This window comes from Eleutherodactylus coqui, chromosome 13 (genome assembly GCF_035609145.1).
Source record: "Eleutherodactylus coqui strain aEleCoq1 chromosome 13, aEleCoq1.hap1, whole genome shotgun sequence".
Lineage (NCBI taxonomy): Eukaryota > Metazoa > Chordata > Amphibia > Anura > Eleutherodactylidae > Eleutherodactylus > Eleutherodactylus coqui.
This window is the reverse complement of record NC_089849.1, coordinates 100,073,842-100,362,199: the sequence shown is the minus strand read 5'-3', so window position 1 is coordinate 100,362,199 and position 288,358 is coordinate 100,073,842. Positions and strand designations below refer to the sequence as shown.

The 288,358-nt window shown below is 43.5% G+C and overlaps 5 protein-coding genes and 2 long non-coding RNA genes across 8 annotated transcripts in view; 5 read left to right on the top strand and 2 right to left on the bottom strand.

The window, feature by feature from the left end:
- The window catches only part of SCO1 (synthesis of cytochrome C oxidase 1), a 16,793-nt gene extending 126 nt beyond the window's left edge, over positions 1-16,667 (top strand). Inside the window, exons 2-7 of the mRNA XM_066586505.1 lie at positions 10,357-10,467; positions 10,713-10,803; positions 13,216-13,413; positions 13,626-13,718; positions 13,831-13,946; positions 16,348-16,667. Coding sequence (XP_066442602.1) covers positions 10,357-10,467; positions 10,713-10,803; positions 13,216-13,413; positions 13,626-13,718; positions 13,831-13,946; positions 16,348-16,482 — 744 coding nt within the window. The 3' untranslated portion in view covers positions 16,483-16,667. The remainder of the gene's footprint in view (positions 1-10,356; positions 10,468-10,712; positions 10,804-13,215; positions 13,414-13,625; positions 13,719-13,830; positions 13,947-16,347) is intronic.
- A 39,321-nt stretch (positions 16,668-55,988) lies between these two features.
- LOC136588599 (myosin-3) lies at positions 55,989-109,602 on the top strand. The gene is made up of 40 exons (XM_066587947.1): positions 55,989-56,045; positions 57,781-57,992; positions 59,987-60,130; positions 61,749-61,905; positions 62,876-62,903; positions 64,456-64,567; positions 65,248-65,340; positions 65,429-65,492; positions 67,198-67,296; positions 67,619-67,722; positions 67,843-67,981; positions 68,898-69,016; positions 69,094-69,243; positions 69,648-69,818; positions 71,386-71,695; positions 72,189-72,262; positions 74,093-74,180; positions 74,257-74,374; positions 76,039-76,162; positions 76,332-76,468; positions 77,604-77,859; positions 78,346-78,588; positions 78,670-78,846; positions 82,704-82,849; positions 84,728-84,818; positions 85,212-85,601; positions 86,897-87,023; positions 89,712-89,830; positions 89,924-90,120; positions 91,462-91,645; positions 93,115-93,280; positions 93,785-93,909; positions 95,116-95,424; positions 95,791-95,994; positions 99,022-99,147; positions 99,229-99,399; positions 104,981-105,085; positions 106,206-106,301; positions 107,545-107,682; positions 109,205-109,602. Exons 2-40 carry the CDS (start codon positions 57,789-57,791, stop codon positions 109,226-109,228), a joined length of 5,829 nt encoding a protein of 1,942 aa, XP_066444044.1. The 5' UTR covers positions 55,989-56,045; positions 57,781-57,788; the 3' UTR covers positions 109,229-109,602.
- Positions 109,603-109,631: 29 nt separating this feature from the next.
- Positions 109,632-154,404, bottom strand: LOC136588598 (uncharacterized). 2 transcript variants are annotated; one of them, XR_010787593.1, is made up of 3 exons: positions 154,351-154,404; positions 124,062-124,203; positions 109,632-109,904 (listed from the first exon to the last, which is right to left on the bottom strand). It is a non-coding gene; the product is annotated as an uncharacterized lncRNA (long non-coding RNA). The 2 variants fall into 2 exon arrangements; XR_010787592.1 differs by lacking the exon at positions 109,632-109,904 and adding an exon at positions 121,086-121,142.
- A 442-nt stretch (positions 154,405-154,846) lies between these two features.
- LOC136588591 (myosin-1B) lies at positions 154,847-190,104 on the top strand. Its single transcript, XM_066587941.1, has 40 exons — positions 154,847-154,865; positions 155,693-155,729; positions 157,028-157,281; positions 160,390-160,533; positions 160,890-161,046; positions 161,618-161,645; positions 163,761-163,869; positions 163,991-164,083; positions 164,371-164,434; positions 165,590-165,688; positions 167,037-167,140; positions 169,553-169,691; positions 170,904-171,022; positions 172,100-172,249; positions 172,398-172,568; positions 172,697-173,006; positions 174,764-174,834; positions 176,859-176,946; positions 177,031-177,148; positions 178,578-178,701; positions 178,794-178,930; positions 179,042-179,297; positions 179,447-179,689; positions 180,079-180,255; positions 180,340-180,485; positions 182,515-182,605; positions 182,699-183,088; positions 183,615-183,741; positions 183,888-184,006; positions 184,224-184,420; positions 184,643-184,826; positions 184,962-185,127; positions 185,532-185,656; positions 186,095-186,403; positions 186,489-186,692; positions 187,205-187,330; positions 187,504-187,674; positions 187,761-187,865; positions 188,314-188,409; positions 189,830-190,104. Exons 3-40 carry the CDS (start codon positions 157,078-157,080, stop codon positions 189,980-189,982), a joined length of 5,814 nt encoding a protein of 1,937 aa, XP_066444038.1. The 5' UTR covers positions 154,847-154,865; positions 155,693-155,729; positions 157,028-157,077; the 3' UTR covers positions 189,983-190,104.
- A 3,435-nt stretch (positions 190,105-193,539) lies between these two features.
- Positions 193,540-197,090, bottom strand: LOC136588597 (uncharacterized). The gene is made up of 2 exons (XR_010787591.1): positions 196,501-197,090; positions 193,540-193,812 (listed from the first exon to the last, which is right to left on the bottom strand). It is a non-coding gene; the product is annotated as an uncharacterized lncRNA (long non-coding RNA).
- Positions 197,091-197,749: 659 nt separating this feature from the next.
- Positions 197,750-216,093, top strand: LOC136588592 (myosin-4-like). The gene is made up of 39 exons (XM_066587942.1): positions 197,750-197,807; positions 198,718-198,932; positions 199,036-199,179; positions 199,644-199,800; positions 200,655-200,682; positions 201,214-201,322; positions 201,460-201,552; positions 201,677-201,740; positions 201,826-201,924; positions 202,472-202,575; positions 202,674-202,812; positions 203,304-203,422; positions 203,500-203,649; positions 203,734-203,904; positions 204,522-204,831; positions 205,124-205,191; positions 205,285-205,372; positions 205,786-205,903; positions 206,265-206,388; positions 206,479-206,615; positions 206,700-206,955; positions 207,064-207,306; positions 207,943-208,119; positions 208,205-208,350; positions 208,438-208,528; positions 208,620-209,009; positions 209,123-209,249; positions 209,331-209,449; positions 209,972-210,168; positions 210,401-210,584; positions 210,870-211,035; positions 211,811-212,244; positions 212,324-212,527; positions 212,617-212,742; positions 213,784-213,954; positions 214,099-214,203; positions 214,835-214,930; positions 215,038-215,169; positions 215,958-216,093. Exons 2-39 carry the CDS (start codon positions 198,729-198,731, stop codon positions 215,970-215,972), a joined length of 5,805 nt encoding a protein of 1,934 aa, XP_066444039.1. The 5' UTR covers positions 197,750-197,807; positions 198,718-198,728; the 3' UTR covers positions 215,973-216,093.
- Positions 216,094-235,540: 19,447 nt separating this feature from the next.
- Positions 235,541-249,483, top strand: LOC136588590 (myosin-4-like). Its single transcript, XM_066587940.1, has 41 exons — positions 235,541-235,555; positions 236,402-236,448; positions 237,243-237,456; positions 237,567-237,710; positions 237,817-237,973; positions 238,439-238,466; positions 239,254-239,374; positions 239,481-239,573; positions 239,680-239,743; positions 239,832-239,930; positions 240,026-240,129; positions 240,236-240,374; positions 240,812-240,930; positions 241,008-241,157; positions 241,245-241,415; positions 241,646-241,955; positions 242,259-242,326; positions 242,409-242,496; positions 242,679-242,796; positions 242,890-243,013; positions 243,096-243,232; positions 243,312-243,567; positions 243,675-243,917; positions 244,047-244,223; positions 244,310-244,455; positions 244,806-244,896; positions 244,986-245,375; positions 245,465-245,591; positions 245,676-245,794; positions 245,951-246,147; positions 246,298-246,481; positions 246,732-246,897; positions 247,109-247,233; positions 247,316-247,624; positions 247,701-247,904; positions 247,992-248,117; positions 248,333-248,503; positions 248,583-248,687; positions 248,769-248,864; positions 248,954-249,085; positions 249,345-249,483. The coding sequence occupies exons 3-41, from the start codon at positions 237,256-237,258 to the stop codon at positions 249,357-249,359; spliced, it is 5,814 nt and encodes a 1,937-aa protein (XP_066444037.1). The 5' UTR covers positions 235,541-235,555; positions 236,402-236,448; positions 237,243-237,255; the 3' UTR covers positions 249,360-249,483.
- The last annotated feature ends 38,875 nt before the right edge of the window (positions 249,484-288,358 follow it).

Sequence of the window (288,358 nt, the reverse complement as noted above, 5' to 3'; positions counted from 1 at the left end):
GAGTGCTGGCTGCCATCATGTACTCTTCGCCGCTATATACTACACCCGTCATTATCAGTGACCCACTAATATATCCTACCCCTGTCATGATGTATATGACCCCCTCCGCAATATATCCTACACCTATCATGATATACATGACCCCCTCTGCAATATATCCTACACCTATCATGATATACATGACCCCCTCTGCAATATATCCTACACCTATCATGATATACATGACCCCCTCCGCAATATATCCTACACCTATCATGATATACATGACCCCCTCTGCAATATATCCTACACCTATCATGATATACATGACCCCCTCTGCAATATATCCTACCCCTGTCATGATATACATGACCCCCTCCGCAATATATCCTACACCTATCATGATATACATGACCCCCTCTGCAATATATCCTAACCTATCATGATATACATGACCCCCTCCGCAATATATCCTACACCTATCATGATATACATGACCCCCTCTGCAATATATCCTACACCTATCATGATATACATGACCCCCTCTGCAATATATCCTACCCCTGTCATGATATACATGACCCCCTCCGCAATATATCCTACACCTATCATGATATACATGACCCCCTCTGCAATATATCCTACACCTATCATGATATACATGACCCCCTCTGCAATATATCCTACCCCTGTCATGATATACATGACCCCCTCCGCAATATATCCTACACCTATCATGATATACATGACCCCCTCCGCAATATATCCTACCCCTATCATGATATACATGACCCCCTCCGCAATATATCCTACATCAATCATGATATACATGACCCCCCTCTGCAATATATCCTAACCTATCATGATATCCTTGCCCCCCTCCAATGTATCCTACACCTATCATGATATACATGACCTCCTCTGCAATATATCCTACACCTATCATGTTCAGTGACCCCCTCCCCAATGTATTCTACACCTGTGATGATCAGTGACCCCCTCCTCAATATATCCTATACCTATTATGATGTACATGACCCCCTCCCAAATATATCCTACACCTATCATGATCAGTGACCCCTCCCGATTATATCCTATACCTGTCATGATGTACATTACCTCCTCCCCAAAATATCATACACCTATCATGATCAGTGACCCCCTCCCCAATATATCCTATACCTTAATGATGTACATGCCCCTCTCCCCAATGTGTTCTACACCTATTGTGATTAGTAACCCCATGATCAAACCGGACCGAATAAAGGGGGTGCAGGTTGAGGGGCACTTGGGGAACAGCGACCACAATATAATCAACTTCCAGCTGTCAATCAATAAGAAGCCTCATCAGGGAGCGACAAATAAACTAAACTTTAGTAAGGCAAAATTTGATGAGCTTAGAACTACTATCGGTAACATTAATTGGGACAACATCCTCAAAAATAACGGTACAGAGGACAAATGGGAAAAGTTTAAAAGGATCCTAATCACCTCATGTGAGCAGTTCATTCCCTTTAAAAATAAAAGAAACTCAACTAAAAGGAAACCAATGTGGCTCGACAAGATGGTACGAGGGGCAATAAACGAAAAAAAGAAAGCGTTCAAACTACTAAAGCAACAAGGCAGCGAAGAAGCGCTAAAATCGTACAGGGAAAAAAATATGCAAAGATACGATCAAAACTGCCAAGGAGGAAGCAGAAGGAAGCAGAAAGACGGATCGCCAAAGAGAGCAAAAACAACCCCAAACTATTTTTCAACTATTTTAACAGCAAAAGGATTTGCAGGGAGAGCGCTGGCCCTTTAACAAATAATGCGGGAGAAATCATTGAAGATGATGGAGAGAAGGCAAATCTACTAAATAGTTTCTTTTCAAGCGTATTCACAAACGAAAAGGAAATGCCACACGAGATGCAGGGGAATAAAATGAACCCCTCACAAAATATCTCATACCTAACGCAGGAGGAAGTGCGGAACCGGTTAAAGAAGATTAAAATTGATAAATCGCCGGGCCCAGATGGATTACACCCAAGGATACTAAAGGAACTAAGTGACGAGATAGCTAGGCCGCTATACCTAATATTTCTAGACACTATCAAGACCGGGGTAGTACCATTGGATTGGCGCATTGCCAACGTGGTTCCAATTTATAAAAAGGGGACCAAAAGTGAGCCTGGTAACTACAGGCCGGTAAGTCTCACTTCAGTAACGGGAAAAATTTTCGAGGGGATTCTGAGAGACGCCATCGATGAGCACCTCAAGGAGAACAAGGGAATAACTCCTCACCAGCATGGATTCATGAAGGGTCGCTCATGTCAGACAAATCTGATCAGCTTCTACGATGAAGTAAGCTCTAAGCTGGACCAGGGAGAATCTATTGATCTTGTATATCTGGACTTCTCTAAAGCCTTTGACACCGTGCCACATAATAGGCTAATATACAAAATGAGGCAGCTCGGACTGGGCGAAAACGTGTGTAAGTGGGTAGAAAATTGGCTCAATGATAGAAAGCAGAGGGTGGTAATAAATGGTGCGTACTCTGATTGGACCACAGTCGCTAGCGGGGTGCCACAGGGTTCAGTATTAGGCCCCACTCTGTTCAACATATTTATCAATGACCTGATAGAGGGGCTGCACAGCAAAATATCAATATTTGCAGATGACACAAAATTATACAATATAATTAATGCAACGGAGGACAATGTGCGGCTACAAACGGACCTGGATAAGCTGGGGGCTTGGGCAGGAAAATGGCAAATGAAGTTCAATATGGATAAATGTAAGGTTATACATATGGGCAGGAGAAACGGATGTCACCAGTATACACTTCATGGGGCACTGCTAGGGAAAAGTGATATGGAAAAAGACCTGGGGGTACTAGTGGATTGTAGACTGAACTGGAGCAACCAATGCCAGTCAGCTGCTGCAAAGGCAAATAAACTCTTGGGATGCATTAAAAGAGGTACAGGGGCGAAGGACGAGAACATTATCCTTCCATTATATAAGGCACTTGTCAGGCCTCACATGGAATACTGCGTACAATTCTGGACACCGGTGCTCAGGAAAGATGTCACAGTACTGGAGGGGGTTCAAAGAAGGGCAACTAAATTAATACATGGAATGACTGGACTGGAATACCCAGAGAGGCTATCCAAATTGGGATTATTTACCCTGGAAAAAAGGCAGTTAAGGGGTGATCAAATAATGATGTATAAATACATGAGGGGACAATACAAGGATCTCTCCCAAGATCTGTTTATACCCAGGACTGCGACTGTAACAAGAGGGCATCCGCTACGTCTAGAAGAAAGCAGGTTTCATCACCAACATAGAAAGGGATTCTTTACTGTTAGAGCAGCTAGACTGAGGAACTCTCTGTCTGAGGATGTGGTGATGGCAAAATCCATAGAGGAGTTTAAAAGGGGACTTGATGTCTTTCTGGAGAGGAAGGACATTATAGGATATAAATCTAAGATTATTTGTTAATCCGGGTATACAGGCAAGTAGGAACTATTAGGGGTTGATCCAGGGAACAGTCTGATTGCCATTAGGGAGTTGGGAAGGAATTTTTTCCCCAAAAAGGCTATTGGCTTCTGGCCTTGGGGTTTTTTGCCTTCCTCTGGATCAACAAAACAGGAGGCTATACATGACCTGTTCCCAATGTATCCTACACTTATCATGTTCAGTGACGGCGTCCCCAATGTATCCTACACCTGTCGTGTTCAGTGAGCCCCTCCCCAATGTATCCTACCCCTATCATGTTCAGTGACGGCGTCCCCAATGTATCCTACACCTGTCGTGTTCAGTGAGTCCCTCCCCAATGTATCCTACCGCTATCATGTTCAGTGAGTCCCTCCCCAATGTATCCTACCGCTATCATGTTCAGTGAGTCCCTCCCCAATGTATCCTACCCCTATCATGTTCAGTGAGCCCCTCCCCAATGTATCCTACCCCTATCATGTTCAGTGAGCCCCTCCCCAATGTATCCTACACCTATCATGTTCAGTGAGCTCCTCCCCAATGTATCCTACACCTATCATGTTCAGTGAGCTCCTCCCCAATGTATTCTACACCTATCATGTTCACTGAGCTCCTCCCCAATGTATTCTACACCAGTCATGGTCAGTGAGCCCCTCCTCAATATATCCTTTACCTATCATGATGTACATGACCCCTTCCTGAATATATACTACACTTGTCATGATCAGTGACCCCCTCCCCAATATATCCTACACCTGTCATGCTCAGTGACCCCCTCCCCAATATATCCTATACCTGTCATGATCAGTGACCCCCCCCTCCCCAATATATCCTATACCTGTCATGATCAGTGACCCCCTCCCCAATATATCCTATACCTGTCATGATCAGTGACCCCCTCCCCAATATATCCTATACCTGTCATGATCAGTGACCCCCCCTCCCCAATATATCCTATACCTGTCATGATCAGTGACCCCCCCTCCCCAATATATCCTATACCTGTCATGATCAGTGACCCCCCTCCCCAATATATCCTATACCTGTCATGATCAGTGACCCCCCTCCCCAATATATCCTATACCTGTCATGATCAGTGACCCCCCCTCCCCAATATATCCTATACCTGTCATGATCAGTGACCCCCCCCCCTCCCCAATATATCCTATACCTATCATGATCAGTGACCCCCTCCCCAATATATCCTAGACCTATGATGATCAGACCCCCTCCCCAATATATCCTATACCTATCATGATATACATGACATGTTCCCAATGTATCCTATGCCTATTATGTTCAGTGAGCCCCTCCCCAATGTATCCTACACCTATCATGCTCAGTGAGCCCCTCCCCAATGTATCCTACACTTATCATGTTCAGTGAGACCCTCCCCAATGTATCCTACACCTATCATGTTCAGTGAGACCCTCCCCAATGTATCCTACACCTATCATGTTCAGTGAGACCCTCCCCAATGTATCCTACACCTATCATGTTCAGTGAGACCCTCCCCAATGTATCCTACACCTATCATGTTCAGTGAGACCCTCCCCAATGTATCCTACACCTATCATGTTCAGTGAGACCCTCCCCAATGTATCCTACACCTATCATGTTCAGTGAGACCCTCCCCAATGTATCCTACACCTATCATGTTCAGTGAGACCCTCCCCAATGTATCCTACACCTATCATGTTCAGTGAGACCCTCCCCAATGTATCCTACACCTATCATGTTCAGTGAGACCCTCCCCAATGTATCCTACACCTATCATGTTCAGTGAGACCCTCCCCAATGTATCCTACACCTATCATGTTCAGTGAGACCCTCCCCAATGTATCCTACACCTATCATGTTCAGTGAGACCCCCCCCAATGTATCCTACACCTATCATGTTCAGTGAGACCCCCCCCCCAATGTATCCTACACCTATCATGTTCAGTGAGACCCCCCCCCAATGTATCCTACACCTATCATGTTCAGTGAGACCCTCCCCAATGTATCCTACACTTATCATGTTCAGTGAGACCCCCCCCAATGTATCCTACACCTATCATGTTCAGTGAGACCCCCCCCCCAATGTATCCTACACCTATCATGTTCAGTGAGACCCCCCCAATGTATCCTACACCTATCATGTTCAGTGAGACCCCCCCCAATGTATCCTACACCTATCATGTTCAGTGAGACCCTCCCCAATGTATCCTACACCTATCATGTTCAATGAGACCCCCCCCCCAATGTATCCTACACCTATCATGTTCAATGAGACCCCCCCCAATGTATCCTACACCTATCATGTTCAGTGAGACCCTCCCCAATGTATCCTACACCTATAATGTTCAGTGAGACCCTCCCCAATGTATCCTACACCTATAATGTTCAGTGAGACCCCCTGCCCAATGTATCCTACACCTGTCATGTTCAGTGACCCCCTCCCCAATGAATCGTACACCTATCATGATATACATGACCCTCTCCCTAATGTATTCTATATCTATCATGATGTAAATGACCCCCTCCCAAATTTATCCTACACCTATCATGATCAGTGACCCCTCCCCTTAATATATCATATACCTATCAAGATCATGAACCCCCTCCCAATATTTTCTATATGTGTCATGATGTACATGACCCTCTCCCAAAATATATCATACCTATCATGTTCAGTGACCCCCTCCCCAATATATCTTACACCTATCATGTTCAGTGACCCCCTCCCCAATATATCTTACACCTGTCATGTTCAGTGACCCCTTCCCCGATGTATTCTAGGCCTGTCATGGTCAGTGACCCCCTTCCCAATATATCCTTTGCGTATTATGATGTACATTACCCCCTCCCAAATTTATCCTACACCTGTCATGATCAGTGACCCCCTCCCCAATATGTTTTAAGTAAAAAAGTTATGCGCTCGTGGAAGAAGCAATTGGGACAAGCAAGATGTAAACACTGTCCATCCTGTGAGAGACGGAAAGCATGTAAAACAGAATAGAATGGCACTTACTCGGAAGGAGGGGGGTGTATGGAACAAGAAGCCCCCTCCTCTGTGTGCCGACTCCTCAAAGTCCTCTCCGTCGTCGATGGAAATCGCGAAAACCAAGTTGATTAATCCAGTTTTAATTAAATAAAATCAAATTTACAGGAAGGCAACGCGTTTCGGTGCGACATGCACCTTTTTCAAGCCTATGTGAACATATGTTAGAATACAGATTTACTCACATTTATAGATGTCAGGATAACACTTTCCTTCTGTGTATAGCGCCATTTTTTGGGTGGAGCTACATGATTCAGAAGGGAGGAGTCTGTGGTGGTAGGTTGGTGTGTATCACGTGTTCCGTTTGGTGACGTGGCCGCATAGGCCGGAAGTGTTACGTGGCGTTATGTGTTTTTTACTTTCACTTTTGTGTTGCGTGGTCACGCTGATTGTGCGTGCCACGTCATCACGGAGGGTTCTCGGTCATGGGACCTAATGACGCGATCACGCTGTTAGTGCGTGCCGCGTCATTCTGGAAGAACCTGTAGATGGATGACGCCGGCACGTCTAGTGTGCGTGCCCCGTCATCACGGAGGGTTCTCGGTCATGTGACCTGATGACGCGACCGCGCTGACAGTGTGTGCCGCGTCATTCTGGAGGAACCTGTAGGTGGAGGACGCCGGCACGTCGGGCGTACGTGCCGCTCGTGATGTGAGTCACGTGATTAAAAGTTGATGCTCAGACAAAGCAATTACAACTTTTAATCACGTGATCGCGTCATTAGGTCCCATGACCGAGAACCCTCCGTGATGACGTGGCACGCACAATCAGCATGACCACGCAACACAAAAGTGAAAGTAAAAAACACATAACGCCACGTAACACTTCCGGCCTATGCGGCCACGTCACCAAACGGAACACGTGATACACACCAACCTACCACCACAGACTCCTCCCTTCTGAATCACGTAGCTCCACCCAAAAAATGGCGCTATACACAGAAGGAAAGTGTTATCCTGACATCTATAAACGTGAGTAAATCTGTATTCTAACATATGTTCACATAGGCTTGAAAAAGGTGCATGTCGCACCGAAACGCGTTGCCTTCCTGTAAATTTGATTTTATTTAATTAAAACTGGATTAATCAACTTGGTTTTTGCGATTTCCATCGACGACGGAGAGGACTTTGAGGAGTCGGCACACAGAGGAGGGGGCTTCTTGTTCCATACACCCCCCTCCTTCCGAGTAAGTGCCATTCTATTCTGTTTTACATGCTTTCCGTCTCTCACGGGATGGACAGTGTTTACATCTTGCTTGTCCCAATTGCTTCTTCCACGAGCGCATAACTTTTTTACTTAAAACCTATTGTTTGTTTTCTCTTTGGGGGCCCACTCTCCTGGCGAGAGTCCCCCCTTTATTGTCATTGCAGCTCTCCTCCTTCACGGAGGATTGGAGAAAAGCACATTGGGGAGCCTGCTCAATATCCATTTGGCGCTGTCTGAACTATTGTGTGTTTTATACCCCTCCCCAATATATCCTACACCTGTCATGATCAGTGACTCCCTCCCCAATATATCCTACACCTATCATGTCCAGTGACCCCCCTCCCCAAAGTATCATATAACTATCATGATATACATGAGCCCTTTCCAATGTATTCTATACCTACCCCCCCCCCCTCCTAAGTAGTATCCAATGTATACTACACCTATTATGTTCAGTGACCCCCTCCCCAATGTATCCTACCCCTGTCATGGTCAGTGACCCCCCCCCCCTCTCCCCAATATACCAAACAACTGTCATGATCAGTGACCCCCCCCCCAATATATCATATACTTATCGTGATCAGTGACCCCCCCCCCCAATGTATCCTACATCTGTCATGATCAGTGACCCCCCTCCCCAATATATCCTACATATGTCATGTTCAGTGACCCCTTCCCCAATGTATCCTACACCTATAATGTTTAGTGACCCCCTCCCTAATGTATCCTACACCTGTCAGTCAGTGACCCCCCCCTCCAATATATCCTATACCCATCATGATATACATGACCCCCTCCCCAATATATCCTATACCTATCATGATGTACAAGACCCATTCCCCAATGTATTCTACACCTATTGTGATCAGTGACCCCCTCCCTAATGTATCCTACACCTGTCATGATCAGTGACCCCCTCCCCAATATATCCTACACCTATCATGTCCAGTGACCCCCCCCCCCTCCCCAAAGTATCATATAACTATCATGATATACATGAGCCCTTTCCAATGTATTCTATACCTACCCCCCCCCTCCTAAGTAGTATCCAATGTATACTACACCTGTCATGATCAGTGACTCCCTCCCCAATATATCCTACACCTGTCATGATCAGTGACTCCCTCCCCAATATATCCTACACCTGTCATGATCAGTGACCCCCTCCCCAATATATCCTACACCTATCATGTCCAGTGACCCCCCTCCCCAAAGTATCATATAACTATCATGATATACATGACCCCCTCCCCAATATACCTATACCTATCATGATGTACAAGACCCATTCCCCAATGTATTCTACACCTATTGTGATCAGTGACTCCCTCCCCAATATATCCTACACCTGTCATGATCAGTGACCCCCTCCCCAATATATCCTACACCTATCATGTTCAGTGACCCCTTCCCCAATGTATCCTACACCTATAATGTTTAGTGACCCCCTCCCTAATGTATCCTACACCTGTCAGTCAGTGACCCCCCCCCCCTCCAATATATCCTATACCCATCATGATATACATGACCCCCTCCCCAATATACCTATACCTATCATGATGTACAAGACCCATTCCCCAATGTATTCTACACCTATTGTGATCAGTGACCCCCTCCCTAATGTATCCTACACCTATCATGATCAGTGACTCCCTCCCCAATATATCCTACACCTGTCATGGTTAGTGACCCCCGCCTCAATGTATCCTACGCCAGTCATGGTCAGTGACCCCTCCCCAATATATCCAATACCTATCATAATCAGTGACTCCTCCCCAATATATCCAATACCTATCATGATCAGTGACCCCTCCCCAATATATCCAATACCTATCATGATCAGTGACCCCTCCCCAATATATCCAATACCTATCATGATCAGTGACCCCTCCCCAATATATCCAATACCTATCATGATCAGTGACCCTCCCCAATATATCCAATACCTATCATGATCAGTGACCCTCCCCAATATATCCAATACCTATCATGATCAGTGACCCCTTCTCAATATATCCTACAGCTATCACGGTCAGTGACCCCTCCCCAATATATCCAATACCTATTATGATCAGTGACCCCCTCCCCAATATATCCAATACCTATCATGATCAGTGACCCCTCCCCAATATATCCAATACCTATCATGATCAGTGACCCCTTCTCAATATATCCTACAGCTATCATGGTCAGTGACCCCTCCCCAATATATCCTACAGCTATCATGGTCAGTGACCCCTCCCCAATATATCCTACAGCTATCATGGTCAGTGACCCCTCCCCAATATATCCTACAGCTATCATGGTCAGTGACCTCTCCCCAATATATCCTACAGCCATCATGGTCAGTGACCCCCTCCCCAATACATCCTACTCCCAAATACACATCCCCAGTGGTGTATCTGGGTTGCCGCCCTCAGTGACATGCCCCGCTCCCCTCTATGCTCCCAGTCACTCCTAAACAAAACTTCATGAAAGGGAATTAAAAATATCCAATAATCTTATTTTAGATTTACGATTAGTCAGTCATTCAAACGAGCAAAAGTGAACAGCAGTCATTCCGTCTACTCCCCCCTCATACCCCTATAGATCCCACAACCCTATATATGCTACAATCATATATCCTACACTTTTGCTGTTGCTTCCTCCAGATTCTTAATATTTCGTGTATGACATGGCGGAGCCGCGCCAGTTCCGGTCGGTTACTGAGTACGCTTCCCCCACCACCGCCAGGATGCAAGCAGGAGGAACCAAAACCAGGGGTAAGAGTAATACCTCCTAATGAAGGTCTCTCTTGTTTTGGGGAGGTTGCATGCTGTCGAGACGAGCCTACGTTACGGGTCGGCTCCGTCGCTTCATCTTCTGCGTCTCCGCTTCCAGGGGAAGGACGGATGTGAAGTGTTCGTAGCTCACGGTCTCTGACACCCCCTTCTGTTTGTGAAGAGAGATTGTCAGAGAAACTCCTTTGGGGTTTTGGTCTAACCCTCTTTGCTTTCTGTCCTAGTAGCCTATTTCCTGGAAGTCTCTGGCGATCACCGTCGTGTTGGGTGGAGCTCTGATGGCGGGCATGAAATACATGAAAAAGGAAAAAGAGGAAAGTGAGTTTACAGAGGAGGGGGCATGTATCTACCAATAGGTCCCATCACCAGCAGGGGGTGCTGACGCCTCTGCTGCCCGCTCCGACCCTGCTGTACTGGGCGCATATTAACACAATTCCAGCAACCTGATTGGTTCTGTTTCACAATTCTAGCTACCTGATTGGTGAATGGGGCAGAAGTGCGGATGAAGATGTTAATATGCGTACTGGGCAGCTCCTAAGGGGCCGTTTACACCAAACGATTATCGGTTGAATGAGCGAGTGACATCAGCGTCGCTCAAACGATCAGTGAATGAGCCAACAACAGCAAGCGTCTTCTCATGACCGGCCCTCTTTGTTTCTTTTATGGCTAGTTAACCCCTTAAGGACGCAGCCCTTTAATTTTTTTCAGTTTTTCCTTCCCAAAAGTGGAATTAAATGGAAAAAAATTCTTTGGGTGGGTCCTGTTTTTATGATGTACACACTGTGGCAACAATGACATGAGTTGGTCAGTATGACTATGACAATACTACATTTTATTTAAAAAAAAACAACTTTTTTGCTTTACTATTTGTAATTAAACAAAATATCTTGAGAAGAAAATAAAATCTTCTACCGCCATCCGCTGACCGCCATAATTTAAAAAATTTTTTTGTCATTGTTCCATAAGCATTAGAGTTGAGCGAACATACTCTGTCGAGCTTGATGCTCGTTCGAGTATTAGCGTACTCGATGGTGCTTGTTACTGGAACGAACATCAAGCCGTGTCTGACCCCTCCCCAGTTTTTGGCTCCTCCCCGCCGTGACGCAGCGTGCGTCATTGGCAAATTTTTTGTCTGGCAGGAGAGAGACAGAGAGAGACACGAATCTAGAAAAAAAAAAGCTCAGCACCCGGCGTCCCACATACAAAAATGCTCGAGTCTCCCATTGTAGCCAATGGGGTTCATTACTCGAGTAGAGTTCTCGAATTTTACAAAAAGCTCGACTCAATTAACGCGGGCCCGAGCCTTTGGGTGCTCGCTCATCTCTAACCAGCATAGTTGTGTGAGGTCTCATTTTTTGGCAGGACGTCGTGTAATTTCTATTGGCACAATGTTGTTTTATCACTTATTACGTTTTTTTCTTGGAGATGAGGTAACCAAATAGGCGCAATTCTGCATTTCGTAATTTTTTTTGTCTTACTGGTAACGTTCAACGTACGGGAAGAATAATGACTTACTTTGATCGATCTGACTTTTCTGCTCAATGTCCTGGGACGGATTTGATTTGCAGAACCCATGCGGGAGATCCGCGAATCAAGACGACCATAGGGATGCATTAGCGTCCGCAAAAAAATTTAAAGCATGTGGATCGCACGGGGAAAAAAATTGCGGCATGCTGCATTTTTCTGCAGATCCCACACTGGCTGCTTCCACTGAAGTCAGTGGAAGCAGTCATATCTGCAGCACACCCACAGCTGACACTGTGGGCGTGGCAGGGATCCCGCGGGGAAGCAGGGGATTTAAAAAAAAAAAACCCGCACCGCGCATGCGTCGGCCGGTGCACTCAGACACATCCGCTGTGCTCCGGAAAGAAGATCCGTCTGCGACCGAGGAGACACGCGCTGGATCCGGAGAGGTGAGCAAATGTCCCATGGCTACGGGAATGCAACGAATTTGTGCAGGATTCCGTACTCAGAATCCGTCCGTGCCGTGGACATGAGCCCTCACGGACACAGCCATGACATATTATAAATATGAAAAAGGGGTTCTTAAATTTCCTTTTTTTTTTTTTCTAGTATAAGTTTTTTTTTAAACCTTTTTTTCACTGTATTTTTCGTCCCTGCAGGGAACTTGAACTTGTGGTGGTTCGATGGCTCAAGTAGTATAATGTAATACCATAGTATTACATTATATCGTGATCTGACAGGCGTGGTATAATGACCAACGCTGTGAGGGTACAGAAGGCCAGCGGGCTTCCATGGCAACTGAACAACACCTTGTGATTGCAGGGTGGGGGTAGGGGGGCCCTTAAACTTTGATCCGTGGATGCAAAAGCCACAGACAGTGGCATTTAAAGTGTTAACAGCCAAAATCAACGTTTATGCAAACCGTAGCTGTCGGTGGCGGGTGTCAGCTGTACGAAACAGCCGTCATTGTATGGAGCGGGATCGGCTCCTGAACACACGGGACGTCCTGTGTCGTGTTTGTTTAGGAACGAATACCCCTTGACTGCTGCAGCCAATGGGGCGACAACGATCGGCATCCGTCTGCTTTTGCTATTATCGCATTTGCAGTGATACTATCGTCCATCAACCAGACAACCCCTTTAATAGTGGGATCCGCAGATTGGTGCTCCCTCCTTCCCACCCCTGATAAAAGTCCTCGATGTCAGTCAGTTTCAGTATGAATTCATAATAATAATGGTTAACACTTCGTTTTCTTTCCTGACGCAGAAATTGAGCGGGAGAGGAACCGATCGCTGGGGAAGCCATTACTCGGCGGACCATTCTCTTTGATCGATCACCACGGGCTCCCCAAGACGGATCAGCACTTCCTGGGCCAGTGGGTCCTGTTGTACTTTGGGTTCACCCACTGTCCTGACATCTGCCCGGAAGAGATGGAGAAGATGATACAAGCCGTGGACAAAATTGGTAAACTCCTGTGTTTTATCCCTGCCCAGTGACCCAGCTTTCCCAGACTACTGGCGGCTGCATACTCTGATAACGTGCCGATTCTGGGAAAGCTAGGTGACCGGCTTTCCCATAAACAGATGGATGGGCTAGTACTGAGTAGAAGCTCCGTGCGAGAGCAGGAAGGTATAGTAGGACTTTCATTAGTAATCGCCCCTATGTAATGTTTGCAGATGCTCTTGAGGAAGTGCCCAACCTCATCCCTCTGTTCATCACTGTCGATCCTGAACGGGATGATAAAGATGCAGTGGCGAAATATATTAAAGGTACGTGACGTTACTGCGGGTCCCTCCTGGCTGGGATAGAGAGGATGGAGGCAATTGGTGCAGTTCTGCTCTCTGTAAACCCCATCCCAATAATAACTTGTCTTCTGTGCAGAATTTTCCCCAAAGCTGGTGGGTCTGACCGGCACTGTGGAGCAGATCGAGCAAGTGACCAAGGCGTACAGGGTGTACTTCAGCCCAGGACCAAAGGATGACGACAGCGACTACATTGTGAGTGACGTGGTCATGTCTGTGGTGTCTCTGTCTCTTCTTGCCTCCAGTACTCCAGTGACGCAGCGAGGTCAGGTGGTACCTGGTGCAGAAAGTTTTTTTTGTCACCCCCTCCCTGAGTGATAGCACCCAGGGCAGCCCGCACCTCCCTTCCTACCCCACTGCGGTACTTATATCCCTTGTACACAGGGCGCCGGCTGCAGGATTACCACTTTTACCACGGGAGTCAGAACAATTATCTGGTAATGTATGCAATTTTTGGCAAAAAAAATTACAAAAATAAGTAAAAAAAAAATAATTACAGAATAAAAGAAATATATATACCTAAAAAAGAAAATGACCCAAAGCCGATGCCAACCAAAACCGTTGCTATATCCGCCCTGTAATGCACAACTATACATATTTTATATATCAAAACGTCTGAAAGAACATGAGGAACCCGTTCCCATACTTTATTTTTGCGTAAATTTACTAAATTAAAAAACATAAATTACAGAAAATTTCTTCTTTAACTTTTTTCCGTTTTTTTGGGGGGTACAGCAGTAAAAGCACTACATGAGTAAAATCCCTAAAAAGTTTCTGGTCCTTAACCCCTTAAGGACACGGCCTATTTTGGCGCTGAGGACCAAGCGATTTTTTTGGTATTTTTCCATCTCCATTTTTCAAAAGCCATAACTTTTTTATTTTTCCGTCGACGCGGCCGTATAAGGGCTTGTTTTTTGCGTGGCGAGCTGTAGTTTTTATCGGTGCCACTTTTGGGTACATAGACTATATCGTAAATTTTTTTTTTTTTATGATAACGGAGAGAAAACGCATCAATTCTGCCATAGATTTCTTTTTCTTTTTTTTACAGCGTTAATCATGCAGCATAAATGACACACTAAATTTTTTCTGCGGGTCGGTACGGTAACAGCGATTCCAAAATTGTTATATTTTTTTTTAGGTTTTTACACTTTTTTGCAATAAAACCCCCTTTTTTTTGGAAATCTTTTTTTTTCTCTATAGCTGCATTCAAAGTCCTGTAACTTTTTTTTATTTTTCTATGTACGGAGCTCTATGAGGGCTTATTTTTTGCTAGACAAGCTGTAGTTTTTATTGGTACCATTTTGGGGAATGAACGGCTTTTTTGATCACTTTTATTGCATTTTTTGTGAGGCAAAATGCTAAAAATTAGCATTTTGCCTCTGTTTTTTACCGTTTTTTTACGCTTTTTGTCGTACAAAATAAAAAGTGTGTTCAACTTTTTGTACACGTCGTTACGGACGCGACAATACCCAATATGTGGGGTTTTACTTTTTTTCCCCCCCTTTTTTATGCTAATATTAGAAAAAGCATAAAAAAGGGGTTTTTTTTTTACATATTTTTTTTACAATTTTCTTTTTTTTACACTTTTCTTTTCTTTTTTTTACACTGTTTGTGTCCCTCTGAGGGACTTGCAGCACTGTGCCTATGATCGCTGTCATAAGGCATGGCAGAGCTACTGCTCTGCCATGCCTTATCGCTTGTACAGCGATTATAGGTATAGGCAATACAGGACGCCAGTGTCTGGCGTCCTGTTGCTATGGTGACAGGCCAGGCTCTCGCAATGACATCGCGAGAGCCGGCCGGAGACACAGAGGGAGCGCGATCCCTCTGTGAACTCTTTCCCTGCCGCGATCTACTTGGATCGCGGCAGGGAAGGAGTTAACAGCGGGGCGCCGGCTGTGACTGACAGCTGGCTCCCGCTGCGGGATAGCGTGGGATCTTATGTGATCTCGCGCTATCCCCAGGACATACCGGTACGTCCTGTTGCGGGAAGTACCAGGCTCCCAGGACGTACCGGTACGTCCTGGAGCGGGAAGGGGTTAAGGACCTGGTTGCTTATACCTAAAGGGGTTAAAATTAGAGATGAGCGAACGTATTCGGTAAAGCACTACTCGTCCGAGTAATGTGCTTTATCCGAGTATCTCCCTGCTCGTCCTGAAAGATTCGGGGAGCGCCGCGGAGCGGGGAGCTGCAGGGGAGAGCCTGGAGGAACGGAGGGGAGATCTCTCTCTCCTTCTCTCCCGCCCGCTCTGCCCCGCTCCCCGCCGCAACTCACCTGTCAGCAGCGGCGCTCCCCGAATCTTTCAGGACGAGCGGGGAGGTACTCGGATAAAGCACATTACTCGGACGAGTAGTGCTTTACCGAGTACGTTCGCTCATCTCTAGTTAAAATGCATAGATTACAAGATGCCTCCTGCTGGCCATCTCCAGAAGCACATTATATTGCTGGTAGTATAATGCTCCATACCTCCCCATCTCAGCGTAGTGTGACAGATCCACGTGTGGTGCCCATGAACCTAAGGTTGGCCACAGTCATTGTATGAAGATTGATGGTATGTAATGCTCGCCCTCTAACCTCCTCCCTCCTCCGGCACAGGTGGACCACAGCATTGTCATGTACCTGGTGGGACCCGATGGCAGCTTTGTAGATTATTACGGCCAGAATAAGACAAGTTCAGAAATCGCAGACTCAGTAGCTATTCATATGACGCGAGAGAAGCTGACAAGATAGCTGCATCGCCATCCTCGGTCCGTACGTGGGAGCAGGACTTCTCCTATCAAGGTGGCAGCTGCTGCTTTACACCCTTATTTTTATATATATATTTAATATATATAAAACCTTTTTTTTTACTCCTATTTGCTGCTGTTATGAGCGGTGATTGTAATGAAGAAATCTGATTAAATATTCTAAAATGTGGGAAATGATTTTTTTCTATATATAAATCCTCTGTTTTATATATTTTTGTGATGCAGTTCTAGTCTTGTACTTAGAGGGCAGCATGAGGGTGAATGCCCTCGGAGAGATCTGCACAGCGTTTCCCGCACGTGAATTCCGCAGTGGCAATGTTCTATTGAAGCTAATAGCTTTCTGCCTGCCAACGCACAAACGCGGATTTCTACCGCAGGTTTACGCAAGCAGGAAAAAAATTGCAGCATGTTCTATTTTACGCGGATTTCCGCAACGGGGGAGGGGGTGGTGGGGGGCTCTATTGATATCAAGGAATGCAGACCGCGGAAAAGTAGTTATATTATATAGTAGTTATATTCTTGTACATAGGAGGCAGTATTATAGTAGTTATATTCTTGTACATAGGGGGCAGTATTATAGTAGTTATATACTTGTACATAGGGGGCAGTATTATAGTAGTTATATTCTTGTACATAGGGGGCAGTATTATAGTAGTTATATTCTTGTACATAGGAGGCAGTATTATAGTAGTTATATTCTTGTACATAGGGGGCAGTATTATAGTAGTTATATACTTGTACATAGAGGGCAGTATTATAGTAGTTATATTCTTGTACATAGGGGGCAGTATTATAGTAGTTATATTCTTGTACATAGGGAGCAGTATTATAGTAGTTATATTCTTGTACATAGGGAGCAGTATTATAGTAGTTATATTCTTGTACATAGGGGGCAGTATTATAGTAGTTATATTCTTGTACATAGAGGACAGTATTATAGTAGTTATATCCTTCTACATAGGGGACAGTATTATAGTAGTTATATTCTTGTACGTAGGGAGCAGTATTATAGTAGTTATATTCTTGTACATAGGGGGCAGTATTATAGTAGTTATATTCTTGTACATAGGGGGCAGTATTATAGTAGTTATATTCTTGTACATAGGAGGCAGTATTATAGTAGTTATATTCTTGTACATAGGAGGCAGTATTATAGTAGTTATATTCTTGTACATAGGAGGCAGTATTATAGTAGTTATATTGTACATAGGGAGCAGTATTATAGTAGTTATATTCTTGTACGTAGGAGCAGTATTATAGTAGTTATACTCTTGTACATAGGGGGCAGTATTATAGTAGTTATATTCATGTACATAGTAGCAGTATTATAGTAGTTATATTCTTGTACATAGGGAGCAGTATTATAGTAGTAATATTCTTGTACATGGGGGCAGTATTATAGTGGTTATATTCTTGTACACAGGGGCAGTATTATAGTAGGTATATTCTTGTACATAGGGGGGCAGTATTATAGTAGTTATATTCTTGTACGTAGGGAGCAGTATTATAGTAGTTATATTCTTGTACATAGGGGGCAGTATTATAGTAGTTATATTCTTGTACATAGGGGGCAGTATTATAGTAGTTATATTCTTGTACATAGGGGGCAGTATTATAGTAGTTATATTCCTATACATAGGGGGCAGTATTATAGCAGTTATATTCTTGTACATAGGAGGCAGTATTATAGTAGTTATATTCTTGTACATAGGGGGCAGTATTATAGTAGTTATATTCTTGTACATAGGGGGCAGTATTATACTAGTTATATTCTTGTACATAGGAGCAGTATTATAGTAGTTATATTCTTGTACATAGGGGGCAGTATTATAGTAGTTATATTCGTGTACGTAGGGGCAGTATTATAGTGGTTATATACTTGTACATAGGGGTTAGTATTATAGTGGTTATATTCTTGTACATAGGGGTTAGTATTATAGTGGTTATATTCTTGTACATAGGGGGCTGTATTATAGTGGTTATATTCTTGTACATAGGGGGCTGTATTATAGTAGTTATATTCTTGTACATAGGAGGCAGTATTATAGTAGTTATATTCTTGTACATAGGGGGCAGTATTGTAGTAGTTATATTCTTGTACATAGCGGACAGTATTATAGTAGTTATATTCTTGTACATAGCGGACAGTATTATAGTAGTTATATTCTTGTACATAGGGGGCAGTATTATAGTAGTTATATTCTTGTACATAGGAGGCAGTATTATAGTAGTTATATTCTTGTACAGAGGAGGCAGTATTATAGTAGCTATATTCTTGTACACAATAGGCAGTATTATAGTAGTTATATACTTGTAAATAAGGGGCAGTATTATAGTAGTTATATTCTTGTACATAGGGGGTAGTATTATAGTAGCTATATTCTTGTACACAATAGGCAGTATTATAGTAGTTATATACTTGTAAATAAGGGGCAGTATTATAGTAGTTATATTCTTGTACATAGGGGACACTATTATAGTAGCTATATTCTTGTACATAGGGGGCAGTATTATAGTAGTTATACTCTTGTACATAGGGAGCAGTATTATAGTAGTTATATTCTTGTACATAGGGAGCAGTATTATAGTAGTTATATTCTTGTACATAGGGGCAGTATTATAGTACTTATAATCTTGTACATAGGAGGCAGTATTACAGTAGTTATTCTTGTACATAGGGGGGCAGTATTATAGTAGTTGTATTCTTGTACATAGGAGGAATAGTACTGTGGTCAGATTCTTGTATGTAGCAGCCAACTGACCAGATCACATAGCTGCAGTCAGTGTCTCTGCTGTGGCCTTACTCCTGTCTTGTAACCCATTTTTATGCAATAGTTATATTCTTGTACATAGGAGCAGTATTATAGTAGTTATATTCTTGTACATAGGGGGCAGTATTATAGTAGTTATATTCTTGTACATAGAGGACAGTATTATAGTAGTTATATCCTTCTACATAGGGGACAGTATTATAGTAGTTATATTCTTGTACGTAGGGAGCAGTATTATAGTAGTTATATTCTTGTACATAGGGGGCAGTATTATAGTAGTTATATTCTTGTACATAGGGGGCAGTATTATAGTAGTTATATTCTTGTACATAGGAGGCAGTATTATAGTAGTTATATTGTACATAGGGAGCAGTATTATAGTAGTTATATTCTTGTACGTAGGAGCAGTATTATAGTAGTTATACTCTTGTACATAGGGGGCAGTATTATAGTAGTTATATTCATGTACATAGTAGCAGTATTATAGTAGTTATATTCTTGTACATAGGGAGCAGTATTATAGTAGTTATATTCTTGTACATAGGGGGCAGTATTATAGTAGTTATATTCTTGTACATAGGGGGCAGTATTATAGTAGTTATATTCTTGTACATAGGGGGCAGTATTATAGTAGTTATATTCCTATACATAGGGGGCAGTATTATAGCAGTTATATTCTTGTACATAGGAGGCAGTATTATAGTAGTTATATTCTTGTACATAGGGGGCAGTATTATAGTAGTTATATTCTTGTACATAGGGGGCAGTATTATACTAGTTATATTCTTGTACATAGGAGCAGTATTATAGTAGTTATATTCTTGTACATAGGGGGCAGTATTATAGTAGTTATATTCGTGTACGTAGGGGCAGTATTATAGTGGTTATATACTTGTACATAGGGGTTAGTATTATAGTGGTTATATTCTTGTACATAGGGGTTAGTATTATAGTGGTTATATTCTTGTACATAGGGGGCTGTATTATAGTGGTTATATTCTTGTACATAGGGGGCTGTATTATAGTAGTTATATTCTTGTACATAGGAGGCAGTATTATAGTAGTTATATTCTTGTACATAGGGGGCAGTATTGTAGTAGTTATATTCTTGTACATAGCGGACAGTATTATAGTAGTTATATTCTTGTACATAGCGGACAGTATTATAGTAGTTATATTCTTGTACATAGGGGGCAGTATTATAGTAGTTATATTCTTGTACATAGGAGGCAGTATTATAGTAGTTATATTCTTGTACAGAGGAGGCAGTATTATAGTAGCTATATTCTTGTACACAATAGGCAGTATTATAGTAGTTATATACTTGTAAATAAGGGGCAGTATTATAGTAGTTATATTCTTGTACATAGGGGGTAGTATTATAGTAGCTATATTCTTGTACACAATAGGCAGTATTATAGTAGTTATATACTTGTAAATAAGGGGCAGTATTATAGTAGTTATATTCTTGTACATAGGGGACACTATTATAGTAGCTATATTCTTGTACATAGGGGGCAGTATTATAGTAGTTATACTCTTGTACATAGGGAGCAGTATTATAGTAGTTATATTCTTGTACATAGGGAGCAGTATTATAGTAGTTATATTCTTGTACATAGGGGCAGTATTATAGTACTTATAATCTTGTACATAGGAGGCAGTATTACAGTAGTTATTCTTGTACATAGGGGGGCAGTATTATAGTAGTTGTATTCTTGTACATAGGAGGAATAGTACTGTGGTCAGATTCTTGTATGTAGCAGCCAACTGACCAGATCACATAGCTGCAGTCAGTGTCTCTGCTGTGGCCTTACTCCTGTCTTGTAACCCATTTTTATGCATTTATGGCATCTTTTTTTCCTTGCTTACATTTTCTAGACCTTTCTGTCGCCGTGTCCTATTGATAGCTGAACATGTGGGTGCAATGGTTTCGGACTGGTCCAGTCTTGTGCTCGCACAATGTCATATGTTCATAATCCTCTGCCCTTTGAAGTCCATTCTTTGCAGGAACCCAAATGTGAGGATCCTCTTACTCGTAGGACATCTGCCGCATTCTTAGAAGACTACTCTGATTCTTCTGGCATCAATTCTTCATTCTATAAAAGGCCCACAAATCTCTTATGTCAAAGTCAATGTGAAGGAGACATCTCCTTTATTTGCTGCTTATGACTCATCAGAGCAGGAAGACATCTTGGACGGGCCTGGCCTTTAGCTTCCTCAGGCTGTTAACAGCAGCAGCTGCTAATACTCAGCGGATGCACTATTTAATTTGTCACCATTATCGATTGTCTGGTAGATAACACTGTCATGAAACATCCCCTGTGGGTGATGAACATACGGAAGGTGGGGATTGCCTGAGCGTCCATGTTTTTGGGGGGTTGGGTTATCTGACAGTAGACTCTATACAGAGCACATTCATGAAAACTGTCTAAAACAAAAACTGTCTTAGTAACCAATCACAGAGCAGATTTCAGTTTTCAAGAGCATTTAAGGAATGAAAGCTGAGCTGTGATTGGTTGCTAAGACAAGTCTTATGACAGTTTCATAACTCTTATGCCGTCAGTGTATATGGGCATCTTTGGCTTCTAAAGTATATTAGACAATAACATACAGATATTTAGCATTTCCATAATATACATATATTTTCTCACTTTATACATGGGTATTCTACCATTACTCGGCTGGTCTGTGGACTTATTCTGATGGTCAGCAGCTCACAGGCATGAAATTAGTCATCAAATCTTGTCATTTATAGGCTGTGACATCCTGTAAACCTGCAGCTGCAGCCAACGATAATTGTGGAGCGCTGTCATTGGCTGCAGCAGTTTGGAGACGGCTCAGGCTGACTGCAAAGATGTAAAGATGACATCAGTAGCGAGATCTGGTGGCGGGGACAAGACATAACTCGGACAACCCTTTTAAGATATCACTAGTCTGTTTGCACATATTTACATACACATACTAAAAACAATGTGTCAAACATAATTAATTGAAAAAATAGATTGTTGCAGCAGCACTCCGGGGGTATGTTATCTGCCATTGTTCCATGCCACCCTTCCGATCTGGCCGTTCTGGGCCCCGGTTTTGGCTGTCCAATATGGCAGCATTTTTCCAACTAGCTAATGCACAGTGCGCACTGCTCTGTGATGGGCTGGTGTGATCATGTGAGCAGCTCTGGCCAATCAGACAGCAGGTATAGTCCAGCGGTAGTCTTAATGCTATCAATGCGCTTTCTATATTGGGTAGCTCAAAGATTGTGTTGGCCATCTTGAATGGCTAAAAATGGGACGTGAAACTGGTGGATCAGAGGGACGGCAGTAACGCACCCATTGACTCTTCTGGTCCGGGGACAGAATTTTGTCCCAAAACTGGAGGTTGCTTTAACTTTAAAAAAGGACAATGCAGACACGTAAAGGGAATCTGTCGTCAAATACAAGCAGCTAAGTTAAGATGCGCATAGTTTAGGTCAGTGTTTATCAACTCCAGAGCCCTGTGTGGCGCAGAGTGCTAAGGCAGCAGAAATGCAGTCCTAAGCTTTCGCTCACGACCTGAAGGTTGCGAGTTCAGGTAGCCGGCTCAAGCTTGACTCAGCTTGAGCCGGCTGATTGAGCCCACAAACTTGACTCAGTCTTCCATCCTTCTGAAGTCAGTAAAATGAGTACCCAGCTCGGTGCTTGCACTTGACCTACCTTCTCAGCTCCAGCCCTCAGGGATGTTTTCAGGATGTCCTCAGTATTGCACAGGTGATTTAATTATCCTCTATAGGGAACATGACCTTTTGGGGGGCGCTGGTTTAGGTGACGAGTGGTCCAGGGAACTGTCTCTCATACTCGCCCTTTAGTGAGATGAATGGGAGATGTGTGTGCTTGTTGAGTTTGGAACAGGGACCGGGTGAGTATGAGACACAGCTCCCTGTTATGAGCGCCATCAAGCCAGCTTCATTTGTGCACACCCGAGCGTTGCATTTTTCCGGAATGAATGATGCTTTTTTTGTCCGTGCATTGGCATATTTTACTCTATTTGAACCAAGTGGGGATTCCCGTGGCAGGTTAATTTGCCTGCAGTAAACAAAGACGCGCTGATTGAAATGGTTAATTAGTCTTAATGAGTTCCAGATGTGTTGTTGTTTTTTTTTAGTGGAATTATGCCGTTTTCTCACATCTCCTTGCTATTGCTCATGCATTTTTGCACCCCCCATTGACTTCTATGGGGACTTTTGATGTGCAGAAAAATAGAGCATGTGCTATTTTCTTTCTTTTGCATGAAATGCATACGCAAAATATGAACAAGCCCATTGAAATCAGTGGGTTTTATTCTGTGCACCCGTATGAAACCGGCCTAGTTAGTTTAGATTGCGAGTAATTGATGACAGCTTTACTTTAAAAACGTGAGCCTCATGTGATGCAGAGTGTTAAGGCAGTAGAAATGTAGTCCTAAACTCCCGCTCACGACCTGAAGGTTGTGGGTTCAATCCCCACTTGGTTCAATCCAAGCAGTGAAGGCGATGGCAAACCACCCCACAAAAACAGTCTGCCAATAAAACGTCTCGATGTTACGTCAGCCTAGGAGTCGGTCATGACTTGCACCAGGGGACATTACCTTTTCACATCCCTTTAAAAAAAAAAAGCAGGTCAACCACATCAGCCATCAAAAATATTGTCTGTATTACAAACATCGTGCAATCCGCAGATTGGAGTAATTTTGTTTATATTGTATCTGCATTTACCAACCAACCTCAGACGAAGCCATTGGTGAAACCCGCATTTGTATGGTGGGTGAACTACGGCCCATACACATGTCGTACGTGGCTATTACAGCCAGTTTGGTGTGTTTACTGTTTGCTGGTTCTATCTGATCCTTCCATCTACATGGCATTATGTGTTCTACAAGCTGGAACTTCCAGTGGTCTCTGACTTAATTAATAATAAGTCTTGATTATTATTAATTCTAGGTTATTGGAGCCGATAAGGGAACGGCTTTACTTGCAATTCCCAAATCCACCGTTCTATAGACACTAGAGGAGGAGTAGCTCTTTAAATAAAACCAAGTATAGGATTGCAGCTTCCCTGTCACCAAGTTGCCGGTTAGTTTAACCCCCGACCCACTAACAGCGTTGGATGATTGTGAATGTAACCTGCTGATCCCCAGCTATTTACTGCGAGGATCGGTGGCCACCAGCTGCTCAGTATGTCCCACTCGGTGGCTCGCCCAGGACAATGTCATCCCCTTACAGTGCGGTTAACGGGGCACTCGCGCTTACAGGACAGAATGCACCAGAGAACTGCTTAAATATCACTCAGGTTCCTTGTTGAAAAGTTGGCATTATACTTCCGTTCAGTAGCGCAAATTCACTCATCTATAATTATATGTACAACTGCTATTGCTTAAATCATTTCTGGAAGTGGAGAGATGAACAGGTACAGCTTGGGAAATTCCGGAGTTTTGCAAAATACATTGGACAATTGCTCAAATAGCATTCCATAAATCCATCCTTATCATTTAGCTGTTGGAAGGGTGCAGGGGCTCAGCTGGGGAAATGCAACTACATCTTACACCTACTTTATATATTGCTATAGGCAATTGTTCAACTAGTAACAACTAGAGATGAGCGAGCATACTCGTTAAAGGCAATTGCTCGAGCGAGTATTGCCCTTAGTGAGTACCTGCCCGCTCGAGAGACAAGGTTCAGGTGCCGGCGCGGTGAGTAGCGGCAGTCAGCAGGGGGAAGCGGAGGGGGGGGGGGGGGCGGGCGGAGATCTCCCCTCCGTTCCTCCCCGCTCTCCCCCGCCGGCACCCAAACCTTGTCTCTCGAGCGGGCAGGTACTCGCTAAGGGCAATGCTCGCTTGAGCAATTGCCCTTAGCGAGTATGCTCGCTCATCACTAGTAACAACTTCTTCTTTTTGAAACTCCTTTGGATGTGGAATGTACTTTTACCGCAGACATTGAAAAAAAACCACAGGAGTTGCTTAACAGAAGAGCTTGGGTAAATGCTTAAATAACAATTCCTTAATATATTTTTGTTGGATTAGTCGAATTTAGCTGTTGGAAGGGTGCAGTGGGTCAGCTGGGGAAATGCAAATACATGTTACAGATACTTTATATAATGCTGTAGGCAATTGCTCAACTAGTAACTCTTTTTTTAAAACTCCCTTAGATGTAGAATGCAACTTTACCGCACAGCACCTGTGGACATTGAAAAAAAGGCTCAGGAGTTGCTAAACAGAACATGTTGGGTAATTGCTTAAATAACAATTTCTTACACGTGTTTTGGCTGCATTATTTAGCTGTTAGAGGAATGCAGAAGCAGAACAGCGCAGCAGGACAAATGCAAGCTTATAAAGCACTAATCACTCAACTAGCAATTACCTAATAATTATTTAGAATCGGTTTTTGAGTTGCGAGTGTGGTGGGATGAATTGAGCAACTTATAGTACCAGTATGCCAGGCAATTGCTCATAATGCTATTTCAGCATATAATTGCTAAAATAGCTGAAAAGCAGAGCCTCACAGTATTTGCTCCATGTGTCTCCAGCCAGCTCTAAGCCATCCGTCTAATGTTTCCTGCCCCGTCCTCGGAACGCCTCGTGCCTGCAGCTGGTATTTACTTCATTGTCTGCTGGCTCAGGGTCCCCGTCCAATTCTCCTTATCTCTCCTGGAGGAACGTTACGCTTTCATGGAGATGGCATTTGGACCAGATGGAAGAGATTTAGGTACAAATGTCAAGGAAGTCTGAGCAGGGGTTAGACTGATCTATATTGGGGCGGCACGCAATGGGCATTGGAAGGGAGCGCTACATATAGCTTATGAATTCATATTTTTTCCAATATGATGTCACATAACACCCCAGTTGGCTTCATCTGATTTCACAATGGGAGTTTGTCTTCTTAGTCTAGAATCCAAATAGGAATATTTCTGATTACATTGGGCTCTACAGTCTAGAGTCACTAGCCCCCAGCCTGGAACTACAGGCCAACCTAAGCCTGAATGTACCTTTGCCATAGCCATCAGCCATCATCATGTATACAAATCTATATGGTAAATTTCCATACCATGAAATTGCTTAAAGGGCAGTTCCATCCATTCTACAGTACTGTGCAAAGGTTTCAGGCAGGTGTGGAAAAATGATACAAAGTAAGAATGCTTTCAAAAATAGAAATGTTAGCAGTTTATTTTTGTAAATTAACAAAATACAAAAGTGACTGAACAAAAGAGAAATCCAAATCACATCAATATTGGGCGTGACCACCATCTGCCTCCTATTCTTCTAGGTACAATTGCACAAAGTCAGGGATGTTGTTGGATTATAGTCAGGTGTGTGATTAACCAATTAAAGCAAAGAGGTGATAATGATCATCATTTTCATATGTTAGTTGAAATACAGCCATTAACCAAACAGAAACAGCGGTGTAGGAGCTTAAAATTGACTGAGGAACAAACAAACTACTGCAAAGGGGAGGTTGTGGTAGACTGTTTCATGTCAAGGGGTCATACACCATGGCAAGACTGAGCCCAGCAACAAGAAACAAGGTAGTTATACTGCATCAGCAAGGTCTGCCACAGGCAAGGATTCCAAAGCAGACTGGGGCTGCAAGATATGCTTTCTTGAAGAAGCACAAATAAACGGGCAATGTTGAGGACAGTAGGCTCAGTGGTCGGCCAAGGAAACAGAACAGAAGAAAGACACATCGTGCCAGCTTCCTTTTGAAACTGAAAGATCTCCTGCAGTGCCATGAGCTCAGAACTGGCAGAAATTAGTGGGAGCCAGGTACACCCATATACTGCTTGGAGAAGTCTGGACAGAAGTGGTCTTCATAGGAGAATCGGGGCCAAAAAGGCATACCTTTAATTTAGAAACAAGGCCAAACGGTTCTCAACTATGGACATAAACATAGGCACTGCTGTGCAGAGAAAATGGCAATCAGTTCTCTGGAGTGATGAGTCAAAAGTTGAAATAATGGGTTGTAACAGAACACTGTTTGCTGAAGGGCTGGAAAGCATGGTGGAGTGCAGTACAATAATCAGAGTCTGCAAGATAACAGTGAAGCATGGTGGAGAGTGGTACAATAATGTGTCTGCAGACAGTAGTGAAGCATGGTGGACAGCGGTACAATAAGGAGTGTCTGCAGGCAGCAGTGAAGCATGGTAGAGAGCAGTACAATAATGTGTGTCTGCAGACAGCAGTGAAGCATGGTGGAGAGCAGTACAATAATGTGTGTCTGCAGACAGCAGTGAAGCATGGTGGACAGCAGTACCATAAGGAGTGTCTGCAGGCAGCAGTGAAGCATGGTAGAGAGCAGTACAATAATGTGTGTCTGCAGGCAGCAGTGAAGCATGGTGGAAAGCGGTACAATAATGAATGTCTGCAGGTAACAGTGAAACATGGTGAAGAGCGGTACAATAATGAGTGTCTGCAGTTAACACTGAAGCAAGGTAGAGAGCAGTACAATAATGAGTGTCTGCAGGTAACAGGGAAGCATGGTGGAGAGCAGTACAATAATGTGTGTCTGCAGGTAACAGTAAGGGTGCATTCACACGAACGTATATCAGCTCGGTTTTCACGCCGAGCCGATATACGTTGTCCTCATGTGCAGGGGGGGGGAGGCTGGAAGAGCCCAGGAGCAGGAACTGAGCTCCCGCCCCCTCTCTGCCTCCTCTCCGCCCCTCTGCACTATTTGCAATGAGAGGAGGCGGAACGGGGGCGGGGCCAAGTTTCGGGAATTAGCCCCGCCCACATTCCGCCTCTCCCCATTGCAAATAGTGCAGAGGGGTGGAGAGGAGGCAGAGAGGGGGCGGGAGCTGAGTTTCTGCTCCTGGGCTCTTCCAGCCTCCCCCCTGCACATGAGGACAACGTATATCGGCTCGGCGTGAAAACCGAGCCGATATACGTTCGTGTGAACGCACCCTAAAGCATGGTGGAGAGCGGTACAATGAGAAGTATCTGCAGGTAACCATGAAGCATGGTGGGATGTGGTACAATAAGGAGTGTCTGCAGGTAACATTGAAGTATGGCAAAGAGCGGTACAATAATGTGTGTAAGCAGGTAAAAGTGAAACATGGTGGAGAGCAGTACAATAATGAGTGTCTGCAGGCAGCAGTGAAGCATGGTGGAGAGTGGTACTATAGTGAGTGTCTACAGGTAACCCTGAAGCATGGGGGAGAGTAGTATAATAATGAGTGTCTGCAGGTAACAGTAAAGCATGGTGGAGAGCAGTACAATAATAAGTGTCTGCAGGTTACAGTGAGGCATAGTAGAGAATATTACAATAATGAGTGTCTGCAGGTAACAGTTAAGCATGATGGAGAGTGGTACAATGAGTGATTGAAGGTTACAGTGAAGCATGGTGGAGGGCAGTACAATAATGAGTGTCGTCAGGCCGCAGTAAAGCATGGTAGAGAGAGGTACAATAAAAACTCTACAGGCAGCAGTGAAGCATGATGGAGAGTGGAACAATGAGTGTCTGCAGGTTACCGTGAGAAATGATGGGGTGTGGTACAATAATGATTGTCTGCAGATAACACTGAAGCATGATGAAGAGTGGTACAATAATTAGTGTTTGCAGACAGCGGTGAAGAGTGGTACAATAATGAGTGTCTGCAAGTAACAGTAAAGTATGATGCAGATTTGTATAATAAGTGTCTGCAGCTAACAGTGAAGCATGGTGGAGAGCAGTACAATAATGAGTGTCTGCAGGTAACAGTGAAGCATGGTGGGGTGGGGTACAATAAGGAGTGTTTGAAGGTAACAGTGAAGCATGGTGGAGAGCAGTACAATAATCTGTGTAAGCAGGTAACAATGAAGCATGGTGGAGAGTGGTTCAATAATGAGCGTCTGCAAGCAGCAGTGAAGCATGGTGGAGAGCAGTACAATAATGAGTGTCTGCAGGCATCAGTGAAGCATGGTGGAGAGTGGTTCAATAATGAGTGTCTGCAGGCAGCAGTGAAGCATGGTGGTAAGTGGTATAATAATGAGTGTATGCAGGTTACAGAGAAGCATGGCGGAGAGCAGTACAATAATAAGTGTAAGCAGGTAACAGTGAAGCATTGTGGAGAGCGGTTGTTACGGTATCCTACCTGATGATACGCCAGCCTGGGTTGCCCTACAACTTACCCGCAACACCTGTCCCTGCCTACTGGCCTCCACTCCTGGCTAACCCCCAGGTGGTCCCTACACTCGCTAGGGACCGAGGAGGGACGCTGGCGTACCAAGATGGAACAGGGTAGGATACCGAAGGGACGAAAGGTTTCAATAAAGACTCATGGAACACCCTGTGAACCCTCCATGTAGCTGGCAAACCCAGTTCGTAGGCGAGCGGGTTCACCACACGTGTGATGACAAAGGGACCAACGTAACGCGGCGCCAGCTTCAAAGATGGGACCCTTAATTTGAGATTTTTAGAAGACAGGTATACCTTCTGTCCCACCCTGTAAGGTTCGGATACAGACAGACTCTTCCCACTACGCAACTGCATACGAGCCCCCGTTGCTTCCAAGTTTTTCTGTGCCTCTTTCCATACTCCCTGCAGCGTATCTGTGGCGGCATCAGCTGCAGGACAGACATATGGAGTAGGGATCGCTGTAAGGAAGCGAGGATGCTGACCGTATACACAAAAGAATGGAGATACCCCAGTGGAAGAACAAGTGCGGTTGTTTAGTGCAAACTCTGCTAAGGGCAGGAACTCTGCCCACTGATGAGCCTTTTCGCCAGCAAACAACCGTAACTATTGCACTGAATCTTGGTTCTTCCGCTCAGTCTGACCATTAGTTTGTGGGTGGAATGCTGAGGAGAAGGAAAGCGACGTTCCCAGGTTTCTGCAGAAGGCACGCCAAAACTGCGACACAAACTGAACCCCGCGATCAGATACAATGTTTTGGGGAACCCCATGTAGGCAAATTATTTCTTTTAAAAAAATCTTGGCAAACTCTTTTGCCGAAGGTAGCTTCTTTAACGCCACAAAATGTGCCATCTTTGAGAACCGATCAACAACCACTAAGATAGTGGTGCACTTCTGAGACTCAGGTAGATCAGTGATAAAATCTACCGATAACTGTGACCACGGACTAGAAGGTACCGGTAACGGTCCCAGGGGACCCTCCGGAGGACGCCGCTGACTCTTATTGCGTGCACAGACAGAGCATCCCTTAACAAGGTCGCGGATCTCCTGAGACATGCCTGACCACCAGAAGTGTCTAGAACAGAGATCCAGGGTTCCCTGAAACCCTGGATGACCTGCGAGAACCGACGAGTGGGATTCATCCATGACTCTAAGACGTAAGGTCTCTGGCACAAACCATCTGCCCTCCGACACCCCCGAAGGAGCGTCCTGCTGAGCATTCTGTAGTTGAGGGACGAAGTTAGATTCTACAGCTGCCACCACCATGCCAGGTACCAAGATATTCTCGGGGATCATAGTCTCACTTTCCGGCACCCCGAAACTCCGTGACAGGGCGTCCGCTTTCACGTTCTTCTCTCCTGGAATATATGTCACGACGAAATTAAACCTGGCGAAGAACAACGCCCACCTGGCATGACGAGCTGTGAGTCTTTTAGCATTGGCAAGATATACCAAACTCTTGTGATCAGTATACACGGTAATAGGGTGTCTAGCACCCTCAAGATGGTATCGCCACTCTTCTAAAGCCCATTTGATTGCCAGTAACTCACGGTTGCCCACGTCGTACTTGCGTTCTGCTGAACTAAACTTCCGCGAAAAAAACGCACATGGGCTATACCCAGATCTCCCACTGACTTCCTGCCACAATACTGCCCCTGTCCCCACCTCAGACGCATCTACCTCAAGGAAAAAGGGTAGTCGCGCGTCCGGCTGTATTAACACCGGGGCAGTCGTAAATGCCCTTTTTAGATGACTAAAGGCCTCTAGGGCTGCAGGCGACCATTTTACTAAGTCGGCTCCCTTCTTAGTCAGATCGGTCAAGGGTTGAGCAATAACCGAGTAATTCTTAATGAATTTGCGGTAAAAATTTGCAAAACCCAAGAACCGCTGGAGAGCCTTAAGGTTGTCTGGTCTGACCCATTGGGAGATTGCTGCTACTTTGTCAGACTCCATCTGAATCTCCGTGGGTGAAATCACATAACCAAGGAAAGATACTTGTTTAGAACTAAATGTACATTTCTCCAACTTGACAAAAAGTTGATACTCGCGCAAACGGGTCAGAACCAACCTCAGGTGCTGCACATGTGAATCCCAGTCAGGAGAATACACCAGAATGTCATCAAGATAGATGACCAGAAATACCCCCAGGAAGTCGTGAAAAACCGCGTTCATAAAACCCTGAAACACAGGGCGGGGGCGTTACAGAGTCCGAAGGGCATGACCAGACATTCAAAATGCCCTAACGGGGTGTTGAACGCCGTCTTCCATTCATCTCCCTCTCGAATGCGAATTAAGTTGTAAGCCCCCCTTAAGTGCAGTTTGGAGAACCAGTGGGCCCCTACCATCTGATTCAACAAGTTAGGAATTAGGGGCAAGGAACGCTGGTTCTTCACTGTGATTTTATTCAAGGCCCGATAATCCACACAAGGCTTCAATGTCCCATCCTTCTTCTCAACAAAGAAGAGGCCTGCCCCGGCAGGGGACCTGGACGGCCGGATATGTCATTTGACCAGAGACTCCGAGATATAGGACTTGAGGGCTTCGTGCTCACGCCCTGACAAATTGAAAATGGCTCCCTTAGGGATGGGACTGTCGGGAATCAGATCAATACCACAGTCCCACTCCCTATGGGGAGGCAAAGCCTCAGACAGTTTTTTGGAGAATACGTCCTGAAAATCCGACAAATACTCCGAAATGAGCACAGTATCTGCGGAGCACATGGCTATAGTAGTTAAGTGATTATGACAGGATGACCCCCAATGTGTCAATTCACGGGTCGACCAATCAAATTGGGGATTGTGCAGTGCCAACCAGGGCATACCAAGCACCACATCAGCAGACATCTTTTCCATAACTAGGAAAGACAGATTCTCAGAATGGAGAACACCCACAGTGAACTGCAGAATGGGAGTCCTCCATTTAACAACACCGGCGGAGAGAGGGGTCGAATCAATGCTGATGAAGCATATGGGGGACTTTAGCATGAAAAATAAGGTCAGAGGTCTGACAAACTTTAAATTAATCAGATTGACTGCAGCACCCGAATCAATATAGGCTTGACCGGACCGAATAAAATTCCGGAAGCCAACCTGACAAGGCACCAACAACCTAGGGAGTACCTGTGACCCTAGGCGACCCTTCAGAGAATCGCCTAGGATCAGTAGTTCTTCCGCCGCTTCAGACTGATGTTGCCGTTGCTTCTGTGGACAGGTTGCTACTCGATGTCCGTCTTCCCCACAGTAGAGGCAAAGGTGGTGAGTCATCCGGAACCGTCGCCGTTCCCCCGGGACTTAGCTGGTCCACTTCCATAGGCACGGCCCCTGGAACTGGCATGGGAGAAATGGGAACGGATCGACAGGACTCCCTAGTTTTACAGGACTGACGTTCCTTTTCTCTAGATCTCAGTCTCCTGTCAGCCTTTACTGCCAATATCATCGCCTCATTAAGTGTTATGGGAGAGGGATGGGAAATAATTAGATCCTTGACAGCATCAGAAAGGCCCAACAAAAACACGTCCTTGAGGGCGCCATCATTCCAGGAGGTTTCACCGGCATACTGTCTAAACTTAGAGCAGTAGTCTTCAGCACACTGCTGGCCCTGACACAAAGCCATGAGGTGAGATACGGCTAACCCCGCCCGGTCCGGCTCATCAAAAATACCTCCTAGTTCCTGAAAAAATAAATCAACAGACTGCAGGCAAGCAGAACTCTCAGGTAAGGAGTAGGCCCATGTCTGGGGGGGATCCCGCAGCAACAACAGAATCAATCCCACCTTCTGGGACTCAGAGCCAAAGGATCCGGGCCGCATCCAGAAATAAAGTTTACATGCCTGCTGAAAAACAAAAAACTTGCTTCTCTCCCCAGAAAACACCTCAGGGAGAGGAAATTTGGATTCAGGAACAGATAAGGCGGCAGGAACCTGCGCCAACATCCGCTGCTCCTGGGCCACCATACAACCGGACAGGTCTTGGATCACGCCCACTAGCTCCTGCAACTGATTAGCAAGGACGCTCATAGTCTGCATTGGAGACCAAACAAAACCCGTAGGGAAATTTTAAGGGCCAGTTATTATGTTACGGTATCCTACCCGATGATACGCCAGCCTGGGTTGCCCTAGAACTTACCCGCAGCCCCTGTCCCTGCCTACTTGCCTCCACTCCTGGCTAACCCCAGGCGGGCAACTGGGCGGCGGTCCCTACACTCGCTAGGGACCGAGGAGGGACGCTGGCGTACCAAGATGGAACAGGGTAGGATACCGACAGGAAGGGTAGGTGAATAAACAAAGAGAAAATAGCAGCACACCGAGGCAGATGGATAACCTGGCAGATAAAGCAAAAGCAGAGACCAGGAGACTGTCAGAGGCAGGAAGCTAGCACACTGAAACAGAAACCAATAACTGGCAGTGAATGGACCTCACTGCCAGCCTTATAAACAGAAGCCTCCGCCCAGGGGCGGAGAGGGGTGGCGACACCTCCCAGCAGAATCTCATGACAGGGACTCATGCACAGAGCTGCACTCACAGATGCACACGCCGCCGCCCGGACCCATGAGCGCACGCACCGCGCCGCCCAGCCGCCCGCGGCCCCGGCAGCCGCCGCATGGTAACAGCGGTACAATAATGAGTGTCTGCAGGCAGCAGTGAAACATGGTGGAGGGCAGTACAATAATTAGTGTTTGCAGACAGCAGTGAATCATGGTGGAGAGTACTACAATAATGAGTGCCTGCAGGTAGCAATGAAGCATGGTGGAAAGCGGTAAAATAATTAGTGTTTGCAGACAACAGTGAAGCATGGTGGAGAGCAGCACATAGTGAGTGTCTGCAGGTAGCAGTGAAGCATGGTGGAGAGCAGTACAATAATGAGTGTCTGCAGGAAACAGTGAAGCATGGTGGAGAGCAGTACAATAATGAGTGTCTGCAGGTAACAGTGAAGCATGGTGGAGAGCAGTACAATAATGAGTGTCTGCAGGAAACAGTGAAGCATGGTGGGGAGCAGTACAATAGTGAGTGTCTGCAGGTAACAATGAAGCATGGTGGAGGTTCCTTGTAAGGTTAGTGCTGCATTTCATCAAATAAAGTTAGGGATTTGGTCAGGATTAATGATGTCCTCAATGCTGAGAAATACAGCATTACTTATCTATCACACAGTACCATCAGAGAGGCTCCACATTTATTTAGCAGCAGGATAACAAGCCCAATCACCCCGCTAATGTCATTAAGAACTATCCTCAGCAGAAAGAAGAACAAGGAGTCCTGGAAGTGATGATACGGCCCTACAGAGCCCTGATCTCATCATCATCCAGTCTGTCTGGGATCACATGACAGAAGGATAGGAGCGAGCCGACATCCACAGACGATCTGTGTGTAGTTCTCCGAGATGTTTGAAACACTCTTCCTGCAGAACTCCTTTAAAAACTGTGTAAGGCCTCCCGCACACAGGTGTTTGCAGTAAATGCAGCGTTTTTCAACACTGCGTGTACTGCGATTTCAGCAGCGCTGGCATGCGTTTTGGCTGTGTTTTCAGCCAAGGAAGCTGAAAAAAAAAAATCAAATACTTACCTAGCAGGCGCTGTCCGATGTCCCTGCAGGCCTCTAGGCACTTGTCTGTGCCTGCAGAGCATCTCTTGCTGGTAATGGGGTTTCAAGACCACACCTCTAGCAAGAGATTGCTCTGATTGGATGAGCCGTGAGCCATTCATTCATTGAATGGCTGTAATTGGCGCTAGTTTAGCCAATTAGAGCAATGTCTTGGTGGAGGCGGGGTCTTCAAACCCCATCACTAGCAAAAGATCCTCTGACAAGTGCCTGGAGCCCCGGACAGTACCAGCATTGGTGAGTATAACTTTCTTTTTTTTTGTAGTGCAGCTAGCGGTGCGTTTAGCGCTGCCCATAATGCGGCACTGCAAATGCTGCCCATTCATTTTAACGGGCGACGCAGGACTGAAAACGGTCAAAGATAAGACATGCATTGCTGTCAAACCGAAGCGTTAAAGAGCTTTGTTTCGATGCTTATGTGAACAGCTGTGCTGAAAAGGCAGCGCTAAATGCTGTATACAAACGTCTGTGAGGGAGGCCTAAGGGCTCCACCCACTAGCGTTTTTTTAACGCTGTGATATCACTTTTTTTTAATGCAGATGTTAATGGCTTAATGAAATGTTTGAATATATATTGATTTACACACTTTTTTTCTGTTCACTCACTTTATTTTTGTCAATTAACAAAATGCAAACTATTAACACTTTTTCCTTTGAAGACATTCCTAATTTGCAGCATTTTTCCACATTTGCCTAAACCTTTTGCACAGTACTGTATATTTCACCACGCGTGGCATCAGCACCCCATATTAATATCATGGGTTCATTTAAAAGAAAATTGCTCCCGTATATAGTTTTCATGATATTTTGTATCACAATGCATTACTGTACAGTGTCACTCAGATGTCCTGCGGGGGCCCCCCATGTTTGTACTTTACTGTACTGTATGGGAACGCAGGAAGTGACGACCCTACAATTCAGAATGCTGCTCCTGGTACATCATGATGGGGCACTAAGGTAATAGAGGAGAGTCTTGCTGTCTGCGACCCACTCAGCCATGACGAAGTGCAGACGGCCATCATTCATGCTTAATTATCAACAGTTACTTTCAGCTGGCAACTGTTTATTAAAGTAGTGGGCTCGCTACTCATAGCTCATCGCTGAAGGGGTGTAATCAAAATGCTTCTCACCCACTCATGTCCATCCTCCAAATAGTAGGTCTCCACAATGCTGACAGGCACACAAATGTCTCAGTGGTTGATGATGACCCAAAGACCCACTGACTTCTGACAGAGGCGTAACGTGAAGCTCCTGGGCCCCAATGCAAAACCTGTAACAGAGCCCCCAACTATAATGCTTTATTCACAGTACTGGACTCCCTATATTGAGAAGAGAGGCCTTATGGGCCCAGATGCAACCACATCCCCTGCATTCCCTATAGTTACACTCCTGACTTCTGATACTAAGCTGTAGGCATCCTCTGGAGATATGGATAATATGTGAATTCAGAAATATTGGCCAGACAATAGATGGTCTCTAGTGCTCCAGCACTAAAAGACTAAATCCATGTATTTAAGGGGTTCTGTGCCAGGAACTATACACGGACATGCCAAAAGTCATAGGACAGGAACGAATACCATGTTGAGCCATGTCGTCTAGATAGCCGCCCACAGCTCTACCACATCCCATAAATGCTTAATTGGGCTAATGTTAACTGAACATGCATGCCACACCATTTGTAGGAACTCTTCAGAATGCTCAACAAACCAATGCAGCTTCCAAGGAGCAGAAAAAAAATTGTTAAATAAATTTCCATCCATCGCTCTTCGCATCCATCCATTGTTTTCAGCCAAGGAAGCTGATAATGCAGATAACTGAAAACGCATCAAAAACGCACCGGAATCGCACCAAAACGCAGCATTTTTGCAAACGCCTGTGTGAGGGAGGCCTAAACCACTCAGCTGCGATATGTCTGCTAAGATGCTGTATTCAAGCAGATCCTGTGTGATAGGATCTGCTTAGATACATCTGCTCAGCAGACATATCACACAGGATCTGCTTAGATACAGCAGCTCAGCAGACGTACCTAAGCCGAACATGTGTGATACATCTGCTGAGATGCTGTATCTAAGCTAATCCTGTGTGATACGTCTGCTGAACAGATGTATCACACATGACTGGATTACATACATCTGCTCAGCAATAATACTGACCCCTCACAGTTGCCCCAGCAGTAATACTCTCCTCCAATAGTTGCCCAAGCAGAAATAGTGGCCTTCAACAATTGCCCCAGCAGTAATAGTGGCCTCCAATAATTGCCCCAGCAGTGATAGTGACCCCCAATAGTTGCCCCAGCAGTAATAGTGACCCCGAGTAGTTGCCCGAGCAGTAATAGTGACCTCCAGTAATTGCCCTAGCAGTGATAGGGACCCCCAGTAGTTTCACCAGCAGTAATAGTGACCACCACACACCACTTACCCTTCAGCTGAGGACAGTCAGCCCATGCACACTGCGACTGCACGACAAGAAAAGAAGACCGGACGAAGAATTTATCGTAACCAAGGACGACAGAATGGTAAGCACAGGGTGGGTGGGCACCAGTTCAGGTAAGTATATATCTTCTGTATGGCTCATTTACAAAGCACACACTATATTACACAGTTCTTCGTAATAGCCATACAGAAGTGTATAGCTGCACTTTTTACGGCCGGACAGTTCCTTTAAAGTCCGTTGTTACTCATGACGCCACCGTACCCATCTGCGGTGAATCCTGAAGTTGTAATAAATAGTCCACACACAGGGATGGCACCAGTTACAATTTTAGAAGGTGGTGTGACAGTGAGGCTCTCTCTGGGTAATCCAGACAATCCACAGTCTTAGTTATCTGTGCGATCCCGCTCCTGGCGACTCTCTTCTCTCCTACTCTCCTTCTCAAGAGGGTTGTTCTCTCTCTCTCACTAACACATCCTGGGTAGAGTAGGCCCAGGCCAAGCTGAACCGAACAGTGTCTGTGGGGTTCACTCACTTGCAGACTTGCCAAGACTCTGCGATCGCTCTGTCACACATACAACAAGATATATTTCTCAGGCGTTAACTCATTCAGTGTTGCAAAGGTGGCCAGAAGACACTGGCCATACAATGTTATAATATCAAGTATTGTATTCGGTCGTCCTGTGGTGGTGCTGCAACTTATTCCGCAACTCTTTCAGGTAATTTATTAGCAAGCTGGGTACTCATTTTACCAACTTCGGAAGGATGGAAGGCTGAGTCAACCTTGAGCTGATCCACGCACAGATTGAACCTGCAACCTTCAGGTCGTGAGCGAGAGCTTAGAATAATTTACAGCTGACTTAACACTCTGCACCACACGAGGCCCCTAAATAGTTTAGTATTCAGTATATATGTGACTGTGACTTCTATATGTATATAAGACCACCATATCAGACATCACTGCTTAAACTGTAAAGCAATTCTGTGGCAGACGATTGAGAAAATTGCAATGAAATTCTGTAAAATTATGTTGCAATTTACAGCATTTTACCTCGATTTATTCTCACATATGAAGTCATCGGTGCGTCTGTATGGTGCTTCCACAGATACGATATTCTACCTAAAAAACAATGCGGTTTATAAATCCATATATATATACATATACACACAGAGCTCAGGCAAGGCGCCATTTACCTCAGTTGTGCTCCATTACAGCTTCATAGCACAGGGGAGTTTTTAAAGTGACCCTCCAGGTCTGGAGAAACCAAGATGTTATGCTTATGTGAATGCACCCTAAAGGTGGGCATCACACGGCTATATTGAGTACTAGCTGATATACCCGGCCTCGCCCGAGTTAATTTGGTACTGGTGTTTATCTGGTGTTCACACAGAAAATCTTATGAAGTCGCGATTACTTTAGAGATACCGGAAAAACATATGCTCACCATTTTGCATAGTTCTCTGCGTTACCCAGGAAACACCGTGTGGACGTAACCATGCGACGTTTCCTTCATATAAAATGACATCAGGAAGTGGAAGAATTAGATTTCATATGTAAAATTTGGACGCTAATTCTTTTGCACTTAGAATTGAATAATCGAGTTGGGACCCATTAACTTTTCCTATTTATAACATAATCAATGCTTGTGCCAAATTTCATGTTTCTATGACACCAAGAAGTGAGAGAATTAGATTCCGTACATAAAAGTGAGAAAAATACATTCCGCACATAAAATTTGGACGCTAATTCTTTTGCACATAGAACTGAATAATCGAGTTGGGACCCATTAGTTTTTCCTATTTATGAGATAATCAATGCTCGTGCCAAATTTCACGTTTCTATGACACCGGAAAGTTAGAAAATTACATTCCATACGTAAAATTTGGACGCTAATTCTTTTGCACTTAGAATTGAATAATCGAGTTGGGACCCATTAACTTTTCCTATTTATAACATAATCAATGCTTGTGCCAAATTTCATGTTTCTATGACACCAAGAAGTGAGAGAATTAGATTCCGTACGTAAAAGTGAGAAAAATACATTCCGCACATAAAATTTGGATGCTAATTCTTTAGCGCATAGAATTGAATAATCGAGTTGGGACCCATTAGTTTTTCCTATTTATGAGATAATCAATGCTCGTGCCAAATTTCACGTTTCTATGACACCGGAAAGTTAGAAAATTACATTCCATATGTAAAATTTGGACGCTAATTCTTTTGCGCATAGAATTGAATAATCAAGTTGGGACCCATTAGCTTTTCCAATTATGACATAATCAATGCCCGTGCCAAATTTCACGTTTCTATGACACCGGAAAGTGAGAAAAATACATTCCACACATAAAATTTGGACGCTAATTCTTTTGCGCTTAGAATTGAATAATTGAGTTGGGACCCATTAGCTTTTCCTATTTATGACATAATCAATGCTCGTGCCAAATTTCACGTTTCTATGACACCGGAAAGTGAGAAAAATACATTACGTACGTAAAATTTGGACGCTAATTCTTTTGCGCATAGAATTGAATAATCGAGTTGGGACCCATTAACTTTTCCTATTTATGACATAATCAATGCTCATGCCAAATTTTAAGTTTCTATGACATTGGGAAGTGAGAGTTTTAGGTTATGCACGTTAAATTTCGGCGCTAATTCTTTTGCGCTAGAATTGAATAATCGAGTTGGGACCCAATTACTTTTCCTATTTTGGAGATAATCTATGCTCGTGCCACAATTCATGTTTCTACGACATTGGGAAGTTTGAGAACTTTTGGCGAGTCAGTCAGTGAGTCAGTGAGTGAGTGAGTCAGTCAGTCAGTCAGTGAGTGAGGGCTTTCAGCTTTATATATATAGATGGGTCTCTGGCTGGACACCGGGTCTGATTCCGCTGCGAGATTTCACAGTCGGATTCCAACCAGTCCGCGGGCATTCACCTGACACTTCATGCCGGTCTGACTCCTGCGGACAGAGAAGCTGGTGCGACCATCTTTCTTTCTCCAATCTAAGGGGCACTCTAAGAGAAAGAATTGTATAACCCGGCTTCTCTTCTGACAACAGTCATAAAACAATAATTTGCGCTTTGCTTCTCAGCTTCCAATAAACACTTGGAAGAAAACACTGCAGTGTCTTGATCCAGCCACACAATCCCCCTGGAGTGATGCCCATTGTGTTCCTTTACCCTGCGCCACAGACCAGCAGTCCTCTAGAGCGTTAATCTGCCTTAACCACAACAAAGTTGTTTAATAACGACATAATCAGCGTCAAATCCCAAAGACTGAAGGGTAATAAACAGCAAATGGTAATGGGGGAATGTGTTCTGCGTAACTTAACCCCTTAATGACATGGCCTAGTTTGGGCTTAAGGACACAACGATTTTTAGGGGATTTCCATCTCCACTTTTCAAAAATCATAATTGTTGTATTTTTTCGTCGACACGGCCGCCGTACAAGGGCTTGTTTTGGCGTTCGAACTATAGTTTTTATTGGTTGCATATCATGTATTGTTAAACTTTTATTTTTTTTATTTTTTTTAGAGCAGGGAGAGAAAGCACAGAAATTCTGCATTGTTTTTTTTTTTTTTTTTTTAAGAGCGTTAATCATACATCATAAATGACAAGACATTTTTTCTGTAGGTCGATACGATTAGGACGATACCTAAAACATAATTTTTTTTAGGTTTTTTCACAATAAAACCCCTTTTTTGTACATTATACTAATTTTTACATCGCTGCATTCAACGTCCCATAACTTTTTTATTTTTCCATGGACGGAGCTCTGTGAGGGCTTGTTTATTGTGTGAGGAGCTGTAGTTTTTATTTGTACAATTTTTGGAGTGCATGCGGCTTTGTGTTTTTTGTGAGGAAAATGAAGCATTTTGCCTTTTTTTAACGGTTTTTGATGTGCAGGATGAATAGTGTGTTTAACGTATAGTACAGGTCATTACAGACATGATGATACTAAATATGTGGGTTTTTTCGTACATTTTTATTTTTTTTACACAAATCGGGAAAAATGAGCAAAAGAGGGGTTTTGGGTTTTTTTTTGTTTTGTTCTGTTTTTTTACACTTTTTTTAACACCTTTTGTTTTTTTAACTCTTTATGTCCTTGAAGGGGACTTAATCCATAGCAGCTGTGATTGCAATGGCAAAGCATTGCAGGACTTCTGTACTGCAATGCCTTATCGCTTGTAACAGCGAACACAGGCAAAGGCAAGCCAGGACGTCTGTAGCTGGCGTCCTGTTGCCTTGGCAATCTGTTGGCTCTCCCCCTGTGAACCCTTTACATACCGTAATCTGCATAGATCGCAGCATGTAAGGGGTTAACAGGGGGACGCTGTCCTTATGTATCCCAGCTGTTGCAGTGAGAGGCCGGCTATAAGTAACAGTCGACTCCCGATGCCACATGGCGAACCCCTCTTCTGAGCTTGCACCCCACAGCTAGGACATATATTTAACCCCTGTGGCATTAAGGGGTTAGAACATTTATTAGGTAATTATGAATCAAACTGCTGCCGATCCCATTGAAAGCAATGGTTTCTGCCATGCCCTGCAGTATGATTATCGGGGAAGGGCTTGAAATATAAGCCCTGTCCCGATAATCAGCACTAAGTGTAAAAAAAATTAAAAATTACTCACCTCTCCGGGACTCAGACGCGTCCTCCGGCTGGCTCCCCTGCACTGCTATTAAGCTCTTTCAGCAGGCGGGGATTTAAAAATCCCCGCCTCCTGAAAGGGCTGTGCTGATGGGCTGAGGGCTCAGCCAATAGCAGCTAGTGCTTAGCTATTGGCTGAGCACTCAGCCAATGACACATAGCCCTTAGCTATTCATTCATGTCCCTTCAAATGGATGAATTTAAACAAGAAAAAATATAGTAAAGTCACGCCATGGATCTTGGAACTCCAACTTTTCAATTTTTGAGGTATATTTCCTCAAGATTCCTCACCTGTGTGAATTAACACGGAGTGTCCAGCTGCTGGCTAAATCATCTAGTGAGGAGGGTACTTAAGCTCAGAGTACATGGAGTTGCTCCAACTGCAGTAGACAGAAGTGCTGCTCTGGACTGGAAGTACGGTTGCTAAAAACCCTGTAACCTTTGTAAAGTGATAAAGAGGAATCTCCATGTAAAATTGCTGGAAGGCACGTTTTTTTGTTTCTACTTATTTTGACGTGCAACCGTGCCAAATAAAAGTCTGACAAAGTGCAAGTTAAACCACATAACTGTCTGAAGACTGAATATTTTACGAAAAGACACATGACCTTCAGCTTTAACAAAGGTGATCCTAAACTGATCCCCATCAAACTCCGCCAACAGTTTAGGACAGTGATGGTGAACCTTTTAGAGACCGAGTGCCCAAACTGCAACCCAAAACCCATTTATTTATTGTAAAGTGCTAACATGTCAGGGGGCGGGGCTTATCACGACGTATGATTTTTACCCCCGTCGTTCTTAAAAGGACAAGGCTGTTTCAAAATAGACAGCGTGCAGACTTTGAGTTCTTTTGGATACGGAAATGCTGTGGAATTTGCCACGGAAATTTCCGCTGAGGACATTCTGCAGAATTTCCACCTCGTGTAAACATATCCCAGCAGTGATATTGACCCCCCCCCCCCCCAGAGCGGCTCCAGCAGTAAGGGTGACCCCCCAGAGCAGCCTCAGTGCTAATAGTGACCCACCCCAGAGCGGCTTTAGTGGTATAGTGACCCCACACAGCGGCCCCAGCGGTAATAGTGACACCGCACAGTGGCCCCAGTCATAATAGTGACATCCCACAGTGATCCCAGTAGTAATAGTGACATCCCACATCAGCCCAGTAGTAATAATGACATCCCACAGCAGCCCTCAGTAGTAATAGTTTCACCTCACAGCGTCCCCAGTAGTAATAGTGACATCCCACAGTGGCCCCCAGTAGTAATAGCGACATCCCATAGTAGCCCCTGTAGTAATAGCGCCCCCCTCTGAGACCCAAATTCCCCCCCACCCCCCACCTCCTCTGCTTGGTGCTGTTGCTGCCACTGATCCCAGGAGCACAATGTGACGTACTGCCGGACACCTTCTCCCCTCCCCTGCTCTCGCGAAACCAAGTAGGAGACGTCAGAGGAGGGGGGAAGAGGATCCCGGCTGCACACTGACATCACAGTGTGTGCCGAGATCAGCGCCTCTAGCAGCGCTGCTGAGTGAATACCAGCAGGGGAGCTGCGGCACCCCTGCCGGTATTTACTAATGTGGTGAGCAGCCGATGGTGGCGAGTGCAAGCTGGAAAGGCTCTGAGTGCCGCCTCTGGCACGCGTGCCATAGGTTCGCCACCACTGGTTTAGGACAAGCTCTGTTAGTTCTGCAGGAAAAGGACACTATATATTTGGACAAACAGGACTTGTTCTACTTTAAATAGCGGTAACTCTGGTTCAGTGAGGGCTACCAAACGCTAAGACTCTTGGCTTAAAAATGACACTGAAAGCATGTCAATATATACCAAAAAAGGTGGTATAAGGTGTAACTTGTGGACATATATGGAATACACATGGTATTTTTGCTTAACCTCTCTGCCTAGTTTAAAACAAGCACTATAATATATATATATACACACATATACATACCCAAAAGCCTCTTCCTCAGTATTTGCTGGGCCACATGGCTGCTGCCTTACTGTCCTGACACAAACCCTTCCACCAGCTGTAGTGGCCAGAAGTCTATGTTGCTGGCCTCTCCATAAGTGTCATACATGTCTTTTATAGGTGCACTGTGCAAAATTGTCTAGTCATTCTGTTAGGTGTATTTCACAGCTGTAGCAAATGAAGAGTTAAAGGTCTGCATGAGACTGAGAGATGTCTGGAATATATCAATATTTGTCTAGTCACATGGTGAGATTATAAATAGGAGTATTAGACTGAGAGGAGTCAGTCTGTTCTTCTGGGTTCCTGAGAGTGCCAGCCACATGGGAATACCTTCAACTTCCATGTGGTGAAGAATGGAGGAAGAGGAGCAGGACTGGGGGCACCTTACCTTACTTATAGCTCGCTTACCTATAACCAAAAAACATACCAAACACACTTCTTGGTGAAAACGTGGGTTGGCCACAGCTTTATTAAATAATTCCAACATATAATTTTAACTTTACTATTTAATTTTAACTTTACTAACTTTATCTAACTCTAACCTCCCATGCCTAATTGAACTATTGTTAATACTGTAACGGCCCAGAGGACGTTCGTAAGCCCCTATACATGGGCCTGTAAACCTTCCTTTGCGCCGTAGCCCGCATGGGAAGCTCCCGGCCTTACCTCCTGCTGTGACAACTTCCTACCTACCCCTACTCCAAAAAACACCCCTCCTCCTACCCTCCACGGGGCGGGTGGGTGGGTGTTTTCTTCTGACGCTCCTTCTCCCACGCTGGCTCCAACTCACACTGATTTTTTCCCGCTCCCCGCTCCCGTCTCTTCCTGCCTATAGCTCCTCCCCTTCCCCCCCTAACCGCTCGCTATTCAACCTGTCTATCTCCTTCCCGCCCCGCCCCCAGTCCCACGCCGCCTCATTAATCATTTTGCGGCATACAATTCCTGAGGTTCCCTCTTCCAGGAATCGTGGAGGAGGAAGTACAAAGCAAATAAGAGAGAGAGAGTTTGAGAGCGAGCATGGAAAGAAAAGGCTGAGATCACCGTGCAGAGGTACTATACCCAAGAGTGTCTGTGGAGTGTCCCTACCATTGTCCTCCTCTGGAGAGTTTCCCGTCCAGGAGAGGTTCCTGTCAGATAACTTGGCCTGTAGGACCGTTTGCATCCTATGTTTCCTCCCTGATCTCTAAACGGCTGTTTTGCCTGCACGGTTGTCTTTTGCATTTGTGCCTTATAACCAGTTTATTCAGTAAAGTTTTGCCAGGCCCTGACCATTACCAGGGACCTAAGGTACGTTACACAAGTCTGTGGTCCATTTATTTACCGCCGAGGGTCATTCCAGTGGGTAACGGAACGGTGGAGTCACCTGTGACAAAAGTGTATCCTGTTCCTATGTTTATTAGCCAGCCCTCTCCTAGGGGTGTCCGGAAGAGGCCCAGTGCTACTCTGGGCGAGGCTACGTGTGTCCCTCTGGGAGGGAGCCTGGTAAGTGCCACCGTGACTTCCCCTCCCAGCTCAACGTATGCCCTGTGTCCGGGGTTACCCTATAGGACGCTGCAAAGCTCCCACAGGGAGTCCTGCACATTATACTCAGTTTTTAGACCTTTCTTGGTATATATTGCCTATACATCCACCTAAGTTTGGGACATCGACACTAAAATATCGATGGTATCGACTATCGCTGAACAAACTATCGATTATTGTAAAATATCGGTGGAAAACTAGCGATATTTCAATATATCGACTTTAAATGCTGTATAAAAATAAAACAGGTCTAGGGTTAATAAAGCATGACTGGGAGTGCAGGAAGATGATTGGAGGCAAACACACAGAAACAAGGGCCTGCCAGCTACAAGGAAGCCAGAGGATGGACGCTGTACCTGATGGGATGTGAGCGTGATCTCTGTGTGTTTGTGGGGCTGCATGCCCTGTATTTTTTTCAAGTTGCCGCTGAGGGACCAACGGTCTCCATGGCAACTTGTAAACAATGCAGGGCCTGGTAACGTGAACGCAGTGCCTCGGATGCAATTGTAATTGCGTTAGATGGGTCTCCTATCTTTTCTATGGGCACTGCGTTCGCGTTAGACGCTGAATGCACGACATGTCGTGTCTCCTTTTCTGGACGCGACCTTCGTGCGTTCAGCGCAGCCCTCCATCTGCATGTGGAAATGCTTTAATTTAGAAAGCATAGCCCAGAGCCATCGCGTTAGATGTAAGCGTTCAGAGCCTGCGCGATGAACAAACGCATGTGGAGGAGGGGCCGAAGACCCCACTGTTTCTGAGAGCCATTTTGCCTGGAGCAAACCTTACTGGTGACAAAGAGTCGCCTCACACTTTCCAAAAGTTTCTAGAACTTGTTTATAAGTTCATTAGTGCCTTGATCAAAACTACATCCTGTACCGACACATAGGAAAGGGCAGACTGTAAAGAAAGAATATATGGTCACCGGACCACAAGACATGTTTCTGCTTTACAAAAATCGATATTATATCGCCTTAAACTATAGATGTTACCGCTATATCGGACATAACAATATCGATGAAAAGTATCGCCATAGCATTAGCGATATATCGATATTTCGATATATATATATAGATATTTCAATATATATATATTGGTTTTCGATGTCCCAACCTTACATCTACCCTAGAGATTGAGATAGTTAGTTGGGGTTGGCTGCACCTGTTATACAAAGAACATTGCCTTGTCAAGGACCCAATCTACACATCCTTATATAGGATATAGTCCTACATACTTTTTCTTATTCTGGTTGCTCCACCTTCTTTTTTCCATGTCTTCCACATCAAAAGCATGCTGGAAGTCCTTAAAGGCCACGAGCTATAGCCATTTGAAGTATGGTCCGGAATACTGAATTTACAGCTGTCATTTTAGTCAATGTGTGCAGAGGAAAGGGAGGAGTGACTATGCCCCAGGAGAGGAGTGACATGAATTTTTGTAAATGTTATCCCCATTAATCAGAGAACATATTTGCTCTATCTCACATATGGGTGTCTTTTTTCCCCCCAAAAAGGAGTGAAATGATGAGGACTTACTCATCTAATCACTCCTCTACACCTTTTAAGCCCGCAGAGGCTGTAATCATTGCTGATGGCGGCATCTAAATGGTTTTACAAAAAAAAAAGCAGCAAAAGAGGAATAAAAAAATTATGAGAAAGTTGTATATGCCTCAAAATGGTACTGTTATAGTAATAATATATGTATTCTATTGTATATGTCTTTTCATATGTTTCTCACATCAGCCTATGCAATACTATATTGGTATAGCTTCCTTCTTAGTAAATAGCAGCAGCTAAATGGTTAACTTGTTCAATATTATACACTAGAATGTATTAGATTCTTGTATCCACCTCTCACAGGCCTTTCTCATTTTTATAAGAGAAGCTCCTCCTCCTCCTCCTTTGAATTCCTTAAGCCAAGCAGTGATATTAAAAAGTGTATCCTTAGTTAAGTTTTATTTCTTGTTGTTTTATTGGATATCACGTTTTTAAGGTATTAACATATGTTAATTGTTAGAAACTAGAACCTATCCTAAAGGTTCATTTACACCAGCAGATGATCGCTGAAAGATCACTCCAACGACAGTTTGAGTGACATCTTTGAGCGATTATTTTGCATAAAGTATTAAGTAGGTACTCAGCTACTTAAGTACCAATTATGTGCGCAAATAAAGCCTTTACTGAACAAAGTTAATTTACCTGAATGAAGCAATTGAAATCCAACGCATAGCATGGTCGCGTTACATGTGCGACTTTTTAACATGCAGAAATGCCTGCGCAAATACGGTCATCTGAATAAGCCTTTAGCACCACATATAACATGCATGAAAAATGTGCGTGTGATATGCAATCACAATACGCCCGTGTGACTGAGCTCTTAAAGCTAAAATTAGTTATGTCACTAAGGGCTCATGTCCATGGGCCTTTTTTCACTGCATATTACGTGTGTAATGCATGGTCACATGATACGTGGTAAATGGGGTCAATGAACCTTCATTGATCCATGCACATGTCCATGATCAATGAGTGGAACAGGTTACCACAGGAGGTGGTGAGTTCTCCTTCATTGGAAGTCTTCAAACAAAGGCTGGACAGATATCTGTCTGGGATGATTTATTGATCCTGCACTGAGCAGGGGGTTGGACCCGATGACCCTGGAGGGCCCTTCCAACTCTACCAGTCTAGGATTCTAGACATATCGATATGCACGGGAAATAGATATTAGCTTGCTCTATTTCTCGGTGTACCACGCAGCGTGAGCCCTATACATTTGTATAGGTAGTGTATGCAAACGCTGTACATACGCAATACATTGCGTATATGGGCAGTGATTTCATATGAAACAGCAAGGAAATATATATTGTCAGCAGCACTCAAGAGCCTCTCTGATTAGAGAGGAAGTATATAACATGGGATGTGATGCATGCTGCAAATATAATGTGGACCCCTCATCCATGTAAATCCAGCCAAACCTCAGAGATGAAGCAGCATCAGGGGTTCAAAAAGTCCAATGGGCGTGTCCTTTAAAAGGTCATGTTCTTTATTCAGTCCACACAAAGACAATGTTTCAACCTATGCATGTGATAGGCGGGCATGCGCAGTACGCGTATTTACAAACCATGGTAAAATGCTGCGGGCAGACCCACGGCGTTTTACCAGTACGGCCATGGACAGGAGGCTTAAGGGGTTAAAAATGCACTTAAAAGTGACTGCGTTCTGCATCAAATATATATTTACATTAAAAATAACATTTTCCCAATTTTAACATGACTGCTGGGGGTTAAAAAGGGAAAGGGACTTGTTATTTGTAACTTACAACCAACTTATTCCGCAGCGCTTTCAGTAATTAATTATCCCCTAGCAAGCTGGGTGCTCATTTTACCGACCTCGGAGGGATGGAAGGCTGACTCAACCTTCAGCTGGCTACCTGATCCATGCAGGGATTGAACCTGCAACCATCAGATTTTGAACGAGAGCCTGGTTGCCTCAGCTGGGTCCCCAGCAGCACAAAGTATTTCAGGAGACAAGGGTGCTGATCTTGTAGGTCCCAGGCTGAGGACATAGTGGAAGGAGCCGGTATGTCAGGGGATCACCACCAGTTGGTCTGACGAGTTCCATCTAAGAACAGGTAAGGGTCTGAGGACGGGGTGGGGGCTCTACAGCATTGTCACTGACATACTGGGCTGTCATTGCCCTTCAGAATTTCTTTTGAGGACGGATTCTGAGGCTCTTAAATCCCTGATATCCAAAAGTGGAGCCACCCGGAGACCTGACCTCTGTGCTATCTACTGTTGGCTTTGAAGGTTGAGTAGCAGGATGGCATACCCCAGGGACAATGTGTGGCATTTGGGATCAAAGTTTAGCTTTACAAGCTTCTTGGCACTCGCAGGTTGGCCAACATATATGTGCAGCTTTCAATGAAAGCCTCACCCTTTGTAAGTCACTCAGCAATGCCAACAGCCATTGCCCACCCCTAAAATCCATGTACTATCAGACGCTTGACTACAGATTTGTGATCCCGGAGTCAATGAACCAAAGTGACAACCTCTATGTGCGCTGAAGTAAAGGCTATATTGGTCTTCATCCAGCTTTCCCAGAAAGAAAGATAACAAAAATCATCTTTTATTCAATGCAAATGGGCATTTAGTCTTTGGTGCGTGACATGACCATACACTTCCTTGTGTCCAGGATGCAAATCACCGGATCAAGCTCTTTGCAGATGCAGATCATCTAGAGCAGTGGTGGCGAACCTATGGCACGCGTGCCAGAAGCGGCACTCAGAGCCTTCCCAGCTGGCACTCGCCACCATCGGCCGCTCACCACATTAGTAAATACCGGCAGGGGTGCCGCAGCTTCCCTGCTGGTATGCACTCAGCAGCACTGCTAGAGGCGCTGATCCCGGCGCACACTGTGACGTCAGTGTGCAGCCGGATCCTCCTCCCCCCTCCTCTGATGTCTCCTACTTGGTTTCGCGAGAGCGGGAAGGGAGGAGGTGTCCGGAAGCACGTCACAGTGTGCTCCTGGGATCAGTGACAGCAACAGGGCCAAACAGAAGAGGTGGGGGGTATTTGGGTCTCAGAGGGTAGTGGGGGCGCTATTACTACAGGGGCCACTGTGGGATGTCACTATTACTACTGGGGATTCTGTGAAGTGTCACTATTACTACTGGGGACCACTGTGGGGTATCACTATTACCACTGGGGCCGCTGTGGGATGTCACTATTACTACTGGGGGCTACTGTGGGATGTCACTGTTACTACTGGGGGCTGCTGTGGGATGTCACTATTACTACTGGGGGTGCTGTGGGATGTCATTATTACTACTGGGGCCGCTGTGTGGTGTCACTATTACTACTGGGGCCACTGTGGGATGTCACTATTACCACTGAGGCCACTGTGTGGTGTCGCTATTACTACTGGGGGGCCACTGTGCGGTGTCACTATTACTGCTGGGGCTGCTGTGCGGGGTCACTATAACAACTAAAGCCGCTTTGGGGGGGTCACTATAAGCGCAGGGGCTGCTCTGGGGTTGTCACCCTTACTGCTGGGGCCGCTCTTGGAGGGGTCAATATCACTGCTGGGATATGTTTACACGAAGTGGAAATGCTGCAGAATGTCCTCAGCGGAAATTTTCGTGGCAAATTCCATAGCATTTCCGTATTCAAAAGAAGTCAAAATCTGCACCCAGTCTATTTTGAAATAGCCCTGTCCTTTTAAGAACGACGGAGGTAAAAATGATACGTCGTGATAACCCCCACCCCCGACGTGTTGGCACTTTGCGATAAATAAGTGGGTTTTGAGTTGCAGTTTGGGCACTCGGTCTCTAAAACGTTCGCCATCACTGATCTAGAGGATGTCAACTCTGAAATCTGCAGAAAAGCGAGTGCAGCTCTGAAGTATATTACATGTACTTCATCACATTATTTTATGTTGGGCCAACCCCTTTTTGCATTAAGCCACACCCTTTACATCCTCTTACAGTAATAGTGACCCCTAAGTGACCACCTCAGTCATTGGCGTACTGTCAGTAGAGGCAGACTCTGTGAATTATAGGGCCCATAGGGCAGGAGAGCCAGGGGCTGAACAGCCCTGTGCCCCTCTTTACTTACTGATGACAGATTTGCAAGGCCCTCACTTCCAAACTTCCAGCTGCAATAGAGCACTATGGATCTGGAAGTCTTGTGCGCAACATAACAGGACTCCTCCTCTGTCTCCTGCACACATTGCGCTCTGAGGGGAGACCATGCTGGACTATAATAGAAGCGCTTTGGGTGACCACCTAAGGCTCTCAGAGACCCATAGCTGCCCAAACTGTCCGCTAAATTGCCAGACCGCTCCCTACCAGACCTGTAATTAGCAGGGGGCATCAAAAGATGTCCTCCAGATGTGGCTGCCATGAGAAGAGCCAGCTCACAACCAACAGGACTCCTCACCATCAGTGCAGGGTGGCAAGCGGAGGGACAGTGGGTGCAGGAGCGGGAATAGAGGAGCAGGAGTTCAGAGGCAGGAGGAAGAGAGCGCTGGAGGACAATGTGAGAGTCGAGAGAAGGGAGGAGAGGAAGGCTGGACAGCTCTGTAAAGGAGAGCACAGACTGCAGCAGATACAGCAGAAAAAGGGAAAGACAGCTGAAACTTGTGAAGGTGGCATGGGACCACTGTATTGTGTGATTAGGTACTTTGTGGGGCTATATTAAATACCCTATTTTTGAGTGCTTTTTCTTATCAGTGCAGTTGTTGCAGAGTAGTTACCGTTGCAATCAAAATTATTCAACTCCTATTACAAATTAGGTTTATTTTCCAAATTTCCAAACTTTCAGAACAATCAAGAACAATCTTAATTGTGTAACACAACTAATGTTACAAATGGTTTATTTAAATGCAATGATTCCTGGAGTCTCAGAATTATTCACCCCCTTCATGACATGCATCTTCAGTACTCAGTAGAGACCCTTTTGTTGTTAAGACCTGCTGCAACCGGGATGCATAACCGGACACCAGCTTCTGACAGAGATTCTGAGATCTTAGACCATTCCTCATGGGCAATGGCTTACAGTTCACTAATATTCTTGGGTTTGCATGTGCAACCATCTTCTTCAAATTCCACCAAAGATTTTCTATGGGGTTCAAGTCAGGCGACTGATGGCCACTCCAGAATCTTACAGGATTACTTCCGCAACCAAGGCTTGGTGGATTTGAGGTATACTTGGGATCATTCTCCGGTTTGGAAGGTCCAATGACGCCCAAGCTTCAGCTTCCTCACAGAAGACATGACATTTTCTCCTAATGTTTCCTGATACTTGACTAACTGTATCTTGCCCTCCACACACTGCAGGTTTCCAGTTGCAGAAGAAGCAAGGCAACTTCAGAACATCACCAAGCTACCGCCATGCTTCACTGTAGGCAGGGTGTATTCTTCAGTTTATGCTTCAGTCTTCCTCCTTTAGAAAGGAAAATGGAGTGGACAACTCATTACTATGGGCAAATTGGATGGGATATTAATGGGAATATGCACCTCACACTTGTTCTGTAAGCCAGTGCTCCCTTGTGTTGCTAAGCCTTGTAATACATGTTTCAGCCAGGATACCCTCAAAGCTATGGGTTGAGCTGGTGAATGGCATTGTCTAACTGATAACATATTGCACTCTGCAGCTGCTTTTAGTAGTTAAACCTGTTGCCTGGATTCCTATTTTACGTGGCCATAGTCCCCCATACAGGTATTAACTGTACAGCAACAAACACAGCTCCCAAGAATATTGCCAAGTCAGATTACCTACCTGAAATCACAAGCCATAGTGTCCCCATAACAGTGCCAGACAGTTCTCCCAGTAGTCACCACCAGTGCCCCAGAACATTGCCAGCTGCAGTGCCTCTATAACAGTGACATGCACAATTCCCGATAAAACTGCAAGCCCCAAGTTGACCAATCAGAAGCTGCTTACAGTAAGTTCCTTAGTGTAGGAGATACGCTGGGATTAGTACAGGAGCAGGATTGGAGACACAGTGTGTACTTTCCTGATCACAAGGTGTGCCCATAGTCTAAACGAAGGCTCTATTCACATCTGCATTTAGCTTGCCATTTTCTTGTGCTGTCAAGGGAGCAGGAAAAAAAAAACAGATTCCTGCATTCATTCTATGATGGAAACTGTCATGGATGCAGGGTTAACGGGTCTAATGGTCACCAACCTGTGACATACGACACCCCGGAGCAGACCGCAGGGTCACCTTATTTTCAGCTCCCCCAATCCTGCACTTGTGCAAGACAGAACCCAAATTGCACCCAACGCGGTGCTGACTGTGTGAATATAGGCCTTCCTGGGATCCACCAACCAAAACCGATTAATAAACTTTTTTGGGATATGGATTGCCTAAAGCGCCAAAGTTTAAAACTTTATTCTAAAAAGATTTAGTAGTGCTTAGGTAAAAATATACAAAAGGAGACAATTATAAAAGGGCAAGGAGATTCCCTTTTAGTTTTTAAGTTTGTTTGAGTCTCTTCTCGGTCATCCTTGTTACATCACCGAAGGGCTGGCTAAGTGTATGCGCATCTCTTCCAGATGAAAAGCCAATTTAATATTTCAATCCTTTTTTTCGTAGGAGGCGCTCCAATAGGGAAGACGTGGCCACCATAGTTCATAGCGTGCGTTTACCAACGATTAGATACCATACACCATATGTACAGGATTAGTCCAGCAGGTGTGTGAGTTCACATGTTCTGGGGGTCACACAATGGTGGAGATGATATGTTGTATTCACTGTACGCTTCTGGTTCGGAAAATATGTTTTGTGTCTGGCTAAAATTGTTGGATAATTTATAATCCCAGTTATTAATCTTTTCTTCGTCTCTGCTCAGTCGTGGGAGATCCAGACATCCAGTCCATGGAAATGTGGATTAGAGGACAACAGCATCTCCAGTGACTTTCTACTTTCGTTAGCATGCTACAAAGGCTTTTTGGAGCATCCCAAGAGAAGCAAATGGGATGAAAGGCTCCTCTAGTACAGGTGGGAAAGGCAGGTTAATGAATATTGATGATGCTTTGCTTGGCAGGAAATGCACTTCAACATCTTCCTTAATCCATCAACCTTTCCAGATCAGAAAGGTGGCAGATACCAGACAGAATAGCTGACAAGCAAAGATGGCTGCATCTACCAGTATCAGGCAGCAGAATGCAGTCTCAAGCTCTTGCTCACGACCTGAAGGTTGCAGGTTCAATCCCCCTGGTTCAGGTAGCTGGCTCAAGGTTGACTCAGCCTTGCATCCTTCCGAGGTAGGTAAAATGAGTACCTAGCTTGCTGGAGGGTAAAGATGGCTGGGAAGACAATGGCAAACCAGCCCCAAAAATTGTCTGGCAATAAAACGTCAAAATGTAGCGTCATCCTAGGAGTCAGTCATGACTTGGTCCTTGCACCAGGGGACTTTACCTTTACCTATCAGTATCAACGAATGGTGCTTCACAGATCCCATTGACCATAATGGGGTCCATGTGGCTTCCGTCATGTCCTCTAGCATTTTCCTGGACAAAATAGAGCAGCTTGCTATGTTATTTTATACAGCATCATGTTCCACATACAGATATCTGCTGGAGGCTTCAACCGAAGCTATTGATGCAGATGTGAACATGGCGTAACTAAAGAATGGTGGCTCGTAACGTACATGGAGGTGCCCAGTCTACAGTGCCACTTGCACATGCACCCAATGTAATGCCCATTATAAGCAAAGCCTGCACTGAGTCTTGGGCCAAACAGCACACACCGTCCTACTAGAGAGGACATGCTGGACTAATCACAAAAAAAATCAAGGGTTACTTCTAGGACTTTCAGCAGAGCAGGAACATTTCCCACAAAGTGTCTAGCCATCTGTCTGATACTGAGTGACCCTAAAAGGGCGCTCTGATTGTCCTAAAGGAGGCATGTTGGCCATCAATATTATTGCAGGACCAAGAGGAAACACTAGTTGGCAGTATCTAAAGGGGAGCTCTGCTTTGCACTGTATATGGGGGCACTCTCTAGTCTTTGGTAGGCATACTGATACTATTTGAGGAATTATGCCTGAGAAAGGACCCTGAGAGGTTGGAAAGCTCGCTGTAACATCATTCATTTTTGTTATCCATTAAAAGGTCTCATATCTACAAGATTACTTGGTTTCTCTTAGGGAGAACAATCACACTTCATTTGAGGAATGGGATTGTACATTCGGATTTTCTGTGTCTGTCTGTCTCTGGAGAAGTGATTCACATTCACACTTCCCGATCAGCAAGTATTAAGAATCACATAATCTGTTCTCCTTCACTCTATTCCCTGTAATGATCCCGCACAGGTTCATCCCGTGGTCACTGGGGGTGCTCTGCAGGAGACAGGGTGCTAATCCTACTATAAAGACCTAGAGGTCGTGTGTCTCCTGATTGCGCACCTTTGCCAAATTCTTAAGTGGAAACAAATTAGAGAAAGCGACATCATAGTTATATATACAGTGTAGAGGAGAAAAAAAACTTCGAGGGGGGGGGGCAGCTCTGCTCTCCAATTATAGAGGAGAGATGAACAGTAGGGATTAGCAGAGCACTTTATATAGTGCGTTGCTCCTTACCCACAGGGCTCCCTGCAGTTCTGCATTCAGTAAGTCATCATCCTGAGGCACGGATGGGGCCGGGTTACATTGTGTTATATTATTGCAGTCTATTATAATATATTGCTGCGTTTTATATCAGTGATCTGCAAACTGTGACCCTCAAGCTGTTGTGTAGCTACTACAGCCATCTCTGCACTGGCATACTGGGACTTGTAGTTTCACAACAGCTGGAGATCCACAGGTTAAAAACTGTTGCAGTACATTATAATGCATATTGCATTGTATTATACTTAGACTATATTACTGCATTATTAGTGATGTTACTACTGAGTTTAGGTTATTATGTAACTGTAGATATAAAGCAGTATATGTTACATAATTGTATCCTTGCTCTTCATCCTTAGATCTCCATTGCTCTCTAGCAGCTGGTGGCTGGACTGAACAGGTAGGAAATCTTAAGGGGGGGGGGAGTCATTTGAATTTGTGACTTTTAAGCTGGCTTCACGCGGAAGAAGCGCAATTGTGCATGTCTCAACACAAAATAATTGCGTGCTGAACAAGGCTTTTTTGGGCTCATATTGCCATATTTTACCATTTCTTTTCTGCCCACGCCAAACAAACGCACCAATTGAAATTGCTAATGAGTTCCAGGAGTCTTCTTTTTCCAGTGCAAGTACGCAGTGTTTCATACATCTCCTTGCGTATTGTGCACCCCCCTTTAACTTTCATGGGCACCTTTGGTGCGCAAATTTGCAGAATGAATGAGCATATTCAAATTTTTTTTTTGTGCAACCAAAATACACACACAAAATACGGAAATGTGAATGAACCCATTGAAATCAATGGGTTCTATTCTCTGCACGCAAATACGCCCGTGTGAAGCCGGCATTAGGCTGCATTCATATGGGCTATAAAATCGCACGGCACGAGAGTGAGTGAAAAGGCCAAATTATGAAACTAATAGTTTTCAATGGTTTTCTTCACATCAGCAATGCTTTCACTCATGCGATGTTCCAATAAAAAAAAATCGCAGCAGGTCTTATCTTTCTGCATTTTGCAATTTTTTAAAAATTAATTTATCTTTTTCTTTTAACCGCCCATGTTTTCCTAGCGTGTCTCCTTTTTATCAATGCACAAGCTTGCGATTTTTGTGAGAAAGCGCTGACGCTCAAAAATCACAGGAAAAAAGGCGCAATTTTCTCACGGCACCGTCTTGATCGCCCGTGTGAAACTAACCTTAAGGGCTCCTTCACACTGGCATATTTTTCATCAGTATCTTGTGAGCCAAACCCAGGAGCAGAATCTACAGAGAGAAAGAACAATGGATTTACATTTCTTCCAAATTTTGGAACCGCTCCTGGTTTTGGCTCACAAAATACTGATGAAAAATTTGTTTAATCCCCAATACTGTGAAATACCTTCAGGCCCCCATATTGTTCTGGAAATCCTGATATACGACGTGTTAACATCGTTCCTTGCTGGAATATCAGGAATATACCTTCTAGTCCGGCACTTGAGAACTTCCTTGGCAGTCCATCTGAGATTTTAAATGAGTCTATGAGAGAAGTGCTGGCGCTGCCAAGGCACGCATTGTGAGATGCCATGTAGTAGGCATCCAATGGTTGGGAACATCTGATAATCTGGTCTATGTATGTAAATTCAAGGCTCTGGTAGAGCAAGACCTAGGTCACACATATCATACCAGTTGGCCATATATTTTTTTCTATTGCGGAAGTTCCCTTTAAATCTCTGTCCTAGGCTTATACACCTGGCAAACGTTGCGCTCTCACTTGGGCAGATGATGTAGCCCCTAGATGTGCGAATAGGACAGCGGATCCCAAGGATAAAATCTCCTACACTGAAATAGCCCCTAGTCTTACAAGAACCTTGTAAATGGTATCATTGCATGCTGGAGCCATGATGAAGACTTCCAAGTCCGGCTCCTGCTCTTATCACCTAGTTATCTGGCCCCGGAGTGGCACACAGCGTCATCTGTCTTCTTACACCAAGAATTATTTGCTGGTTTATCTACCTAAATTAAAGTTCTCTATCAGGAGTACTCGTACACGGAATAGAATGCCAGGACTGACACACAGGAAGAGTTCTAGAAAAATAGAACTAGGAGAATTCTGTATATAATAATGTAGATTACTTACCGCCTTCATTTTATGTCCCACTAGCTGCAGCCATGAGTAGTGACGCAGAGATGTCGGTGTTTGGCGTGGCTGCGCCATTCCTTAGAAAGACTGAAAAGGAAAGGATTGAGGCTCAGAATCAGCCCTTTGATGCAAAAACCCACTGCTTTGTTACCGACCCCACTATTGAGTACAGCAAGGGGAAAGTCAAGAGCACAGAGTCGGGGAAAACAACAGTGGATACAGAGGACGGACGGGTAAGATAATTCAACCTAATAGGTGAGGGTAAAAGACGCTTATAGCAATGTGATGGTCCACTTTGGGGAACTTAAAGGGGTTGTCCCGAGGCAGCAAGTGGGTCTATACACTTCTGTATGGCCATATTAATGCACTTTGTAATGTACATTGTGCATTAATTATGAGCCATACAGAAGTTATAAAAAGTTTTTTACTTACCTGCTCCGTTGCTAGCGTCCTCGTTCCCATGGAGCCGACTAATTTTCGCCCTCCGATGGCCAAATTAGCCGCGCTTGCGCAGTCCGGGTCTTCTGCTCTCTTCAATGGAGCCGCTCGTGCAGAATGCCGGCTCCGTGTAGCTCCGCCCCGTCACGTGCCGATTCCAGCCAATCAGGAGGCTGGAATCGGCAATGGACCGCACAGAAGAGCTGCGGTCCACGGAGGGAGCAGACCCCGGCGGCCATCTTCAGCAGGTAAGTATGAAGACGCCGGACCACCGGGATTCAGGTAAGCGCTGAGCGGTTTTTTAACCCCTGCATCGGGGTTGTCTCGCGCCGAACGGGGGGGGGGTTAAAAAAAAAAAAAAACCCGTTTCGGCGCGGGACAACCCCTTTAATCAAATAAAAACAGTTTACCCTTCCACTAAAGGCCCATTTACATGGAGCGATGATTGCTCAAAAATTGCTATAAAAGTGATCATTTGAGCGATCATCGTTGTGTCTAAACGTGCGGCCATCGTGCACTTTTCGTGCACTGCTAACTGATCGTTAAATTCAGGCCAACCTAAAAATCGCCCTTCAGCCTTATCAGCAGTTCTCCACGGGGAGTGCTGATAGCATTGTTTCCCGTCGGAGAACAAAAGAACTGAAAGCAGATAAGAGCCCTCCAGCAATTAACTGCTTTCAGCTAAGGCTTAATTTGCACACTAAATTGCTATTAAGTAGCTGAGTAGCTACTTAATTGTTTTTTGCTAAATGATCACTCAAAGCTGTCACTCAAACTGTCGTTTGAGCAATCTTTGAGCAATCATCGCTCCGTGTAAATGGGCCTTAAGTGATTCTTGGGGCTGGAGTAGCAACTATTACTATTGGGGAAAAGCCTGCAACAACGTTGCATCAGAAAGGAAGCATCACACACTGTAGTGCCTATTGAAAACCTTGGTCATTCTTGTAGTCAAGGTGATAATGAAAATTTGGAGGGACTTAAGGCCCATTTACATGCAAAGATAATCTTTCAAACAATTGAAAGATTAACAGTTTTAGCGGCTGTTTTGCATAAAGTGTAAATAGACACTAATGTCCATTAACACTTTATCAGCTTCATCTGCGTGTAAAAGTGCCTCTGGGAGCGGTTTGCAGAGCACAGTATGCGATCTGAGCTCTGCACACAGCTTCTTTGTTCTCGCATTGCCTGTCGACTGAATACAATGTAATCTCCGACTTTCGTACCGAACACAGCATGCAGACCCTGCTATCTCTCTCTGGCTGAATGATGGACTTTAAGCTCACCTTAAAATCATTGTTTGGGCGAAGAGTGAATGATGGTTGCCTTTCCACGCAACAATTAGCGCTCGCATGCCATTGTTTAAACTAATTTTGAGCAATAATTGTTGCGTGTAAATGAGCCTTTAGGGTCCGTCTAGACCTGCAGATTTTTGAGCTTGAACAAGAGAACGATGTCAGAGTTCACTCGTTCAGCCTGTTTATACAGCAGATACATCATTGGCGCATTCAAATGAGAAATTGTTCAGTCTTTCGCATTTGCTGTATAAGTGACTGAGAAGATCAGTATTTAAACTGAACAATTACGGGGTAACGATGATTTTTAAGCCTGTACAACATGAATGATGATCGAAAGGCAAGCGGTTTATCGTTCGGCATTCGATCATTGCCTACGTTTGCACTGAAGGATTATCGTTAATTTTCGCTCATTTGAGCAATAATCATTCTGTGTACAAACGCCTTAATATGAAGGTTCATGACCTAACCAATGCCTTGTATTTTTCACATATCAGACCATTACGGTGAAACCTGAAAATGTCTTTCCCATGAATCCTCCCAAATTCGATAAAATCGAAGATATGGCCATGCTAACTCACCTGCACGAGCCTGGCGTCCTGTACAACCTCAAAGACCGCTACAAGGCCTGGATGATCTATGTAAGATATAGCTGTCTTAATTGTAACCCAAATGTCTTAGAAAGATCTTATCTGGATTTCATTGTAGCGATTGGAGTTATTACCCGGAGTCTAGTGATCAGTACTACACACCACATCATCAGAACATAGAGCAGTGGTATCGCTCTATACTCAACACGGATGGGGAAATCCGTACTACACACCGTGTCTCCAGGACGTAGAGCTAATAGTATCACTATACACGCACAGCCTTTTCCAGTCCGAGGGTCACATTGTCAGAGTGAGCAAGATCAGGGGCTGCAAGAAGTATTAAAAATATATGCCATAAATGTCTGATAGGACTCATATCTATTAGGAGAATGGGGTCCTTTTTCTCAGAGCCCCCCCCCCCACACACACACATTCAGGTTCCAGAAAAGAATAGTTCATGTATACAACTCCTTCCATTGGCATTTACGTGTGTTGCTTAAACACCCAAGTGTTTCACTACTCTGCTAAACTACAATGGCCATATCCACACTCATGCAAGAACTCATCTACTTCTTTCTGGAGTTCCACACGGGTATCAGGAGTTCTCCATTCTGCTAATATATGGAATCATAGAGATGGCCATGCAAGGCATCATTCCTTCTTACCCGTTCTGGTTCTCACGCTGCGCACTATTCTTCTTCTGTCTAACATAGAGAATATACAGTATTTGAGCTGCTACCAGACACATACAAGCATGTCTGATTAGATGGCTGGGGGTGCCCAAAGTGGTATAGTGGGCCACCAGTTGTGCACCCCTGACCTGGAGTATAGTAATTAGTACTACATATTACCAGGGTTAAAAGAGCAGTGATATAACTGCATATACATCACTGGTATAATTATTTTTTAAGACATCTTTTATAGCACGGCGGGCTCCAGTAATACTTATCTTCTCAGATTGGAGTCATCTGCTTCTATTTTTTTTTCCTGTCTCGGTCCAGACCTCCTTGAAGATTTCTACCAGCCATGACTTGTCTCTGCACACTTTTGTTATCCTGCTGCTATCCCCAATAAACCTCTCAGTGTGTCCCCATAGTAATACTAGGCCCTCTGTGGCCCCTTTAAGTGATATTACGCCCTCTGTGTCTCATTAAGTAATAGTGACTAGCACCCTGTCCCTCTCGATGAACCATTTGCCAAGCCTTCACTCCCAAATCTTCAGCAGAACTCTATAGAGTAGACGACTATGGAGCTGGACACTGTATTCTCTATACACAGTATAACCAAACTCCTTCCACTGGAGTACAGTGTGTGCAGGAGACGGGGGTGGAGTCTGGTTATGCTCCACATAGAGCATGGTGTGTCCAGCTCCATAGTGTTCGACTCTATAGTGTTCCATTGGTGTCTGGGAGTTTGTAAGTGTTGGGCTAGTGAATGGTTAATCGGTAGTAGTCATGTGGTCTGCATCTATTGGTGTCACACCACTGAATGAGAGTTATTTCATGATTTGTACTACACACTAGATCTCTGGATCATAGAGAAAAGTTACTGTACATCATTATATATACACATCACTGGTGGGAGGTCCCTAGAATATAGTAATTAGTACTACACACCGGATAGGCAAAACATAGGGACACCTAATGTAACTCTCACTTCCTTATTGTAGACGTATTCCGGTTTATTTTGTGTCACTGTGAATCCCTACAAGTGGCTGCCTGTATACAACCCAGAGGTGGTCAACGCCTACCGAGGCAAGAAGCGTCAGGAGGCCCCACCACACATCTTCTCCATCTCTGATAACGCCTATCAGTTCATGTTGACTGGTGAGTCCCTTTGCCTTTATTATTATGTGACTGCATGAAATGATGAGCACATCAAACTACTAACCGGACGACCTGTCTGTCCGTGTGTGAGTGAGGGGGTTTGTGAGTGACTTACATGCTCCGCCCTAATCACATGACTGTGCTATCATCAAAGCTCCTTCATCCCCAGTGAAGGAGTTATATGCTCCGCCCCTGATGACAAGACAGTGACATCATCACAGGTCATGTGCGCACACAGCTGCTGTCCAGCTACATGTTTGTTAGTATTCCATGGTAATTTAAGCCACAGGGGGTTTATAGTGCGCCCGTAATCTGCACATGGATGCAGGACCTTTGATGACGTCACCGTCATGTGATCGGGGCAGAGCTCGACGGTGACATCATCAGAGGTCCTTCATTTCCAGTGCTGTGCTGCTTCCCATCCCTGTTGTAAGGGATGAACAATGCATGTGGCAGGGCTGTGTGCATATGATGTGCATGTGGCAGGGCTGTATGCATGTGATGTGCATGTGGCAGGGCTGTGTGCGTGTGACTTGCATGTGGCAGGGCTGTGTGCGTGTGACGTGCATGTGGCAGGGCTGTGTGCGTGTGACGTGCATGTGGCAGGGCTGTGTGCGTGTGACGTGCATGTGGCAGGGCTTGCGCCACCAGAAACACTGGTACTATAATTTCCTAATAATTACTAATTATATACTATTGTGTGCAGATATTGAGATTTCTATATTCCAGTCTTATCAGCAGCTGCGTTCACAATCCTTCTGAAGGTGAAATAGCGTGCTGTACTCAGCTGCACTGCATTCTGGGAGGTTACTCTATAGTGCCTGATATAAACTCTACATCTTCCAGAATGCAAATAAGCAGAAGAAACTTGGCCGTAACTGAAGTGTTCTGTATCTCAAGATTAGACTTAGTACAATGTAAAAAAGGAAATTAAATTATAGTAAATTAAGTTACTCTTTTTCGCCCACAGATCGCGAGAACCAGTCTATTCTGATCACGTACGTACACACATACTTGATTTTTTTCCTATGATTAATTTAGCCCACGTTTCTCAACTCTATCCTCGGCGCCCCCTACAGGTCATGTTTTCAGGATTTCCTCAGTATTGCACAGGTGATGTAATTATTATCAGCACCGCACACATTGTCACAGGGGTTCTTACTATAGGATATCCTCAAATCATGATTAATTCATTTCATATCTACAGTAATGTGCAAACGTTTTAGGCAAGTGTGAAGAAAATGCTGCAAAATAAGGTTACTTTCAAAAAATAGAAGGTGTCTGATTGACTCCAAATTTATTCTGCAATAGGCCAACGACCCCAAACATCCAGCCAATGTCATTAAAAGGGTTTTCCCACTACCTAAACTTGCTTAACAGCTACTCTGTAATTCCTGGTTGCTGTTGACCAGGACATGTGATTGCTGCAGCCAATCACTGTCCACAGCAGTGACCTTCTATAGCCAGTGATTGGCTGCAGCAGACACATGTCTTAACCCCTTAATCTTATTTGTACGATGTACACACTGAAGCAAAAATGACAGGACAACTTTATCCTGTGGGTCGGTGCGATTACTACTAGAGATGAGCGGCCACGCTCGGTTAAGGCAGATACTCGCATTTGCCTTATTTACTACCATACCAAATTTATATAGTTTTCTTTTGCTGTGCTGCTTTTAAAATATAAAATATCCTTAGAAAAAAGTTTAATTATTTTCTGCCTCCATCTTCTCACAGCCATAACTTTTTTACTTTTCCATCAACATAATTGTACGGGGGAGCATGCTATGGGAAATCAATTCTTCCCGCACACTTGCAGAAAACAATTGCGGTTTCCGCAAAGTGGAGGGAAAAAATAAATAAATCGCAGCATGCTCCATTTTTGTGCGGATTCTGCACAGACGGCTTCCATTGAAGTTAATTGAAGCCATCCGATCTGCGGCCCTTCTGCAATCACATTGTGAAAAAGTTGCAGACTCCGCTGTGGGATCCAGCTCTGCTGTGTGCCGGGGGCCTTAGGGCACAAAGTGTATGAAAAACTTTTCTTTTTTTTATCCATTCTTTGTTCTCATGATTGGTGGGCGTCCCAGAGATAGGAGCCCCTCAATCACAGCTTTACCACCTTTCATGTGAATAAGTGATAAACCCTGATTCTGCTACAACCCCTTTAAATTAATGGCATTAAACAGATACAACTCATCCCATAAAATGTGCTTTTAGTTAGATTAAACTTATGTGCACAGAACGCGGCAGCGGCCTTTCCTATTTCTTCTATCATTTTTTCAGTGTACGCAGTGTTTTTCAGTGTTTTTGTACATGAAGCCTTATCTGCATGGCATTCCCATGATGAATATCTAGTATTAAAGGAACCTATCCTATCCTATCAGCACCATTCAACTACTTTTAGGGGATGTGGAGTTTGGGGAGCCTAAAGAGATATGCTTCAGAACATGGAAATATCCCTTTAATTTCTTTATTACTCTTCCATGGCATGGAGAAAGTCTTTAAGTCTAAGTACAATGTCATGTGATGTGATGTTATGTCCTGCAGTGGAGAATCCGGTGCCGGGAAGACTGTGAACACCAAACGCGTTATCCAGTACTTTGCAACAATTGCATCAGTTGGTGACTCAAAGAAGAAGGAGTCACTAAGTGGGATGAAGGTACGTTTTGAAATGTGGATTTTTTTTTTGCATATTTCAGTTGTGTAACTTTTAAGCCCGGTTCACACACGAGCCGCCGCGGTCATCCGCAGTACAGATCAATCAGGGCCGCAGGGTCACCGGCCGGGCTTACAGCTGGAATCCGTTGTGGACCTCCTGCATGCAGAATCAGGTCCGCCTGGCCTTAGTTGTTCATGGTAACCAATGACACTACTTTATATAGTTTCTGGTGTCCTTGGGATAATTGGCCTCATTTTTTTTTTCAAACTCAAAATAAAAATTTCCGTAACTGGTGTAAGTTTATAACTTGTAAGTCTAATTGAATGAAAACAAATACCATTAAATATTAAAATAAATGAACATTTAAAATACTTTAAAATAAAAAAAATTAATTATATAAAATACACGGCATAAATTAAAATAATGTAGGATCAAGGAATGTAAAAAAGGTAGAAATATAGAATAAGACACTTGCACTTTTAGTATTTAGATTTTTTTTTATATCTCATTATTTGGGCATTTGTGATTTCAGTCATTGGTGCCGCTCCAGCACTGCAGTCGTGTTCTGCATATCACAGACATGATGTTTGTCTTCCCAGTTTTAGTGGAAATGTCTAATTTGGCTTATTTCCTTGGTAATCAATCTGTCCTGTTGAGAATTCCTTTTTCGTTCTGTACAGGGAACATTGGAAGATCAAATCATCCAGGCCAATCCCCTTTTGGAAGCCTTTGGCAATGCCAAGACCATCAGAAATGACAACTCGTCCAGATTTGTAGGTTTTTGTTTTTTTCCACAAATTAAAAAAAATAATAATAATAATTGGCGTACATGACTAACTGCGTATTTCTTTTCTTCTTCAGGGGAAATTTATTCGCATCCATTTTGGCACCACAGGGAAGCTTGCTTCAGCAGATATTGAAACATGTGAGTGTTTTTACATCATTTTGCTTAGTTAGGGCCATTTTACACCAGCATTTTTGCTTACTGTGGGAGCAGCAAAACAGAAAAAAATGTTTGTTTTCCATCCCGTAAAAAGGCATTGAAACAGAAAATTGAGAAACTGATTGAAACGGATGGTCTTCAGTCTCCATTCTGTTTTTTTACACTGGAAGGTCAAGGGGGGTGTCGTCTCTCCTTAAGGAGAGCATCCAAAAAGTGTGTGGAGACACCTAGGGAGTGAGTGGGTCGGGGTGGAGGGGCATCGTATCTCCCCAAGGAGAGCACCTAGAAGGGGTATGAGAAGACATCTAGAAGGTGATCGAGGCCATGCATGCTCCTCTGGGTAATTTATGCAAATAAGGAAGATGGAACAATACCTCTGCACCGCCACCTATCGGATGGCAACATTCCTTAAAATCAATGCATGACTTAAATAACTCTGTAAAACAAGGATTGGGAATAGGAAACCAAGCCAGAAAACCATACATAGACAGCTGTTTCAGAGTGTTTGCCCCTCATCAGTGTGCAGTAGGTTTCTGGCTTGCATGGCGAGAGGCCTGTGATGTGGGTCAAGGGGGGTGTCCTCTCTCCTTAAGGAGAGCACCCAAAAAGTCTGTGGAGACATCTGGGGATGAGTAGGTCGGGGGATAGCATCGTCTCTCCCCAAGGAGAGCACCCAGGTGAGAAGACACCTGAAAGGTGAGTGAGGAGACTTATAAGGCCATACATGCTCCTCTGGGCAATGTATGCAAATGAGGAAGATGGAACAATACCTCTGCAGTGCCACCTATTGGATGGCAGCATTCCTTCAAATCAATGTACGTCTTTTTAACAATGTCTGTAAAACAATGATTGGGAATAGGAAACCAAGCCAGAAATCCATACACAGACAGCTGTTTGGGGGGTTTTGCCCCTCATCGGTGTGCAGTAGCTTTCTGGCTTGGCTAGTGAGAGGCCTGTGACGTGGGTCTTGAGGGGTATCATCTCTCCTTAAGGAGAGCACCCAAGAAGTGTGTGGAGACACCTAGGGGGTGAGTAAGTCGGGAGAAGGCATAGTCTCTCCCCAAGGAGAGCACCCAGTTTGTTGCGCTTTTGTTTCTAACTCGAAAAATGGAACAAAAACAAATACTTTATTTTACATCGTAGTCAATAAGAGATGAAAAATAACAGCAATCTTTTTATCCGTCTTTCCTTTACATTTTTGTATTGGGTTTTATTTCTGAGTATGTCCAGAGGGCAGGAGACAAAGATGACCAAAACCAAAACACATCCGTTTAAAATTCTGAAAAATGGAAGTGGAACGAAAATGAACGAAAAACATACTTTCCAATTTTTTGAAGGATTTGCCAAAAAAAAAAACCTAAAAGAATGCTTTGCGTTCAATTTTTCTTTCCCTTCCGTTATGTACATTTTTTTTTTGTTAAAAGGTGATCTGCCAACCTAAAAGAATGCTTTGCGTTCAATTTTTCTTTCCCTTCCGTTATGTACATTTTTTTTTGTTAAAAGGTGATCTGCCAAAAAACCACTAGTGTGAACTCAGCCTTAACTGCAAATGTTTTTGAATTTTGGTAGATGTCAATGTTACATGCTATAATTGTTAAAATCATTTTTTTTCCATTGACCTGTTTAATGAACAAAATTAAGGTTTGTGAACCCTTATAAATTTTACTTCTCGCTCATATCATTGCAGATCTGTTGGAGAAATCCAGGGTGACCTTTCAGCTCCCAGCAGAACGAAGCTACCACATCTTCTACCAAATCCTATCTAACAAGAAACCTGAATTAATTGGTTAGTCGTGGGCTCGCTAAGAGGTGTAAATGGTCAAATAATTTTTTTTTTACTTGACAACTTATAAATTATTTTATAACAAAAAAAAAATGCAACTTTTTATTCAGAACTCACATTCACTATGGAAAATCACAGCAGTTTAACATAAAATCTAAAAATTTTGTAAGGGTAATTTTGTAAGGGTGGTGGTCGTCTTCTTTCACCAAATTTTGGCTACAAAAAAAAAATGACCGAAAGGTTTTAATTTAAAAAAAAGCTTATTTTTGTTTTTCTTTTTATGGGTCTGAGATCCTGCCGCTCATCTGTTGATCTCTTATTTCAGATATGATGCTGATCACCACAAATCCATATGATTTTCCATACATCAGCCAAGGGGAGATTACCGTGGCCAGCATCGATGACACTGAGGAGCTTATGGCCACTGATGTGAGATGCTTTTGAGATGCGTTTTTTATTGAATTCAACGCTAGTTTAGATAGGACTGAATAATTGTGTAGGCGTTATTACGGCATTTTTTAAAATGTGTCTTTTTCTGTATGGTTGCAGAATGCGATTGATATCTTGGGCTTCAGTCCTGAGGAGAAAGTCGGAATTTACAAGTTAACAGGCGCAGTTATGCATTATGGAGTCATGAAGTTTAAGCAAAAGCCAAGAGAGGAGCAGGCAGAGCCTGATGGGACTGAAGGTGAGTCCTGGACAGGGTTGGACCATTTTATCACCTTCAGGTCCAATCTAAATAAGGCTCAGTTCCTTATAGAACCACTGGCTTACCAAGAGAATAGGAACAAGGATACTCGATGGGACAGACCTCTACATACATGCTGAACATCCAGCCAATAGGTTCATGTTAGATCAGTCAAGTTTGATGTCCATGATTGTTTTATCCCACCCAAGAATCAGGACGGGAGAGTGGGAGGTACCAAATGTTTTCAGCATAAGCCCCATCCTTGAAGACTGTGGACACACATTCTAGACCAATCCTGATTATACTTTCATTCGAATACTATGGCAGTCATCATAATAGCCCTCACAATGTCTCTGGTTGTAGTGCTCTTCATAGTCTTTATAGTGCCATGCTCAGCATAGTCTTTAAAGTGCTACCTATAGCCATGCCCAAGGTGCCAGCCTCATTGTAATGCACAACACTATCATCAGTTCCATCACCCGCCATCTACTCCTCTTCCAGGTGGTTACATGTCAGTATTGACTCTCCCCACTATGTACGTTGCCCTATTCTGGTGCACGCTGGTGAGCAGAGATGTAACTTGAAGCTCCTGGGCCCCAAGCAAAACCTGTAACAGGGCCCCCAACTATGATGCTTTATTCATAGTACAGGGCTCCCTATGTGGACAGGAGAGGCCTTATGGGCCCCCTAAGGCTCCAGGGCCCAAGTGCAACTGCATCCCCTGCCTCCCCTATAGTTATGCCCCTGCCGGTGAGGGGTAAGACGGCACTCAGTAAATAACTGTATCAGCACACTGCTCTTCTGCTACAATTGGGGTCACCTTATACTTATAAAGAATAAAGGGGTGTTACACGTGTGGGGATGGACTCTATGGAATTACATAGTGCCTCACTCATCTTCATTGTCTCCACTCCAGTTGCCGATAAAACAGCATACCTCACCGGCTTAAACTCTGCAGACTTGCTGAAAGCTCTCTGCTACCCCAGGGTCAAAGTGGGCAATGAATATGTGACCAAAGGTCAAACCGTGGAGCAGGTAAGTACACAATAACCTGCAGCCCTCAGTCTCATCTTCCTGCTTCCAGTTGCTCAGATCATTACTGTATTGTACAGGTACACCATAACGTCAATGCCCTCGGCAAGTCGGTGTACGAGAAGCTCTTCCTATGGATGGTCACACGCATAAACCAGCAGCTTGATACCAAACTTCCCAGGCAACATTTCATCGGAGTCCTTGATATCGCTGGTTTTGAAATCTTTGAGGTTGGTACGAAAACTCTCACATACTAATAAGGGCAGAGCTGTGACAATAGCTGTGACAAAAGGGCAAAGCTATGACAATGACGACAAGGCTGTGGAAATAAGAGTGGTTGTAAACACAGGCGCAGATTGTGGCAAAACCAAATGTGATCTTCCAGTCATCCCTTGACCAACTGCTCATAAATCTCTAGGCCACAACTCTGTAGTGATGGGACATCAAGAACAGGGTGTGCGAGCTCTGAACTTAACCTTTGTTGAATTTGGGAACGGGGCTAAGGGCTTTGCATTTGTGTTGTTCGGTGCCGGGCCCCTCCACCTCCTCGGCTCTGTAGTACTAGCATGGGGGCCCTGAGTGATAGGTTCAGCACCACCTTTATCATATTGTAATCAATATATGTCACTTGTAGTTCAACAGCTTAGAACAGCTGTGTATAAACTTCACCAACGAGAAGCTGCAACAGTTCTTCAACCACCACATGTTTGTACTGGAGCAAGAGGAGTACAAGAAGGAAGGGATTGAGTGGACGTTCATCGACTTCGGCATGGACTTGGCTGCCTGCATTGAGCTTATTGAGAAGGTATTTTCTTATTCATAGGGGTAGAGTTATACCGGTAATAGACATATTCTTGCATATAGGAGGCAGTATTATAGTAGTTATATTCTGGTACATAGGAGCAGTATTATAGTAGTTATATTCTTGTACATAGGAGCAGTATTATAGTAGTTATATTCTTGTACATAGGAGGCAGTATTATAGTAGTTATATTCTGGTACATAGGGGGCAGTATTATAGTAGTTATATTCTTGTACATAGGAGCAGTATTATAGTAGTTATATTCTTGTACATAGGAGGCAGTATTATAGTAGTTATATTCTTGTACATAGGGGGCAGTATTATAGTAGTTATATTCTTGTACATAGGGGGCAGTATTATAGTAGTTATATTGTTGTACATAGGGGGCAGTATTATAGTAGTTATATTCTTGTACATAGGGGGCAGTATTATAGTAGTTATATTCTGGTACATAGGGGGCAGTATTATAGTAGTTATATTCTTGTACATAGGGGGCAGTATTATAGTAGTTATATTCTTGTACATAGGGGGCAGTATTATAGTAGTTATAGTCTTGTACATAGGGGCAGTATTATAGTAGTTATATTCTTGTACATAGAGGGCAGTATTATAGTTGTTATATTCTTGTACATAGGGGGCAGTATTACAGTAGTTATATTCTTGTACATAGGGGCAGTATTATAGTAGTTATATTCTCGTACATAGAGGGCAGTATTATAGTTGTTATATTCTTTACATAGGGAGCAGTATTATAGTAGTTATATTCTTGTACATAGGGGCAGTATTACAGTAGTTATATTCTTGTACATAGGGGGCAGTATTATAGTAGTTATATTCTTGTACATAGAGGGCAGTATTATAGTAGTTATATTCTTGTACATAGAGGGCAGTATTATAGTAGTTATATTCTTGTACATAGGAGGCAGTATTATAGTAGTTATATTCTTGTACATAGGGGGCAGTATTATAGTAGTTACATTCTTGTACATAGGAGGCAATATTATAGTAGTTATATCCTTGTACATAGGGGACAGTATTATAGTAGTTATATTCTTGTACATGGGGGCAGTATTCTAGTAGTTATATTCTTGTACATAGGGAGCAGTATTATAGTAGTTATATTCTTGTACATAGGAGCAGTTTTATAGTAGTTATATTCTTGTACATAGGAGCAGTATTATAGTAGTTATATTCTTGTACATAGGGGGCAGTATTCTAGTAGTTATATTCTTGTACATAACAGGCAGTATTATAGTAGTTATATTCTTGTACATAGGAGGCAGTATTATAGTAGTTATATTCTTGTACATAACAGGCAGTATTCTAGTAGTTATATTCTTGTACATAACAGGCAGTATTATAGTAGTTATATTCTTGTACTTAAGAGGCAGTATTATAGTAGTTATATCCTTGTACATAGGGGGCAGTATTATAGTAGTTATATCCTTATACATAGGAGCGGTATTATAGTAGATATATTCTTGAACCTAGAGCGTGCCATTATAGTTGTAATGTTTTTGAATATGTGAGGCAGTATAATAGTAGTTATATTGTTTCTGTATTTCTACAGCCAATGGGCATCTTCTCCATCCTTGAAGAGGAGTGCATGTTTCCCAAGGCAACAGATACTTCTTTCAAGAACAAACTTTATGATCAACATCTCGGCAAGTCCAGCAACTTCCAGAAGCCCAAACCAGCCAAAGGCAAAGCTGAGGCTCACTTCTCTTTGATTCATTATGCTGGGACTGTGGATTACAACATCAAAGGTTGGCTGGAGAAGAACAAGGACCCGCTGAACGAGACTGTGGTGGGACTGTACCAGAAATCCTCTATGAAAATCTTGGCCAACCTCTATGCCACGTACTCTGGAACGGACGGAGGTAGGATACTAACAATGTAATAAATGGAGAGATCAGGGTTCACAAATGGAATATTCCCATCTTTCACCCTGAATTAGGTAATAAACAGACAGTTTCTCCTAAGGGAAGATTCCTTTTAAATGAACACTTACTTTTTACACGACTTCTGCTCACCTGACAGCTTATCTTCGTATCATCAATTTGTAATATACTTGCATGAATTGTATTTTTTACTTTACCCCTAAAAATCAATGGGGCTTCGATGCGAGATCATGCAGCCAGATAGAAAATGTTGCGATTTGTTTCTCGCATATCATTGGATTGCGGTGCCATGCAGGGGGAAAAATTTTTTTAAAAATTGCTCATGTGCTTGACTCCATTCAAAAGAATGAGCTTCATATTTTTGCAACACACAACTCTTGTACGATTTTGTCCCCTGAGTGAAGCAGGCCTAACATGCTTTTAGTTTTTCCGTTTCTCAAAATAATTATTATCTGCTACTTCTATCTTACAGGTGAAGGGGGAGCCGCCAAGAAGGGAGCAAAGAAGAAGGGCTCCTCCTTCCAGACTGTGTCTGCTCTTTTCCGGGTGAGATTTTGTTCTGTTTTATCACTGTGTGTTACATAGGACTGCAGATAAGGGAGATGGAACAATTCCCAGTCATTGTTACAAGGCTTGTATAAAGAGTCTGACATTGACTTGCAGGAATGCTGCCTTCCAGTAGGTGGTGCTGAAGAGGTATTGTTCCATCTCCCTTATTTGCATATTACCCAGAGGAGCATGAATGGCCTTATAAGTCTCCTCACTTACAGTCTAGATCCTCTGCCTAAGGAGAAAATATAGTGTTCCTGACCCACATCACATGCCTTTCACTTGCCAAGCCAGACTCCTACTGTACACTGATAAGGGGCAAACACCCTCTGAAACAGCTGTCTGTGTATGGATTCTGGTTTGGCTTTCAATTGTCAGTCGTTATTGCAAGGCTTGTATAAAGAGTCTAATATTGACTTGCAGGAATGCTGCCTTCCTATAGGTGGCGCTGCAGAGGTATTGTTCCATCTCCCTTACTTGCATATCATCCAGAGGAGTATGCATGGCCTTATAAGTCTCCTCACTCATTCACCTTTTAAGTGCTCTCCCAAAGGCCTCTTTCACACGAGCGCATATTGGCTGGCGTTTTCACGGCTCATGAACAGGTGCACAAATCTAACGTTTGTGTGCTCGTTCACACGGCATGGAGCCTGGTGCATATGCGCCAAGCTCACCATGTTGTCGCCCATTTCCTCTCCCTCCCCATCGCAGGCTCACCTGTCCTCTCCTCCCCGCTTGTTCTTTGCAATGGGAGGGGGCGGGGCAGGGGTGGGCCTAAGTGGTGGCCCGCCTCGCCTCCTCCCATTGATGGCTATGGACAAGAGGCGGGGAGGGGGTGGTAGCTTAGCTCCACCCACATCCCACCCCTTGTCCATAGCCATCATTTGGAGGATGTGGGATGAGGAGCCAGGACGGGCCAGCGCTTAGCTCCGCCCCACCCCCTCCCATTGTACAAAATGACTGGGGAGGAGACGAGAAGTGAGCCTGCAAGAAGGGGAGGAGAGCTGCTAAACTCCCTCCCACCTCCGGCTGCTGCCATGCTGTGGCAGACGTATTCCGGCCCAAAAGATAGTTCCAGGACTATCTTTTGGGCCCAACGTAAAAATTCCCAGCGCTATATTGGCCTTGCCTGGTGCTTTTACGTCTCAGTAATACGCCCATGTGATCTGATGCATTGGAATCCAACTCATCAGATCACAACGCATATTGGCCGGCCGTGAAAAAGGCTCGATATGCGCTCATGTGCAAGAAGCCTAAGATAGCGTCCCTGACCCATGGGATTGCAGGTAACACTTACTGCTTTACCTGTACTCAGAGACTTATGGGCCTATTACACATTGTGATAGCTCCGATCGCGGAAATCTGAACGAAAATCATTCAGTGTAAGTGCTGCCATCAACCGAATGACGAATGATAATTTGTTAGCTTATCACTCGCCGTTGAGTTTCAGCAGGCATAAAAGTCAAATCCCGAACGGCCCGTATAAACAGCAGTTGTTAATCTATGAATGACTGCCTATTTACTGTGAGGGGAGGCGGGTGGAATGACCTTCTGCCTGCTCGGCTTCCATTCACTGAGCAATAATGGCTGCTATATGACACTGGAGCAAGCATTGCTGGGACGACTGTTAGGAGCTGGAGCGCCCGACAATTGTCCTGTGTAGAAGGACCTTTACCGGTTGTGTGGACCCTCTGATTGTGATGCTGTCATAGTAGCTAAAGGCAAGAATTAAATATTTAAAAAATATATTATTGTAATTGTCAGGAAGAAGTGTTCTTATATTTGTATTCCATTGTATTATTATAATTAATTCTCCATCATCTACAGGAGAACTTGAACAAGTTGATGTCAAACCTTCGGACCACACACCCTCATTTTGTGCGCTGCCTAATCCCCAACGAGACTAAAACCCCAGGTAACGTGACCGTCTGTCCTGTCATTATATACGTGGATCGCAACCAATGTGACTGATCATCTTCTCTGCCCCCCAGGTGAAATGGACCACCACCTTGTCCTCCATCAGCTGAGATGTAACGGGGTGCTGGAGGGGATCCGCATCTGCAGGAAAGGATTTCCAAACCGCATCCTCTATGGAGATTTCAAACAAAGGTGAACTAGATTGGGCTTTTATACTGCGTTCAACCTGAAGGACTCATTTCTATCTTACGATCAGGTTCTCCTGAGGCTAAAATAGCTACTACGAGGGAACAGTAGAGTTTATTTCCCTGTCCTACTGTCAGCCTCTAAAGGCCGATTTACACACAATTATTGTTTAAAATTCGTCCAAACAACGACTTTTGCGCAATCATCTTTGTGTGTAAATGTGCACCCATTGTGCACTTAAAGCCCATTTAGACACAGCGATTATTATATTATCGTTGTGCTATTTACAGCTCAAGATGAGCGATCAGGATGGGTGATCACCTTGCGCTGCCAGCGGAGGATGCAGAGGACAAGCGGGGTGTGCCGACTTGTCTTCTGCATCCAGCTGTTCCCTGCTCCGAGCGCCCGGCTGTTATACAGCCGAGCGCTCCGTGCGGGGTATGGAGAATGCAGCTGGACCGCTCTGTTCTTCATACCCAGCCTGTTATCAGGCAGCGGGATACAGCTGAAACAATAGTATCAGCCGTATCCCACTGTGAGTCCCTGATAAGGCTCATGGTTGTCTTTCAGCATGCTGAAAAACCAACAATGAGCCACTGCTTAACGAAAACTGCATGTCGTCAGTGCAGTTACACAACGATTATCGCTTAAAAGACGGCTTTTGAGCGAATTTTGAGCGATAATCGTTGTGTCTAAATAGGCCTTTTCTGTGTGCTCTTCGTCCATCCCTGAGTTCAGCTCAGCATAAAAGCCATCGTCCCTGATAAGAGGGACCGCATGCTGAGTTCTCAACGGGGAGCGCTGATAACATAGTTATTAGCAAGCGGCCCAGTGGCAGAACAGTGGACATGTATTTAAAGAACAGACCACCCGCTGTTCTGTAAATACATTTCCTGGCAGCTGATTAACATGCAAATGTTGTTAATTAGCTGCTAATGGACATTAGCAGCTAATTAACATCATTAGTAGCTAATGCAAAATGATTGCTCAAAGCTGTCAGTTTCTGACAAATTTTGAGCAATCATCTTTGTGTATAAATGAACCTTTACCAGTGTGCAATGCCAGATAACAAAGTAATAAGGCCCATTTAAACACAAAAATCATCACACACAATTCGCTCAAAAGCCATCTGTTGAGCGATTATCTTTGCATGTAAATGTGCCCATCTTTCAGTTTTCTGCCTAACAATGCTTTTCAGTCCAGTTTGAAAACTGATGTTTAGCAGAACAGCTGATAAGCAGGACCGCACGCTGTGTTCTTCCTGGGGACCGCTGATTCCATTGTCTCAGCTGTTCTTAGCGGTCAGCCCCGCCGGCAGAACAAAAGGAATAAATACAGCTCCTGGCGGCTCACACACTGCTAATTGGTACTAATAGGCATTAGTACCAATTAGCAGATTATGTAAAATGATCGCTCAAAAGCCATCTTTTGAGCGATCATCTGTGTGTCTAAATGGACCTATAGATCCAATTCACCTTTTCTACAGTAGGCTTCCCTCATGTCAGGCTGATAACTGGGAGCAATAGATCCTATCCACCTGATCAATAGTCACCCTTTTCCAAGTTACTTGTATTGTTCCGTTATCTTCCACTCTGTTTGGCAGGTTGCAGGGTTTTCATACAGGAAGTATGCCGAGTCTTTTGTGTATATGTTATTTTTTATATGGGCAGATATCGAATTCTGAATGCCAGCGCCATCCCGGAGGGACAGTTCATAGACAGCAAGAAAGCCTGTGAGAAGCTCCTGAGCTCCATCGACATTGATCACACTCAGTATAAATTTGGGCACACCAAGGTAACCCTTAAATACCGCCAGTCCAAGTTGTGTTCTTGGTATGTCTAACCACTCTGGACTGTGTTATACTGACATCTACTGGTCACCATGTGTTATTACAGTGGATTGCAGCTTCCTAAACCATAGTGGCATATACTATGGGCATACTTAGAGGACTTTTCTCTTGTAGGTATTCTTTAAGGCTGGTCTCCTGGGAACCCTGGAAGAGATGAGGGATGATCGCCTCGCTCTGCTGATTACCCGCACACAAGCTGTATGCCGGGGATTTTTGATGAGACAGGAGTTCCAGAAGATGCTGGATAGGAGGTGAAGAGCGTTAGTTTCCTGGGCAATCTCTCATCTATACTTACGTTTGGTATATAGCACTGGATCAAGGGCCCTGGAAGACCCCAAGCAAAACATTGTAGTGTATTTCTTTATGCCCAAATGCCCAAGTAGTGCCCAAGAATACAGTGGCGCAGTGACATAGATCGCTGGATATCATAATTTCACTTATACAGTGTGCATATCAGGGCCATACACTCCATATTACCAACATTCAGTGCCACATGCCATAATACCAACATACGGCACCCAAATTACCATGCCATGCAGATCTATACACCGCAGTACCAACATACTGTGCTATATATTACATTGCCATACTGTACTCACTAATACTGTGATCAATATTACCGTATGTAGTTCAGTGCTATAGAATCATCAATAATAATACTAACATATAGTGCCCAATAATTACTGTTAGTGCTCATTCACACGAGCATATATACACCGCGTATTATGCGTGTATATTTTGCGCATGTAATAAGCCATGTATAGGACCTATTCACTTCAAATAGGTTTGTTCACATGAGGGTATTTTTTGTGCAATCACGTAAAAAAATACGCACTTTGTCCTATCTTGTGCATATTTGGCACCGTAAGAGCCCATTAAAATCAATGGGCATTCGTAATTATGCACAAAATGTGCAGGAAACGTGCGTATATGCTCTGTATTTACGCACAAAATCAATAGGATTTTGGTCATTTTTTTTTTTTACACGTGTAAATAAGCTGCGTATTCGCGCGCAAAAAAAAGGATTGCCAATAGGCAGGAACATGCAGGGCTGCAGCGTATTTCAGCCCGTGAATACGCTGTGTATTCATGAACAGGTATACTAATATGCCCAAGGAATGAGCCATTACATCTAGTGCCAATAATAGCTCTGCCGAATAGAGCCCACCAGTAACACTGCCATGCAGTGGATACAATTAATGCCGCCATATAGTGTCCAGGTTCCTGCTGCATTCTGTGTCAGGAAGCAATCTGGAGAAGGTACGCTGGGGCAGGTTAGTGGAGGCCGCCGCATTGTGCCCTTTGTGTCCCGCCTGGAATTCAGCCCTGCAGCTATAGGAAAGTTTGAACTCAGACCCTAAATCACTTGTAATTCTGTCTCTTCAGGGAGGCCATCTTCTCTATTCAGTACAACATCCGAGCATTCATGAATGTCAAGCACTGGCCATGGATGAAGCTTTACTTCAAGATCAAGCCGCTTCTCAGGAGCGCAGAGACCGAGAAGGAGATGGCGGCCATGAAGGAGGAATTTGCTAGGACCAAGGAAAATCTGGCAAAATCTGAAGCAAAGAGGAAGGAGCTGGAGGAGAAGATGGTGAAGCTTCTACAGGAGAAGAATGACCTGCACCTGCAAGTTCAGTCTGTAAGTATGGGAACGTATCAGCAGCGCCCTCCGGGGGAGGACCCGTCGGCAGCGCCTTCTGGGGGGGAGGATATGTCTGCAGTGCCCTCTGGGGGAGGATATGTCCACTGCGCTCTCTAGGGAAGAATATGTCTGCAGGGGACTCTGGGAGGAGGATATGTCTGCAGCGCTTTCTGGGGGGAGGATATGTCCGCTGCGCTCTCAAGGGAAGGATATGTCTGCAGCGCCCTCTGGGGGAGGATATGTCTGCAGCGCCCTCTGGGGGGAGGATGCATCTGACTTACCAATTCGTGTATTGTAGTATTCCATCACATATTCATCATGACTCTCTTTGTTCATGAATAGAATACGGGAATTGCAAAAAGGACTGACACAGTCAGAACAGCAGGGAATATACAGAATTACAGTGCAGATTTATTTGCTGGGTGACAACTACTACAAGCCCTGTAATGGGGGCAATTAATTCTTTTTTTTTTTTAATTACAGGAAACAGAGAACTTGACAGACGCAGAGGAGAGATGCGATCAGCTGATCAAGAGTAAGATCCTACTGGAGGCCAAGATCAAAGAACTGAATGAAAGGCTGGAGGATGAGGAAGAGTCCAATGCTGAACTCACAGCCAAGAAGCGGAAACTAGAGGATGAGTGCTCAGAACTGAAAAAGGACATTGATGACCTTGAGTTGACATTGGCCAAAGTTGAGAAGGAGAAACATGCCACTGAGAACAAGGTAGGTTTCTCAGGAGGAGATATCCCTACAAGACAGAGACATGTCCAGCCGCCCATGTCAATGTGGCATCTTTTATTATAGGTTAAAAACCTGACCGAAGAAATGGCCGCCCTGGATGAGACCATCGTCAAATTGTCCAAGGAGAAGAAGGCCCTACAGGAGGCTCATCAACAGGCTTTGGATGACCTTCAAGCTGAAGAAGACAAGGTCAACGCCTTAACCAAGCTGAAAACCAAACTGGAGCAGCAATTAGATGATGTGAGTGCAAAAAGAACCCCCTCCTGTACCATCATACTAGGAAAGGCTGTAAGGTCTCCTTAAATACACGCTGCACTTTTGGCAAACTCTGCATAAATCAATTGTACAAGTGGCTAGAAGAAACCTTGTAATAGATCTTATTAGACAGAAATGCCTTTTTCTCCATTCATGCAGCACCTCTTCTTTTACCCCCATCCCTCCTACACTGATCATTCACTCTGAATTTACTGGAAAATCCATTTTGAGAATTTAGATAGATTATCAACTCACTGAGATAATCAGGAATACTGCTCATAGAAGTCTATGGAGAGAAGAGGAGGGTGAGGAAGCAACTGTAACGTGAGAGAGAAAGGCACACAGAGATGCTACTGCTTAATTCTTCAGTACGTTTTCTTTCTCGCCCCAGGGCTGCATTCACAGCTCTTCTGCTGTGTAATGTCTTCCATGCTGCTGCTTCTTCTCTAGTGATAGTGATAGGGGAGTAGGATGTCTTCTTCTTATGTGTGCGGTTTATGGAGACATTATAATGTTATAGTTTCTACCCACCAGCTCAGGGAAAACTGAAAGTTAGAGATACAGCCTACATAGGAGAAAACTGGTGATACATGCCATATACAAGTCATTTAATAAGCTATATGATAAGTCAGAAATACTGCTACTGTGTAGCCACACACACCAGCTATCCTGAAAAAGTCACCCAAAATGAAAAGTACACTTTAAAGTGTAACTCTGTCTATAAACATCAATTTAAAGTACAGATATAATTTTTAGATAATGTTAGAAAATAATTTGCTTTAAGATGTAGAAAACCGCTCTTGTGGCAGAAACTTCCGCATTCACAGCCGTCCTGAGGCTTTTGAAGATTTAACACCAATAGCAACTACTTCCTTCAAGAATTAAGCCCCATTTACACACCAAGATGGTCGCTCAAAATTCGTTCAAAAGATAAGGAGAATGACAGTTTTGAGCAATCATTTTACATAAGTACTAATGGGCACTTATGCCCATTAGTACTTTATCTGCTTCATTTGCCTGCAAAAGAGCCTCCAGGAGCTATTGCAGAACTCTGAAGGAGGTCTGAGCTCTGTAATCAGCTCCATTGTTCAACCAAGGGCTGCTAAGAGAAAACAATGTAATCTGTAGCTCCCCTGTAGATAACAGCCTGTGAGGGCTGCACAGAGAATACAATGTTATCTCCTGCTCCCAGCATGCGGTCTGAACGATGGCTTTTATGCTGAACTAAAAATCATCATTCTAACAAAAAGTGCAGGATAGTAGCATTTACACACAACGATTATCGCTCAAAAGCAATCATTTTAACGAATTTTGAGCAATAATCATTGCGTGTAAATGGGGCTTAAGTTGCATCCATCAAAACGGACTGTGGACAGGGTGCATTGTTAATTAGGTCCTAAACGGTCAGATGGTAAGCCCAGGAGATTATTGCTGAACTGGCCTTATATAGGTCCAAGTAATCCACCATGCAAGCAGCCCACAACTGCTCTACTCTGACTTTCCATTCTCTTTAACTTCAACTGTTTCAAGCTTTGTTCTCCCAAACAATTCAGAGGTACCGTAGACTCAACCCAGACCTAGAGGGGCTTTGTCAACACGAAAGTTTTGATGGGACTATTGTATTTGCCTAACATTTCAACATGGTGATACTGTATACTCGGCTACAACTCCATCAGATCTAGAAAGCTGGAAAATCCAGCAATCCTGCTAACCCTCAACCAAGTAGATATAACAGTGGGAGATACAGGCAACAAGTAGATATAACAGTAGGAGATACAGGCAACAAGTAGATATAACAGTGGGAGATACAGGCAACAAGTAGATATAACAGTGGGAGATACAGGCAACAAGTAGATATAACAGTAGGAGATACAGACAACAAGTAGATATAACAGTGGGAGATACAGGCAACAAGTAGATAAAACAGTGGGAGATACAGGCAACCAGTAGATATAACACTGGGAGATACAGGTGCTCAGTCAGTACTGGGGCTAATTAGAAATACATCAAATGAATATTGTTAGAATGAAAAAACGTACATAAACGGGGAACAGGTGAATCCGCTGAATCTCATGTAGATAGACTTCCTCTTTAGAAAGTAATGAATACTTAATGGGGTACTGCTAGGGAAAAGTGATATGGAAAAAGACCTGGGGGTACTAGTGGACTATAGACTAAACTGGAGCAATCAATGCCAATCAGCTGCTGCAAAGGCAAATAAAGTCTTGGGGTACATTAAAAGAGGTATAGGGGCGAGGGATGAGAACATTATCCTTCCATTATATAAGGCACTTGTCAGGCCTCACATGGAATACTGCGTACAGTTCTGGACACTGGTGTTCAGGAAAGATGTTACAGTACTGGAGGGGATTCAAAGAAGCGCAACTAAACTAATACATGGAATGACGGGACTGGAATACCCAGAGAGGCATCAAAATTGGGACTATTTACTCTAGAAAAAAGAAGGTTAAGAGGCGACCAAATAACCATGTATAAGTACATGAGGGGACAATACAAGGATCTCTCCAGGATCTGTTTATACCCAGGACTGCGACGGTAACAAGAGGACATCCGCTACGATTAGAGGAAAGTAGGTTTCATCACCAACATAGAAAGGGATTCTTTACTGTTAGAGCAGCTAGACTGTGGAACTCTCTGCCTGAGGATGTGGTGATGGCAAAATCCATAGAGGAGTTTAAAAGGGGACTAGATGTCTTTCTGGAGAGGAAGGATATTATAGGATATAAATCTTAGGTTATTTGTTAATCCGGGTATACAGGCAGGTAGGAACTATTAGGGGTTGATCCAGGGAACAGTCTGATTGCCATTAGGGAGTCGGGAAGGAATTTTTTCCCCAAAAGGGCTATTGGCTTCTGCTCTTGGGATTTTTTGCCTTCCTCTGGATCAACAAAACAGGAGGCTAGACAGGCTGGACTAGATGAACATTGTCTTCATTCAGCCTTACGAACTATGTTACTATGTTACTGTAGGAGAGGTTTATTCAGAAACCAATGTGTTTTTGGGATATACAGAAAAATCCCCTCTCTCAAGGATGTACAAAGCAAATACATTGGTCAGTGACAACTGAGTTTATATCTACGTACATAACTTTACATATCGTCCCGTCCTTGCAGTATACCAGGTACATTGCCCGCTGTCATTGGAGGTGCCGCAGCCGTGCATCACACTGGAATGCAGATAGCCAGCAGAATGATTACATAATGCGCTCCCCGCGTGCGTCTCAGCATGGAGAGCGTTTGCATCATCAACTAATTTTAACAACTGGAAATGGAAGTTAAATAGGAGGGCATATTAATAATATGAAGCGTACAACTGTGGGACTTATAGCATATATAGCCTAAGATAATCAATGTTAAATAGGTAAAACACAGGCTAATAACATAAAAGACGGTAGGGGAATATAAATAGAAGAATTCATAAAAGTTAATCTTGATAAGAATTAATTATACTAAAACCACCATAAAATCCATAAAAATCCATAAAAATCTACCATGGTTCCATATAAAAATCCATAGTGGAATTTAATGTATTGTCTCCATCTCTACATGTGACTGGCAAACACGACACATGATGTAAGAGCAAAATTATGAATACCGCTCTGAATGTGACACATTGTTAGATCAGACTTGTGAGTGCAGCTCTGGATGTGACTGGAGTATAACATTAGATGTGAAAAAAGGGTAAAGCGAGGGATGCAGCGTTACTACATGGAGACTATGCTTGGATGTACTGTAAACTATATGTGTTCAGTGATGAGGTAAGCTAGATGTAAGAGGATCCCCGCTGGACACTGAATTATATCTCTTAACCCTTTCCTGTAGCTGCAAGGCTCATTGGAGCAGGAGAAGAAAGTCCGTATGGATAACGAGCGGGCCAGGAGGAAACTCGAGGGGGACCTGAAGCTGGCCCAGGACTCCATAATGGATCTGGAGAACGATAGACAGCAGCTGGATGAGAAGCTTAAAAAGTAACCAAGACTGGGGATTTCACTTATAACCCAAGAAAACACACAGGGCAGAGTCATGTGGACGAGCCGGGGGTCCCCTCTGGTCATTCTGTACAATGCTGCATAGGAAAGACCAGAACCACATAATCCCTCCTGCTGCTATGCATAGCTTACATTGCAACAAGATCTGCTGTAACGTTGTATGGCCAAGGACTACTATAAAGAGTAAGGGCCCTTTTACACAGGACGACCTGTTGGGTGGAGATGCCCTATAAGTTGTCCCAGCAATGATTGTTCCTGTGTAAAAGCATCATTGCTCAATGAATGGAGGCAAAGCGGGCCGATGATCGTTCCGGTGCACCCGCCTCCATTTACCGTAAACAGGCAGTCGCTGATAGGTCAATGACTGCCCGTTTACATCGGACGATTCTTAGGTTTTTAGGCTTGCATAAAGTTAACGCCAAACAAATTGTTGTTTGTCGTTCAGTCGGTGCAGGATTTTACACTGACCAATAATTCAGATTCTCGATGGAATCTGGACAATTTGTCGGCCCGCGTTAATCATCATACGGTACAAAAAAAATTCTACTTTCTAACAGATTTTGTGCCTTACCATTTTTAACATCTCTTTTTGCTGTCGGTAATTGAGAGTGTTTTTGTCTATACTAAACTCATGGGCGACCTAGTCCTGCTGAGCGATTGCTACAATGTATCTAATCACACTCTCCTGACCTGGAGGTCTGTTACATTGTATGAATGTACAATGTAAATCTAAAGGTGTGTTCAGATGGACCGACTATAGTTACAAAAATCGTTCAAACGAACAAAACTAAATGACAATCGTTCAGTTCAAGGCTCACTATCCATGGGCAGATCTGATATGCAGAATCTGCAATAAAGCCACCCATAGGCAAACATGGTCGTCTGCACCTGAATTAAAGCATGCAGATATGATTTGTGGACCTTTTGGTCCAAAAAACAAATTGCAGCATGCTCTGTTTCAGTGGGGTTCCCGTACAGACGGCATCCATTAAGGTTAATGAAAGCCATCCCATCCGCAGCCCCTCCGCAATACAATTGTGGACGGAGCTGCAGATTCTGCGGGAAGCAGGAGCTTAAAAAAAAACCCCAAAAACAAACAAAAAATCTACTGTTCATGTGCGGCTGCGTATCCGCACACAACCGCAGTGAAGAAAATAGAAAGACCCGGACGGGTAAGCAGCGTCCTCGGCCACAGGCAGGGCCGGATTCCACTGATGGCTTCGGACATGAGGCCGAAACATGAGCCAACAACTGAATGACGAATGAAAATCGTTTGCTTTTAGTTTGTCGTTCAGTTTCAGTCGGCATAAAAATCACTGTTGGTTCATTCACTTCTCATTGCGTTTAAGCGTTTCACATAGGAATGTGCAAATGGAAACATGGAACAATACCTCTGCAGCGCCACCTATTGGAAGGCAGTATTCCTGCGAGTCAATGTTAGACTTTTTAAACAAGCCTTGTAACAATAGCTGGGAATTGTGAGCCAATACTTGCTTAAAAAGTCTAACACTGACTTGCAGGAATGCTGCTTTCCAATAGGTGGTGCTGCAGAGGTATTGTTCCATCTTCCTATTTACATATTTCCCAGAGGAGCATAGATGGCCTTATAAGTCTCCTCACACCTTCTAGGTGCTCACCATATGGAGGAACAATGCCCTTCCTGACCCATGTAGGAATGTAAAACACTGAATGAGAAGTTCACGATCCCTAATGATGACCTGCCTGTCTAAACAGGCTGCACGAGTGCGAACGAGCTGGTAATGATGTCGCCGGCACGTTCGCTCGGGCAAACAAGAATCGTGCATTTCTTGTTTTGTCTAAAAGGGCCATTACACTGAATATTCCCTCTATTTACAGGAAAGACTTTGAAATCAGCCAGCTGCTAAGTAGAGTTGAAGACGAGCAAGTTTTGGGGATCCAACATCAGAAGAAGATTAAGGAGCTTCAGGTAAAACCAGCACCTCTCTGACATTACATATGCCCTACCAACACTGAACTAGAGGGCATAATTACTCCAATGAAGTCCCTCCCAAACCCGATAATAGCTTGTGCTATAAGCCCCTCCCCTGCCCGATTCTTGTTGGCCATTGAACAGAGGCGAGAAGGGTCACATGTCACTGGGACCTGCAGAGACTTTAAGTTTGGGCATGGGCCTTCTGGTTCCCCCATTGGCTATCACAAGAGAAGTTGATTAACCAGGTGAAATGGTGCTAACTAATTTATCTTTCATTGGGACTCCAGAATATAGAGGGACTCGATACAGTTAAGAGGTAGCGGTTATATTCTGCTCAAATGGTTGTAATTAATATAGTATTTCTGACCCCGATTCTTATGTTCCTAGGCTCGTATTGAAGAGCTCGAGGAAGAGATTGAATCTGAAAGAGCAACTCGGGCGAAGGCTGAAAAGCAAAGATCTGATCTCTCCCGGGAGCTGGAAGAGATCAGCGAGAGGTTGGAGGAGGCCGGGGGGGCTACCTCTTCCCAGATCGAGCTCAACAAGAAGAGGGAGGCGGAATTCCAAAAAATGCGTAGAGATCTAGAGGAGATGTCCCTGCAGCATGAAGCCACGGTGGCCGCCTTGCGCAAGAAGCATGCCGACAGTGGTGCAGAGTACGGCGAGCAGATAGAGAACCTGCAGCGGGTCAAGCAGAAGATGGAAAAGGAGAAGAGCGAAATGAGGATGGAGATCGATGACATTAACAGCAACCTGGAGGCCATGACGAAGGCTAAGGTCAGGGCAATGGAGAGCTGGAACTAACAGAATCCGCCATAAAGCACAATAACTATCCGGGGCACTATAGCAATAGCATATTGTGCGTGCAAAATTTGTGGGCACAATACGCAGTGAATACAACACACTGTGCGCGCTTTTCAGTTGTGTGAAAAAATATACCACATGCTCTATCTTCTGCGCATTTGCACATTGCAAGAGCCCATTGAAATGAATAGGCTTGTGCAAATTCACCACAAATAGGCAGAAAGCCTGCGTATTTGCAGCACATAGATGTGCATATGCAAACACCGAGCAGGAGCAACACGCGGGTTTAAGTGCGTTTCAACCACGCGAACATGCCGCATGTTTGTGCACCTAAATTGCACCTAAGTCTGTGTGAATCCAGCCTAAGATGGTACACTACCAACCACAACCGAACCACGGGAGATTTAGGGCTCACTCACATGGGCGTATGTGTCCTGCGTATGACACGTGTATAAAATATGCAGTACGCAGAAAATACGCATGTACGTATTTGCTGCGTATGCTAAATCCCCATAGACTATATTGGTGCATATTATGCACCAAAATAGGGTTATGCTGCATTTTTTTTTCACGCGCATAAGAAAAGGCGCAGGTGTGAACGGCCCGTATAGAAATCAGTGGGCTTTAATCACCGTGTAATATGCCTGCGTGAGTGAGTCTTATTTATAGCCCTATGGAAAGAAAGCTGACAAATTGCAATATCATATCAGCAAATGACAAATGTAGCTCTGCTACCTCTTAGGGTGCGGTCACACGAGCGTCGGCGTATTTACGTTCGCACGTGCGCAGCGTATAAGCGTCGGAAAGAACGTTTTTCGGCGATCATGACCAGAGCTAGAAAGCATATTATCGTTTGTTCCTACTTTTCAAACGATCTTTTCGGCCATCGAATATACATCGGCGCGTATTTCGGTCGCGTATGTTCCGTTTTCTGCGGGTTTCCGTTTTTACGCGCCGTAAAATCGCCCATGTGAACGAATACATTGGAAACCAACGCCTCAGATGGCAACGTATATACGATTGGGCGCAAAAACGCGCCGTTTATGCGCTCGTGTGAACGCACCCTTAGGCTGAAAATTGCTTACATTTGTCTACTCAGCCCAGACAAACAAGTAGAGCCATAAACCATTACCTGGGTCTAGTAAATGAAATGTGGAATCTGATTGGTCGCGCTGAGCACAGGGGGTGACTGGTGACACCCTAATATTTACAAGGAATATTGACCTCTAAACATCAGTTTCACACAGACATCTCTTGTAACCGTTCAGGTAAACCTGGAAAAGATCTCCCGCACACTTGAAGACCATCTGAGCGAGTTCAAGTCCAAGGCTGAGGAGAACCAGAGGGCCGTGGCCGAGCTGACCCTGCAGAAGGCTCGGCTCCAAACCGAATCAGGTGAAAATGATAATAGAATACATGCACCATGCGTGGAGAGGAGACCCAGAGGTCACAATACTTATTGACTTGGCCAAGACCTTCCAAAATGTCAGAAGGTCTCCTCTTGCTTCTAGTTGTAAGGAGGTCCTATTCTTTCAGCCCTTACATGGTGTTATTTCTAAGGTGTATAAAAAGTCTGATATTGACGTGCAGGAAGGCTGCATTCCAATAGGTGGCGCTGCAGAGGTATTGTTCCATCTTTCCATTTGCATATTTCCCAGAAGAGCATTGATGGCCTTCTAAGTCTCCTCACACCTTCTAGGTGCTCTCCTTAAGGAGAAAGAACACCCACGTCTATAGGTCTCTCACTAGCCAAGCCAGAAATCTACTGCACACTGATAAGGGGCAATCACCCTGAAAAAACTAAGGTTTTATACAAGCAAATAGAGCAGGAAAGAGTAGAGGGCTGCTTAATCATGGACGGATATATACAGTATAGCAGCAGCTGCTCAACTCTGGTGGCAAACAGAGGTTGCAGCCATGCAGTGCGATCATACCCCCAAGGTGGAGGTAAGCCACTGGTTCATTGACTAGGCTCCTTCTCTCAACTGAGTGCCTTCAGGCATCTTTCACTCCAGACTATAAGATGCAGGGACTTTTACCTCTGAGGCAGGCGATTGGCTGCAGATGTGACGTGTTGTCAATGGGACATCATTACTGCAGCCGAGTAAACAAAGCCTGGCAGTGATGACCAGAGCAGCAGTGATGGATCTAATAGGTAAGGATTGTTTTAGGGTTTTATTCAATATACCTATACTGCTACATTTTTGTCCTGAGACTGGACAAGCCCTTTAAGGAACTGGTCTAGTTAGGTTCACGAGGCAAAGGAAGCCATAACTTTATCTTTCCGTCAACATAGTTGTATGAGGGCGTGTTTTTTATGTGGCGAGTTTTTCATGTTTAACCCCTTGGGAACACGGAAAATGTTCTATTAATTGATTTTTGCTTTCTCCTCCCTTCTTTCAAAAAATCATAACTTTCATTTTTCCATTGATGTAGCCATATGAGGGCTTGTTTTTTGTATGGAACGAGTTGTATTTATCAGTTTTACAGTAGGATGTACTGAAAAGCTTTTAAAAATTCCTACGTGGGGCGAGATAGAAAAAAAACGTCATTGTGCCTTTGTTTTTTCAGGAGGGGGGCGGGAGACCAGTGTTATTTTTACAGCATACATGATGAGGCAAAAAAAAATGATATGTTAACTCTATTCTCTGGATCAGTACAATTATGGCAATACCAAATTTATATAGTTTTTTTTTGTTCTATGTTCAAAAACGATAATATCTTTTTATTTTTTATTTTTTAATTGCTTTCTGTTGTCTTTTTCTGACCAACATAACTTTTTATTTTTCCATCAAAGGCGGTTTCTTTTGTGTAACAACCTGTAGTTTCTATTGGTACCATTTTGGGTTAAATAAGACTTTTTGATCACTTTTTATACAATTTCTCTTGGAGGTGGGATTAAAAATATATATTTTTAAAGTTAATATATTTTGTAATAATTTAAAAAAACCTTTATCTTACTTAGGTTTATTTTTTTAGTCCCCATAGGAGACTTGAACTCTTGAATTAGTGATTGTCTGATTGCTTATACACCATACTACAATACTTAAGTGTTGTAGGATATTCTATTTTGACAGGCTTTCTATTAAACCATGCCTGCAGGCAAGGCTTAATAGGTAATCATCCATGGCAGCACTGAGGGCCCTAACAAGCCCCTGAAGCTGGTATGACTAACAAATGATTGCCCATAATCTTGTTGCGGGTGAGCTGTTCAGGCGACAAAGGGAGCTACCTCTCTCTATCAAGCCATTTAAGTGCTGCTGTCAGAATTGACAGTGGTATATAAATGGTTAACAGGCGAGACTTGAGTTCTTTCTGATTGCGGTCCTGAACTTTCTCCATACAATTCCCATGTAGAACTCAATGGGGCCGCTTTACTCCTTCTGCCTAATTGTGAGACAGTATAAAGGTAGACCAGGCATTCCAAAAATCTGCCAGTGGTCCATGCTAGATGATTAATTTGGTGCAACTTTATACCACCTATTAATTGGCTTATTGTGTGCTAAACTTTTGGTGCAATTGTCACTTTTAAGCCCACAACCTCTTCAGCTAAGCTTTGTCATAAGATCACATCAGTGTGTAACTCACACTGGGCGGATTTGCCGCGGAAATTCCGTCCGGAATTTCACTGCAGCAAATCCGCCTGCGGCCGCTAATCTCGGGATTAGCCAGCGATGTGGACAAGATTTCTCAGAAATCTCGTCCACACGGGACGGCAAACCCGCTGCGGCGCAGATTTGCCGGCCGCATGTTCATTTTTTTTTCTTACGCTGCGGCCGCGCTCTCCTCTTACCACGAGATTTCCGCGCAGAATCCGGCATGTGAGAACCCAGCATTGCTAATTTTTAGCGTAAGGTTCCGGGCACTGCTTATATACAAAGCACTATTAATGTGACTGTCCATCAAAAAGTCTCTGAGGAGCACCAAAAGTTGTGGCCCAGGTTTACGGTGGTGAGCCCTGGCTCTTGCAGGTGGGATCAGATTATGGATGTGATCTTCCCACATGTATCTAATACAAGATCATTTTTGGATGTCAAAAACCATGTAAAACACACCAATGACATGGTCTGTATTTGATTTCAGGCGAGCTGTCTCGGCAGATGGAGGAGAGAGAATCTTTAGTGTCTCAGCTGTCTAGATCTAAACAGGCGTTCACCCAACAGATTGAGGAGCTGAAAAGAAGTCTAGAGGAAGAAGTGAAGGTGAGATGAAAAAAGGCTCTAGATTAGAACGTCTTTTCCAGGCCATAGGACTCATCTAATTGCTTATCTTCTCCAAACCTCTTCATCCACCAGGCCAAAAATGCCTTGGCTCACAGCTTGCAATCATCTCGTCATGACTGTGACCTCTTGAGAGAACAATATGAAGAGGAGCAGGAGGCCAAATCAGAGCTACAGAGAGTTCTGTCCAAGGCCAATGGTGAAGTGGCACAATGGAGGACAAAATACGAGACTGATGCTATTCAGCGCACTGAGGAGCTGGAAGATGCTAAGTAACTAATCATTAAATCGAACCTCTGGGCCGGGAGAAAAAAAGATGGCCGCACCAGCTTCCCTGACTACCTGATATGCATGATTCATCTAAGACACTACACCTGTTGGATTAAAGGGACTCTGTCAACTTGTACATCCTGTCCAAACTACAGGCATGATGTTATAGAGCAAGAGGAGCAGAGCAGACTAATATATAGTTTTATGGGGAAAGATTCAGTATAACTTGTATTTTTTTTCATTTATATCTCTAATCATTCTGAGCCGAACAGTCCAATGGGCGGAGCTATCACTGATTGACAGCTGCCCCTCCATGTACAGTCATACACAGCTGTCAATCACTGATAGCCCCGCCCACTGGACTGTTCAGCTCTGAATGAGCAGAGATATAAATGAATAAAATACAAGTTATACTGAATCTTTACCAATAAAACTATATATTCTGCTCCATAACATGATGCCTGAAGTTTGAACCCCATGGTCGAGCTGACAGATTCCATTTAACCAGTGCTGTCCTCATAAGCAACACTGACCAGTTAGATCAGCACACAGTGTCTAAGACTAGTGATGCAAATCATGTACAATGTGCATCATTAAGTCAGAGAAGCGGTTCGGCCATCTTTGTTTCTTCAGGCCCAGAGGATCACTTTAACATTTATAACTGGTATATGTACGATAAAAAGTAAAATTCTGAATTTTATTGGATTTATGTTGCTGTTGTTGGGAGTCTCTACAGTGCACAGGTGCAGGGGAATCAGTAGGCTTATTACTTGTTTTCACAGACTGAAATGCTTTAATATATTAAAACGTAACTTTTAATTCTCCTTATATAAAATAATATGCAAGAAAAGAGGGCCTTATAAAAGACAAAACAAAATTTCCGTAATAGTTTGTGTCCAGATGATTCATTAACCTTTATGCACTATCATATGTATTAACAAAAGGTCCGTATAATCACACACAGTGAGGGATGAGACACAGATATGTCTCTAATAATAAAGAATTATTAAAATATTATTTTATATAAGGAGAATTAAAAGTTACGTTTTAATATATTAAAGGATTTTAGTAGGAGTCTCTACAGTTAGAGCAGTATAATTTACAACATGAATGTAGACAATCTGATCCCAAGTTGATGACTAATATACATTTGCAGTCAGAAAGCCTGTAACATACTAATCATATACAATATGCTGCTGAAAGTCTATTTGTTAGGAGTCAACAGTTAGAGCAGTATAATTCAGCGTAAACACCATGACATTCGAGGAAATATAATGTGACCTGCAATATACAATCAGCCTGGACCCGCAATGACAATGTTGAATACTGTTCCTAATCTGTAGGAAGAAGTTGGCACAGCGCCTCCAGGAGGCAGAGGAACACATTGAGGCTGTGAATTCTAAGTGTGCCTCCCTGGAGAAGACTAAACAGAGGCTCCAGGGAGAGGTGGAAGACCTAATGATTGATGTGGAGAGAGCAAACTCCTTGGCGGCTGCACTGGACAAGAAGCAGAAGAACTTCGATAAGGTAGAAGAATGTCTGAACAGCTGCATATATGTATGCCCATAACAACCTATTCAGACGGGCGTAATTCTCATTCATGTGCAGTGCATTTGTGTAACTGACTGCACACGGAGCCATCATAGTCAATACGGGCTAACATATAACTGGTGTAACAGCACACTAGAAGCGCTAAGAAATGCCAACATTCAGTACAAGACAAGATCAGGGATACTAGATCAGAACTCTGAGGCAATATATTAGATATCAGAGGTTTGAGGTGAAATCTCAGTCAATAATGGCTCTGAGATTATTTCATATAAGAGGTCAGGATCTGAGATAATATCCTGACTTCAGTAAAACATTTGGCAAAATATCTCATACCATCCTTATTGAAAAAAATGACCAAATATGGGATTGACAAGGCAACTGTTGGGTGGATTCACAAGTGACTGAGTGATCATAGTCAAAGAGTGGTCATAAATGGCTGCACATCCAAGTGGAAGAATGTATCAAGTGGGGTACCACAAGGCTCTGTCCTAGGCCCAGTGTTGTTCAACATTTTTATAAATGATCTAAACGAGGGAACTGAGGGGAAACTGATCAAATTTGCAGATGACACAAAGCTAGGAGGGATGGTTAACACAAGAGAAGAGAGGGAGAGTATACAAAAAAATCTAGACAAGCTTGAACAGTGGGGGGCGACTAACAAATCTAGACAAGAAAAATGCAAAAGGCACATACAGAATGGGAGGAACTGGGCTAAGCAGCAGCACATGTGAAAAAGACCTGGGTATACTAATAGATCATAGACTGAACATGAGTCAGCAATGTGATGCAGCAGCCAAAAAAGGAAACACAATTCTGGGATGTATTAAGAGAAGCATAGAGTCTAGATCACGTGAGTTAATTATCCCCCTCTATTCTTCCTTGGTCACACCAATACTGTGTCCACTTCTGGGCACCCCAATTTAAAAAAGACATAGTCAAACTAGAGCAAGTTCAGAGAAGAGTTACGAAGATGGTGAGCGGTCTGCAAATCATGTCCTATGAGGAATGGTTAAAGGATATGGGAATGTTTAGGCTGAGAGGAGACTTAATAGCGGTCTACAAATATCTTAAGGGCTGTCACAGTGCAAATGGATCAGCCCTATTCTCACCTGCACAACGGAAGACTAGAAGCAATGGGATGAAACTGAAAGGGAGGAGCCACAGATTAGATATTAGACAGTGAGGGGATCAATGAGGGGAACAGGTTACCACAGGAGGTTGCGAGTTCTCCTTTAATGGAAGTCTTCAAACAGGCTGGACAAATATCTGTCTGGGATGATTTAGTGATCCTGCATTGAGCAGGGGGTTGGACGCGATGACCCTGGGGGTCCCTTCCAACTCTACAATATTATGAGTCTATAAAAAGTCAGGGATCTGAGATAATAGATTATTATAGGAAAGTTATCATTTGAAGTTTGGTTTTAATTCACCTTCCGGTGTTTCAGATCCTGGCCGAGTGGCGGCAGAAGTATGAGGAGTCTCAGTCTGAACTTGAAGCCTCTTTGAAGGAATCAAGATCTTTGAGTACAGAACTCTTCAAAATGAAGAATGCTTACGAGGAGACCCTGGACCATCTGGAGACAATCAAGAGGGAAAACAAAAACCTGCAGCGTGAGTATAAGACCCGATTGTGGCCAAGCATTGGATATTTTGCATGTAGTCTACCAGGTCACATTTACAAAGATGAGTGCACTATTGGTCCACGAAACTCCAAGACTGATATCACGTTCTTAAACCTACGATTTTGCCTGCGAGTGCAATGCGTTTTGTGAGAAAAACACATCACATCGCAGTACGTGTGATTTTCACGCATGTTGTTTTAGTATGAAAAAAATCTAAAAATCAAGTGGGATTTTGTTTTTCTCACCCATGGGAAATAATGGGCAAGTTTTGTAGAGAATCACAGAAAAATAGGAAATTTTGCAGTTTTTCCCTCTCGCAGCATCACTGTGAAAGAAAAGTCGTACATGTAAATAGACCCATTTAAAATAGTGGGTTATATTTTTGTGTGTCTCGCAACACACAACACTTTTTTGAGAAAACCGTTTGTGTAAATAAGCCCTAACAAGGGATTGTGAGAAATACCCTCGTCACACAAATTCTCATTTTACACAGAGGAGATCTCGGACCTCACTGAACAAGTGGCCATGAGCAGTAAAACCATTCATGAGCTGGAGAAGGCCAAGAAGCAGGTGGAGATGGAGAAGACTGAAATGCAATCATCACTAGAGGAAGCAGAGGTAACTCATGGCATACTGTAATAGATTGTAGCTATAGTACCAGCTCCCCCACAGGCAGTGTGCAGTAAAGTCCTCCAGTGTTCCTATAGTTGGTGCAAAAAAGCTACTTCCACTTCTGGGGGATCTTATTGTTCGCTAACACAAGAACCATCATGGTATTTGCAAACATGGGTTGGAGACCAATGTAAAATACATTATCATCCTGACCTATGTAATGAACACACAGTATCTTTTTACAACTCATGCTATCAAGTAGTACCCAGAGTAGGTGGTGAAACCAGTTCCACCTTAAATTTGAAAATACCACCTTAAGAAGGGGCGTTTCACTTCAAGGGAATCTATGGGGTGTTGCATGCTGTCCAAACCATGGACAACTTAAAATCCCAACAGTCACTGACATTGCATCTGACATCTGTTTTACTTAAAAAGTGCAGCATTTCAGAGAAAACATAGTTTAAAATGTAGTTGGAGCCGGGAGGAAAGTCACACGATGGCTCCCCATCCAACTTGGTTAGAGTGATACCAGTAGGTCTCCTCTATACACAAATAGGGAACAAACTTTTAATCTAGCCAAGATGAACAAGAAGAAGCCCAGATGACTTTTTTATTGACTGGTTTTTAGTTTTTTAAACTATGTTCTCTCTGAAACACATTTCAGAGTAAAGCATTGATGTCGGCAATGTGGGTGCCCGTTGGGTATTATGCTGCTCATAATTCGGACAGCATAAAACTAACAGGTTCCCTTTAAGGCATTGATGGCGTAGTGATACAACAGTCTATTACTGTTGGATCGCTGGTGGTCTTACTCCTGTGTCTTAACTCTGACCCCCAATAATTCCCACCAAAAGGGGTGCAGCGAGTTGAGGTAATACATGGTGCTGCTGAAGAACTATAGGAATCTCCAGTCAGAGGCAAAGGGTTTATATGGCTTTATTGAGAGCCAGGTCCCCCTGTTCTGCAAATTTTTGGGGTCCTTAAACCTCAGCGGTGTTATTTTCTGACTGTTTAAAAAATGATACTGAGCTTACTAACCTCACTTTGAGCTAGAAGGCCGACTGAGTCCATCATTGGCCCCCATTGTCTGCATGTGATAGAGTCAGGAGATTGGGCACATTTTGATATTTTCTTGCTCATCTAACCAACGCGATAAATTTGAGTTAATGAGATGACATATTACATAAATGATGTCCTATTTCACACATATAGGCGGCTTTGGAGCATGAAGAAGCCAAGATCCTTCGCATCCAGCTTGAACTGACCCAAGTGAAGGCAGACATTGAGCGTAGGGTGGCTGAGAAAGATGAGGAGATCGACCAGATGAAGAGGAACTACCAGAGGGCAATGGAGACCATGCAGACTGCCCTTGACTCTGAGATAAGGAGCAGAAATGAAGCAATCAGACTTAAGAAGAAGATGGAGGGTGACCTCAACGAGATGGAAATTCAGCTCAGTCATTCAAACCGCATTGCTGCAGAAGCTCAGAAATACCTGAGAAATGTTCAAGGCCAACTCAAGGTAAAGCTATGTGATCATAGTGGATTATGACCACGGGAAAATACTTCATGGCCAAACCTTGACTACTATAGTCATCGCCTCTACCACAGTAATGCCAATTATGCCCGCCTCACAGTAATTTCCACAATGACCTTAATATTTTAATGCCCTTTTCTTATGGATGGCCTGATACTGACAATAAGTCTAGTTCTTCTGTGGTTACATCTAGATTACTCATATGCAGTTCTTCATGGAAACTTAAAAGACACATGGAGAGCTCTTGGTGTATCCCCAGGAGCCCCTGTAGATCTCAGCCACAGATAGAATCCCCTATCTGATACATATTCCTACCTGTTTTCTAGTGACTGATTACTTTTCTCCTTTTAGGACACTCAAATCCACCTTGATGATGCAATCCGCGGTCAGGAAGACCTCAAGGAACAGCTTGCCATCGTTGAACGCAGAAACAATCTCATGGGAGCAGAGATTGAGGAGTTGAGGGCAGCTCTAGAACAGACAGAGAGGTCCAGGAAGGTTGCGGAACAAGAGCTCCTGGACGCCACCGAGCGCGTCCAGCTCCTGCACACTCAGGTAGAGGAATGACTTCACAATGCATTGTATGTGGATCAAAATGATTATTAGTGACACCTTTACTGGTGTATCTACTGCATATCACTAAGTGATATGTTCAGGATTCCTGTGATTGTGCCCATCTGTCTTTAAGAAGCCAGGGCTCTGTACTTCCAAGGCCCATTGATTGGCACTTTGGATGGACAGTTAGTGATTATGATAACACCCCTCTACTCTATCTCTAACAAGGTGCAATGTTTTAATTCCAACGTAACTTTAATAGATGCAACTTTTTGTTTTAATCAGGTAACTTTTTATTGAAGATAAAAATGATAAAAACAGAACCTTCAACCCATCATATTCCCGCCTAGTCCACTCACATTAAAAGGTTCACATGTTATGCAATGTACCATTTTACCCTAAATTTCAATCTCTGTGTACAAGAAAGGTACATGGCGTTATCTTCTTGTCAAGAGGTACTTTCAGTTAACAATGTCTCCACAGATGTCTCCGGCAAGGCGGCAACTATCTCCTAATAGATGCTAATCATAAGGAAGTCTCTTACAACAAATATTCAGTACTTCCTATGAATTAAGTACAAATACTCAGTACTTTCTATGATTTAAGTAGAGTTGTGAAACTTCACTCAAAGGCACTTTTGGGATATCTTTCAAGTTCCCTCACTTATCTGGCACACATAATCTTCTCACATGATTTTTAAGCTACAAGATCTCTTTGCCAGAGTTGGCTCCAGTAGACACCTATGTAGGGAAATATACCAATAGTGGCCCCTGCTTGAGCCACCAATTTAATAAAGGACACCTGGTTAGCACCTCTCAGAGGCTTGATTCTTCCCCGAGTCTGGTAATTGTTCCTCAACTGTAGGTAGTGGAAGAATATTTTTGGTAACTCATAGTCTTGTACCAACTCAAAGGACTAGAACCGTCCATCTTGAACTAACCAAGTTAGTTTGTTCATACCAGTATCCTGCCAGAGCTCAAAGCCTTGCAGTTACTTAAAACGTACATAACTTTTCAGACAACTTCTTCTCATCTAATAGTGAGAAGACTTTGTCTGAAGACAAATCATCAATCTTGTAATATAGTTTTTTTTATTTGTCTTGCCACTGTAAATCAAGGCTGAAGAGAAGCCCCTCTGCATTCCACTGCTTGTCATTAAACATTTAACTTCCCTAGCAACTGGGACATTAGGACATTTAGCTGTGGCGGAGGGGCTATCTTCACAGGCTCAGCTCCCTGTACTCACACAGCTCTCAGACCTGCAGTCAGTGTGTACACAATCTCTGCCTCTCTTGATCTTATATTTACCTAACCTGCTATGTGCACTTACCTTTATATTGTAGGCATTTATATGTGTCTCCAGTTTGCCGTGGGCAAAACAGTATAATTCTCATTGAACTGATAATTATTTGCTGCTTTATAACAGCATATATAGAGCATACATAGAGATCTGTACATATGGTTTGACTATTTAAACACACCAGCTAGTAAAGCAGCAAAAAAAGTTCAGTCTAATAAGAATTATACTACTTTACCCACAGGAAACTGAAGACACATAATGCCTACAACATAGGTGCATATATCAGGTTAGGTAAGGTGACCAGATTTTCCAAGGGTAAAAGCGGCACAGAGAGGCGTGGCCAGAAGGCGGGGCTTATCATAACGTATGAATTTACCTCCGTCATTATAAAAAGAACGGGGCCATTTCAAAGGAGACAGGGAGCAAACTCCGCATAACCGCATCCAAAAGACAGTCAAAATCCATACCATTAGTGCAGATTTTAACTGGAAATACTACGTGGACATTCTGGAGCATTTTCAACATGTGTAAACATACCCTAAGTCAGCTTAAGGTGTGCTGCTACGTGCAGAGTGGCCCCCAGTAGTAATAGTGTCCCCCACAGTGGCCCCCAGTAGTAATAGTGTCCCCCACAGTGGCCGCCAATAGTAATACTATTACTACTTGTGCTGATATAGGAGGCACTAACAGTGACCCCCACAGTAGTCCCAGTAGTAATAGAGTTACCCTCTGAAACCCATATACTTACCTTCTCCTGGTCTTTAGAACGCTGCTGCTCCTTTCTTCGTCGCTGTTCGGGTGGAAGTGTGTGCACTTGCAGCAACGCCTCCTCCCTTCTCCTCTCCACCTATGGAAGCAAGGAGGAGAGGTCAGGGGAGGAAGATCCTGGAGGCACACACTGCTGTTGGTGTGTGTATCCAGGAGTAGCGCTGCCGAGTGATGACCAGCCGGGAAACTGCAGAACCCCAGCTGGTAATCACTTTCATGGTGACCAGACGTCCCGAAAGAGGGACAAATGGCTGTCCCGCTTGGGACCTGGGAAAAAGCAGGACACATGGTCCCAAATTGAAACTGTCCCACCTAAATCTGGACATATGGACACCGTGGGTTAGGTATACATAAAATCAGCAGAGGCAGAGATTGTGTAAACACTTCAGAACTGAGAGAAGTGAGCACAGAAAAGCTCATCTTGTGAAGACAACCCCCCCCCCCCCCACAGCTAAGTAACATCCTACACTTTCCAGTTGCCAGGGAAGCTAATTGTCTGCTGACAAGCAGTGGATTGCAGAGAGGCTACCATGAGTCAACCCTGGGTCCTTTGGCCTCAAAGATGTTGCAATTGAGCTGCAAGATATTATAGCCATAGTTTTTGGTACTGCAAGTTCACTCTCCTGTCTCAACCTTTGGATTACTTCTGATTTAATTCTTGTCATCACTTTTTTCCAAATTAAGTCCCTTAAATACTGTTAAGTTTGTGACACAAGCGCAGATGTAAGAAAACTGGGGCGTTCTGCAACAAATAAAGTACCTGAGACATAAAACTGATTTTGGTAAGACAGGCCCTATCTGTAATAGAATGGGGAAGCTTACACCATGCTGTAACCTCTCTGTGAATGACACTACAGGGCGACATATTAAGTGCTTTGAAATCAGAAAAAAGTTCTCCATTTGTTATTCCTAAATATTTTAAAGTCTCAACTTTATAATGTGATTGATTGTTTTAATCAGAACACAAGTCTTATCAGTACCAAGAAGAAGCTGGAGAGCGATGTCTCACAGCTGCAAGGCGAAATAGAGGATGTGGTCAAGGAGGCCAGGAATGCTGAGGAGAAAGCAAAGAAAGCCATCACTGATGTAAGACATAGGTTTATTGTATAAGGGTAGCCTATCAGCTATGATTAGAAGTCACTTCAAGGAAATTCATTGTTCTTTCAGGCTGCTATGATGGCTGAGGAACTGAAGAAAGAGCAGGATACTAGCTCCCACCTTGAAAGGATGAAAAAGAATCTGGATCAGACTGTGAAGGATCTTCAACTGCGTCTGGAAGAAGCTGAACAGTTGGCACTTAAGGGTGGCAAGAAACAGCTGCAGAAGCTGGAGGCTAGAGTAAGTACGAGAACACAACCGCCACAATGCTGCCCCCCCCGTGGCCGAGAACGCAACCGCCACAACACTGTTCCGCCGTGTCCAAGAATACAACCACTCTATTACTGCCCCCCACGTGTCCGAGAATACAACCACTCTACTACTGCCCCCCCATGTCCGGGTATATAACTACTATACTACTGGCCCCCCCGTGTCCGAAAAAGATATGACTACTATAATACTGCCTCCTATGTACAAGAATATAACTACTATAATACTGCCCCCTATGTACAAGAATATAAGTACTATAATACTGCCTCCTGTGTACAAGAATTTAACTACTATAATACTGCCCCCTATGTACAAGAATATAACTACTATAATACTGCCTCCTGTGTACAAGAATATAACTACTATAATACTGCTCCTATGTACAAGAATATAACTACTATAATACTGCTTCCTGTGTACAAGAATATAACTACTATAATACTGCTCCCTATGTACAAGAATATAACTACTATAATACTGCTTCTATGTACAAGAATATAACTACTATAATACTGCCCCTATGTACAGAAATATATCTACTATAATACTGCCCCCTATGTGCAAGAATATCTTTACTATAATACTGCCTCCTATGTACAAGAATATAACTACTATAATACTGCCCCTATGTACAAGACTATAACTACTCTAATACCGTCCCATATGTACAAGAATATAACTACTATAATACTGCTCCCTATGTACAAGAATATAACTACTATAATACTGCTTCTATGTACAAGAATATAACTACTATAATACTGCCCCTATGTACAGAAATATATCTACTATAATACTGCCCCCTATGTGCAAGAATATATTTACTATAATACTGCCTCCTCTGTACAAGAATATAACTACTATAATACTGCCCCCTATGTACAAGAATATAACTACTATAATACTGCCCCCTATGTACAAGAATATAACTACTATAATACTATCCCCCTATGTACAAGGATATGACTACTATAATACTGCCTCCTATGTACAAGAATATAACTACTATAATACTGCCCCCTATGTACAAGAATATAACTACTATAATACTGCCTCCTGTGTACAAGAATATAACTACTATAATACTGCCCCCTATGTACAAGAATATAACTACTATAATACTGCCTCCTGTGTACAAGAATATAACTACTATAATACTGCCCCCTATGTACAAGAATATAACTACTCTAATACCGTCCCATATGTACAAGAATATAACTACTATAATACTGCTCCCTATGTACAAGAATATAACTACTATAATACTGCCCCCTATGTACAAGAATATAACTACTATAATACTGCCTCCTATGTACAAGAATATAACTACTATAATACTGCTTCTATGTACAAGAATATAACTACTATAATACTGCCCCTATGTACAGAAATATATCTACTATAATACTGCCCCCTATGTGCAAGAATATATTTACTATAATACTGCCTCCTCTGTACAAAAATATAACTAATATAATACTGCTACTATGTACAAGAATATAACTACTATAATACTGCCCCCTATGTACAAGAATATAGCTACTATAATACTGCTGCTATGTACAAGAATATAACTACTATAATACTGCCTCTTATGTACAAGAATATAACTACGATAATACTGCCCCTATGTGCAAGAATATAACTACTATAATACTGCCTCTTATGTACAAGAATATAACTACTATAATACTGCCCCTACGTACAAGAATATAACTACTATAATACTGCCCATATGTACAAGTATATAACTACTATAATACTGCCCATATGTACAAGTATATAACTACTATAATACCGCCCCCTATGTACAAGAATATAACTACTATAATACCGCCCCCTATGTACAAGAATATAACTACTATAATACTGCCTCCTGTGTACAAGATTATAACTACTATAATACTGCCCCCTATGTACAAGAATATAACTACTATAATACTGCCCCCTATGTACAAGAATATAACTACTATAATATTGCCCCCTATGTACAAGAATACAACTACTATAATAGTGCCCCCTATGTACAAGAATATAACTACTATAATACTGTCCCCTATGTACAAGAATATAACTACTATAATACTGCCCCCTATGTACAAGAATACAACTACTATAATACTGCTCCCCTATGTACAAGAATATAACTACTATAATACTGCCCCTTATGTACAAGAATACAACTACTATAATACTGCTCCTATGTATAAGAATATAAAGAGATAAAAAACACAGCGGTCCCATCTGATGTCATGGCAGCCTGGGGACTTCTTAAAAATCCTCTAGGCTGACATGATCCTTTGCCTATTACAGATGTGACTGTAAAACGAAAAAAGGGTTTGGTACGGTGTTAGGCAGTAGGGCAAAGCGTGATTGTTCTCAGTAAGAGTAATCACGTAATCTTGTAGATATGTTACCTTCTAATAGCTAACCAAAATACATTGCATTATACTATATAAGCGATCAAATGAACACAGGTTTAATTCCCCTGAGGATTGGTCATCAATAGTAAAAGTAATGGACAACCCCATTAGGGCTCGTTCACACGAGCACTTTGAGCGCGCTGTATAGCTGCGCACAGAAACCGCTTCTATAGGAACCAATCATTTCCTGTAGAAGCATTCACATGAAGGATTTTTAGATGCGCAAAATCCTCGCACCTGCCAATGATAGAACATTCATGGCTACAATGCCTGCATCCAAGGTCTGTGCTGCGAGTTAAGATAGAACCTGACCTATCTCTGGTGTGAGCTGCGCAGGAGTTTCCATTAACCCCTTAGTGACGGCGCTATCGTAAAACTACGTCCTGCTGTTGCAGGACGTGTATGGAAGGAGGTAGCGGCGCTATCTCCCTCCATACAGCGAGGGCGTCAGCTGTTTATTACAGCTGACACCCGCGAGCAATAGCCGCGCTCAGCCGTTCGGCCGATCGCGGCTATTAACCCTTTAAATGCCGCTGTCAATTCTGATAGCGGCATTTAAATCCCCCAAACGCTGTTTGGGGGTCCCGCACGGCCCCCCTGCGGTGAGATCGGGGGAGCCGTGCAGGTGTCATGGCAGCCGGGGGCCTAATGAATGGCCCCAGGGCTGCCTTAGCAAACTGCCTATCAAGCCATCCACACAGGGTGGCTTGATAGACTGCCTGTAAAAAAGCAGTATGACGTAATGCTATAGCATTACGTCATACTGCAGGAGCGATCAAAGCATCGCATGTAGAGATGAGCGAGCGTACTCGGAAAAGCACTACTCGATCGAGTAATTTGCTTTATCCGAGTATCGCTGTGCTCGGGTCTGAAGATTCGGGTGCCGGCACGGAGCGGGGAGCTGCAGGGGAGAGAGGGCAGGAACGGAGGTAAGATCTTTCTCTCCCTCTCTCCCGCCCGCTCTCCACTGCTCCCCGCTGCGACTCACCTGTCAGCCGCAGCGGCACCCGAATCTTCAGACCCGAGCACAGCGATACTCGGATAAAGCACATTACTCGAGCGAGTAGTGCTTTTCCGAGTATGCTCGCTCATCTCTAATCGCATGTTAAAGTCCCCCAGGGGGACTTCAAAGAAAAAAGATCAATAAAGTTTTTTAAATTGTAAAAAAAAAAAAGTTATAAAAGTTTAAATCACCCCCCTTTTGCCATATGAATTACTAAAAAATCTAAATCATAAAAAAAAAATATGTATTTGGTATCGCGGCGTCCGTAAAAGTCCGATCTATCAAAGTAGTGCATTATTTTTCCTGCACGGTGAACGTCGTCTGAAAAAAAAAATAAAGAACGCCAGAAATACACTTTTTTAGTTACCCTGTCTTCCAGAAAAAATGCAATAAAAAGCGATCAAAAAGTTATATGTATTCCAAATTGATAATATCGGAAACTACAGGACATCCGGCAAAAATTGAGCCCTTGCACAACTACGTCGACAGAAAAATTAAAAAGTTATTGCGCGCACAAAATGACCGCAGAAAATAATTGAAAAAAATTAAATATCTTAAAAAAAAAATACAAGTACTACAGCAAAAAAAAAAACTATATAAGTTTGGTATCGTAGCAATAATACTGACCCATAGAATAAAAATATCAGGTCATTTTTGTTGCAGTTTGTGCGCCGTAGAAACAGGACGCACCGAAAGATGGTGGAATGTCATTTTTTTTCCCATTTGTCTCCGCTAAGAATTTTTATAATTTTTTCCAGTACATTGTATGGTACAATTAATAGTGGCATTGAAAAATACAACTCATCCCGCAAAAAACAAGCCCTCATACAGCGACGTCGATGGATAAATAAAGGAGCTACGATTTTTTAAAAGGGAGTAGGAAAAAACAAAAATGGAAAAAAGCAAAAAAGCTCCGTCACTAAGGGGTTAACTCCTATGGGAGCAGGAGTCTATGGAAACTCCTGTGCAGGAGAAGATTAAAAGTCATTAGGAGGATTACAGTGGGTTATTTAAAACTTGCACCCCAGAAGCACCTTTTAAATGTCCCGCTTTAAACTCCTGTGGGGATGAGGGGACTCCCTGAGGGTTCCGTTCAGCTCCGCAGGGGTTCGCTTAATCCCCGAGGGGACTAACAGGAGTGTACAGCTGGTCATTTAAATTGTACTTCTGGGCTGTAAGTTTTAAATGTCCCACTGTAAGCAACGGTCACTTCCTCCAACTCAGTTGTTGCGCAATTTCCCAGCAGCGGAGTCAGTAAGGTACTCCCTCCACCTCTCCCCCCAGCATGGGAATCTCAAGGGATTTCCCCATAGTGGTGAGAGAGATGGGGCAGGTTTACAGGGCCCTATCGTGGGGGCTGAGCTAGATGGATCCTCCCCTCTAGCCCCGCCCCTCTGAAATTGAAACGTGGAAAATCCCAGGGATAAAACCTATAGTCCTGCTGCTTTTTTAGCCCCACCCCTCCCTCTCTGCCTTGGGAATATATCCCTTAGGGATCCCCTGTAGCTGTGCCCCCTCTCTCTCTCTGCACTATGGGGATATCCCTCAGGGATCCCCAAAGCAGGGAGAGAGCGGGGCTATGGGTTAATCCCCCATAGCAGGGAGAGAGAGCGTGGCTATGGGGGATTAACCCATAGCAGAGAGAGAGCGCGGAGCTGTGGGTTAATCCCCCATAGCAGCGAGAGACAGAGTGGGGCTATGGGGGATAAACCCATAGCAAGGACAGACAGAGAGGGACTATGGGTTAATCCCCTGTAGCCCATCTCTCTCTCTCCCTGCTATGGGGAAATCCTGAAGCCCTGCGGGGCTTCTTCTCTCTCCTCCTGCAGCAGCTGCACTTTTTTAAGCGCATGTGCTCCAGTGAATGGGGAATTTTCATGCGCATGAGGCTCGGGTCATCTGTGCGTGAAGCATTGCCCGTTCATGCTTTCTTTACACACCTATACTGCGCTCATGTGAAAGAGGCCTTAAGAAGGTGTTCTGTGCCACAGTTTATTTACTCTTTTCAATGGCTTATAATAGCTTTTCAGTGGCATAAGATAACTTGCTGCAGAAAGTTATCACACAAGTTAAACTTTGCTGTATCTGTAGCTTCTATCTTCACTCCTCCTTTCTTGTCCTGCAGGTGAGAGAACTGGAGACGGAGCTGGATCAGGAGCAGAAGAGATGTGCGGATGTCATTAAAGGCATGAGAAAATATGAGAGACGGGTGAAGGAGCTCTCCTTCCAGGTGAGGTAGAAACGTCGACATGAAATGACTTTCCATCTCCACTTCTTATCAGGGTGCTGTTACATGGGAGGGGTTGTGTAGGTGTCAAAGAAAACACACAAAAACGCATTTAAAAAAGCGTGTTTTGTGTTTTACATTGAAAATCATTAAATGAATTGCTGGGTAACAAATTAACTTTTTTAACATTAGAACCAAATAGCTTAAAAACAATAAAATAAACACTATTTACCTGTCCTGAGGCCCCAGCAATCCAGTGGTGCAGCCCCGCAACTTTTCTGGTCTCTGTTGACAGCGAAAATCAAGTGACCACTGCCAGCCAATCAGAGTTTCCATTGGAACTCCTGGCATCATGGCACTCAGGATGTAAGTACTGATGCCAGCAGAATGGGTGGTGACACTGTGGACTCTGATTGGCAGGCAGCAGTCACCTGACTTCCACTATCAACTGAGACCAGGAGAATCGTGGGGCTGCTACCCTGGATCCTTGGGGAGGAGGGTGGTGGTTGAGGACAGGCAAGTATCTGTTCATTTTAAAGTTTTAACCCATCTAGCTCTGCTTTTAACCCCTTAAGGGCTTATTCAGACGACCGTATATCAGCCGGGTTTTCATGCACAGCCGATATACGGTGTCTCTCTCTGCAGGGGGAGGAGGCTGGAAGAGCCAGGAGCAGTGCTCTGAGCTCCCGCCCCCTCTCCACCCCTCACCACTATTTGCAATGGGAGTGGGCGAGACGGGGGCAGAGCTAAGTTTCAGAACTGAGCTTCGCCCCATCCCGCGCCCTCCCATTGCAAATAGTGTCGAGGGGCGGAAGCTCAGAGCACTGCTCCTGGCTCTTCCAGCCTCCTCCCCCTGCAGAGAAGGACGCTGTATATCGGCCAGGCGTGAAACCCCGGCTGATATACATATGCAGAACAGCCTCTGACATCGGACCTCTGTCCCTTGTCTGACATTGGAGCTATGCAGGGTAATCTCATTGGATTGGAAAGGGTTAACATCGATTAGAATGCACAACTTATGTGTGTTTTCAAAAATTCCTGCGTTTTTCGAATGCATTTTTCTGCAGCAAATAAGACGGTTACCACGCGATAGCGTCCTGAAACGTCTCATTCTTTACTCTAGGCTGAGGAGGACAGGAAGAATAACCTGCGGCTCCAGGATCTCGTTGACAAGCTGCAGCTGAAAGTGAAGTCCTACAAGAGGATGACGGAGGAGGCGGTAAGTGCGAGCCGTGCGAGGAGACAACAGACTGTTAGGGCGGCTTCACACGGGGGGATTTGTAAGCGCAATACGCAGTCAGCAGTATCCCACTGGTTTTAATGGGTTCATTCACAGGCTGTTTTTTTCCCTGTACATTTCAGTTGCGCAAAAATAAAACGCCGCACGCTCTATTTTCCTGCGCACTAAAAGTCCCCGTAGCACTTGATCAGGATGTGCGAATATGTGCGCAGTATGCTGGGAGATGCGTGATACGCTGAGTAATTGCGCAGGAAAAGAACACAACTTAAACTCATTAGGCCGGTTTCCACATGCAGAATCGCGCCTGAGCCACATCCGACTCTGGCAGAAGCGGCGTCCGCTGTACCTGCTCTGTCGGCTTCTTTTCTGTTCTGCGGATGGACCGGCGGCTCGCCGTCACACATGCGCAATTTTTTTTCTTCAGTTAGTTTTTTTCCTGCAATGTTGCTAGGCGATGAGGTGGAATGCGCAACCCATCTGCAATAAACATGGCGGACGGGCCGTGGGTCAGACAGCTTCCATTGACTTCAATGGAAGCCGTCTGCGAGGAATCCGTGGAAAAATAGAGCATGCTGCGCTTTTTCCTCTGCTTGCGGAAACCACAATTGGTATCCGCAACTGTGGAGGAAGAATCGATTTCCCATAGCATGCTACGGGTGCTATTCGCTGCAGATCCCAGAGCAAACATCCGCCCGTGGGCAGGAGGTCTTCGCCATTTTTTCTGTCAGCACAAATGTGCCTCTTGTGTGCGAAAAACAGTAAACTATATGCCAAGGTGGGCGCAAAAAAACAAAGTTCGCTCCGCAAACACGCGGCGCTCATGCGCATACACCCGTGTGAGGCGGCCTTAAGGGCTCATTCAGATGACCGTATTCTTGCATTTTGAAAATTTAACTCTGGTGCAAACACCCGTCTCACACGATCCACGAATTACCGCACGCCACTGAAGCATCAGAATTCAGCTGGGAAATGTGAGGTCTGTGGCGTGAACACTAACAGGAGAGCAGCAGATTAGTGAGCGCAGCTCTGGGGATGACTCAGGGTTTGAAAACCCTGAATGCAGCTTTCCATTTGGTTGGAGTATAAGAACTGTGAATGCAGCTCTGGATGTGATTAGAGTATAATACAGAATAGGCTTCAGAATCAGCACAGTGTATTTACCCAGCATTATATCCAGCAATGTAAGTGGCTGCTGATTAACCCTTTCATGTCTTCTATGCAGGAAGAACATTCGAACGTCCACATGTCTAAGTGCAGGAGGGTCCAGCATGACCTGGAGGAGGCCGAGGAAAGAGCGGACATTGCTGAATCCCAAGTCAACAAATTGAGGCTGAAGACTCGGGAAACTATCAGCACAAAGGTACGTTTTCTACAGGGGATAATGCAGGGGGCAGTGCTATCCCATAATAGTAGATGTGGGGTGCGCTTCCTTTAGGTCATAAAAGTTGGGTTGAGGGTGGGGAAATGAAAGCGTGCCAGACCAACTTTCCTGGGAAGAGTCTACTTTGTTTTAGCAATGACTGCAGCTTTGAATGTGATTGGATTATAGAAATTGAGCATGCAGCTCTTTGTGTGACTTGAGGGAAAAGATTGTGAATGCAGCTCTGGATGTGACTGCAAAATAAATAAAATGTGAAAGCAGCTTTGAATGTAATTGGAGTATAATAATTTTCAATATGGCTCAGGATGTGACTGAAGTACAGAAATTGTGAATGCAGCTCTGGATGTCACTGCAATATTAAAAAAAGTGAATGCAGCTTGGAATGTGATTGGAGTGTAACAATTGTGAATGCAGCTCTGGATGCAACTGGAGTATAAATTGAGAGTAGAGCTCTGGAGGTGACTGGAGCACAGTAATTGTGAATGCAGATCTGGATGCAACTGGGGTATAAATTGAGAGTACAGCTCTGGAGGTGACTGGAGCACAGTAATTGTGAATGCAGATCTGGATGCAACTGGGGTATAAATTGAGAGTATAGCTCTGGAGGTGACTGGAGAACAGTAATTCTAAATGCAGATCTGGATGCAACTGGGGTATAAATTGAGAGTACAGCTCTGGAGGTGACTGGAGAACAGTAATTGTGATTGCAGATCTGGATGCCACGGGGGTATAAATTGAGAGTACAGCTCTGGAGATGACTGGAGCACAGTAATTGTGAATCCAGATCTGGATGGGGCTGCAATATAAAAAAATTGTGAATGTAACTTTGGAGATGACTGTAATGAAGTGGTGTGCAGACCACGTCTTGCTGGGCCACCCCTGCCCACTTCAATCATCATAGGTCACCCTGCTGCGCAGGGCAGAGTCTGACTCCTCCCCCGTCTCCTGCACTTACTATATTGAAAACAGGAGAGAGGTAAGGAGTTGGGCTCTACATTACTCAGGATCGGATCGGCAGTAGTGTGAGCTACCAAGATTGTCCAGTAGCTGCTGGCCGAACTTTCAGGGGAATACTCTGATTTTGTTGGGTCACTTTTTGGGACCACTTGTACTATTGCAGTGGGATGTAGTAGCAGGATGGGAAGGATGTGTAGAGACAAATTGTGTCTGAAAGAAGTTGTCATGGAGGTCTGGGCCCAGATAGAGAAGAAATGGGAATGTGAATATATATATATATATACACACACACACTATATATAATTTTTTTTGTGGCGGTGGGGTCAATTCTAGGTTTTGCTATGGGGCCCCATGAGCTCTACGTAAGCCAATGCTGGAATGTATAAATTGTTCTGCATGCGACTGGAGTATGAAAAATTAGGACTGTAGCATTGAATTTGGCTGGAGTATAAATGTGAATGCAGCTTTGGATATGACTAGAGTACATTTTATTTGACAGTACAATGACCTTTATGCCTAATTTGTTTCCTTTGTGTTTCTTCAGGTGTTCATGACTACTCAGGAATAGGCCGGGAGACGGGTAGATGGCAGCGTCGGGGGGCACATAATGTGTTTCATCCCGGAAGGCTCTGACTACACCCACAGGACTGAAATAAACGGTAGCGTCTGTTGTCCCACGCGTTTATCCTGCAGCTCCCAGCCATAAAGGAGGGTGGATGTAAGGCTTTGTGCCATATGCATGTAGTGAGTTACATTATGATGGCTACGTAGGGCCATCGCATTGCAGCTTAAGCTGCACATTAGTCATTACCAATGGAAGTGCGTCCGGCAGCAAAGGGAGTTCGCAAGAAATGTCGCCAGTCTTCGCATTATATTCTCAGTTAAAACTGTTCAATGGGGAAAATTAGATTATTTGGGTGTGAATTATTGAGCGAAGCCATGACTGGGGGGCGGGGGGGGGGGGGGGGGAACGTTCCAGTGACTACAACTGTGGCTCAATCAACCCGTTTCAGTAGAACTTAATGGCCGATATTGCATGACCGTGACAGTCATCAACTTCTATTAAAGCGTAAAAACGGAATCCAAGGAATGGTGGATGTGACGTGGCGCTGTAGCCTGGGAGCCGATGTCCTGGCCGGGTCTTCCTGCTCACAGGACCGCTGTGACCGGACGCCCATTTAGTTGGTCCCGCTGTGTAGATTGCCTTTCACGCTGCATCTGTCTATAGAGATCAGTCAGGTCTCCTGATGGAAATAAATGTAATATGCAAAAGTTGATTGTTGTTCCTTCACTCGAATTGTACAAATATCAGTAAGCAGGCTGAGTGGGGTCACTTTAGGTAACAGTCGCCCTCCTACAGCGGATGGGTATTAACACATAACACGGTTATAGGTTGGATCCATAGGATTTAGCCTCTATATAATATGGAAGCCCTAAACTCTTTTATAGGTGCTTCTGTAAAACAAGTGTCATGTACAAATCCTGCCACCGGAGGGAGCTGCAGAGCTGTGATTGATGGGCTTCTATTCCATCCTGGGGTGGGGGACGCAATGCTGTCTGTGACATGCGGATTAATATGGCCATGTGAGGTTTTGTACCATTTATTCTTTTGCCAATAATCCCAATTTTGGTAGGACAATCCCGTGAGCAGTGTCATAAAACGAGTGGGATTTATGCAATTTTACCCCTCCACTAGTGGGCGCTATCGGGCGTCGCAATTTTGGCAAAGTATGGTGCACCTATACAGTATAAGCCCTTGTCCTTGTTGTCCAGGGTGGGCCATGGGAAAGTAGCCCAACACCACACTTATGAAGACTGTGTATAAGAAAATGTCTTTGTTGCCCGTAGCAACCAATCACAGCATTGCTTCCATTTCACCTCAGCAGTAGGCTTATAGCAACCAATCACAGCATTGCTTCCATTTCACCTCAGCAGCAGGCTTATAGCAACCAATCACAGCAGAGCTTTCATTTCTCCTCAGTAGTATGCCCATAGCAACCAATCACAGTGCAGCTTTCATTTCACCTCAGCAGTATAAGAAATAAAAGCTGTGTTGTAATTGGTTGCTACGGGCAACAAAGACAGATTTTCTTTTAGTGTAGGAAAAGGAAGAAAACAGGTCTATGGTTCGCTTGGACAAAGGAAGGGGGCACCTGGAGAGTCAGCGGTACATCAGTGGTATCATCATCTGGTCAGATGACGGCATCGGCATGGCACTGGAATGGACTACCCATGACCCGCTGCCTCTCCAGGGCTCCTCCTTCGTCCGAGCACACCATAGACCCGCACTCTTTACTTTCTACACTGCCTATCCTAGAGCTTGTCAGATCAGCGGGGAGGCTGCGGTTGTCGGACCCCGCTATACTGCCATTGTTATGGGGTCCCAGTACCAGTTACTCACTTCATGCCTCTGTTTAATTTGATGCGGTTTCACTCCACGGAGTGCCTGCTTATTTCTTTCTTCATAGTTGTTGCCGGGCTACTATTCCATGACCCACCCTGTAGAGCGGCCTTCAGCCTGTGACCCTTTAGCTGCGGGGGAACCTACCTGTCTCAGATCCGCATGTTGGGAGTTGTAGTCCCTATACAGCCACACGCTAGGAACCTCTAGCAGATCCAGGAAGACATATCATTAAAGTGCCAGCACCCCCAACAATCAGATCCAGCCTTTTACGCGGGCTGACAGTCGGACACGGATATTCACGTTTGCCCAGCCGTCCATCTGTCTGTGTAAACCTGCCCCCAATCAACCGACGAATACTCCTTCATTGGCTGATCACATCTTTTATACAGCTGCTTGCATCATGGAGAATGCCGACGGTGATGATCTGAGAGACAAACGATCACATGATCATTCGTAACTCAATAGATTCTGATCGGCCTTAGAAAGGCCAGTAAGAAAGCGCCAATCTTATTGATCGGTGCTCATTTAAGTGCTGTGATTGGCCCATGTAAATGACCCCCTAGAGACCACTCACACGGACGGAATAAGCCACATGGCGCACCGCAAGCCGCAGTAAATTCTGCACCTGAATCTACAGGCTTCCTGCGGATTTTGATACAGAATTGAAAATGGCTTAAAATCTGCCGGCAATTACGCATTACAATCTGCAGTTAGAACCGCGGATTTTGGTGTGGAATTCCAAAACTGCGGATTGAACTGCATCCTTTGGCGTAATTCTGTCCAGTGTTAGCTTTGACCTGATTGCTCGCCATGTGCAGCTCCTCGATGCTCCCTTGCACTGGTATTGCTAGTTCTGCCCCATGCTATACAGATCAGTTATTAGGTTTGCCACGTCTCCACTGTCTCCCTGGTATTTGTACAGAGCGCTGGTGGCATGGACCCCGGCGCTATTCTCAACCTGCACATATATAGCCATGAGAGTCTCTGGAATGTTCCGTCTCACAAGGAGGAAACATAAGATGCTTTTTAAAAATATATCTGGGCTAATCTCTTGAGAATGGAGGCCAAGATCCTACCGTGTAACCCAAGTCCCGACAACTGTGTACGAAAGCTGCGACTAAAAATACTCCTGGGGGCTTAAGGATCAAACACAGGACCCTCCTCCCAAGATGTCTTATTCCTCCGGACGGAGCTCAGGCTACAGCTAAATGGCGAGCAGTGGCATATAACGCGACTTCATTCTTCTAGTCACTTGGCAAAATATAGTCACACAAGCAATGTTAATACGGCATATCATAGCAAAATCAAAATACATTACATAGGACTGCATGTAACATCTACTACATTATCTATACTCAGACAGTTATTAGTATGTGTTATCTGTGGTGTTACATAGGGCTGCAGGTAACATAATATCTGTACTCAGTGATCACCGAGGGGCATCTGTGGTGTTACATAGGACTGCTGGTAACATCTATTACACTATCTGTACTCAGAGAGTTATTAGTACGTGTTATCTGTGATGCTACATAGGACTGCATGTAACATTACTATATTATCTGTACTCATAGTGATCATTAAGTGGCATCTCTTGCATTACATAGGACTGCGGGTACTGTAATATCAACTCAGTCATCTGTCCTCAGATTTATCACTGTATTACAGTATCTGTTGTTTTGCATAGGACTTCACATAATTCCTACAGCATCTAATACAGGTAGAAAGAAGTCCTATGTAGTACAGCATGGTACACATAACACAGGTAGAGAATACTGACTATCCTACCAAACTTAAGTGGACACCTGAGCAAGAATCAAAAGTAGTATCTATTTCCTTATATTAATACTTAGGATAAAGTATTCCACAGTGAGTATGCCAACGTCTGATACACTTCAGTTGGCATTTCCCTCCATTTATCCTGCAAATGCCTGGTGATTTCTCTCAAAGAAGATAGACGCTGTTCATATTTCCTGACTCGACGTTCCTGTTTGTCCAGAAGATGTTCAGGAGGATTCAGGTCGGGGCTCTGTTCAGCCAGTCCAGTCGTGGAACATCCGTATCCTCAAACCAACATAAAACAGAGTTGTATTTATAATGAGGCGCGTTGTCTTGTTGGAAGTATGGCCGACCATTGCCAGAGTATTGTCACATTGTCGGCAGCACATTATTGTATAGGATGTCAGGTTACACCTCCATGATCAGGGTTCTTGTCACTACAACAACGGACTGAGACCATGCCATGTAACACATCCTCAGACCATAACGCGACCTCCGCCGTAATTAACAGTTGGCACGACACACTGAAGTAAGAGACGTTCCCCGTCATCCTCTACAACCATGGAGTAAGCGTAATTCACCACTCCATAGCAACTTCTTCCATTGCTCAATGCTCCTTGCTTCGTTGCGCCGTGTGATGCACGGTCCGCATCTTTCGTAGGATGGTTTAGGACACTTTACATACTAATAAGACACAACTCATTCTACTGATAGGGAGATCCAAATGCTCATGGTTCTATAGTGTAGATGGAGCAGTATAGCATACAGCACAGATAAAGAATAGCGCAGTCCATGTAGTATGGTAATGAGCAGTATGTTGCATAGTTCAATAGGATAGGTTATAAAACATACAAATCTCAAAAAAGTCTCGCAGGACCTATAAAACATGTATAACAAAAGACATAACATAAATAAATCGGCCCCTTCTTGAAAATATCCATCCAAATAAAACTCTTGGAGGGGCCTAGGGGGTGACCCCAATAATGATAATACCCCAACATGCAATTTGAGAATAAAATGTTTGCGGTCTGTAGTATTAGGGGAGAAGCCTGAGGCCTTATCCTCTTGCAACAATAAAAACAAAAATGAGATATAGAAAAGAGAGAAGAGAGACAAAAAGAGAGAAGATGAGTTCTGGGAAGAGGAAGAGCAAGAAGGTAAAATAAATAAATAAAAATAAATAATATTTCTAAATAAGTAAATAAAAGAATGGGTAAAAGAAGGGTTAGATAGTTGGTTGAGGGAGGCAGGAGAAAAGGGGAGGGGGGAAATCCAGGACCACCCCCGAGAACATTTAATATCCAGATTACTACCTTCTAATAACCTGTCTCACCCCCGAGGCGAGTGAGCAACTAGGAAAACATCGCTCGGAATTCTGAAGAAGATTCAAAGTCAATCCACAATCGCCATACCGACAGAACTTTTTCAGATTCTCTATTATGTTGGTATATGCTGTATAGTTGGTGTTATACAGATAGCAGTACAGCACTGCTAGGGTGCAGTATATGTACAGATATACATAGCTTGTCTGTGATCATTTGTTGCAGAAAGCTATCCTAAAGGTGTCTTCCAGGCTATTGTGATTGATCACCTGTCCTCAGGTTAGACTTTTATTTTAGTTGCGCCTGCAGTTACCACCCACTACACAGAGGTCGGCGCTAGCTGCTTCTGCTCCATACCTTGTCCGGTTTGCCAGTGACAGCTGGCGCTAAAACAGCTGATCGGTGGAGATACCAAGTAGCGGACCCCAGCTGATCAATTATTGACGACCTCTCCCAAGGATAACTCATCTATAAAAATAGGCTGAAAAAGCCCTTAAAGACATTTAAAAGCTGTTGTTCTGCTATCTTCGCACAAAAGTCTTTGTAAAGTAATTGAAAGGATAAACAAATTGTGGCGCAGAAAGTTATCATAACTCGTTAAAAGTTATGTTAAACTTTGCTACATCTTTAGTGCAGGCAGGGAGCTGTCCAGGACTGGCAGAGCAGGTAGAGGACAGTACAGAACAGGCAGTGTAGGTAAGACTGCAGAGTACATGCAGTACAGATAGAGGACTGTACAAAGCAAGCAGTAGATACTGTACCGTACATGTAGTATTGCACTGTATTGTAGAGAGGCCAGGCAATGCACTTCCATAAAATGTAATTTTACCGGTGAAATGCACATGTTACTTGGATGTACCTGCCAGCCCAGCACACCTTACAGAGCTGAACTATCCTTGACATTGTATTTGGAATGTCTTTACAAATTACAATGGCTGAGGATACAATATTGTAATATGTGAAAAACATGAGAGAACACCGTAATGCACAGGGTTGTATCTCAGTAGGATTATTCCCAGTAAGGGTTAATTTTGGATTTTTGGCCATAGTAAGGAGACACAGTTGCTGGCGACATCTCAGTGCGTGGAATCCTTTTGGTGACTGAGTCTCCACAAATCACGGATTACCCTATTAAATGAACCAAATAGCTGACATACCATTTATTTATATGCTGTGAATCTCAAAGTCGCAGTGGATCCTGTTTCCGCTAGGCGGAGGGGGGGGGGGGGGGGAGAAAGGTGGCAACATCTCATGAGGAGGGGAACAAAAAAAACAGGAAGGTAAGGAAACAGACTTGCAGTGAGTAATTCCAAAAGAAAAAAAAAGGTTGAAAAACTATCTAAAATCTACAAGGTGTGATATGCAGATATGTACCTACCTACCAGCACTTACTATATTAAACTCCCTTATACTCCTATATGTGTACACTCAGAATCATAGGCATGCACTAGAAGTACTGTAAACACAGTACAAGAATAAGCTCAGTACATAAATGTGGTTCTAGAACCAAGCCCAGTAAATTAACAGGCTACGAGAACAAACTACAATACATAAATACTGCATTACAAGCAAGCTCAGTTCATAAGTACAGAATTAGAACTAATCCCAATAAAACAATATGGTACCAGAAGCAAGCTCAATACAAATAGACAGTATCAGAAACAAGCTCAATATATAAATATGGTGCCAGAACTAAGAACCATATATACAGTACCAGAATCAAGGATGGTTAATGAGCATGGTACACCGCCTGGGAAACTCTTCAGGTAATGCTCATATAGCAGTATTTGCTCCTTAAAGGACCAGTAGTAGAGATGAGCAAACGTACTCGTTTCGAGTAATTACTCGATCGAGTACCGCCATTTTCGAGTACTTCAGTACTCGAGGGAAAAGTACTCGGGGTCGCCGGTGGGCGGGGGGCGCCGTGGGTGAGTGGGGGGTAGTAGCAGGGAACAGGGGGGAGCCCTCTCTCTCTCCCTCTCCCCCCCACTCCTCGCTACAACCCCCCACTCACCCACAGCGCCCTCCGAATTTTTTCGCCCGAGTACGGAAGTACTCGAAAACCGCGGTATTTGGGCGAAAAAGGGTTGTGGCCGAGCTCGTTCGCTCATCTCTAACCAGTAGCCATGAATCTAAATGATCACCACCCTTAAAGGTATCTTGTATTTAAATATGACAACCAATGTGAAAACTAGCAAAAGTGCAAATAATTTTATTTACCTAAAATTACTTTTTTGTGCTGAAAAATCTTTCGAAATTGCTGGCCACTCAGTCTCACTTCCTTCTAACTTGCTGTCCACTGCCTGTTGTCAAGTTAAGGCCTCACTCACATGAGCAATGCAATATTACGTCGGCTGATCCGAATTTCAGCTGCAATCTGTTGGCGCTATACAGATAACGATTATTATTAATAGTGGTGATAAAAATCAATTAGCGTTTTCTTATCCATTTACACGGGCATATCGCGTAAAAATACGCTGCATTCATTTTATCCCCCTGCATCTCGTGTGACATTTCTCTTTCCTTCGTGAATACACTTGAGAAAAAAACTAGTTAATAGATTTGCCGTCCTCCCATCCTCTTCTATGGTTTCTCCTGCATTATTTGTTAGAGGGCCAGTGCTTTCAGTGCAAATCCTTTTACCTTTTATATAATTAAAAAATAGTTTAGGGTTATTTTTGCTCTCTTTGGCAATCAGTCTCTCTGCCTCCTCCTTGGGAGTTTTGATCTTTTTCTTACATAATTTTTCCCCTGTATTTTTTAGTGTTTCTTCTCTGTCTTCTGGTTTTACGTTTTAAAAGTAATTTTAAACTTTGGTAACATTCCTGCCGCACAGACCACACGTAGGGGGAGAAAGATTTGGTATAAGGCATGAATACTTAGCATCGATAAAATCGATTAACTCTAAAGAGCGATTATAAACATATACAAATCCAAAACCAACATAGTACATGGGGATTGGGATAGCGGGAAAGAACAGTGGGAAACAGTACAATACAATTTAAGCACTTTGTTGGCATTTTAGAGAATGTTTGGTTAATGGTATTTGTTTATTTTTCTCTTCGTTGTCACGCTTTAGGTTCTAATATCTTCGGGGTCTACACCAATTATTGTATTTTGAAGGGGTTAGAGTTGGAGGTGATATTGAAAGTTAGGAATATTGACAAAGGTGATTCATTGTTCCCAAACTGGCTCAAATTGGGATATCTTGTTCTGGTGTATGGCGATTAATTTCTCATTTAGAAGTGTCCTGTTAATTCGGGCAATTAGTGGGTTGAAGGATAGTTGCAGTTTTCACTATTTTGAGCAATAGGAGTACGAGATGCCATAGTGATAAACTGTAAAAGTTTAAAGGGGGCGTTGCATATCATTTTGGCTTTGTTGCCTAGTAGTAGTACTAATGCATCTAATCCAAGGGAAGTACCCATGACAGAGGAAATAAGGTGAGTAGCCTTTTTAAAAAAGGCCTGCACCATGGGGCAGGACCACCAAATGTGTAGGCGGGAGCCAATGTTATCGGATCCCCTAAAGCACAGGTTGAAGATTTTGGGATAGATGGTGTGTATGCGGGATGGCACTAACATGCTCTATGTAAAACCTTTAAGGATGTCTTTGTAAGACTAACTTGCCAACTATTTTAGCTCAGGCTTTCACTGCAGTGGCCCTATCTTTCTATAGTTAGGGGGGCGTTTAAGTCTGATTCCCATTCGGTCATATAGGGTAATTTATCTTATTGCGTTTTAGTTAGTGTGTTGTAGAGATGTGACAACGTGCCTAGGTAAATTGGGCAGTATTTGCATAGTGCCTCTAGTGGGTTTAGCTCTACTTTAGATTCTGAGGCTATAAGAGAGGACCAAAAGTGAAATACCTGCATTGTTCTCTATCTCTACCACTCTGTTGGTGGCAGTTGGAAATGTTTTTTGAAAGAGGATAGTGAGATAAGCCTACCATGAAGTAATAAAGGATAGTTCATTTATTAATCTGCCACCAGGAAAGCTTGTAACATCTTGTCCTGGAGGAAATGCTGGGTTAGACAGGAGCAGGGTCAGGGGGGATGGGCCAGAACGAAGAGTCCTCTTGAATCGGGCCTAATGCGATAGCAAAATGGTAAAAAAAATGAGTGGGGCTAAATTTCAGAGACTAGCTGGAAGAGTGGACCTAGTCTAAAGTAGAGTAGGCCAATTATAGAGACATAACTGCATGGTTTCTATGAATCCCATAATAGGGAGTTAGGTCCTGCAAAAATTGGTGGAATTTGGGCTAAACGGCCCGTCTTCTAATAGTTAAGGAAGTTACGTACCGATATGCCACCTGATTTTTTGTGAAGGAACATTATTTTCTTTGGTATTCTAGGACATTTATGGGACCAGATAAAGGATATGATTCTTTTTTGTAGAGCTTTTATGGCCTGATGTGGTACTGGGACCAGGAGAATTCTAAATAGGTATAACAGTCTTCATAGCAATACCATATTGATACTGTAAATCCGCCATATACAGGAGATGTAGGAGCATTCCCTCTTTAGTAGGTCCTGTTTAGGTTTCTGGAAGAGGGGTTCATAATTCTGCCTTCTTGTTTTAATAATTTAAATGCTTTTTTTTCACTTATTGCCCCCCTTACAGTCTTGTTGAGCCACATTGGTTTCCTTCTACTTGTAACTCTCTTAATTTTGAAGGGTATAAACTGCTCACATGAGTTAATTAGGACATTTGTAAACTTCTCCCATTTGACGCCTGTGCTGTTATTTTTGAGGACATTGTCCCATTTAATGTTGCCAAGAGTTATTCTGAGCTGATCAAATTTTGCTGAACAGAAGTTCAGTTTCTTTTTGTCGCCCCCCTGATAAGGCTCCCTACTGAATGACAACTGGAAATTAATTATATTGTGGTCACTATTTCCCAAATGTCCCTCAACCTGCACCCCTGTGATTCTGTCCAGTTTGTTGGTTAATAATAATAATAAGTCCAGAGTGGTCCTCCCTCTAGTTGGCTTCAGCACAAGTTGGGTAAGGTAGTTATCTTTAATTGTTCTCAGGAACTTATCGTCTTGTAAAATTTGCAAATTTCATCTTCCCATATTATATCTGGATAATTAAAGTCCCCCCAATAAATAAATCTTGTTATTTGTATAGCGCCAACTTATTACGGAGAACTTTCAGGTAATTTTTATTTATTACCCCCCACCATGTTGGGTACTCATTTTACCAACCTCAGAAGAATGGAAGGCTGAGTCGACCTTGAGCCAGCTACCTAAACCATTTGGGGATTAAACTTGCAACGTTCAGGTCGTGAGCAAGAGCTTACACTCTGCGCCACACGAGGCTCTAATAATTACTTCATTGCAATTTGACACCTTTTCTATTTGTCTTAGAAGAAACTGAAAATGTATTACTGTTATTTTTGAAATAGAAAACTCCTATAGAAAACTCCAATCAGAATCCTGTTATTTTACTACACCAACTCTGGAGCCACTTGTTTGCCTCCCTAATCTCTCGCTGCCTTTCTGGTGTGGCTCGTTTCTGAGAAAACTTACTTGGAGGTCCTCGCCCTGAGCTTAGATACTAGGTCCCTGAAATCGTTTTTGAGGGTCCTCCATCGACCTGTGACTGTCATTGGTGCCAGTGTGTATTCTGTCAACCCGATTCACTATGTGTCGAGCTATAGCGCCAGAAACACAGCACACCGTTCGACGATCCCGGTCTTTGTGGCAGAGTGACCTGTCTGTCCCTCTAATAATTGAGTCCCTCACCACTAGGGCCTGTCTAGCCTGTCCTGCGCTTCCCTTCCTTTTCTTACTCATCTCCCTGGTGGTCAGAGGGAATGTCATGCTGCAGCAGTGCTAACTCTGTAATGGCATCTCCCTCATTAAGACCTATCTCTTGAAACAGCGTGAAAAGTCAGCGACTAAAAATGGTTGCCGATTTCACACCAGAACGGCTTTAATGACTTTTAAATGCCTTAACTATAGGCATCGGTCAATGTTTAGCGGCGCTAGCGCTTCCTTTTTTGGACTGCTCCCATAGAAGTCCATGGAGCTTCCTGTGTTGGTCCATCAAAAGTCGTCTATCTGTCTAAACACTCTGCATGAGCGCTAATGACCTTAGCAGTGATGTTAGTGCTCATGCAGTCAGTTAACTGACTGTCGTCCCATGTAAAAGGGCCATAAGGCCTGTGTCACACAAGTGCACCAACTGCCTAGAAAGAACTGAGCTATGAAGTGAAGTTGAGCCATCAATGAGAAGCGTTGGCGTCACCAGCTTGTTATAACACAAGGATCGTGCCTTTCCCGTTGCATTGAATACTGCTGGAAGCATAAAGACTCTTTAAGTGGCTGATTAATGCAATTGACTCCAAGTAAGACCTGTACTTCACAGGCCGCCTGATCTCAGTCTCTCGGCTTAACCTCTTGCCCCAAGATAAGCGGCGCCATCATACAGCAACATAACAAGAAACATTGTGAAGTGCAATAAACTGTGTAGAAAAGTCGAATCATGTAACATTCTTCATTGTCTGGAAGGAAAAGAATAAACCCCCCTATGCACAGCCTTACATAATCAACCAATCCCTTATTGTAGGCGAGCTCATAGACCCTATTGCACCCCATGAATGCTAACATCTGGGAAGCCTTGGCATGTAGTGAGTTAATGAGGAAGCCTTAAATCCCTTGCAGTAATGCCATTTTCAGGCTGGAATCGCCCTCCCCTCCCGCAGGCTGTATATAGCTCAATCACTGCCATCGCTTCCAGCACTGTCTGCTTCTTCCACCAGCTGTGCACCCAAAACAGGGATATCTCGAGTGTCAGGACCAGGCGACCCCATAATTTAAATATATATAGGTCTGAGCGAAATGTCATGTACATACTTATATGTTAATGATACAGTAAGTGCCCCCCCCATGCTTACCTCACTCAGGACCAATGATGGGTCAAGAGTACCATGTAGACCGAAGTTTAGAGGAATCAGTGACTTTCCCATATGTTCCTGAATGATAGCAACACAGAGACGACATTATTATATATGGCTTTAGAGAAGTGGCATCTAATATGGCCGGCACAGTAAATGAATCACTCTCATCGTTCCTGACCCTAGAAGCTGACAATCTAATCTCCCTATCTCCCACACAGTATATCACTGACCACAGGAGCTCACAACCTAGTCTCACTATCACCTATATAGTGTATCATTCCCATGCTTCCAGGAGTTTATAATATCGCACCTAATGTATCACCCCATGATCCCTGACCACAGGAGCTTGCACTCTGACCTCCCGATCTCACACACAATGTATTACTCCCATCTCTAGCCCCAGGGCTGTACATGGGGTAATAACCCTGCCTGGGTGATTATATTTAGAAGGGGTCAGGTTTCCCTCTGATATCTTGCTGCCTAAGTGATAAGTGTCTTTCCAAGACTGGTAACACAACCTGTGACGAGCAATTAAAAATAAGACGTGACCAAGGGGCGGCCACGTCTAGACCTGACCATATGTTGTACTGCAAAGTGCTGACGCCGGGAAACGCTAGTAATAGCCCTCATCCTAATACGGTGCATGGTAACAGCCTTGCGCCTATAAAATCTACAGCAGCAGTGGCTCCATCTCCCTCCGGTGCAATGACCTCAGTTCTTCACTCCTCACACACATACCTACCATGTCATGCCTAAGGGCCCTTTACAAGGGACGACTTGTTGGGTGCAGGTCGTCCCAGCAATCACCATCCCAGGGCTCTAACACAGGAACGATCATCGCTTGTGAATAGTGGTGGAGCGAGTCAAGAATTGTCCCCAACCACCTCTATTCACAGTGACCAGGTAGTCGTTCATAAGTGCATGACTGCCTGTTTACACGGAACGATACGTCGTTCAGTTTTCTGCACGCACAGACTGCACGATAAAGAGAAGCGAACAAATTCTCGTTCGGCGTTGAGTTGGCGCATCTATACTGAAGGATAATCGTGCAGATTCTCGCTGGATGCTGGAATCTGAACGATTTATTGGCCCGTGTAAAAGAGCCCTAAAGAAAGTCAAGCTAAAGGGGCTGGGGGACGACTTTAGTGTGTGGGATCCAGCTAAAGGGGGGCACCACTAGCCTGGCCCCTGAGGCTTGTGATCCCCATGAAGCTTCATATTAACGTATATACACACACACAAATGTTTTGTCGTCCGACTTTCTGTCCTTGAAAATCGGACTGAAATCGGATAGGAATAAGGCCTCGGTCAGGCGAGCGGTTTTTTCAGTACATGAATAGCTGCGCCAAAAAAAAATTAATCGCACATCATGTGTAGAAAAATCGCATGATCAGATGAATCTGCACTCGCATGTCCTATCTTTTGCAGGTGCGATTATTTAGCGCCTCTAAAAAAAAAAACATACATGTGAACGCTTTCAATGGTGAGCATTGGTTGTAATAGTGCCGCTTTTTAAGCACGCCTATTTGTGTGCTAAAAAAAAAATGCTCGTCTGACCAAGGCCTAAAGCATATTATTCTAAATGGTTAAATTCACACGTGTGATTTTTTGGCGAACAGTCAGAACACAAAAAACATTACAGCATGCCCTATTTTATCGTCTATGGGTGCGTTTAAAAAAACGGATTGCACTAGTTTATGTGATTGCAATTCGCTTTTATTGCATGCATCCATGGTGACCTAAAAAAAATATATATATGCCAAACCAAACATGCATAAAAACGTGATGCAAAATGCATGAAAATTGTGCAAAGAAATCGTAGAAATGCATATAAGTAAATGAAAGACGCACGGAGCATGGGTTTGATTTTTCGGGATTGAAAAAAAAAAACCAGCCATGTGAATATCCCCTTGCAGGGGAGCGGTCGGGTGCCTTCTGCTGCCTTGGCTGAAGACAGACACTCTTATTTCAGCGGTCTGCCACTTATGTTTTACAGCATCTCAGAGTGTGCCGCGTGCTGCTAGGGAGGAGTCGGATGATATTCTTATAAACTCCGCCCACCAGCAGCTGATTGACAGCTCTCTCCATATGCGCAGTAAGGCTGTTTTCACACGGCCGTAAAAACCCCCCCCAAAAACGCATGAGGTTTATGCATTGCGAGACGCACTAATTATTAACCCCATTCTCGTACATTAGCAATATTTTCCTGCATTGCACTGCGGTGTGGGAACAAGTAGCGGCATGTACTATCTTTGGGCCCTCGGAACGCCTCGCCCACAGAAAAAAACTTCCACAAAATCACAGCACTCTGGCGTGTGCGCTAATACGTGTCCGTCCGGGTGAAGACGGCATTACTGTTTCTGGAACAATTTTGTGGTATATTGTGACATCTTCGGCACTCACATCTGTAGCCGCTTCGAAAAGTCTGTCACTTTCACATGGGCGAAAAAAAAAATTGTGCGATTTTCTCACATTACAACAGCGCTACAAATCGCATGTATGTGAAGCCCGTGCTTTCCTATGGGTTCCTTCACATCAGTAATGTTTTGGAGGCTGCTACATTGCAAGAGAAAAAAAATGTTGCAATTTGTGATGTTTTGTAGCCCATGTTTCCCTATGGAACCTTCCTTTGTGTTGCATCGCATCACAAGAAATCACGTTTTTTGTGCGGTGTGATGTAACTTTTACAATAGTAAAAGTTACATCGCACTCCTACTGTACAAGCCCTAAAATAACCCTTGGCTGCATTAAAAAAGAAAAAAAAACAACAATCAAACTACTAACGACCATTTGTCAGTGAGTATGTAAGTGCTTCTCATGCTCCAACACTAGTGACATCATCGCTCCGCCACTGGTGACGTCAAAGGTCCTACAACATATATAAAACACAAAGCCTGACTGACAGACGAACACCACAGTTAGGGCTCTTGGAAGGGGAGGACAAAAATAACAAAATAAGAATAAAACTCGGCGGTCCTAACAGAAGACACCCACCTACCCCCACCACAGGGATCCGGTGGGCTGAAGGACCTGTGGTCATGTCTCTGCTGTGGGAGGAGCCATTCTGCAGTTTGGTAGAATGTACTGTATGTGGGTTCTTCTCATGCTCCGCCCCCTGGTGACATCATCGCAGGTCCTACAGGAGATATAAAACACAGAGCCTGACTGACAAAAGAACAACACGGTTAGGGCTCTTTGTAGGGACGAACAAAACTAACAAAAGAATACAACTAAGCAGTTATCTCAGCGCTGTGGGAGGAGCCAAGCTGTGTTTGTCTTGTGTGGGAATCAAGATGGATGTAGTAGAGCTGTGTGTTTGATGTGTGGTGATCATAATGGATGTACCATGTAGCAGAGCTGTGTGTGTGATGTGTGCGGATCATAATGGATGTACCATGTAGCACAGCTGTGTGGTACATTGCGCCACCAGAAAAATTGGTACTATAATTTCCAAATAATTACCAGTATATCCCCTAACAGGCGTTGTCTGCTCCGCGGCACTTGCTTGTAGTCTTCAGCCAGCACTGCCTGGTCAAGGGGTTCAAAAATCCAGCCTCCAGGAAGCAATGGCTCTGATTGGTTCTCGGGCACCGTGGCTTAGCCAATCACTGCAGCGCTCAATTAACCAATCACAGCCATTCAGCTGCGATTTTCTCGGCATTAATATCACTATCGCCCGTGTAAAAGAGGCCTTAAACCATTAAAAATCATTGGTCTCATAATTCTGCATTTTCACTCACTCTCACATCGCCTAATTGCCTTAGAAACTGATGGTAATTAAAGGGGTACTGCTCGGACATTAACGGCGATTCCACGGAATAAATGCTAAGATGTCCATTTACTTCTATAATTGTTACGGAAAAAACACTGAGCACCCAGTTTGGCTGTTTCCATAGTCCTGGCTACCAGTGACTGCGGAGATGAGCCAGGATGGGATGAGGTACCACGTTCTTGTAATATATGCGGGTACCAAAGGTGCAGGTCCTGAAGACACAGATGCAGATCATTTGGCATGCCTTTTAGGACATCTGAAATGCAGGATTGTCACACTGGATCCCGGTTGGGTAAAAGGCATGGTTTCGTACTCCCGGGCACAGAGTATGGCCATATTCCCTTCTCAGCCATGTTTGACTAAAATGTAAATTTTCCTTTAAGGTCAAACATATGACCGGAGCTCTGATTGCGCGATTGTCATCTGAGCTCCCATAATGTGTGCTAACAGGAAACCAACAGAACTGATTGTAGCTTTTTAGCCTCCTGCCCACGGACGGAGTGGGATACGCCTGCGGTTTTATGCTGTGGGAATCCAGCTGGCAATCATGGAAAAACGCGCTTTTCACCACTTTTTTTTCGCAGTCTCTATTAATATGTTAATGAAGACCTCCCACTGCGGAAAAACGCAGTAAAATAGAACATGTGATTTTTTTCCAGCGGCGTAAATCCACGACAGAATCTCGCATGTGAGGACTGAGTCATTAAATTCAATAGAACCTAATAGCTGCGTTATTCCTCCGTGAATTTATGCCATGGGGAACGCGGCATAAATCCAGCCATGGGCATTAGCCCTCAGACAGAAAGGGAGCAGAAAACTTCATAGAACTCAATCTGTCAAATTAATTTTTTTTTATAGAATTTTTTGTGTTTTTTTTTTTTCCCTATTTGAGGGGGAGGAGGTGGGGTGGAAGAAGGGTGAGGGAATATTTTAGGAGTTGTCCAAGTCAAAAATAAATGGTCAATTTTTAATTTGTGCAATCATGCTGCTGCAATTGCCAACAAACTTTTTCAGTGCATCTCCTCCCTGGTAGGTGCTGACAGCAGACTCCGGTTAACACAGAGAATTGGCAGCTGCTCCGTGCAGAACATTCTGAGACCTGTCTGCTGTATGATTGATTCCTGCAGTGATGGTAAAACATTCTGCGCTATGAAGCAAGATGGCCGCATTAAATCCAACCCTTTATTAGTTCTCTGGGAAAGCTGGGTGACCACACATAAGGTGGTCACTATGGCTCTGCTGCCACAGGGATTGCTTTTTGAGACTCTGAAGCATAAAATTACACAGATGCACATACTTGTAACAGTTAAAGCAACAATAAAAAAGGGTTATACAGCCTTAAAAAAAAAAATAAAAAAAAATTTAAATTGAGTTCTCTCCTATCCCGCCGGCTCCCTGTACTCACAGGCTTGAGAGGCCATAAAAGAGTCACCGCTGAAGCCTGTGAGTGGGTGATTGGTCACATGCACAATTAACGGCATGTGCCCACATGCCACTTCTTCTGGATTCCATGCGGCAAGCACCTGGGCTGCAGCATTGGTCAGCCTAATTTTTAAGGCTGTATAACCCTTTTTATGTTCCAGAAAACCCCTTTAATCCCTTCGATCACCATGTTGTTGCCCGACAATATAAAGTCCTCAACAAGAGAGGAAGCAGGTACTTGTAGATAGTCATGAGAATGAAGCAAATGCGCCAGGGTCAGTTTTCTTGAAATCTTTCTTGCTTTACATAAAAGCTATGGACACTTTCACTTTTTTTGTAAATTTGAGTATTTTCACATAAAAATCATTTTTGCAATTGGTTGTTATTAAATCATTTTGATCATATATTTTCTGCACTGCCATGTTCAGTATTGGGAGTAAAAGAAATGAAAAGGGAGGGTGGAGCAATCCCAGTGAGGGTGGTGGAATATTTCTGGAGTACAAAGTGTTTCTAGTGATGGAGTATTTTGAATGGTGGAGGTGCTGCCAACCAGATGACGCTCCACCAGGGTGGGCGTGAGTGTAGCGAAAAGGATGTGAAAAGAACTGGTATGGAGGCGCAACCCTTTAAGCTACTAGAAGATGAAGATCAAAGTCCAATGTGTGATGGTGAAAGCACTTCTTTTTTATTATTTCACAAATTAAAAACCAGCAATAGAATGCGCGTTTCAAGGATGAACCCCTTCGTCAGTTCTCCATATGGGAGCAGGGGAAAAAAGGGAGGGGGCATTTTAGCAGCCGCCAACGCTGCAAAAAGCTTACAGGTGTCTCCATGTAGGCATTGGAAGAATCCCAAAGATTTTGGCAGAGCGAGGGTTTTCTGGGGTGTGACGTATTTTTTCACTAAAAAAACGTTATTCTTGGTCGTGTGAATGGGTGGGAAAATGCTGGCCGGGATTATGCGATTTTATGGCGTTGCCCAGAGAACGTAAAAACGCGTACGGCCGTGTGAAAGAGCCCTTACATGCCCTAAAATGAATCACGCTTGCATCATGCAAAAGCAATCCTTTTAAAAAACTTTTTTAACTTGAATAGGTGAGTCTTATCCGAGAATCGGACCAGGAGAGGACAAGCTGTGTTTTTTTAACTTTAACTTTAAATCATGTGAACAGAACCGTTGAAATCAATGTGTTCTGTTTCTGTGTGAGTTTTGTCCAATTAACAATCAGACTGCACTTGCACGGAAAAGCGACCACGTGATTAAGCCCTGACATGCTGTGGATTTAAAGGGGTATTCCCATCGCAGCCTCACCTAGGAGGCTTGTACTGACCATCTGTCAGAATGAGACGGGCGATTAGCGCAGTGTTCTTTCTGTAGCTCTCATTGGAGTGAATGGGAACTCTGGAAACAGCGCAGCACAGAGCTGAAGGTCAATTTACACGGAGATTTTTGGCCCCGCAGTATCTGGATTTCTAGTACTGCAAAATGCTGCAGAATCTCCGCAGCCAATTCATGTCACCTAAGTAGTTAGTTGGGAAGGAAGGCTCCCTCCAATGAAGAGATCATAGGGCGACGGGTCCCAGGGCTACTTGGTATGGATGCCTATTAAGCCCTCATTGTGCCAGGGCTTAATAGGTAACAATTAAGACCGGATTCACACAAGTATTGATATTTGCGTACGCAGAAAAATAGAACGAACCTATTGAAATCAACAAGCTTTATTTTCTACATTTACACATTTTTTTAAGGTTTTTCAGTACAACATACAACTTGTGCTGCAAAAATTAAGCCCTCATATGGCTATAGCCGCAGAAAGATAAAAAAAAAAAGTTATGGCTCTTGCAATGCGGGGATGAAAAGCAAAAATGAAAAAACAAAAAAATGTATTTGGCCTTGAAAGGGTTAAGAGAGTCATTAACCCGCTTGTTGCTGGAGCATCTGGTAAAGTTATTGCCCTCCTCTACAGACGTGTCAAGAGATTGGGTGCACTAAGAATGTGTTCAGAGTGACAGATTATCTCTCTGGGACTGCAGCCAAACCAAAGAAAACTTGTCACCTGCGACAGGAAGATTTATGGGCGCCCACAGGGCTCCTCCAAAGAGCGCCGCCACCCGGGCAGATATTCCACCTTGCAGATTTTTTCCTATCATTTCTGTCAAAATCTGTACGTATTCGGGCCCCTTTATGCGGACGTATTTGTGCGCAATAGGAAGAGAATATAATCCATTTACTTCAGTGGGTTCGATCTCATTACATTTTTCACATGCACAAAATAAATACATGTTACAGCACCATAGAAGTCTATGAGAGGTGCGCAAATGCGCACTCAACACATGCGCAAATGGGCAATACGCTGCACATAAACCACAGGGGAAAAAAAGCCTCTTATTCCACGGAAGGAAGGTGTCGCATGTGACCACCCCTTGCATTCGCAAAAACTATAGTACTATGCAATACCTCATTCAACCTCGTTCAACAAATATGTTGCCCTGGGGCGAATGTTTTTGCATATACGGTCATGTGAAGCCACCCTTAAGGGCTAATGTCCACGGCTGGATTTCTGTCGCATTTTACGCAGCGGAAATCCGTGGCGTTGTCCCACAGCTATTAGGTTCTATTGAACCTAATAGCTCAATGTTCACGCTGCGGAATTCCGCAGCGTGAAAGAAACCGCGGCATGCTCTATTTGCTGCAAGAATACGTGTGGCTGGCTTTCATTGTAGTCAATGGAAGCCGTCCATCACGCTACACTACTGCTGTAGCACAGCGGAAGTATCACTTGAATACGCGTCCCTGCCCACCGTCGGCCTTGTCAGCTGGCACGTCACGCTCTGTTCTGCACATGCACGCTGGCCCGCCAGGCGGGATGCGTACAGCGGATCCAAAGTGGTGAGTATGGGGGCTTCAGGTGGCACCGTTGCGATATTCCGCTGGCAGAGTCCGTCATGGCCATGGGCATGAGGCCTTACATGCAGATTTTGTTGCGGATTTACGCTGGATTTTACCCTGCTTATTGTAAGAGGCGAAATCCACAGCATAAATTTACATGCCGCGAATCTTAAATCTGCAGTTCGGCTCAATTTCTTTCGGCAATTTTATTTGCAGCGTGTAGATAAGAATCTCATCCATTTTACTGCTGATGTAATAAGCTGCAGATTTTCTTCCTGTACATGTGAATGTGACCTAAGGTTAGATGCATACAAACACATGGATATTATATTTGCACCGCATTTTTGTGAATCAGGCGTTACATATTTGCGCACACCACTGTGATTTTTACTGTACCTTTTGCATGTGCAAATCATGCGCATTTGCAAGAACAAAAAAAATCCCACAGCCTCGGTCCTGTACACTGAAATGGCTAATTAGCCTAATTAGTTTCATAGGTCTTGTTTCTCTGAGCAAATCCGCTGAAAAATAGAAGATGCTGCATATGTTTTGTGCACACGGAAACTACATGCTTGTAAATGAACCCATTGAAATCAATGGTTTCTGTTCACTGCGTATTGTGCTCTCAAATACGGTCAAATGCACGCAACTACGGTCGTGTGAATCCGGCCTCAGTCTATAAAAAAGAATGAACCAGCAGCAATCATCGCATCCGTCTACCCCAATTAAAAAGTCATTAATGCGTGAAGCGCTGTGGTGGAGTGTGAACACATCACATATCAATGACACCAGTATAACAAGAGTGCCACTGAAAACGGCTGCAGGGATTGATTGACTGAATGTCTATAAGGGTGCATTCACACGAGCGTAGGCGTATTTACGTTCGCACGTGCGCAGCGTTTAATCGCCGGAAAGAACGTTTTTTGGCGATCATGACCAGAGCTAGAAAGCGTATTATCGTTTGTTCCGACTTTGCAAACTATCTTTTCGGCCATCGAATATGCGTTGGCGCGTATTTCGGTCGCATATGTTCCGTTTTTTTTTCGGGTTGCCGTTTTTACGCGCCGTAAAATCGCCCGTGCGAACGAATACATTGGAAACCAATGCCTCAGATGGTCATGTATATACGATTGGGCGCAAAAACGCGCCGTTTATGCGCTCGTGTGAACGCACCCTAAGGGCGCACTTGCACGGGCGGATGTGGCCTGCGCATTACACGGGTATTTTTCATGTATTGCAACGCACAAAACTTGCACAATGTGAATGCACCTTCCGGTTCCTTGCAGAATGCAATCTTTGTAGAAAACTACAACACCCTGCAACTGTTTGGGAATGTTGTACGCCGCTCGTGGGGAGCTGGGGCCCACTCCTGGCCAGGGTCCAGCTGGGGTTTACTTGTTTCCCTATGGGCAAGTCCGAGTCTGCTTGTGGTTTAGGGTGGATGACCTCTCTGCTCACTCTGCAGTATGGGAAGGTTTTAGCGGCTCAGAGGTGCTGAGTGACAACTTTGTACTACAAGGTCACCGGGTCGCGAGGCTTGAGGTTCTCTCTGGATCAGGTTTAAAGGAGCAGATTGCACTCAAATAGCGACTCCAGCATTCCAATCTTGTAATCAGAGAGTTTGCATGCTGTCACCCGGTCTATAGCAGGGCATTCACTATTACACATTGGAAGAAGTTATTGAAAGATCTGATTAGGAAAGGTGTCTAAGGTTATCCCTATAGACTAGCGGCTTCCAAACTTAGTCTCACAAACTGTTGGGAAACTACGACTTCCAACATGGCCCGACAGATGCTCAACTCATTATCTGCTGTCTTGTCTAGATGTAGGACTATGGCAGACATAGGATGAGTTAAAGGGTGTGTCTCGCGAAATCAAGTGGGGTTATACACTTCTGTATGGCCATATTAATGCACTTTGTAATGTACATCGTGCATTAAATATGAGCCATGCAGAAGTTATTCACTTACCTGCTCCGTTGCTAGCGTCCTCGTCTCCATGGTTCCGTCTAAATTCGCTGGCAGCTTGCTTTTTTAGACGCACTTGCGCAGTCCGTTCTTCTGCTCTCAGCACGAGCCGCTTCAGCCTGCTAGCCGCTACAGCTCTTCTGCGCATGCGCAGACGAGCTGTCACTTCACGGGAGCGCGCTGGAGCGGCCATTCTGTACCATCCTCTCTTAGAGGAAGGTGCAGAAACTTGAGCCGCCCAGCCGCCCCGAGAAGCGCCCAGCCGCCCCGAGAAGCCGCCCTGGTAAGTGATGGGCCGGGGGGGGGGCTGCCGCTGGGCCGGGGGGGCCTTCGTCTGTTGTCAGGGGTCTAGCGCCGGTTACCTGCTGCCTGGCGGTGGGTGACTGTGCTGTGGTCGGCCGCGTTCAATCCAGGGGTCCGGTCGGCGGCTGCGGGGCGTCTGGTTGTCAGGGAGACACAGCTGGTAGCGTCTCGGGAGCGCGCACGTCGGGCTACAGCAAGCGACGGGAAAAAAGCCGGCGGCCATCTTGGGAAAATTTTTATAAGTTGCTGAAACGCTGGAACTGTAAGTACAAACCAGCTAGAAAAGTCATTTACAGGCGGGCTTAGTAATGTATGCTTAATTAGGGGGACTGGGCAAAAAAAAAAATTCACTGCTTCCTCGAGACAACCCCTTTAATGACTACAACTTTGAAGATCGGTAGAAGGGGAAAGGTGCTTGGAAGAGTGATAGGGGCCCCTGCAGTCTAGTGAGTTGTGAGGGCCTCAGTTCATGGACTTCCACAAATGCAGACTTCTAACATGTTTTTTTTAATATTGATTCCATGGAGGTGCCAATGCTGTGTTCCTCAGAGCCCTGGGCGCCTGGACTAGGAATCAGTAATATCACAGAATGGTGCTGACATCATCTAGTGTCAGACAGGAAAGGATCCCTGTATACTGAGAGGTGGGGTGTCACCAGACAGCCCCGTCATCTATGTGGGGCAGTAGGAAAATATATGGCCCCCTCTTATTATCTTACTAGTGTATTTGCAGAATCGATTTGAAGGGGATAACAGGATGCTATATTACCTGGAGGTGTCCATAGTGATATTATAGATACCCATATTTACTGCATATTTGGGCCAGCCCATTTATTTCAATATGCATCAAAAAAGGGCATACCGCTTATTTTTCCATGTGATCGAATATCACGTAAAAAATATGCTTGAATAAACCCATTCAAATCAATGGATTCTATGCACTGCATATTAGGTGCCAAAATTATTGCACATGTAATACGCAGCATAAATACATGAACAAGCCATAATTCTGTGGTGGGGATGAGCCAATACTTGGGGAAGACAATCCTATGGGAGGGAGAGATAAAACTGTGGGGAGGTGGAGATAATACTGTGGGGTGGGAGTAGGGCAATACTGTGGGGAGTGAGATATAATAATGGGAGGAGAGATAATATTGTTGTCAGGACTCAAAGCAGGAACCTCCTGTTACAAGAGGTAACCCTTCTTATTGAGCTATCCAGGCTTTTGGACAAATACTTCTGCATATTTTGACCTTGTTTTCATAATCCTACTATCCAGCACTTGTTCTAGCTCCGCCTGTTCCTGATTAGGACTTTCTATAAAATCCTGGGACTGACACTCCTGCATTGCCCGATTACTGTGCTTTTTGTCTTGATCAATCATCACCTCCTAAACCTGCTCCTCTCCTGCAAACGTGACTACCCGATAACTGCTCCTGGCTTCCATCTGACTACACTTCCTGCCTCATCCATTGGTACTGCAAACTATCTGGTGACGACCTCCAGCTTCCTCCTGAAACAAGATAATGCCACCAAACATAGCTTTGTAACAGTAATTCAAGTCGGTGTGAAAACCCTTCCCCCACTGCACCACTTTGCCCATCCAATAAAGATCTTAACAGGTAATCAGAAGATGCAGTGCTCAACGATGTTGGATTCAGGAGCCACTAGGCTTAAGCCCATACCAATTGATATGGAAACTGTGGATGGCTCACCCTTGTCCTTGGGACCTGTCACACGTGAGAATTAAAACTAGACCATCAAGAAATGATCAGCTTCTAGCTCATCTCATCCCCTAAATTTCCAGTGATTCTCGGGATTCCCTGGTTCTCTACCCACAATCCCTCTATCAACTGGGAAACAAGAGCTATTGCCATCTCTTCAGAATACTGTAGAGAGATCTGCCAGATGGCACCATGCAAACCAGTGCAAGACCTCGAGGATAGTCAACAGGATTTTGTGAAATTACCAGTTCACTACCAGATGTTCAGGGATGTCTGCAGCAAGAAGAAACCTGGCCAGCTGCCACCTCATCGGCCATATGACTGTCCTGTTGAGCTGCTCCCTGGATCTACTATCTTCTAACCTTGCAGAACCAGAGTTAGGGTCCCTTTGGGAATATTTGGTTGACAATCTAAAGAAGGGTTTCATCCAGCCCTCTCCCTCCCCGGCAGGAGCACACATTTCCTTTGTTAGAAAGAAAGAGTCTACTCTTCAACCGTGCATTGACTACCGGGAACCAAACAAGATTACTGTTAAGAATCGCTATCCTCTCCCGTTAATTCCCGAACTACTGGAGAGGTTTCGGGCAGCCAAGGTCTTTACTAAACTGGACCTCAGAGGAGCATATAGTCTGGTATGGATCCGCCCCAGAGATGAATAGAAAACGGCTTTCAGAACAAGATATTGACACTTCGAATCTTTTGTGATGCTATTCAGTCTCTGCAATGCTCCCGCTACCTTTGAACACTTTATCAGTAATGTATTTCGAGACCTGTTGGATCAATTCATAGTGGTATATCTCGATGACATCCTCATCTTCCCTAACAATTTAGGAGAAACATCGCAGGCACGTTCGGGTGGTCTTGGAACGACTCCAAAAGAATAACCTCTACATCAATAATACTGTGGGGAGGGGGAGATAATAGTGTATGGGGGGGGGGGGGGGTAATACTGTGGGAAAGGGGAGATAATAGTGGGGGGAGATAGTGGAACTGCCCCCCCCCCCAAAGGAATGACTACCACCCTTGTGGTTGTCTCACTTCATCCCCATGAATAAGATTTCCACCGCTTAGCACACTGCTGAGTTGATGATCCAGGAAGTTTTTCAACTACATGGAATTCCTAATGATATTGTCTCAGACAAAGGGGTTCAGTTTATCTCAAAGTTCTGGAGACTCTTCTGAATGGCCCTCGGAACTACCGTGAGTCTATCCTCTGCCTTTCATCCTCAGTCCAACGGCCAGACCGAGAGAACCAACCAGACTATGGAGCAATATCTCTGCAGCTTCATCTCCCATCTTCAGGATTGCTGGGTGGATTATCCAGCAACAGTGGAGTTCACGTATAACAATGCCTAACATAGTTCTACCACCCAGAGCCCGTTTTCTACCAACTACGGAACGCACCCCGTTTTTATTCATATCCTTCCTGTGAACACTCTTGTCCCGACGGTCAACCACAGATTGGCAGCATTGGCAGATATTCAAAAGCAATTAAAAGAGACCTTGCAAGGATCCCAGGATGCCTATAAAAAAGTGGCAAACCGACACTCCCAAGCAGCTCCTACCTTCTGGGTTGCAAATAAGGTGGGGTTATCCATGAAGAATCTGAAAGCCCAAGTACCCTCTCCCAAACTGAAACCATTCCGGGAGAATACCTTCCCAGGGAGACAGCAACCGCCTCCCCCTCCTGAGAAGGTTCAGGGGAGCGATGATTACATTGTTGAAAATATCTTAGATTCCTGAAAACACAGAGGAAAACTGCAGTACCTGGTTCAGTGGCAGGGATACGAGCCAGAGAAAAACTTTTTGGAGCCAGAAGAAAACCTACATGCTCCAGGGCTCATGGGGTAGTTCCACAGGATGTACCCCGATAAGCCAGCCCCTGGGATGTCCAGAGGCCGTCCTGAAAGAGGGGGGCTACTGTCATGGCTCAAACTGGGAACTTCCTGCACTCCAAGCAGTAGCCCTTCTTATTGAGCTATTCAGGCCTTTGGACAAATCCGCCTGCATACTTGGATCTTGTTTTCTATATCCTATTATCCAGCCCTTGTTCTAGCTCTGCCTGTTCCTGATTAGGACTTCCTATAAAATCCTGGGCCTGACACTCCTGCATTGCATGATTATTGTGCTTTTTGCCTTGATCAATTGTCACCTCCTAAACCTGCTCCTCTCCTGTAAACGTGACTGCCTGATAATGACTCCTGGCTTCCATCTGACTACGCTTCCTGCCTCATCCATTGGTACTGCAAATGTGACTACCTGGTGACTATCTCCAGCTGTGTGTAGGGGTAATACTGTAGGAAGGCATAGATAATAGTGTAAGGGAAAATAATACTGTGTGTGGAGGTAATACTGTGGGGAGAAAATAATAATGGGGGAGAGATAATACTGTAGAGAGGGGGCAATAATGGTGCATGTGGGGGCAATACTGTGGTAAAGGCGAGAGATAATACTGTGGGGAGGAGGAAAAATAGTGAGAGGAGAGATAATGCTGTGTGTGGAGATAATACTGTGGGGAGGAGGAGATAATAGTCTGTGTGTGGTGGGGGGTAATACTGTTTGTGGGGAAATAACAAACAGTTGAGGGGGGGATAATACTGTGTGGAGAGATAATACTGTGGTGTGGGAGTGTGGAAATATTGGGGGTGGGTGGAAGATAATACTATGTGTGAGTGTAATACTGTGGGAAGTGGTAGGTAGATAATGATGTGGGGGAAAAATACTGTGTGAGTGGGTAATACTGTGGGAAGAGGGAGATAATGTGGGGATAGTGATAATATTGTGTGTGGGGGTGATACTGTGGGAAAGGGGAGACAATAGTGAAGGGGAGAGAGAATGCTGTAGGGAGGGGGAAATAATTGTGGGAGGGGAGATAATAGTGGGGGTGAAATAATACTGTGTGTAGGGGTAATACTGTGGGGAGTGGGAGATAATAGTGTATGTGGGCGTTTACTGTGGGAAGCAGAAGATAGTGTGGGGGATAGATAATACTGTGGGGAGGGGTAGATAATACTGTGTGTGAGGGTAATATGGGGAGGGGGAGATAATAGTGGAGGGAGAGATAATACTGTGCGGAGGGGGAGATAATTGTGGGAGGAGAGAATACTGTGGGTAGGAAAGATAATAGTGTGGGCAAATAATACTGTGTGTGTGTGTGTGTGGGTAATACGGAGGAGAGGGGGAGATAATAGGGAAGGGAGAGATAGTACTGTGGAGAGGGGAGATAATAGTGAGGGAGAGATAGTACTGTGTGTAGGGGTAATACTGTGGGGAGGGGGAGATAATAGTGGAGGCAGATAATACTGTGGGGAGGGGAGATAATAGTGGGGGTGAGATAATACTGTATGTAGGGGTAATATTGTGGGGACGGGGAGATAATAGTGTATGTGGGCATATATTTTGGGAAATGGAAGATAATAGTGTGGGAGAGAGATAATACTGTGGGGAGAGGTAGATAACAGTGGAGGCAGATAATACTGTGTGTGGGGGTATTACAATTGGGAGGGGGAAATAATTGTGGGAGGGCAGATAATACTGTGGGGAGGGGGAGATAATAGTGGGGGAGAGATAATCCTGTGTGTAGGGGTAATACTGTGGGGAGGCGGAGATAATAGTATTTGTGGGCGTATACTGTGGGAAAGGGAAGATAGTGTGGGGGAGAGATAATACTGTGGGAAGGGGTAGATAACAGTGGAGCAGATAATACTGTGTGTGGGGGTAATACTATGGGGAGGGGGAGATAATAGTGGGAGGAAAGAGAATACTGTGGGGAGGGTAAGATAAATGTGGGATGGGGATAATAATACTAAGTGTGGGCGTAATACTGTGGCATGGGGAGATAATAGTGGGGGCAAATAATACTGTGTGTAGGGGCAGAGGCGTAACTTGAAGCTTCTGGGCCCCAGTGTGGAATCTGTAACAGGGCCCACAACCATAATGCTTTATTCATAGTACTTGGCTCCCTATATGGAGTATAGAGGTCTTATGGGCCCCCTAAGGCTCCTGGGCCCGGGTGCAACTGCATCCCCTACATCCCCTATAGTTACACCCCTGTGTGGGGGTAATCCTGTGGGGAGGGGAAGATAATAGTGTGGGGGAAAGATAATATCGTGGGGAGGGATAGATAACAGCGGGGCAGATAATACTGTTTGTGGGGGTAATACTATAGGGAGGGGGAGATAATAGTGGAGGGAGGGGAGGTAATAGTGGGAGGTGAGATAATACTGTGGGGGGAAATATAATAGTGGGAGGTGAGCTAATACTGTGGTGAGGTGGAGATAATTGTGGAAGGAGAGAAAATAGTGGGGAAGAGATAATACTGTGTGTAAGGGTAATACTGTGGGGAGAGGTAGAGAACAGTGGAGGCAGATAATGCTGTGTGTGGGGGTATTACTGTGGGGAAGAGGAGAAAATAGTGTATGTGGGGGTAATACTGTGGGAAAGGGGAGATAATACTGTGGGGTGGGGTAGATAACAGCTGGGCAGATAATACTGTGTGTGGGGGTAATACTATGGAGAGGGGGAGATAATAGTGGAGGGAGAGATAATACTGGGGGGGGGGGGTAAAAGTGGGAGGAGAGATAATACTGTGTGTAGGGGTAATACTGTGGGGAGAGGTAGATAACAGTGGAGGCAGACAATACTGTGTGCGGGGGTATTACTGTGGGGAGGGGGAGAAAATAGTGTGGGGGAGAACAAAATACTGTGGGGAGAGGGAGATAATAGGGGGAGAGAATAGTATATGTGGTAATACTGTGGGAAAGGAGACATAATAGTGTGGGGGAGTGCTAATACTGTATGTGGAGAGGAGGAGATAATAATGGGGAGGGGGGATACTATTATGTTTGTGGACAATACTGTTTGTAGAAGAAAACAATTGTCACGTCTGTAATTGCTCTAATTGCAGTCACACACATGTTCTTTATTAATTTACGAGATCCAGGATCGGCTGATGGAGAGGGTGTGTATCTTTTACTTTTGTGTTTAATGTTGGTGTTATTAGTGAGTCATTAGCTTGAGAAAGATCCTTTGCAGAGGATCCAAACCTTGCTGTCTTGCTAGTGTTTGCATAAGAATAAAGAAAGCCCTGATGGGCTGGATACCACTGAGGGATGCCACCTAACCATCTCCTTTGCTACATCTGAATTTTGGGGTGTCTTGCATTCAACCCCTGGACATTTGGCGTGTATCTTATCTGCAGTGAGTAGAAATTTTTTTTTTCTTACTGGTGGGTGCTGCTGGTCACGTTCCTTTTACTGACAATTGTCACGTCTGTGCAGCACATGCTCAGCACGGACGCAGGGTGTCGTACACATTACTGCAGTTGTAACACTATGCACTGTAGAACAGTGCGCGCCGCACCAGAAATCTGAAAGCTAGTGTGTAAAGCCTGTGCGGCACAAGAGCCCCACGCTCAGCACGGTGCAGAATAAAGTACACACTGCTAGAAATATATAATAATAATAATCTTTATTTGTATAGCGCCAACTTATTCCGCAGCGCTTTCAGGAAATAGGAAAACACCAACTATGCAGATCAGTAGCACTACTTCAGGAGGGGGTAGGAAGCTTGTCCCTAACCTAACAGGGAGGTGACTGGTCCCTGCCTAAAAGCGGAGTCATCACGCCAATAAAGGCGCCCCACTGTCTTCTTCCTGGGCCTTGATTGTCCCTATCAGAAACCCTGGAGAGATAAACTGACACCACCACGCAACAACAATAAGGGAAACCAAAATACAACTGATAGCAAACAGCAGCACTTATCTGTATATGCAGCAATTCACCCAGCCTAGAGGAACACCAAACTCCAGCCTTTCCTCTAGGGAACTGAATAAGCAGTGGAGAGCATAAGGGAGGGGTAGGAATATAAAGCTCTCCACACCTGAGGACTGGCAAAGCAATTAGAGAACCACACCCCCAGGAATGACTAAGGCCTCATGTCCACGGGGAAAATCAGGCCCGCTACGGATTCTCCATGGAGAATCCGGAGCGGGTCCCTCCTGCCCCGCGGACATGAGGGCTGAAAATAAGAATAAACTTACCCGCAGCGGACCGTGCAGGTCTTCTCTTCTTCGCGTCCGGATCTTTTTTCTTCGGCCCGGCGGACGTGCTCGGCACGCCAGCTGTGTGACGCGCGCATGCGCCAAGCACATCCGCCGGGCCGAAGAAAGAAGATCTGGACGTGAAGAAGAGAAGACCTGCACGGTCCGCTGCGGGTAAGTTTATTCTTATTTTCAGCCCTCATGTCCGCGGGGCAGGAGGGACCCGCTGCGGATTCTCCATGGAAGGAAGATCTGCATCACCCGAAGCATCACCTTTTTTTTCATGCTCCAGGATTTATTAAAATTCACTTTTGACCATCCGCGGGTATTTATTTACCCGCGGGTGGTCAATGCATCCCTATGGGGTGCGGATCCGCGTGCAGGTGATCTGCTGCGGATTTAAAATCTTCTTTTCACGGTGGACATGAGGCCTAATAGTCAGCATGCACCATAGTGAGACAGCAACCAGCAGTCTCTGCACATAGTGCATTAACCCTTGACTTGCATAACAAGGCAACAGGTCTTGGCCTGTATCAAGGCCACCATGCTACAACGCTGTCGCAACCGACAAGCCGTGCCAACAATTATGTGTGGGGGAATATTGTAGGAAAGGGGAGATAATTGTTAGGGGGTGAATTAATAGTGTGTGGGGGTAATACTGTGGGGAGGGGGAACTGTAATATTCTGTGTAGGGATGATACTGTGGAGAGTGGGAGATATTAGTGTGTGGGGGTAGTACTGTGGGAAGTAAGAGATCATAGTGTGTGTGTGGGGATAAGGCTTTTTTCACATGGGCCACAAAATCATCGCTGCAAAACGCAAGCATGTGAAGCTCATGGTTTTCAATGGGTTCTTTCAGGTTATAAAACATCTCTCATGGAAAGAACCCATGAAGAACCCGTGAACCATGAGCTCGTCACCTCTGTCTTATAGCGGTAGTGCAGGAGTTGGGGGAGGGAATCATTTCCATGCGGGGCCCCATTTAATACTACGCTCGGGAAAAGATAGGATTTGTCCCATCTTTCTGACACCTAGTTCTTCTGCGTGCGAGAACATATAGGGCAGGATTCTAGGGCAGAACCCGTCATCTTGTGTTCTATTTTTTTTACCGGTGCATAATACTGCAAAATTTGAACAGTAAAAAAAAAATTATTATATTATTTTGACTGGTTCATGTGCTATTACACTCCATAGCGACAAGTGTATTTGCACATGTGCCCGCCTGAAGCAGCCCTAACACTGATCCTACCATCTGTATGCTGTATATCTAATCCTATTATGTCTGACAGTGTGTGCTGAGCCATGTATCTAATCTAGAGATGAGCGAACACCAAAATGTTCGGGTGTTCGTTATTCGTAACGAACTTCCCGCGATGCTCGAGGGTTCGTTTCGAACAACGAACCCCATTGAAGTCAATGGGCGACCAGAACATTTTTGTATTTCGCCGATGCTCGCTAAGGTTTTCATGTGTGAAAATCTGGGCAATTCAGGAAAGTGATGGGAATGACACAGTGACGGATAGGGCAGGCGAGGGGCTACATGTTGGGCTGCATCCTAAGTTCACAGGTCCCACTATTAAGCCACAATAGCGGCAAGAGTGGGCCCCCCCCCCTCCCAACAACTTTTACTTCTGAAAAGCGCTCATTAGCATGGCATACCTTTGCTAAGCACCACACTACCTCCAACAAAGCACAATCACTGCCTGCATGACACTCCACTGACACTTCTCCTGGGTTACATGCTGCCCAACCGCCCCCCCTCCCCCCCACAGCGCACACCAAAGTGTCCCTGGGCAGCCTTCAGCTGCCCTCATGCCACACCACGCTCATGTCTATTTAGAATTGCGTCTGCCATGACGAGGGACCGCAGGCACACACTGCAGAGGTTGGCACGGCTAGGCAGCGACCCTCTTTAAAAGTTGGGGAGCGATAGCCCACAATGCTGTACAGAAGCAATGAGAAATAGAATCCTGTGCCACCGCCATCAGGAGCTGCACACGTGGGCATAGCAATGGGGAACCTATGTGCCACACACTATTCATTCTGTCAAGGTGTCTGCATGCCCCAGTCAGACTGGTAATATGCACCTTAACAGTAACCGCGTTGGTGGTAATGTGGTGGTGACTGCGGACCTAGTAGCACGGTTGTATTTTGTTGGTTTTCGGAATGTGGCCAGGATTAAGTGGGCCGTGGCGGGGGGATGGTGGGGGGGCTCTCTTGTAGTGTCGGTAAAGGTGAAATTCTTGGACTGCCACCAGACGAACCAATGCAAAGGCATTTGACAACAATGTTTTCCCTGTTGGAGGAGGAGGGGGATGTTTTTGAGGCACTACGTGTCCTCTCCACGTGTCCGTGGTTATATGCACCTTAACAGTAACCGCGTTGGTGGTAATGTGGTGGTGACTGCGGACCTAGTAGCACGGTTGTATTTTGTTGGTTTTCGGAATGTGGCCAGGATTAAGTAGGCCGTGGCGGGGGGATGGTGGGGGGGCTCTCTTGTAGTGTCGGTAAAGGTGAAATTCTTGGACTGCCACCAGACGAATCAATGCAAAGGCATTTGCCAACAATGTTTTCCCTGTTGGAGGAGGAGGGGGATGTTTTTGAGGCACTACGTGTCCTCTCCACGTGTCCGTGGTTATATGCACCTTAACAGTAACCGCGTTGGTGGTAATGTGGTGGTGACTGCGGACCTAGTAGCACGGTTGTATTTTGTTGGTTTTCGGAATGTGGCCAGGATTAAGTAGGCCGTGGCGGGGGGATGGTGGGGGGGCTCTCTTGTAGTGTCGGTAAAGGTGAAATTCTTGGACTGCCACCAGACGAACCAATGCAAAGGCATTTGCCAACAATGTTTTCCCTGTTGGAGGAGGAGGGGGATGTTTTTGAGGCACTACGTGTCCTCTCCACGTGTCCGTGGTTATATGCACCTTAACAGTAACCGCGTTGGTGGTAATGTGGTGGTGACTGCGGACCTAGTAGCACGGTTGTATTTTGTTGGTTTTCGGAATGTGGCCAGGATTAAGTAGGCCGTGGCGGGGGGATGGTGGGGGGGCTCTCTTGTAGTGTCGGTAAAGGTGAAATTCTTGGACTGCCACCAGACGAACCAATGCAAAGGCATTTGCCAACAATGTTTTCCCTGTTGGAGGAGGAGGGGGATGTTTTTGAGGCACTACGTGTCCTCTCCACGTGTCCGTTCCATGTCAGCAATAGTAGCACTCAAGACAGGCCCCAGTAACAATTCTGAAGCAGCAGTATAGCGGGAGCGCAGTCTTCGTTCCATGTAAGCAATAGTAGCACTCAAGACAGGCCCCAGTAACAATTCTGAAGCAGCAGTATAGCGGGAGCGCAGTCTTCGTTCCATGTAAGCAATAGTAGCACTCAAGACAGGCCCCAGTAACAATTCTGAAGCAGCAGTATAGCGGGAGCGCAGTCTTCGTTCCATGTAAGCAATAGTAGCACTCAAGACAGGCCCCAGTAACAATTCTGAAGCAGCAGTATAGCGGGAGCGCAGTCTTCGTTCCATGTAAGCAATAGTAGCACTCAAGACAGGCCCCAGTAACAATTCTGAAGCAGCAGTATAGCGGGAGCGCAGTCTTCGTTCCATGTAAGCAATAGTAGCACTCAAGACAGGCCCCAGTAACAATTCTGAAGCAGCAGTATAGCGGGAGCGCAGTCTTCGTTCCATGTAAGCAATAGTAGCACTCAAGACAGGCCCCAGTAACAATTCTGAAGCAGCAGTATAGCGGGAGCGCAGTCTTCGTTCCATGTAAGCAATAGTAGCACTCAAGACAGGCCCCAGTAACAATTCTGAAGCAGCAGTATAGCGGGAGCGCAGTCTTCGTTCCATGTAAGCAATAGTAGCACTCAAGACAGGCCCCAGTAACAATTCTGAAGCAGCAGTATAGCGGGAGCGCAGTCTTCGTTCCATGTAAGCAATAGTAGCACTCAAGACAGGCCCCAGTAACAATTCTGAAGCAGCAGTATAGCGGGAGCGCAGTCTTCGTTCCATGTAAGCAATGGTTAATGTGGCTTAAGTGGTAACTAGGCCTGTAGGCAGCCCAGTGTAACGAAAAATTGGTTCAAGTTAAAGTTCCAACGCTTTTAAGCGCATTGAAACTTATAAAAATTGTTAAGAAAAATTATTTGAGTGAGCCTTGTGGCCCTAAGAAAAATTGCCCGTTCAGCGTGATTACGTGAGGTTTCAGGAGGAGGAGCAGGAGGAGGAGGAGGAATATTAGACACAGATTGATGAAGCAGAAATGTCCCCGTTTTGGATGGTGAGAGAGAACGTAGCTTCCATCCGCGGGTGCAGCCTACGTATTGCTTACGTATCGCTGCTGTCCGCTGGTGGAGAACAGAAGTCTGGGGAAATCCAGCCTTTGTTCATCTTGATGAGTGTTAGCCTGTCGGCACTGTCGGTTGACAAGCGGCTACGCTTATCTGTGATGATTCCCCCAGCCGCACTAAACACCCTTTCCGACAAGACACTAGCCGCAGGACAAGCAAGCACCTCAAGGGCATACAGCGCTAGTTCAGGCCACGTGTCCAGCTTCGACACCCAGTAGTTGTAGGGGGCAGAGGCGTCACCAAGGATGGTCGTGCGATCCGCTACGTACTCCCTCACCATCCTTTTACGGTGCTCCCGCCGACTCAGCCGTGACTGGGGAGCGGTGACATAGTCTTGGTGGGGAGCCATAAAGCTGGCCAGGCCCTTAAAGACTGTTGCACTGCCTGGGATGTACATGCTGCTCGATCTCCGCACCTCCCCTGCTACCTTGCCCTCGGTACTGCGCCTTCTGCCACTAGCGCTGTCGGCTGGGAATTTTACCATCAGCTTGTCCGCAAGGGTCCTGTGGTATAGCAACACTCTCGAACCCCTTTCCTCTTCGGGAATCAGAGTGGCCAGGTTCTCCTTATACCGTGGATCGAGCAGTGTGTACACCCAGTAATCCGTCGTGGCCAGAATGCGTGCAACGCGAGGGTCACGAGAAAGGCATCCTAACATGAAGTCAGCCATGTGTGCCAGGGTACCAGTACGCAACACATGGCTGTCCTCACTAGGAAGATCACTTTCAGGATCCTCCTCCTCCTCCTCCTCCTCCTCCTCCTCCTCAGGCCATACACGCTGAAAGGATGACAGGCAATCAGCCGGTGTACCGTCAGCAGCGGCCCAAGCTGTCTCTTCCCCCTCCTCCTCATCCTCCTCATGCTCCTCCTCCTCCTGTACGCGCTGAGAAATAGACAGGAGGGTGCCCTGACTATCCAGCGGCATACTGTCTTCCCCCGCCCCCGTTTCCGAGCGCAAAGCAGCTGCCTTTATGGTTTGCAGGGAATTTCTCAAGATGCATAGCAGAGGAATGGTGACGCTAATGATTGTAGCATCGCCGCTCACCACCTGGGTAGACTCCTCAAAATTACCAAGGACATGGCAGATGTCTGCCAACCAGGCCCACTCTTCTGAAAGGAATTGAGGAGGCTGACTCCCACTGCGCCGCCCATGTTGGAGTTGGTATTCCACTATAGCTCTCCGTTGTTCATAGAGCCTGGCCAACATGTGGAGCGTAGAGTTCCACCGTGTGGGCACGTCGCACAGCAGTCGGTGCACTGGCAGCTTAAAGTGATGTTGCAGGGTGCGCAGGGTGGCAGCGTCAGTGTGGGAACTTGCGGAAATGTGCGCAGAGCCGGCGCGCCTTTACGAGCAGGTCTGACAAGCGTGGGTAGCTTTTCAGAAAGCGCTGAACCACCAAATTAAAGACGTGGGCCAGGCATGGCACGTGCGTGAGGCTGCCGAGCTGCAGAGCCGCCACCAGGTTACGGCCGTTGTCACACACGACCATGCCCGGTTGGAGGCTCAGCGGCGCAAGCCAGCGGTCGGTCTGCTGTGTCAGACCCTGCAGCAGTTCGTGGGCCGTGTGCCTCTTATCGCCTAAGCTGAGTAGTTTCAGCACGGCCTGCTGACGCTTGCCCACCGCTGTGCTGCCACACCGCGCGACACCGACTGCTGGCGACATGCTGCTGCTAACACATCTTGATTGCGAGACAGAGGAGGAGGAGGAGGAGGAGGAGGGTGCTTTAGTGGAGGAAGCATACACCTCCGCAGATACCAGCACCGAGCTGGGGCCCGCAATTCTGGGGGTGGGTAGGACGTGAGCGGTCCCAGGCTCTGACTCTGTCCCAGCCTCCACTAAATTCACCCAATGTGCCGTCAGGGAGATGTAGTGGCCCTGCCCGCCTGTGCTTGTCCACGTGTCCGTAGTTAAGTGGACCGTGGCAGTAACCGCGTTGGTGAGGGCGCGTACAATGTTGCGGGAGACGTGGTCGTGCAGGGCTGGGACGGCACATCGGGAAAAGTAGTGGCGACTGGGAACTGAGTAGCGCGGGGCCGCCGCCTCCATGATACTTTTGAAGGACTCCGTTTCCACAACCCTATACGGCAGCATCTCAAGGCTGATGAATTTTGCGATGCGGACGGTTAACGTTTGAGCGTGCGGGTGCGTGGCGGCGTACTTGCGCTCGAACACTTGCGCAAGCGACGGCTGGACGGTGCGCTGAACTACACTGCTGGATGGGGCCGAGGACAGCGGAGATGAGGGTGTGGGTGCAGGCCATGAGGCGGTAGTGCCTGTGTCCTGAGAGGGGGGTTGCATCTCAGTGGCAGGTTGGGGCACAGGGGGAGAGGCAGGGGTGCAAACCGGAGGCGCTGAACGGCCTTCATCCCACCTTGTGGGGTGCTTGGCCATCATATGTCTGCGCATGGTGGTGGTGGTGAGGCTGTTGGTGTTGGCTCCCCGGCTGAGCTTTGCGCAACAAAGGTTGCACACCACTGTTCGTCGGTCGTCAGGCGTCTCTGTGAAAAACTGCCAGACCTTAGAGCACCTCGGCCTCTGCAGGGTGGCATGGCGCGAGGGGGCGCTTTGGGAAACACTTGGTGGATTATTCGGTCTGGCCCTGCCTCTACCCCTGGCCCTGGCCACCGCACTGCCTCTTGCAACCTGCCCTGCTGATGCCCTTGACTCCCCCTCTGAAGACCTGTCCTCCTGAGTAAGCGTTGCACACCAGGTGGGGTCAGTCACCTCATCGTCCTGCTGCTCTTCCTCCGAATCCTCTGTGCGCTGCTCCCTCGGACTTACTGCCCTTACTACTACCTCACTGCAAGACAACTGTGTATGATCGTCATCGTCCTCCTCACCCACAGAAAGTTGTTGAGACAGTTGGCGGAAGTCCCCAGCCTCATCCCCCGGACCCCGGGAACTTTCGAATGGTTGGGCATCAGTGACTATAAACTCCTCTGGTGGGAGAGGAACCGCTGCTGCCCAATCTGAGCAGGGGCCCGAGAACAGTTCCTGGGAGTGTTCCCGCTCCTGAGCAGGTGTCATTGTAGTGGAGTGAGGAGGCTGGGAGGAAGGAGGAGCAGCAGACAGAGGATTCGGATTTGCAGCAGTGGACGGCGCAGAACTGCGTGTTGACGATAGGTTGCTCGAAGCACTTTCTGCCATCCAGGACAGGACCTGCTCACACTGCTCATTTTCTAATAACCGTCTCCCGCGTGGACCCATTAATTGGGCGATGAATGTGGGGACGCCAGAAACGTGCCTCTCTCCTAATCGCGCAGCAGTCAGCTGCGACACACCGGGATCAGGAGCTCGGCCTGTGCCCACACCCTGACTTGGCCCTCCGCGTCCTCGGCCGCGTCCACGTCCTCTAGGCCTACCCCTACCCCTCAGCATGCTGTATTACCAGTGATTTGATTTCACAGGCAGGAAATAAATTGGCGCAAGACTGCAGGCCAAATATAATTTTTGCCCTTTTTGGAAAACGAAAGGCCCCACTGCCTCTAGTGAATGAATAATCTAAGTTTAATAACTGTGCTGTGTCCCTGCTTATGTGTCACAGAACGTGAGGGTAGCAGAGTTATTATAACTCTGGCAGAGCAGGTATTTTTTTTCCCAATTAAGGAAAGCAAATGGCGAAGCCAGCAGTAAAGCGTAGCTGGGTGCGTATGATTTAGCAATGTTTTTCACGCAGCTCACACGTGTCCACAGGCGTTAGGACGGACAGAGGCTGGACAAATAGATTTGTTTTCAGTTTTTTCCCACCAAAAGGCAGCACTGCGTATATTCAATGAACATGAGAAGTTTAATAACTGTGCTGTGTCCCTGCTAATGTGTCACAGAACGTGAGGGTAGCAGAGTTATTATAACTCTGGCAGAGCAGGTATTTTTTTTCCCAATTAAGGAAAGCAAATGGCGAAGCCAGCAGTAAAGCGTAGCTGGGTGCGTATGATTTAGCAATGTTTTTCACGCAGCTCACACGTGTCCACAGGCGTTAGGACGGACAGAGGCTGGACAAATAGATTTGTTTTCAGTTTTTTCCCACCAAAAGGCAGCACTGCGTATATTCAATGAACATGAGAAGTTTAATAACTGTGCTGTGTCCCTGCTTACGTGTCACAGAACGTGAGGGTAGCAGAGTTATTATAACTCTGGCAGAGCAGGTATTTTTTTTCCCAATTAAGGAAAGCAAATGGCGAAGCCAGCAGTAAAGCGTAGCTGGGTGCGTCTGATTTAGCAATGTTTTTCACGCAGCTCACACGTGTCCACAGGCGTTAGGACGGACAGAGGCTGGACAAATAGATTTGTTTTCAGTTTTTTCCCACCAAAAGGCAGCACTGCGTATATTCAATGAACATGAGAAGTTTAATAACTGTGCTGTGTCCCTGCTTATGTGTCACAGAACGTGAGGGTAGCAGAGTTATTATAACTCTGGCAGAGCAGGTATTTTTTTTCCCAATTAAGGAAAGCAAATGGCGAAGCCAGCAGTAAAGCGTAGCTGGGTGCGTATGATTTAGCAATGTTTTTCACGCAGCTCACACGTGTCCACAGGCGTTAGGACGGACAGAGGCTGGACAAATAGATTTGTTTTCAGTTTTTTCCCACCAAAAGGCAGCACTGCGTATATTCAATGAACATGAGAAGTTTAATAACTGTGCTGTGTCCCTGCTTATGTGTCACAGAACGTGAGGGTAGCAGAGTTATTATAACTCTGGCAGAGCAGGTATTTTTTTTCCCAATTAAGGAAAGCAAATGGCAAAGCCAGCAGTAAAGCGTAACTGGGTGCGTCTGATTTAGCAATGTTTTTCACGCAGCTCACACGTGTCCACAGGCGTTAGGACGGACAGAGGCTGGACAAATAGATTTGTTTTCAGTTTTTTCCCACCAAAAGGCAGCACTGCGTATATTCAATGAACATGAGAAGTTTAATAACTGTGCTGTGTCCCTGCTTATGTGTCACAGAACGTGAGGGTAGCAGAGTTATTATAACTCTGGCAGAGCAGGTATTTTTTTTCCCAATTAAGGAAAGCAAATGGCGAAGCCAGCAGTAAAGCGTAGCTGGGTGCGTATGATTTAGCAATGTTTTTCACGCAGCTCACACGTGTCCACAGGCGTTAGGACGGACAGAGGCTGGACAAATAGATTTGTTTTCAGTTTTTTCCCACCAAAAGGCAGCACTGCGTATATTCAATGAACATGAGAAGTTTAATAACTGTGCTGTGTCCCTGCTTATGTGTCACAGAACGTGAGGGTAGCAGAGTTATTATAACTCTGGCAGAGCAGGTATTTTTTTTCCCAATTAAGGAAAGCAAATGGCGAAGCCAGCAGTAAAGCGTAGCTGGGTGCGTATGATTTAGCAATGTTTTTCACGCAGCTCACACGTGACCACCGCCCGTAAGGACGGACAGAGGCTGGACAAATAGATTTGTTTTCAGTTTTTTCCCACCAAAAGGCAGCACTGCGTATATTCAATGAACATGAGAAGTTTAATAACTGTGCTGTGTCCCTGCTTATGTGTCACAGAACGTGAGGGTAGCAGAGTTATTATAACTCTGGCAGAGCAGGTATTTTTTTTCCCAATTAAGGAAAGCAAATGGCGAAGCCAGCAGTAAAGCGTAGCTGGGTGCGTATGATTTAGCAATGTTTTTCACGCAGCTCACACGTGTCCACAGGCGTTAGGACGGACAGAGGCTGGACAAATAGATTTGTTTTCAGTTTTTTCCCACCAAAAGGCAGCACTGCGTATATTCAATGAACATGAGAAGTTTAATAACTGTGCTGTGTCCCTGCTTATGTGTCACAGAACGTGAGGGTAGCAGAGTTATTATAACTCTGGCAGAGCAGGTATTTTTTTTCCCAATTAAGGAAAGCAAATGGCGAAGCCAGCAGTAAAGCGTAGCTGGGTGCATATGATTTAGCAATGTTTTTCACGCAGCTCACACGTGTCCACCGCCCGTAAGGACGGACACAGGCTGGACAAATAGATTTGTTTCCACTTGTTTTTCCACCAAAAGGCAGCACTGCGTATATTCTATGAATAATAACTGTGTTGTGGCCCTGCCTATACAATTCTTTCCCTGCAGTATCAATGGAGGGTGGAATGCTCTGCAGAGGCGATTTTGAGAAGCCCAAAAAAAATGCAGCACAGCTAACAGCAGCCTGGACAGTACTGCACACGGTTAAATATGGCCCTAGAAAGGACCGTTGAGGTTCTTGAAGGCTACACTCACTCCTAACACTCTCCCTGCCTATGCAGCACTTCTGTCCCTAATGCCAGGTGCAACGCTCTGCAGAGCCGATTTTGAGAAAAAAAAAATGCCACTGCTAACAGCAGCCAACACACAGCTATCAGTGGCCCTAATAAGGACCTTTGGGGGGTCTTGAAGCCTACACTAACTACCAATTCTTTCCCTACAGCAGCTCCGGTATAAACAGCACTGTCCCTCATCTAACTCACACCGCATCTGAGGCGAACCGCGGGAGGGGCCGACTTTTATATTAGGCGAACACCTGATCTCGCCAGCCACTCACAGCAGGGGGGTGGTATAGGGCTTAAACGTTGCAGGGGGAAGTTGTAATGCCTTCCCTGTCTTTCAATTGGCCAGAAAAGCGCGCTAACGTCTCAGGGAAGGAAGTGAAAGTAACCAGAACACCGCATGGTGTTCGTTACGAATAACGAACATCCCGAACACCCTAATATTCGCACGAATATCAAGCTCGGAAGAACACGTTCGCTCATCTCTAATCTAATCCTGTCATATGTGACCCTGACTACCAAAGTGCTGTATGTGACCCTATTATATGTGATACGGTCTGCTGAGCCTCTGTATCTAATCCTATCATGTGTGATATGGTTTGCTGACCCTCTGTATCTAATCCTATCATGTGTGATATGGTCTGCTGAGCCTCTGTATCGAATCCTATCATGTGTGATACGATCTGCTGAACCTCTGCATCTAAGCCTATCATGTGTGATACTATCTGCTGAGCCTCTGTATCTAATCCTATCCTGCGTGATACGGTCTGCTGAGCCTCTGTATCTAATTGTATCATGTGTGATATGGTCTGCTGAGCCTCTGTATCTAAGCCTATCATGTGTGATACGATCTGCTGAGCCTCTGTATCTAAGTCTATCATGTGTGATACTATCTGCTGAGCCTCTGTATCTAAGCTCATCATGTGCGATACTATCTGCTGAGCCTCTGTATCTAATCCTATCCTGTGTGATACTGTCTGCTGAGCCTCTGTATCTAATCCTGTCATGTGTGATGCAGTCTGCTGAGCCTCTGTATCTAATCCTATAAAGTGTGATGCAGTCTGTGGAGTCTCTGTATCTAATCCTATCATGTCTGATACTATCTGCTGAGCAGCTGTATCTAATCCTATCATATGTGATCTTGACTACCAAGCTGCTGTATGTGACCCTATTATATGTGATATTGTCTGCTGAGCCTATGTATCTAATCCTATCATGTGTGATACGGTCTGCTAAACTGTTTATCTAATCCTATCATGTGTGATACAGTCTCTTGAACTATGTATCTAATCCTATTATGTGTGATACGGTCTGCTGAACTGTGTATCTAATCCTATCATGCGTGATACGGTCTGCTAAACTCTGTATCTAATCCTATCATGTGTGATACGGTCTGCTGAACTGTGTATCTAATCCTATCATGTGTGATATGGTCTTCTGAGCCTCTGTATCTAAGTCTATCATGTGTGATACTATCTGCTGAGCCTCTGTATCTAAGCTCATCATGTGCGATACTATCTGCTGAGCCTCTGTATCTAATCCTATCCTGTGTGATACTGTCTGCTGAGCCTCTGTATCTAATCCTGCCATGTGTGATGCAGTCTGCTGAGCCTCTGTATCTAATCCTATAATGTGTGATGCAGTCTGTGGAGTCTCTGTATCTAATCCTATCATTTCTGATATTGTCTGCTGAGCCTATGTATCTAATCCTATCATGTGTGATACGGTCTGCTAAACTGTTTATCTAATCCTATCATGTGTGATACAGTCTGTTGAACTGTGTATCTAATCCTATCATGCGTGATACGGTCTGCTAAACTCTGTATCTAATCCTATCATGTGTGATACGGTCTGCTGAACTGTGTATCTAATCCTATCATGTGTGATACGGTCTGCTGAGCCTCTGTATGTACAGTAGTGCTAAGGGTACAAGGCTGTATTTGCAGGCTGTATGCTGCCCCTGTATTACACAGTCCCATTATAGTCTATGAGGCTATTTACATACATGATTTTTCACACGGTCTGCTGTCTACATGGGGGTCCGATGTGACTTTGTCCCACTTTCGGCTGAGTGCCTTTAGCTGGAGCCTGATGGTTTCCAGTTCAGAGCTTTCTTTAGGGTGCTTTCACACTGGACAGAATCGGACGCAGGACGCAGCGCGGATGCGGATTTAGTTGCATTTTTAGCAGCGGAATACATTCTGCTGAACGTCTTGCGTAATTTTTTGCCTTTTTTTCCTGCAGACTTTAATTGAAGAATTCCCCCCCCCATATGTTAGAAGTCCGCAACAACAATTCTGTAAAACGTCCTTAATTCCTCAGCAGGAAGCTTTTCGGCTGCGGAATTTAATTTTGCGGTTTTCCAGTAAAGAGGCGCAGATTTAAACAGCTGCGGAATTCCTGCCCCATAAAGATAACATTAGGATGCAGAAATGTCTGCGCTGACTAATCCGGCCCCGTGTGAAAGCCCCCTCAGCGGAGCTGAAATTCAATGCGTCTTGCACGCAGCCCTCGCTGCAGGTCGGCACCCTTCTCCCGGTCTCCATCCACAACCTCTAGGAACAACAAATTAATAACACAGATGTCTCCTGCTCCCGGAGCAGTAATCCTACCGAACCTGCACATATTAATTGGGTGCTAATGGACTTACCACCCGCCACCCGCTTGCTGCGCTCTGCCGCCTGCTGTAATGTGAGCGCTTCTCAACCGATTTATTTACAGACACCTAACAATACAATGTTAGAGGTCCTGAGCCCTATAACCAGGAATTAACCTCGCTTCCTTCACACTCTGCCACCTCCTCAAACCAGCCAGAAATGACTAATAATCAGCACCAAGCGCCTGCCGTGCCTAATGCATGCTCCATAGTCCTGGGCTGCAAGCCATGGAAGTATATCACTTGTATCTGAACCTCTCCTGTATCTTACTGTTGGATAAGCTGTATATCCGCTCCTATCATGTGTGATACTGTCTGATATGGGCACACTTCTGCATTAGAAAATCTGCTCGGAGCGCCTGCTGCAAATCCGACAGAAAATCCTGCGCACAATGCTGGTCTGAATGATGGAGGCTGGATGGACCCCATTTTAGTCAATGGGGTCTTTTTGGCGCCATTCAACTCTTGATCCAGCAGTTCAGGTTTAGGGGGACTAAACTGTATTGTCCATCTAATCCTATCACATGTGATATTGTCTGCTGACCTGATATAGCTAAACCCATTATGTGTGATAATGTCTGCAATACCTTGTATCTAACCTTATTAAGTGAGATACAGTCTGCAGAGCTCCTGTATCTAATCCTATTGTGATACTGTCTATGGAGACCCTGTATCTCATCATATCATGTGTGATACTGTTTGCTGAGTTGTTGTATCTAATCCCATCGTGTGTGATAGTGTCTCTTGAGCCTCTGTATCTAATCTTATCATGTGTGATACAGTCTGCAGAGCTCCTGTATCTAATCCTATTGTGATACTGTCTATGGAGCCCCTGTATCTCATCATATCATGTGTGATACTGTTTGCTGAGTTGTTGTATCTAATCAGATCATGTGTGTGTGTTTCTTGAGCCTGTGTATCTAAACCCATCATCTGTGATACTGTAACTCCTGTATCTAATCTCAGCTAAGTAACTGCATCTAAGCATGTTGTGTGTGATACTGCCTGCTATATCTCATTTTATAATGCGTGATACTATCTGATAAGCCTTTGGGTCCAGTCACACGAGCAAGTAAATCGTGCGAGTTTTGTGCGTTGCGAGATGCACGAAAATACAACCCATTGTTTGCAATGCGTCTATTTAAACGGGGGACTTTTCTCTGACACAATGCTGCGAGATGGAAAAAATCACCGCATGTTCTAGTTTTGTGTAAATCTCGTATAAGAATAGAACATGCAGATGTGCGGTCTCTCCAGAATGTCGCCCCTGTGAATACACGCTTAGGGCTTCTTCGGATGACCACGATCTTCACGGCCGCAAAACGGGGTGAAGCAAAACCATTGATAGGATACTCAGGCGTTTTTTTTCCCCAAACAATGGCGCATTGTTTGAATAGTCAAAAAAATCCAAAACCGGTTCATGCGCTAATACGCTCCGTAGCACGAGCGCCCATCTATTTAAGCCCTTATGCAGTATCAAATCCTATTGTGTGATCATGTCTGCTAACCTGCTTTTATCTAATCCTATCACTTGTGATACTCTCTGCTGATGTATCTAATCCTCTGCTGTGTGATACTGTCTGCTGATGTATCTAATCCTCTCCTGTGTGATACTGTCTTCCGACCTGCTGTACCTAAGCTTATCATAAGTGATACTATCTGCTATGTTGCTGTATCTAATCTATTCTTGTGAGATACCTGCTGCTGAACTATTGTATCTAATCCTGCCATGTGTGATACAGTCTGCTGAGCTTCTGTACCTAAGCCCATTGTATGTGGTACAATCTCAGAACAGAACACAGCACTACCCTCCCCATCTGGTACTGTGGATGATGTGAGAATGAAGCCATGAAATTAGTTAACTCTCTAATAATTAGTAGGATACTTAGTTAGTGGCTGAGAGTTAAGTGGCTGATAAGCTTCCTACCCCAACACAGCAGCCGATGACCTGTCATTTGGTGGGATGTGTGAAATAAGGGTTCTCCACAGAAAAAAGCCCTTGGATCCAGACATGAGAGTTTTTATGGGACTTCTCTTGTGGAGAGTCCGCTGCAGTGTCTGAGGGTACAGACAGAGCCTTGTGCTTCACATAATTGTAATGTATCTGATTTCACAGCTATGTGGACTATGGGCCTCGCAGCGACATAAGGATTCTTCACGATGGTCTTGTAAAGGGCACAATTGCTGTTCTCCCTTGAGGTTCACCTTGTGGAATTATTTTTAGGGGATAACTTCAGATAGGGCCATGAAAAAAATAATTTCTAAATATAACCGGAGCTGCATGTCATTCCCAAGGGGATGGTGATGGGTAACATGGACTAAATTGTTTTATCCTTTTTAAGAATGGGGGGCATGTTCTCTATGATATCACAAAGCCCTTCACTTATAAAAGTATCAGAGGTTCATGTTAGTCCTCTGTCTTCTTCTTGTTCTGGTATCCAGGTATGTAATGAGCAGGACAGATGCTGGGAAACATTGTATCTTTCCACTATTCTAGGATATCCTCTGGGATACATTGTACATCTCTTGGATTGCGCAATTTACCCTGGGATACATTGCATCTCACTACTAACCCATGACATGCTCTCGGATACACTGTATCCCTCTACAATTCCATGATATACCCATGACACACTTGGATACCTTGTATCTACTATTCCCTAATATACTCTACAATACAATGTAGCTATCCATTGTTCCATAACATACTCTGGGATACATGGCATCTCTCTACTATTCCTTGATATACTCTAGAATACATTGTAGCTTTCCACTGTTCTAGAACATACTCAGAGATACATTGGGGCAAATTTACTAATACTGTCTAAAAGTTGGATGCATACTAAGACAGACAGTCTTAATATGCACCAGATTCATCACAGCTGGAGGGTAAATCTGTTGCATTTTAACACTGTCTGGTCTAAGTGTATACCACCTATTAATTGGCTTAGTTTACACTAAAAATTGCACCAAAATTTTGGCACAATTTCTTGCCACAGTTTAGGCCATGCCCCTTTTTCAGGTGATTTGGAAAAGGTGGCCGAAAGTGCCTAAAAACACATAGTAAATGTGGTGCAAAGCATGTAAGACGGCCTTTTGGTGCAATTTGCAACCTAAAACTGTCATATTTTGCATAGTAATCCTGCCCCATTGTATCTCTCTAGGAAGCCATTATATACCCTGGGACACATTATATCTCTTGTATATACTGTGGTTACATTGTATCGCCTTTAATTCTATTGCATACTCAGATACATGATATTTTTCAGGACTGTCCAGCCATCTGCCCATCTGAAGCAAATACAGGTAAGATGTAGGATGATTTGGGGTTTCTTCAGGACAAACTGTTGATGGTTGTACAGGTTAGAGGTGTGCGTAAATATACATGACTCTTTGTCTGTGTAATGTAGATGTGTATGTGTGTTGGGTATGGGCTTGGAAATTATTCTTAAACACGTACAAATGGATAGCAGGGATGAAAGAATACTAACAGCTGACACATTCTACACTCGAAAACGCCAGTGGTCTAACTAATCCGGGACTCGCAGACAAAGGGAAGGAATAAAGGGATCTTCTGGATGGAACTTGCATCTGATTTTTTCAGCCATATGTTCCTCTTGCTCTGGACTACAAGATTCATCCTCTTTTCTTTCTGGTTTGGTTACAGTTGTAGTCAATTTTATGTTGACCAGGGGCAACAACATAGAACAGCTCTGTCTGACGATGTGAAGATAGTCTGAAGATAATGGATAAACCATCCATAGATGTTCTAGACAATGTCTTGTATACAAATCTGCTCCGTATTGTTTATTCACAATGCATGGCAACATCTTTATAGGTTAATGCAAGATTTTATTCTTTGCCAAAGAAGTGCAGTCTACTGGACTGGGCCACTGAGGTATTAATGGAAAGGGACTATGCGAAAGTATACTGGAGACCAAGACTGAGTCGCCAAAACATTGGATACCGGGTATTGGAGTAGTAAACCTTTAGGGCAGTATTTTCCAACTTTTTCAGGCTGGCAAAAAAACTTTTACCTCATGGCACCCTATAAGAAATCTTTAAAAACACAAAAATCACTAGAAAACTCTCTCTCAGAGTGGCACCTTTGGTGGGTTCTCATGATACCACTGTACTGCAGCACTATAGTTGGGAATCACTGCTCTAGGGGCTAGGGTCTGCTACAACTGGAGGCCAGAAATATGGACTTTACAGAACTTTCCAACCATTAGTTGAATCACTACCAAAAAGGAAAAAGTTTTATAGTAGACTCGATACAATACAGGGATTGTCCAGAACTAGGAAACAGAGTCTACTTTTTCGTTTTTCAGAAACGGCACCACTGTGGTCATTTGGCTGGGTCTCGTTTGGAGATCAGCCCCATTTAAGTCAATTTGTAATATCAGAGTCAGGTTGTGGACAGGAGAAATGCTGTTTCTGGGAATAAGCAGGCCCGATTTTCTAATCTTGGAAACCTCTTTAACGTCTAATAAATTGTGTTGCTGTGGTCATTAACTAATAAGCTAAATGTTAATCCACACCAATTTGTAGAGCAGGAAATGATGTGCTCACACAATCTCCTCTTATTTTAATTCTTTATTCAGGCATTGAGATACCTCCGTTACCATTAAACGGTCTCCCGTGAACCGCAACCATGAGTTCGGATGCGGAGATGGCGGTTTTTGGGGTCGCTGCTCACTTTCTCAGGAAATCTGAGAAGGAGCGGATTGAGGCTCAGAACAAACCGTTCGATGCAAAGACATCTATGTTTGTGGTGGATGCCAAGGAATCCTATGTGAAAGGAACATTAGTCAGCAAGGAAGGGGGGAAGGCTAATGTAAAAACAGAGGCTGGACAGGTAAGCATGGGAAAATCAGATGGATGGGAAATCATAGCAAAGTATCCCACACTGACACCTGGGGTAGAGAGTAATAACACACTGACACCTGGGGTACAGACTGAAACCTGGGGTACAGGATAATAACACACTGACACCTGGGGTACAGGGTAATAGCACACTGTCACCTGGGGTTCAGGGTAATAACACACTGACACCCGAGGTACAGGGTAATAACACACTGACACCTGGGGGGCAGGGTAATAACACACTGACACCTGGGGTACAGACTGAAACCTGGGGTACAGGATAATAACACACTGACACCTGGGGTACAGGGTAATAGCACACTGTCACCTGGGGTTCAGGGTAATAACACACTGACACCTGAGGTACAGGGTAATAACACACTGACACCTGGGGGGCAGGGTAATAACACACTGACACCTGGGGGGCAGGGTAATAACACACTGACACCTGGGGGACAGGGTAATAACACACTGACACCTGGGGGACAGGGTAATAACACACTGACACCTGAGGTACAGGGTAATAACACACTGACACCTGGGGTACAGGTTAAGAACACACTGACACCTGGGGTAAAGACTGAAACCTGGGGTCCAGGGTAATAACACACTGACACCTGGGGTCCAGGGTAATAACACACTGACACCTGGGGGGCAGGGTAATAACACACTGACACCTGGGGGGCAGGGTAATAACACACTGACACCTGAGGTACAGGGTAATAACACACTGACACCTGGGGTACAGGTTAAGAACACACTGACACCTGGGGTACAGACTGAAACCTGGGGTACAGGATAATAACACACTGACACCTGGGGTACAGGGTAATAATACACTGACACCTGGGGTACAGGGTAATAACACACTGACACCTGGGGGGCAGGGTAATAACACACTGACACCTGGGGGACAGGGTAATAACACACTGACACCTGAGGTACAGGGTAATAACACACTGACACCTGGGGTACAGGTTAAGAACACACTGACACCTGGGGTAAAGACTGAAACCTGGGGTCCAGGGTAATAACACACTGACACCTGGGGTCCAGGGTAATAACACACTGACACCTGGGGGGCAGGGTAATAGCACACTGTCACCTGGGGTTCAGGCTAATAACACACTGACACCTGAGGTACAGGGTAATAACACACTGACACCTGGGGTCCAGGGTAATAACACACTGACACCTGGGGGGCAGGGTAATAACACACTGACACCTGGGGGGCAGGGTAATAACACACTGACACCTGGGGGGCAGGGTAATAGCACACTGTCACCTGGGGTTCAGGCTAATAACACACTGACACCTGAGGTACAGGGTAATAACACACTGACACCTGGGGTCCAGGGTAATAACACACTGACACCTGGGGGGCAGGGTAATAACACACTGACACCTGGGGTACAGGTTAAGAACACACTGACACCTGGGGTACAGACTGAAACCTGGGGTACAGGATAATAACACACTGACACCTGGGGTACAGGGTAATAATACACTGACACCTGGGGTACAGGGTAATAACACACCGACACCTGGGGCACAGGGTAATAACACACTGACACCTGGGGTACAGGGTAATAACACACTGACACCTGAGGTACAGGGTAATAACACACTGACACCTGGGGTACAGGGTAATAACACACTGACACCTGGGGTAGAGGGTAATAACACACTGACACCCGGGGTAGAGGGTAATAACACACTGACCCCTGGAGTACAGGGTAATAACACACTGACACCTGGGGTACAGGGTAATAACACACTGACACCTGGGGTAGAGGGTAATAACACACTGACACCCGGGGTAGAGGGTAATAACACACTGACACCTGGGGTACAGGGTAATAATACACTGACACCTGGGGTACAGGGTAATAACACACCGACACCTGGGGCACAGGGTAATAACACACTGACACCTGGGGTACAGGGTAATAACACACTGACACCTGGGGTACAGGGTAATAACACATTGACACCTTGGGTACAGGGTAATAACACATTGACGCCTGGGGTACAGGGTAATAACACACTGACACCTGGGGTAGAAGGTAATAACACGCTGACACCTGGGGTACAGGGTAATAACACACTGACACCTGGGGCACAGGGTAATAACACACTGACACCTGGGGTACAGGGTAATAACACACTGACACCTGAGGTACAGGGTAATAACACACTGACACCTGGGGCACAGGGTAATAACACACTGACACCTGGGGCACAGGGTAATAACATGCTGACACCTGGAATACAGGGTAATAACACACTGACACCTGGGGCACAGGGTAATAACACGCTGACACCTGGGATACAGGGTAGTAACACACTGACACCTGCGAGAGCAGGACGAAGATACACTAACACTTGTGATACACGGTAATCCCATAGTGACACTTGGGTTAGGATATGCAAAGTCCCACCAGCAGCACAGAGGTAATCCCACTTCAGGGTCAGGCTGTTAAATGCAAACGCCAGACAGGAGCCCAAACCAGACGGGTTCCAAACGATATATCCAACAAAAGAAGTGACTGGCAGCATAGGCGGATGTAAATGACAAGAAGACTTTTTTATTGCCCCATCACAATAACAGCGACATTTCGGCTGTGATGGCCTTCCTCAAGCTTGAGGAAGGCCATCATGGCCAAAACGTTGCTGTTATTGTGATGGGGCAATAAAAAAGTCTTCTTGTCATTTACATCCGCCTATACTGCCAGTCACTTCTTTACTTGGGTTAGGATAATGATACACTGACACTTGGGATACTTGGTGATTGCATACTGACACTTGGGGTACTTGGTGATTGCATACTGACACTTGGGGTACTTGATAATTGCATACTGACACTTGGGGTACTTGGTGATTGCATACTGACACTTGGGATGGGATAATGATACACTGACACTTGGGGTACTTGGTGATTGCATACTGACACTTGGGATACTTGGTGATTGCATACTGACACTTGGGATGGGATAATGATACACTGACACTTGGGTAAAAGGGTAATGACACATCAACACTTGAGGCATGGGGTAATGACACACTGCCAATATATAACTACTTTAAATGTTGTCCTCAGAGTGTAACCGTAAAAGATGACCAAATCTTCCCCATGAACCCTCCAAAGTACGATAAGATTGAAGACATGGCAATGATGACCCACTTGAATGAGCCAGCCGTCCTGTATAACCTCAAAGAGCGTTATGCAGCCTGGATGATTTACGTAAGTGTGCTACTCCTTGAGAACTAGAAGAACATTGAGTAGAATGGGATTAGATTCTTTCCTCCCAGAAACCTACATTTGTTGAGCTTAACTATTTTATCAACAAGTGTAACCCCAACAGTCCACTATTCCTTTTGTTATGGCCACACATGTGACTAAGAAAAACACTTGGTTTCTACAAGATCTCGGTCTATTGACTGAAACAGTGTGTTCCTTAGTGATCACTTTCGAACTCCCAAATAATTTCATGGCAGGGTCCATGTTGGGTAGCCCATTATGTGATTGGCATTGCCTCTTAATACTTTTTCCCTTTATTTTACCTTCCAACAAACATTATTATTTCTGTTTGCCCAAAGACATATTCAGGTCTATTCTGTGTCACCGTGAACCCCTACAAGTGGCTGCCTGTGTACAACCCAGAGGTCGTAGCCGGATACAGAGGCAAGAAGCGTCAGGAGGCTCCACCACACATCTTCTCCATCTCTGATAACGCCTATCAGTTCATGTTGACTGGTGAGTCAATCAGATTGCTTAAAATTAGAAATGAGCGAGCACGCTCCGTTAAGGCAGTTACTCGAGTGAGCATCGCTCTTCTCGAGTAACTGCATACTGGTCCGAGCAGTTTTAGGGGGGATGGCGGCTGGAAGGAGCGGGCATTAGCAGGGGGGGGGGGAGAGTGAGAGAGATCTCTCTCCCGCCCCCCCGAATCAATGTTATGGACCAGCTACTCAATAATAAGTGAAGTGTCAATATTATGGACCAGCTACTCAATAATAAGTGAAGAATCAATGGGGCAGATGTAGAAAGGGTTGGGTAGGGCTGGAAATCAAGCATCAGAATATTTGGATTACAACAGATGATCCAATCATTCTGCTGGATGAGAGGATCCTTCCATTTTTCAGAGGTCGATAACCCAGTTAGACGTTTATTCTCAAACCAAAAGGTTAGACCCCATTATGACTCAAACAACTTATGTTTTAGACCAAATACAGTAACAAGACCCTTAGGTCGCATGCCATGTGACCAATCCTAGGAGTTTATATTTTCATCAATGATTAAAAAGTTGCCTCTTCTTTCTCCACAGATCGTGAAAATCAGTCTATCCTGATCACGTAAGTATTATTTCTACATTGTATTGATTACTTGAACTTTTTAAAAATCCCATTTCTTCATCTTCTGCTGTGTCCCCATGATAACACATAGCAGAGTTCGGGAACAGAAAGTGTTATCATAGAGACACTAAGTTTAATTGTCAGCAGTTCGATCTAATTTTCTTACCCGAGCTACAAAATTTTGTAGAGTTAGTCCAATCTGCAGTGCATACAATTGGTTCCTTCAGGTCACATGTTTTTCGACCTTTGATTGATTGATTAAAGGAGATGTCCCGCGCCGAAACGGGTTTTTTTTTTTTTAAACCCCCCCCCCGTTCGGCGCGAGACAACCCCGATGCAGGGGTTAAAAAAACCACCCGCACAGCGCTTACCTGAATCCCGGCGGTCCGGTGACTTCAATACTTACCGCTGAAGATGGCCGCCGGGATCCTCTATCTTCGTGGACCGCAGCTCTTCTGTGCGGTCCACTGCCGATTCCAGCCTCCTGATTGGCTGGAATCGGCACGTGACGGGGCGGAGCTACACGGAGCTACACGGAGCCCCATAGAGAACAGCAGAAGACCCGGACTGCGCAAGCGCGGCTAATTTGGCCATCGGAGGCCAAAAATTAGTCGGCACCATGGAGACGAGGACGCTAGCAACGGAGCAGGTAAGTAAAAAACTTTTTATAACTTCTGTATGGCTCATAATTAATGCACAATGTATATTACAAAGTGCATTATTATGGCCATACAGAAGTGTATAACCCCACTTGCTGCCTCGGGACATCTCCTTTAAATGTAACTTTAGTTCATTCATAAAAAACAGTCTCATTTGTGGCGCACTCACAGAATGTAGATGCATCTGGTTATAATGATGTTGTGTTTAATAGATCATGATTGGTCAGATTGTTAAAGTATGTCAGTGTTCAGACATGTTTAGGTGTGAGTACGAGCAATACTGTTTGAAACGTGTAAGCTGTCTTCTGAACATCAGTCTTTCACTTACGTCACAATGAGGCGGGTTTCATGTTATTTTTGTGAAACCAGAGTTGGTTGCTTTTTCCATACAGAAAACTGCTTGGGGACAGAAAGCAGGACAGAGCTTGGTCAGCATCACAGGAACACCATAGCACCAATATATGAGACGGAGACCTCTTTAGTCTCCAGTGTAATAGACTGACGGAAAGAAACTATGTCCAACAGAGACTAGAGAGGAGGAGGACTGAAGCTTTAAATGTTCAGTGCCGGATTTTATACAAACATTTTCTGGACTAGAAAAAGTAAAACTGGATTCTGATTGTTGGAAAACTTTGTGTCCCTATGATAATACTGAAATACTACAGCATAGGGCATATTTTAATTAGTTTTTTTTTTAAATCATAAAACTCATTAATAGATCTTTACTATAGATCCTTAAATGTCTGAAATTACCCGACTCATATACTATATACAGATGTGTCCTTCCTTAAAGGGCTTCTCCATTAAGTAGAAACCCCTTTTCAATAGACCCTCTGTGTAAAAATAATAAACCTCCTCCATGGCCGCTAGGTTCCAGTGCCATAGTCCACTGCAGTACTAGTGATTCTTGTGACAGATTATGTCACAGGAAATCAGGTGACTGCTGCAGCCAATGAGAGGCAGCATCACCACTGTCCATTCTCCTGGCATTGGAGCTCACATTCTGAGCCATGATGCCAGGAGATCAAGAACGTGATGCCACAGCCTCTCATTGGCTGGAGCGTTGCGGGATTTCCTGTGACATCATCTGTCACAACAAGCTGCAGGACCGCAGTGGACTGCAGCGCTGCATCCCAGCAGCTGTGTTGGGGTAAGCTCTGGCTGGCCCATTCCAAAACTGATCTTTTGGTGAAGCCATTCTCTTGGTGATTTGGCGGTCTGCTTTGGTCGTTGTCAGCTGAAAGGTGAAATTCCTCTTCATCTGCAGCTTTTTAAAAACTGTAAATGTTTAAATTATATGTTTTTACTGCAATGTGCGAAATCATATTGGATTAATATAATGACAAACTGTATAAGTTAGAAGCAGTTCAAGAAAAGTTAAGGCGGACATAGCTGTATACCAAATTCTCAAGTCTGTGATATTAAATAACCAGTTTATTTCATTTTTTACCCCCAGTGGAGAATCCGGTGCCGGGAAGACTGTGAACACGAAACGTGTCATCCAGTACTTTGCAACAATTGCAACAGTTGCTGACAAGAAAAAAGATGAGGCTAGCAAGAATAAGGTCTGCCTATCTCTCGATCTGTCTGTCTGTCATCTCTTCTAAGCACCTTCATCGGAATCGCCTATAGTATCAATCCTCACATGACCGCTAATATGTCACTTCTGTGCTTTCCTTATCACAGGGGACTCTGGAGGATCAGATTATCCAGGCCAATCCATTGCTAGAAGCCTTTGGTAATGCCAAAACCGTCAGGAATGACAACTCCTCCCGTTTTGTAAGTTAGGATCTCTCCAATTATATTACAGATATTGATAGTGATTTGATAAAAATGAGATACTGATATTTAATATCATATGATACTTCATATATAAAGTCACCAGAAATCAGCAGTGAACATAACCCAAAAATATAATTTTTAGGATCTTGAGAAAGTAACTAGATAATCACCCAGAATGTAATGTTGACTGCTAATAATAAAAAACAATTATCATTCCACATCTTTATTTTTTCCCAACCTACTCACTACTGTGATGATTGATTACTTCCCTCACTCCATTTTAGGGTAAATTCATCAGAATCCATTTTGGTACCACTGGAAAACTGGCTTCAGCAGATATTGAAACATGTAAGTGGAAAATGGGAATTGTTTTTTTTCATGCATTCATAGTAAAATAGTATGTTAGGCTGGAGGGAGACAATGTCCATCCAGTTCAGCCCATTTACCTCCCCCTTTGTTGATCCAGAGGAAGACAGAAAAAAAAATCCATTGAGGCAGTAGCCAATTTAGTCCATTGTGGAAGGGAGGGGAGGGGGGGGGGGGGGGATTCCTTCCCAACTCCATAATGGCAGTCAAAATTATCCGTGGATCAATGTTTTGAAAGTTCCTACCTGACTCCAAGACCCGGAGCAACAACCCACTGGTCACCTAATGTCTATATCCTGTAATATCATAGGGCTCTTGAAAGACGTCTACTGCTCTCTTAAACTCCTCCATTGATTTTGCCATCACCATGTCCTCAGGCAGAGAGTTCCACAGTCTCACTGCTCTTACAGTAAAGAACCCCCTTCTGTTTTGGTGATGAAACCTGCTTTCTTCTAGACATAGAGGATGTCCTCTTGTTACCTTCGCGGTCCTGGGTATAAACAGATCATGGGAGAGATCCTTGTATTGTCCCCTAATGTTTTTATACATAGTTATTTGGTTGCCCCTTAACTGTTTTTTTTTCCAGGGTGAATAATCCCAATTTTGATAGCCTCTCTGGGTATTCCAGTCCTCTCATTTCGTTTTTTAATTTGGTTGCCCTTTGAACCCCCTCCAGTACTGTAACATCTTTCCTGAGCACCGGTGTCCAGAACTATACACAGTATTCCATATGGGGCCTGACGAGTGCCTTATATAGTGGGAGGATAATGTTCTCATCCTTCGTCCCTATACCTCTTTTAATGCACCCCAAGACTTTATTTGCTTTTGCAGCAGCTGACTGGCATTGGTTACTCCAGTTAAATCTACAGTCCACTAGTACCCCCAGGTCTTATTCCATATCACTTTTCCCTAGCAGTACCCCATTTAGTGTATATTGGTGATATAAACAATAAATTGGTAATATGGAAATACAGGAAATTTGAATAAAAAATGTTGTGTGCTCATGAATCTAGTGAAAAAGGCAGAATTGCACAATTGTTTTATTTTCTCTTGTGTAAGAATTACCTTTTCATTTTGAACTCTTTTAAATTGTCTTTCTTATGGTTTTTTTTCATTGTACCATTTTGATGTTGATAGATCTGCTGGAGAAATCTAGAGTGACTTTCCAACTGAAAGCTGAGAGAAGCTACCACATCTTCTACCAGATCATGTCCAACAAAAAGCCTGAGCTGATCGGTGAGAAGTAATACATAGGGTTAAGAATAACATTTTTGAGCCTATTGTGTGTCTGGAAAAGCTTGATATGCGGCTCGTGCAGAGATTGTCACCCAGATTTTTTAGAGACCTGAACTTCAAATTTGCCTAGCTATACAACAATATAGAATGATGGTGAGTAGAGATGAGCGAGCGTACTCGCTAAGGGCAAATACTTGAGTGAGTAGTGCCTTATGCGAGTACCTGCCCGCTCGTCTCAAAAGATTTGGGTGCCGGCGGGGGGGAGCGGTGAGTTGCCAGAGTGAGCAGGGAGGAGCCGGGGGGGGGGGGGGGGGGGGGGAGAGAGAGCATTTTTAATATTTTTCATAATATATATTAAAGCACTACTTTTTTAATTCCTCGGGAACACGGCCATTTTGAATTTTTCACATTGTTGTTTTTTTCTCCCCTCTTTCAAAAATAATAACTTTTTATTTTTGTGGAGCAAGCTGTATTTTTTAATGATACAATTTAACGTACCCTATAATGTAAACTTTTACAAATTTCTAAGAGGAGTGAAATTGAAATAAACACATTTGTACCAATTTGGGGGTTTTGTTTTTATGACGTAAAAGGTGCATCAAAAATGACATATTCACTTTATTCTGTGGGTCAATATGATTATGGCAACACCAAATTTATATAGTTATTTTTAAATTGTACTACTTACAAAAAAAATAAAATATCTTTTTTAAAGAAAAAAAATTACATTTTGTCACCTTCTTCTGACCCCAATATCTTTTATTTTTCCTTTGATGGGTCAGTGTGAGGGTTTGTTTTTGGCGGAACAATCTGTAGTTTCTATTGGTACCATTCTCAGGTACACATGACTTTTTGATAAATTAAAAAAAAAAATTCTTGGAGGTGGGGAGACTAGAAAAAGCGCAATTCTTTCTGTATGTTTTTAAGATGTTCACTATAAAGAATTCCTGGGGACTTTTCACAAACCTCCCAGGCTGCCTTGGAAAATGAACCGCACCTTGCAAACTAATCTTCCGTCGGGTTGGGGGGCCCTTGAGGAGACAAATGTCGTCTCTCCTCCCTGACAGGCCATTTAAATGTCTCTGTCAATACTGAAAGCGGAATCTAAATTGTTAACAGCCAGGATTAGAATGATCTCCGATCCTGGGCACTGCTGTCAAAGACAGCTGAAACCTACCACCAGGGAGCAGGTTCAGCTCCCTAGCCTGTGGCATAAAAATCCTGTACACATCTGGTATGCATATGCCTTGAATGTCACCAAATAGTTAATATACCGTTTAGAAAAAACGTTATCTCATTTATAAACGCACAATTATGTTTCTCACCATATTTTTAAATTTCTCTCCAGAAATGCTTTTGATTACAACAAACCCCTATGACTACCCATTTGTCAGCCAAGGTGAAATTACTGTGGCGAGCATTGATGATACTGAAGAGCTGATGGCCACTGATGTAAGCGTGAAGCTCATTTGTACTATTATAACTCCGCATGTATAGATTGTTTAATATTAGTAATCACAGTAAAAGGGGAGTATTCTTACTGCTCAGGGGCGGATCCAGGGTCCTTTTTCATTAGGGGCGGCGACAAAAAACTTTAGCTATAGCCATGTCTACTGGGGAATGTCAGTCTCAGGACCCCATCCCTCCTGTATGTTAGATGTAAAGAAAAGTTCAAGGGTTTTCAAGGCAGGGATTTGTAGGGTTCATTATGGCAACTGTTACTATTGACCGGGAGAATATATGGGAAAGTTGGGTTAGAGGCAGCTGATTTATTCGGCCCACGTAGATCCTTTGACGTAAGGCTCTAATCACATCTGTGTCAGAGGGTAAGGGCCAATTCAGATGGCCAATTTTCCTGTCTAAGTGCTGTCCCTGTGTTGTCCCTGTGTTGCACTCAGACCTATTAAAGCCAATTAGGCTATTCACAGAAGAGCTTTTCACATGGACTGATGGCTCATGTAGAAAAAAATCGCAGCATGTCCTATTCTGGTCTGATTCACAGACTACAGTGGGAGATGCAATATCCACTGACCTCCGCCATGTGCTGTCCAATGCATGTCAGGCGCAACTTGCACTTGGCTATCTGAATATGCCCTTTGAAAGTGTCTGATGCAGATTTGGCACAAAATCTCTGCCAAAATACTGGGAGGTAAGACAGAAAACAGATAGACCCCATTTTAGTGGAGTCTTGTCAGGTGCCGTTCTTATCTGTCATGTAAAAGATTTGTCCCTGGCTGGCATTCTATTTATCCATCTGTTCTACAAAAGAACAGGAAATAAGAATTTTCCCAATGCAGATGTGAAAAAGTTAACCCCCTTAGCACCCCCATAAGGTAATAGTGCCTGCATAATGTAATAGTGCCCCTTTATGCCCCATAAGGTAATAGTGCCCTCTCCTCCCCTCACCATACTAGTTCGGTGTTCAAGTAGTTTTACTTGTTAAATATACTCCTCCCTTCAACCCTGCTCTGTGTCCAACAGCTTCCTGTGTAACTAGATTTATTCTTTTCTGGGCTCTGTCTCTGTCTTTTGATGTTCTGAGCCAGGAGGAGGATGAGTCATCTCATCACACAGGATGTAGTGTAGCAAGGGGAGGGAGTCAGCGCCCATGGTCTTTCTTACAGGCTGTAGCTATGCATAAGGATCCAGTTTGATCCAAACATATAGACTGGCTTTCATGGGTACGCACTCTTGCTGGTTTTAACTTATGTCATAATTAGAGATGAGCGAGCACCAAAATGCTCGAGTGCTCGTTACTCGAGTCGAACTTTCAGTGATGCTCTAGAGTTCGTTTCGAGTAACGAACCCCATTCAAGTCAATGGGCGACTCGAGCATTTTTGTATATGACTGGTGCTCCGCTAAGGTTTTTATTTGTGAAAATCTTAGCAAATCACCAAAGTCATGTAAAAAACACAGAAATGGATAGGGCAGGCAAGGAGCAACATGCAGGGCTGCATTTCGGGCTCCGAGGTCTCACTATTAAGCCACAATAGTGGCAAGAGTGAGACCCCCCCCACCCCCCACACTGTCAGCATAAAGATCGTTCTCCTCTGCCACAGCTGTAACAGCTGTGGCAGAGAAGAACGATGTTAGCCCATTGAATTCAATGGAGCCGGCAATACAGCCCTTCCCTGAAAATCATCCAAAACTGTGTAAAAATTTAAAAACTATATATACTCACCTTGTCCTGATTGGTGAGGCTGTGACCAATCAGAGGCAGCTCATTCAGCAGGCGGGGATTTTAAATCCCCGGCTGCTGAATACTACACAGAGCAGTTCAGGAGAACTGCCAGCCGGCCGCGGCTGAACTCTGTCTGCCGGGACAAAGTGAGTATATATATTTTTTTAATTTTTACACAGTTTTGGGTAATTTTCAGGGAAGGGCTTATATTTTAAGCCCTTCCCGAAAATTCATCCTGAGATCACCGGCAGCCCATTGCTTTCAATGGAGCCGGCTGTATTGCCGGCTCCATTGAATTCAATGGTCAGTGCTCGTTTAATCGAGACGAGTACCGTGTGGTGCTCATCTCGAGTAACGAGCATCTCGAGCACCCTAATACTCGAACGAGCATCAAGCTCGGATGAGTATGCTCGCTCATCTCTAGTCCTAATGAAGTTCTCTATTTTGGCTAATAGAGGGGGTCTTGAGCAGTAGACCATCGTCTTTGATGTCTATATGACCTAATAGGGCACATAGACAGGGGTCGTCTTCATAAAATAATTGCTTTAAATTCCAGAATGTGTAACTTTTTGAAAACGTTTGTTGCAACAAAAAAAGATGTACGATAGCAACAAGAATAAAAAACACTCTAATTCTGGTCAGACAGACATATTCATGCTGACTATGATTTCTAAATCCACAGAGTGCTATTGATATTCTGGGATTCTCCGCTGATGAAAAGGTCTCCATTTACAAGCTGACAGGTGCTGTAATACACTACGGTAACATGAAGTTCAAGCAGAAGCAAAGAGAGGAGCAGGCCGAGCCTGATGGTACAGAAGGTGAGGACTGAAATGTACCTACTGTAACTATTCAGATGATTTATCAGAATAAGCTACCTTGTGTGGACATGAGGATTAACATTATTTCTGGCCATTATATGACCTCTATCCTGCATTTTTCCCCATTTAACCTCTTTGCAGGCTGCATATCTGATTCTTAATCCTATCAGGAATGGTAGGAGACGTCTGGCTGCTGTTATGTAGCATGTGCTGTGTTCTATAGACTGTACAGAAAAAACTGTAGATCCTGCTCTCTAAATGTCTGTAAGGGCCTGTTCACATCACTGTTTGAGGTTCCATTCAGAACCTGTTGGTAAACTCCAATAAATCATAGGATCAAACAGCGCTGCATGCAGCACCATCTTTTGCTGTAAAATGCCAGATGGCTGGCCATAAACTGAACAGACCATTATACGCATTATAGTCAATGGAATCCGTTTGGTGCCATTTGGTTTCATCATACGCTGATTCCATTCGACCAGTGGGTTCCGCTTTCCTGCTCCTATAACAGGAAACCGGCACCCATAGCACTAGTGTTAACTAGCCCTAACACATACACAGATATATTATCATTATGTAGTATAGTGTACAGCAAGACTGAGCAGTGGAGATGTGATTTCCATTGCTAAAACACAGTAGTGAGTTACTATTTCCTGCAGCCATGTATGTGAGAGTCTCTCCTTCCATTGTCCTCCTGGCATCTGCTCTGTTCTCTGTACATCTCAGTGAGCACCATGACTCATCCTCTTCCTCCACCTCTTTTTCTGCCATTGCTTAGTCTCCTGTCACTCATTTGACTGCAGACAGTGGAGAGCCAGCTTGAAGGAAGGGAGACCCCTAATGGCTAGCACTTTAGAGTGAATTTTCGGCAAAAAAAAGCCCACATAATTTTAGGTAAATAAGGTAAATTGTAGTTTATTTGCTAAACTAAACATGTAGAGACTGATGTATTCAAAAATATTTTCCCACCCTCATCAGAATTTAAAATAGTGTAAAAATCATAGTTCATAAATTGCTATTGCCAGTTCCTGGTCATAAGTGGTATTAAATCAGTTATTTCAGTCATGTACAGCACTGCAAAATACCACAATAATGTTAGCCAGAGAAATCTATGTGAATACTTTGTATCAAAAAGAAACAAAAATATTATAGTAATGAGACCTTTTTTGGGTAACCCCCAAAAATTATGATATTCTTACGTTTTTCTTCCAGTTGCTGACAAGGCTGCCTACTTGATGAACCTGAACTCTGCAGATCTTCTGAAAGCCCTTTGTTATCCTAGAGTCAAAGTCGGAAATGAATATGTCACCAAAGGCCAGACTGTGCAGCAGGTAAGTGCTCTTCAGGACAAGAAGCTTATTTGATAACTAATCATAGTTAACATAATAACATAGTTTGTTAGGACATATAACCCTCTAGTTCGGCCTATCACTCCCAATGTTGATCCAGAGGAAGGCAAAAACAAAATGAGGTAGAAGCCAATTTTCTTCAATTAAGGAAAAAAAATCCCCTCCCAACTCCAATCTAGAAATCAGAATAAATCTCTAGTTATACAAATACACTGTGACAATTGACTAATGTCTTCATTATCCAGATGTCTATGACCAGGGTTAGACTAGTCCAACAGAGCACTAGAGAATGGCCCAGGCTCTGGCATAGCTACATGCCCAATAGGTCCAGCAGCAGATGATCCCATTTCGAACTGACTAGTCAATCACTAAGGTCTACAGTATTTCCTATGGGTTAATCCACAAATAACCCCTCTGCTCTTACTGCAGATTTTGCTTGTGCATACAATTACAGCATTTAAGATGCAAGCAGTGGACATACTCTGTATAGAAGGATCCTTAGAATCTAACGCTGTTCATGACCTTTTTGATACACAATTGGGTAAATTATTGGACAAGCTTTGGTTAGGTTCAAGAAAATCTGCCTCAAGCCAGCTTTACATGGGTGAGAAAATCACACAAGATTTGTGCACGAGATTCTTTTGAATAGGGTCATACACATGAGCGATGCAGGAAACAAATCACGGCATGCCTATCTTTGGGCGTGACCTCTCATTGCATCTTCTATTGTTTTCAATGGGGCTTGCGGCAGCATCGCACCACGTGCTATGTGTGACGTGATGCAAGGTTTCCCTGAAGTGATGCAAGGCGGTTTTGAGATAAAAACGCCTCGCATCCACGGGAAAATCACAAGTTGGCAAGCCCGATATGGCACTCAACTGTAAGAAGTTAGCCTAAAGTGGATATTGGACAGCTGCCCTTCATACTGAGCCACTTTAATACTTTTAATTGCCCCAGTGCAAAAATTCTTTAAAGGTCATTGTATGTATGATATGTCACATACTAAAGAAAAGATGTTGACTTGATGAAGTGAATTTTGGTTTTCTCCTAATTACCCAGGTCTACAACTCAGTTGGTGCTTTGGGCAAAGCGGTCTATGAGAAGATGTTCTTATGGATGGTTACACGTATCAATGAACAGCTGGACACAAAACAGCCAAGACAGTTCTTCATTGGTGTCCTGGATATTGCTGGATTTGAAATCTTTGATGTAAGAACAGTACTTGAACTAACCAGTCACTGAACACAATATAGGGAAAACAAACATCTGTCAATGCTTGCATGAAATCACATGGTGTGAATGTATCTTGGCTGTGCTTGACCATTTATTCTTAATTACTTACCATATATATCTACAGTACAACAGCTTAGAACAACTTTGCATCAACTTCACCAACGAGAAGCTGCAACAGTTCTTCAACCACCACATGTTTGTACTGGAACAAGAAGAGTACAAGAAGGAAGGGATTGAGTGGGAGTTCATAGACTTCGGCATGGACTTGGCTGCCTGCATTGAGCTCATTGAGAAGGTATTTTTGCCCATTAAACCTCTTATTTTCATCTCTTTTTCACAGATATTGCAGTCTTGAAAGACAACCTTTTTCATTTGTAATAACTTAAAGTCCTGATTAAACCTCTTTCCCCATGTTTTACACAGCCAATGGGCATCTTCTCCATCCTTGAAGAGGAGTGCATGTTCCCCAAGGCAACAGACACTTCCTTCAAGAACAAATTGTATGATCAACATCTCGGCAAATCCAACAACTTCCAGAAGCCAAAGCCTGCCAAAGGCAAAGCTGAAGCTCACTTCTCCCTGGTTCATTACGCAGGGACTGTGGACTACAACATCTCTGGTTGGCTTGACAAGAACAAGGACCCACTGAATGAAACTGTCATTGGGCTCTACCAGAAGTCATCGATGAAAACCTTAGCCTTTCTCTTTTCCAGCTACTCAGGGTCTGAAGCAGGTGAGCTGAATAGTGGATGCCATTGATCAAAAACACAGGGGAACATTTACAGAAGGCTATAAACCAATTTTCTAGCATACAAAATCTCAAAACTTGGGCAAGCACTCACAAAATCTCAGTGACTTTTTAGCCTTCTGCACAGCCCCCACCAATTTTTGGAAAAGTGTGTGGGCTTGTCATATGGGGTTTGGCTGCTCCGGTCTGACAGATTTATGTATAATTTTTTGCTACAAACTAGCGTTAATTATACCAGAAATCTAAGCCCTGTGCCAGGGATGCGCCAAATAGATGAAGAGGCGGGCACCATGAGCCTGGGAAAACTGTACTAAGGCTGGCACAGGAAATGCCAGCCAGTTTAGTAAATTTCCTCTATACTCTATATTGGTAAATAAAAGAGGTTTTTACACAAAGTACAGTTAAAGAAAATCATTGGTTTATGGGTTTTAAAAGCTTTGTCCTAAGATTTAGGGCAGTTTCAGATGACCATGGTACGCAAAACATTCGTTCATGCAAAATTTGTTTGTGTAGCAAACGAGTGTTTTTGCCCTTGTGCCTGCGCAAATACGGAGCGTATTTGCACAGGCACCACTCATTCACATGGGCGGGGGAATCACCCCTGCCCTAATTTAACAGGATGATTAGCCTAGTTGGTGTGGGTATGTCCACCGTTTCATGCATACCTGTGCTTGTAGATGAGCAGGTTTGTGCACCTCCCATAGACCTCTATGGAGGCCTTAGGAGCGCAAATCGCAAAAAGATAGGTCAAGACATTTTTTTGCACCCGCGAAAGGTGCGAGCACAAAAAGGGGATGTGAGGATGAACCCATTCAAATCAATGGGTTCTATTCTCAGTGTTTTGGGGGCGGGATTCTCCTGCCCGCAAAATAGCAGCGTATCACGTTCCACAGGATGGAATGCTGGGACCCCATGAGACCCAATAAAATGAATGGATCAACAAACAGTGTGCATGCTTGACTGCTACTCCATTCAAGGTGATAAAAATCGATTCTGGGAATACCCCTTTAACCCCTTCCTGTTCCATGATGTACATGTACATCACAGAAGGGATTCTCATGAAATGCTGAACATTTCTAACATATGGATGGCTGGATGGCTCAATCTTGATTGCGGCATGTACAGAGTTAACAGAGAGAGGGAGCTCCCTCTGTCACATCATTGGTCCTCCACCATGAAATCGTGGCGGGCCAATGGGTTGCCATGGCAACGGGATGCTAGTAAATGACCTCCATCCATGGCTTTCAATGTAAATGAATACAGATAATAAAGAAATACTGCAGTGTATTATCTGAGCAATCAGATTTTACAAACACCTGTGTGAAACTGGCCCTATTACACAAAGTAAATGAAGTAAAAAAAAAGAAACACAATAGCATAATTGATATGTTTTTTTCAACCCTTTCCCCAAGAAAAATAAGCCCTTACACAGCTCTGTCCATGAAAAAATAAAAAAGTCATAGGTCTTGTAATGCAGCGAAAGAAAAAAATTATTTTCCAGAAAAAAAAAGTTTTTCATTGTAAAAAAATGGAATAATCTTAAAGAAATATACAGTTTTAGTATCGCCATAATCGTATTGACCTGCAAAAAAAAGTTATGTCATTTCCACCACATGGTGAATTCCGTAAAAAATACGAGAGACAATGGCAGAGTTGATGTGTGTTCCTAAAAAATTAGGATAATTATCTACCAATTAGTAAATGGAGATGTATATATAGATAATTGTCTTTTTGTCCCTCAGAGGGTGGCGGAGGTAAGAAAGGTGGCAAGAAGAAGGGTTCCTCTTTTCAGACTGTCTCCGCTCTTTTTAGGGTAAGTTTCTGTTATTGACCTGAGGTACAACCAGGATCTTTTTGGATAGCTACGGAGAGATTTAAAGGAGGCAGAAGAGTTCAACTGTACACAGTCGTTACCAAAGATCACGGCAATATACAAACCAGCCACACTGGGAAACCCTCTGGGCCTTCACCCCCAAGGGGACAGTATATAGTCTCTGTTAGCAATGGCTTTTTAAGGAATTGTCTCTCAACCAATCATGGCTCAAGAAAATAGCGGGTGATATATCTTCCGCTTGTGGAGAGGCACACACTTCAACAATCCGTTGGGTGCAATGGTTCTCAGGTAGCTTACTGATTGCACACAACTTTGTCCATCACTCCAACTGCTCACTCAACACCCCTGGCTTACAGTTGATGGGCTTTGTGTTTCCACTGTTTCTGTCCAACCACTGAAAGTCTCATCATTACTCAGCCTCTCCCGTTATTTCATGTCTTCTATCAGCCACACTGTTAGTTCTCCCCCTACTTTCCAACTCCAAAGGGTTCAAAGACTACAGCACCAATATTCCTATTGGGGGTGCTGTCCCATCACAGCTGTTCTCAACTTGCTACACAAAATGTCTCGTCACTGACCTCTGACTACTGTTTGACGGGAAGCCACCCTTTTTATGGTGCATGCCTTCTCACATTAGTGCGAGCCGTGTGGTCATGCACTCGCACTCTTACATAGTTTACACCGTGCGGTTAATTTTCCAATCAATATGGGACTTAGAGTTGTTACTTCTTGCGCCATATTGATGAGGGCATGGCAAAATCTGAGAACCACTGTGTCCTAGTAGTTCAGAACAGGTCCCTGTAGTAAAAGCCAGATAACTCGCCCTTGCCTAAGCAATGGATAAATAACATAGCCTTAGCGAAAGCACAGCTAGGCCTGATTGATGACACTGGGTTCCTTCACTATTTTAAAAGGAATGTATTATCAGAAAATGGCATATTATATAAATCACATTTTTTGTGTTAAACAATATTTTTAAAAATTTTTCTGAATCTCTTTTTAACTTTTGGTTACAATCTGTATTTAAAAAAACCCATAAAATCCTGCCTTTTTTGCACTGACCACAAACCCTAAAGGTCCATTTACGCGCAAACAATTGAAAGTTTTAGCGAACTTTTTGCATAAATTGTTAATGGACACTAATGTCCATTAACACTTTATCATCCTCATTTGCATGTAAATGGGCCTCCACGAGCTGTTTGCAGAGCCCAGCATGTGACTTATCACACACCCTGCTGTGTAAACAGATGCTTTGTTATCTTTGTGGTTGCCAGAAGAATACAATGTAATCTCCGGGCTCCACAGCATGCGGTCTATTGAGAGATACTTATCTCTCTGAGACTGAATGATGAATTTTAAGTTCACCTTAAAATCATCGTTCAGACACAAATTGCACAATGGTAGTGCTTACACACAATGATTATCGCTCATTTGCGTTTGCTTAAACAAATTTTGAGCAATAATCGTTACGTGTAAATCGGCTTTTCTACTAGTCTGTCACTTCCTGATCTGTAGAGAAGTGCAGGCAGGATTACACTGAGGGGTGACACCTATATGTAGATAACACAGGATCCACCATTCACAATAGGTATAAGCTGTGACTATCTACTCAACATGTCTAGAACAGTCTCCATACAAGTCAGTGGATCCCCTCCTCTCCATTGTGTGAATGGCCCATGAAGCTGCTGTAAAGCATTTCTTTAAATGCTCTCACTGCTGTTAAATGTAGGTGAGGAAAGATGGCCGCCTCCACAGTCCTGTATAGACAAGAGAATTAAAAAAAAATTAAAATCAAAAACTAAAAACAGATTAGAAAATTGGAAAATTTTTCATTATTTGGTTTTAATTAATACAAAAACATTTTGGTGATATAGTCCCTTTAAATTGCCATATCACTATGACCCATAACACTATCATTGTCAGTACTTAAGCAACTTGAAGAAACCTTTGGTTGCTTACAGTAAGTTCATACCTGTAATAACTAGTTATTTCTTGTATTATAGGAGAACTTAAACAAGCTGATGTCCAATCTTAGGACAACTCACCCTCACTTTGTACGATGCCTTATCCCCAATGAGACCAAAACTCCAGGTAAGATGCACAAAGACTTGGCACAAAGTTCCAAAAAGTTATATCAGACACCTATCCTAATGTGCGTAATATTGTTTTCTAAAGGTGCTATGGAACATGAACTGGTGTTGCACCAGTTACGCTGTAATGGTGTACTTGAAGGAATTAGGATTTGCAGAAAGGGTTTCCCAAGCAGAATCCTGTATGGTGACTTCAAGCAGAGGTACATAATCTTTATTCATATAGCACCAACAATTATAGTGTTCCTGGTAGTTAATTCTCCCATTGTTGGGATTTTTAAATCGTTTGTAACTTTGTCCCCCATATGTGTTATATGTTCTATTGTAATAGGATTAATAAAGGATTTAATACATTGTCTCGTATTGTATGTGGTCTGCGCCATTCTTCTTCTTTATGTGTCAGCTTTCTTGTCTTTGAGCCAATATGTGTGCCTTATCACCAACATGATCTGTCTACTGATCCATTTTATCACAGTATTTCATACATTGCAGAGAAATTGATAGATTATAAGCTCTTGTGAGCAGGATGCTCATTCCAATTGTTCAGATTGTTAATTAAGGTGCGTTCACATGTCATGGATGTGTGGCAGATTTTCCGCAATTGAAAAAATCCACAGGAAATTCACACCAAAATCTGCACCGTTTGGTGTGGATTATGGTGGGGTTCTGCAGTAAATTTAGGAGAGTAACTATAGGGGATGCAGGGGATGCGGTTGCGCCCAGGCCCAGGAGCCTTAGGGGGCCCATAAGGCCTCTCTTCTCCATATAGTGAGCTGAGTACTATGAATAAAGCATTATAGTTGGGGGTCCTGTTACAGGTTTTGCATTGGGGCCCAGGAGCTTCAAGTTACGCCTCTTGCACAGCATCAGTAATGGGTATAGGAGGATGATGGTTTAGTGTACTTTATGTAGCCAGATTCGGCTTTCTCTTTTCCCCTCGTTCCCATTATTTAGTATGTTACATTGACTATGTCTAGTTGTCTTTGCATATAGATATAGAGGTTCCAGGGGTTCTTTCTGTACGCTATTCTGTAGTTTATTGTGATTGTTGTTATCTTCCTCTGTAATATGTGTGTATTTTTTGGCTTTTGCATCAGGGAACCCTGATATTGTGGAGTTCCTGGTTAGTTCATTCTCCCATTCTTGGGATTTTTTTAATCGTTTGCAACTTTGTCCCCCATATGTTTTGTATGTTCTATTGTAATAGGATTAATAAAAGATTTCCTACATTGTCTTGTATTCCATGTGGTCTGCACAACTTTTTTCTTTCTTTTTTATGTATTAGCTTTCTTGTCTTTTGAGCAATTTCTACATTTGACACATTGCGGTGGCACCCGGGACATATTACTTTTGTGGTGCCCATCTGGTTTTGTTGATTTTTGAATGCACACATATTACTGCAGCATTAATTAAATTGCTGCCCCATTGCTTGGAGACTTGGGTTTAACTTCAGTGATCCACTTTCTAGGAAGCTTGTGGATTTTTTTATTGTATCACCCATGCCCTTTGGATTTTCCCCCAAATTCTGGAAGCATAGTGGGCACATATTCTTTTTTCCCTTAACTTTGGTGACCACTTAATGGGTTAATTTTTCTAAAAACTGTCCCTCAATACTTTGTCCTTTTTTAATAGATACAAAATCTTAAATGCCAGTGCTATCCCAGAAGGTCAGTTTATTGATAGCAAGAAAGCATCTGAGAAACTTCTTGGCTCCATCGATGTTGACCACACACAGTACAGATTTGGACACACAAAGGTAAAAAAATTATATTTTCCTATATCATATGCACATATTAAATACACAGCATTTGACCATGTATTACAATATTAAATCTACCATATCTGAAGGTATTCTTCAAAGCTGGTCTACTGGGGACACTGGAAGAGATGCGAGATGACAGACTGGCTGAAGTCATCACTCGTACTCAAGCTAGGTGCAGAGGATATCTCATGAGGGTAGAATTCAAGAAGATGATGGAAAGGAGGTAATTAGTAACAACAATCAGTTCTATGGGCTTTACGGATCTAAAATGTGTTTCCATTTAAATAAATATCCCAAAAGTGGAAATTTACAATTCCTGTCTCTTAAATTATAGGGAAGCAATATTTGTCATTCAGTACAACATCCGAGCATTCATGAATGTCAAACATTGGCCATGGATGAAGCTCTTCTTTAAAATCAAGCCACTCCTGAAGAGTGCTGAGTCTGAGAAGGAGATGGCAACAATGAAGGAAGAGTTTGAGAAAACAAAGGAGGCTCTGGCAAAGTCAGAAGCTAGGAGAAAGGAGCTGGAGGAGAAGATGGTTAAAGTTCTCCAAGAGAAGAATGATCTTCAGCTTCAAGTCCAGTCTGTAAGTCTGCACTAATTTTGAATATCTCAAAAAATGCAGTTTTTCTATATAATTCAGCAATGGTATTGACACCAAAGCTTATATTATACAATTTCTTGTTTTCAAGTTTAATTCCAAACTTTACAATTGCATTTCCTTCTTCTGCTTAGGAATCTGAAAGCTTAACTGATGCTGAGGAGAGATGCGATCAGTTGATTAAAACAAAAATTCAGCTGGAAGCCAAGATCAAAGAGCTGAATGAGAGGTTAGAGGATGAGGAAGAGTCAAATGCTGAGTTGACAGCTAAGAAAAGGAAACTGGAGGATGAATGTTCCGAGCTAAAGAAAGACATTGATGATCTTGAATTGACTTTGGCCAAAGTTGAGAAAGAAAAACATGCCACAGAAAACAAGGCAAGCCATTTCCCTTACTATACCAGTCTGTAAATTGTTTTGTCTTTAAATGCCTTCATTACAGCTTTCTCTGCAAGCTTCAACTTTAAAGAGGTTTTCCCATTACTTAATATTGCTCCACAGCTACTCTATACTTCCTGGCTGCTGCTGACCAAGACATGTGACTGCTGCAGCCAATCACTGTCTTCTATACCCAGTGATTGGCTGCAACAGTCATATGTCCTGGTCAGCATAAAACAGAAAATACAGAGTGGATGTGGAGCAATTTTAAGTAATTAAAAAACCCCTTTAATAGACCTTGCAGTATTTTCTATGTCTGACATAATAACTAGCTAAAACAAAACAAGCAAAATGTGAATCTGTGAAAAATTTTTTTTTTTTCCAAAAAGGTTAAAAACCTTACAGAAGAGATGGCTGTCTTGGATGAAAACATTGCTAAACTAACAAAAGAGAAAAAAGCTCTGCAAGAAGCCCACCAACAAACTCTTGATGACCTCCAGGCTGAAGAAGACAAAGTCAACACATTGACTAAAGCAAAGACCAAGCTTGAGCAACAAGTTGATGATGTGAGTAGTTGGACGAGTCTTCAAATTGTATACAAAGTAAAGAACATAAAATTAGTTTGCTAAGATGCAATATCTTTCTTCCAGCTTGAGGGATCCCTCGAACAAGAAAAGAAACTGCGCATGGACCTTGAAAGATCAAAAAGAAAACTGGAGGGTGATCTTAAATTAGCCCAAGAAACTATCATGGATCTAGAAAATGATAGGCAGCAGCTTGATGAAAAACTTAAAAAGTGAGTATGGGTGTCACTTAAATAAATAAAAATGGAATACATGTAGACTTCCACAATCAAATCTACTTAGATAGACATAGATGTAGCTAGGCTTTCCTTTACCTGGGGCAAATGTTCAATTTGATGCACCCTTCCTCTGAAACTTGTTTTATGATATGCCGTTAAAGTGATCATTTTTAATTAAAGGGGTTTTCCAACACATTTTTTCTGTGTAATCAGGTTTCCCATTATAGAAAATAACAAACTATCTCATACTTATCTCTCCCAGCTGCCTGCATCTCCCGCACCAACAGCTCCAGGTCTCCACTGTGATGTAATGTTTACAGGCTGCTACAGCCAATGACAGAGCCTGGTGCTCAAGCACTAAGGTCTGTAATTGGCTACAGCAGTTTGTGACATCCCATACACAGGCTGACTGCAGCCTGTTAACAAAGCCCAGGCACAGAGGATAGAGGTGCAGGGGCTGAGAGGTGAGTATGCACCACTTTATTTTGTATAGTTTACTTTAGTTATGTACCCAGTCAGCTTACTTTTGGGCAATGAAATACTGGAGTTGGCTTATACCTAAGGATGCTTTCACACAAACTGCAACTTGCAGTGGAATTTGTCCACTGTGCAAAAATATCCACGTCTAATGGCCAGATTTCAATGTGTAATTGCAAATGGCGTAATTCTGCCGTCAATTCCACACCCAAACTGTATTTTGACATGTGGATCTCCATGTGGATTTCTGTGGCAGCAAATTCTAATGTGAATTCCGGTACATATGAAAGCACCCCTAGTTACCTTTTTTAGCCAACAGCTATTCCTCTCAAACCCACCCACATACACATGCATGCTCAACGACAACCAGTACCGGTGCATTGTGTGCTCCACTGCATATGGCATCCTGATACTGGCAAGTGTAAGGTCATTATTTGTGCCGGTGGCTAGAGAGGAGGAGGAACCAGCCAGGAGTAAGGAGAGGTGAGTATCAATAAAGGAAAATGTGACCCCTTTGCTATCCATGAGACAATCCAGCACAGTACAGCTACTGGAAACAACTAACATCATGCAATCTAATCCATACCCATTGCAGTCTGTGTGGCCATGGGCCGCACAGGAGCTTTAGACACTGTGTGGCTGCCCCAAATTGCCTACATTGTAATCTGCCATTGTTGACAGGCACACTAAATATATACACACTACAGACATGTATAAATGCACACAATACATACACACACTATACGTTTGCATATGTACATATACTGCACACATTATACACATTTCTGTCACCCTCTTCTTTAAACATCACATGTTTTTTTCCTGCTTACACGTATTGGCAGCTCCTTTTTCCTGTAGCCCCTCACCAGTGGGCACTGCCCAGTATCCTGCAGTCACCTGCGTCTTATAAGGACCGGGAAAGGACCTTCTCTGCCAAGCTGGTGTTCCTGCTTGAGAGTCATGTGATATCATGTGACCAGATCTCATAGAACCTTCAGCAAACCCATACATTCTTGTCTGGTAGGGATGATAACACGCTGCAGTATGACCTAGATAAAACAGTGTTTGGACAGGATGGCGTCTCCCACTCTCCTTTGTCATAGCTGTGCCCAGGGCACATGCCCCAACTTCCCATGCCCCAACTTCCCTTCCAGCTATATCCCATTGCAGATAGACATCTGACATTTTTAAATGCAATAAGTCCATATCACACTTTATATTCACAGTTGATTGCAATCTGCATATTTGTGAGGAAGTAAACTTTAGTTTGAGGAAAGCATGTTGAATCTGAAGGTTTTTAATTGGGACTCGAATTTGAATGAAGTTTTAGAATGTTTTATATCCTTGACATTTCGGAAGATAAATGACCATTGACAATATTTGGTAACATCTGTTGGCTTAAAATCCATTCTTTGTGAGATTACTAGATGTGAGTGAACTTTTTAGGGTGCCGATACACATTTTATGCTCTTTCACAAGGGCTAAGGTCATCAGCTATCCTACTAATCACGCAATCAGTCTAAACCATACACCATTTTCCTTGTAGGAAAGATTTTGAAATAAGCCAGTTTTCAAGCAGAATTGAGGATGAACAGCTTCTTGGTGCTCAATTACAGAAAAAGATTAAAGAATTACAGGTATGGTTGGCTTTTAAATGCACGATGTTGCTGTCTAAAAGGTGATTGGGACAAGACTTTTATTGGAAATTTCTCATTCCCTTTAATTGCAAGGCTCGTATTGAGGAGCTTGAAGAAGAAATTGAGGCAGAACGTGCAGCCCGTGCAAAAGCAGAAAAGCAGCGTTCTGACCTTTCAAGAGAGCTTGAAGAGATCAGTGAGCGCCTAGAAGAAGCTGGTGGTGCAACCTCAGCTCAAATAGAGATGAACAAGAAACGGGAAGCAGAATTCCAGAAGATGCGACGGGACTTGGAAGAATCCACCCTACAACATGAAGCTACTGCCGCTGCTCTCCGTAAGAAGCATGCCGACAGCGCCGCTGAGCTTGGAGAGCAAATTGATAATCTGCAGCGGGTCAAACAGAAACTGGAAAAAGAGAAGAGTGAACTCAAGATGGAGATTGATGACCTTGCCAGCAACATGGAATCTGTCTCTAAATCAAAGGTGGGACAATGATAAAATTTCCAATCACCATCAGAGTAGCCAAGGATTTTTTTCTGGTTTTGATATGATGTCCAGTCTAGAACAACACTGATAATGGGTTAACTAAAAGATTTTAAAAAAAGACAATCCACTTAGGTAGTATGCTTATAATAACATGTGCCCCCTGTCATTCGCCTTAAAGCGACCCTCCAGTTTTGGTAAAAAATTCTGTTCTCAGACAGGAGGGGCAGTTGGTACATTACTTGCAGTTATTCTTCTGTGCTGTCTCTCTGATCTGTCCTGTTTTGGGCCATCTAAGGTGGGCAATGCAGTCTTCAGACTACCTAATACCCACAGTGCATTGGTAGACTACTAATGCACTATATCTGCATTATCATTTGCCAGAACTGCTCATGTGGTCAGCAGTGGCCAATCCGAGGGCAGTAGACATTGTCCATTAGTCTTAATTATCTCTAACAATCTATTTTCATTTTAGAGATATCACTGTGGTTTTGAAGTCTAATAAGCTACATTGTGTTGTGTATAGGCCAACTTTGAAAAGATTTGCCGCACCCTTGAAGACCAGTTGAGTGAACTTAAGAGCAAAGAAGAAGAGCACCAAAGACATATTAATGATATCAGTGCCCAAAAAGCCAGACTGCAAACTGAAAATGGTGGGTTTCGCTCTAGATAGGGAACCAAATGGCTACTATTTTCATCTTTACATGGCGCTTCCAGTTTGATTTCTATGTAAATTAATTGGCTGTTCAATGTTGCATCATTTAGCTATGATCCATAATTAATACATTTTTTTGAATAGGTGAATTCAGTCGTCAACTGGAAGAAAGAGATTCCCTGATCTCTCAGCTCTCTAGAGGAAAACAGGCCTACACCCAGCAATCTGAAGAGTTGAGGAGGCAACTGGAGGAGGAGACTAAGGTGTGTGGCATAAGAACTACTTGCAAAACTAGAGGAATTTGTAGGACATGTAGGGTTGGAGGTTATGCAATAATCTCATTTATATTTCTGGTCAGTTGTCTCTATTGAGTACCTGATAGGGACTTTATACGAGTTTCCTAATGTTTTGTCACTTGCAGATTAATAAGGAAACAGTGGTAATATTCTGTGTAGAAATGTATTCATTTTTTTTCCATAGGCCAAGAATGCACTTGCACATGGCTTACAGTCTGCCCGCCATGACTGTGACTTATTGAGGGAACAATATGAGGAGGAACAAGAGGCAAAGGCCGAACTTCAACGTGCTTTGTCCAAGGCCAATGGTGAAGTTGCCCAGTGGAGAACAAAATATGAGACAGATGCCATCCAACGTACTGAAGAGTTGGAAGAAGCTAAGTAGGTGTCTTAGTAGCCTACGTATTGCCAAATGCCACCATATTGATCTTGAGTAATGAAACTAGTGCCAGTTTCTATTTCCTCTTTCAGACATTGGTTCAGCTTACACAATAGATGTTTTATGTGGCTTAAATAATGGTGACCTTATACAGTACAATATAAGATTAATGTGAAAGTTTTAAATGGATAACTACACATGCACATATTTGTGTGATAATGCAGGAAAAAGCTAGCCCAGAGACTTCAAGAGGCTGAAGAACACATTGAGGCTGTGAATTCCAAGTGTGCCTCCCTGGAAAAGACCAAACAGAGGTTGCAGAATGAAGTTGAGGATCTCATGGTTGATGTGGAGAGGTCCAACAGTGCTTGTGCTGCCCTAGACAAGAAGCAGAAGAACTTTGATAAGGTGTTTGATCTAAAGCTATTGTATAAGTATATTGAGTTCAGACTTTTGGTTTAATCCAGACATTTTATTAATGTAGTCCATCATAATGGATACAGAAAATTCCATTTTTCATTTGTTTCCTTCTATACACTATAGATTCTGGCTGAATGGAAGCAGAAATATGAGGAGGCACAGGCTGAACTTGAATCTTCCTTGAAAGAGGCTCGTTCTTTGAGCACCGAACTGTTCAAAATGAAGAATGCCTATGAAGAGTCCATGGATCACTTGGAGACCATCAAGCGAGAGAACAAAAACTTGCAACGTAATAATTAATTCTATAGCATAAATATTGTCAGAAGTCCATGAAGACCAAGGTTTCTACTGAAAAATTATAAAGAGTGTCCTACTAGTGGCAAAATAGTCTTCTACTGATAGAGTCTTTTGCACATGAGGGCAGCTTGGAAGGTCTAAACAGATTTTGACACTCAAACCCAAGACTGAATACAAAAACTCATAAATCTATTAAGACTTAGCTATTCTCACAAAAGTGATGGTTCAATTTAATGGAACTTTTGTAGCTCTTTCCAGATTGTTCTCCTACAGGACTGTTTCTTAGTTAATTTGAACACTGCACATAGCTATCTCAATCACTGTATATGACATGAATAATGATATTAATTAGTTATGGAGTATGAATGATATCAATGACTCTTCTTTTTTCTGTAGAGGAGATTTCAGACCTTACTGAACAAGTGTCAGAGTGCACAAAAAGTCTTCATGAAGTAGAAAAAGCCAAAAAGCAAATTGAGCAGGAGAAGATTGAAGTTCAGACAGCACTGGAAGAAGCAGAGGTATTATTTTTGTAAAAATAATGGTGCAATTATCATATTATATTTCCCCTTCTTCTCCAAAAATATCATCCCCTAAAACCATACATAGTCTAAGATAGCAAACCTGGAAGCTTTCACAAGGCTGCCAGCCATGATGAAAACCCCTCAGCAACCCACCTAGTGTCTCTGGGGAGGTAGCAATTGAGTGATGTAAAGGGAACCCCCTTCCTCTGTCTAATTGCTTAGATGCTGTGGTCTCTATTGACAGTGGCATCCAAGGTGTTAAATAGCCAAGATCAGAGTTATATCAGATCCTGGTCATTGCAGGCGTTTCAGCTGTATAACAGAGCTCGCGCTATACAATCCCTTATGACTTTCGCTGTACATTAACGGTAAAGCTTGGGAAGGGATTGAACAAACACTATACTATACCTTGATGATTCTTTTTGCACCTGGCAGGCATCTCTTGAACATGAGGAAGGGAAGATCCTCAGAATCCAGCTGGAGCTCACCCAAATCAAATCAGAAATTGACAGGAAAATTGCAGAAAAGGATGAAGAAATTGACCAACTGAAAAGGAACCATATCAGGATTGTTGAATCCATGCAAAGCACTTTGGATGCTGAAATCAGAAGCAGAAATGATGCTCTGAGGCTAAAGAAGAAAATGGAAGGAGACCTGAATGAAATGGAGATCCAATTGAGCCACGCTAACCGACAGGCTGCAGAATCTCAAAAGCAACTGAGAAACGTCCAGAGTTTGCTTAAGGTACATACCTGAAAAGTGGGATATGAAAGTATCAAATGGCCGACGAGTATCATTACTCCATATTCATTCTGATTCCTTCTCACAGGACGTCCAAATTCACTTGGATGACTCCCTCCGGTCCAATGAAGATCTAAAAGAACAGTTAGCCATGGTGGAGCGCAGAGCAAACCTCATGCAATCTGAGATTGAAGAAATTAGGGCAGCTCTTGAACAGACTGAGAGGAGCAGGAAGGTTGCGGAACAGGAGCTTCTTGATGCAAGCGAACGCGTCCAACTCCTGCACTCACAGGTATTAGATTTTTTTATACTAATCTACATTAAGAAAAGGAATGAAAAACATCTGAAAATGGTGCAAGTTGGATGGTCTGTTTCATTAATTCCCTTTTACACACGATTATCGCTCAAAAGCCATCTTTTGAGCAAAAATCGTTGGGTGTAAATGTGCCCATTTTTCACTTTTCTGCCAAACTTTAGTTTTCAGTTCGGCATGAAATCCATCGTTCAGCAGAAGAGCTGATAAGACGGACCACACGCTGTGTTCTGCCTGGCGAGAGCTGATTACATTGTCTCAGCTGTCAGCCCCATCGCAGAACAAAGGGAATGTATTCAGAGGACAGACCATCCGCTGTTCTCTGAATACAGTTTCCGGTGGGCACACACGCTACTAATTGGTACTAATAGGCATTAGTAGTAGTTTATGCAAAATGATCGCTCAAAAGCCATCTTTTGAGTTTCATCTTTGTGTGTAAAAGGGCCTTTAAACCTTAGTAGCTTTCAACCAATCATTTTCCTTTTTTATAGAACACAAGCTTGATTAACACAAAGAAGAAGCTTGAGACTGACATGGCACAGCTGCAGACTGAAGTAGAGGAGGCCATACAGGAATCTAGGAATGCAGACGAGAAAGCTAAGAAAGCAATTACTGATGTGAGTAATAATGCTATCAATGTGAGTAATAATGCTATCAATGGATTTAAGTCATTTGTAGCAAGGAGAATTTTCATTATATACTAAAAGAGGAACTTAAATCTCACTAACTGTAATAGTGTTTTTTCTCTTTTTTTTAAAGTTCTTGATTTTTTATATTTTGGTCCTTCTAGGCTGCTATGATGGCTGAGGAACTGAAGAAGGAACAAGACACCAGCGCTCATCTTGAGAGGATGAAGAAAAACCTTGATCAGACTGTGAAAGACCTTCAGCTTCGTCTAGATGAGGCTGAGCAGCTAGCTCTTAAGGGAGGGAAGAAGCAGCTCCAAAAATTGGAGGCCAGGGTATGTATTAACAACTTAGAAACTCTACAAACTTAAACTTTAGTTGATGTGAACATACTGTACAGTTTATACTGTTTGTCTTCTAGGTGAGGGAGCTTGAAAATGAACTTGATAGTGAACAGAAACGCGGTTCAGAAGCCATTAAAGGCGTTCGTAAATATGAGAGACGCGTAAAGGAGCTCACATACCAGGTAAAGAAAGATTAGGAATGATAGGGATCATAAAACAAATATTTTCGGTTTCCTACCATTACTCTAAAAGTTAAGAAAACATTTGTAATCTGATCTGAAGATATAATTATGTGGAATGTAATCTTCTTTTAATGCTAAATTGTGGTTTTGATCATTTTGTGTAAAATTTGGTATTGATAAGTCGTTACAGTGCAAGTATAGAAAGACATAGAGGAACCGTAATATGGGGAAACACACTGTATACAGCAATCCAGAGAAAGTAGTCGAGAGGGTAATGAAGTGGCATCATCAATGAGCTTTTCGATAGCCAAGAGGGTTTTTTATACTAGATGGCTAAATATAGTATGGGCTGATATCTAAAACCCTATTAACCGGAAACATGGCACTTTAAAGTGGCTTTGGCTTTTTGACACCTTCATTGATCTATGTCTTCTATTTACTTTCAAAGTCTGAAGAAGACAAGAAGAATGTTATGAGACTTCAAGACCTGGTAGACAAACTTCAAATGAAAGTGAAGGCATACAAGAGGCAAACTGAGGAGATTGTAAGTTGAGTTAGTGACCTATATTTATCTTAGCCTACAAAACCTGGCGTCTCATATAATAGTGATGTAGCAGACTTTATGATATTTGTAGATATCGCATACAGTATCATGATCGATAGGGCATATTTCGGCCCTACTTGTGATTCTTTTAGTGTGTATAAGCGCTGCATATTTTAGTGCCCCCCCCCCCCGCAAGACTGACCCATTGTTTTTATGCGCAAATATGCACTAAATACATCTTTCAGATGTATTCATTCACTGCAGATTTGAGCAGTGTAATTCGCTTCTATGGCTTTTTTTGCTTTGGAATACAAAGAGAACGTGTGGCATTTTTTTCACACAATCAAAAATCCCATTCAATGGGTTCTATTTTCCATGCAAAAAATCTGTGCGTAATATGCTACATAATTACGCCCATGTGAATGAGACCTAAACCAGATTTGAAGATTTAACTTTTTGTCTATTGATGTACTTCAGTGAGGGCTCCTACCCACTTGCGTTTCTTTAACAGGATTGTCAATGGGACTTTCTAATGTTATAAAAACGCATCGCACAAAAATCTCAAAGCACCAACATGCGATGCGTTTTTAACATTAGAAAGTCGCATTGACAATTGCGTTAAAAAAACGCAAGTGGGTAGGAGCCCTTAGGAATTTGGCAATTGTCATGATTCCACTTGTTACTACATTAAGGCCTCATGTCCACTGGTAAAATAAAATTAAGAATCCGCCGCGTTTTTCCCACAGCGTGATCTGCGCCCCATAGGGATGCATTGGACACCCGCAGGTATTTAAATGTCATTTTCCCCTGAGGTCGGATTGTGTCTGCGGGAAAACACCTGCAGCATGCTCCATTTTTAGTGCGGGTCTCCCGCAGGCTTCTATTGAAGCCTATGGAAGCCGTCCGGATCCGCGGCACGCCTGTACCCGAATTTCTGCTCTCCGACGCGGTAGCGTGGGAGAGCAGGAGTTTAAAAAAAAAATGGAGTGCCTGGCGCATGCGCGTGTCACGCTGCCGGCGTGCCAAGCACATCCGCCGGGCCGAAAAAAGAAGTTCCCGCCGCGACGGAGGGCAGATCCGCAGCGTCCAGACAGGTAAGTTTAATCTTCTTTTTAGCCTCATGTCCGCGGGAAAGGAGGGACCCGCTGCGGGATTCTGCATGGAGAATCCGTGGCAGGCCTGATTTTCCCCGTGGACAAGAGGCCTAAATGTGTAAATCATACATTGTAGCCAAAAAGAAAGAGCAGTGCACTCTTCACTGAGTACATACCATTATGTTCTGTCAATTGTAAGACTATCGGAATGGGCTTCAGGCTTTCGTGGGCACTTGACATTCTACAATCACAGACCTCGAGCACTTTATAACATTGTGATTACTATCATTACTACATTTATTTTCTTCTCCTTTAAAAAAATCCAGGAGGAGCAATCCAATGTCAACCTGTCCAAATACCGTAAAGTACAGCATGAACTGGAAGAAGCCGAGGAGCGTGCTGATATTGCAGAGTCACAGGTCAACAAGCTGCGGGCTAAAACAAGGGAAGTCACCAAAATCACTAAAAGTGAAGAGTAGGAGAAGGAACTGAGCCACAAGGTGAATGAAGAAGAGCACATAATGTGAAATCTTTGTCACTTTGTCCCTAAATTAATGTTGTCTTAAATGTCTAACTATAAATAAATTTCAGAACTTTGCAAGGTGGTGTGTGATTTGTACTTTTTGTTGTACATTTTCCTAAACAATGGTTATTCACAAGTTCTACGAACACTTCAGGAGCATTGAATAAACATACACTATGGTACTGATGGTGAGAATGTGGGTTGATATAACAACCTTGGTTATGCAAATGCAAAGTGCAAAAATAAGCTGCATAGATGATTGCTAAAGGGGTTCTTCTCTTTGGACAATCCATACTTGACTGGATGAACAGATCACAAAGTGTCCCCTACTGGGACCCCCAACGATCAGCTGTCATCTGTGGAGAAACCTGGCAGTAAGCGATTGATTGCTCTGCAGCATTATAAGGGAAATTAATAGAGATGAGCGAGTATACTCGCTAAGGCACATTACTCGAGCGAGTAGTGCCTTAGCCGAGTATCTCCCCGCTCATCTCTAAAGATTCGGGGATCAGCACGGGTGACAGGTGAGTTGCGGCGGGGGAGAGAGGGAGAGAGAGATCTCCCCTCCGTTCCCCCCCCCCCCCGCCGTTCCCCGCCCCCGAATCTTTAGAGACGAGCGGGGAGATACTCGGCTAAGGCACTACTCGCTCGAGTAATGTGCCTTAGCGAGTATACTCGCTCATCTCTAGAAATTAAGCATTAAATAGTTCTTATTTAAATCAATGGGTTATCTGTGTAGAACAGGACAGGATAGTCTCTCTGCACTCTGACCAAGAGACGACGGCACTGAACAAGGGACCCTCCTCTTTTAACTTGGAATTCCCTAATTGAGTATATGCAAACAGGTTTTCTATATTGAAGAACCACCTTCATGGGGTTTCCACCTGTCTTGCCACAAGTGCAAAAACAGAAAATGTCTCAGTATACCAGTATAACCATTCTCCAAGAGTCTATGGAATTCCCCACCCGTCTTCTGTATACCTTACAGCATGATGAAGTGTCATCCATACGGACCAGTAGGGGCAACGATAATCATTAGATCTATTTTTCTAAGAAGATTATTTCCAAGTGATGGAGCTTTCTTCCATCAGTCTGAAAAAACATAAAAGACTCCCTATAAATATAGATTTTTTTTACATGGCCTGATTTTCAGGCACAAACCTTCCTCTAAATGTTCATTTGCCTGACGTGTAAAAAGAACAGTGATCAGCTGGTGACTGAGCGAATGCAGGAGCAATGTCGCCAACACAGTTGACCTAAGATTCTAAAAGAAAATACAAATTTGTAGAATTTAAAACTTACTAAACTGAGGATCATCAGAAATCATTACAAGTAATTGAAACACTTACGAACAGACCATCTTTCATAATGAGAGATACAAATAATGTTCTATTAGAAAAACGTCTCTGCGCTTCGTGATAATGTGGTATGAGAGAGATACTTGTCCAAATGGTAGAAATTATAACAAGGAAAGGCACTTACTGGACAGGAGGGGGGTATGATGTTCAGAAACCCCCTCCTTGAAGTGTAGACTTCAGCATCAGAGGGAAGTACACTCAAGTCCACTGAGGTACAGTCCAAAGCTTTAATGTAACAGGCACGTAACAGGCAACGCGTTTCGGTGCTTAAACATTAGCACCTTTTTCAAGCCAACATGCACAGTATTGACATGTGGAAAAGTATTTTGTGATGATATGTGTGACCCATAGAGACGGATGTATGGAAGGTATGAGAGCACTAAAGTGTGGATGGTTGAGGAAGACCCAGAAATATATAGGAAATCTGGTGAGATACAGTACAGACGACCTTACAATTTACAGTAAATCTTAAGATTTATGAAAAGGCTGAAAGAGTGCAGTGGAACTTGAAAAGAGAAGAGGTACATGAGATCCTCTTATATTTAAATGGCTAAGAAAGAATTGTAAGTCGTAAAGGGAATCAGTCAGCTCAAACATGATGCCCAAACTGCAGGCGTCATGTTATAGAGCCGGAGGAGCTGAGCAGTTTGATAGTTTTATGGGGAAAGATTCTATATAACTTGCATTTTATTCATTTACATCTCTGCTCATTCAAGCTGAAGAGTCCAGTGGGTGGAGCTATCAGTGATTGACAGCTGTGTATGACTGTAGATAGAGGAGTAGCTGTCAATCACTGATATCATAACCCTTTGGACTGTTACATGAGCAAAGGTTCTACTGAATCTTTCCCCATAAAACTATATATCAATCTGCTCAGCTCCTCCTGCTCCATAACATGATCCCGGCAGTTTGTATAGGGCAACCTGACAGACTCCTTTTTACGATGTTGAATACAGTTGGTGAAATACAGAAGATGGTGATATTTATGTGGTTTTAGTATCTTAAAATAGCACAGTATGGCATGTCTAAGATTTGTGAGGAGGCCTTGTAAAATCTAAGAAGGTTGAGGAGATACTGTGAACCTTGAAATGCATGAGTAGTTTGGTATGTGACAAGAGTAAGGAAGATTTAGAAGAAGGTTGGGACATTTGGATTTATAAATATCTATGAACTTAGACAAATATATGAAGGCTCCGGAAACATTCTATCAGAAAAAAAAGTTCTTAGCACTTTAAGTGTGGCATGATGGGTATATTAAGGCTTCTTGATAAAGACAAAAGACATGGCCAGTCCAGAAAAGATTGTGATGTCTTCTGTACACATCGGTGAAAATTACGAGGGGATGAATCATTAAGCCTTCATCCTATTAGACCTCACATTTCAGTCTCAATATATAAATATATCATAAATAAGTATTTGTTAAGATAAAACAACATCTTCCAAGTAGTCTGATATTAGTGTAGTATTGCTTACCTTCTCTTTAATTACCACAATGATTTCACCATCTAATAATCTCTTATTCTGTCTCCCATGTCAACTTTCATGAGGACAAGTAATATTTTATTACATGACCCGGGGTGTTACATATTTTACTATAAGTAGATGTTATTTAGATATAGTGAAGCCATCTGTTCCTTCCTTATGTATCTGAGGTCTAATTAGACATCCTAACTTAGACCTAACTGCAAAAATACATTATCGTCTTATGTACATTCTAAAACACATAACTCATTTTATGTAGCTGCACATATCAATCAACAATTCTGTTCATCTGAAAATGGTTTCCTGTAGTAACACGTGAACCTGACATATAGTTATATAGTTTATCATGAAATTAAGTACAGGAAAAAAATAAAGTATGAAAAACATTGTAATAAACAATAAAATGACAGAAATTAAAACTAAACTAAACTAAAAAAATATATATATATATATATATTGAACTACATTGAACTACATTAAAGTTGAATAATGGCATTTGGGTCAACTTCTGGGTGTCACTTATAACATGACCGCCAGTCACTAAAAAGAAATAACAGATGCATTGATTAAAAAGATAATTTTATTTAGAAAATATTTCTAAGTTAATAGTAATTAATACACATATTACACAATATACATTTTTCTTTATAAAGAAATCATTATGAGATGAAGACAGACTTAAACTTTTATTAAGGAAGGGATGAAATGCCTGGGCTGAGTCTAATATTTCCTTCTACAGTACCGTATGTACCGAGTGGGAGGTCTATGGAAAGTTTTTACAGTGTGTTTCTAATAAGGGTGATGGAACATCCAATGTAAATAAGGGACTCATAGGATTCACTTTTTTGTCACATTTCAAATACTATTGATTTTACAGACACTTGTACTTGCATCCGGAAACTCCAAATGTTACACAATCACTTTATCCATATTTCACTTGTGGCTTCTGTAGAGAAAAAAAAAGATTAAAAAAAATAAAAACATGAAAGGGAAAGTTCCTTCAAGTAATTTGCTTTAAATTCATATTTCAGAAACATGGGGAATAAAAAAGTTCTGAAAAAACTGTTTGGAATTTTGCTCATTCTTAATTACTGATCTAGTGTAGGCTACATCAGACACTTCAGCACTGAGGGTCAACAGTTGTTACGTTATCACATTTTTCACACTTAGTGGCTACATAACAGCTGAACTCAGGATATAATAAGGAGCTGCTAGTTTAAACTGAAATTACAATGTGCACCCAAAATAAGTCTGCGTTTTAGATAAGAGCATGTTACTGTTGACTACAGTTGAGTACGTATAGGGCTGTGACAACCTCTCAGACATGATATAAAGACTGGTTGTCAGCAGTCATAGATGGAATTGTATTATATAGTTTGTGGATTTAATGGATGTTTGATTAGGAAAGTAAGGGAAAGGGGGGGGATCACATTTAGGGTGGAGTTACCCTTAAATGGCCCTTCATCTAAATGACAGCAGGATGGTTAAGAAACTTAAGAACAATTATTTAGAAATAGGATAGAAAAATGTACAGTATAGTCCTATTAATAGGCAAACTGGATATAAAGACCAAGTATCTAGAAACTCCATAAACTTCTTCAAAATAGGAAAACATGGAAATGATATAAAATATTCATTTATAGCATTTCACATCTATGTATCTCATATCAAATTCAAAAAAGCTTCATTGGCAGGACCAAATACCCATTAGCAATGCCAGAGCAGATGGGAAATAAGACATAGGGGTTAAGAGTTTAGAGATACAAACATGGCAGGGGCAATAGAAGATCATGGCACATCCTGCTTCTCTCAGCCCATGGCATGCAATAAACATATTGTTCTGCTATGACCACTGTGTTTTCTTCTTCAACCTGCAGAATGTATAGTTTCTATCAATTTCATATGTATCTATTTATGAATCTCATATCTAACTATATCATATCTAATCTATCAATCAATCAAAATAACTCATATGAGATAGATATGATATAAATAGATACATACATAGATATGAGTTAGATAGATAGATATGATAGATATATCAAAGTATCTATCTCATATCTATCAAAGTATCTATCTTTCCATCTCATATCTATCTTTCTAAACCATCTCATATTTATCTATATCTATCTATCTATCTATCTATCTATCTATCTATCTATCTATCTATCTATCCATCACATATCTATCAAATTATCTCATATCTATTTATCCATCTCCTTATCTATCTATCCATCCATCACAGTATCTCATATCTATCCATCGTATTTCTGTCTATCTTTCTCAGACCTATCTCAAATCCATCTCATATCTATCCATCAATCACAGTATCTCATATCTATTTATCGCATATCTGTCTATCCATCGCATATCTATCTATCTCATATCCATCTTATGTCTATCAATCTACCTATCTATCGCATATCTGTCTATCTCATATTTATCTCATATGCATCTCATGTCTATTAATCTATCGCATATCTGTATCTATCTCATGTCTATCTATCTAATATTTATCTATCTCATATCTATCACATGTCTGTCTATCTCATATCTATCGCATGTCTGTCTATCTCATATCTATCGCATGTCTGTCTATCTCATATCTATCTCAATCTCATATCTATATCATATCTATCAATCTATTGCATATCTGTCTATCTCATATCAATCCATCTCTCTCGCTCATATCTATCTCATGTCTGTCTATCTATCTATCGCATATCTGTCTGTCTATCTCATATCTATTTTCCTATCTCATATCTTAGCTATCTATCTCATATCCATCTCATATTTATCTATCTCATATCCATCTACCTATCCATTGCATATCTGTCTAACTATCTAATATCTTTCTATCCCTCTCATATCTATCTCATATTTATTTTCCTATCTATCTCATATCTATTTACCTATCTATCACTTAACTGTCTATCTCACTAATATCTTTCTATACCTCTCCTATCTATCTATCTCTCTCATATCTATCTATCTATCTATCTATCTATCTATCTATCTATCTATCTCCTATCTATCTATCTATCTATCTATCTATCTATCTATCTATCTATCTATCACCTATCTATGTCCTATCACCTATCTATCTATCTATCTATCTATCTATCTATCTATCTAACTATCTATCTCTCTCATATCTATCTATCTATCTATCTATCTATCTATCTATCTATCTATCTATGTATCTCATATCTATCTATCTATCTATCTATCTATCTATCTATCTATCTATCTATCTATCTCCTATCTATCTCCTATCACCTATCTATCTATCTATCTATCTATCTATCTATCTATCTATCTATCTATCTATCTATCTATCTCCTATCACCTATCTATCTATCTATCTATCTATCTATCTATCTATCTATCTATCTATCTATCTATCTATCTATCTATCTATCACCTATCTATCTATCTATCTCATATCTATATATCTATTATCTATCTATCTATCTATCTATCTATCTATCTATCTATTATCTATCTATCTATCTATCTATCTATCTATCTATCTATCTATCTATCTATCTATCCTCATCTCCTTACATTATTCCAGAGAGCCATTGCTGGTTGTGAAGAGATCTGTGTAATAATTTAGGTTGATTGCTATTACCGTGAAGAGTGTGAAGGTCTCGTCCTTTGCCCTCTCTTCCCTGTCGGCTTCTGTTTTAGTGTCTGTCTGCAGTCTAAAAAGCTGTAACCCACACTTAGTGTACCTCACTCCCTTTCCATTAATGATTTGTCCATATGGCCGTGTGTAAACTTCCAGCCAATTATATCCCACCGTGCCTAAACAGACAAGAAAGCATAGCCTCGACATATTTTTACAGCTGCAGCTGAGAACGATTTACCAAATATAGAACACAAATTTGCTGGACTAGCAACTAGGTGCATATAAAAGTAGTGTGGATGCAGGCTGATACTTATCCTACACTGGCTCTGCATCTAGAGGTAAGCTGCCATACTGCCCCTTGTGGATACAGACTTGGATTGAATTGAACTTTCCAACACTTGTTGCTCCACAATCCGTGGAAATTTTTTTTGATTTTCTTGGAATCTATTATTTTTCTATGAAATCATAAGAAGGTGAAAGACTGGAGAATAGTTTATATCATCATTAGACAATTCGCATGGCTTCGCTGGAGCCCCATTTTAGGGCATATTTGCAAATAAACTTTTTTTTTAACTTTTTGGATTTTTGATTGACTTCTGCAAGGAAACAATTTGAGAAGAGAGAATTACCTTATTGTATATTACCTTTGTGTACCCTCATCACCCTCTCAACTATCACACCGTTAGGGACCATTAATTACATGTTTGCAATTTCTTATATATTTTCTGAAGTAAATTTACTGTCCATAGTGGCAAACCTCAGCCCCCTCTAGGGTCTGTGTGGGGTAATAAGAAGAAGATTTTGAAAGTATTTTTGAGGGAGGAGTTTTTATACACTGAGTCACCCCCTCCTGCCTTTTTCTGGTCAAGCCATCAAACCAATGTTGGTATTTAGATGCAGCATTTAATCAGATATTGGTAACCATTTCCCCAAAACCTCTTCAGTGATAGCATCTACATTATGATCCGCTATAGTGCTGGATGGAAATGTCACATGACATGATTCCATAACTCATAAATACTGGAATGCCTTGATCTCTCTAATACGAATATTTATTGAAGATTTTGTTGTCAAGGGTCTGCAGGTTCAAAGCTACTGCCTAAATTGTAGCTTTGTGAGCCTGCAGATCTTCACTATTTCAAAACTACAACTTTTAGCATCTACTGACAACATTTGGCTGCAAAGCCTGAGGTTGGAGACCAGTGCTGCAGGCAATCCAATAATATCTTCAATTTCTTCTCATTTTCAGCTTCCTTTTCTTCTCACTTTGTGGTCTCCATTTTTAACATCTTGAAGAAGTACTGAAGGTGAGTACATACAAAGACACAAAGAATTGTCTAACTTTGTCACAAGTTGGCATAAATCAAACCACCATTTTGTATAAGGTTGTAAGGTTTTTCAACTAATGCTATCCAAGAATGTTGACTTTTTGGACAATAATCCAAAAAGTCTCTAGAAATCTATTTGCATTTCTTAGAAATGTAATCTTAGACATTGGAAAATATATATCTGTTCAATCAGATTGCCCTGGCCAGAGTCAGTAAAGAGGGCCATAGATGTAAAGATGTTGTCACAATATGACAACTGTTGTGACTAGAGATGAGCGAGTAGTGCCTTATTCGAGTACTTGCCCGCTCGTCTCTAAAGATTCGGCTGCTGGCGGGGTGCGGCGGGGGAGAGCGGGGAGGAACAGAGAGGAGATCTCTCTCTCTTCCCCACGCTCCCCCCTGCTCACTCTCGCAACTCACCGCTCCCCCGCGCCGGCAGCCAGGTACTTGAATAAGGCACTACTCGCTCGAGTAGTTTGCCTTAGCGAGTATGCGCGCTCATCTCTAGTTGTGACCTTTTCTGTTATTTGGAACCCTGATTAGGAAGGTAGTCACAAACAAAAAGAAGTTTCCCATGACAAGATCTCTCATATCTTGGGATATACTGTTAGTCTATTATTTCCCTTATGCATTTTCTCAGATAATAGGGAATTAAATACTGTGGCTATACCATTTATCACTACTGAATGAGAAGCAAGAGTGATCAGTGTGACGGCCAAGAAAAAGGTTAAGATAGAAGGCGCCTGTCAGAATCAGTTTTGTTTGCTTCATTATTTCCAATGGTAATTCTTAGTAATATGAATATTGGTTTATCATTATCTCTATGGCTAGCTGAATACATAGGATTAGTATAACAAAATCATTGTATGTTTTCTTCCTGATTGCACAGAAACAGCAAAGATGAGTAGCGACGCGGAGATGGCCATTTTTGGCGAGGCCGCTCAGTATCTCAGAAAAACTGAGAAAGAGAGGATTGAGGCCCAAAATCGTCCCTTTGATGCCAAAACATCTTACTTTGTGATCGACCCAAAAGTCATGTACGTAAAGGGAGTTATTCAGAGCCGAGAAGGGGGAAAAGTAACTGTAAAGAAGGAAGATAACACCGTAAGCTCTTACTTAACACAATACCATTACATAGAAAACAATAGCCCCGACTTCTACTTGGTAAACTTTGACATCCTACTGTTCCTCCATTTTTCCGCTACAGACCGTAACGGTGAAGGATGATGAAGTTTTCGCCATGAACCCTCCAAAGTACGATAAAATTGAAGACATGGCAATGATGACCCACTTGAACGAACCTGCTGTCTTGTATAACCTCAAAGAGCGTTATGCAGCCTGGATGATCTACGTAAGTGTTAGCAACCTCTAATGATGCAGAACCTTTATTGCTCCATTTACACAGGATGACTGTTGGTTAAACAATCAGAATGAGTGGGTGTCGTCATCGCTAATTGTTCGCACTCGCGCAGAACGTTTAGATAGGCAGATCATCACTGAAAATCACTAAATTCTTGCTAAATTTTCGCGCAGTGCTTCACATTCTATTTGTCCTTGTGAAGGGATGATCACTGGAACAACTGCCTGGCACTTAAGCTCCCAATATTCATCCCATGTAAAAGGACCCTTAAATGCACTGTTTATGCTAATTTACAGCTTATGATAGTATGTTATAGCATTATATCTAACCTCAGTAACGTAATGCATAAATCAGATTCAAAATCCTACTCAAGCCTTGTAAAAATACCCCAAATAGACTACTATATTGTAAATAGCAAGAAACAAGCATAATGATGTCTGTTTTCTTCTTTGTAGACCTATTCTGGACTTTTTTGCGCTACAGTCAATCCCTACAAGTGGCTGCCTGTGTACAACCCAGAGGTCGTGGCTGGATACAGAGGCAAGAAGCGTCAGGAGGCCCCACCACACATCTTCTCCATCTCTGATAATGCCTATCAGTTCATGTTGACTGGTGAGTAATAACATGGTCTAGACATGGTCCCAGTGCCAGTTCTTAGTGGGAAGCTGGCTGTGTGTGAATGCTCATTGGACACTTAAAGGGGTATTCTGGGAATTAAACTATTGATAGCCTATTCTCAGGATAGTTGATCAACGGGGTCCTCTGCTCAGGATCTCCACTGATCAGCTAATCGTCTTGCCCGCTGTCAGTGCAGTGGGCCGGACATCAGAAAGTCAGGAAACAAAATATCCCAGTGCTACAAGTGCATGAGTGGCTCAAAGGGTTAAAAATAACAAGGCATTTACTCAGGAGGAAAGTTCGTAGGCCAATGACCCTCTCTAATTTTCCATGTCCAATTGTACCACAAATTATACCAGGGATAGTCCAGAAATCTGTCCATATGTTCCCAGAAAGAGTCATCATAGGTGGTCAACGCCAGAAGTACAATTTCACTCCTGTTGAAATCAATGGGAATCATTCCCCCTATAACACTTCAAGTTCCTATGCACGGTCAGGACCGGACGTCCAACCCTGTCAGCAACAAGGAGCTAGAAGTGTAAGAGGAAGCATCGCTCCTATTGATTTTAATGAGAGTGAGTGTGGCTATTTCACTTCCAGCGTTGACCACCTATAATGATGTCAGTGGGCTAAATGATCAGTGGATTGGTGGGGATCCCGAGCGGTGGACCAGCTAGTCCAACAATCAACTATTGATGACCTATCATGAGGAAAAGTCATTAGTAATAAAAGTCTTTTAATATTATATCCTTTGTTCGGTTCACTCATTTATTACGTATTAAGCTGCTTCGTGGGAGGTTTAACTTTTATCCTCTAACAAAAATGTTTATTTTTCTCATAAATCACAGATCGCGATAACCAATCTATCCTGATCACGTGAGTACAGGCTTTGCATCATTAAACACTAACAAAGTTAATAAATTGGAGTTGACATGTTTCAATAGGGAGCATTATTAGGGTTTTACTATTATTTACAATCCTTCATTCAAATGTTATACTGATCTATGCCCAAGCCTTACGGCTTATTCACACAAGACGTACAAATATAAAATCCATTCTTCTGAATGGGTTTATTGACATAAGCAGTTTTTCCCTTGCCAAGATAGTGCATGCTGTGATTTTTTTCATGTAACTAATATGTGAGTGGCCCAAGAGAAATCCATGGGCTACTGGCATCGCATGTTGCGTGCTGGAAAATTGCGATTGACCATACACCCCTGTGAGAGCCGCCTTATTTGCAGTCGCTTTACACCTGGTTAGCTGTAGGCACAGATGATACAATATAAACTTTGTGTGATGCTTTAGAATTAGTTGGTCTTTAAAAGAGGTGCAGATATTTTGCCTACAATTTAGCCAACTGGGTTTCTAATGGATGAACATGAAGCTGACCCCATTTGCCCTCTACAGTGGAGAATCTGGTGCCGGGAAGACTGTGAACACAAAACGTGTCATCCAATACTTTGCAACAATTGCAGTTACTGGTGAGAAGAAAAAAGAACAAGCTTCAAAGATGCAGGTAATTATTCTGTCCTGTCCTCATCCATTAACTAAATCCAGTTCCTATGATACTCTAACCATATAAATGAAACAGAGAGGAAGGTAGTGTAAATCATTGCATCATGAAATATCAAATTCTAACATTTACCATTTTAGGGAACTCTGGAGGATCAAATCATCCAGGCCAACCCATTGCTAGAGGCCTTCGGTAATGCCAAGACCGTGAGAAATGACAACTCTTCCCGATTTGTAAGTATCAGTGGAATATAATACCTAAAACAGTATTCTATATGAGGTCTAATGCTCCCAGTTAGCAATGACACTTGTGTAATATCATTATCTGACATCTCCGAATAATCTCTTTCGTCTTAAGGGTAAATTCATCAGAATCCATTTCGGCACCACGGGCAAGCTGTCCTCTGCTGACATTGAAACATGTAAGTTTAGTGGGTGAAAATAAATGTTTTAGTCTTTCCTAAATCTCAGCAACACCCTAATGAGGCCATCCCTTCATTGCCTTAGATCTTTTGGAAAAATCCAGAGTAACATTCCAGCTGTCAGCAGAAAGGAGCTACCATATCTTCTATCAGATCATGTCTAACAAGAGGCCAGAGCTGATTGGTAAGTTGATGCAGTGGGGTAACTGGTGTATTTCAACAATTTTAGAAGGATTCTAACTTATAGGAGGGCGGCTATACTGAACTAGAATGTGCCTAAGCCAGAAATCTAATCATACCAAAATTCAACCCTAAGAATGAAATACAGAGCTAGTGATAAATTACGAAGCTCCGCTGTTCAAGCTTTCTTGGAAACTAAATTTACATATTGTAAATTTGTTATTGGAATACATTTAGGGTGATTTCACACCTGCGCCCGGGGTTCCGCTTCCCCACTCCCTTTGGGGAGCAGGAAAGTGGAGTCCCTCCACCGAACGGCTCCGTCTCAGGATGGAACCAAACAGCTCTGAACTGACCCTACTGACTATAATGGGGTCTGTTCGGTCTTTTACATTTAAATTAAAGCGCTGCGCATGCTTTTTCTTCCGGTATTTTGAGCCAAATCTGTGGCGAAACCTCCAACCAGACATTCCAACGCAGATGTGAAACCATCCTGTCACATCACCATCTGCACCATCTGTTTATCCTATTTGCTTCTTTTTCTTTTCCAGAAATGCTTCTGATCACAACTAACCCTTACGACTATCCATATGTCAGTCAAGGTGAGATCACTGTGGCCAGTATTGATGATCAAGAAGAACTGATGGCTACAGATGTAAGTTTTAGTAACCTCAAATCACAAACATCTGCTCCTATAACGTAGGTACTATATATGAAATATTGCTACAGGAATGCTCTGCTAATCTTTAACAGAGTGCCATTGACATCCTCGGGTTCAATCCAGATGAAAAGGTCGGTATCTACAAGATGACTGGTGCTGTAATGCACTATGGCAACATGAAGTTCAAGCAGAAGCAAAGAGAGGAGCAGGCCGAGCCTGATGGCACAGAAGGTAAGGAGCGCAGGATATTTTCATCTATCATGTCTGAATCTGTCAAAGTCAACTACTATATGTGGTATTAGATGTGCTTTATGGTTGACTATTGTCCATTGCTATAATTTCTAACTATCGAAGTTTACTATTCTGGCTTACCCTTAATAGTTTCAAACTGTTGATGGCTTATCCTTAATAGTAGATGAGTGAGGTTCTGCCACCCGGAACCCCCACGCATCAGCTCTATACTAGGCTGCAGACAGCTCCTTTTCCACTGCAGTGACCTGGTTTGCTATTATAGGAAAAGTTCCCATTGAAGTGAATCTACTATTGGGCCAACAACGGTTTACAACCGCTTCTGCATCTTTGTCTAAGGACTCTACGCTGTTCAGAGCATGACAGAGAGGTGGAGAGCAGATAGTTATGAGCAAATTAATTTTTCTTAGAGATATTCAGCAAATGAAAGCATAAAAATGGGTTTATATACAAGGGTTACATCTGTGTTATAGTGGCTGACAAAGCTGCCTATCTGATGGGTCTGAATTCAGCTGATCTACTGAAAGCTTTGTGCTACCCAAGAGTCAAAGTCGGAAATGAATTTGTGACCAAAGGTCAAACTGTCCAACAGGTATGTCCCAGGATTTAGTACAAGTAAGACAAATTGAAGATTGTCCCAAAACTGACACGGTTATCATTTCTGTTTAGGTGAACAACTCAGTGGGTGCCTTAGGTAAGTCAGTCTATGAAAAGATGTTCTTGTGGATGGTCCTCCGTATCAACCAACAGCTGGACACCAAGCAGCCAAGACAGCACTTCATTGGTGTGTTGGACATTGCTGGCTTTGAGATCTTTGATGTAAGTTATGTAACATCATGTTACAGTGGGCAACTTTATAATTGGTATAACAATTAATATTGAGACATATTTTCTTATATTCAGTACAACAGCTTGGAACAACTTTGCATCAACTTCACCAATGAGAAACTGCAACAGTTCTTCAACCACCATATGTTTGTGCTGGAGCAAGAGGAGTACAAGAAGGAAGGGATTGAGTGGGAGTTCATTGACTTTGGCATGGACTTGGCTGCCTGCATTGAGCTTATTGAGAAGGTAGATAATGCAACTTGAAAATTAGATATACCAATACATAATATACATGTAGTTAAGCATACGGCACTGACCACTAGCATGTTCATATATTGACTTATAAGGTATGATTAGAACTGCAATATAGTACACAATCATGCAAATTCCCAATATTTTAAGCAGATCATTAAAAGGGTTGTTCAGCTGGAAACTATTGACCCCCTATCTTCTCAACAGGCCATCAATAGTAGATTGGCAGCGGTCTACTGACTGGTATCTCTACCAATCAGCTGTTCACCGTGTTGGTGCAGTAATGCACAGAGTTTATTTCTGCTTGAAGCTGACACTTTTTTTTCCCACTGCAGTGGCCCAACTTGGCATTACAGGGAAAGTTCCCATTGAAGTGAAAAGAAACTTTCCCTGTAATACCAAGTGAGGCCACTGCAGTGGGAATGGATCTTTGTGCTTCCTGCACACATCAGATCTGTGCACAAGTACCCTGGCCCAATGAACAGTTGATCTGCATGGGTACTGGGCGGTGGCCCCCTACCGATTTAGTAGCTGCACAACCCCTTTAAGAAATATTCAACATGCAAATTACATAAATATATAATTACTAATTATTATTCATCTTTGATCAGCCAATGGGCATCTTCTCCATCCTTGAAGAGGAGTGCATGTTCCCCAAGGCAACAGACACTTCCTTCAAGAACAAACTGTATGATCAACATCTCGGCAAGTCCAACAACTTCCAAAAACCAAAACCTGGCAAAGGAAAAGCTGAAGCTCACTTCTCCCTGGTTCACTACGCTGGGACTGTGGACTACAACATCTCTGGTTGGCTTGACAAGAACAAGGACCCACTGAATGAAACTGTCATTGGGCTCTACCAGAAGTCTTCAGTGAAACTTTTGGCATTCTTATACTCTGCTCATGCTTCTGCAGAAGCTGGTATGTATAGCACTAAAAATTCTCTACACTTGTATGTATATGCAAGGGCGTATATAATGTTTCTTCATGTTTACTTAAATCATTATGCTATGCACTTAATAGATGCAATAGGGTGTATGATCCAATAGCCTTTGGAGGTACTTTGTTTCTGCAAAAGCAGGTATCATTTTGTTGCAGCCACCAAGTGTACCATTAAACCCTCAGCTATTGTACACAACATATCAAATGGCATAACCACAGAAAATGTTTAATGGCAATAGAACACAACTAATTAATAATCTTTGTTAATTAGAGGGTAGCGGTAAGAAAGCTGCTAAGAAGAAGGGTTCCTCCTTCCAGACTGTGTCTGCTCTTTTCAGGGTAAGTATAAATATCTTCAATACAGAGGTTTATATATTTGTGTCTATATTTTATATTGGATTTTCTGATGAACATGTTTTCCAATATCTAAAGGAAAATTTGAGCAAGCTAATGACCAACTTGAGAAGCACCCACCCCCACTTTGTACGTTGTCTGATCCCCAATGAAACCAAGACCCCAGGTAAGACGTCTTAGCAATAAAACAATGCTCTTTTGGTTAAAGAGGCTCTGTCAGCTACTTTAAGTCCTATGAGCTAAGCTTATGGGCTTAAAATAGCTAACCCCCTGAGTCCGGAGATGTAAGTTTAATGCTTACCTTCCCTGCTCTTCCCCCAGTGTCAGTGCTCAAATCGTCTGCTGCAATGCATTCAGCAGCATGCTAAGTTGTGATAAGTTTTGAATGGGAGGACTAAGCATGATGCTCAGTGCACTGCTACAGTGGGTTTGAGCGCTTACACTAGTGGAACAGCAGGGTAGGAAAGTACAAAACTTACATCCCCGGACTCAAGGGGTCAGCTAATTTTAGCCCATAAGCTAAGTTTATGAGGCTCAAAGTAGCTTTTTAAGTACTTACAAGTTATTTTATCTGCATAGGTGCTATGGATCATCACTTGGTCATGCACCAGCTCAGGTGTAATGGTGTCCTTGAAGGCATTAGGATTTGTAGAAAAGGATTTCCTAGCAGAATCCTCTATGGTGACTTCAAACAACGGTATGGATTAAAATTTCTCTGGTTAATATTAGCGGAACCAATTAAGTGCCATGGAACGTTCCAGGTGCAAAAGAAGTTTTAGGGTTCTTTTACATGGGCAGAATTATTCTTCCAGGATCTGGTTGAATCTGCTGTTGCAGAACTCTGCACCAAAATCCCCATGGCTAAATGCAAATTTTTACGCAGATGTAAGTCATTTTCAATTCTGCATCCAAAGCCCCACCTAGCTGTGAGGATTTTGGTTCAAACTTTCCACGGGACCGCAAAATTATGATGCATTCTGGAGAAATAATTCCACCCATATGAAAGCTCTCGTTAGGAATAACAATTAACCAATTAATGCCATGTTTTGTTAATCTAGCTACAAGGTCCTGAATGCCAGCGCTATCCCAGAAGGTCAGTTCATTGACAGCAAAAAGGCTTCAGAGAAGCTTCTTGGATCCATTGATGTTGACCACACACAATACAAGTTTGGACACACTAAGGTAGTTTTTTATTTTTTTTATATATTATGTAGATTTTCTGAGGAAAAAACAAAAATCCTTCATTTTATATCAACTTTTTATGGTTCATAGGTCTTCTTTAAGGCTGGTCTATTGGGTACGCTTGAGGAGATGCGAGATGACAAGCTGGCACAGCTGATCACTCGTACTCAGGCTATGTGCAGAGGATACCTCATGAGAGTTGAGTTCCAGAGGATGATGGAGAGGAGGTATCTCCACCCTTAGACTTAGAATGATACATTTTCAGTTTTTTTATGAAATATTTTGTAATATGAATATACTTTGTTGTATAGAGAATCTATCTTCTGCATTCAGTACAACATCCGAGCTTTCATGAATGTCAAAACTTGGCCATGGATGAAACTTTATTTCAAGATCAAGCCTCTTCTGAAGAGTGCCGAGTCTGAAAAAGAGATGGCCAACATGAAAGAGGAGTTTGAGAAGACAAAGGAAGCTCTTGCTAAAGCAGAAGCAAGGAGAAAAGAGCTGGAGGAGAAGATGGTCTCCATTCTCCAGGAGAAGAATGACCTGCAACTCCAAGTTGCATCTGTAAGAAAATGAATCATTTGTACCCATTATACAATGGCAATATTTAAAAAACATGATAAATGTTTTCAAGAATACAGTTTAATTTGGTTTTCCAAATGTGTTTCATAGGAGTCTGAGGGCCTGGCAGATGCAGAGGAAAGATGTGAAGGTCTCATCAAATCCAAGATTCAACTGGAAGCCAAAGTCAAAGAGATTAATGAGAGGCTAGAAGATGAAGAAGAATCAAATGCTGAACTGACTGCCAAGAAGAGGAAGCTGGAGGATGAGTGCTCTGAGCTGAAAAAGGATATTGATGATCTTGAGCTAACATTGGCCAAAGTAGAGAAGGAGAAGCATGCCACAGAGAATAAGGTAGTCATGAAGACATACACCATATAAGCACATCATTTTATGAGATCTAGTATATTATTGTGTAAATAAGTTGACTATGGGCAACTTCTCCATACTTGAGAGATGGACAGACGGCAGGAGAGATGCATTTTGTAGCTGTTCTCCACACGATGATGGGTCTTGTTAGTTCCCCTTTTACCAGCTAGAATTCTCTAATAGTTTATTTGAAAATAGACCAGAAAAGCTACATAAGTAGGTCCCCTACAGCCAGCTGATCCTGCTGGAACCTTCTACAATCAGCAGTTATTGCTGGTGGAATTGCACAGCAATTGATGATTTCTCCTGCAATGCAAATTAAATATTAGTTGGTAATCATTGAAACCCATCATGTTGCTCTATTGCATAGAAGTCAGTGGTTCTCCATTATGAGGGCAACTCTTTCCTTATGCTCCACTGGCTGACTGAGAAGGTTTCCAACTCAGTGGCATGCCCTCTATTAACTGAAAGTGCCCTTATACATATGTATAGAAGTTGTCTAAAGGGTAAATCCCCATAATTATAATATCTTTAAACTTACAAAGACTCATACACAGTAGATATTTGTGCATTAGTTATAAAAAATGCCATATAATAGTTTGTAATGTTCCAAAAATACAGGTGAAAAATCTCACAGAAGAGATGGCAGTGCTTGATGAAAGCATTGCTAAGCTAACCAAGGAGAAGAAAGCTCTCCAGGAAGCCCATCAACAAACCTTGGATGATCTGCAAGCTGAAGAGGATAAAGTCAACACCCTAACAAAAGCCAAAACAAAGCTAGAACAGCAAGTGGATGATGTAAGTGAACTCACGCTATATCAGGCATTCTGGGGTATAATCTTTTAAGGGTTATTTTCAGTGTGTCTATTTTATTGTACTGTAGCTTGAAGGATCATTAGAGCAAGAGAAGAAGCTTCGTATGGACATGGAGAGGGCTAAGAGAAAGCTGGAAGGTGATCTGAAATTGGCTCAGGAGTCTACAATGGACTTGGAGAATGATAGACAACAACTGGATGAAAAAGTTAAAAAGTAAGATGCATAAATTAATGTTGGTCAGACATGAGTTCTGTACTAGAATAAATGTATCAAGTGCATTGTGTTCTTTACTCCAAATAGGAAGGACTTTGAAATCAGTCAGCTCCAGAGTAAAATTGAAGATGAACAGGCTCTGGGAGCTCAGCTACAAAAGAAGATTAAGGAGCTCCAGGTAGTATTTTGCATTCTTTTACTGAACATGAACCAAATTCAGATGTGGAACATCTCTTTATACCATACTTTGTTTTCAAATGAAATAATAGGCTCGCATTGAGGAACTGGAAGAAGAAATTGAGGCAGAACGTGCAGCTCGTGCAAAGGCTGAGAAACAACGATCTGATCTCTCAAGAGAGCTTGAAGAGATCAGTGAGCGCCTGGAAGAAGCTGGAGGTGCAACCTCTGCTCAGATTGAGATGAACAAGAAGCGTGAGGCTGAATTCCAGAAGATGCGACGTGACCTGGAAGAATCCACCTTACAGCATGAAGCCACTGCTGCCGCTCTCAGGAAGAAGCATGCTGATAGTATGGCCGAGTTTGGAGAGCAAGTTGACAACCTGCAGCGGGTCAAACAGAAACTGGAAAAGGAGAAGAGTGAACTCAAGATGGAGATTGATGACCTTGCCAGCAACATGGACTCTGTTTCTAAAGCCAAAGTACTTACTCTGATTTACTTTAAATCGTAGTATCCATGATCATGGAATTCTAAGCTTTTAATTGTTTATACTTAATCTGATGTCTTAAATATTTCTATGCTTTTTTTTAACAGGCTAACTTTGAGAAAATGTGCAGAACCCTCGAGGACCAATTTAGTGAGGTTAGGACTAAAGAAGAAGAGCATCTGAGAGTAATCAATGACTTAAATGCACAGAAAGCTCGTCTTCAAACAGAAAATGGTAGTTATCTGTGGAAAAATAAATGCTTTAGATTACATATGTAACACAACATGTACCAATTGTGTTAATCTGTCTACAAAGGTGAATACAGTCGGCAGCTTGAGGAGAAAGAGTCATTAATTTCTCAGCTTTCAAGAGGGAAACAAGCTTTCACTCAGCAAGTTGAGGAGCTGAAGAGGCAGTTTGAAGAGGAAACAAAGGTACGGTGCACTTTTAATGGGGTATTCCCATCTCAGACAGTAATGGCATATAAACAGAATATGCCATAAATGTGTGAAATGTCTGATAGATGCAGGTCCCACCAATGGGACCCACACCTATCTCAATAACTGCTGCCCTAATCCCATCCTGGCTTACGTCCTTCTGGACTTTGCTGTATATAAGCTCTCTTAGGTGGCCAGATTTCATGAAAACAGCTCAATGAACTGTTTTATGTCATCTCCTTATCGCAGAAGATATATAAACAGCTCGCTGCGCTATGCCGTTTTCGTAATTCCCATTCACTTCTATGGGAGTTACAGAAACAGAGTAGAACACTTCACTTGACTGTTTCTGTAAAACCTGATTTTTAGGCACCTTGGATATGGTGCATTGCACAAGGAGATAAGCCAGAATGGGATTAGGGGCCCGTTTGAATTCCGCTTTAAGCAAATGTGATCTTTTTGGGCTGAATAATATCATATAATCACATTTTAATTTTTGTCTTCGTTATTCTCTTAAAGGCCAAGAATGCCTTGGCTCATGGTCTGCAGTCTTCCCGTCATGACTGTGACCTACTTAGGGAGCAGTATGAAGAGGAGCAGGAAGCCAAAGCCGAACTTCAACGTGCTTTGTCCAAGGCCAATGGTGAAGTAGCACAGTGGAGAACAAAATATGAGACAGATGCCATCCAGCGTACAGAAGAACTGGAAGACGCCAAGTAGGTTCTACACTCAACATACAGATCATAAAGTAAAAGTTGATATATGCTTTACAAATAATTCATTATTCTGGCCCTAGTGATATATCTGTTGTCAGATCTTGGTGGACAGTGAAACCAAAATAACTTAGCAGTGCAAAGTTTCAATTTGATGAATTATCTTCAGGTCCAAAATTCTCATCTATGTGAAAGTAACTTCTTGTGCACTTAATCATGGACTTTTGTACAACAGGAAGAAGCTTGCTCAACGCCTCCAGGATGCAGAGGAACAGATTGAAGCTGTCAACTCAAAATGTGCCTCTCTAGAGAAGACCAAACAAAGACTTCAAAATGAAGTAGAGGACCTGATGGTGGATGTAGAACGTTCAAATGCAGCATGTGCTGCTCTTGATAAGAAGCAGAAGAACTTTGACAAGGTTTGTACTCAAAAGTTATTCTCATGTAGAGAGTAGGTGGGAGAAGAGTTTACTTGAACTATTAACGGTGATACATACATAAAATTAAGATATATATTAATTGTTATTAATTTTAGGAACACATCTTATAATTTGCCTTAAATGTAAAGTGCAGTATGTAGGATGCACAGCATATCCCTTAAAGGTGCATGGAGCTTGGCCTTAGCGGAAAAGAACGTTTACGAATAAAGCGAGTTGACAATTTATGTATTCAAGCTATGTCTAATTAATGTTTACAATGTTCAGGTGCTGGCAGAATGGAAACAGAAATATGAGGAGACTCAGGCTGAATTAGAGTCTTCCCAGAAAGAGTCTAGGTCACTTAGCACTGAGATCTTCAAAATGAAGAACTCATATGAAGAAGCATTAGACCAGCTTGAGACTCTGAAGAGAGAAAACAAGAACCTCCAACGTAAGTAAACATCCTAATGAGTAAATAGAAATCACATGCCAATAGTGGTCTTTATAGTCATCTAGCAAATGTAGCTATTGTATAGATGATATTAAATAGGCACTGCACTTTCAAAAAACTGCATAAATCAGTAGTACTACAGGCAAATATAAGAAACTTTGTATTATATCTTATCAGAGAACAAAGCCCTTTTCTCCACCATCCAGGCTCCTTTTCTCCCCCTCCCGCTTAAACTGTTTATTCACTCTAAAAAAACTGCTATATTTCATCTTGGTAGACAAAACAGACAGACAACTCCCTGACATGTCGGATTACATGCTACCATAGAGGTCTATGGAGAGGAGAAAGGGAGCAGAGAGACAAAGAAATAGCCACAGTGAATAGCAAGACTTACATCTGCACTGCTCAGTACTTCTCTATAATGTCTTCCATGCTGCTGTTGTTTCTCTATATTGACAGATAGTGATAAGGGAGCAGAATCTCTTCTACTTTCTGTGTGCAATGTATGGGAGACATCATAACAGCTACTCTCTATCTATTAGCTGAGGGAAAACTGAGAATTAGAACTGAGCTACAGCCTGCAGAGGGGAAATCTGCTAATAATGCAGGATACAAGTCACTTAATGGTAAAAAAAAAATCTGCTACTCCTGCTGCAAACAATAGCTTATTCTGAAAAGTAAACTGAGGGAGTAGGTACACTTTAAAAGTAATGTGCAAGACAGTGGCTAATTCTGATTTTATATATATAAAATGTATTTATTTTTTTCTAATCAGAGGAAATCTCAGACCTCACAGAACAAATTGCAGAGTCAGGAAAAACAATTCACGAATTGGAAAAAGCCAAGAAAACAGTAGAGCAAGAGAAGTCAGAATTACAGTCATCCCTAGAAGAAGCTGAGGCTTCACTGGAGCATGAAGAAGCTAAGATTCTCAGAATACAGCTTGAGCTGACTCAAGTTAAATCTGAGATTGATAGAAAGATTGCAGAGAAAGATGAAGAGATTGAGCAAATCAAGAGAAATAGCCAGAGAGCCTTGGAATCCATGCAGAGCACTTTGGATGCTGAGATCAGAAGCAGGAATGATGCTCTCAGACTGAAGAAGAAGATGGAGGGAGATCTTAATGAGATGGAGATCCAATTAAGCCATGCCAACCGCCAGGCCGCAGAAGCCCAGAAACAACTCAGGAATGTACAGGGACAATTAAAGGTAAGATATATGAAGAATGTATCTGGAATTTTAGACAAAATGACCAATTTGGTAACTTGCTGAATCATTTTTTGCGTAGGATGCCCAACTGCATCTTGATGATGCACTTAGAGGAAATGAAGATCTGAAGGAACAACTGGCTATTTCTGAAAGGAGGAGCAACCTCATGGCTGCAGAAATTGAAGAGATGAGGTCTGCCCTGGAACAGACAGAGCGTGCACGCAAGGTGGCAGAACAGGAGCTTCTTGATGTTACTGAGCGTGTCCAACTGCTCCACTCCCAGGTAACAGATTTCATAGCTTCCCAGAAATATAATCAGTAATAGTGAAGAATAATGGTCAATACATAATGAATTGCCATTTGCTCTACCAGAACACCAGCCTTATTAATACTAAGAAGAAACTTGAATCTGATGTCTCTCAACTGCAAACTGAAGTGGAAGAAGCCATTTCAGAATCCAGAAATGCAGAAGAAAAAGCTAAGAAGGCCATTACAGATGTAAGCTTTCATAGCCTATTGAACAATGTAAAAAAGTGTTTTAACCCCTTCATGACCTCATCTGCTATGGGATATGTGGAGTGGGATCAGGAACAAAGCTTGCTTCATACATGGTGGCCGCCAAATGTGTTGAAAAGCTAACACCTGTCTGCAATGGCCACTGACAGAGCGAACTTCAATCGAGGCAGTTTAACTAGTTAGATGTTGCAGTCCATGTAGACCGCAGCATCTAAGCCGTTTGCAAGGGGCTACCTCCATTGTGTTATCAGGCCCAAAAGCAATGGATTGCCATGACAGCACAAGACCTAATTAAGCCTTCCAGGGTGGCCATGTATTGATGCCTATTAAGCCCTCCCCATGTGCAGGATTATTAGTAAACAATGACAGGTACTACATACTGCAATACAGAAGTATTGCTGTATATTGTGCAAGAAATCACATGATCACATGTTCAAGTCCCCTGGTAGAACTAAAAGAAAACTATCAAAATAAGCCTAAACATTAAAAAAAACAAAAAAAACCTCTCTTCTTCATAATTCACAAAAAAATGTAAACGATAAAAAATGTAACATAACTGATATCGTCATGTCAGCAAAAGTCCAAATTATTTAAATATCAAATTATTTATTCACACTATAAAAAATACAAACCACCACGTTGATCAACCCACCTTATAAAAAAAATCAAAAGAGCAAAAGTAAAATTGTGTTCACAAAAGTCATATGAACCCCATAATGGTATCAATAAAAAATTACGGTTCGCCTGCAACCCAAAGATGAATGGTACAATTGCATATTTTCCTTTTTACCCCATTTAAAAAGTTTTAAAAGTTTTTCTCTATATTATATATTACTTTAAATAGTCCTATTAAAAATACAACATATCCTGCAAAACAAAATAAGCCTTGGTATGTCTATATTTATGGTTCAATAAAATGTAGAACTCTTGAAAGGCAGGGCCGCAAAGCAACAATGAAAAAGACGATAAATGGCTTCTGAGGGGAGGGGTTAAGTAATTCTCTTTAACTTCATACTTTGTCAGGCGGCCATGATGGCTGAAGAATTAAAGAAGGAACAGGACACCAGCGCTCACCTTGAAAGGATGAAGAAGAACCTTGAGGTATCTGTGAAGGATCTTCAGCTTCGTCTTGATGAAGCTGAACAGCTGGCCATGAAAGGTGGCAAGAAGCAATTGCAGAAACTGGAAGCCAGGGTGAGTTCCTGTTGTATGATATACTTAAAATCCACAAGGCAAAGACCAAATTTAAGTAACGCCAACTAGTGTATCGCAATGTCTATAGTCCAAGTCATGAAGATGCCTTTGCAAAATATTAATGATACTTATAATGTATTACAGGTGCGTGAACTTGAAAATGAGCTTGATGGAGAACAGAAGAGATGTTCTGATGCCATCAAGGGTGTACGTAAATTTGAGAGAAGAGTCAAGGAGCTGACCTACCAGGTTTGTAATTCGCTTCATACGCTCTGCAAATTCAAGGCATTTCTGAGGTTAGATGAGGCATTTATAAATGTTCCAAAACAACATTTAAAGAACTTACTTTGCTAGAAATTTATATCCTGAAGTTGCATTGAATGAAGAAGCCAATGGTTCCATAGATGAGTAGTATTTCATACAAGACAGGCATTGGAAGATTAAATGCAAAATTAAAGGTGTTGTCCAACCTCTGACCTCAAAAAACTGCAAATATTATAAAACACTAAAAGCGACACTAATCACCTCTTTTTTTTTTGGTGAAGCTCTTGCGGTCCTCTTGGTCTTAGTTTACAATTGGCTAGCATGTGGCCGCTGCACCGGTTCTGTTCTATACTGCTGCTATCGCAGCTGACCACTGATTGGCTACAGCTCGTTGTAAACAAGGATTGGGGTGACTGTTTGAGCTTCAGCACTGAATCACTGGAGGGAAAGAAGAGGTGAGTACTGTTTCTTTTACTGTTTTAGTACATTTGTAGCAGTTTAAATAAGAATCACAAGTTGGATAACCCCTCTTACTATTAATCTTCTGTACTGCAAAGAGAGGCCAGTAGAATATGGCAATAAATTACATCCTTGTTTTTGGTTTTTCATTTCACAGTCTGAAGAGGACAAGAAGAATGTGTTCAGGCTTCAGGACTTAGTTGACAAGTTACAACTCAAAGTCAAGGCTTACAAGAGACAAGCAGAAGATGTTGTAAGTACATCACCTGCCCTGCAGGATATACCATCCCCAAAGGCCTGCTTTAGATGACAATACAACAGAAGACTTTCTAAAAACCACATCTGTATCTAATATTTTAGGAAGAACAAGCCAACGTCCATCTGTCCAGATTCAGGAAGACTCAACATGAGTTGGAAGAGGCCGAGGAACGTGCTGACATTGCAGAATCTCAGGTCAACAAACTAAGAGCCAAGAGCCGTGACATCGGCAAGGTAAGGACTTAGGTTTGGAGCTACTGTTAAATGCGTAATTTTATAATTATAAATTGATTTATAGTGAATCATTACATGTTAATTTTACTATAAATATAGCTATAGAAATCCACCAACAATGAGATTTATTTCAGTTTCCAATAGCTACAACTACTAGAACCCATGTTCAGTTTACAAGAGTCTCTGGAGTCCTCAATGCAAGTGGAGTCACTAGGGAACTCATAGAAGACCTAACCAGTCCCGATTAGGAACTGTGGACAAAACACCTTCAGAATAGACTCACAAATAAGATTAAATATTTATGAAAAAGGTGTACAAAGTATAGTTCACAACATAAATTTACATACATTCTCTTAAACCCTTTCCAATCCACTGCCTGATGTCTTCAGACATTCTGATTGAAGGCTGTACAGCTCCGATGTTGGAAGACGTCCGGCAGTGTATTCTTACTGTGTATTGCTGGCCACTCTGTTGCCAAGGGCCTCTCTGGCATGTCCCATACCGCAGTGCTGGCTCTAGCCAGCAGATGGCGCCATTGTGTAATGGCAGAAAGAGAAAGCCCCCTAGCAAACCCTGAATCCACAATTGCATTGCAAAGGGTTAATGCTTGTAGACTTTATTGCAAGGGCCCTTAAAATAATTAAAGATGATGTGCTTATGGAAGTTTTGACATTTCAGGCAGGACATTGACCGTATACATTATAAGGTTCATCGGCGTGAATTACTTGTTCAGTACCTAGATGTACAGCATGCACTGGAGTTAATACTTAATTTCTTTTTTTCCCCAGAAAGCAGAAGAGTAAATAAGACACCGGTGGATTTACAGAAGACGTTCATATAATATGGGCTCTGCTGTAATGCTCTTATGTATTTAAGTCTGTATGTTTAGCTCTAGGTGCAAATAAAATTGTGAAACATAGGAAATTGCTTCTGTAAGTCTTCATTTTTCTTAGCAAATCTGTAGCATCAGATGGACATGTATTGTAGATATAAAGTTTACCAATAGCCATTTAGGGATTGGTGGATACATACTCAGGGGTGGGGCCTGGTTCTCCTGTATCTGTTTATTTGTTGCTTTTAATAAGTTGTACATGCTATAGAAAGAGTTCATTTGCCATTTATCTACTAACTTAACTATGATCTGGTTTCTATCATGTATGCAGAAAGCTGCAGAAACCAGGCCAGGACCTGGACGGCACCATAGGGGTGAGAGAGTCTTCGTCGCTTCTCTATCCAGTATAAAAGACTGATAGGAACAGATACTATGGGAAACAGAGACCAAAGAGGTCTCCATTCCACAAATTTTCCTAGCCAACATGATGCTGGGGAGTTACAGGCCTAGCTGTCATATTGGTTGGGAGTCAACCTGAATTCAGCGGGAGCTCTGCCTGTATTACCAACCACAGCTGCTGCAATGTGGACAGAGCTCTCTGCTTCTGGCTCTGTCCATACCGATAGCGGGACCAACAAACAGCTGATCAGAGGACATCCTGGCCACCGCCGATCAGCTATTGATGACCTATCCTATCAATAGTTTAATCCTGGAAACCTCCTTTAATGAGTTTATAGATTATTTAAATCAAAGTCATAATACTATAAAATTTGAACTAAGCCCTTTGACAGCTCTGTCAACAGGAAAACTAAAAATGCTCTGGTCCTGGAATGTGGCGCCATAAAACAAAAGTCCTTTTGTGAAAAACAAGTGTTTATATTGTGCAAAAGTACAATAAAACCTCTATAAATTTGTGTCATCATAATCATACTGACCTGTAGAATAAAGTTAGAATAATAGTTATACCACACTGTGAATAAATCCCCCAAAACAATGGTGAAAAAGCTTTCTATTGCCCCGCAGCAAAACAATTATTAAGTAATTCTATACATTATATGTAACTGAAATTGATTCCTATAAAATCTAGAACCCATCCGGCAAAATACAAGGTGTCATATAGATACATTGGCCAAAAAATGAAGAGGTATGACCACCAGAACACAAAAGGGGAAGTGACTTACTGGTTCCGAAGGCTAAAATTGGTTAAAACTGCACTTAAGTCGATAAGTTCTGTGACAAATATATTCATACGAGACGTAAATTCCAAGTCTACATTAAAAAAGTGACATTTTTGTATACACCCCCCATTACAAATCCTGTTTCAAAACACTCACTGTATGTATGGGATCCCATCAGATATTCTGATGTTTTAATTTCCACCTAACTACCTCTACTACGAAATCCATTATTCTCCCCTGGTAACGCCTCTCCTCAAGCATTTCAGGCCCTGACAAGCAGAGGTCTCACCCCACCCTACAGAATTACTAGACTATGCCATCCTCAGAAATATTCAGATACCTACAACTCAAACACTTCATATCATCACTAGTAAAAAGACACTAACTCCCCATTAACTTTAACACCCTTCGAAATAAAAAGATGATTAAACTGGTACTAAACCCTTTCCAAACCACTGTCTGATGTCTTCAGACATTGAGATTGAAGGCTGTAAGAGCTCCGATGTCGGAAGACATCCAGCAGGGTATTTTTACTGTATATTTACTGTATACAGCTATGTTGTTGGGGGGCCTCTCCAGCATGTCCCATAGCATAGTACTGGCTCTAACCAGCAGACGGCGCCATTGTATATTGGCGGAAAGTGAAAGCCCCCTAGGAAACTCTGAATCCAAAATTGGATTGCAAAGGGTTAAACAAAAAACTGACTTCAATCATTTTGATCGCCGCGAGGCATTTCGGAGAGTCTGGACACCAAGGGTAAATTATATATTTCCTTCACAAAGCATATAATTAATGTCCCTATATTGCCACAGTAGTAAAGCTGACAATACTTTGTATGTTGTGTTTTAAATCGTAACTTCATGAGAGATAATACTTCCCTTGATTCCCCATCACTTTAACAATTCCAGATTGAGCCCTGGCCGTGCCATTATTTGATGGGTGACCGGATAATGGGGCCAGAGATATAAAACACAAAAGAAACAAATCTATTAGCAGCACAATCAATTGTTATATTCTTGTTGTATTATATTTGCACTGATATATGCAAATCCTCATGATAAGTCATCAACAACTGATCAATGAGGCTCCATGACTCAGGGTCCCTGCTGATCAGCTGATCTCTACACCTGCTGCCAGCACAGATAGAGCTAGAAGTAAATAGCGCTGTCAACTTTATGCTGGCCTAGTTTGGTACTGCACACACAGCTCTGATTGAATTCATGACCATATCTATGCAAGTCCTCAAGCCAGTGGGCGAGCAGCAAGGCAACAGAGCAGAAAAGTGTAGAAGGGGCCCAAATGAAAGCATAGGCGAAAGTTCGCTCACTCAAGCGAATGATTATTCGCACATGAGATTGTGAGGAGACAAAATGTCTCAGCAGGAAACCTTGCTGCTGTCAGTAGAAGTCATCATGCTAGTCTGAGCCAGATGGAGAAGAAAAGAAAACATCTACAATCAGAGAATACTTCACTCCAAGTCAACTAGATTTATAGAGGAGCTGTCACCTCTTCTGATTTGTGTGATATGACAAATGTTTTGTGCCACCAAAAATCTTAGTGTAGCCCAGGTCTCAATGACAAATGGGCATTACCAATCTCTCCATCAATAGGATGTGTCCCTATACATTCTAATACTGTCAGTAATGAGTGGACACAGTCAGGGTGTAGGAGCACACTCCTTGGACAAGGAAATTGGAACACTAGTCGTCAATGCTAGTACAGTAGATACATTGGATACATGAAAGAATATATATCTATATTTGTATCAGAAAAGTACTGTCATTTATTATACAGAATGCTAAACATATAAAAAACAGGTTCACTGTCCACTACAAAGGTCCACAATCCAAAATATAGATATATTGGGTTTCCACTACAGGTGTATGGACTATAGACACAGCGGTGGGGAAATGTTTTGGGAGCTGCCCAGGGCCTATGATCTGCAATTCTACTGGCCTGGTCAGAGATAGTTATTATCTAGTAGTAGAAACAAAAAAAAATTGATTTAATGTTTAATATCCTAATACATAGAGGGGCACATTTATTACTGATGTTGGGCCACAATTCTGGAGTAAGTTGCATCCTTGTTTTGGCACAAATCAATTTAAACAGATCTACTAATAATTTGCGCCAAAAAGAACAGATGTTACACTTCTTACTCCACTTTTTATAAGTGTATAGGCCACATTTTAGAGATATTCATGACGTGACTTAAAAAGTTGCAAAATTTGCCGTAACCTCACTCTACTCAGGGGTGCACAAACATATTTAAAGATACGGCAAACTTATCAACATTGTGCAACATTTGATAAATTTGTCATATTTTGAACCGGAGAAGGGAAGAAAAGTTGCCAGAAAAATGCCCCTGATGATAAATGCCCCCCGGAGTGCTGACAATACAGTGGGTGAGATTTAATAAGTTAAATGCGCCCCACTTTTGGCTCAATTTGCACCAAAAAACGGATGTATATGGCGTTGTGTTAGACTTTTTATGTGTTTTAGGCACTTTTTGCTCCTCACTAGACAAAATTTTTAAGCAGAAAATTGGCTAAAGTAAGGCAACCAAGAGATGGCATCAAGTTAGAATCTGTTTCCATTATATCCCAAGTATAAAAAAAAAATAAATCAGTATTTACATACTTGTTCAGTATTGATGATTTCCACATATTTTCAGTATGTGATTTTGTCATCACAAAATTTAACGGTTTGTCTCAGATTAAAAAAAAAAAGGATCTGTTTTTTTTTTCTTTTCAGTAACAGCGTCCCTCTTTCTTTATAGGCTGAATTCACTTGTATAGAAATGAGGTGCAATACTAGACACAGTCCATGGATAAAAGTGGAGCTGTTTTTGACAAAAAAAAAGATAATTTTTCCAATTCTAGATAACCTGTCATTGTATTTTATTAAAAATGCAGACCTAATGTTTGGCCACCAGGTGGCATTGTACTCTGCCATCCCTGTGAGCCATGCCATCACTCCCCTAGTAAATTTTGAATGCATTATGTAGCCTGTTCATTATGACCTGGATGTCAGAATTCTGATGTTCAAAAGTCACAATTATAGCACACACACCAAAACTGCTATTTTTGTGGTCATTTACGCCACGCTTTTTCAAAAAAGTGGGTGGGGCCTGAATTTAGATGACATCCTGTCACATTTATTACAATCTGCACCAAAAGCTGCTGGCATAAATTTTCAAGTGAATTAGACTCAAAAGAAGAAAATAAGACCCGGCACTCTAAGGGCGCCCACCCACTGGCGATTTTTTTCCCTGCGAAATTCGCAGCATTTTTTTCTCTGCAGGGGTCTATGGGACTTGTAATGTTAAAATCGCGATCGCGCAAAATCGCAATTTACCGCGAAATCGCGATTTTGCGCGATCGCGATTTTAACATTACAAGTCCCATAGACCCCTGCAGAGAAAAAAATGCTGCGAATTTCGCAGGGAAAAAGAATCGCCAGTGGGTGGGCGCCCTAAGGGTTACAGCCATCAGAAATTAAAATCCAATACAATTATTTTACAGGGGAAATACACTTTTTTAGTTACCCTGTCTCCCAGAAAAAATGCAATAAAAAGCGATCAAAAAGTCGTATGTATTCCAAATTGATACTATCGGAAACTACAGGACATCCTGCAAAAAATGAGCCCTTGTTCAACTACGTAGACGGAAAAATAAAAAAGGTATTGCGCGCACAAAATGACCGCAGAAAATAATTGAAAAAAATTAAATATCTTAAAAAAAAAAATTAAAGTACTACAGCAAAAAAAATACTATACAAGTTTGGTATCGTAGTAATCATACTGACCCATAGAATAAAAATATCAGGTCATTTTTGTTGCAATTTGTGTGCCATAGAAACAGGACGCACTGAAAGATGGTGGAATGTCGTTTTTTTTCCATTTCTCTCCGCTAAGAATTTTTAAAAAGTTTTTCAGTAAATTATATGGTACAATAAATAGTGCCGTTGAAAAATACAACTCCTCCCGCAAAAAACAAGCCCTCATACAGCGATGTCGATGGATAAATTAAGGAGCTACGATTTTTTAAAAGGGAGTAGGAAAAAACAAAAATGGAAAAAGCAAAAAAGCTCCGTCACTATAAGTCCCAATATGTTTTATATACGTTTTACATATATTTTACGTAATTTGTGTGATCTTTACTGTAAAAATTATGCCTTTGATAAATCTTCCCCCAAATGTATTCGGAAAGGATCAATATTAGTTAACCCAATACAGCATAAATAAGCAACTCTTCCGAAGGAAAGAAGTTAATGATAAAAGGTAAAGCAATGTATTAAAGGAGTTGTATCACCATCACTAATATCTAGAATGCAGCTCCAGCGCATGTGAGTGTGCACATGTGCCCCTCTACTCCGTTCACATCATATAGCGCTTGGCTATCTTCAGTGGCCCCATTAAAGAGAATGGAGACGAGGTGTACATGCAGATCATCCATTGCTCCGCACTTCAGGGTGCGCTAGGGCTGTATTCCAGATATCGGCAGTAGTGAGACAACCCCTTTAACGCCAACCCCTAACGTACGTACAAACTCAATATCCAGAAAACAAGAGCACATAATAATTGTAATATAATTCCAATATGATTAAACTTAGTCGTTGTTGTGACATTAAAGAATTGGGCTTCGTTAAGATAGATTTTAGTATTACACATTGTCATTTTGTTCTTACTTATGATTGTAATAATACTATTATACTCTTGTTGCTGTTGTAAGTCTTGCTACTACAATGGCTAATTGTAACAAAGTGTGATGAAGATCAGGAGAAGTCTAATCTACTGACTTACCTCCTGAGTGTCGGGGCTGTGAAGGGGACTAACACTATGGATCCGGACCTCTTATATAGCCTAATCTGATCATCAGCTGTAATTCCAGTTATAGTGAAATCTATATTTGGTGATTAATATTAGAAGCAATAAAACCAGCTGGAGAAGTGTTGACGCAAGGGTAATTTTACTAGTGTTAGCCATTAAGAGATGTCTGATGGTTTCACAAGAACATATGGACAAGTCATTTTTGTGCGAGCAACATATCGGGTTTTCCTAGGTCAAGTTTTTCCTCCCGTTCTCCAGCTCCTCCCATTATCGTAATTTGACCAGAATACATTCCGTTACTTACAAGGCAGATAGAAACTGGCAATCGCTTCACTTCAAGATATTTAGGCACTTTTTAGAGCAAAGATTCAACTCACATTGCAATGTTTGTTAGTTTGAAAAAAAAATATATATATATATGTAAAAAAAAGTCCAGAGCAAAAGATTTGATTTAATGGAGTTCATAGCAGAAGGAAAATATATAGATCACTAAGATATAGGATTTCATGATCATATTTAGGGCAATGTCTATTTCTATTACTAAAGTACTAAAGAAGGGAAAGCCTAAATGGGGAAGATATAATGTAACATGGCAGAAAAGGTTGCTTCTATTCAACTTGCTTAGAGTTCCTATGATTTCAAATATATAATTTTAGTATTTTATAATTATATCAAAAAGATTTAAAAAGAAGCATGGAAAAATGAACAATTGAATAGAAACTGTGAATACACCATTACTGGGATTTTTCAGACTAATGATGAAAGAGGATGCCATGGGCATCTGTCGAATGCTGATGCATTACGTACATTTTTGCTATGATGATTTTATGGATTCTGTTAGCTTTGTGGCAAGATCAGTGGCAAACAAAAGAATGAAAAAACATTTTTTTTTACTATAATTAAGTAAATAAATTATGCTTTTTGTCAAAAAAAACAAAAAACCGCACCTCTAGAATAAGTTGTCGTTTTGATGTGAAACTCAGCATGCAGTTCCATCTCAGGCAGATATGTAAATTATGAGAGTTGTGGTGATTAGATGAAGGGTCTTGTCACCTGAAGCCCTAGAAGTGGTTCCCCCCTTGGCCTATAAGAGTCTCTCGGAGGCCCCTTGTGTGTAGTGACCTCTTCTTCAGCTTGTGTAGAGTGTATGTTGTCTTCCATGGTGGCTTCCAAGAGGCAGCAGGATAATGCTCAGCCGCACACACAAGGGGGTCACAGGAAGCCCCCACAACATTGTCACACTTCTGTGGCTGCCCGGTCGCCAGATTTATCACCAATAGAACATGTAAGAAACCATCTGGGATGCCAACTTTGACAGCCTACGAGTTTGCATGATCTAGAGGCCAAGTTACAGCAAATCTGGACCGATATGCCGCAAGACGCCATACGGAACCTGCATGTCTCCATGCCTGCCTGTATCACACCTTGTTTCCAAGCTATAGGTGGTAAAAGAGGGTATTAGAGCCTCCAAGTCTGCCTGTAGCACACCTTGTATCTAAGCTAGAGCCAGCCCAACAGAGTCCTAGAGTCTCCCACAGTTCTGGTACTTTATCTATGCAGTAACCTTAGTTCTGGTACGGTATCAATCACACATCTAAAAATTTCATTAAATTCGAACAACTCCTAGGGAATGGATTTTTTTGACAATGTGAGTACATACAAAACACAATTTTACATAAATTAATTAGGTCATATAAAATTCCATTCGTGGAAAAATAAAAAAAAGTTTGCATGTCAAAACAAAAAAAGAAAACATTTGTCTGGTCCTTAAGCCCAAAAAGTGGCCTAGACCTGAACAGATTAAACATAGACCACACATTAAAATAAATAAAGTATTAATTATTATAATTAATCAGCCATAATTGATACTGGATTGTCACATTGTATAATGCTTGAATCAAAAGCTAAAAAATCTGAAAAATTAAAAACATTTTTATCTTTCCTATGATGCTACAACACTACATTCCTTCCCATTATATTCTGGTTTCTGAAGGGCATATGCATATAGTCAAAATAGTAAAAGAAATCCAATTTGTTTTCTATGCCTACTTTCCTTGTGGATTTCAATGTCCAGCATTTAATAGCAGATGCCACTAGATGGCGATAAAGGTTCAGAGTACCATTTCCCCTGAGAGGTACATTTAGATTACTTCAGTCTCTGTAGAGCTATATTCAGCATTATGGTAGGAATTGTACTTTTACTTTAATCAGCAGGCAAACTATGTATTTTCAGAGTTAGACCTAATTCTCATGAAACTTGCTAAAAATTTGAAATTCATATAGCAAGATTGTAAACGGACGTGGTACAAGTTAAAATATTTAATGTACTTTTACACAATTAAACAATTTTCAGGATAGATACATAAATATGCTATGAAAAATGGATGGCCAGATGGCTTGCTTAGTCAATGATATTTAACAATTAAAGGGGTTGTAGCAAGATTACAAGGTGACTTGCTGATTGGTGGGAGTCTCACAGCTGAGCCCCCCACTGATTTAGAGAACGGGGATCCCATGTCTCCCATACTCCTCACTGTAGGGTTACTACACCTCCCACAGTGAGGAGGAGACTGAATGGAGCGCTGGTCACACAAGCGTGGTGCTCCATTCACTTTTAATGAGACTGTTGAGATACCTGGGCGGAACCCTCTCGAGTATTTTCATCAGCCTCATTGAGATGAATAGAGTGCTGACCGCACATGCTTTCCCAGAATCACTCACAGTGACTGTTAGAAGGGAACACGAGAACCCTGTTTTTGAGATTGCCAGATGTCTCAGCGGTGAGGCCCCTACCGATCAGCAAGTTATCCCCTATGCTGTGGATAGGGAATAACTTGAAATCTTGGTACAACCCCTTTAAAACCTTTCGTTTGAACTTTTTCGTAGCGTCTTTTAAACCTGCAGCAATGAATGATAAAATCTTACATATATGAGCAGTTGAGGGTTTTAGTTGAAAACATTAGCCATAAAGCTTCCTCTTGTTGGTGACAAACAGACATAGGAATGAACTGGAACCAAAAAGTCCAACAGATCCATTTCTACTTGGCATGACCATCCTAATGTACTCATGTCTGCATCGTACACTATTTCCATTAATCCTTGAAAAATAAAGGACATAAAAAAACACATCTTCAACAGTGAAAAAACAGTCTATAATACAGTATTCTATATTACGAATGCTGACATATAACTGAGGTCCTAAGGTTTGTAAGATTCTGTCCATTATTCTCTTAAGACTCTCTTACAATTCTAAATTTCCATTAAAAGATTTTTCTTCAAGCAGTAGTAAGTTTCAGAGCTTCGGAGACTCTCAAATTTGCAATTCCAAATTTAAAAATTTTTAAAAAATGCTAAACTGTTTTTTGGACAGTAACATTATGTTCACGCACAGTCTACATTCATCCACAAGTGGCTCCAGTTGAGTTAGCGTTTTCACCCAAGGTGCTTAGCTGTTGATGATTATGCCTCAAGTTGAGTTCCAAGAACAGTCTGCTGGAACAAATTTACAGATTATTAGAAATCAAAAATAGATTTACAGAGTGATAATTCCTTATGTCTTGGGTGGGTATTAATAATCATTCTCCTAGTAAGGTGTCAATGGGCAATCTTAAGGTTAGGAGGCCATAGCACATTCATTTTGCACATGGCCGCTGCTCTCAGCTTGATAATATGTAACTTATAAGTGGCGAAGGAAATCCAATATGAGAAATGCAGCATTAAAGATGTAAGCTCTAAGATAAAAATGTATAACATATTGACACCTCCTTTACCAGACTCAATTAAAATCAGATTTAATGTAACGACTTCAGTACACTTCAAGTAAACCTAATTAGGAGATTAGAAAATGTGAACAATTATTCTGAATATTCTTTCTTGGAACATAGTATTTAAAGGGGTATTCCCAGAATCACAAGTTAGAATTGTGATTAACTTGCTGATTGGTGGGGTTCAGACAACTGGGACTCCCATCAGTTCCTAGAACCAGTTTCCGGAATATTCAGCTTACATGTGTGGCTACTGCTGCATTCATTACTGAACGCTCCAGACAAATGGTGCTCAGGATCAGTGGGGATTCCAGTGGTCGGATACCTACAATCAGCAAGTTTTCCCCAACATTCTTATGAAAAATTGCTGACAGTAATCATATGGCATGTTCCACTTGTTTAGGCACTGACTCTTCTTGAAGAAAGACCTTCATAAGAGTAAGTCCTAAATGTAGACTCTTTAGGTTTTTAATGGGTTGTTGGCCCCTACCTTTTCTTAAATATTTATTCCAATGACATAAGGACCATAAAAGCAGCCTGCATGGCTGCTTTGCGATCTCTAGACAAAGGAACCAGTTCCAGGTTGGTCTCGTCTTCACTTTAATATGTGATGAGAACCTACATGGGGATGTAGTCTTCACAAGTGTTTCAATGTTAGAAAGCCAAAAAGTGCAACATGTACTTGAGTAATGGAAACAGGATGCGGATACCAAGACGTGAGTTGTTAGGAGGGTGGTGGTGTTGAGCAGCTTCTGAAAGGAGTTCAATTTTTATCTTTGTTATGAGGCCTATATCATTTACAAACACTACTGATCCAGTCCAGTGATTTAGAATTGAATTGTAGCTTATTTGGATTCATATCCTAATTGCCACATGCATCATCTATTGTATAGCTCTTTCCAATACAATCAGTGGGTGCTACAAATTACGACTTCAAGGCAAGAAATGTGTTTCTGATGGAAAATATAATCACCTAATTCCAACACTGTAAGATGTAAATGCCATTACCTTTACTTTATATTATCCATTTGAGTAATTAATGTACTTGTAATTTATCCATTTTCACAAACGCATTGGACATTTTTGAGTGTTTCAATGATCAATGAAGTCAATTAACTGACATTAATTGATTGAAGGAGAAAGCAAGAAATCTTTATTTTCAGAGCTTCGATAACTGCCTCTCATCAAGCGTAATGACGGCAATCTTTATTTAACGGGGGAATATCATGTTTTATACCCATATTAAAATAGATCCCAGGGGCCTTTTAAAGCTTCATCCAAATGGGACTCTATGGGCTATTAAAAAATATTCTACATTCACTGTTGGACATTTAATCTTACGAGAAATTTACGAGTGAAATCAGGCCACGACACTGTACAGGAAAACATTTATTACATTATTGTAGAAGACATTTGACACAACAAGATGGTTCAAGAAATATGCCAAATCTATTAAAGGAAACCTGTCAGCACCTTGAGCCCATAATCTACGTTATGGGGCTCAAAGGTGAAGTAATAGAGAATGTTGAGTGATCACCTTGCGCTCCGAGCAGGGGATGCAGAAGACGAGCGGTACTGCTTGTCTTCCGCATCCAACTATTCCCCGCTCAGAGCGCCCGGCTGTTATACAGCCAAGTGCTCCGAGCAGGGGATGCAGAAGATAAGCAGGGGCGCTTGTCTTCTGCATCCAGCTGTTCTCTGCTCAGAGCGCCTGGCTGTTATATAGCAGAGCGCTCCGAGTGGGGTATGCAGAAGACAAGCGGGGTGGCCCAGCTTGTCTTCTACATTGAGCTGTTCCCAGCTCAAAGTGTCAGGCTGTTACACAGCAGAGCTCTCCAAGCAGGGGATGAAGAACACAGCTGGATACCTGTGTTTTTCATACCCCGCCTGTCTTCAGGGAGCGAGATACAGCTGAAACAATACTATCAGCTGTATCCCGCTGTGAATTCCTGATAACAGATCACTGATCTTTCAGCAGATGGCTTTGAGCGATTTTTCAGTGAAAATCATTGTGTCTAAATCAGCCTTAACTGATAGTTGAATTGTGGTGTTTCCTCTATTGAGCCTTTTTCTTTTTAGCTTCCTGCGCCAAAATATGGTGGGCATGATTAAAATTATGTTCATAGTATTGATAAGAAATTGATCAAAAGTTATTGTTCCCTGTTAGCTGGTTGGGTTTTATCCAGTATTTTATGCATGATTGGTTGGATAGGCTAAATGGGCTGAGCTTACAAGTTTAATCGGCAAAAAATTGACATACTAAATTTTCCCAGTTTCCTTTTGGTTCTAGTTGTGTAGATATAAAGTAGTAAAATAAAGGCTGCCACAGAAGTTGACCAGTAGGTAAGTGTTATTATAATTTTATGCATAGAGCGAATATTTTGCAATCTTTTTTTTTCATGGATGACTGTTTCTACAATGCTTCATAACTAGAGATGAGCGAGCACCAAAATGCTCGGGTGCTCATTACTCGGGACGAAATTATCGCGATGCTCGAGGGTTCGTTTCGAGTAACGAACCCCATTGAAGTCAATGGGCGACCCGAGCATTTTTGTATATCGCCGATGCTCGCTAAGGTTTTCATTTGTGAAAATCGGGGCAATTCAAGAAAGTGATGGGAACGACACAGCAACGGATAGGGCAGGCGAGGGGCTACATGTTGGGCTGCATCTCAAGTTCCCAGGTCCCACTATTAAGCCACAATAGCGGCAAGAGTGAGACCCCCCCTCCCAACAATTTTTACTTCTGAAAAGCCCTCATTAGCGAGGCATACCTTAGCTAAGCACCACACTACCTCCAACAAAGCACAATCACTGCCTGCATGACACTCCGCTGCCACTTCTCCTGGGTTACATGCTGCCCAACCCCCCCCCCCCCCCCCGCATGACGCAGTGTCCACAGTGCACACCAAAGTGTCCCTGCGCAGCCTTCAGCTGCCCTCATGCCACACCACCCTCATGTCTATGTATAAGTGCGTCTGCCATGAGGAGGAACCGCAGGCACACACTGCAGAGGGTTGGCACGGCTAGGCAGCGACCCTCTTTAAAAGGGGCGGGGCGATAGCCCACAATGCTGTACAGAGGCAATGAGAAATATAATCCTGTGCCACCGCCATCAGGAGCTGCACACGTGGGCATAGCAATGGGGAACCTATGTGCCACACACTATTCATTCTGTCAAGGTGTCTGCATGCCCCAGTCAGACCGCGTTTTTTTATAAATAGTCACAGGCAGGTACAACTCCGCAATGGGCATTCCGTGTGCACCCACAGCATGGGTGGCTCCCTGGAACCCACCGGCTGTACATTAATGTATCCCATTGCAGTGCCCATCACAGCTGATGTAATGTCCGATTAAATGCAGGTGGTCTTCGGCCCACACTGCATACCCCAGTCAGACTGGGGTTCTTTAGAAGTGTACACATGGAGTTACAACTCCGTGTGGACCGACAGCATGGGTGGGTGCCAGGAACCCACCGGCGGTACATAAATATATCCCATTGCATTGCCCATCACAGCTGAGGTAATGTCATGTTTAATGCAGGTGGGCTTCGGCCCACACTACATGCCCCAGTCAGACTGGGGTTCTTTAGAAGTAGACACATGCAGTTACAACTCCCTGTGGACCCACAGCATGGGTGGGTGCCAAGAAACCACCCGCGGTACATAAATATATCCCATTGCAGTGCCCATCACAGCTGTAACGTCAGCTTTAATGCAGGTGGGCAAAAAATTAATTGGATTACACTGTAGGTGAGGGCCCCAAAAAATTGGTGTACCAACAGTACTAATGTACCTCAGAAAAATTGCCCATGCCCAACCAAGAGGGCAGGTGAAACCCATTAATCGCTTTGGTTAATGTGGCTTAATTTGTAACTAGGCCTGGAGGCAGCCCAGTTAAAATAAAAATTGGTTTAGGTGAAAGTTTCAACGCTTTAATGAGCATTGAAACGTATAAAAATTGTTTACAAAAATTATATGACTGAGCCTTGTGGGCCTAAGAAAAATTGCCCGTTTGGCGTGATTACGTCAGGTTTCAGGAGGAGGATGAATATTATACACAGATTGATGAAGCTAAAAGGTCCACGTTTTTGATGGTGATAGAGAACAATGCTTCCATCCGCGGGTGCAGCCTACGTATTGCTTAGGTATCGCTGCTGTCCGCTGGTGGAGAAGAGAAGTCTGGGGAAATCCAGGCTTTGTTCATCTTGATGAGTGTAAGCCTGTCGGCACTGTCGGTTGACAGGCGGGTACGCTTATCCGTGATGATTCCCCCAGCCGCACTAAACACCCTCTCTGACAAGACGCCAGCCGCAGGACAAGCAAGCACCTCCAGGGCATACAGCGCGAGTTCAGGCCACGTGTCCAGCTTCGACACCCAGTAGTTGTAGGGGGCAGAGGCGTCACCGTCACCGAGGACGGTCGTGCGATCGGCTACGTACTCCCTCACCATCCTTTTACAGTGCTCCCGCCAACTCAGCCTTGACTGGGGAGCGGTGATACAGCGTGCACTTGTGAGCTGTATGCTTTATTTTATTCAATAAAGAAGGACATTTTAACGGTAGCAGCTCCCCTCCATCTCTATTTTCTGCTTATATGGAGCGGTGATACAGTCTTGCTGGGGAGCCATAAAGCTGGCAAAGGCCTTGGAGAATGTTCCCCTACCTGCGCTGTACATGTTGCCTGATCTCTGCGCCTCCCCTGCTACCTGGCCCTCGGAACTGCACCTTCTGCCACTAGTGCTGTCGGATGGGAATGTTACCATCAGTTTGTCCGCCAGGGTCCTGTGGTATAGCATCACTCTCGAACCCCTTTCCTCTTCGGGTATGAGAGTGGAAAGGTTCTCCTTATACCGTGGGTCGAGCAGTGTGTACACCCAGTAATCCGTAGTGGCCAGAATGCGTGTAACGCGAGGGTCTTGAGAAAGGCATCCTAACATGAAGTCAGCCATGTGTGCCAGGGTACCTGTACGCAACACATGGCTGTCCTCACTAGGAAGATCACTTTCAGGATCCTCCTCCTCCTCCGGCCATACACGCTGAAAGGATGACAGGCAAGCAGCATGGGTACCCTCAGCAGTGGGCCAAGCTGTCTCTTCCCCCTCCTCCTCATGCTCCTCCCCCTCCTCCTCAACGCGCTGAGATATAGACATGAGGGTGCAGAGATATAGACATCCAGTGACATACTGTCTTCCCACGTCTCCGTTTCCAAGCGCAAAGCGTCTGCCTTTATGCTTTGCAGGGAACTTCTCAAGAGGCATAGCAGAGGAATGGTGACGCTAATGATTGCAGCATCCCCGCTCACCATCTGGGTAGACTCCTTGAAGTTTCCAAGGACCAGGCAGATGGCTGCCAACCAGGCCCACTCTTCTGTAAAGAATTGAGGAGGCTGACTCCCGCTACGCCGCCCATGTTGGAGTTGGTATTCCACTATAGCTCTACGCTGCTCATAGAGTCTGGCCAACATGTGGAGCGTAGAGTTCCACCGTGTGGGCACGTCGCACAGCAGTCGGTGCACTGGCAGATTAAACCGATGTTGCAGGGTCCGCAGGGTGGCAGCGTCCGTCTTGGACTTGCGGAAATGTGCGCTGACCCGGCGCACCTTTCCGAGCAGGTATGACAAGTGTGGGTAGCTTTTCAGAAAGCGCTGAACCACCAAATTAAAGACATGGGCCAGGCATGGCACGTGCATGAGGCTGCCGAGCTGCAGAGCTGCCACCAGGTTACAGCCGTTGTCACACACGACCATGCCTGGTTGGAGGCTCAGCGGCGAAAGCCAGCGGTCGGTCTGCTCTGTCAGACCCTGCAGCAGTTCGTGGGCCGTGTGCCTCTTCTCTCCTAAGCTGAGTAGTTTCAGCACGGCCTGCTGACTCTTGCCCACCGCTGTGCTGCCACGCCGCGCGACACCGACTGCTGGCGACGTGCTGCTGCTGACACATCTTGATTGCGAGACAGAGGTTGCGTTGGAGGAGGAGGAGGAGGGTGGTTTAGTGGAGGAAGCATACACCGCCGCAGATACCAGCACCGAGCTGGGGCCCGCAATTCTGGGGGTGGGTAGGACGTGAGCGGTCCCAGGCTCTGACTCTGTCCCAGCCTCCACTAAATTCAACCAATGTGCCTTCAGGGAGATATAGTGGCCCTGCCCGCCTGTGCTTGTCCACGTGTCCGTTGTTAAGTGGACCTTGGCAGTAACCGCGTTGGTGAGGGCGCGTACAATGTTGCGGGAGACGTGGTCGTGCAGGGCTGGGACAGCACATCGGGAAAAGTAGTGGCGACTGGGAACTGAGTAGCGCGGGGCCGCCGCCGCCATCATGCTTTTGAAAGCCTCCGTTTCCACAAACCTATACGGCAGCATCTCCAGGCTGATCAATTCGGCTATGTGCATGTTTAACGCTTGAGCGTGCGGGTGCGAGGCGGCGTACTTGCGCTTGCAAGACATTGCTGGATGGGGCCGAGGACAGCGGAGGTGAGGGTGTGGGTGCAGGCCGGTAGGCACTCGTGCCTGTGTCCTCAGAGGGGGGTTGGATCTCAGTGGCAGGTTGGGGCACAGGGGGAGAGGCAGTGGTGCAAACCGGAGGCGGTGAATGGCCTTCGTCCCACCTTGTGGGGTGCTTGGCCATCATATGCCTGCGCATGCTGGTGGTGGTGGCTCCCCAACTGATCTTGGCGCGACAAAGGTTGCACACCACTGTTCGTCGGTCGTCAGGCGTCTCTGTGAAAAACTGCCACACCTTTGAGCACCTTGGCCTCTGCAGGGTGGCATGGTTCGAGGGGGCGCTTTGGGAAACAGTTGGTGGATTATTCGGTCTGGCCCTGCCTCTACCCCTGGCCACCGCACTGGCTCGGCCTGTGCCCACACCCTGACTTGGGCCTCCGCGTCCTCGCCCGCGTCCACGTCCTCTAGGCCTACCCCTACCCCTCAGCATGCTGTATTACCAGTAGTGCAGAAACAGAACGCAGTAATTAAATGTGCCGCTTATTGGCCTGTGGTTGGAGGCTGACTTCGCTTACGGAACGCACAGCAGAGGCAGGAAAGAATTTTGCGCAAGCCTGCTGTAACACTTAGCTGGCTGCGTATGAATTAGGACAACTACCCCTAGCAGAGACCCAGTACACTTGTGGACAGGAATACAGCAGTGATGTAAGAGGCAACCCAGAGGCAGGAAAGAATTTTGCACAAGCCTGCTGTAACACTTAGCTGGCTGCGTATGAATTAGGACAACTACCCCTAGCAGAGACCCAGTACACTTGTGGACAGGAATACAGCGGTGATGTAAGAGGCAACACAGAGGCAGGAAAGAATTTTGCGCAAGCCTGCTGTAACACTTAGCTGGCTGCGTATGAATTAGGACAACTACCCCCAGCAGAGACCCAGTACACTGAGGACGGTCACAGGCAGCCCAAATAGATTTTTTTTCCCAAATGTTTTTGGAAAGGCCCACTGCCCATATACACTAAATATGTCTTCTGTCCCTGCCTCACCACTACTGGCCCTGGACAATGTAAAATTACTGCAGGACGCAGTGCTCTGCACGGCCGATATACAAAAAAAAAAAAAGTGCAACACTGCAAAAAGCAGCCTCCACACTACTGCACACGGTTAGATGTGGCCCTAAGAAGGACCGTTGGGGTTCTTGAAGCCTAAAATAACTCCTAACGCTCTCCCTATAGCAGCTCCGGCACCAGCAGCACTGTCCCTGATCTCTGTCAGAATGCATCTGTGGTGAGCCGCGGGAGTGGCCGATTTATATACTCGGATGACACCTGATCTCGCCAGCCACTCACTGCAGGGGGTGGTATAGGGCTTGAACGACACAGGGGGAAGTTGTAATGCCTTCCCTGTCTTTCTATTGGCCAGAAAAGCGCGCTAACGTCTCAGAGATGAAAGTGAAAGTAACTCGAACATCGCGTGGTACTCGTCTCGAGTAACGAGCATCTCGAACACGCTAATACTCGAACGAGTATCAAGCTCGGACGAGTACGTTCGCTCATCTCTAGTAAAATCCCTAAAAAGTGTCTGGTCTTTTAGAACCTAAACACCCTGGTCTTTAAGGGGTTAAAACATAACTAAACCTTTGGATGACTTTTCAGAATAAGCTGTTGGGCATTTACTTGGGGAATAACAGCATTTCTGGCCATTATATAACATGCACCCTGCATTACTAGCCTGTGTGCCCATTCTGTAATCTCTTTGGTATTATCAGTTTTCCTATAACTTCTTACTCCAGCAGCGTTCTCCTCCTCCCAGTCCATCCCCCTCTGCAGACTTCTATGAGTTGTAGCTGTAATCTGATCACTGAGTGATCAATGCATGAGGCAGGGAGAGAGGAATTAGTGACTGATAAATAGGCTTTTTCTTTTTTAAAGACTCCTAGTTTTCACCCTTTAGCCTTTTTTTTAAAGGTATATGGTCTTAGCTGCATGGAAACCCCAAGTTGCTGCCCCAGGAGTAGCCTAAGTGCAGTGACAGCTGACATGTGGGCCAAAAAGGCCTGAGTGTGGTGCTAGAGGAACATGAAAGGGCATAGTCAGTATAACAGGCCAATGTCAGGGCAGACAGAATTCAAGCAATATGGTAAATCAAAAAAGAGATTAAGACAGGTGGCAGTTATGTAAGACATAGTCAGAAAACATACAAAGATCAGGACAGAGTTCAGGAAAACTGGGTAGATAGGTTAAAGTTAAGCTAAGTAGCAAACAGAAATGAGGAATACTTTCACTTGGAGCACTAAAAACCTTTTTTTACAGTTACCTTCCAGTGGTGGGAGGTGCCTTAAACAACTCAAAAATACTGGAGTAGGCGGGAAACAGGAAAGCTGAGTGGCCCTTTAAGAGATCTGCTGAGCGTGCACACATGTCCTATGGACAGAACAGTAACTGGAAGAATAGCGCAGGGTCTGTCACACAGAAGACAGGAACCGCGAGGATGCCGTTGGCCACGGGAAGATGCGTGAGAGCGCTGCCAACCGTGGCCAGCGGTCCTAACACCTTCTCTCCACAGTGAATAATCCTGTCAGACGATATAACCAACAATGAGATTATAAATGTATTAACAATTAAAACTTACCCAGTTAACAATAGTGCTGGGAAAGTCTATGTGTTGAATCACCCCAACTTTGTGTGGAAACCCATTGTGATCCAAGCAACAAAAAATAAGACCACAACAAAAACCTGTATTTATTCTGAGACGTCTACTTTCATTACTTCCGAAACAATCCCCTAAAGAACCGAGGCCAAAAACATTTTCAGAAACTGTAGATTCCCTTTCTGACAAGAGCTAAGTGAGATTTCCCTTGTTCCCAGCTATTTTAAGCATCCTGATATAATACACCATCGTTTTTTCTTCACATTGAGTCTCGACTGCAGTACATGATTTACACACATTTTTCATCACAAAGGCATCTGTTCTCCTGAAAGTGATATCCTGCCTGCAGCAATCTGAAAGAAAAGTTGACTGAGAAATCCAAGAAGTTTAGTCCTAGTCTGTTCTGACACGGAGATCACTGTTCTATATTGGGAATGAAAGTAGCCTGACTATAAACACATCTGACATGATACTATATACAAAAAAATTGATTGACCATATGGTTAACCTCAAGTTCCCGACCGTATCCTGTATCACACAGTGGTCAACAGAAGTAAAATTACAGCATCGACACATTTACAGTCCTTAACATTAAGGTCCAAATATAGAGAGTGATAATGCTGGCATGGCAAAACTCAGGGTATAAAAGTATTTGGATGGCAGTGGGGACGTATCCTTCACAAGCTCTGCATCTAGAGGTAAGCTGTCCGGCTCCCAGGACGTGTGTGTCATGTACCCAACTGAGCATCATGTTGTTTATTGGAATTTGTCTATAATATAGAATTGAATTATGGTGAAAGTTTAAAGGGATTCTGTCACCAGACTCATGCTGCTCGAACCATGGGCAACATGAAGCTAGGACAAGTACGCTCCTTACCCCATCTATGTTTTATTCGGAAATGCTATGGCGTTTCAGAATAATCATACTCAGAAGTTTGACTTGGAACTGGGCTCAGAGTCTTCAAAAGGCGGCTGGCTTGCCTCTTCCCGCCTGTAGCATATACACTGTCACGCTATCTACACACAAGCCAAATCCCTTTAAACATAGCATTCTCATATGGAGTTTACAGAAAAAATAATAATTTTGGCATGTTCTATCACATGCCGTGTTATTGAGGTAATTTTCCCTAGAAGTACTGCTTTTACTGGAGAATGTAGCACTTCAACAAGGCACCATATGGCACCACTAAAGTTCCTACAAGACTGTAATACACCAATACAGACTAATTTTCGGGGGCTTTAACCAAGCGTTGCTGAGATAACAATACATGCTAATCTTCAATAAATCATTGCCGCTCATGGTGATAAGTTTAATATTAATTGACTAGATGATAGAAAACTACGAAGGCTTGTCCATGTAAAAACATCCAACTTCCACTTCAACAGCGGCTTGTTGGGTCGGTACTGGACCACTGAATTGTAATACTGTGCAGAGCCCTCTTATTGTATAGTATAGTAGCTAGATATTGAGTAAACTGAGAGAAAAGGGAATTGAAAAAGAAAGGGAGAGGCACACTAGAATAATAATTCTTCATTTCTTGCAGCTAAAATCCTTTGAACATAATTTTCCATCGTAGAAGGATACTCAAAGGTATGACTGCCCAGCATGCACCTGTTACAGATTGCAGTAGACCTAAACACTTTAACTTTTTCAACTTTGCTTTTTAATTTTTACACAATCGGCCCCATTTATGAGCAATTCCATATTTTACTCCTACTTTCTTAAAAACCTCAAGGCTTTCATGAAGGATGCCTTTACACCTAATGATGTTCGCTCCGGCAGCTTCTTTATACAGGCTGTTAAATCATTGCCTCCTTCATTCGCATTCCAAATCGTTCAGTTGTTTGTATTCACTGTATAAGGAAAATGACTTAATTATTGGTATTTAAACCAAACGATTAAAGAACAAGCCAATGATGATTTTCATGCCTGCATGAAATGAACGATAAGCGAATGAATAACCATTCACCGTTTGATCATTGGCCGTGTTTACACTGAACGATTCTAAAAATTTTTTGGTAGTACACACGATTTTTTTTTTTTGAACGATGGTTGTTCCGTGTTAAAGAGCCCTAAGTCTGGTTAGACTGTTCGAATTTCTTTTTAAACCTCTAAGAGCAGCCAAACATTTGCACTTTTTGGAGGAGTAGGAAGAGACAAATGTGACAGATTCAGATGTAAAATCTTGCTGGTTATTAGATGCAGCTTTCTAACCTGCATGATTTCTACCAAAATTAGGTGTAAACTAAACAATCAATGTAGGCCAATATATTAAGCATCGGACTAATAAACAAATCTTGCATGTTTAAGTACAAAGTCAAATATTTTAATTTGGTTCAAATGAATTCTTAAAATTGTAACATTTATTCATTCTTTCCATATAGAAAATCATCAGCCATGGGGGACGCCGAGATGGCGGTCTTTGGACCGGCAGCTGAATACCTCAGAAAGTCAGATAAAGAAAGACTTGAGGCCCAAAATCGCCCATTTGATGCCAAAACAAATTACTTTGTGATTGACCCCAAAGTAATGTACGTAAAGGGTCTTATTCAGAGCCGGGAAGGAGGAAAAGTAACAGTAAAAAAGGAAGATAACACCGTAAGTTCTCTAGGACAGAGATTCGTGAGATTATAAAATAATATATGCAAATTGATACGTGCAAGAATAAGGAAATGCTCCATCTCACAAGGTTTCTTTATACTTTGCAGACTGTAACAGTGAAGGATGATGAAGTTTTCCCCATGAACCCCCCTAAATACGATAAAATTGAAGACATGGCAATGATGACCCACTTGAACGAACCATCTGTCTTATATAACCTCAAAGAGCGTTATGCAGCCTGGATGATCTACGTAAGCCTCATAGACTTCTCTACTTGATTAATGGAGCCCTCAGCTCCTTTTTTACTACTTTAAAAATGGTCTAGATTCTAAATGAAATATTTTTTGTTTCCCTTAGACCTATTCTGGGCTGTTTTGTGCCACAGTCAACCCCTACAAGTGGCTGCCTGTGTACAACCAAGAGGTGGTCTCTGCTTATAGAGGCAAGAAGCGTCAGGAGGCCCCACCACACATCTTCTCCATCTCTGATAACGCCTATCAGTTCATGTTGACTGGTGAGTACTGTCTACTACCTATACTGGAAAGACAATGGAAGGGTCTATTGTCCAAAATGACACTAATTGTTTTGTTTAAGAAAGTTTTGCCACCAAACAATTTGGGAAGGCAAATAATAAAAGTGTGAATTATCCAACTCAGATGGTATTATATAATTTAAAGGGACTAAACCTTAAAAAAAACTTGGGATTATAAAAAGATGACTTAATATTAGAGGGATCTAGGATGCTCTACGATTACACAAGTAGAACCATCTCTTTTAAATAATAGCATTTTAAGTGGCTAATTGGTTTTAAAGATATCATATGGCACTAGTTAGTTGACACTGCAAGATGGACTTGAGAGTTTGTAAAGAGGAGGGGAGACTCACATATGTTTAATAGCTTATGTAACTCACTGTTTTATACCCCAATACTATACAAATATATAATGTATTATTCTTTTCTCTTTTTTTTTTTAAACAGATCGTGAAAATCAGTCTGTCCTGATTACGTAAGTATCAGACATAGGAGAGTAAATAGAAAGTCGTATTAATTACTTTAAAGGGCCACCAATCCTATAGTAACAGGTTTACTGGCAAACAAGCTAGTTATAGCGTGTACAAATGTGTATATTAGTTTTTCAGCAATTTAAGAGAGAGTTGAGATAAGGTAGTGATACTTAGAGCCAGATTACAGCATGAACAAATGGGATCATCCCTCTATGGCCTCTACCAGACAGCATCCCAGCTGTTTACACCCTGTACAAAACAACTTACCTGGCAACATATTCAATGGTGCTCGCTCTGGAAGCATCTGGTCATTGTATTAAGGCATTATTGGGTACTATATTACACTGCTATATGGCTACTGTATAGCATTGTTGGGTGTTTAGTGCATGGCACTATTATGTAGAGACTTTGTGGTACTGTTCTTTGGCACTATGGTGGTTTACTTAAGGACAGTATGATAGTATTTTGGGGCAGGATTGATCCATTATGCCATTCCTATTTTATTGTTTAGCCTAAGGGCCAACAAAGATCTTGACCAGGCCTTGGTGATAATAGAGCAGGAGAGTTCCTTTTGTAATTTCATCGAATATCACTCCAGTCAACCTTTTCCAACACTTGAAAAATATTTTTTAGGAGTTTATCTTGATTCTAGTAGAATGAGACTCTGATCAGATGAACAGACAATATATAAGTATTTGAACATTTACATTTCTGCTCAGAGTAGTATTCAAGTATCTACAATTTATCTTTTTGGTACAAAAATGTTTTTTTTATGTTTTAAACACATAGAGGAGAGTCTGGAGCCGGGAAGACTGTGAACACGAAACGTGTCATCCAGTACTTTGCAACAATTGCAGTTGCTGGTGGTGACACAAAGAAGAAGGAAGAGCAGCCCGCTGGAAAAATCCAGGTAATTTGACCTTCTGTAACTCTGATAGCTGCAGCCGGTAAGCAGGAGTTAGGTCTGTGTCATGACTCATATCTATCTCAATGTACTAATTTTTATATTTGTATAGGGCACCCTTGAAGACCAGATTATCCAGGCTAACCCATTGCTTGAGGCTTTTGGTAATGCCAAGACCGTCAGAAATGACAACTCCTCCCGTTTCGTAAGTTTCACACTTGTAATGACAAGAACACATACATCCAATGTTTTCATTGCCACGAAATTATCAGTAAAGAAAAATAATCTATCTCTTACATTCAAAACTTTAGGGTAAATTCATCAGAATCCATTTTGGTACCACTGGAAAATTGGCTTCTGCTGATATTGAAACATGTAAGTTGAGACAAATTTCTAGACAATATCTATTGCCACATCTGTAAAGTCAAATTGCTTACAAAATTTGTTTCCTTTGTTTCTTCAGATCTACTGGAAAAATCCAGAGTAACATTCCAGCTGTCTGCAGAAAGGAGCTACCATATCTTCTATCAGATCATGTCTAACAAGAGGCCAGAGCTGATTGGTAAGTTGTATAGGCATAAATGTGTATTTCAGCCACTTCCTGACTGGGAATTTCTATAGTAGCAACCTATTACAAAAACACACTTCTATCTATAGATCAGCTGCTGATCACAACAAACCCTTACGACTTTCCATTTGTGAGCCAAGGTGAGATCACAGTGGCCAGTATTGATGACCAGGAGGAGTTGATGGCTACAGATGTAAGTTTATTTTGTTATTTAATTAAACAAATCTTTTTGCTAGTAATAAGGCAATATTCCTGATACATTGAAGTTCCAGCTAAAAGATTCTGCCTTTTACTTGTAGAGTGCCATTGACATCCTCGGGTTCAATTCAGATGAAAAGGTCGGTATCTACAAGATGACTGGTGCTGTAATGCACTATGGCAACATGAAGTTCAAGCAGAAGCAAAGAGAGGAGCAGGCCGAGCCTGATGGCACAGAAGGTAGATGAAAAGATAATACTCAATTTTTGTTAGGGACGGACTTAAGCTTAATTAAACGTTTGAAGAACTGTTGCAAGCTGGGTACTCCCCCAAGCTGGGTACTCATTTTACCGACCTTGGAAGGATGGAAGGCTAAGTCAACCTTGAGACAGCTATCTGAGCCATACAGAGATTGAACTCACAACCCTTCAGGCTGTGAGTTCAATCCCTGTATGGTTCAGGTAGCTGTCTCAAGGTTGTGAGCGAGAGCTTAGGACCCTTCAAGTTGTGAGTGAGAGCTTAGGACTGCACTTCTGCTGCCTTAACACTCTGCGCTACACAAGGCTCTTCATTCCATCTTTACCTTTTGAACTTTGGAAATCTTCAAACTGAACATAAAGTGCAAAAAGTTATTTTTTGAGTATTTAAATATAATAATTCTTAAACTTGCTTTTCAGTGGCTGACAAGGTTGGCTACCTGATGGGTCTGAATTCAGCTGATCTGCTGAAAGCTTTGTGCTACCCAAGAGTCAAAGTCGGAAATGAATTTGTGACCAAAGGTCAAACTGTCCAACAGGTATGTCCCAGTGTTTTAGTAGAATGATAAATAATGGAAATTGTGACAAAATTAACATGGCTATTATATTTGTTTAGGTGAACAACTCAGTGGGTGCCTTGGCTAAATCAGTCTTTGAGAAGATGTTCTTGTGGATGGTCATCCGTATCAACCAACAGCTGGATACCAAGCAGCCAAGACAGCACTTTATTGGTGTATTGGACATTGCTGGCTTTGAGATTTTTGATGTAAGTGACATAACATCGCATGACATACTATATAAATAAATAATTGATATAATAATTAACATAGAGAAATATTGTTTTATAAATCAGTTCAACAGCTTGGAACAGCTTTGCATCAACTTCACCAATGAGAAACTGCAACAGTTCTTCAACCACCACATGTTTGTACTGGAACAAGAGGAGTACAAGAAGGAAGGAATTGACTGGGAGTTCATTGACTTCGGCATGGACTTGGCCGCCTGCATTGAGCTTATTGAAAAGGTACACAATATACAAACACAGATGTAGGCAACAAAATTCAAGATTTCAACCTGTAGTCATGTAAGCAGATAACACTTTGCGATATCAATGAGTTACAACCAACTATGACAATTGTTGGGCAAATCCAAGTCATTTGACCAACAATTAAAACCATACTAGATATTTTAATTACATTAGTAGTTACATATGTTTATAGCTTCCATTCTAAAAAAAATCTTTCTGCCATGCAGCCAATGGGCATCTTCTCCGTCCTTGAAGAGGAGTGCATGTTCCCTAAAGCAACAGACACTTCATTTACAAACAAGCTGTATGATCAACATCTTGGCAAGTCTAATAACTTCCAAAAACCAAAACCTGGCAAAGGCAAAGCTGATGCTCACTTCTCCCTGGTCCACTACGCTGGAACTGTGGACTACAACATCTCTGGCTGGCTAGACAAGAACAAGGACCCTCTGAATGAAACTGTCATCGGGCTCTACCAGAAGTCTTCAGTGAAACTTTTGTCTTTCTTATACTCTGCTCATGCTGCTGCAGAAGCTGGTATGTATAGCACTAAAAATTCTCTACACTTGTCATATGTATATGCAAGGGTGTACACAATGTTTCTCCAGGGTTTCTTGAACTATTCTTACACTGTGCTATCAATAAGTGCAACAGGGTTATATGATCAAAGCCTTAGTCAACACTCTATTCTAAGTTATTTGAGATGGGGTGTTTTGAATTAAAGCCATTCTAAAACACTGTTCTAAATACTTTTAAGCATCAATCAGGATAATGGCACAAAAATTGTTACTGCCAGGTTTGCAATCATGACATCACTAAATAATATTCTTTGTGATTTAGAGAGTGCCGGAAAGAAAGGGGCTAAGAAGAAGGGTTCTTCCTTCCAGACTGTATCTGCTCTTTTCAGGGTAAATACTTATATAAAACACATGCAGAGTTACTCTATCTTATCTTTCATGTCTTGATCACTGTCATTTTGTTCATCTATAGGAAAATCTGAACAAGCTGATGACCAACTTGAGAAGCACCCACCCCCACTTTGTACGTTGCTTGATCCCCAATGAAACCAAGACCCCAGGTAAATTGAGGGACTGTATTTGAAATAAGTCAGTCTACATTTGTAATATATCTATATAAATGTCACATGGAGCCTAGCCTTAAGGTCTCCATGTTTGTATTTCATGTTATGATCATTTTACTTACAAAACATACTGTATACCATTTCACATGTTGATTTACTAATGAATCTGACTAATATAGGTACTATGGATCATCACTTGGTCATGCACCAGCTCAGGTGTAATGGTGTCCTTGAAGGCATTAGGATTTGCAGGAAAGGATTTCCCAGCAGAATTCTCTATGCTGATTTCAAACAGCGGTATGGATTAAATATAAAGATGGTTTAAATTATAAAATTGTATAAAAAAGCATTATATTTTAAATTAACCAATGCATCCTATTTTTTAAACAGCTACAAAATCCTGAATGCCAGCGCTATTCCAGAAGGTCAGTTCATTGACAGCAAGAAAGCTTCTGAGAAACTTCTTGGGTCCATTGATGTTGATCACACTCAATACAAATTTGGGCACACCAAGGTACTTTATTCATTATTTCTATTTTACTTTCCAGAGAATACCATGCAAACATATGCTTTAACTCAGTTTGCTTTGTTTGCAGGTCTTCTTCAAGGCTGGTTTGTTGGGTACCCTTGAGGAAATGCGAGATGAAAAGTTGGCTCAGCTGATCACTCGTACACAAGCTATCTGCAGAGGATACCTCATGAGAGTTGAGTTCAAGAGGATGATGGAGAGGAGGTAGCTCTAACTTTAGATTTGGAATAATTCAATTTTTTTTATGGACTATGTTTATGATATAAATATACTTCATTTCCAGAGAGTCTATCTTCTGCATTCAGTACAACATCCGTGCTTTCATGAATGTCAAAACTTGGCCATGGATGAAACTTTATTTCAAGATCAAGCCTCTTCTGAAGAGTGCCGAGTCTGAAAAAGAGATGGCCAACATAAAAGAGGAGTTTGATAAGACAAAGGAAGCTCTTGCTAAAGCAGAAGCAAAGAGAAAAGAGCTGGAAGAGAAGATGGTCTCCATTCTCCAGGAGAAGAATGACCTGCAACTCCAAGTTGCATCTGTAAGAAAATGAATCATTTGTACCCATTATACAATGGCAATATTTAAAAACATGACACAGTTTTTCAAGAATATAGTTTAATTTGGTTTTCCAAATGTGTTTCATAGGAGTCTGAGGGCCTGGCAGATGCAGAGGAAAGATGTGAAGGTCTCATCAAATCCAAGATTCAACTGGAAGCCAAAGTCAAAGAGATTAATGAGAGGCTAGAAGATGAAGAAGAATCAAATGCTGAACTGACTGCCAAGAAGAGGAAGCTGGAGGATGAGTGCTCTGAGCTGAAAAAGGATATTGATGATCTTGAGCTAACATTGGCCAAAGTAGAGAAGGAGAAGCATGCCACAGAGAATAAGGTAATTTCCTGTAGTCAAAATAATATTAAATATGGCTGTAAATGCTTGAGTGTGACAAGAGTCATTGCTTACCTTTGAGAGGTACATAAACATCTGATTCTATGAATAATTACCTTTTTCAAAATGTAGGTCAAAAACCTTACAGAGGAAATGGCAGTTCTTGATGAAAGCATCGCCAAACTTACAAAAGAAAAGAAGGCACTTCAGGAAGCCCATCAACAAACTTTGGATGATCTTCAAGCTGAAGAGGACAAAGTCAATACTTTGACTAAGGCCAAGACTAAGTTGGAGCAACAAGTTGATGATGTATGTGTAGACTGGAAAAAAGTGCTCTTTATAAGAGAAATAAAAATGGTGCAGAAGTCAAATATTAACATGTTTTATTATCCTAGCTTGAAGGATCTCTTGAGCAAGAGAAGAAGCTCCGCATGGACTTGGAAAGAGCCAAACGAAAGCTGGAAGGTGATCTTAAGTTGGCACAAGAGTCTACAATGGACTTGGAAAATGATAGACAACAACTGGATGAAAAAGTTAAAAAGTAAATGGATGTTTTTTATTATATCTACATAATAACATTTATATATACCCATATATACACACATACATACACATTCTCAATTATCTCTTAGTTTCTATTAAAACAACGATGAGGCTTTCATCCAGCATGGCTGTAAACATTAAAACTTAATTGTGTTATTCGTAGTCTATTAACATCACAATTAGTGTACACATCATGCCTGGAGTGAATAATCACTCTTAATCATAGCATCAAGTCTTCAGGATCACTCTAAGTGTGCTACATGAATGTCTTCAAACAGCTTTACTCTAGAGAGCTGTATTTTTTAATGTGCTTTCTGGTACAAATCATCCCTTATTTTTGTTCATTAGGAAGGAATTTGAAATCAGTCAGCTCCAGAGTAAAATTGAAGATGAACAGGCTCTGGCAGCTCAGCTCCAAAAGAAGATTAAGGAGCTCCAGGTAGTATTTTATTTAAACCTTATACTTTATGAATATAAAAAAGAGCATTCTATACTTATAAACACCAATATCTCAAAAAAACATTGTAGGCTCGTATTGAAGAGCTTGAAGAAGAAATTGAGGCAGAACGTGCAGCTCGTGCAAAGGCTGAGAAACAACGATCTGATCTCTCAAGAGAGCTTGAAGAGATCAGTGAGCGCCTGGAAGAAGCTGGTGGTGCAACCTCTGCTCAGATTGAGATGAACAAGAAGCGTGAGGCTGAATTCCAGAAGATGCGACGTGACCTGGAAGAATCCACCTTACAGCATGAAGCCACTGCTGCTGCTCTCAGGAAGAAGCATGCTGATAGTACAGCTGAGCTTGGAGAACAAATTGATAACCTGCAGCGGGTCAAACAGAAACTGGAAAAGGAGAAGAGTGAACTCAAGATGGAGATTGATGACCTTGCCAGCAACATGGATTCCGTCTCTAAAGCCAAAGTAAGTAGCATAAATGCATTCATAGGACACATTTGACATATACTGCAATCCTCAGTATAAAAATATATGCTTTTTACTTGACATTATAGGCAAACTTGGAGAAAATGTGCCGAACACTGGAGGACCAATATAGTGAAATTAAAACAAAGGAAGATGAGCATGTTAGGGTTCTTAACGACTTAAATACCCAGAAAGCACGTCTTCTGACAGAAAATGGTAACTTTTACTGTTAACTACAATAGAGGCAAATCTGATTCAATTAATAGTATTTTGACTTTTATTATTACTTGCATTAATCAGGTGAATATGGCCGTCAAGTGGAGGAAAAAGAATCTTTAATCTCTCAGCTTTCCAGAGGGAAACAAGCTTTCACCCAACAGACTGAAGAATTGAAAAGACAGCTAGAAGAAGAAACTAAGGTATGGTGATGGATTGCTGAAACGAATTACTCATTGTTATTGGGCTACTCTGATTACTTATTTTCTCAAACAAGAACGCCTTGTTAAAGAAAACATTTTGCTTGATGTAAAAAGATATGTGGCTTTACCCTAACTAAATGTTTTTTTAACAAACAGGCTAAGAACGCACTTGCACATGGACTTCAATCTGCCCGCCATGACTGTGACTTGCTGAGGGAACAATATGAAGAGGAGCAAGAGGCAAAGGCTGAACTTCAGCGTGCTTTGTCCAAGGCCAATGGTGAAGTCTCACAGTGGCGAACAAAATATGAGACAGATGCCATCCAACGTACAGAGGAACTGGAAGAAGCCAAGTAGGTTACCTGAAACTGATATGCATATCTAAAAGTGCAGATCTTGTTTCAGTTACCTGAAACTGATATGTAGATCTTGAATTCTAAATCAAGGTTGAAGTGATGACTGTTCAATAATTCAGTATTACATTCTATTTCCTTGATTAACAGGAAGAAACTTGCACAGCGTCTCCAGGAAGCTGAGGAACAAATTGAGGCTGTCAACTCAAAATGTGCCTCTCTGGAGAAAACTAAACAAAGACTTCAAGGAGAGGTTGAAGACCTCATGGTTGATGTAGAAAGATCAAACTCCGCCTGTGCTGCCCTTGACAAGAAGCAGAGAAACTTTGACAAGGTAAATCATTAGTTACCAGAACTTTTATATCAATAGGACTTAATATCAAGTCTAAGGTAACCTTTGCAAAGTTTGGGAAATTCTAAGTTAAGTATGTCTTGGGCTATATTTAGTTTCATTCTTATAAAAGGAAGGACACTATTAATACTGGAATTATATTTTATTATGTTATTTAATTATTATATTATTAGTAATACTGAAGTTAATAATGAAATCTCGTAATACTAAAATCTTGTCTTGTTCTTTATAGGTTCTGGCAGACTGGAAACAGAAATTTGAGGAAGCTCAAGCTGAACTTGAAGCTTCTCAGAAAGAATCAAGATCCCTTAGCACAGAGGTATTTAAGATTAAGAATTCATATGAGGAAGCACTGGATCAACTTGAAACACTGAAGAGGGAAAATAAGAACCTCCAACGTAAGTTCCACCATTTTCTATGGATGTGAAACACATGCAGATTTTTGTAATGGTTTCTATTACTTCTTTGGTCATTAAATCCTTTCATATTAATTGCCATAGTTCTTAGAAATGTTTTTCCTCATTTTTGACAATATGGAAATCAATGTTGCAAAATATATGGACCTTATCATTATTGACTTGTCTCTTCTTTTCCTCGTCCCCCCTCTAGAGGAGATCTCTGACTTAACTGAACAAGTTGCTGAGTCTGGAAAGAGCATCCATGAAATAGAAAAATCTAAGAAACAGATTGAACAGGAGAAGTCTGACCTGCAATCAGCACTGGAAGAAGCAGAGGTAGGAAGACTAGAATATGTGCTAAAACAATGTTATAGCATGACTCATTTAGGTCATCGACTTAACAAGCTGTTATATCTAGGGATCCCTGGAACATGAAGAGGCCAAGATCCTGCGTGTCCAACTTGAACTTAATCAAATAAAATCTGAAGTTGACAGAAAGGTTGCTGAGAAAGATGAAGAGATTGAGCAAATCAAAAGAAATAGCCAGAGAGCCTTGGAATCCATGCAGAGCACTTTGGATTCTGAGATCAGAAGCAGAAATGATGCTCTCAGACTGAAGAAGAAGATGGAGGGAGATCTTAATGAGATGGAGATCCAATTAAGCCATGCCAACCGCCAGGCCGCAGAAGCCCAGAAACAACTCAGGAATGTACAGGGACAATTAAAGGTGGGTCACATGAAGATATTTTTATGGCTTAGATAAAATTACTGACTTGATAATAAACTGAATTATTTCTCTTTAGGATTCCCAATTGCATCTTGATGATGCCATAAGAGGAAACGATGACCTAAAGGAACAACTGGCTATTGTAGAAAGAAGAAATAACCTCATGACAGTAGAAATTGAAGAGATGAGGTCTGCCCTGGAACAAACTGAGCGTGGGCGCAAAGTGGCTGAGCAAGAACTCCTGGATGTCACTGAGCGTGTTCAGCTTCTGCACTCCCAGGTTAGATTGACTTTTAATTCAGTGCATTAATTATACCTAGTGCCATATATTATCTCTTCACTAATATCAGAATTCTTCACTATACAGAACACTAGCCTGATCAACACCAAGAAGAAGCTTGAATCCGATTTATCTCAACTCCAAAGTGAAGTAGAGGAGGCTGTCCAAGAATCAAGGAATGCAGAAGATAAAGCCAAGAAGGCAATTACAGATGTAAGTGTATTCTTCTTTGGAATACTTTGTAATGGATGAGGAATAAATACATGCTTGTTGAACATAATTACTGCTATGGAGCTCCAGAAATCAAGGTGAAATTTCTTGAATTTTAAAAGGGATTTTCTATTTTCAAAGCATAAAATCAATATTTTATTCCAAGCAAAAGGTGCAACTCAATCTTTAAACTTCTTTGATCTTCATTCTTATTCCAGGCTGCCATGATGGCTGAAGAGCTGAAGAAGGAACAAGACACCAGCGCTCACCTTGAAAGAATGAAGAAGAACCTTGAACAGACTGTGAAGGATCTTCAGCTTCGTCTTGATGAAGCTGAACAACTGGCAATGAAAGGTGGCAAAAAACAACTTCAAAAACTGGAGTCCAGAGTAAGAAACTCTTCCTGATTTTGAAAGCATTTCAAGATTACTATGTGTGGATACACTGTTAATATGAAATTGTTCTTAGGTGCGTGAACTTGAGAATGAGCTTGAGGCTGAACAGAAGAGAGGCTCAGAAGCCATTAAAGGAGTCCGCAAGTATGAGAGGAGAGTAAAGGAACTGAGCTACCAGGTACGTGGTGTGAAAGAACCTCCTTCAAACAAATGGACTCACTTCAAAACCAATGTTAAATACTTCATCTTTCATTAACAGACTGAAGAAGACAAGAAGAATGTGTTCAGGCTTCAGGACTTAGTGGACAAATTGCAGTTGAAGGTCAAAGCTTACAAAAGACAGGCTGAGGAGTCTGTAAGTTTCTGTACTTTTAGTTAGTGTGATAATTAAAATAATAAATGAGAATATTTAGAAAACTCATCTTCTCAATGCTCATCTTGTAGGAGGAACAAGCCAATTCCCATCTGTCTCGATTCAGAAAGTCACAGCATGAGTTGGAAGAGGCAGAGGAACGTGCTGATATTGCAGAATCCCAGGTCAACAAACTGAGGGCCAAGAGCCGTGACATCGGCAAGGTGAGATAAATCAGTTCAAAATCTGTCTTTGATCGAATACTTGATTATCAAAATTGTATACATCATCAAATATTGTATTTTACTATTATTTCAAATGCTTTACAAATATTACAAAACAACTTTAACTTAAGCTTACATGTAAATTGTTGAACACTAAAATTTCATAGAGATTTGCAAAATGAAGTTAAGCTGAAAAGCTTACATAGTATTACTCGAAGAAACCCAATTCCTAAAATGTATTTTTTATTTCTATCCACAGAAGGCAGAAGAATAAAGAAGGATCGAATGTTAAATATTTACAAAAAATGTTCATAGAATATGGGCTGGTTTTGTAAATATCGGGTCAGCTTTGTAGTATTTTATGTCTCTAGATGCAAATAAAGTTTCTGCAGACAGTGTCTTGGTTTTGAAGATTCATTTTTTTAACATTGTGAAAAATGCTAAACCCCATATCCTCGAAAATGTCTTGAACTTTTAGGAAACAGCTTTGCACTACTGTTCTTGGACTATAATCGGAATGTTCAAAGGAAATCTAATCATTAATAATAGTGCAAATCAATCATGCAGATATTGCCCAGATCAGCTTCTAACCACAATCCTAGTGGTGCAAAGTCAGTACTAGTAAGGGATGAGCAGAGGTCAACTGCTGCTTCTGATGTTAGTCCATTACATGACATATTCTCATTTGAGTAAACAAATTTCCAACAAAAAATATATATCTTTTGGGTGAGGATGGTGACAACTAATATTATAACCAGCTATTACTCTCTTGGGTTTCCTGGCCCATAGTTCATATCTCGCGGGAGTCCAAGAAGCTGAAATATTGGTATCTCGTTGAAAAGCCTTAACAATGAAGGAGTGAGAGGCTTCTTTGCTCACCATTGACATGAAGGGAATATTGTGGACATTCATGTTATGTTAGCCAAGAAAACAAATGCATCAGTCATCATTAGAGATGAGCGAACGTACTCGTCCGAGCTTGATATTCGTGCGAATATTAGGGTGTTCGGGATGCTCGTTACTCGTAACGAGTACCACACGGTGTTCCGGTTACTTTCAGTTTCCTCTCTGAGACGTTAGCGCGCTTTTCTGGCCAATTGAAAGACAGGGAAGGCATTACAACTTCCCCCTGTGACGTTCAAGCCCTATACCACCCCCTGCTGTGAGTGGCTGGGGCAATCAGATGTCACCCGAGTATAAAAGTCGGCCCCTCCCGCGGCTCACCACACATGCCTTGTGAGTTAGCTGAGGGAAAGTCCAGTTCTATTGGAGTTGCTGTAGGGAGAGTATTTGTAGTGAGTGTAGGCTTCAAGAACCCCAATGGTCCTTCTTAGGGCCACATCTACGTGTGTGCAGGCTGCTGTTAGCAGTGGAGAATTTTTTTTTTTTTCCTCAAAATCGGCAGTGCAGAGCATTGCACCCGGTATTAGGGACAGAAGTGGTGCTTAGGCAGGGAGAGTGTTAGGAGTGAGTGTAGCCTTCAAGAACCTCAACGGTCCTTTCTAGGACCACATTTAACTGTGTGGAGTACTGTGCAGGCTGCTGTTAGCTGTGTTGCTTTTTTTTTTTTTTCTCAAAATCGGCGGTGCAGAGCATTGCACCCTGCATTGATACTACAGGCACAGAATTGTGTAGGCAGGGCCACAACACAGTTATTAGTCATTGAATAGGCACAGTGGGCCTTTCCTTTTAAACAAAAGGGAAAAAAGTATATTTGCCCTGCCTCTGTCAGTCCTAAGGGCTCTGGGTACGTGTGTGCTGCGTGGAGAATGTAAAAAAATCAGACGCAACCAGCTACGGTTGAGTGCAGCCTTGCGCCAATTTCTTTCCTGCCTGGGAAATACCTGCTCTGCCACAGTTAATAACTCTGCAACATTAAAGTTCTGTGACACTTTTGCAGGGCCGCAACACAGTTATATTAGTCATTGAATAGACGCAGTGGGCCTTTTCTTTTTTAACAAAAGAGAAAAAAGTATATTTGCCCTGCCTCTGTCAGTCCTAAGGGCTCTGGGTACGTGTGTGCTGCGTGGAGAACGTAAAAAAATCAGACGCAACCAGCTACGGTTGAGTGCAGCCTTGCGCCAATTTCTTTCCTGCCTGGGAAATACCTGCTCTGCCACAGTTAATAACTCTGCAACAGTAAAGTTCTGTGACACTTTTGCAGGGCCGCAACACAGTTATATTAGTCATTGAATAGACGCAGTGGGCCTTTTCTTTTTTAACAAAAGGGAAAAAAGTATATTTGCCCTGCCTCTGTCAGTGATAAGGGCTCTGGGTACGTGTGTGCTGCGTGGAGAACGTAAAAAAATCAGACGCAACCAGCTACGGTTGAGTGCAGCCTTGCGCCAATTTCTTTCCTGCCTGGGAAATACCTGCTCTGCCACAGTTAATAACTCTGCAACAGTAAAGTTCTGTGACACTTTTGCAGGGCCGCAACACAGTTATATTAGTCCTTGAATAGACGCAGTGGGCCTTTTCTTTTTTAACAAAAGGGAAAAAAGTATATTTGCCCTGCCTCTGTCAGTCCTAAGGGCTCTGGGTACGTGTGTGCTGCGTGGAGAACGTAAAAAAATCAGACGCAACCAGCTACGGTTGAGTGCAGCCTTGCGCCAATTTCTTTCCTGCCTGGGAAATACCTGCTCTGCCACAGTTAATAACTCTGCAACAGTAAAGTTCTGTGACACTTTTGCAGGGCCGCAACACAGTTATATTAGTCATTGAATAGGCACAGTGCGCCTTTTCTTTTTTAACAAAAGGGAAAAAAGTATATTTGCCCTGCCTCTGTCAGTCCTAAGGGCTCTGGGTACGTGTGTGCTGCGTGGAGAACGTAAAAAAATCAGACGCAACCAGCTACGGTTGAGTGCAGCCTTACGCCAATTTCTTTCCTGCCTGGGAAATACCTGCTCTGCCACAGTTAATAACTCTGCAACAGTAAAGTTCTGTGACACTTTTGCAGGGCCGCAACACAGTGTCAGTTATTAAACTTATTATTCAGTGAATAGACGCAGTGGGCCTATCCTTTTAAACAAAAGGGAAAAAAGTATATTTGCCCTGCCTCTGTCAGTCCTAAGGGCTCTGGGTACGTGTGTGCTGCGTGGAGAACCTAAAAAAATCAGACGCAACCAGCTACGGTTGAGTGCAGCCTTGCGCCAATTTCTTTCCTGCCTGGGAAATACCTGCTCTGCCACAGTTAATAACTCTGCAACAGTAAAGTTCTGTGACACTTTTGCAGGGCCGCAACACAGTGTCAGTTATTAAACTTATTATTCAGTGAATAGACGCAGTGGGCCTATCCTTTTAAACAAAAGGGAAAAAAGTATATTTGCCCTGCCTCTGTCAGTCCTAAGGGCTCTGGGTACGTGTGTGCTGCGTGGAGAACCTAAAAAAATCAGACGCAACCAGCTACGGTTGAGTGCAGCGTTGGGCCAATTTCTTTCCTGCCTGGGAAATCAAATCACTGGTAATACAGCATGCTGAGGGGTAGGGGTAGGCCTAGAGGACGTGGACGCGGCCGAGGACGCGTAGGCCCAAGTGAGGGTGTGGGCACAGGCTGAGCTCCTGATCCAGGTGTGTCGCAGCCGACTGCTGCGCGATTAGGAGAGAGGCACGTTTCTGGCGTCCCCACATTCATCGCCCAATTAATGGGTCCACGCGGGAGACCTTTATTAGAAAATGAGCAGTGTGAGCAGGTCCTGTCCTGGATGGCAGAAAGTGCTTCGAGCAACCTATCGTCCAGCCACAGTTCTGCGCCGTCCACTGCTGCAAATCTGAATCCTCTGTCTGCTGCTCCTCCTTCCTCCCAGCCTCCTCACTCCACTACAATGACACATGCTCAGGAGCGGGAACACTCCCAGGAACTGTTCTCGGGCCCCTGCTCAGATTGGGCAGCAGTGGTTCCTCTCCCACCAGAGGAGTTTATCGTCACTGATGCACAACCATTGGAAAGTTCCCGGGGTCCGGGGAATGAGGCTGGGGACTTCCGCCAACTGTCTTAAGAACTTTCTGTGGGTGAGGAGGACGATGACAATGAGACACAGTTGTCTTGCAGTGAGGTGATGTAGTAGTAAGGGCAGTAAGTCCGAGGGAGGAGCGCACAGAGGATTCGGAGGAAGAGCAGCAGGACGATGAGGTGACTGACCCCACCTGGTGTGCAACGCCTACACAGGACAGGTCTTCAGAGGGGGAGGCACGGGCAGCAGCAGGGCAGGTTGCAAGAGGCAGTGCGGTGGCCAGGGGTAGAGGCAGGGCCAGACCGAATAATCCACCAACTGTTTCCCAAAGCGCACCCTCGCGCCATGCCACCCTGCAGAGGCCGAGGTGCTCTAAGGTCTGGCAGTTTTTCACCGAGACGCCTGACGACCGACGAACAGTGGTGTGCAACCTTTGTCGCGCCAAGATCAGCCGGGGAGCCACCACCAACAGCCTCACCACCACCAGCATGCGCAGACATATGATGGCCAAGCACCCCACAAGGTGGGACGAAGGCCGTTCACCGCCTCCGGTTTGCACCACTGCCTCTCCCCCTGTGCCCCAACCTGCCACTGAGATCCAACCCCCCTCTGAGGACACAGGCACTACCGTCTCATGGCCTGCACCCACACCCTCACCTCCGCTGTCCTCGGCCCCATCCACCAATGTCTCGCACCGCACAGTCCAGCCGTCGCTAGCGCAAGTGTTGGAGTGCAAGCGCAAGTACGCCGCCACGCACCCGCACGCTCAATCGTTAACCGTCCACATAGCCAAATTTATCAGCCTTGAAATTCTGCCGTATAGGGTTGTGGAAACGGAGGCTTTCAAAGCAATGATGGCGGCGGCGGCCCCGCGCTACTCAGTTCCCAGTCGCCACTACTTTTCCCGATGTGCTGTCCCAGCCCTGCACGACCACGTCTCCCGCAACATTGTACGCGCCCTCACCAATGCGGTTAGTGGCAAGGTCCACTTAACTACGGACACGTGGACAAGCACAGGCGGGCAGGGCCACTACATCTCCCTGACGGCACATTGGGTGAATTTAGTGGAGGCTGGGACAGAGTCAGAGCCTGGGACCGCTCACGTCCTACCCACCCCCAGAATTGCGGGCCACAGCTCGGTGGTGGTATGTTCGGCGGTGTATGCTTCCTCCACTAAAGCACCCTCCTCCTCCTCCTCCTCCTCAACCTCTGTCTCGCAATCTAGATGTGTCAGCAGCAGCAGGACGTCGCCAGCAGTCGGTGTCGCGCAGCGTGGCAGCACAGCGGTGGGCAAGCGTCAGCAGGCTGTACTGAAACTACTCAGCTTAGGAGATAGGAGGCACACGGCCCACGAACTGCTGCAGGGTCTGACAGAGCAGACCGACCGCTGGCTTGCGCCGCTGAGCCTCCAACTGGGCATGGTCGTGTGTGACAACGGCCGTAACCTGGTGGCGGCTCTGCAGCTCGGCAGCCTCACGCACGTGCCATGCCTGGCCCACGTCTTTAATTTGGTGGTTCAGCGCTTTCTGAAAAGCTACCCACGCTTGTCAGACCTGCTCGTAAAGGTGCGTTGGCTCTGCGCACATTTCCGCAAGTCCCACACGGACGCTGCCACCCTGCGCACCCTGCAACATCGCTTTAATCTGCCAGTGCACCGACTGCTGTGCGACGTGCCCACACGGTGGAACTCTACGCTCCACATGTTGGCCAGGCTCTATGAGCAGCGTAGAGCTATCGTGGAATACCAACTCCAACATGGGCGGCGCAGTGGGAGTCAGCCTCCTCAATTATTTTCAGAAGAGTGGGCCTGGTTGGCAGACATCTGCCAGGTCCTTCGAAACTTTGAGCAGTCTACCCAGGTGGTGAGCGGCGATGCTGCAATCATTAGCGTCACCATTCCTCTGCTATGCATCTTGAGAAGTTCCCTGCAAACCATAAAGGCAGCCGCTTTGCGCTCGGAAACGGAGGCGGGGGAAGACAGTATGTCGCTGGATAATCAGAGCACCCTCCTGTCTATATCTCAGCGCATTCAGGAGGAGGAGGAGCATGAGGAGGATGAGGAGGAGGGGGAAGAGACAGCTTGGCCCACTGCTGACGGTGCCCCTGCTGCTTGCCTGTCATCCTTTCAGCGTGTATGGCCTGAGGAGGATGAGGAGGAGGAGGAGGAGGAGGAGGATCCTGAAAGTGATCTTCCTAGTGAAGACAGCCATGTGTTGCGTACGGGTACCCTGGCACACATGGCTGACTTCATGTTAGGATGCCTTTCTCGTGACCCTCGCGTTGCACGCATTCTGGCCACTACGGATTACTGGGTGTACACACTGCTCGACCCACGCTATAAGGAGAACCTTCCCAGTCTCATTCCCGAAGAGGAAAGGGATTCGAGAGTGTTGCTATACCACAGGACCCTGGCGGACAAGCTGATGGTAAAATTCCCATCCGACAGCGCTAGTGGCAGAAGGCGCAGTTCCGAGGGCCAGGTAGCAGGGGAGGTGCGGAGATCGAGCAGCATGTACAGCCCAGGCAGTGCAACAGTCTTTAAGGGCCTGGACAGCTTTATGGCTCCCCACCAAGACTGTGTCACCGCTCCCCAGTCAAGGCTGAGTCGGCGGGAGCACTGTAAAAGGATGGTGAGGGAGTACGTAGCGGATCGCACGACTGTCCTCCGTGACGCCTCTGCCACCTACAACTACTGGGTGTCGAAGCTGGACGCGTGGCCTGAACTCGCGCTGTATGCCCTGGAGGTGCTTGCTTGTCCTGCGGCTAGCGTCTTGTCGGAGAGGGTGTTTAGTGCGGCTGGGGGAATCATCACAGATAAGCGTACCCGCCTGTCAACCGACAGTGCCGACAGGCTAACACTCATCAAGATGAACAAAGCCTGGATTTCCCCAGACTTCTCTTCTCCACCAGCGGACAGCAGCGATACGTAAGCAATACGTAGGCTGCACCCGCGGATGGAAGCTACGTTCTCTCTTACCATCCAAAACGGGGACATTTCTGCTTCATCAATCTGTGTCTAATATTCCTCCTCCTCCTCCTGCTCCTCCTCCTGAAACCTCACGTAATCACGCTGAACGGGCAATTTTTCTTAGGGCCACAAGGCTCACTCATCTAATTTTTCTAAACAATTTTTATATGTTTCAATGCTCTTAAAAGCGTTGAAACTTTAACTTGAACCAATTTTTCGTTAAACTGGGCTGCCTCCAGGCCTAGTTACCACTTAAGCCACATTAACCAAAGCGATTAATGGGTTTCACCTGCCATCTTGGTTGGGCATGGCCAATTTTTACTGAGGTACATTAGTACTGTTGGTACACCAATTTTTTGGGGCCCTCACCTACAGTGTAATCATAGCAATTTGTATGTTCTTCGTCTGCACTCATGGTACAGAAGTGTGTGTGGGGTTGGCCTACACTTTAGCTACATAAATGTAACTTGGGCCTTGGCTATACTAAGGCTACTGAAATGGAACTAAGACTGCGCTCCCACTATACTGCTGCTTCGGAATTGTTACTGGGGCCTGTCTTGAGTGCTACTATTGCTGACATGGAACGAAGACTGCGCTCCCACTATAATGCTGCTAGTGATATGTTAGTGGGGCCTGTCCTAATGCTACGGCTGAAATGTTACGAATTATGGGCTCTGCCTATACCGCTGCTAATGGTATGTCTCTGGGGTGTGGAAACAGAGGCTTCCCAAAGACATGATGGCGGCGAGGCCATTTCCCACCAACGCGGTTACTGTTAAGGTGCATATAACCACGGACACGTGGAGAGGACACGTAGTGCCTCAAATACATCCCCCTCCTCCTCCAACAGGGAAAACATTCTTGGCAAATGCCTTTGCATTGGTTCGTCTGGTGGCAGTCCAAGAATTTCACCTTTACCGACACTACAAGAGAGCCCCCCCACCATCCCCCGCCACGGCCCACTTAATCCTGGCCACATTCCGAAAACCAACAAAATAAAACCGCGCTACTAGGTCCGCAGTCACCACCACATTACCACCAACGCGGTTACTGTTAAGGTGCATATAACCACGGACACGTGGAGAGGACACGTAGTGCCTCAAAAACATCCCCCCGCCACGGCCCACTTAATCCTGGCCACATTCCGAAAACCAACAAAATAAAACCGCGCTACTAGGTCCGCAGTCACCACCACATTACCACCAACGCGGCTACTGTTAAGGTACATATTACCAGTCTGACTGGGGCATGCAGACACCTTGACAGAATGAATAGTGTGTGGCACATAGGTTCCCCATTGCTATGCCCACGTGTGCAGCTCCTGATGGCGGTGGCACAGGATTCTATTTCTCATTGCTTCTGTACAGCATTGTGGGCTATCACCCCGCCCCTTTTAAAGAGGGTCACTGCCTAGCCGTGCCAACCCCTCTGCAGTGTGTGCCTGCGGTTCCTCCTCATGGCAGACGCACTTATAAATAGACATGAGGGTGGTGTGGCATGAGGGCAGCTGAAGGCTGCGCAGGGACACTTTGGTGTGCGCTGTGGGGGGGAGGGGGGGCGGTTGGTCAGCATGTAACCCAGGAGAAGTGGCAGCGGAGTGTCATCCAGGCAGTGATTGTGCTTTGTTGTAGCTAGTGTGGTGCTTAGCAAAGGTATGCCATGCTAATGAGGGCTTTTCAGAAGTAAAAGTTTTTGGGAGGGGGGGGCCCCACTCTTGCCGCTATTGTGGCTTAATAGTGGGACCTGTGAACTTGAGATGCAGCCCAACACGTAGCCCCTCGCCTGCCCTATCCGTTGCTGTGTCGTTCCCATCACTTTCTTGAATTGCCCAGATTTTCACACATGAAAACCTTAGCGAGCATCGGCGAAATACAAAAATGCTCGGGTCGCCCATTGACTTCAATGGGGTTCGTTATTCGAAACGAACCCTCGAGCATCGCGAAAAGTTCGTCCCGAGTAACGAGCACCCGAGCATTTTGGTGCTCGCTCATCTCTAGTCATCATATCAGTTTTGTGTCTGTGCTACTAAGAGAACCAAAATTAGTAACATAGTATGTTTGGCCAAAAAAAAGACATTTGTTCACCCAGTTTAGCCTATTATCCCCAAATGTTGATCCAGAGGAAGGAAAATAAAAATACAATGAGATAGAAGCCAATTCTGCCCATTTTAAGGAAATAATTTCCCTACCGACTCCAATCTGGCAATCGGAATAATCCCTGGAGGAACAACCATTCTGAAGTAATTAGTGACTACAACATGTAATATTGTAACACTCAAGAAAGGTGTCCAGGCCCCTCAAACTCTTATTTAGTTCGCCATCAACACATCCTGAGGCAGAGAGTTCCATAGTCTCAATGCTCTTACAGTAAAGAATCCCCTTCTATGTTGATGTAGGAACCTTTTTTCTTCTAGACGTAGAGGACGCCCTCTTGTTACTGTCGCAGTACTGGGTATAAATAAATGATGGGAGAGATCTCTGTATTGTCCCCTGACATATTTATACATAGTTATTAGGTTGCCACTCAGTCATCTTTTTTTCTAAAGTAAATATCCCCATTTTTGATAGCCTCTCTGGGTATTGTAGTCTGCCCATTCCATTTATTACTTCAATTGCCCACTTTTGAACCTGCTCAAGCTCTGATATGTCCTTTTTGAGTACTGATGCCCAGAACTGTCCACAATATTCCATGTGTGGTCTGACCAGTGACTTGTAAAGAGGAATAACAATGTTCTCATTATGTGCCCTTATGATGCATCCTATGATCCTATTTGCCTTGGCAGCAGCTGCCTGACACTGGCTGCTCCAGTTAAGCTTAGAGTTAACTAAAATCCCTAAGCCCTTTCCATTTCAGTTTTGCCCAGTGGTTTCCCATTTAGTGTGTAATGGTGACATGTATTTCCTGCCCATGTGCAGAACCTTACATTTATCAGTGTTAAACCTCATTTGCCATTTTTCTGTCTAAGCGCCAAACTTATCCAGATCCATTTGTAACTGCCTTGTGTTCTCTCGTGTTCATTACTTTACATAGTTTTGTGTCATCTGCAAATATTGATATTTACTGTACAATCCTTTCACCAAGTCATTAATAAATATGTGAAAAAGAAAAAGGCCCAGTACTGCCCCCTATGGTACCCCACTAGTAACAGTGACCCAATCAGAATATGTAGCAATTATAACTACCCTCTACTATCCATCACTGAGCCAGTTACTTACCCACTTACACACATTCTCGCCCAGACCAAGCATTCTCATTTTATATGCAGCACAGTATCAAACGCTTTGGAAAAGTCCAAATAGACAAGTTCCAATCACTCTGCCCGATCCAGTCTAGAACTTACCTCCTCGTTGAAGCTGATCAGACTGGTCTGACAGGAGCCATCTCTCATAAACTCATGCTGATATGAAGTTATACAGCCATTTTCCTTGAGGTACTCCTGGATAGCATCTCTTAGAAACCCTTCAAACATTTTACCTACAATAGAAATAAGACTCACTGGCCTGTTGTTTCCAGGTTTACTTTTTTGACCCCTTTTTGAATATCGGCTACACATTAGCTATGTGCCAATCCAAATACAACAGACCCCGTCACTATAGAGTCCTTAAATATAAGAAACAAGGGTTTGTCTATCATATTACTTAATTTCCCTAGAACCCGGGGATGTATGACATGGGGACCCAGAGATTTGTCTATTTTAATCTTTTTAAGGCTGCTCTGCACTTTTTACTGGGTCATTTTTTCACATTTTCAACTACAATATGTGAAACGTACAAACATACTGTAAAAAGTTTTGATGAGATATATATTTCGATCTGTTTACTTTATTCTGGAAGGTGTGTATGCGGGGTGTCATAAGTATTTTGATTCCACAGTTTTCTTTCAGAAATTAATGCAATTGAGAGGAGAAAAAATAAAATTTCATATTTTTGCAAATATGTCATTTTAAACAGTTTTATTTTCCATTGTGCACATGAAAATGAGGATTTGCATCCCAAAATGGATACTGCTGTTTGTCCCGTGTTCAGAAACATACCCATTGTGGCCCTAATCTCATGTCTCAACGGGGCCCAAAACTAAAGCAGCAGCTGGTGGCTTTCAGAACAGAAATATTGCTGGAAGACGTTTCAGGCACCATTGCACACTTGTAGAGCCCTTGAGCAACAGAGAACCCCCACAAATGAGCCCATTTTCAAAACTATACTGCTTAACAAATTCATCTAGGGGTGTACTGTGTGTTTTGAATAAATTTTGTGTTTTTGAATAAATCTAAGCAAAGCAGAAAGAACAATTTATGATTTTATTTGGCAATTATGTCATTTAAAATTGTTTTTGTACAGCACACATATGAATGAAGACCTTCACCCCAAAATGGATACCTGTTTGTCCTGTATTCAGAAATATACAAATTTTAGCCCCAATCTGATTACCGGACACATGACTAGGCCCGTAATGGAGGGAACACCTGTTGGTTTTCAGGGCACAACTGAATTCCAGGCCCCAATTCTCACTTGTAAAATCATTAAGCTGCCTAAACAATATAACTTCTCTCCCACAAAGGACCCCATTTTGAAATCTAGACCCCATTGGCCAATTTATCTAGGTGTGTACTGAGCATTCTGATCCCACAGTTTTTTTGCAAAGATTATTATGAAACAGGTGAAAAAATGCAATTTAATTTTTTTCACAAATATGCCACTTTCATGACAGTTTTCTTTGTTTCACGCAGGAAAAACTGGGAGCTGCAATTTGCTTACTGGACACATGGCTAGGCCTGTAATGGAGGGAACACTCATTGGATTTCAGGGCACAACTGAATAAATTCCAGGTCCCATTGCTCACTTGTGCAGAAAAAAAATTGACTCCCTAAAAAGAATCCCCCCTTCCTTTTTGTCATTCTTTAAGTCTTAGATAAAATTAATAACCTAAACTGTGTGGTATGCCTAAAAACAGGGGTAATTATGGAGGCGTGGTTGGGATGGGAACATGGGGCAATATTCCGGATATCCCTCTACCTCCAATGCTTGCTGCAAACCTTCCACTTTTTTGGGGGTATTTGGTGACCTCAGTGGCAGGGATGGGGTGTAAGACGTTGCACTCTGTGAATCTTCGCATGTCCCTAGACTCATGAGCTTGCTGAGCTGCGGGGGTCTCACACAGAAGGCGCTCAACAAGCTACTCCTGAAACTGCAGGAAAGTGAGCGTTCCCAGGGCGAGTATGTTGGAGAGTTGGAGAGTATGTTGACATTATAGTTAGCGATCTGAATAAAGTAGATCAGTATCTCTTTATACCAGGCCCTGGTCTTTTGCTTCACCAGGTATGGCTGAAGCACCTAGTCAGACAGGTCTACACCCCCATAAATTTATTATAGTCTGTGACGCAGACACGTTTTCTTTTGGCCGTGGCAACCCCCCTCTCCCTTACTACTACCGAGGAGTCTGCATACAGTCGAGAGCATATAGACGTCCTTTTTGTCTTGTGCCACTTGACTGTAAATAGTGGGTCACTTGCAAGCACAAATTACAACACCCTTTCCAAGCACCTGGACATCAGGAGCTGTGGGGATCAGGATTTATTTTGCCTTATTGTGCCGTAGTATTTGCAGCATGGAGAGATTCATATAGTGGGATACTAGTGTAGTAATTGTCCGTGTATACATGGTACCCCTTATGTAAAAACAGCCCCATGAGCTCCTTGTTTATGCGAATGTTGTCTGGGCAATCTGGGGGATTAAGGTGGTGGTCCCTGCCTTCATATATAAAGAAATCGTAGGTATATTGTGTAGGGCTCTCATACACCCCATATAATCTTACACCATACCTGGCGCATAGTTTTATTTTGGGATGAACTGGAAGGAAAGCCGATCATTGAAGCTCATCAGGGACTCGTCAACTGACAGGTTTTTATAAGGGGTATATATATTTTTAAAGGATTCTTTCAGCAGAGAGATTAGGGGCCTCCATTTATTCAGTCTGTTGTAGGTAGGGTAATCTCATGGGGGAATTGGGAATTTTCAGAGAAATGGTGGAAACACATTAGGTTTTCAAAGCGGTGTTGGGGCATAACAGATGCAAATATAGGGGTTGTATGCACAGCAGTGGTAGACAAGAGCGAGCAGATGGAGGCCTTTTTTTCACTAAACCCATTATTAATACATTCCCCCACCCCACCCCAAATTAGACAGAGGTGCATGCGCAGATTAGCAGAGGGACCCAAAATTGAAAATCACATCAAAGGACATCACCGGAAGCATTAAATGGGAAGTTTCATCTCCGCTCACCGATAGGACCGGTGAGTTGAGATGAAATTTTAACTTTTTAAACTTTTTTTTTACCTTTACAGGATCACAGTTATCCATTGAATAACGGTGATCACGTGACCAGGGGCTGCTCACTGGTGGCCTCCTCCAGTGACTGCTCCAGGCTCACAGCAGGTGCATGTGCAGAAGGCGGGGACGATTGGATCGGTGAGGATAGATGAAACTACCTTTTGAAACTTTTTAAAAAAACTTTAACGTGATCATTGTTAATTGTCAAATAACGGCAATCACGTGACCGGGACTACACACTGTAGCTCCAGGTGATAGCTTCAAGCTGTCAGCTACCTTGTTAGCCGATAGTAGGGAACTGTCACACTCCCCGATCCTGCAGCTTTATTCTACAGGACCAACATGTTTTCACGGCCCTGTAGAATAAAGCTCAGACACTCAGGACATGAAAACATGTATGGATGGTCACTAAGGGGTTTAATAGGATTTTACATAAAGACAAACGCCTTCCCCTTTCTTTTTTTCACATTTCCTACTGAACAGACTGTAACCCTGTGAGTTCATTGCCCAGTCACAACCTACATCCAACCAAGTCTCAGTTATTCTAGCCATGTTGTAGTTTTTCTCAGACATTACTTCCAGTTCATCAATCTTATTGGTCAGACTTCTAAAATTAGTCACCATACAGTTTAGAAGCTTTTGGTTATTTTTTATTTGAAGTGTATCCCTACTAACTGTTCTGCCAGTTCTAACAGTATTAACCCTTCCCACCGCTCCACCCTCATTTTCTTTACTTAGTCCCCATAATACACGATCTTCTCCCTATTTCTCTGGTTGCCCTCCCCCCAGTCCCTAGTTTAAACACTCCTCCAACCTTCTAGCCATCTTCTCCGCCATTGAGATGCAACCTCTCCCTATGGTAGAGCCTGTAGCCAACAGCAAAGTCAGCCCAATTCTCCAGGATCCCAAACCTCCCCTTCCTACACCAACTCTGGAGCCACTGGTTTATCTCACTTATCTCCCGCTGCTTTTCTAGTGTGGCACATGATACAGGTAAGTATTTCAGAAGATAAAATTAGCTCAACTTTTAAAATGGATTTTCCAGAAAATGAAAAAAAAACATTGACGTCTGTCCGGCCTGTGAGGTACCCATGCTACAATGTAGCATGGGTTGGTTGCTTTCAGTTTGAGACCTTAACCCTTTCCAACCCAATTTGTTTCCTTGTTTTCCTAGGGGGCTTACTCTTTTTCTGCTGTTATACAATGGCGTTATCTGCTGGCTAAAGCCAGTACTGCATGAGGTGACACGTTGGATAGGCTCCGACAGCAGAGAGGCTGGCAATATATAGTAAGAGAACCCCGACGGGCATCTTTCAACATCGGAGCTGTACAGCCTTAAATTATAAGGTCTTTAGACGTCAGACAGTGGATTGGAAAGGGTTAAAGGGGAAAGAAGTCTGACACCACACAATTTGTTCCCATCGGGCTGACTGTTACTGAGCCTGACAGGATATTAGAGGTCTGAACCGTGACTGCAGTATCAGCAGTCAGGCTGGATGTATGGTAGCCATTTTAACTTTAACTTTAATATAATTAAATAATATTCAATGTGAGCCAGACCTACGAATCTTCACTTTCTTCCAAATTTCATTTATCTGAATGATATTTACTCGGTTTTAATAATTGCTTTATGTAAAAGCACAGCCCTGAAGACCCAGTCTGCATACAGCGTGTTTGACCTTACTGACAATCTCCTCAGAAATCTGAGCTCACCAGGATGACACAGGTGGAGGTCCAAACTTGTTTATTTCACAAAACAATAAAGAAATGTTTCCTGCAGGTCAGTAAAAATGTGCTTGTCCGACCTGGTTATCCCTCCTTATACATAACTCTGTCCAGACAAATATTGGTCACAAGCATTACATATTTGTATGGAAGGAATACCCAGCACTGCTAGAAGGACTAACCTAAAATAGAAGGGAGGAATAAACCTCAAAATTACTGCTTTAGGTCATTTTGGAAATCCCTATCCAACTTCTACTAGACCAAAGCTGAAGCCCATGATGGCCATGACAACATAACAGCTGAAAAGCGTTACCGAAATCCACCCTTAAGTTTGTATGAGAAAACACCAACCAATGTGCCTTTTACTGTCTTAGTAAAAGCTTAAAGATTGTTTTCCAAAGTATGTCTTGGGATTTCAAATTAGGTTTTTTGTAGTCACACCCAAAAATAACTTGTCAAACCACACACGACTGGATAAGATCAAAAGTTATTAATTGACAGGCATAAGTTTTTATAGAGGCATATGCCTTAATTTCAATAATTCAAATTTATTACAATTCATTTATTACCATTGGTTCATAAAACTAAACACAAATCTGAATATGCATGACAAAGAATTTAACATCTAAATTGCCAAACAGATTTCTTGCTGGCGGAGTAGAATCATAAGATTGACTTCTCAGAACATGGGTACAGGAATGAAAAACAATAAGATGTTTTAGGAACGAATGAGGAACAGGGCGCTACAACCCGAGCCATCAAGTCTGCTTTCTCAGGGTGGATTCCCACGAGCGTGTGCATATGCGTATATAGGTACGTACATAGGTGCGCACCCATGTACATGCAAAACCACGTGTGTATGGAGGTCTTTGCATTGCCTTTAATGGAGCTGAGGCTAGAACATTCCAATCTCAGAGATTGAGGGGGCCTTCACACGAGCGTGTTTATGTGCGTGCATACGTGCACACAAAAACATGCGTCTATTACAACCACTGAATTCCCTATGGTGTGTTCACATGTCCATGTTTTACAAGCATGCGACTGTAAAGATAGGACATGTGTGCACCATAGGTACTGAAGAAAGGTAAGTATAATTTTTTTTAAACACCAATTTTTGTTTTTCAGGAAAAGGTTTATATTCAAAGCCCTTCCCTGAAAAATAATTAAGGAGTGCTGGCAGCTGGATCCTTTACCGCAGTTGTCACCTGTGACAGTTGCAGTAGGGAATTCTATTCCCCGCGGGGATGAAGAACTCCTTTGCCGCATCTGTTGCATCTGTGACAGGTGCAGCAGGAAATTCTTTATTCCTCGCAGGGATGAAGAAAACATCTGCCACAAGGGATTATTTTCAGGGAAGAGCTTATATTTAAAGCTCTTCCCTGAAAAATTACTTCAGGGGTGCCACCATTGCCTTCAATGGAGCCGCCGGCAGCAGACGCGGCTCCATTGAAGGCAATGTGTGCAGGACCTATAGTGCATGCATGTCCTATTTTTACAGGTGAACACACCATAGGGAATTCAGTGGTTGTAATAGACGCGTGTTTTTGTGCGCGCGTATGCACGCACATAAACACACTCATGTGAAGGCTCCCTTAATCTCTGAGATTGTAATGTTATAGCAGTCAAGGTCCCTTTTATTCTTTAGTACATTTCTGCAAATCTTGTTAAAGGAAAGGTCAAAACATTAACTGAGACAGAAGCATACAAAATGGATGGAGCATACTGTAAAATGGATACTGAAATTAATATGGCTTCTTTTCCCTTAACATTCCCCCCTTTTGCGATTGCTTCATCATGCTACACAGCCCCCCATCCCATAATGACGACCAAATGACCTCTGTTCTCATCTCATCCTGAACTAACCACTAGGGAAGGTGTTGCCCTAGCTAATCAGGATGATGGAGGTTCCTAGGAGCCATCCATGGTCCTCTGATTACACCCATGTAGGTGGGTCCCACCTCATCCCTAAGGCCTCTATTTTACCCCTGGGTCTGAAAACAGAGGATTTATATCTGCCGCAAACTGGGATAGATGGCAAAGCATGACGCAACCATTTAGTCATATCTAGTTGGATGTCCTTTGGCCAACATAAATTAGGCATCAGTGTATTAAGGTACCGGTGAGCCAATTATTATATAACCTACTAAATCTGGTATGAAACAGCAAAGGAGTATATACTTCACCACTACACTACAAAGAATACAGGAAAGTAGACAAAAAAGTACTGAAGCTGGAACTGAGAAATTAATCAAACCATCCCTGGTCCTTATTTTTGCCAGAGTGCCTGTACTAACTCTAAATATTTCTACGAATAGACTCTGAATTATCAATTAGGTTGAAACAATACATACTGCATGACGTCGTACATCTATGATCAAATACCATCAATTGTAGCTCTGGTCTGTAGAACAGTTTCTTAAGTAGCTTGTACATCCACCAGTAATAACTCAAAAGCCTATGAGGTAGCATTAAAGGAGTTGTCCGGCCACACAGGGTAAAAATTTTTATAATGCTGCTGCTTTCCTTTCAGTAAGGATGGTAACACACAGCATACAGGGGCTCAAACCGGCCGGCAGATCAGCTGCAATGTCAGTTTCTTACCTTAGACTCTGATGTTCATTGCAGCTTTCAAAGATGGCGCCTCTGTGCTGCCTTCTCACATGCCCTGCGCTCTCCCTCCTCTGTGTGCGCGCTCCCGATGGTAGTAAGACATGAAAAGGCAGGATTTCCCTCAGCTCACGTCCTAGCCCCGCCCATGACACGCCCACCTCTATTGAACTGCTCTACAGTCTCTCGCCGCCCAGGCCCCGCCCCCTGCTAAAGTAAAGTAAAACATTTCCCCACACACACATGCCCTCATAGTGCCCCTCTCACAATGACCCCCCACACACTTCTGTCAGCCGGGTCCATGCACATACACATCACTGCACCCCCCCCCCCCCCTCACACATCCATCCATCCATCGATCTCTCCCTCCCCACACACCCCCCCTTCCCCCGGGACTTCTGTCAGCCGGTCTGTGCACACACACATCACTGCACCCCCCCCCCCTGCACACATCCATCCATCGATCTCTCCCTCCCCACACACCCCCCCTTCCCCCGGGACTTCTGTCAGCCGGTCCGTGCACACACACACATCACTGCACCCCCCCTGCACACATACATCCATCCTCCCCCCTCCCCCCCCCACGAGAGCCCGCCTCTCCTCTCATTCTTACCTAGGAGTTGAAGAGCCAGCAACCACGCTTCCCCTGCAGGCAGACTGAGCTTCCCAGGCTGAAGTTTTTCTGCACATGCGCAGAGCTGTGCTGGAGAGGCGCGTCCCCGGTCGTTCCGACAAGAAGAGGAGAAGAAACTTGTCGGAACCAGGAACCATGGCAACCGAGGAGCAACACAGGGGGGGGTAACCCTAAAGGTAAGTGAATAACTTCTGTTTGCCTAATTTACAATGCACAATGTATATTACAAAGTGCATTGTATTGGGCAAACAGAGGTAATGAGACCTAATGTTTATGGCCGGACAACCCCTTTAAGTGCTCTTACCATATTACATGCTATACCATTTATTACCCTGCAACTAGTTATTGCTAGACCCCCCACTAGTGATGCTCCAAGAGCTATTGCTTTACTATCACTTAACAGCATGGGAGGTCCCGCACAGGGTTTATCTAGTTCAGTGGTTCTCAACCTTTTCAGCCCAGCGCCCCCTTTAGGTATTGGAATGGTGCCCCCCAAGCCTTACTAGTTTAAACCCAGTCAAAGTTTACAAAGTTAAAAGTACAAATTAAAATACTGCATACATTTTTTGGAAAGTTGGATAGTGTTTAACAGATTAGCATTAATTATGAAAACATGTCTCTAAAAATTACCAAAGAAGTATTTAAGGTCAGCTATTTTAGTCACATGCTGGGCTTTGCAAACAGCTACCGAAGGCTTATTTACATAGAAGTGAAGATGATAAAGTGGTAATGGGCATTACTGGCCATTAACACTTTATGCAAAAAGATTGCTAAAAGTTTCAATCTTTCAATTGTTTGAAAGATTATCTTTGCGTGTAAATGGGCCCTTAAACAATAGTGTACTGGTTAAGGACTGTGATTATTTGAGTCTGTATTTGATTAGTATGATTTACTAGTTCCAAGATGACAAAGACCTGGTCATCAAGATAGTCTGTAGCTTCCACTAGTTTATCATACACTTGCATAAGTATAGGATGAACAAAAAATATACTGAAAACTTTGTTGCTGCACCCATGGATACCACATGAGGTTTACCGTTGGGCCTTGGTCTATTATCTGCTGTCCTCTTAAAGATGGTGTGCTTAAGGATGCTTATGTATGAGAAACCATCATGTGGAAGTATAAATGTGGCAGGTGTGAGCCGAGCAAGGGTACATAATCCGATTGTATTTGATGCAAGCCATTTGTATGCCCTATCCCTGCACACAATGTAGATACCTGGAGATGTAGCTATAATAGTATTATTTAAGATTCCCATCACCCAGTAGGCGGATAGTGAGTAGTATGGTGCTTCATTCCAATCAGCATCGTTATGGGACCCTGTCAGTGACAGGTCACTATCGCATTCTCCTCTCCGTTTTCCATCCTACTGAAAATCAGCCAAGGGTCCAATACCCAAACACCCATCTGGAGTTTGTACTCTTGGTTTTCCTTATCTACCTTCCTGAGTTTACGCATGTCATTGATTCATTGTTTAATTCCGAAGCATCGAGTGGTAGGGCTATATATGGCATGGTTTTGGAGGCAAGGGGACTATGGGAGGATATCCAACAGTTCCTGAGTTTATTGTCATGCCTAAAACTCTCTACTAGAACTTTATGATGTTTTATAATCTATCCCAATCACCTTTTAACACATTATAAAGTCATTTGGCCCAAGGGATTACAAAAAATAATAACAGCAGCCTATAACAAGACTTATACCTAGAGATAATACAAAGACATTCTTTCCTTGGATACTGTACTTTTTTTTACAGTGACTAGTGTGGATCCAATTTGGTTTTCCTTCAAGTTTCACGGAAGTAGCTGTAGTTAACAGTACTTAGTATGGCCCTTCCTATCATGGTTCCAGAGATTTCCTCACATGTCTCTTTAGGACCAGCCACTCCCCTGGTTCCAGAGAATGAGTTGCATGCACAGAGTCAGGATCTGAAAGGAAAGCAAACAGTTGTTTATGCACTTGGTTTAAGTGCGTTTGCAGGGCCTGGACACAGTGGCGTAGTAAGGGTAGGATGGCAGGTGTGGGACGCCCCGTGTGCTATCACTGAGGGGGTTGACAACTCAGCTGTCCTCCGGCCTCATCTCCCCTCAGTCACCGCCACCTCTCCTCCACCTGAGCTGCAAGGAGATCAGGAGAGCCTCTGGGGAGAGCCACTAGAGGATTCGTCTGGTGGGAAGAAGAGGAACAGATCCCAGAGTGGCAGGGGGCCAGAGAAAGCAACCGCCGGTGAGAGAGGGCCCCGATGCTGAGCCTGCACCTGTGGGTGATGTCAGAGAGTGAGGTGGTTTAAGAGAGTGAGTGTGTAAGTGAGAGGGTGAAAGCGAGTAAGTGAGGGGGTGAAAGCGAGTAAGTGAAGGGGTGTAGATGAGTAAGTGAGGGGGTGCAAGCAGTGGTGTATTAAAGGGTATGTGGCAGGTGCAGGCTGCCCCTTGTCCTATCACTGAGGGGGGTGACATGACAGCTCACCCCACAGCACAGTGGCCGATGGGTCTGGTGGAGGCCATAGAGCCTGTAGTAGCAGTGGAGATCGTGCTCACCACACAGGCTGTGATGTGCCAATAGTAAGGCGGAGAGCTGTGGACGGCTGATACACAGCAACAGTCACTACATGCACGGTGCATAGTGGGCATATATGTACCCAGGGGAGATATACTGTATAGACATGGAATGTACTAAGAGACTATATTATATATACACACACACACACACGTAGATTATATATACATTCACCACCTTGCGGAAGGCTATGGAGTGTCCACAGCACATCAGTAACTCAAAATCAGTGTCAAAATTTGCACCGTTCACAGAGGTGGGATCTGCACTGCAAATCATCTGCAACAGACATGCTGTGGATTTAATCCCAAGAGTGCCCCCTTTTTTTTCTTCCTATTTTCGGTTTTTCTTCCCCCCTTTTAAAAAATCATAACCCTTATATTTATCCATCACTGGGTTGTTTTTTTGCAGGAGGAGTTGTATTTAACGGTACTATTTAATGTACTATGTGATGTACTGAAAAATGTAAAAAATTCAAAGTAGAATGAAATGGAAAAAAACCTAAAATCTGTCATTTTGGGTGCGTCTTGTTTCTACGGTGTAGACATTGTAGCAAAAATGACATGATATCCTTATTCTATGGGTCAGTACGATTGCTACGATACCAAATTTATATATTTTTTTACTGTACTCATTTTTTTTTCAAAGACATTTAATTTTTTTTTAAACTATTTTCTGTCGCCATCTTCTGACAGCCTTAACTTTATTTTTCCGTCAACAGTTGTGCAATGGCTCATTTTGTGCCGGATGTTCTGTAGTTTCTGTTGTATGTATTTTGGAATACATACGTTTTGAACACTTTTAATTATATTTCTTCTTGCAGAGGAGGTGACTAAAAAAGTGCAATTCTGACATTCTTTATTTTTTTTCATTGTGCGTGGTAAATAATGCATTACTTTCATAGATCGGAATTTTACGGATGCAATTTTTATTTATTGAAGCGCTGCGGAATAAGTTGGCGCTATACAAATAAAGATTATTATTATTTATTATAAATACGGCAAAAGTTTTAAAAAAAAACAAAAAACTTTTATTACTTTTTATTTATTATTACTAGAGATGAGCGAACGTACTCGTAATGAGTACTTACGCACCCGAGTACCGCCATTTTCGAGTACTGCAGTACTCGGGCGTAAAGATTCGGGGGGCGCCGTGGCGGCACGGGGGGTAGCAGTGGGGAGTGTGGGGGAGAGGGAGAGAGAGAGGGCTCCCCCCTGTTCCCCGCTGCTCCCCCCCGCACCGCTGCGCCTCTCCCCGCCCCCCGGCGCCCCCCGAATCTTTACGCCCGAGTACTGAAGTACTCGAAAATGGCGGTACTCGGGTGCGTAAGTACTCGTTACGAGTACGTTCGCTCATCTCTATTTATTACCCTTTTACGTGAGGTAGCTACATAATTCAGTATCAATCTTATCACGGGAGGCAGTGCGGGACCCCCGAACATTGGTCAGGACTTTTAAATGCCACTGTCAGAATGGACGGCAGAATTTAAAGGGTTAACAGCTCAGATGAGTTGACATGGCTTATTGAAGCTGTTGCAGGAAGGTGCCAGCTGTAAGAAACAGCCGACACCCATGTTGTATTGAGCGAGATCGCCCTGGAATCTCCCTCCATGCATACCCCGCAATGGATGGTACAGCCTGCAGAATTAAAGGGTTAATATCCGCATTGCAGGTCTATTCCCGCAGCACGTGGATGATTTTTTGAAAAACTCATTCACTTTGCGACTACTGTGATAATGGGTTAAGGTTATGTGAAAATGGCCTTAACCCATTAAGGACCAAGCCCCACAAATTTACGGGACTTGGTCCTAGACTTTAATCGCAGTCAATAGTAAAAATACAAGCATAAAGATTAAAGCTCCTGCAATGTAGCAGGAGCAGGTAAGGTCAGTGACAGCCGAACAACCGCTTCTGCCTTCTTTCTTGCAGTCTATATAGGGCACAAAGAGCGCTATGTAGTCAATAGAGATTAGCCGAAGTGTCATTTCCACTATTCGACTCTGCAATCATATGATCACCCAGTGCTCCCTGTCACGACAGAGCTGTAGGGTCTTAGCAGACCCTAATCAGCTCTGTTAGTGACTACTCTCATTACTGGGGGATATTTTCCTCTGTAAGGTCACTCTTACACAAGCATTCAGTTAAACGCTGCTCGGAACCGTGGAATTTTACCATGATTTTGAGCTGCATTTTTCAAACATGTCACAGCCCTTGACAGCGCTTGTGACTGTGAGTCACTTGTCTGAGCTCCGTTAGAAGTGGGGTAGCAAAAAAAATGCCACACCGGGTAACATCTCTTTGGCTGGCCTCTGTCTCTGTCTAGCTCTTCAGTTCAGGCAATTTGGCCTGAGCCTGGAGAGACCAGAGCAGCTCCAGCTTAAAGGGGTTGTCCCGCGCCGAAACGGTTTTTTTTTTTTTTCAATAGCCCCCCCCCGTTCGGCGTGAGACAAACCCGATGCAGGCATAAAAAAAAACAAAAACGTCCAGTACTTACCTGAATCCCCGCGCTCCGGTGACTTCTGACTTACCTTGTGAAGATGGCCGCCGGGATCTTCACCCTCGGTGGACCGCAGGGCTTCTGTGCGGTCCATTGCCGATTCCAGCCTCCTGATTGGCTGGAATCAGCACACGTGACGGGGCGGAGCTACGAGGAGCCGCTCTCTGGCACGAGTGGCCCCATTCAGAAGACAGAAGACAGGACTGCGCAAGCGCGTCTAATCGGGCGATTAGACGCTGAAGATTAGACGGCACCATGGAGACGGGGACGCCAGCAACGGAACAGGTAAGTGAATAACTTCTGTATGGCTCATAATTAATGATTTTGAGCTGCATTTTTCAAACATGTCACAGCCCTTGACAGCGCTTGTGACTGTGAGTCACTTGTCTGAGCTCCGTTAGAAGTGGGGTAGCAAAAAAAATGCCACACCGGGTAACACCTCACCTTGTTACTCCACTGCCTGGAAATATTCTGTGAGGGCATTATGGTGCACCTGTAGTACCTGTGGAAAGTACAACCCGGTCCTAGATGTTGAACCAAGCAGCACCTCATAAGGAGACAGTCCTGTCTTCCTATTTTGGGTGTACCTTATTAGAATAGTGCTAAAAGAAGGCATCCTGTCCATGGCTTCCATAACTTTGAAACTCAAGATAGAGAAAGCAATGGCAATGGCCCACTTAGTCTGTCTATTCTTCCACTACTCTGTGGATGATAGGGGTATGAAAGGCCTATTCTATGTTTAGAGCTGAAATGATTTATTTCATTATTTCTGCAGTAAAGTGTGTACTATCACTTTCTATGGTCTCTGGAACACCATATCTACAGATAATTTCATGACGTGGTTGTTTTGCAGTGGCTTTAGAAATGGGATAGTTTTCTGGCCAACTGGAGAAAAGGTCAGCACAGACTAGGGCAAACTCATAAGTTCCAGTCTTTGGCAACTGTGTGTAGTCAATTTACAACCTTAGGAAGGGGTAGAGTGGCCTTGTTGCATGTTTCAGAGTGACTTTTACCATTTACCCAGCATTGTGCAAAGCACAGGTCATATATGCATGCGTGTATCAGGCAGCTGTGGTGCTGAAGCCTGGAGCAATCCAATGTTGGAACACTATGTTATACCTATCGGCCTAGGAATGATATGTCCCCCCATGAGCACAGTGGAATAAAGGGTACAAGGGAAACACAAACATTTATTCCCCCACAGACCATCATCTCTTTGGCTGGCCTCTGTCTCTGTCTAGCTCTTCAGTTCAGGCAATTTGGCCTGAGCCTGGAGAGACCAGAGCAGCTCCAGCGTAAAGGGGTTGTCCCGCGCCGAAACGGTTTTTTTTTTTTTTCAATAGCCCCCCCCCGTTCGGCGTGAGACAAACCCGATGCAGGCATAAAAAAAAACAAAAACGTCCAGTACTTACCTGAATCCCCGCGCTCCGGTGACTTCTGACTTACCTTGTGAAGATGGCCGCCGGGATCTTCACCCTCGGTGGACCGCAGGGCTTCTGTGCGGTCCATTGCCGATTCCAGCCTCCTGATTGGCTGGAATCAGCACACGTGACGGGGCGGAGCTACGAGGAGCCGCTCTCTGGCACGAGTGGCCCCATTCAGAAGACAGAAGACAGGACTGCGCAAGCGCGTCTAATCGGGCGATTAGACGCTGAAGATTAGACGGCACCATGGAGACGGGGACGCCAGCAACGGAACAGGTAAGTGAATAACTTCTGTATGGCTCATAATTAATGCACAATGTACATTACAAAGTGCATTAATATGGCCATACAGAAGTGTATACCCCCACTTGCTTTCGCGGGACAACCCCTTTAACTGGAGTAGTTGGCGTGACAGCTTGAAGAGGGCCTTTTTCTTTAGGTTTGTACCTTGCAGTAGGTACTTTTAGCAGCAGCATCTGCATGTGCATTTCCTTTGGCTTCTGCACTATTTGTCTTGATATGGACTTTGACTATTCCAAGTTCTATGGGTAACAACGCTTCCATCAATTGTCCCACATTCTGCCTTTTTGATAGGTCTGCCAACTGCCGTTAGAAATGCCATTGCTCTCCAGATGGGTTCATAATCATGTGCTAAACCAAAAGCATATCTGGAGTCAGTGTATATATTTGCCACCTAACCCTCAGCCACTCTACACGCTTCCATCAGGGTCTTCAATTCTGCCTCCTGTGCTGACAGAGGAGGGGGAAGTTGTTCTGCTTTTGTTACTTTATTCTGCGTGACCACTGCATAGCTGGTGTAGAATTTGCCATTTTCCTGGAATCTGGAGCCATCTACAAAAAACTCGAAGTTTGGATTAGCAATGGGCTTATCTTTAATATGCTGAAATCCTACAGTTACTTGTGACATAAGGGCAATGCAATCATGTGAATCCATGACATCCTGCTGCTCTGTTTGATTCAATGATTGAAAATACAGAGTATCCTTAACTTTTCCCCCTTCTGCACCCGCCTTTGAATCTAACTGAAGAAGTGTGGCAAGATTCAGGGTAGTACAACATTTGAGAGTAATGTTTTGGGGAATAAGTAGAGAACATTGTAGTCATAATTGTCTAGGCATAGAAATATGGTGGGGCTGTACCTGGTTCAGTATACCATATACATAATTTGCCATATATATGGCAACCTTGTAATTCCGGATAATCTCAGAAGCTGTGTGTAAGAGCGGTTGAACGGCAGCTGCAAATCTAACACAATACATAGCTCCTCTAGTTACGGGGTCCAATTTGGCAAAATAGTAAGACACATGGCATTGCTGAGGACTATTGGTCTGCATGAGGACTGATGTAGCATGTCCCCCCATTTCTGTTAAGTAAAGCGAGAATGGTTTGTCATAGTCCAGTATGCCCAAAGCTGGTGCTGGGGTAACGGCAAGTTTCAAGCAGTGGTAGCAATCTACTGCTTCATGAGTCAAACAAAAGGGCTTTGACTGCAGGCAGTTATACAAGGGCTGCATGAGTTGGGATGCAGAACATATCTGTTAAGTCTGCTACCCATGTCTGCCGCCCTCTTGCAGCTCCAGGCAGACGCCAGCATTGCTCTTCCCCTCCTGTGTGTATGAACTTTATATATGTCTGTTTCCCACCAGCACTGAAAGACTTAACCAGTTCTCTGGCTCTCAGCCCAGCTGTGGGGGTAATAGGCATTACTTTCCTATTTAAGCTGGGCTGAGGCACTTCCTCTTTGCCTGAGAGTTGTTGTTATGTTGGTCTCTGATACTAAGCTTTCCTACGTTTCCTGTTCCTGTCTTTGTCTGTTTGATCCTGTACCTGTATTCTGTTTATTGGTTGCCTCCCTGTCTCTGTACCTTTCCTATTTGTGTCTTTGGCTCTGTCATCACGTCTTCTCAGTCTGCTCTTTGCTTCCTGACATTTGTATTTTTGCCTGGTGTGAGCTTGCTCCAATCACCCAGTGTTGCCATCTTGCACTTTACGTTTGTCAGTTGTCAGACCCTGTTCCTGTCCTTGTTTGTCTTTGTGCATGTCTCTATGATCTGGTCTTTGTCCCACAGTTCTGGTCTTTGTTCACAGTTTGTACAGCCCCGTCCTGTGTTACTGGGGCATCCTGTGCCCAGTACTTCCCTCCTGTGTCTCGTCAGCGATAGCCAGCCCCAAGGTGAAGACCATGGGGTAGCCCCCGTCAGGATGCCAGCCTTCCTATTAGGCAGGACATCTCGTATCTTCCAGCTTAGCAAGATTTGTCCATACATTGTTCTGTTTCGTAGTGCCTCGTGCCAGTACCTCTGACATCAGGAGTTCAGCTGCCAACCATACCGGGACTAGCCCGAAGTCTAACCAGTTGGTTGGTCCAGTGGGTACAGATTCTGTGTCTGTAACAGCATCCAAGGCCTGCAGTAGGAGATTAGACCTAGGAAGGTCCTGAACCTTAGCAGGTTGTTAGGGAGTTTGATATCCTGAACAGCTGCTTTCCTCACCTCCATGAGGTGCTGGGCCCCTTCAGAAATGGAATGTCCAAGGAAGAGGACTTTTTCCTGGATCTGTTGAAGCTTATCTTTTGAAACCTTGCAGCCATTTTCGTCAAGGAAACAAAGAAATGGAACAGAGACTTTTACACAATGCTCCCTTGAAGGAGAGCACAGCAGCAAATCATCCACATACTGCAAGAGAACAGTATGCTGGCCTGGAATTATCCAGTTGTGCAGTACTAAAGCTTGTGCAGTAGAATATTGTCTAGGTGAATTTGTCTAGGTGTCTAGTGAAGTTGTTCTGCTTTTGTTACTTTATTCTGCGTGACCACTGCATAGCTGGTGTAGAATTTGCCATTTTCCTGGAATCTGGAGCCATCTACAAAAAACTCGAAGTTTGGATTAGCAAAAAACTCGAAGTTTGGAGCACCAACCAGGTTTATTGTTTGCCTTTAACTGAAAAAGAAAAAAAACCCAAAAAGACAGTCTGGATGTAGGGAAACACTGAAAAAGGTGTTAGCCAAGCCCACCACTGAAAAATGGGTGGACATGGCTGGAATCTGAGTCAGAAGTATGTGAGGGTTGGGAACAATAGGTGTTATAAGTTCTGCTACAGAATTCACTGCCTGTAGGTCATGAACCATTCAGTAAGTAGTTGGTTGGCCTGGATTTCCCTTCCTTTTAATTGGGTGCAGAGGAGTATTGCAAGCCGAGGTGGTAACTGCAATTGCCTTTGTCTGCAGTAATTGTTTCCTTTATAGCCTTCTCTTGTGCTGCACTAAGTTGGTATTGCAGAACTCTGGGGAAATCCACTCCAAGCTTCAAGTTTATCATTACTGGTGGGACGGAGAGATGACCAATATCAGTCTTACTAGTTGCCCATAGGGAGTCAGGTACTCTCTGCAACCAGGTTGTGTCTGGGGTAGGAGGGTCATCTTCTGCAGAATAAAGGAAAACAAAAGAATTAAAGGGGTTGTCTCGCAGCAGCAAGTGGGGTTATACACTTCTGTATGGCCATATTAATGCACTTTGTAATATACATCGTGCATTAAATATGAGCCATACAGAAGTTATTCACTTACCTGCTCCGTTGCTGGCGTCCCCATCTCCATGGCTCCGTCTAATTATGATGTCTTCTGGCGTTTTTAGATGCACTTGCGCAGTCCGTGCTTCTGCCTGGTGAATGGGGCCGCTCGTGCTGGAGAGCTGGTCACCGCGTCGTCATCGTAGCTCCGCCCCGTCACGTGTGCCGATATCAGCCAATCAGGAGGCTGGAATCGGCAATGGACCGCACAGAGCCCATGGTGCACCATGGGAGAAGACCCGCGGTGCACCATGGGAGAAAACCGCAGTGCATCCCTGGGAAAGGACCGGCGGCCATCTTAGGGAGAAGATTTTTATAACTTCATATTTCGTCAGATCGGTGAGTAGCAAGCGGTTTAAAAACAGCTTTAAATTGCTATTTTATGCCAGGGGGGTGACAGGGGGAATGGGCTAATGTAAAATTTTGATGTTTGCCGCGAGACAACCCCTTTAAGCATGCATATATGCTGTTCATCTAATCCAGACTAAAGAGTAATACTCCCATCTGAATGAAAATGAATGTTTGCTTCTATGGCTTGAAGCATAGTTCCGCCCAATGAATTCTTAGGGACCATGTCGCTAACAAGGAATTGGGGGAGTATTTTATGAGTGCGCGATAGAAACATTAAGTGGCTTACTGAAGGGGGGTATTAACTGATTTTCCATCTACCCCATGCATGCAATACAATCATCAGTGATGTCATGGGGAAAAATACGTTCAGTGGTTATTACCAATTTGTCTGCCCTAATATATATTAGGAAATCAAGGGTCCATTTCCCTAAGGCTACTTTGACCATAGGCGCTGGTCCTACAAATTATGGGACAGATACTATGTACACACCAGATGATGGGTTGCCAACTCCCTATGCATCATCTGAGAGTGGTGGAGGAGAAAGGGGAGCAGTGGGCAAAAGGAAAGGAGCATCCCGTGATAGTGGAGGAGCTTGGCAGGTCTTTCTGGTATGGCTCTTTCCTCCGCAGTTGTCACAGATTATCCTACAACTCCTACATTTCCACCCTCCCCGGTTTGAGGGGTGAAAGTTCATCACCCCTCTGGGTTTAGATTTCAGATTCTGTTGTACACCTTTAGCCACACACACCAATTGAACAGGGTCTCACAACCACCACTCTGGTTGGTCTTTAATAAGTTCTTCCCTTAATTTGCTTCCTTAGCACATCCACAAAAGAGGAAGCTAGCAGACTCTTGTCCAACAGGTTGTGATCGCTATAACCCCTATCTGACCATTGTATCTGCAACCTGGTAAAGAATTTCTCTAGTGCTGCATCCATCTTCTGTGTCGTGTCCGTCAGAGTCATTGACTGTTCAAAGAGCTTATTCTTTGCCCAATCCTCAAGAGCTGTAATGTAATTAACTCCTGACTCAAGGGTTTTCTCCTGGTCCTCTAGCGATGTGTTTGGTGGACATACGCGAGCATTTTTCTGCTTCTTCTATAATGCGAAACGCAATAGGACCTGCTTTTACCTGCGTTAAGTTTTGTATGTCTCTCCATGTACACTGATAAGTGGACTGAATGGTCCATAAGTGTTGTACAAAGGGGGCAGGTCTCTGGTCTGGCAATTGTCCACGCATTGATAATTGATCCCCTAGGCTCCAAGGCTTATGCTGTGTTGTGGTTATTGTCTGAACTGCTTCTGTATAGTTTGTTACTGTGTCTAAATTGGGTTGAGGGGATGTTACAGTGGAGTATCTTATGGCCTGCCCCCCCCTCCCCCGCAGATCATCTTATAGTTGAGGTGATGGGTTGTGATGGACTAAGCTCAGCGCCCCTCCTCCCCCAATCTGTAACTACCCCCCTACAGCTCCATCCTCTCCTCCATCTGTCATCCCCAACGCCTTACTTCCCCAGTTCTCACATTTGATGTGGTAGCAACATAATGACTCCTAGTCACCACAGGAAAGAGTCCAACTTGTGGAGGAAGCCGTCATCCTGCATGACAAGCTAAATAGGTCTGCGTCCAGTCAGAGTATTGTTGTACACTCTGCTCGCATGTCCAATATGGCTTTGTCATTATATGGTCAGGGCCATTACGCAGCACATTCCCCAAAATTCCTGTTTTCTGTTCTATTTCACCAGAATACTCAGAAAAAGGATTTTGCTAGTAAGCCAGTGCTTCATACCCGGTACTACTTTCCTGGTAATACACCTAGAGGGAACAACACATTACACACCTGGCAGTGCATTATATATTACTCTATCCTGTCAATATACCTAAGCAATAAAACAGCTGACCACTTCCATCTCCGCCAATTCAGCAGTCAAAAAGAAACACACCCAAGAGGAGGGCAGGAAAAACAAATACTTCACCTTAATGCATATATGTCAAATTACGATATTCTCTGTCCAAAAGAGGGTTAGGATCACACAAAGCTGCAATGAAAACCATGAAAAAAAGTCCTCACCCAACTTTTCACCCAGCACAAGATTTGGTTTTTGGAGTCTGGGGTAATCTGTTCTCACACCCTCGCCTCTCTTACATCATCTAGCTCCACCCCTCTGTCTGCCTTCCTGAATGTATTGCTTCATAGTTGATTTTTACCATCTATCAAGGCACTTCACGTACAGGAGTCTTCTCTCTGGATCTGTTGTTTTGCTTTATGAAAATTAGATTCTGACCATAAATATGAATTCTTTTGTGTAGCAAAAATCAGACGTTTTCACAAACATGCACAGATGGCTTTTAAACACTTTAAACTGCACACACTTCCTGAAAACGACAGCCACTCCATCGCCTTACAACCTGGGAAAGGAGAACATTATTAATAGAGATGAGCGAGCATACTCGTCTGAGCTTGATGCTCGTTCGAGTATTAGGGTGCTCGAGATGCTCGTTACTCGAGACGAGCACCACGCGGTACTCGTCTCGATTAAACGAGCATTGACCATTGAATTCAATGGAGCCGGCAATACAGCCGGCTCCATTGAAAGCAATGGCCTGCCGGCGAGCGTGGCTTAAATATATAAGCCCTTCCCTGCAATTCATCCAGAAATGTGTAAAAAAAAAAATATATATATATACTCACCTTGTCCCGGCAGAACGATGTTAGCCCATTGAATTCAATGGAGCCGGCAATACAGCCGGCTCCATTAAAAGCAATGGGCTGCCGGCGATCGCGGGATGAATTGTCGGGAAGGGGTTAAATATATAAGCCCTTCCCTACAATTCATCCAGGAATGTGTAAAAAAAAAATATATATATATATATACTCACCTGGTCCCGGCAGACGGAGTTCAGCACGGCCAGCGGCAGTTCTCCTGAACTGCTCTGAACAGCTGTGAGTAGTATTCAGCAGCCGGGGATTTAAAATCCCCGCCTGCTGAATGAGCTGCCTCTAATTGGTCACAGCCTGACCAATCAGAGGCAGATTCCACTCACACACCCATTCATGAATTTATGAATGGGTGTGTGACTGCTGCCTCTGATTGGCTCAGCGGGACCAATCAGATGAGAGGCAGCAGTCACTCACCCATTCATAAATTCATGAATGGGTGTGTGAGTGGAATCTGCCTCTGATTGGTCAGGCTGTGACCAATTAGAGGCAGCTCATTCAGCAGGCGGGGATTTGCTGGCCTGCTGTATTGCCGGCTCCATTGAATTCAATGGGCTAACATCGTTCTTCTCTGCCACAGCTGTTACAGCTGTGGCAGAGGAGAACGATCTTTATGCTGACAGTGCGGGGGAGGGGGGGGGCTTAATAGTGGGACCTGGGAACTTGAGATGCAGCCCAACATGTAGCCCCTCACCTGCCCTATCCGTTTCTGTGTCGTTCCCATCACTTTCTTGAATTTCCCAGGTTTTCACAAATGAAAACCTTAGCGAGCATCGGCGATATACAAAAATGCTCGAGTCGCCCATTGACTTCAATGGGGTTCGTTACTCGAAACGAACTCTCGAGCATCACTGAAAGTTCGACTCGAGTAACGAGCACCCGAGCATTTTGGTGCTCGCTCATCTCTAATTATTAATCCTTTCTATTCAAGACTGTATAAGAGAAAACTTACCCCATTTTCTCATACCCACACTACTCTCACTTATTTTTTCTAATTTCAATTGCTATTGTAACCTTCATCATCCACAGGGTTAGATCCTAACAACTGTCCGTCAGAACAAGTTAGTGGTTGGCCTGAATATACCTACACAACTCGCTCCCCAAGTTTCCTTATGTAGTCCCAGTCAAGTTGAACATGTAAATTTAAAACGCAGGCACAACTATATCGTCCAGTCTGCTGTCTTCCTGTCTTATTCACAGGTACTGGGTCACCAATTTCTACAGACATGATTTGTACAGCACCTCATGGAATAGTGTAGTCTCAGGGATGTCAGAAGCAGGAGAGGAGAAATAAAAAATAAATAGAGAACGAGAAAGGGAGTGAGACTTTTTTTTATCTAAGACTAAGAACCATGCATTTAAAAAAAACAGGCTTTTTACTATTTCTAAGACCACCCTGATCACACAGCAAACTTTTAAGTTTGATATAATTTGTTACTGTAGCATTTATCACACAATCCTATCTCCCGGGACAGACGTTTCTTTCGTGCAACTTCATACCCAAAAACATACCATCTATCAGGTTCTTTGACACAGACTTCTCAAGGCACAACAGTAGTCCCCTCCATCACCCAGTGATGGGGATAATCTCAGCCTCAAAGGAAGACAGAATTTTTTGTAAGAAATAAATTTCTTACCTGAGCGCTCTATGTAGGTCCCTCCTGGAGAGAGAGAAAATCACTGGATTCCTCACTAGGGTCTGAAGTGAGAGCCCGGACCCATGTTGGGTGCCAAATGTTAGTGAAAGCTTAAAGATTGCTTTCCAAAGTATGTTTTTGGGTTTCATGTTAAGTTGTTTATAGTCAGACCTGGAAATAAGTCATCAAACCACACATGACTGGATGTGATCAAAAGTTATCTATTTATTAACTGACAGGCATCAGTTTTTATAGAGGCACATGCCTCAATTACAATAATTCTAAATTATAAATCATTTATTACCATTGGTTTATAAAACTAAACACAATTCTGAATATGTATGATAAAGAATTTAACATATAAATCACCAAACAGAATTCTCACAGGCGCAGTAGAATTATATAAGATTGACTTTTCAGAACACTGGTACAGAAATGAAAAACAATAGGATGTTTTAGGAATGAATGGACAACAGGGCGCTATGACCCAGGCTATCGAGTCTGCTTTCTCAATCTCTGAGATCGGAATTTTCTAGCTACCAAGGTCTCCTTTATTCTTTAGTACATTTCTGCAAATCTTGTTAAAGTAAAAGTACAAAACATTGACTGAGACAGAAGCATACAAAATGGGAGGAGCATACTGTAAAATGGATAGGGAAAATGGAGTCATATTGATTTCACTAACAATGTGTACAGACCATTGTTATTAGGGGATGTGACTGATACCTGTGTAATCTCCATACAAATGCCTCTAGGCAGTATAGTGTATAGTACACTCATTGCCAAAAAAAATCATGCACCTAGGAGGAGTTGTCAGAATCGAATAAAACATGTGTGATTGTAACGGGAATAAAACTGATTACAATATCAGAGCAAAATTATAAAATTGTAAAAAACTAACCCCTTGTAGGAAGACTAGGGGCAATGGACGAGAATAAGGGGCGAGCGTCGAGGACATTATTCTTCTATTAAATAAGGAACTTGTCAGGCCTCACATGGAATACTGTATACAGTGCTGGACAACAGTGCTCAGGAAAGATGTTGCAGTGCTTGAGGGGGTTCAAAGAAGGGCAATTATTGGGATTATTTACCCTGGAAAAAAAAGATGGTTAAGGTTAAATGCATTAGGGGACAATACAAGGATCTCTCCCATGATCTGTTACCATCGCAGCCCTGGGTATAAAGAAGGCATCCACTACGTCTAGACGAAAGTAGGTTTGATCACCAACATAGAAGAGGGTTCTTTTCTGTAAGTGCAGTGAGACTGTGGAACTCTCTGCCTGAGGATGTGGTGATGGCAAAATCCATAGAGGAGTTTAAGAGGGGACTAGACATATTTTTCGAGTGCTATGATATTACAGGATATAGTCATTAAATAACCACAAGGGTTGTTGATGCACGTCTTGGAGGTAGGAAGGAACTCAAACATTGATCCAGGGATGATTCTGACTGCCATTATAGAGTTGAGTAGTAATTTTTTCCTCCAAATGGGCTAAATTGGTTTCTGCTTTGTTGGGGGGGGGGGGGGGGGGGAGGGTTTGCATTCCTCTGGATCAACAAGGAGTGGGGGGGTTTACACAGGCTGAACTAGATGGACATTGTCTTCATTCGGCCTAACATACTATTTAGTACCCAGTTGGGCCACCTCCAGCTTGGATACAAGATGTGATACCGACAGGCATGGAAGTTCTAGTACCCTGCTGTACTGCCTCTAGATTGGATACAAGATGTGATACGGACAGGCATTAAGGCTTTAGTACCTTGTACTGCCTCTAGCTTGGATGTAAGATGTCAGCAGGCATGGATGCATACAGGTTCCCTATGGTATCCTGCTGCATATCAGTCCCCATTTGTCGTAACTGATCCTCTAGATCAGGGGTCCCCAACCACCGGGCCGCGGACCGGGGGCCAGGCCGTTGGGTATTTAGCGCCGGTCCGCGGCCCCGCTGGGAACTTTTGCTCTCAACACAAGGCCCGCGGGCTGAATCCGGCCCGCTGCCTTGTGTTTTGTGGCCCGCGGCGTGCGGACGCCGCTCACCACTGAAGCGATTATCAGCGGTGCTGATCCCGGCGCACACTGAGGTCTGTATGCAGCCAGGATTCTCCTCCCCGAGTCCCCTGCTCATTAGTTCCGCAGGAGAGGATTCGGGGAGGAAGCGTTCTGGGCTGCACACTGACGTCAGGGCAAGCAGACGGAGAGCGACAGCAGGGAGGAGGTAAGTATATGGGTTGGGGGGCTGCCTACTATTGGGGGGGCTGCCTACTACGGCGGGGCTGCCTACTACGGGGGGTGCTGCATATTGCGGGGGGGCTGCCTATTACTGGGGAAGGGGCTGCCTTTTACTAGGGGGGCTGCCTATTACTGGGGGGGCTGGTTATTACTGGGGGGGGCTACTTATTACAGGTGAAGGGTCTGCCTATTACGCGGGGCTGCCTATTACTGTGGGGGGGCTACTTACTACTGGGGGGGCTGCCTATTACTGGGGGGGACCTGCTTATTACTGGGGGGGGGGTTGCTTACGGGGGGCTGCTTATTACTGGGGGGTGTGGGGGATACTTATTATAGGGGAAGGGGCTACTTACTACTGGGGGGCTGGTTATTACTGGGGGGGCTACTTATTACAGGGGAAGGGGCTGCCTATTACTGGGGGGGCTGCCTATTATGGGGGGGGCTGCCTATTTCTGGGGGGGAGGCTGGTTATTACTGGGGGGGTGGGGGCTACTTACTACTGGGGGGCTGCCTATTACTGGGGGGGAAATTCTTATTACTGGGGGGGACCTGCTTATTCCTGGGGGGCTGCTTATTACTGGGGGGGCTACTTATTACAGGGGAATAGGCTGCTTATTACTGGGGGCTCTGCCTATTACTGGGGGTCTGTCTATTACTGGGGGGAGACCTGCCTATTACTGGGGGGGACCTGCTTATTACAGGGGGATGGGGGGTGGACCTGCTTATTATGGGGGGGTGGACCTGCTTATTACGGGGGGGGACCTGCTTATTACTGGGGGGACCTGCTTATTACTGGGGGGGATGGTTATTACACCAACCCCCTTCATAACCCCGCCCCATGTAACCAAAGCCCCACCCAACCCTGCCGGGCCTTGTAAAAATGGTCTTGCTTGAAGCCGATCCCGGGTGCCAAAAAGGTTGGGGACCACTGCTCTAGATTGTGCTAACCCATAGGCTGTCGAAGTTGGCATCCAGATGTGTTCTATTGATGATAAATCTAGCACCCGGGCAGGACATGGAAGTAGAGCATTGTTGTGGAGGTATTCCTGTAACACCTTTACTATGTGCAGAACCAAAAAGCGGCAACAGCACTCATAATATATTTACTATCAGAGGTATCCATACCTATAATCAATACTCTAGCCACATTAAATAATGGTCCCTCCTACTGGACCATATAAACAAAGCAGTTGGAGCTGCTTGTGCTTGTCGGACAATCAGAGGGCGTCCTGAGCCCGATCACTGTTTGCCCTCACATATCCACTGGTCCCAACACCTCAAAATAGTCTGGTAAGAACGGCTGGTGGGGGGCAATTCATTGATATGACCGTCCACCCTCTTGCATCCCCTCAAACTATGGTAATAGGGTGAAAACTCTTCTCTACATCGTAGAGGCGTCTAGTGGTCAACAAGCTCTACACAAGCGGAAAAAAGGTCGACTACATGCAAGTAGCCTCGGAGAGACTTTTTATAGGCCAAGGATGGAACCACTTTTATGGCCTCAGGTGGCAAAACTGTTAATCTAATCACACCACAACTCTCATCATTTGCATATCTACCTGAGATGTAATTGCATGCAGAGTTTTGTAGCAAATAGAAAAACGTCTGGTAACATGTTAATCAGTAGAGCAAAATGTGATTGTTCTGAACCCTAAGTAGGTTCAAAAGCTCACTATAACATCATGACTTTTTGTTAGCCATTAAAAAAGTATAATGGTATCTACAAAATTACTTTATTTCTCTGATAACAATCGAGTTTCGAAGCAAAATGATAAATCCTTCTAGGGGCTTGATTTTTTTTTGACAATGAGCATATTTTACAGTTATTAGAATACAGAAAAGTGCTCTTGAAAGTGGACTTGTTGCTTGCAGGATTTTTGCACTTAGCACCTTAGATTTCAGCTTTCTGTAATGAGTTGGAGAATAGGGGGTTAAGCCTCATCATACCGGAATTTTTCGGTATGGAGCAGAGTTGGGCTTAAAATTAGGGCATCTACAACATTGTATAATAAAGTAAGCTCGTAAAAGCATTTTCAAGCATTGATGGGGAGAGGGTGAAGGAGGTACATGCTACAAGGTGGGCCATGGAAAAGTAGCACGTGTCTTGAGTGAAATGAACTGCTGAAAAGGCTAACATGGCAAGTAGACCAGCTCTAAACACTTCAAACAGGTCTAAGTCTGTTAAAGGGATGTTCCTATCTCAGCTTTTCATGGCTGAGATAAGAAAACCTGGCCCTGCATTTCCAACCATGTGTAGGAAATAGAGATGAGCGAGCACCAAAATGCTCGGGTGCTCGTTACTCGGGACGAACTTTTCGCGATGCTCGAGGGTTCGTTTCGAGTAACGAACCCCATTGAAGTCAATGGGCGACCCGAGCATTTTTGTATTTCGCCGATGCTCGCTAAGGTTTCCTTGTGTGAAAATCTGGGCAATTCAAGAAAGTGATGGGAACGACACAGCAACGGATAGGGCAGGCGAGGGGCTACATGTTGGGCTGCATCTCAAGTTCACAGGTCCCACTATTAAGCCACAATAGCGGCAAGAGTGGGGCCCCCCCCCTCCCAAAAACTTTTACTTCTGAAAAGGCCTCATTAGCATGGCATACCTTTGCTAAGCACCACACTACCTCCAACAAAGCACAATCACTGCCTGCATGACACTCCGCTGCCACTTCTCCTGGGTTACATGCTGCCCAACCGCCCCCCCCTCCCCCCCACAGCGCACACCAAAGTGTCCCTGCGCAGCCTTCAGCTGCCCTCATGCCACACCACCCTCATGTCTATTTAGAAGTGCGTCTGCCATGAGGAGGAACCGCAGGCACACACTGCAGAGGGTTGGCACGGCTAGGCAGCGACCCTCTTTAAAAGGGGCGGGGCGATAGCCCACAATGCTGTACAGAAGCAATGAGAAATCCAATCCTGTGCCACCTCCATCTGGAGCTGCACACGTGGGCATAGCAATGGGGAACCTATGTGCCACACACTATTCATTCTGTCAAGGTGTCTGCATGCCCCAGTCAGACCGGGCTTTTTAATTCATAGACACAGGCAGGTACAACTCCCTATTGTGAAGTCCCTGTCGACCGACAGCATGGGTGGCTCCCTGGAACCCACCGGCGATACACAAAATTGTACACAAAGTTGCATTGCCCAACACAGCTGAGGTAGTAATGTCGTGCTTAATGCAGGTGGGCTTCGGCCCACACTGCATGCCCCAGTCAGACTGGGGTTCTTTACAAGTGGAAACAGATGCATTTATAATTCCCTGTGGACCCACAGCATGGGTGGCTCCCTGGAACCCACCGGTGGTACATAGAAATATCCCATTGCATTGCCCAACACAGCTGAGGTAGTAATGTCATGCTTAATGCAGGTGGGCTCCGGCCAACACTGCATGCCCCAGTCAGACTGGTAATATGTACCATAACAGTAACCGCGTTGGTGGTAATGTGGTGGTGACTGCGGACCTAGTAGCGCGGTTTTATTTTGTTGGTTTTCGGAATGTGGCCAGGATTAAGTGGGCCGTGGCGGGGGATGTTTTGGAGGCACTACGTGTCCTCTCCACGTGTCCGTGGTTATAGGCACCTTAACAGTAACAGCGTTGGTGGGAAATGGCCTCGCCGCCATCATGTCTTTGGGAAGCCTCTGTTTCCACACCCCAGAGACATACCATTAGCAGCGGTATAGGCAGAGCCCAGAACTAGTAACATTTCAGCAGTAGCATTAGCGACAGGCCCCACTAACATATCACTAGCAGCATTATAGGGGGAGCACAGTCTTAGTTCCATTTAAGTCATTGTAGCAGCCTACACAGGCCCACAGGAACAATTCCGAAGCAGCAGTATAGGAGGAGCATAGTCTTAGTTCCATTTAAGTCATTGTAGCAGCCTATACAGGCCCCAGGAACAATTCCGAAGCAGCAGTATAGTGGGAGCGCAGTCTTAGTTCCATTTCAGTAGCTGCAGTATAGCCAAGGCCCAAGTTACATTTATGTAGCTAAAGTGTAGGCCAACCCCGCACACACTTCTGTACCATGAGTGCAGGCGAAGAACATACAAATTGCTAT

Coding starts and splice junctions, on each gene's coding strand:
- LOC136588599 (XM_066587947.1), top strand. CDS start 57,789: ATGAGTAGTGACGCAGAGATGTCGGTGTTTGGCGTGGCTGCGCCATTC. Junction 77,860..78,345: donor TGCACCTGCAAGTTCAGTCT/GTAAGTATGGGA, acceptor TTTTAATTACAG/GAAACAGAGAACTTGACAGA. Junction 90,121..91,461: donor GAGGAGCTGGAAGATGCTAA/GTAACTAATCAT, acceptor CCTAATCTGTAG/GAAGAAGTTGGCACAGCGCC.
- LOC136588591 (XM_066587941.1), top strand. CDS start 157,078: ATGAGTTCGGATGCGGAGATGGCGGTTTTTGGGGTCGCTGCTCACTTT. Junction 174,835..176,858: donor CTGTCTCCGCTCTTTTTAGG/GTAAGTTTCTGT, acceptor CTTGTATTATAG/GAGAACTTAAACAAGCTGAT. Junction 187,866..188,313: donor TAAAGGAGCTCACATACCAG/GTAAAGAAAGAT, acceptor TTACTTTCAAAG/TCTGAAGAAGACAAGAAGAA.
- LOC136588592 (XM_066587942.1), top strand. CDS start 198,729: ATGAGTAGCGACGCGGAGATGGCCATTTTTGGCGAGGCCGCTCAGTAT. Junction 208,529..208,619: donor AGAAGATTAAGGAGCTCCAG/GTAGTATTTTGC, acceptor ATGAAATAATAG/GCTCGCATTGAGGAACTGGA. Junction 212,528..212,616: donor TCCAACTGCTCCACTCCCAG/GTAACAGATTTC, acceptor TTGCTCTACCAG/AACACCAGCCTTATTAATAC.
- LOC136588590 (XM_066587940.1), top strand. CDS start 237,256: ATGGGGGACGCCGAGATGGCGGTCTTTGGACCGGCAGCTGAATACCTC. Junction 237,711..237,816: donor ATGCAGCCTGGATGATCTAC/GTAAGCCTCATA, acceptor TGTTTCCCTTAG/ACCTATTCTGGGCTGTTTTG. Junction 240,130..240,235: donor AGGAGTTGATGGCTACAGAT/GTAAGTTTATTT, acceptor TTTTACTTGTAG/AGTGCCATTGACATCCTCGG.